This window comes from Dipodomys merriami, unplaced genomic scaffold, assembly GCF_024711535.1.
Source record: "Dipodomys merriami isolate MVZ:Mamm:240054 unplaced genomic scaffold, mDipMer1.0.p SCAF_3, whole genome shotgun sequence".
Lineage (NCBI taxonomy): Eukaryota > Metazoa > Chordata > Mammalia > Rodentia > Heteromyidae > Dipodomys > Dipodomys merriami.
The window spans coordinates 1143654-1424315 of NW_027204492.1; the positions used below are offsets into that span (position 1 = coordinate 1143654).

The 280662-nt window shown below is 47.3% G+C and overlaps 11 protein-coding genes and 2 non-coding genes across 17 annotated transcripts; 3 read left to right on the plus strand and 10 right to left on the minus strand.

The window, feature by feature from the left end:
* Positions 1-1609: 1609 nt before the first annotated feature.
* On the minus strand, positions 1610-8890 carry Fam50a (family with sequence similarity 50 member A). The gene is made up of 13 exons (XM_070039466.1): positions 8705-8890; positions 6849-6933; positions 6649-6748; positions 6039-6184; positions 4851-4927; positions 4657-4723; positions 4399-4460; positions 3905-3981; positions 3495-3549; positions 3267-3315; positions 3102-3172; positions 2837-2947; positions 1610-1800 (listed from the first exon to the last, which is right to left on the minus strand). Exons 1-13 carry the CDS (start codon positions 8813-8815, stop codon positions 1792-1794), a joined length of 1020 nt encoding a protein of 339 aa, XP_069895567.1. The 5' UTR covers positions 8816-8890; the 3' UTR covers positions 1610-1791.
* Positions 8891-9700: 810 nt separating this feature from the next.
* Positions 9701-16996, minus strand: Gdi1 (GDP dissociation inhibitor 1). Its single transcript, XM_070039467.1, has 11 exons — positions 16754-16996; positions 15541-15648; positions 15307-15406; positions 15010-15144; positions 13946-14144; positions 13555-13686; positions 12189-12288; positions 11524-11695; positions 10910-11054; positions 10692-10746; positions 9701-10611 (listed from the first exon to the last, which is right to left on the minus strand). Exons 1-11 carry the CDS (start codon positions 16796-16798, stop codon positions 10459-10461), a joined length of 1344 nt encoding a protein of 447 aa, XP_069895568.1. The 5' UTR covers positions 16799-16996; the 3' UTR covers positions 9701-10458.
* Positions 16997-17497: 501 nt separating this feature from the next.
* On the minus strand, positions 17498-26934 carry Atp6ap1 (ATPase H+ transporting accessory protein 1). The gene is made up of 10 exons (XM_070039468.1): positions 26735-26934; positions 26357-26483; positions 24186-24260; positions 22594-22787; positions 21272-21312; positions 20697-20782; positions 20088-20329; positions 18813-18860; positions 18487-18718; positions 17498-18311 (listed from the first exon to the last, which is right to left on the minus strand). Exons 1-10 carry the CDS (start codon positions 26878-26880, stop codon positions 18102-18104), a joined length of 1401 nt encoding a protein of 466 aa, XP_069895569.1. The 5' UTR covers positions 26881-26934; the 3' UTR covers positions 17498-18101.
* Positions 26935-34130: 7196 nt separating this feature from the next.
* Positions 34131-40912, minus strand: Tafazzin (tafazzin, phospholipid-lysophospholipid transacylase). Its single transcript, XM_070039469.1, has 10 exons — positions 40506-40912; positions 40199-40327; positions 38538-38583; positions 38228-38313; positions 36459-36539; positions 36340-36381; positions 36118-36180; positions 35936-35988; positions 35152-35229; positions 34131-35043 (listed from the first exon to the last, which is right to left on the minus strand). Exons 1-10 carry the CDS (start codon positions 40612-40614, stop codon positions 34942-34944), a joined length of 789 nt encoding a protein of 262 aa, XP_069895570.1. The 5' UTR covers positions 40615-40912; the 3' UTR covers positions 34131-34941.
* A 5103-nt stretch (positions 40913-46015) lies between these two features.
* On the minus strand, positions 46016-48255 carry Rpl10 (ribosomal protein L10). Its single transcript, XM_070039470.1, has 6 exons — positions 48145-48255; positions 47376-47434; positions 47178-47285; positions 46960-47098; positions 46322-46484; positions 46016-46240 (listed from the first exon to the last, which is right to left on the minus strand). The coding sequence occupies exons 1-6, from the start codon at positions 48165-48167 to the stop codon at positions 46088-46090; spliced, it is 645 nt and encodes a 214-aa protein (XP_069895571.1). The 5' UTR covers positions 48168-48255; the 3' UTR covers positions 46016-46087.
* Positions 46533-46667, minus strand: LOC138840550 (small nucleolar RNA SNORA70). The gene has a single exon (XR_011376117.1). It is a non-coding gene; the product is annotated as a small nucleolar RNA SNORA70 (small nucleolar RNA).
* A 12814-nt stretch (positions 48256-61069) lies between the features above and the next one.
* On the minus strand, positions 61070-87500 carry Flna (filamin A). 2 transcript variants are annotated; one of them, XM_070039471.1, is made up of 48 exons: positions 87423-87500; positions 83875-84367; positions 80696-80944; positions 80492-80589; positions 80241-80388; positions 79323-79441; positions 79156-79233; positions 78898-79060; positions 78610-78810; positions 77926-78063; positions 77718-77841; positions 77448-77584; positions 77154-77347; positions 76856-76969; positions 76624-76767; positions 75577-75700; positions 75323-75483; positions 75152-75242; positions 74903-75072; positions 74576-74693; positions 74193-74455; positions 73344-73941; positions 73080-73253; positions 72837-72999; positions 72578-72738; positions 72316-72486; positions 71935-72058; positions 71691-71847; positions 70959-71148; positions 70777-70800; positions 68290-68537; positions 68087-68182; positions 67850-67952; positions 67623-67763; positions 67406-67534; positions 67083-67256; positions 66828-66989; positions 66543-66746; positions 66309-66461; positions 66078-66200; positions 65712-65978; positions 65417-65554; positions 65093-65208; positions 64440-64572; positions 62909-63085; positions 62540-62758; positions 62247-62450; positions 61070-61568 (listed from the first exon to the last, which is right to left on the minus strand). In XM_070039471.1, exons 2-48 carry the CDS (start codon positions 84245-84247, stop codon positions 61381-61383), a joined length of 7944 nt encoding a protein of 2647 aa, XP_069895572.1. In that variant the 5' UTR covers positions 84248-84367; positions 87423-87500; the 3' UTR covers positions 61070-61380. The 2 variants fall into 2 exon arrangements, with proteins under 2 accessions (XP_069895572.1, XP_069895573.1); XM_070039472.1 differs by lacking the exon at positions 70777-70800.
* A 4422-nt stretch (positions 87501-91922) lies between these two features.
* Positions 91923-94664, plus strand: Emd (emerin). Its single transcript, XM_070039474.1, has 6 exons — positions 91923-92174; positions 92345-92446; positions 92622-92699; positions 92868-92998; positions 93793-93839; positions 93923-94664. The coding sequence occupies exons 1-6, from the start codon at positions 92093-92095 to the stop codon at positions 94248-94250; spliced, it is 768 nt and encodes a 255-aa protein (XP_069895575.1). The 5' UTR covers positions 91923-92092; the 3' UTR covers positions 94251-94664.
* Positions 94665-96304: 1640 nt separating this feature from the next.
* On the minus strand, positions 96305-96411 carry LOC138840636 (U6 spliceosomal RNA). Its single transcript, XR_011376187.1, has one exon. It is a non-coding gene; the product is annotated as a U6 spliceosomal RNA (small nuclear RNA).
* A 10581-nt stretch (positions 96412-106992) lies between these two features.
* Tex28 (testis expressed 28) lies at positions 106993-150253 on the plus strand. 3 transcript variants are annotated; one of them, XM_070038861.1, is made up of 6 exons: positions 106993-107035; positions 110398-110538; positions 139060-139159; positions 143281-144017; positions 148932-149067; positions 149721-150253. In XM_070038861.1, the coding sequence occupies exons 2-6, from the start codon at positions 110474-110476 to the stop codon at positions 150066-150068; spliced, it is 1386 nt and encodes a 461-aa protein (XP_069894962.1). In that variant the 5' UTR covers positions 106993-107035; positions 110398-110473; the 3' UTR covers positions 150069-150253. The 3 variants fall into 3 exon arrangements, with proteins under 3 accessions (XP_069894962.1, XP_069894964.1, XP_069894963.1); XM_070038862.1 differs by lacking the exon at positions 106993-107035 and adding an exon at positions 129491-129593 and having other exon boundaries at positions 110469-110538; XM_070038863.1 differs by lacking the exon at positions 139060-139159.
* Positions 110324-136198, minus strand: Tktl1 (transketolase like 1). The gene is made up of 13 exons (XM_070038860.1): positions 135856-136198; positions 133413-133530; positions 130291-130388; positions 128253-128444; positions 128047-128174; positions 126403-126596; positions 124759-124923; positions 120903-121059; positions 118472-118602; positions 115135-115218; positions 112538-112634; positions 112305-112424; positions 110324-111065 (listed from the first exon to the last, which is right to left on the minus strand). Exons 1-13 carry the CDS (start codon positions 136017-136019, stop codon positions 110893-110895), a joined length of 1821 nt encoding a protein of 606 aa, XP_069894961.1. The 5' UTR covers positions 136020-136198; the 3' UTR covers positions 110324-110892.
* A 202-nt stretch (positions 150254-150455) lies between the features above and the next one.
* LOC138839292 (medium-wave-sensitive opsin 1) lies at positions 150456-166756 on the minus strand. The gene is made up of 6 exons (XM_070038864.1): positions 166645-166756; positions 160409-160705; positions 157568-157736; positions 154641-154806; positions 154056-154295; positions 150456-150576 (listed from the first exon to the last, which is right to left on the minus strand). The coding sequence occupies exons 1-6, from the start codon at positions 166754-166756 to the stop codon at positions 150466-150468; spliced, it is 1095 nt and encodes a 364-aa protein (XP_069894965.1). The 3' UTR covers positions 150456-150465.
* Positions 166757-203896: 37140 nt separating this feature from the next.
* Positions 203897-277178, plus strand: Mecp2 (methyl-CpG binding protein 2). 2 transcript variants are annotated; one of them, XM_070039476.1, is made up of 4 exons: positions 203946-204034; positions 209711-209834; positions 265922-266275; positions 267306-277178. In XM_070039476.1, the coding sequence occupies exons 2-4, from the start codon at positions 209809-209811 to the stop codon at positions 268390-268392; spliced, it is 1467 nt and encodes a 488-aa protein (XP_069895577.1). In that variant the 5' UTR covers positions 203946-204034; positions 209711-209808; the 3' UTR covers positions 268393-277178. The 2 variants fall into 2 exon arrangements, with proteins under 2 accessions (XP_069895576.1, XP_069895577.1); XM_070039475.1 differs by lacking the exon at positions 209711-209834 and having other exon boundaries at positions 203897-204034.
* The last annotated feature ends 3484 nt before the right edge of the window (positions 277179-280662 follow it).

A 280662-nucleotide genomic window follows, 5' to 3' on the forward strand; every position in this document is an offset into this window, starting at 1 on the left:
TGTGTGTGTGTGTGTGTGTGTGTGTGTGTGTGTGTGATGTCTGTTATTTCACTTAATGTCTTCAGGTTTACCCAGTACCTTGCAACATGAATCGAGACTTCATTTTGAGTGCTAATAATATTCTATTACATGGATCTACCATATTTTATTTTTCTGTTCAGCAATTGGTGAAGATTTGGACTGTTTTCACCTTCTGGTTATTGTGTACAATGCTGCTAGATACAATTGTGGGCAAATATGTTGTTTTGTATGTGTGTGTTTATGTATGTATGCTAGTACTGAGACTTGAGCTCAAGAGCCTCCACCCACAGCCTGGGATATTTTCTATCAAGGCTGGTCCACTAGAGCCAGACTTCCATTTCTGGCTTTTTGCTGGTTATTTAGTCTCTTAGATTTGTCAGTCAGGCCGACTGGGACCTGAGATGCTCAGATCTCAGCCTCTTGAGTAGCTAGGATTATAGATGTGAGCCACCTGCATCTGGCTTTTTTTCCCCTTCTTGACAGCATCTCATACATAGCCTAGGCTGGCCTCAAACTATTGATCCTGCTGCCTCAGGGTTTTTTTGTTTTGTCTTTTTTTTTGGCAGTTGTGGGGCCTGAACTCTGGGCCTGGGCACTGTCCCTCAGCTCTTCAGCTCAAGGCTAGTGCTCTACCACTTGAGCCACAGCCCCACTTCCAGCTTTTTCTGTTTATGTGGTGCTGAGGAAGCGAGGGCCTCATGCATGCAAGGGAAGCACTCTACCACTGAGCCAGTTTTTTGTTGTTGTTGGTTGTGGGGCTTGAACTCTGGGCCTGGGTGCTGTCCCTGCGCTCTTCAGCTCAAGGCGAGTGCTTTACCGCTTGAGCCACAGTGCCACTTCCGGTTTTCTAGTGGTTTATTGGAGAGAAGAGTCTCATGGACTCTCCTGCCCGGACTGGCTTTGAACCTTGATCCTCAGATCTCAGCCTCCTGAGTAGCTAGGATTACAGGCATGAGCCACGGTGCCTGGCACCTGCCTGTTTCTGTTTTTTTTTTTTTTAATGTTCGGTCATGGGGCCTGAACTCTGGGCCTGGGCGCTGTCCCTCAGCTCTTCAGCTCAAGGCTAGCGCTCTACCACTTGAGCCACAGCACCACTTCTGACTTTTTACTTTTTGCTTATGTGGTGCTGAAGAATCGAACCCAGGGCCTCATGCATGCAAGGCAAGCACTCTACCACTGAGCCACCTTCCCAGCCATTTATGGTTATTTTTGAAAGTAGGAATGATGAATCTTCCAAGTTTTATCTTTTTCAAGTGTTTGGGGTCTGGCATTTCCAAATGAATTTTAGGGTAAGTCTGAAATTTTGCTTTGGATTGTTCATTGCTATAGGAATATAATTGATTTTTTGGTGCCAGTACAGGGGCTGGGATTAATGCCTTATGTTCTCACTTGGCTTAGCTGTGCTCACGGCTGGATTGGGGGCGTGAGTTATGGGCATCTGGCTGGCATCTGACTGCCTCCTCACACTTGTAACCCTCCTGCCTTAACCTCCTGAGTGGGCACCACCATGCCCAATAAAATAATTTTATGTGAATGTTATCGCAATGAAAAAGTTTGTAAATAAAACACTTTCTCACAATGCAGATACTACAGCTCTGACATAGACTTTATTGTAAAAGAAAAAGGCAGTAATAGCAACACCAGGTACCAGGATATGGACAACTTTCATCTTCAAAGCTGTGGCACAATCCCAGGGGAACTAGGCACCTGTAGTCCTGGAAACATGGGATTGTGCAGAGTAGAGCTGAGACCATGCCTCCTTGTGGATGCTCACCGGATCTGGTTGGAGGACAAGGGGGAGGTACAAGGAACAAGGAACATAAGACAGAAGCTAACCAGGAGCTATCTGACATGTTACTTTGGGCTTTATTTAACTTCCTTTAAAGGTCTGAGATCATGACTCAAAATCGGTACCTGATGCTTCTGTTCATTGGCTAGAAGTCTACCAACTGAGCCATACCTACCAGCCCCTCTTTTTTTTTTTTTCTGTTGGGTCTGGTCGTGGAGCCTGAATTCTGGGCCCAGGCGCTGTCCCTCAGCTCTTCAGCTCAAGGCTAGCGCTCTACCACTTGAGCCAAAGCGCCACTTCCAGCTTTTTCCTTTTTGCTTATGTGGTGCTGAGGAATCAAACCCAGGGCCTCATGCATGCAAAGCAAGCGCTCTACCACTGAGCCACCTTCCCAGCATCCCCCCACCCTATTTTTATTTTTATTTGGTTTGTTCATTGTTCATCATGGGGCTTGAACTCTGGACTTGGGTGCTGTCCCTTCACTCTTCAGCTCACGGAGAGTGCTCTACCGCTTGAGCCACAGCGCCACTTCCAGTTTTCTAGTGGTTTATTGGAGATAAAAGTCTCACGGACTTTCCTGCCCTGGCTGGCTTTGAACCATGATCCTCAGATCTCAGCCTCCTGAGTAGCTAGGATGACAGGCGTGAGCCACTGGCACCCGGCTTTATTTGGATTTTTGTTAGTTCATTGGAGATTAGGAGTCGCATGCATTTACTTTCATACTCAGCTGGCTCTGAGCCATAAGCCTCTGATCTCAGCCTCCTGAGTACCTGGGATTATGGGTGTAAGCGTGGCTGGTTCTTTAACTTTTTTTCTTCCTCTAAGACAGTCTCTCTAGTTAGCCCAGGCTGGCTTCAAACTTGCAATCCTCTTGGGTCAGCCTCCTACAATTCTAGTTCTTTTGCAGGAAAAGGCGCCCACCCCACTGAGAAGCAGATTCAGTCTTGCCCTCCACCACGAGCTACCCAGGGCAGTACTGGGACACCTCAGAGGGGCCTCCTGAGGCTCACTTCCCTGCCAGCTCACCGTGTACTTGTCCCACTTCTTCTCAGGGTCATAGGGCTCCCAACGGCTGGCAGGAAAGATGTGCTTGTTCTTCTCATACCAGCTCCTCAACACCACTTTGCCTGCGTGTGACTAAGGAATGGAGAAGATTAGGCCTTGCTACTTGCGGTCAACCTCAAAAATCTCAGGTTCCTTCTTCCTGAGCTTTGTCTTCCCCAGGCTAAGGACACCTGCTCTACCAGACTCAAGGCACCTTTCTCTGCCCGGTGCCCTGGCATCACCGTACCTCATCCTTCTCCACAGTGGCATCGCTGAGCAGTCGCACATCATCATGAACATCAAAGTTAAAGAGTGGTCCTGCAGGAGAGAGCAAGGTTATGCTATCTCCCCACATACTAGGCCCCACCTGTTGTGGGCGGGGGGTGGGGGGATCTGAGCTAGAAGCACTCACCACTCTTTCCTCGGGCCTTAGTGACGATGAAGTCATAGAAGCTGTGATGCTAGAACATGAGGGCAGGAAGTCAGCTTCATGGCTCACCTCAGCCTCTCTCACTGTCTGTACCCCACCCTGCCCTTTATGACCAGCAGCCCTGGGAGAGCACAGAACCGTGTGGGACCTCTCCTTCAGACGCGCAGGGGTGCGGCACCCACTGTGTGACCCAGGGCCACCAGGACTCACATGGGGGATGATTAAGTCCTCCTTGATGTACATGAGCTGCTCCACCCCTGCTGACCTGAGGGAGAAACACAGGAGGGTATGGCCAACCAGAGCATCCCCAGGCAGTCACGGAGCAAGGGGCTGGGAGGAGGCAGCCAGAATACTCTGAGGGAGGCTCTTTGGCTCAGTGAGCCTGGGACGGGGCTCCAGTGTCCTCCACCTTTGGGCCACAGCTCCAAGGCAGGACGCTCCCACCTACGCTCTAGAGCAGGAAGGAAGAAAAAGGCATGTGACTGACTCTCCTCTCTGGGGAGCACAGTGCCCAGCATGCCACCTTCCCAGTTGGGAAGCAGTCCTCTTGGGTGTCGGATCGCCTGGCTGAAGCCATGGGTTGTGCGCATTTTGCACACACAGGCTCACACCCCCCTTACCTAAGCTCACTGAAGTCTTTCCGCAGGATCTCAAGTGCCTTTTGCAGGAATTGCTGCATGGTGTTCCCCTTTTTCATCTATTGGTGGAGGGAGGGGGAAGGAAGACCAAAACCTGAAGCACCGCCGGGTGCTGGTGGCTCACGCCTGTAATCCTAGCTACTCAGGAGGCTGAGATCTGAGGATCACGGTTCAAAGCCAGCCCAGGCAAGAGAGACCGTGAGACTCCTATCTCCAATAAACCACCAGAAAACCGGAAGTGGCGCTGTAGCTCAAGTGGTAGAGCGCTCGCCTTGAGCTGAAGAGCTGAGGGACAGCGCCCAAGCCCAGAGTTCAAGCCCCACGACCGACCAAAAAAAAAACAAAACCCTGAAGCACCCTCAACCAGCCAGGGGCCTGGAGGCTCGCGTCCTCCCTACTGTGCTCAGGACCCCAGCTGCTTCCAAAGGCATGATTGTCACTTCCACCAGACACAAGGGAGGTCTGCCACTGCCTACCTTCACTGTCCGCCGGTGCCCAGAGCCATCCCAGTAACTGAAGGTGATTTCGATTTCCTCACCTACAAAGCAGAGTTGCCGGTTGGGCTCCAGATCCAGGCACCACCCCCGCCAACCTCCCTGGTCCAGCTTCCACAGGCTCCAGCACGTAGCCAAGGGGATTGGTAGCAGAAGGACCACTTGGGCCTCAACCTTGTTCTCTTCCTGCCCCAGGACCCCAGGAGTAGGCCATTCTTATCTATCACGGCCAGCACTCACTCTTGATTTTCTCCTGCTTGGCTTCCCACTCCTGCCGCAGCTCTTCCCGGAGCCGATTCTCTTCCTCCTAGGAAGAGAGAAAGCAGGTGAAGCAGTAAGGCTGAGGGTTGCCCCCCACTTCCTGAGCCAGAGCCTCATTCATGGCCAAGGACCAGGTCAGATCAATATCAGAGCCTGAGCCAGGCAGCCTTTACCTCCCGGTCTCGGTCAGGCAGGAAGCTTGTGTCCACATCTGGGTTTTTCCCCAATTTCCTTTTCTTGGTGGTGATCTCTGGAGCAAAAGAAGCAAAGAATGTCAGCATTATTCTCAAAGTGGTTTTGATCTCAAGGACCCCCTTACAAGGGTCTCTCGGACCCTTAGGTGCCTAGAGCATGCTTTGAGAAGTGCTGACCTAGAAGACAAACATAAATTTTCAAAAAGGGTCCCACTATGGGGTTACTAAAATGAAATCTCCAGAGAGGAGGAAAAATCCCAAGAAGCCTCGCATGACAGCATAGTCCCTGCATTTCACAGCAAGGACCTGTCTTAAACCAGTGACACACAGTGAAGTTGACAGGCTTTCTCCTAGGCCTGTGCAGTCCAAAATAGCGGCCTCATAGTGATATCCTTCTCTGTATAACTTACACGTAAGGTAATAGTAAACAAAATTGTAGTTCCTGCCGCACACAGCCCCTAGCACTAGACCTGAACCTAGCTCAACAAGCTGCAATGGTAGTGTTTTTTATACAGCTGGGTTAAATACAATGTAGAAATTTATGGTGAACTAACCAGGCACCTGTAATCGTAGCTACTCAGGAGACTGAGATCTGAGGACCACGGATCGAAACCAGCCCAGGCAGGAAAGTCCATGAGACTCTTATCTCCAATTAACCACCAAAAAAGCCAGAAGTGGAGCTGTGGCTCAAGTGGTAGAGTGCCAGAGTGCCAGCCTTGAGCAGAAAAAAAGCCAAGCAAGAGCACAAGGCCTTGAGTTCAAGCTCCTGTACCAGCACACACAAAATAAAAATTTTAATGTATGGTGAACTATGGCCCCTATGGCAAGAGAGAAACATTTCTATTACTTCAGAAAGTTCAAGCAGCCAAACCTGGTCCAGACTACCCCAATCCAGCCTACATGACATATCCAGGGGCGGCTTCCAGACCTTTCTAGTCACCAGCCTCACTCCAACAACCTCTCACACAGATGGCTCCTATGCAGGAGCTGTAGGGTATGCTCTAAATTTGTGACATCCCGTTCCATACTTGAGGGGAAGCCCACTGGTATCCTTTCAAGAAGGATACAGTCTTGGTCCCCTGTGCTCCTCTCCTGCTCCACAGTGAAGATACTTGTTCCTTTTACAGCCAAAAGTCCTGGTGAAGCTGTGGTGGGCAAGGCCCTCACCTTCCCTTTCCAGCTCCTCCTCATATAAGGCCATCTCTTCCTCCTCTTCGCCTCCCTCCTCTTCTTCCTCCAACGTGAAAGACAGGCTAGAGATCTTCCGCTTGGCCTCCTTCTTGCGCTCCTTCTCTCGAAGCTTCTCTAGCTTCCTACCAAAGTATGGGGAGCCATGAAACCCCATGCCTCCAGCCTAAGGTCTCTTCGCTGACCCAGGGCCACCTCTGGGTTCAGTATGGAGCCCACCCAGCACAGGCTGGATCCCTCCAGCACCTCAGAGGAATCCTGCCTTGAGTCCCTTCCAGCTAATAGGGAGAGTGTTGACCACCACACAACACACACAGAGGGCCACAGGAGGAATGGAAGAAAGAAGAACAGAGGCTGTGAAGGAACTTGGTGGAAGGAAAGGACACAGAGGGATACAAAGAAGGATTAGACGAGGAAAGTGAGGAAACTAGTATAGACCCAAACAAACGCTACACCTGTTTCCAGAGTAGAAATGGTGCTCCCCCATCCCCATGGAGAAGTCTAGTCTGCCCCTCCCCTGGGAGTTCCCAAGATGGAGCTGAATCTTGAGGAGAGGGGCTGCCACTGAGAGGCAAAGGAGAGAACCCACAGCTGCAGCTCCTTCGACTGCTCCTTCTTCGCTAGCTGCTTCTCCCGCTCCTTCACAAGTGCTTCCTGTTTGGCCTTCATGTCATTTAGGGTCACAAGACCTGTGAAACAAGAAGACATGGAAGGAAGGATTGGACAACTAGGGCCAGCAAATGAGCATCCTCTGGGCATGAGAGAGGCTGGCATGTGCGCCCTGCTCACCCACGGTGCTAGACTTGAGCTCCGCCTCCACAGCATCATAGTGTGCAGAAAACTTCTTGTCAATGTTGGATTTCATTATGTTCTCCTGTAGGGGAGGGAGCATGCCAGTGAGGGCCACCCCACTGTGGAAATGACAGACAGCTGGGAACCTAGGTTCTACTCCTGGATCTGACAGCAGGCATGCTATGGTGTAATCTTGGAAAAGATATGCCCCTTGTCCCTCTCTCATTTGTAGGTAGAAGGGTCCATGAGGTTGGCGGCTGGTGGGGGAGGGCACTTCCAGTACCAACAGAGCCAGATGGGGTCATTCCCCATTGGGTTCCTGAACTGCTCTAGCCCCTTCATGCTCTAGCTGGGGCTCAGAGCTCCCTCAGTGCATTACAACCATTGGTCCTACTTAAGCCTGGCCTTTTGTTTTAGGTGCCAGGCTGGGGCTTGAACTCATGGCCTGGGCAATGTCCCTAAGCTCTTTTTGCTCAAGGCTAGTATTCTGCTATTGAGCCACAGCTCTACTTTCAGCTTTTGGATGGTTAATTAGAGATAAGAGTCTCTCAGACTTTCCTGCCTCTGCTCGCTTTGAAGAGTGATCGTCAGATCTCAGCCTCCTAAGTAGCAAGGATTACAGGTAAGAGCCACTAGCACCTCACAACTGTAGACTTTTCATACCAAGCCTTTAAAGTTGAAGCTTCTGAAACCCAAGATGGGTGGGTGGAGGAGGTCAGGAGAGGACAAAAGAGAAAAGAATGACTGAAGGGTCCAGTCCTTCATATGTGATATTCCTTCTTCTGGCTCCAGGTGTTGCCAACAGCTTCCTAGGAGCTCTCCTTCTCCTCAGACTAGCCATATTATGTATAGGTCCTTCTCTCATCAAGGTCTCTAACCAAGTGACCAGAAGATTAAAAAAAAATACCTTCAACTTGCCAGAAACTCTCCACTTTCAATGGGGCCAGAGCTAGAAGACTTTGTGTCAAGCATAAAACAAATTGGTGTCTCATGTCTGTAATCTTAACTCCTCAGGAGGCTGGGATCTGAGGATCTCAGTTCTGAGCCAGCCCAGGCATGAAAGTCTGAGAGACTCCTATCTCCAATGAACCCCAAGAAAACCAGAAATGATGCTGGTCAAAGTGGCTGAGCGCTAGCCTTGAGCTGAAGAACTCAGGGGCAGCATCCAGGCCTGGAGTTCAAGTCCCATGACCTACCCCCGCCCCTCCAAAAAAAAAAAAAAAAAAGTAACCTGAGAGCTCGTTTCTTGGGCCTGGCTACCCACTTATCTGAGGTGAGGTAGGGGCCTACTGCGCCCTGAAGCCCCAAACCTCTGGTGTGTTCCTGTCCATGCTGAGGGCTCCTTGGTCCTGCATCACTGAGCCACTGTCATTAGCTCATCCCTATAGCACTGGACAGCCTCGAGCCTACCTTGGTGAACGCACAAAGGGTTACCCCTGGCTTCCTGTGGTATGTACTGGACACAGGTGGAAGTCTGGCTCTGAGGGCCGGAAACCTGAACCCAGGCAGCTGGGTACTGATGAAGGGCGCCAGGAGGCCCGTCCGGTTCTAGTGCCACCAATAAAACAGTCTTCTCCTGGAGAACTTTTATAGCTGTCTCACACTCTGATAGGGTCCAACTCTGGACCTATTTTCCAGATGAGACTGGCCGGCTAGCTTCTGTCACCTACTGGAGGTCTACAGGCAAGCGTCCCGCTCCTGACGCCGGCCCCGCCCACCAAGCTCTTCTAGCCTGTCGCCTGGGCTCTGCTACAACTAAATCTCGCGGTACCACCAGGGGGCTCGCGCGGCGCCACTAGGGGGCCCGCGCCGCACGCATGCCTGATCTGATGCTCCTGGGCCCCGGACCGCACCTCTGCAATCCGCTGCTTCATCTGCTCCATCTGCTCCCTCTGCTTCTCCCGCTTCTTCATCAGGTGCATGGCGCGACCCGCCTCGCTCGCGGCGCCCTTGTACTGAGCCATGGCGGCAGCTCCGGAGACTGTGACAGCGGCCTGTGTTGAGTCTTGGTGGTGGCAGCCCTTAAGTCAGCTGATGCGTGACGTCTGCCACCGGGAAATGCGCGGCCCCGCCTCACGCCCTCCTACTAGCACGTGACTGGAACACGTGATTCCTATAGCCTGAGAAGTTGGCAAGCTCCTCCTGCCTTTTTTTTTTTTGGTATGCCGGTCCTGGGGCTTGAATTCAGGACCTGAGCGCTGTCCCTGAGCTTCTTTCGCTCAAGGCCAGCGCTCTGCCACTTGAGCCACAGTGCCACTTCCGGCTTTTTGCTGGTTAATTGGAGTCAAAATTCTCAGATTTTCCTGCTGAGCTGGTTTGAAACTCCGATCTTCAGATCTCAGCCTTCTGAGTAGATAGTATTACAGGCGTGAGCCACCGGTGCCCTGCCCTGCCTCGCCTCCTGATACAAGTCTATGCCCTAGGCTTCCTGCACTTCTGCCCCTGATGTTAACCCTTATCCTAAGTGGACGCACCAGCACCCCTCCTCTATGGTTTTAAGGCTGGCCAATTATTTTTTGTTTTTGAAGTAGAGTCTCCCCATGTAGCTCAGCCTGGCCCCCAATTCACAATCCTCCTGCATAACCCCTCCCACCAGTGTTGGGATGGCAATGACACACTGCCACACACCGATGCCTCCTATTGACCCAGAGGCTAATTGTGCACACACACACACACACACACACACACACACACACACACACAGACCAGTTGTTGGTCCTCTTACTTTCCTTGCATTGACCTGAGGATGTAGTCGTGATTGATGCCAGTGGCTAAGCCAGACCCCCAGCACAGGGAACCAAGGCCTTGCCAAGCACATAATTTTTAGGAAATGAATCTAAAGATCCAGATTCAGGTTTCAAACAGTTTTATTGAGAGGTTTTGTTTCCTGTGAAACACACTAGAGTTTGGGGAAGGAGACACAGTCACTTTGCAAGATAAGGGTTTCCCACCACTATAAAGGAAAGGCATGGGGCAGGGCACGTGGGTCTGGGTCCATTTTCCCACCTCCTTCTGCTTTGCTCACATTTTTTTTAGCAAGTACCAGAGAACACAAACACTAAGACAAGGAATAAAAACAGAAAGATCAACCTCCAAGGGGCCACACCTAAACCTCCCCTTTCCTAGGCTTGGCCAGGGCTGGAAGGGGATAGGGTAGCTCATTCCAACAGCCCCCAGGCTGCACCAGAAGGCTTCGGGCTCAGACAGGGCAGGCCAGTTAATAAATTAGAATAAATTAGGGGAAGGAATGCAATTTTGTGCTGGGAGGGCCCCTTCTCTCCCAACACGCAAGAGTTGGTGGGGGGGAGGCAGGGAGCATCTCCAAAGGCCACTACAGTGGGGGTAAGAGCAGTGCAGGCAGAAGTCAGCTTTTCCTCCACGTCCTTCCCAAACAGAGCAGAAGAATGGGGGAGGGGGAGGGAGACATACACAAGGAGAGGAATCCTCTTTTCCTAGGATAAGGAAGGGCCAAGAAAGAGGATGCTATCCAACTCCCATCTCCCAAACCATCGCTAAGGTTAAAGATTTGGTCAGTGAATCAATGAGGTGGGTGATGGGCATGTGGTGGGGGAAGCAGAGGATGCTGGGGCAGGGGAGGGCGGGGCAATCACTGGTCAGCTTCTCCAAAGACATCATTCTGTTTGCGCTTCATATTCTCAAAGTCGAAGGCCGAGCCAGCCATGCGTTTGTAGATGTCTTTGATGTCATTGCAGGTTGTCTCAAAGTGTGTAGTGGCATCATAGGAGCATGAGCAGAACACCTGCAAACAGCCCAGGGTGAGTCAGAGGACCAAGTCCCTGGGTGGGCAGCCAGAGCCAGGGCTGGGGATAGACTTCTTACCTGGCTCTCCGAACCATCATCAATGGGCTCATACAAGTCACTGATTGCCACAAACCTGAGGGGGCAGACAAAGGGGAGGGGAATGGAGAAGACTCATCACAGGCCCTTGCCCTTCCTGGTCTCCACACCTACCATTGAGGCTCCCCTCTCTCACCGCCCTTCTTCCCCTCCCCCTTCCCCCCTCCCCTCCTCAGCCCCAGGTTCAGCCCAGCTCTCACTTCTGATCAATGGGCTCCAACAGCTCCAATGCTGGTTCAACCTCCTTTTCTGGCTCTGCAGTCTCCACTGTGGTGCTGGCAATGGCAATGTACTTGCCCTGGGCGGCCACGTTGTGTGCGTAGGAGATCATGCACACGTAGATGTCTGGCCAGAGAAAACAGCTACATGTAAAGAAGGGTCCTAGGGGCTAGATATGATTCTGGCCCACTGGCCCCTCCCCAGAGCCACAGAGCATCAAAGCTGTCACTCTCATGGAGTGTTATGGGTCAAGCCATCCTATCCCCAGGGCTTGTCACAGTAACTGCAACTTGTTTCCTTACAAGATGACACAGGAAGCCCCAAAGCTGATAGGGGGAACACAACCACCCTGAAGAGTGATGAACTGGAACTGGGAATGTGGCTTAGTGGTAGTGCTTGCCTAGCATGCTATGAAGCCCTGGGTTCCATTCCTCAGTATCACATAAACAGAAGAAGCCCGAAGTGGTGCTGTGGCTCAAGTGGTAAAGTGCTAGCCCTGAGCACAAAGAGGCTCTGGGACAGCGCCCAGGCTTGAGTTCAAACCCCAGGACTGGCAAAAAAACAAACAGGTAAGTTATGTTCTGGTCTGGCCTACCTGACTTCCTGTTAACCTGGTTCTGAGGGATGATGATTTGGCAGGAATTGGCATCATTGGTGTTCTTGATGGGGTGGCTGAGGATACAGATGATGCGGATCACCTGGCCAGCTTTCCGCACACGGTCTGGGATATAGCTGGGGTCACAGATCAGCTGCTTGCAGCGGGCCACCTGTGAAGGCACCACAAACCTTGTTCTTGTTGGCTCACTCCTTGCCCTGGGTGGCAGTAGGTCTGACTCACAAGGAGAACAGGTAGTGTTCCTGTGCTGTCACCACTGCTACTCCTATAATACATGGCCCTTCTCTGCAGCCCCAGCACTTTTTTTTTGCTGGGACCATGATCACGAATGCTTTGGGGTTTTGTTTGTTTTGAAGACAATATTTCACTATGTATCCTAACTGGCCTCTAACTCACAATACTCCTTGCCTCAGCCTAGGCTCAGGAACATTATTTTCTTGATGACAGACATAGCATGGGGCTTTTGCAAACTACCTCTTGCCAAGAGGAAAGGCTATGCAGACTTCCTTTGGAATATCTAGTTCTCCACTCTGAGGTCCTTGGGGCTGAGCATCAGCCTTCAGGCTCCTTGGGAACAGAGTTCCAAAGCAGGTGACCAAACTCTTCCCCAAGCACAGTAACATCACTGCACATGGAAGGCTTACCTCTCCCTCAGACTTCACGCCTACCACCTTGCCATTCTCCATGATGATATCATCCACAGGTTTGTTCAGCATGTATGTTCCCCCATAGATGGCACTCAATCTGTAGGAAGGAGATGATAGCAGAATCCCACTCCCAGGAACAACAGGGACCAATTCCACTGCACCCTACCCACCCACCACTGAGGTATAAAAAAGACTGCCCCGCCGGGTGCTGGTGGCTCACGCCTGTAATCCTAGCTACTCAGTAGGCTGAGATCTGAGGATCGTGGTTCAAAGCCAGCCCGGGCAGGAGAGACCGTGCGACTCCTATCTCCAATAAACCACCAGAAAACCGGAAGTGGCGCTGTAGCTCAAGTGGTAGAGCGCTCGCCTTGAGCTGGAGAGCTGAGGGACAGCGCCCAGGCCCAGAGTTCAAGCCCCACGACCGACAAAAAAAAAAAAAAAAAGACTGCCCCACCCGGACGCTGGTGGCTCACAACTGTAATCCTAACTACTAGGAGCCTGAAATGTGAAGATCCTGATTCAAAGCCAGCCTGGGTGGGAAAGCCTGTGAAATGTTAATCTCTAATTACCAACAGAAAACTGGAAGTGGTGCTGTGGCTTCAAGTGCTAGAGTAGTAGCCTTAAGCACAAATAGGCTCAGGGACAGTGCCCAGGTCCAGAGTTCAAGCCCCACAACCACCACCACCAACAATAAAAAAGAAGCAGGAGGAAGTCAGAAAACCCAGTACTTCATCCCAGATTTCTCACTGCTATAAACTCAGGAGCCATCTCCAGCTTCTTTGGAGCTTCTACCCAGAATATTCTGCAAAGGGTTAGTGAGGGTAGCATGAAGGAACAATTCCACAAGAAATGGCCCAGGGCTGGGAAGTTGGCTCAGTGGTACAGCGCTCGCCTTGCATGCTTAAGGCCCTGGGTTCGATTCCTCAGCACCACATAAGCAAAAAAAAAAAAAAAAAAAGCCGGAAGTGGCACTGTGGCTCAAGTGCTAGAGTGCTAGCCTTGAGCTGAAGAGCTGAGGGACAGCACCCAGGCCAAGAGTTCAGGCCCCACGACCGGACCCAAAAACAAAAAACAAAAAACAAAAAAAAAAAGAAAAAAAGAAAGAAAAGAAAAGAAAAGAAATGGCCCAGTGCTAGTGCTTCCAGAAGCTGAGCAAGCCATCTCCATGGAGAACTGTCTTTGACTCTGTACTTCAACACACTAGGGTTGTGCCCCGCCCCCCATCACCCAGGAATGAAGAGAAGGAAATGAAGATCACAAAGAACCAAGTATGAAACGCTACAGGAATGCTCAAAGAGCCCATTTCCATTTTTGGCCTTAGTCCTAAGTAATCATGTCAACTGAAACAAAAGTTTGTCTTCACCTGGCAAAGCCCTGGGGAAGCTCACCCAGGCCATAGAGTGGGTATAAATATGGGCTCTTGCCATATCGGGCCAATGACTCGCTGTACAACTTGATGCGGTTGATAGTCTCAAGACAGGGCTGATCCAAGTAGCTGGAGGATAGGAGTTAGGGAAGAGGCTCAGCAGCAGCATCTGTACACACCCTAACCCAGGCAGCTGCGCAGCCTTCCCACCCCCCACACGGGCTGGGAAAGATGTGGAGTGAATGCAGGGGAAGGATGGAAAGGCAACGTGTGAGCCTGCAGTGAACACAAGGTACATGCAGGGGGAGAGCAGGTGCTGCAGGCAGGTGTGGGGAGGGGAGGGTGTGGGAGAGGCAAGTGGGTTCCCGCCACACCAGCTTCCCCTCACTCATCAGTGCGGTAGAGTGCCAATGCGTGGCCAGTGAAGTCGATGACATCCTGGCCCAGGTCAAACTTCCGGTAGACATCACGCATGCTGGTAGTCTGGGGGTCAACACCTTCAAAGGTCTTGGGGTCATTCTCATCAAAGTTTGCCACAAATACCAGGAACTTGCGGAAGCGTCGTTTTTCAAACATGCCCATCAGATCTGTAGAGGGAATCATGAGACTCTGCACCACTTGACAAACCCCCACCGGGGCAGTCTAAGAAAGAAGGCGCCATGGGGCTGGGAAGGTGGCTCAGTGGTAGAGCCTTTGCCTTGCATGCATGAAGCCCTGGGTTCAATTCCTCAGCACTATATAAACAGAAAAAAGCCAGAAGCGGCACTGTGGCTCAAGTGGTAGAGCGCTAGCCTTGAGCTGAAGAGCTGAGGGACAGTGACTAGGCCCAGAGTTCAGGCCCCACAACCGAAAAAAAAAAAGAGGGCACCCTAGCTCCTACCTGAGCTATTCACGTGACCTAAGATTAATCTCTCCATTGTTCTTTGCCTCACTTTACCCATCTGCATAAAGAGGGGATTGGGCAGGACAAAGCTCTCCCATAGATGGGTTTTTTTTGGGGGGTGGGGGGGTCCGGTTGTGGGGCCTGAACTCTGGGCCTGGGCGCTATCCCTCAGCTCTTCAGCTCAAGGCTAGCGCTCTACCACTTGAGCCACAGCGCCACTTCCGGCTTTTTCCTTTTTGCTTATGTGGTGCTGAGGAATTTAACCCAGGGCCTCAGGCATGCAAGGCAAGCTCTCTACCACTGAGCTACCTTCCCAGCCCTTGAAGATGTTTTGAGATCAAGGGGAACCTTTGCCAAAAGCTGACATTTTTTAAAAAAGGATTCCACCCGCTTCCCCCCTCCCCTCCCCCCCCCACCAGTGTTGCCTCTACTTGTAGGTTTGCTTGCTGGCAACCTGCTGTGCCAACCAAGAACAATAGAGGAACTGCAAAGCAAGTGGCCTGTACACGTGCAGAATGTGACCTTGGGCAAAGGGAAGCTTGGCTCTGGCTCAGAGGACCCATACTCACTAGAAGCCAAGGCCTCAGTCTCAGTGGATGGCACTTTGTAGATCTTGCCTCCCTTGTAGACAAAGCTGCCCTCAACCACCTTGAAGTCCAAGTAGCGAGTCACTTCTGTGTACAGTAGCATCTTTACCAGCTGCCCTGTGGGAGGATGGGGAGTGGGGAGAAGCAACATCAACATGGCTCCCTCTGGCAGCTCTCACTGATCTGACTGCCCCTGCTCTGGAGCCTGCCTTCCTTTGGTCCTCCCAGCCCCGCCCCCACCTCCTCTCCCCACTCCAATATCTCCTTTATCTTCCTCACCATTGGCCATGAGGAATTTGGGGATCAGGTCAACGTTCCAGTCTCGACCCCGGCCCATGGCCTCAGGGGGCCCCTCCAGCAACTGGAAACGCTTATAAAGCTGTAAACAGAAGGGAAAAAAAGAGAAAAACCTCAAGGACTACCCTTCCTACATTTCTGTTGAGAACTTGAGGAGCTGCTCTGACCCATGCCCCTGTGAGAGGTTGAACCTGAGCCTTGAATAGGCAGTCTTACCTCCTCCAGAGGTGTGATGGAGGAGCTCTCTCCCCCATAGTAGGGGTTGCGGTCCATGTGCAGCACCTTCTTTCCGTTCACAGACATGATGCCTGACAGGATGCATTCCTGGGGGAGGAGTGACATTTGCTGCTGTTAACTCCCTCCTGCCCATGTTCCTATCAGCAGCTTTGATTTGTTCCTCACCACAAACCAGCCAAATGCACGGCTCTTTCAACACAACCCCACCCGGTTCACTACTGAAATTAGGAGCAATAAATCACTTCCTCTGAGCACAATCTCCTTTATAATGCTGCTGAGCAAAGAGGTGAAGAGAAGCGAAGCAATGGAAGCTCTGAGGGAGAGAAAACACGCAGCAGACACAAGCACAGTCTTCTAGCATCAGGCTGCAGGAAAGTCATCTACTTAGAGGAGCACAAAAAGACAGATAAAAGACAGGGAGCCAAGGGTAAAGACCCATCCCCACCTCAAAGGGCAAGTGAAAGGGAAGTGATGATTAGGTCAGTCCTTGAAACCTCAGGCCCCACCCTGGGCTGCTTTTCAAAGGGCAGAAGCTCCTGGCTGTGCCTTCTGGGCCATATTCATGGGGAAAGTGTCTGGGTCCAGAATGAGGGAGATGAATCTCAGGGGAGCAAGCCAAAATGGGGGTTGGAAAAAAAAGAGCAAGATAAACAACGTGTACTGTAACTGTCACTAACTCAAGGACAAAGGCTGCAGATACTATTCATCCTGAGGTCTCCATAGGAAACCTGGGTGGGGGAGTAGGAATGTGGTTACTGTTGCAGCTTCTGGAACATTCTCTGGGTGCCTGTCCCCCCCCTCCCCCCAGAGAGGCAAGATGAAGTCCAACCCAGGCAGGGCCCTCAACCCCCGTGGCTTCAGACCTCATCCCCATCGAGATGAACACAAGATGGAAGGGGATGATGGGAGGGGATGTCAAGCAGCTGATGGGTGGGGGCTAGGTGGGCGGGGTCTGGGGGCTTCGAGTCGAGTCGGGGGTGAGTTTTCTCGTCCAACAGGCCAAGGTAAGAAGGACGGGAGGGGGTTTGGAAGAGGGCGGCCTGCGACGGACCCTATTCAGGGCCATGGTAGCGGAAACCCGAATGGAACATAGCAATAATGGGGAAGATGGGTCCCGCGGCCGAGGTCCGCACGGCCATCGGAGGTGGAGAGGGCGTGACGTGCTGAGAAGAGCGCTTAAGGCTTCACTTACAGTAAGGCCGGTCCCCAACACGATCACATCGTATTCCTCGTCCATGGTCAGGCTTCGGTGCCAGTGTCCGTGTCAGTGCCAGCGCCCGCTCGGCTCCTCCTCCTCCTTTACCACAGCTGCCGTTACCGACTCCGCCGCCGCCGCACTGAACCAAAGATGGCGGCGCCGGGCCGTCACTGGACCCCTCCGCCGCGTCAAAGAGTCCCGTCCTCTCCCCGCGACCAGTCCCTCCTCACAGGGGCCACAGCTTTCCCTCTTTGTCTCCTAAAAGGACTACTAGCGTCTGGCTCCCAGCACTAGCTCAGTTATGCCGGCGATGCCACTCGCTGAGGGTCCAGACAGGTGTGGGGCGGGGCGGACTGGTGGCCAGTGCTGCGCCCCACGAGGGATCCTTGCGCGGGAGCCGCGCGCGCCCCGCCCCGCCCCGCCCCGCCCCGCGCGCGCCTGTTACGTCCCCTGGGAGACTCGGCGCGGCCCCGTGGGCTGGACGCGCGCCGCTGCCGCAGAGGGGGACTCGCTGACGCCGGCTCGCGAGGTAAGAGCTGCCATTGTCAGGGCGAGCTCCTCCCAAGATGTCGAAGCACAAGGATGGACTCGGCCTCGACTTGCCCTCCATTCCCACGACCGGTGAAGGTCCCAGCTCGCTAGAGACCCTTCCAACCTCCCGGTCTCCCGTGGTGGCTTGGCCGGGCACCCCCCCCCCCTTAGCCAAGGGCATGAAATAAGTAACGAGAGGACAGGACATGGTGATCTGACCTTATTTTTATTAGGAAGGGAATAATAAGAGCACCCCAAGCTCCTGCCAGGCACTCCTAGTGGGAACATGACAGACACCCAGTGAGCACACTCAGCCCACCTGTCGGGAAGGTCCCTTTTTCAGGCCACAGAAAGAAATCAGATGTACTGTTTATTCTTATCACATCACAAAAATAAAAATTATGATGCTAGCCGAGCTAGGCAGACAGTTGAGTAGTATTTCCACATGCTCCCAAACTCACAACCTCAGGCTTCTGGCTGCAGCAGAGTCCCAGAAAGTTTCTGAAGGGAGCATACGCTACACCTACACAAAAAGCACTTACAATGCACTTACAATGGTGGACCGACAGAATAAATAAGAAATGAGACCCTAGCACTAATGTCCCTTACACTTTAGGACTCTGAATCTGAGAGCTGTCTTCAGGTCTATGCAGAATATATACATCTTGATAGGAATGGTGGGGCAGCCCCAGGAAAAGCCCTCAGCAGGTGGAGGAGGGAGCAAGACAGGCTGAGGGCAATAGGAGGTTCATGCTATCCGTAGGAAAAGGGGATCCACAGGGTGAGAAAGTGACCATCTCAGTGCCACAGCTCACACAATTTGGGTTAAAGAGATGGCGGGGCCTTTATGGTCATCAAAGCGATCCATGGTCTTGAGGCTGAGTATCATGTGCAGGCCGTAGGTAAAGATGAAAACCATGATGAGGGAGGTGATCAGCCCCATCCAGATGCCAGGGGAGAAGAAGCTGGCGCAGTCACTGGCATAGGAGAATTGCTCACCTGTCACATTGAAAGCCTGGATCTGCGGGAACAAAGGGACACAGGTCAGACAGGATGCCCAGCCAGGGCTGCATTCTGTAGTCGGTGCACAGTCCACATATCCAGACAGGAAGTATACAGGACTGTCCACTCCATGCCCAAGCCATGCTGACATTCCAGGCCCACCCTCCTTCCCTCCTTCCCTTCCTGTTCCATACCTGGAAGTCCTGAAGAGTAATATGCCAGAGGGAGGGCTCCGTGGCCGCCACGAGGAGGTTGCCACTCTTGCGAGCACTGCTGACATACCCACAATGGAAGGAGTAGATGCTGGGTCCTGTGATCTGGGAAGTGTTGAAGGAAGCGACAGAGCCATTGCTGTGGATTTCAAGGCGCTCCATGGTAAACCAGTGTCGGGCAGATACTGAGTAGAATCGGTTACTCAGGATGAACCTGAGGGAGGGGCAGTAATGATGTCAGGGGGGGAGCAGGGAAGACCAGAGCCACTATCAGCCCCACCACCAGCACAACTACCCCCAAGACTCACTTGAATGTCACCACTGTACCGAAGAGCTGTTCGTAGGTCAGTGAAAGCCTGTAGGATGAGGGAGAAGGGTGCTGTCAGGCTCTAGGAGGGCCTTGAGTCATTGATTTGCTTACTTAATTTCATTATGTTGTAGTTCTGGGGATTAAACTCAGAGCCTTGCACTTGCTAGGAAAGGGCTCAACCACTTGAACCATGCCTCCAGGTCAAATAATGAATGAACGTTGGGCAGTACTTGGATTCCTATTCAGGACCTACTGCTTGCTAGACTGGTGCTTCGTCACCTGAGCCACATTCCCGGGGTCCTCCAGAGCAGGTTAGAGGAGTAAGTCCCTCAGGTTTTCTCTTTTTTTTTCTTTTTTTGTCCGCCCTGGGGCCTGACCTCTGGGCCTGGACGCTGCCCCTCAGCTCTTCAGCTCAAGGCTAGTGTTCTACCACTTGAGCCACAGCATTACTTCCGGTTTTCTGGTGGTAAATTGGAGATAAGAGTCTCACAGACTTTCCTATCCAGGCTGGCTTTGAACCCTGATCCTCATATCTCAGCTTCCTGAGCAGCTAGGATTGCAGGCGTGAGCCACGGGCGCCCAGCAGGTTTTCTCTTACTTAAGCTGCCCTAGGTCCTCACAACCATCTACAGGCCGTGTCCTCACCTGACAGATGGGAAATCTGAGGCTCAATCCTAACGAAGCCAGGAACAGAGCTGGGAACCATAACCCAAGTCCCGCACCTCCAGGACTCCTTCCTCTGGTTTCTCTGACTCTATTGCCCATCATTCTTTTAGCAACCTCTTGGGGTTGCTGAGCTGCCTGCTCTGGGCTTTGGGGGTGATGGAAAATGGAGTATATAGGAGGTGGCTCTGGCAGCTGGTCTAGTATTCACCCATGCTGCAGACTCAGAGCTGGTACTCAATGGGCAAGGGCCAGGTTCCTGGGTGGTCCTGTGCTGTTAATAACTCAGATTCCAAGCAAGGGTTACAGAGCACAGGAAAGCAGAACTCTGAGAGCTCCCCCTTTAGCAGCCCATCGGTACACACCTCAATGACACCTACACTTCCCAGCTGACCTCATGCTTACCCCCCACCCACACACCTGACCCTGGCTTTCCTGCCCTGACCCAGATCTACCCAGTGGCAGAAGGCCACGTGGCAGCATAGTCCCCCCCAGAAACACCCACCAGCCGCCTCTCAACAGCTCTAGGAGCCACGCTTGACCCCTTCCCACCCCCTCCCTCCCCAGTCTTACCAGTGAGTTTGCCCCACTGACCCCCTAAAACTCTTACCAAGCCATGGAATCATTCCAGAAGGAGCCAGTCAGGTTGAGGTCCTGCACCCCAAAGGTGAGGTGGGTCAGGTCCTCCAGTTGGCCACTGTATGCCACAGAGAAGTTCTGGGCCCAGAACAGAATCCGTGGCACAGTGCGATTATAAACCACAGGAGGATGGATCACAGTTGGTGCTGCTGTCTGTGTTTGAAGCAGCTGGCGGCCTAACCCAGCAGCCACCATGGCTACATCACGGGTCACCTGCAGAAACACCCAGTAGGCCTTCTTTTAACAGCCCTAGGACTAAGACTTAACCCACCAGCACACCCTCCTTCCCCTCTCCAATGAGAAGCCTGTCCACTAGCTCAAAGTCCCACCTGGTCAGAGGAAGTTTTTCCTCCAGCTTGCCCACATTGTTCCCTAGTACTGATCATATTCCCTCCACCTCAAACTCAAGATCACTTGGACTGAGCATCTAAGAATGCTGCCCAATCACAAAACAAGATGGAGGGGGCTGCTCTCGGGATAGAGAAAACAGGACTTAACACCTCCTAGTCCTCCCCAGGGTCATCCCACCAGTCATCTTCCTGCCCCATATTCCCCCGAACTCTGCTGGAAGGCCACATACCCTGGAAGGGTGGACAGCTGTGAGAGCTGCTGTGTACGGGACATCTTCAGATTTGAGCGTGCTCAGCACCTGCCCAATGACCTCATCTGAAGGGTGATAAGAGCAGAGAACCAGGTCACTGAGCAGCCCGCATAAAGCAACACTTCCTACCACACGCCTTAGAGACCTTCTGCATGATGTTAAAAGCAATGTGTGTATACACGTACACACGCACGCACATACACACACGCACACACACACACACACACACATTGTATGTATGCATATAGAACTGCATGTCCATGGAGGACTGCCCTTCATAGCAAAAACAATCCTTTTGTTTTTCTCAATGTTACTCATTTTAGGTCCAAAACTCCGGATTCACCTGGCCTGAGCAGAGACTGGATCCCTGGCCTCTAGCTTATACACCTCTGCCAGGTGGATCTGGCTCCAGCAGGACATGGCCAGGGAACAGTCATTATCCCGTCCAGCAGCCCCTGAGAGACAGTGAGGGAAGGCTAAGGAGCTGTGGGGCAGCTCTCTGATCCAGGTGTATGGGCAAAACGAGGACATGAATCCTCCCTGGCACCACTCACCATTGCCTGTGAGAACTTCCCTGGGCGCCATCAGACCGGAGCTATGAAGGAGACACAGCTTGAGATCCTAGTAGGTGACTCGGCCCTCAAGTGCAAACACTTGGCTTAGAAGAGCTCTCTGAAGCCCACTACCCTCCCCACAGCCCCTGCAGCTGCTTCTCCTTGCCAGCAACCCACTATACTCCAATTTCTCCTCTCCTCTGGCTTTGCAGTCAGGTTCAAGTGTCTTGTCACTTGCTGTTTTGTGCTGGTCCTGAGGCTTGAACTCAGGACTGAGGCACTGTCCCTGAGCTTCTTTTTTGCCCAAGGCTAGTGCTTTATCACTTGAGCCACAGCTCCACTTCTGACTTTTTTTTTGATAGTCTTGGGGCTTGAACTCAGGGACTGAACTCCAGAACCTCTATGTTCAAGGCTAGGCACTCTATACCACTTGAGCCACAGCACCACTTCTAGCTTGTTCTGAATAGTTTACTGGAAATAACAGTCCCGAGGGCAAGGCGCCAGTGGCTCATGCCTATAATCTTAGCTACTCAAGAGGCTGAGATCTGAGAATAACAGTTCAAAGCCAGCCCAGGCGAGAAAGTCCTGAGACCCTTACATCCAATTAACCACCAGAAAACCGGAAGTGGTGCTGTAGCTCAAGTGGTAGAGTACTCACTTTGAGCTGAAGAGTTCAGGGACAGTGCCCAGGCCCAGAGTTCAAGCCCCATGACCAACCAAAAAAAAAAAAGTTCAGGGACAGCACTCAGGTCCTGAGTTAAAGCCCCATGACCGACCCCCGACCCCCACCAAAAAAAAAAGCCTGATAGACTGGAGTTAAACCACAATCCTCAGATCTCAAACTCCTGAGTAGCTAGGATTCCATGTGTGAGCCACCAGTGCCCAGCTTACTTCTGGCTTTTTTAGGAGTTTATTGGAGATAAAGAGTTCTTGGACTTCCCTACCCGGGCTGGTTTTAAATCACAGTCCTCTGATATCAGTCTCCTGAATAAGTAAGATTACCCATGAGCCCTTGGCATCAGATTGGCACTTGCTCTTTGAACAGGTACTAGCCAGCAGGGAGGATCCCCCAAAATGGGGCCATGTCTGCTCTGTCCCCAGAGGTACAATAGGCCTAGGTCAGTGCTGAGCACCTACTTCTAGCTCACTATGTGGTAGGAGGTCCTTCCTGCCTCTTCTGGGCATACGTGGAATCTTCTGGAAGGATTTTAAGGTGGTACATGAGGGAAGATGACCATCTTTGGATGAACTATACCACCAAAGCCCCGAGCCCCTCTGTGCATCCCAAGGTTAGAGGCTGGAAGTGGGCACCCAGGCCATACCTGGCTGTATAGGGTAAGTGGATGAGCAGCAGGGCAGGGAGGCTGGCATTGAGTTTCAGCTCCCGAAGGGTGGCCAGGTCCACATGCAGGGGACTAGCCCCAAGCTTCTCCTGCAGGTAGGTGGTCAGAGTGCTAACTGCATACCAGTCAACAGCAGGAAGTACCAATGAGGAAGGGGCGAGGTCCAAGGCATTCTGGGGATAGGGGAGAGGCAGAAGAGTGAAGCAGGAAACAGTGGGCACCTGCTAATCCCCCAAACCTCCCTGGCAAGCCACATCCACACAGGGGTCTTACAGAGGCAGAACGTGTGTGTACCCCTTCCCCAGAGTTCCTGATGCTTATATTCCAGGCCCTTCTACCTTCAAAATCAGCACCTCTGTTTATTTTCTCCCCAGTACTGGGATTGAATCAGACTCATCAAATATGCCAAGCAAGCAGTCTGCCAACTGAGTTATAGCCATAACCTTTTTGGTTCTCTGTTGGTGGTGGTGTTTTTTATTTTCATTTTTGTTTTGCCAGTCCTGGGGCTTGACCTCAGAGCCTGGGCACTGTCCCTGAGCTTCTTTTGCACAGGGTAGCGCTCTACCACTTGAGCCACAGCGCCACTTCCTGCTTTTTCTGCTTATGTGGTACTGAGGAATCAAACCCAGGGCTTACTGCATGCTAGGCAAGTACTTTAACCACTAAGCCATATTACCACCCTGTTTTGTTATTTTTTAATTTTTATTTTTTTATGCTGGTCCTGGGGCTTGAACTTTGGGCCTTGGCGCTGTCCCTGAGCTTTTTGTGCTGAAGGCTAGCACTCTACCACTTGAGCCACAGCTCTACTTCGAGTTTTTTAGGGTAGTTAATTGGAGATAAGACCAAGATCCTCAGATCTCAGCTTCCTGAGCAGCTAGGATTACAAGCATGAGCCACCAGCACCTAAATTCGTTTTTTCTGTTGGATCTGGGCCTTGAACTGAGCTTGAGTGCTGTCACTGAGCTCCTTTTTCTCAAGGCTAGCACTCTACCACTTGAACCACAGCTCCAGTTCCAGATTTTTCTGTGATTATTTGGCGATAAGAGTATCACAGATTTCCTACCCCAGCTGGCTTTGAACCACAATCCTTAGATTTTTGGCCTCCGAAGTAGTTAGGATTACCAGCAGCCACCTATTTTTTGTTTTGTTTTGTTTTGTTTTGGGTCCGGTTGTGGGGCCTGAACTCAGCCTGGGCGCTGTCCCTCAGCTCTTCAGCTCAAGGCTAGCGCTCTACCACTTGAGACACAGCGCCACTTCCAGCTTTTTTTCTTTTTGCTTATGTGGTGCTGGGGAATCGAACCCAGGGCCTCATGCATGCAAGGCAAGCGCTCTACCACTGAGCCACCTTCCCAGCCCTGTTTGCTTGTTTTTGAGATAGGGTCTCACTACCTTCGCCTAGACTGGTGTGAACTCTTGATCCTCCAGCCTCTGCCTCTCAGGTAGCTGAGTTTGCAGGTATAGCTCACCTTACTATACTGTATGTAGCTCTGAAGATTACAGTTCTTATTGTGCTAGGAGAGGGGACACGGGATGGTACTCCCCATGGCCTAGGGCTGGGAGACAACTCTTACCTCCAGGTTAGAAAAGGCGCTGTCCTGTTTATTTCCAAACACACCACCATATGCTGTGAAATCCTCAATGCTTAGCTAGTATGGAAGCAGAAGAGACATCTCAGAAGATTGACCAAGGAAAAGGAGCCAAAGCAGAGGGGCCCCGTGCATTCTTAGGAGAACAAAATCATTTATAGCCTGTCAGGTGGGGCCTGGGAATGGGGGTAGGAGAGAAGGGTGTCCTCCAGCACTCTTAGGGAAGGGCAACAACACAGAAGGCAGTCATGAGGTTGAGAGGCTTATGGGCAGCTGTCTTGTGGTAAGCTCAGGAGTAGTAGTCAGCGGACAAGAGGAACTGGGGAGGGAAGAGGGAAGCTGGGGGAAGGGAAGAGCATTCAAGTAGAAGTCAGAGCAAAGGAGAAGCAGCTGAGTCCAGTCTGGACCGGATCCTTATAAGATGGGAAGCCCCTGCCCCACCATTTTCTGGTGGGAGGAAGTACTTAAGTCACCGGGGCTCTCAGGAACACAGTAATCCCAGCCCAGCCCCTTCCCTTACAATCTACCTGTGTCCTTTAGTGTTTACCCTTTACCCCAACCTCCACCCCCCCCCCCTTTCTCTGGCTTCTTCCAGTACGGTCCAGAGTTTATCTTAATCAGCTTCCCTAACCTCATTGTTTGGTACACACACTAGCCCAGCCTCCCCTCCTTTCTGGGCAGGAATGCTGGCTGTTTGCTGGCCTGTGGTGTGTCCATCGGGCCATAGCTCCCTGCTCTACATTACCCAAGGCTTTCTGCCATATTCAACACTGCACCTGACTTCCCCCTTCCCACATGTACGACACAGCCCTCTCTCATTGCCTAGAGACCTAGCAGCCCATCTCTGGCCCCTTTGTCTCACTCCCTCGGCCCCAGTCACAGCAGCATTCCTTGAACTCACCAAAGGCATTCTTTGCCCATGGTCTTTGCACCTAAAGCTTCCCCACCAGAAATGTGCTTCTCCCAAAACCACATGGCTCCCTCCCTCTCTCCCCTCATCAAGATACCATCTCCTATCACTATTATCCAGACCACTGTCCCCAGTCCCTCTGCCCTCTTAGCCTGCTTCCTTTGCTACACTGAACTACTGGCTCCTAAATAAAATGGACAGATAGCATTTGTCAATATGCCCTCGTGAGGCCATCTTCCTAGGCTAGGGTCTTAGTTTATTCTGCTCACTCCAACAGTCCCAACACTTAACAATATCTAATACATGCTAGGCACTCCATCTTTCACCAATGAATCAACAGAAGTGTCTCCTAAAACTAAGGAACCTGAGCTCAAAGTTTCATGCAGATTATTTCTCACAGTCCTCTGGTGCAGGTGGTGTTCATTTTACAGTTGCAGAAACTATCATTTATGAAGGTTATGTGTCCAAAGGCTGAAAAGTGGTAACACTAGGAATGAGTTCCATTCTGACATTATATGCCACCTCCCCGAAGGACTCCAGCAAGCGTGAGCAGCCTCATCTACCATCTGACACACTAACAGAGTTAAAGGCACAAGGAGAATGAGCCAGATAGGCCACTAATGAGGAAGGGACAAGTAGAGACTTGACAGTCTCCCAACCAAAATCTGGCGCTGTCCTAGAATCTTCCTGTGATCTACACATCTGCTTTTGGGGACAGAGACCTGGAGTAGAGGAAAAACAGCATATTTGTTAGGAGTACAGACTCAAGGTGGAACCAATGTGGGGTCTCTAAGCTCTGGAACATCAGCAAATCCAAGCAGGGAACCAAGATAATGACATCCGTTTAGCACAGGGCATATGAAGCTCTACGTGAGGGGCCCTTTCCCAAGAACTCCTTTAATGATCATTACCATTAGAATTACAATTCTGCCAAACGTTTAGCTGTGTGACCTTGGGCAAGTCACCTACCCTCATACACATCTTTTCATCTGTAAACAGCTATGATAATCCCTGTCATTCTAAAGTGCTTGGTGATCCCTTGTTTTCTCCCATTAAGTTGGTGCCATTTCCCTGGCTCTCACCATTTCCACTGAAGCTTCTCCCAGAGGCCTTCCCAAGAATCCGGCCACATGTCCCTAAGTCGGGACAGACCACTGGAGCTTTCCTTGGGGAATGGGTGTTGCAGAAGGGGCCGGGGGAAGGTGGGTCTGGCTGGACAGAGCAGGTAAGGGAAGAAGGGGCACACCTTGTCCTGCAGGAAGAGCAGCACATTCCGGGGACCCAGTTCCAGGGCGGGATCTAGGTAGGTAGAAAGCTGCATGTCGCTGGTGATGTGTCCCTCGTGCGTGTCGGCTGCTGGAGCCCACAAGTCCCTGACAGGGGACACAAGAGGTACTGTCATGCGGGGACTCATGGCTTGAGATCCAAAGCTCATGGGATGAGCACGACATGGGGTTCTGATCGTTGCACTTGTGGAGCGCGCCCCCCGAGCAAGAGTCAGCCCTCATTGGGGCCTCGCAGCCTCTCGCCGAGGACACCCACGGAGTCAGGAGATTCAGCTGCCGCTGCGCGCAGCACAGCCCTCCCCAGCCCAGCCCGGCCGGGCCCAGCCCGGCCTGCTCACCGATCACTGGACCACAACACCAGCGGTACTTGCTGCTCCGCAGCCGCCGCCGCCACCATCAGCAAAAGCGGTAGCCACGGCATTCGCCAGATCGCCAGGGCCCACTGCGTCCCGGTCTGTACCCAAGTCAACACAGTCGCCGCCATCACAGCCTTTGCCTTCACTGCCCGGGAAGGCAGCTATCCCACATCACATGACCATCGTCTCCGCCAGAGCTCCGCCCAACCTGATCATTGGTTCCAGATCAGACCTTCCTCGTGAATCATCGGTGATTGAACCAAGAGCTTAGCACTCAAGGCCACTCCTTTTCACTGGTTGGCTGTACGTGTCTCCAGGCGCGTAATCTAATGAAAAGGGAGGCGGGGTCAAGCTCTACCCGGTGGACCCGGTTGTGCTGGGCAGGGCCAGTTCCTCAGAGTCCCACACTCAAGCCTGGGCTTTTCTGTTTGCTTAAGGTGAAGGTGTTATCCTTTTTCCTTCAGAAAAGCCCTACCTCATACAAGGGAGGGGAGAAATATGCCTTAGAGGGGAGGGAGGAGAAGGCTCAGGCTCGTATCCATGCAGAAATACCAAAACTTACCATGGGCAGAGAGGAGAAGGTCCAGAAACATACAAGAAGAGAAAGGATAAAACCATGGGGGGAAACATGCTTGCAAAGACATCATTACTAACGATTTCACTAAAAAGGTAAGTAAGATGAGGACAGGAAACTGCCTTTTTAAAATTATTATAAAGTGTGGTGTAAGTCAGGCAAAGAGTATATTTCTTTCTGGACAATGTTACTCCTTCCACACTCTTTCTCAATTTTCCCCTTCCATACCCACTCATAGTTGTATAGTAAGTTCATTTTCAACATAGTGTCTAGTGAGTATCACTGCTACATTTGATCATCCTCCATTTCTGTATTCTCGTATCCCCACAAAGACAGATAAACAAGACAACAACAAACAAAATTACAAGAAAGCAAAGAAACAGAAAACACTGTTTTAATCAATAACAGCAAAAAAAAGGAGGGAAGAAAGAAATAACCAGCTGGATGCCTCTCACTTGTAATACTAGCTATGCAGGAGGCTGAGATCCAAGAGTCACAGCTACCCTGAGGAAGAAAAGTCCATGAGACTCATCTCTAATGAACCATCTGAATTCAAAACCAGTGGGGGACTGAGAAGGTGGCTCAGTGGTAGATTGCTTGCCTTGCATGCATGAGGCCCTGGGTTCGATTCCTCAGCATATAGCTATGGCTCAAGTAATAGAGTGCTAGTATTAAGCACAAAAAGCTAAGGAACAGGGCTGGGAAGGTGGCCCAGAGGTAGAGTGCTTGCCTCGCATGCATGAGGCCCTGGGTTCAATTCCTCAACACCACATAAGCAGAAAAAGCTGGAAGTGGTGCTGTGGCTCAAGTGGTAGAGCCCTAGAGCTAAGGGACAGCGCCCAGGCCCAGAGTTCAAACACTACCAAAAAAAAAAAAAACCCTACCCTGCAGGGTACTGGTGGTTCATGCCTATAATCCTTTCTACTCAGGAAGCTGAGATCTGAGGATCACAATTCAGAGCCAGCCTGAGCAGGAAAGTCGTCATCTCCAATAAACTACTCAAAAAAGTCATAAACAGCTCTATGGCCCAGGTGGTAGACTGCTATCCTTGAGTAAAAGAAGCTCCAGGACAGTGCCCAGGCCCAGACTGGCCTGGGTTCAAGCCCCAGGACTGGTACCAAAAAACAAAAACAAAAAACCACAATGCCCTTGAGGTTGGAGGTGTGACTTACTTGTTGGAGTGCTAGCCCATGAGAGAAAATGGAAGGTAGGAATCCCAATCTCCAACCACCCCCCCCCAAAAAAAAAATAGGGGAAACTTTCTTTTTTTGTTGGTCATGGGGCTTGACCTGGAACTCTTTCACTCAAGACTAGTGCTCTATCACTTTTTTTTTTTTTTTTTTGTCGGTCGTGGGGCTTGAACTCTGGGCTTGGGTGCTGTCCCTCAGCTCTTCAGCTCAAGGCGAGCACTCTACCACTTGAGCCACAGCGCCACTTCCGGTTTTCTGGTGGTTTATTGGTGATAGGAGTCTCACGGTCTCTCCTGCCCGGGCTGGCTTTGAACCGTGATCCTCAGATCTCAGCCTCCTGAGTAGCTAGGATTACAGGCGTGAGCCACCAGCGCCCGGCTAGTGCTCTATCACTTTGAGCCACAGCATCATTTCTGACTTTCTAGTGGTTAATTTGAAATAAGAGTCTCATGGACTTTCCTGCCCAAGCTGACTTGGAACCACAATTGCCAGATCTCAGCCTCCTGAGTAGCTAGGATTACAGGCATGAGCCACTGGAGCCAGGCTAGGAAACTTTCTTTCATTTGGCCGCTTTGACAAGAGCAATCCCAGTGTGTTAGTGGTGACTTAGTGTAAAATTGTATAAGATTGTCCTTCCCTGACATTTATATAACGGAAAAGAAAGAGTAACAGCTACACTCAGAAAATGAAAGACATAGTATCAAACGAATTGGGTGGGAGACTTGTATTGTTTTCCATACAGTCTTTTGTTCTCTCAGATAGTAATTGTTACAAACAAAATGATAATCACAGCCCTACACCTGTGGCTCATGCCTGTAATCCTAGGTACTCAGGAAGCTGAGATTTGAGGATTGCAGTTCAAAGAAAGCTCTGGCAGGAAAGCTTTTGAGACTCTATCTCCAAATAATCACCAAAAAGAGAGCCAGAAGTGGAGCTGTGGCTCAAATGGTAAAGTGCTAGCCTTGAGCAAAAAAGCTCAGGGATAGTGTCCAGGCTCTGAGTTCAAGCTTAGTACTAGCACACACACACACACACACACACACACACACACACACACACACACACACACACACACACACACACACACACACACACACACACACACACACACACACACACACACACACACACACACATAAACAGAACCAAATCTTGAATTCTCTCCTTCAGAATATGTATGCTGGCTAAGAAAAAGTGAATTTCTGTTTGTAACTTACCTTGAAATGCACCAAAAATAAAATGGAAAAACACTAGGCAAAAGATATGTGATAAGGATTCTAAAATGTTAAAAGCAGAATCTAGGAAATGGGTGTATTTGAATGTTCACTGTAATTTTACCAGGGGATTGAGCATGATCTCTACAACTCACCTACACCCCTAACTCAGTAAGCTTTTTAAAAATGTTTGCATGGTTATTATAAAAGGAATACACAGGTGGGTTATAGATACATAAATCAGGTAATGAGTACATTATTTTTTTTGGTTGATTGTGGGGCTTGAACTCAGGACCTGAGTACTGTCACTGAGCTCTTTCACTCAAGGTGAGCACTCTACCACTTTGAGCCACATTTCCACTTTCAGTTTGGTTTTTTTTTTTTTTTTTTTTTTTTCCAGTCAGAAACCTGAACTCTGGGCCTAGGCGCTGTCCCTCAGCTCTTCAGCTCAAGGCGAGCGCTTGACTGCTTGAGCCCACAACGTCACTTCTGGCTTTTTCTGTTTATGTGGTGCTGAGGAATCGAACACAGGGCCTCATGCATGCAAGGCAAGCACTCTACCACTGAGCCACCTTCCCAGCCCCCACTTTCAGTTTTCTAGAGTCTTGTCAGGGCTGGGAAGGTGGCTCAGTGGTGGAGTGCTTGCCTTGAATGCATGAGGCCTGGGTTCGGTTCTTCAGCACCACATAAACAGAAAAAAATGTAAGTGGTGCTGTGGCTCAAGCGGTACAGTGGTAACCTTGAGCTGAAGAGCTGAGGGACAGTACCCAGGCCCAGAGTTCAAGCCCTGTGACCAACAAAAGAAAAAGTCTCATGGTGGGGCTGGGAAGTTGGCTCAGTGGTAGAGCGCTTGCCTTGCATGCCTGAGGCCCTGGGTTCAATTCCTCAGCACCACATAAGCAAAAAGAAAAAAAGCCAGAAGTGACGCTGTGGCTCAAGGGGTAGAGCACTAGCCTTGAACTGAAGAGCTGAGGGACAGCGCCCAGGCCCAGAGTTCAGGCCCCACGACCGGACCAAAAAAAAAGAAAAAGTCTCATGGACTTTTCTGCCCAGTCTGGCTTTAAACCATGATCCTCAGATCTCAGCCTCCTGAGTATCTAGGATAACAAATGTGAGTACATTTCTTTCTTTCTTTTTCTTTTTTTTTTTTTTTTCCAGTCCTGGGGCTTGAACTCAAGGCCTGGGCACTGTCCCTAGGCTTCTTTTGCTCAAGGCTAGCACTCCACCACTTGAGCCACAGTGGCACTTTGGGCTTTTTCTGTTTATGTGGTACGATGGAATTGAACCCAGGGCTTCATGCATGCTAGGCAAGCATTCTCCTACTAAGCCATACTCCCAGCCATGAGTACATTTCTTTTTGAACAATGTCATCCCTTCCCTCACTCTGTTTCCCAGTATGAACTGTATCAAATGTTCTCCTTCCCAAATTCCTGTCTACCTAGCATCTGTAAACACAGCCTAGTTAGGAAAGAGTCTTTGTAGATGTAATCAAGTTATCATAAAGTCATATTGAGTAAGAATTGGCCATAATCCAATGAATAGTATCATTATAGGAAGAGGGAAGCCGGTGGCTCATGCCTGTAATCCTAGCTACTCAGAAGGCTGAAACCTGAGGATCACGGTTCAAAGCCAGCCCAGGCAGGAGTCCATGAGACTCTTATCTCCAATAAACCACTCGAAAACTGGAAGTGGTGCTGTGGCTCAAGCGGTAGAACCCTCGCCTTGAGGTGAAGAGCTGAGGGACAGCGCCCAGGCCCAGAGTTCAAGCCCCATGACTGACAAAAAAAAAAAAAAAAAAGAGGGACATGGGGCACCAGTTGCTCACACTGCAATCCTAGCTACTCAGCAGGATAAAATCTAAGGATCACAGTTCAAAACCAGCCTCAGCAGATAAAAGTTTGTGAGATTCTCATCTTCAATTAACACCAGGAAACTGGAAGTAAAGCTGTGGCTCAAAGTGGTAGAGCACTAGCCTTGAGTGAAAGAGCTCCTGGACAGTGCCTGGGCCTTGACTTCAAGCCTCATGATGGAAGGAAGGAAGGAAGGGAGGGAAGGAGGGAGGAAGGGGAGAGGAGGGGAGGGGAGGGGAGAGAGGGAAAAGAACCTCACAGACTTTTCTACCTGGGCTGGCTTTGAGCTGTGATCAGATCTCAGCCTCCTGAGCAGCTAGTATTACAGGCGTGAGCCACCAGTGCTGGGGCACCTGAGCTTTCTAAAATGTCATCATCCTGCTCAGCGTCCTCAACAGCCTCCTTGTTTGCCCAATAGCCAACTGCAGGAACTATTGACTCCTCCCTGGTGCCAGTACTTCAAATTCCAGGTGTGAGCCTCCCTCAACTGCTGAGGTTTTTCTGTTGGCAGACATTGGAAGCATTCCTGCTGTGTGCCATGATGCAAAATGCAAGATGTTTGACATATTTGAAGAGTCATCCTCCTTACCCACTACTAGGCAAGATACCAGAACTGGAAGTGGCTGTGATTCAGGGATCAGGAGACCTCACAGCCACACACTGTAGGTTTCACGTGTATGAAATGCATGATTCAACGCTGGAAACTCCCTGTGCCCTGCAACCCCTGCTGAGCTTTTGCTTTTATTATTTTTTTTTGCATTCGTGGGCCTTGAACTCTGGGCCTGGGCACTGACCCTGAGCTCTTCAGCTCAAGGGTAGCACTCTACCATTTGAGCCACAGCGGCACTTCGGATTTTTTTGGTGGTTTGTTGGAGATGAGTCTCGTAGATTTTCCTGCCAGGGCTGGCTTTGAACTACGATCCTAAGGTCTCAGCCTCCTGAGTAGCTAGGATTACAGGCGTGAGCCACTGGCACCCAGCTCTGAGCTTTCTTAACAAAACCTTCTGATTTGAAATATAATCCCCCAAAGACAAAAGCAAAAACAAAAAACAACAGCCCAACATGAAGATGCACCAGTGACTACAGAGTAAACAGACTTGTGGCACCACCAGGCCAAGAATTCAGCATTCCCAAAGCTTCTCATTCTCTCCTAACCTGCGTTCCACCCCTAGCACTGCAAAACTATCTAGCCCTCTACCACTTTGAGCCACAGCACCACTTCCGTTTTTCTGGTGGTTTGTTGGAGATAAGAGTCTCATAGACTTTCCTGCCTGGGCTGGCTTTGAACCGAGATTCTCAGATCTCAGCCTCCTGAGTAGCTACGATTATAGGTGTGAGCCACCAGGGCCTGGCTCCCTTTGGTAATTTTGCTTAATTTTGTTTTTTTGGAGGTAAGGTCTGACTAGTATGTAGCCCAAGCTGGCCTGGAAAGTGATGATGTAGCAAAGGTTTCCCTCAAACTCTCAATCCTCCTGCTTTTGCCCCTCCAAGTACGAGGATTATTGGCATGTACCACCACACCTGGCTCTTTTGGCGATTAAAAAGCATTCATTTTGAAATATTAATTTCAATATAATTGCAGCAGTCCTATTGTCTGAATGTTCTTTTGTTACTGGTTCATTTCTGTGGTTCTATCTTAAAATAAAAAAAGATTTGCTACTAGCATATATGCATTGTACAAGGGGAGTTCTTGGGACATTTCAATACATCCATACCGTATACCAGAATCAAACTTACCTTTCCATTCTTCCCCTCTCATCCTCCACTTTTTTTTGGCGGGGAGCCAGTCCTGGGGCTTGGACTTGGCCTGGGCATTGTCCCTGAGCTTGTTTTTGCTCAAGGCTAGCACTCTACCACTTGAGCCACAGCATCTTTTCTGGCTTTTTCTGTTTATGTGGTACTGAGGAATTGAACCCAGGGCTTCATGCATGTGAGCCAAGTGCTCTACCATTGAGCCACCTTCCCAGCCCTCCACTTCTTTTTTAAAATTTTATTTTCTTATTTTTTTTATTTTCTTGTAAAGATGCTGTACAGAGAGATTACTATTACATCAGTAAGGTGATGAGTATATTTCTTGCCAGGCATTGTTACCCCCTCCTTTGTTTTCTCCTACTATCCCTTCCTTCCTCTACCTTCCCCACCCCCCCCCCAAAGTTGTAAGGTTCATTTCTAACAGTGTCTTGGGCTGGGAAGGTGGCTCAGTGGTTAAGTGCTTGCCTTGCATGCATGAGGCCCTGGGTTCAATTCCTCAGCACCACATAAGCAAAAAGAAAAAAGCCGGAAGTGGCACTGTGGCTCAAGTGGTAGAACACTAGCCTTGAGCTGAAGAGCTGAGGGATAGCGCCCAGGCCCAGAGTTCAGGCCCCACGACCGGACCCCCCCAAAAAAAAAAAAGTTTCATGGACTTTCCTACTCAGGCTAGCTTCAAACCAAGATGCTCAGATCTCAGCCTCTTGAGTAGCTAGAGTTATAGGTGTGAGTCACTGGAACTGGGATGGATCCTCCTTTCTGGTCCAGTGGGTCACATCCCATCCCTACAGAAAGGCCAAAGGTACAATGGCACAACATAGATGCTTTATTGTTTTAAAAAACATGAAAATCTAGACTCCAGAACATGAGAGGTGCCAAGACAGAAAGGATAGAAAAGTGGTCGGGCCCCAGCATGGCGATTAGTGGCCAGCTCTTAGGCCCTTGCTGCAGGCTCTGCTCAGCTGGGCTTGACTTCTGGCCGAGAACTTTTCTTCCTGTCTGCAGGTGACCCAAGGACAGGCCTTGCCTAAAGACAGGCTCTGCAGTGGGGGAAGCTCAGGCAGAAAGAAGACATGGCTGACAGCCATCCCTGAGGAAGTAATGAGCAGCTCTTCCACTGGCAAGGGTGGGCAGGTGGGAGCCAGGCCTAGGGGTCTTATGGCCCCTGGGCCATAGTCCTAGCCAGGCCCCACCTCCCCCACCCTACTCATTGCTCACCTGCCTCCTTCACTCCCTGCCAAACCCAGGAGAGGAAGTGGGAAGGCAAGAAGGAAGGAGGCCCCTGCCTAAGCCTCTTCTTGCCTTCTTGGACAAGTGTGAGGAAGAGCCGAGCCCTCCTTCAACTAAAGAACCACAGAGGAGCTAGATGCTCACCAAGTAGAAGAGAGCATTCAGTAGTGGTTAGGAACCAATCTGCCTAAAACCCGCATCTTAGCTAAAAGCAGCATCCATCCTCCAGCCCCAGGTTCATGCAAGGCAAAAAAGCCAATGGTGGCGCTGACAGCCAACCAGGCTGGTACTGAGGTCCAAGCTCTGCCTCTTCCCATGCCTTAGAGGACACAGCCACTTCTTGGAGCTGAGGATTCCACAGCCGGACTGAGTGGGACAACGCCTATCTCCCAGGCTGGAAGTGGTTATGGAGCTGCTCGGCCTGTGTCTTCAAGCGTTGGAATTCCTCTTGAATGAAGTCTGTCAGAGCTTTGCGCATCTCCACCTAAGGATGAGGACAGGGCTGCCCTGTACCCCTCAGGGACCTTGGCCAAGGTGCCCTGGGAGGCTGAGGGGTGGGAGGGCTGAGGACAGCTACAAGGAGGACACTCACAGCTGACTTGTTCTCTGCCCGGAGCCGCTCGAGCACAGGCAGTGCACTGAAGGGCTTCCCGATCAGCACGGTGATTTTCTGTGGGGAGGCCGGCCGCCGAAGGTGACAAGGAGCAAGGAACTGTCCCCAGTCCCAGCCCAAGCAACCTGGGGAGCCAGAGCCAAGTCCTACTCTGACATATTATGTGCTCCCCTAGGCCTCTTTCCCTCCTTAAAATATGCAGGTAGAGCTGGGCACTGATGTCTCACTCCTGTAATACTAGCTATGTAGGAGGATGAGATCTGAGGATCGTGGTTCAAAGCCAGCCCCAGCAGTGAAGACTGTGAGACTCTTTATTCCAATGAACCAGCAAAAAGCCAGAAGTAGATCTGTGGCTCATGTGGTAGAGTGTGCTAGCCCTGAACAAAAAAAAGCTCAGCAACATTGCCCAGGCCTGGAGTTCAAGCCTTAAAACTGGTGTGCACACACAGACACACACACAGACACAGACACACACACGCATGCATGCATGCATGCACGCACAGCCCAACACAATCCCAGTCCTGGCACTTGTCATATCTGATTTGCACCATTCCAACCCCACGGCCTATCCCTACCCAGGCCTGGTTTTCTGTTACCATCGTAAACCTCTTGGTGCCAGGAAATCCCTATCTAGGCTCCCCTCAGTTCCTCTATTGTGGCTAAAGCTCAGCTCCTCCCACATCTGTCCTCTGGAGTATGGCTCAGAAGAGACAGCAGGCAGCCCAGCAGACAGAGACAGACAGGGGTCAGCAGATCTACTCACCTGGCCAAAGCGGGGGAAGTAGGGTGGGCTATTGGGAAGGACATCATTCATTCCTGCAGTGTGGTAGACAGGAGGCCAGTCACTAAGGGGAACAGGGCAGCTGGGGGCCACAGGGAGTCCTAGGTCCTCCACCCCAGTTGCCCTCTCTCTGCCACCTCAGACACCACCAAGGGAAGGCTCACCAACATGCCACAGCGGCAGGATGATGGGGTTTAGGTGACACTCGGCAATCAGGCGTCCAATTCCTGTCCGGGGGAGAGGCAAGGCAGTGTCATGAGCCAGGCCACACTTCCCTCACAGCTCCTGTGCAGTGCTTTCCCCTGCTGCTCCCAAGTGAAAGCTCGCACAGTGGACTCATCACCTGCCCCACACACCCAGCCAGAGGCGCGGGCCACGGCACTCACCCCACTTGAAGCGCAGGAACTCAGAACTCATGTTCACTTTCCCTAGAGAGAGCGCACAGGGGGAGCTTGGGAGGCATGCTCAGGCACGCCCAGGCCTCCAGCCAGCCAGCCCCACTGACCTTCTGGGAAGATGTGGACCCAGTCCCCATGGTTGAGCTTCTCTAAAATGAAGTCCATCCCCTTCTGGTATACTCCGTCTCCTGCAGAAAAAGGTCTGTTCCCTTCAGTCTCCATTTTCTGGGGAAGAGGAGCCTGCCTTCAACACTCTCCACACAAAACCAGCTCCTCTCCCTGAAGCTCACACCTGGGGGACTCTGCCCTAAATTCCCCTTGTCAGACTTGCTCATCTCTCCCACCACACCATTCACACCTTTGTTCAATATTCTCCTCCTCTCAAACTAAAATAGCCTTGTCAGGCACCGGTGGCTCACACCTGTAATCCTAGCTACTCAGGAGACTAAGATCTGAGGATCACAGTTCTAAGCCAGCCCAGGCAGGAAAGTCCATGAGAGTCTTATCTCCAGTTAGCTACCCAGAAAAAGCCAGAAGTGGAACGGTGGCTCAAAGTGGTAGAGCACTAGCCTTGAGCAAAAAGGGCTCCTGGATAGTGCCCAGGCCCCAAGTTCAAGCTCCACAGCCAACCAAAAAAAAAAAAAAAAAAAAGGAAAGAAAAGTAGTGAAACAGACTCTGTTGGAGGTTTTGTTGTCTACAAGATTTTTTTCCTAAGTGCTTGATGGTTTCCTCTAGCCCAAAAATACTTCAGAGAGGTTTTTGTTTTCAGGGAAGCCTCAAAAGGGAGGGGCCAGCAAGAGGAATGATGCTGGAGGCCAGGGCCTCACTCTGGTGCCCCTGTGAAAAGGATCTGCTGCGATCATCCTGTATACCCTTTCCATATAGCTGAGGAGACAGATGCATATCACCACACCCAGCATTTTTTTTCTAAGTTGGTTAAGATGGAGTCTCTCAATGTCTATTTTTGTGCCTGGGCTGACCTCAAATTACTATCCTCTCTATCTCTGCCTGCCAAGTAGGATTACCATGCCCAGCTAGAAATGGTGTGTGTGTGTGTTGTGTGTGTGTGTGTGTGTGTGTGTGTGTGTGTGTGTGTGTGTGTGTTGTATGTGTGTATAGCTGGTCCTGGGGCTTGAACTCATTGTCTGAGTGCTGTCCCTGAGCCCTTTTTTGCTCAAGGCTAGTGTTCTACCATTGGAGCAGACAGTTACACAGTCAATTGATTTTTCTGTCTGGGCTGACTTTGAACTGTGATCCTCAGATCTCAGCCTCATGAGCAACTAGGATGACAGGTGTGAGCCATTGGCATTTGGCCTAGAAATTGATTCTTTTTTTTTTTTTTGGTCGGCCGTGGGGCTTGAACTCTGGGCCTGGGCGCTGTCCCTCAGCTCTTCAGCTGGAAGTGGTGCTGTGGCTCAAGTGGTAGACTGCTAGCCTTGAGCAAAAGAAGCTCAAGGACAGTACCTAGGCCTTGAGTTCAAGCCCCAGGACTGGCACACGTGCGCACGTACACGCACACGTGCGCGCATGCACACACACACACACACACACACACACACACACACACACAGAGACACACACACACACACTCTCTCTGCCATCAGTGAACCTGTATCAACTTCCTGAAGAGGCCTTGGATGATGCCTCCTTGAATTTGCACACCTCAGCTCCAAGCACATACAAGCAGCTGTAGAGAACAGATACCTCCTATGAACCATATCTCCTCTAAGCAGCCCCTGATATTTCTGCTGCCATGTTATGGCTTCCATATTGTCTTGCAGGGGTCCCTCGAGGACAGAGGCACTGGCCACCAGCCTCCTTATCCTAAGGGAGGCCTGATAACCCTTAGAAGTTGCTCCCAGAGAAGCAGCTCACCTCGGCACACAGGCACGCACTTGCCCAAGCTGAAGAAGTGGGAATGTAGCTCCTTAGTGAAGCAGATGTCTGCAGCTGCTGGGGTCCTAAATCAGACAGCCTCAGTCATCCCTTCCCACAGACTCACTGCTCCTTGCCCACCCCCAGCACGATACCCACCAACATCAGCATGCACAGACCCAGATGAAGGGCCTGCGGGGGCCCGCCCCATACCCTGCCTGGACTGCTGGATGCCCTCTCCTGGGCAGAGGAGGACAAGGGCAAATCTGGGCAGACATGTGGGCAACTCAAGGGGCCCATTTCTCCTCACCAACGCATCAACTTCAGATTCCAGATATGGCGGAGTTTCAGGATCCCTAGAGGAGAAGAAAGGCTTTATGCTCCAACTCACCTTGTCTTCACTGAGAATCTTTTTATTTGTTACCCTATTTCAAGGAATGTAGGTGAAGGGCAGCAACATTTTCTACAAGCTAACAAAGCATCTCCTAGAGCTTTGAGTTGGAACCTCAAGTTTCCCCTAACCTCCACAGCTTACTTATCCCCAAAGCTGTTTATTTCCCTGAAATAAACATGGGGCTTGAACTCAGGACCTGGGCACTGTGCCTGAACTTTTTTTTTTTTTGGTCCGGTCGTGGGGCCTGAACTCTGGGCCTGGGCACTGTCCCTCAGCTCTTCAGCTCAAGGCTAGCGCTCTACCACTTGAGCCACAGCGCCACTTCTGGGTTTTTTCTTTCTGCTTATGTGGTGCTGAGGAATCGAACCCAAGGCCTCGAGCATGCAAGGCAAGCACTCTACCACTGAGCCACCCTTCCCAGCCCTGTTCCTGAACTTTTGTGCTCAAGGCTATCACTCTACCACTTTGAGAGGCAGCTCCACTTCCAGTTTGTGGGTGGTTGATTGGAGATAAGAGTCTCCAGACTTTCCTCCCTGGCACAGAGCCAGCAACTGGTGGCTCACGCCTGTAATCCTGGCTACTCACCACAGCTATACTTCCGGCTTTTTCTGTGATTAAGTGGAGATAAGAGTCTCATGGACTTACTACCCCAGCTTCAAACCGTGATCCTCAGATCTCAGCCTTCTGAGTAGCTAGGATTACAAGTGTGAGTCACCAGCAACCACCCCCAATATATTTTAACCATGCCCATTCTTCTAAACCTCTCCATCAATGTCACTGTGACCACCCTGGTCCAGGCTACTGGACAGCTCCAGGGCTTCCTTCCTTTCCTCCCCGTGTCCACCTGTGGCAATGCACAGATTCTTCTCATCTAGGCTCCAATATGACCAAGTGGCTTCCCATGAGCTGTAGTATAGACAGTCTGACCCCTCCCTCCTTTCAGCAGTGGGCACCCTTCTCTCTGATGGGTCACCCAGCCATCTGATGACCTGAACCAAGTAACCATGCACAAAATCAGCAAAATTGGCATTTCTAGGGCTGGAGGCATGGCTTAGGGCTAGAGTAAGTGCCCAACAACTGAGTGGCCTTGACTTCATCCCTCAGTACTAAATTAAAAAAAAATAAATAAACAGGAATTTCTAGGTGAGGCAAGCAGGCTCCTAAATGGGGCTGGTTGAGGGGTACAAACCCAAGTACAATGCTGGAACCAGATTGCAAGTCACACAGCTCCTAGCCCAGAACATCTTTGACATGATACCCTGTCAAGAGTATCCTCTCCCTCCCACAAACTGTTCCCAAGACTGTGTAGGGCACCCAACAACTTAGAGAACAGAGTTCCAGTGGCATAAGAGTAAAATGAAAAGGAAAAAAATAAAAAAGCCGTGTGGCTATTTGCACATTCCTTCCAATTTTCTGAGCTCCTCTCCACAAACCAAGTTTCCATCCCTGAGGCACTGCAGAATCACAAGTGCCAGGACTATGCAAAGACCCCAGGAAGAAGCAAGTTTATTCTTTTTCTATTGGCCCATCTGGCTTCTTTCCGTGCCTCCCTGTGCCAAGCAGTCTAACCCAGTTACCCCAGAGATGCGGGTCATCCATGCAGGACTGGTGATTGGAGACGGTGATGAGGGGGGTGGCAGGGCCTCGGTTTTCGATGAGCTCATAGAGCACTTCCTTGTTGTGGACGGTGAGGTGGTTCATATACTCTGGGAAGAAAGGAGGGGTGCTGTGGGTTTCCATTTACTCTACCCTGGCCCAAAGTTTGCCTCTGCCAGGCTACGTCCTCCCAATTTCCCCAAACCCAGTCCCCCCAACTTTGGCCAGGCGTGGGGGGGGGGGGCAGGGATCCGTGCCAGACCCTGCTTTAGTCTCTGGCTCACTCACTGGTCCAGAAGCAGCTGTACGTGCCCACCAGGCCCATGACGACGCTGCTGGCCAGGGTCCAGGTGAGCGGCGGCACGGCGGGGAATGGCCATTTCACGTGGAGGGGCATCTCCTCCGGCCCCCCCCGCGCGTCCGGGTGCTCCCGCCACAGCGCAGCCACTCGCACCGACCTAGCTCTGTGTCCTCAGCCACTCAAAAGAGGACCTTGAACAGGCCCGCGCACGAACCGGGGCCGTTGCTCGGCACCACGGAAGACTAGACCAAGGTCACCTCGTGTGTCAACATCCGCCTAGCTCCGCTGTCTCCCCACACAGCAGCCGTCTCCGGGGCCAGATGCCAGACCTGCAGTCGGAGCGGCAGCAAGCTGGAAACGGGATGGTAAAGGCGCCTGGATCTCACACCCGCCGGAAAGCAAGGCTCCCGGCCGCTTGTCGCAAATCGCGCCGCTTGACGGCAGTGGAGGCGGATCCGGTCCCGCCCCGCCCTACTCTGGCAAGTCCTTAATTGTATTCTTTGAGGTGACAAGGGCCGCGCAGTACAACAGCTGGTGTGATCACGTCTTTTTATTATTCCCCTCTTTATTGAGGGAATATTCCCACAACATAGGATGAACCATTTATGATATTTTAGTATTATTACATAATATAGGCAACATGGACAATTCATATGTATTACATTATGTAATTTTATATAATTACAAACGCGCAATCTTATACTACTGCATGCGTGTACCATATGATGCATATATGTAATGCAGAATGTAATATGTGATAGTACATACAATGTATAACATATAGTAACAGCAAGATATTTCTACATATGTGATATATTTTACACCATCACATCGCATTTTATACTATCACATCCTGTCAAACGCTATGACTAGTTCCAAACCGTATTTGTCATCCATCCTTTTTTTTTTTGTCGCTCGTGTCGCTCGTTCGATTCCTCAGCACCACGTAAGCAAAAAGAAAAAAGCCGGAAGTGGCGTTGTGGCTCAAGTGGTAGAGCGCTAGCCTTGAGCTGAAGAGCTGAGGGACAGCACCCAGGCCCAGAGTTCAGGACCCACAACTGACAAGAAAAATACAATAAAGCCATCCTCTATTAATTTTTTTCCTTTTCCTTTTTGTGCTGATCCTGGGGCTTGAACTCAGGACCTGGGCACTGTTCCTGAGCTTTTTTGCTCAAGGCTAGCACTCAACCATTTGAGCCACAGCTACACTTTCAGATTTTTGGTGGTTAATTGGAGATAGGAGTCTTTTATTTATTTATTTTTTGTCGGTCATGGGGCCTGAACTCTGCGCAAGGGCTTGTCCCTGAGCTTTTCAGCTCAAGGCTAGCGCTCTACCACTTGAGCCACAGCGCCACTTCCAGTTTCCTGGTCCCCTGGGCTGGCTTTGAACCGCGATCTTCAGATCTCAGCCTCCTGAGTAGCTAGGATTACAGACGTGAGCCACAGGTGCCCAGCTGCAAAATATTTTCAAGATGACCAACAGGAACGCTATTCTGGTATAACCATTCATCCAGTCAGGACTTGAGTGGACGGATCCCAACGCCCACACAGCGCCGACTGTCCCTTGCTTTAGGTCTTCACCGACCCAATGCTGGATGCAATGCCTAAGAACGTGAAGTCAGGGTAGGTGCTGGCAATCGAGGACCTCCTGTGCCCGAACAGGGCCAATTCCCTGCTAAGAGCTGCCTTACTCCTCCACCCAAGGGACGCCAGAGGTGGAGCTGAGGTGCACACATCTGGATTCCCTCTGCGCCGATTCCATGTCGACGCTGTCCTGCTCAGTAAAGGATTGCTCCTGCTCCGCTAAGGTGACTCAAGCTGCGGGCCGGCTGGAACATCTTCCCACGCGGTCCGGGAAAGGCGGGGCCTGGGATGGACGGTGGGCGGGCAGGGCGTCAGTTCCCAGACTTGAGCCCGCCCGCTGGGTCCGCCACGGGGGGGAGGAGCCAGAGCCTGTTCACTGGCCCACGGGAGTTGGCTCTCAGGACGGCCCCCTGGAATCTGGAAACAGTTTTTTCGTTTTCCCCTCAAGTATGAAATGAGGGCCTAGCACCAGTGACTCACACCTGTAGTCCCAGCAACTCAAGAGGCTAAGATGTGAGGATTATGGCTCGAAGCAGCCCAAGATGGAAAGTGTGTGAGACTACCATGTTCAATTCTTTTTCTTTTTGTCGGTCGGGGGGCCTGAACTCTGGACCTGGGTGCTGTCCCTGAGCCTCTGTGTGCTCAAGACTAATGCTCTACCACTTGAGCCACAGTGCCATTACCTGGGCTGGGACTTTATCTTAAGGATAACATATCCCAACTGGGGAGAGGTACACAGAGGTTACTCTATTCAAGGTTTCTGGGGCAGGGGGAAGGGGGAGCCGGGTAGGATGCTGTGCAGCTTTTTTTTTTTTTTTTTTTTTGGTATACTGGGTTAGGTATCAGGGTTTCTGCTAGTTAAGCAGATACTCTACTGCTTAAGCCATGGCTCCAGCCCAACTAAGCAGTTTCAAAGAATGACTGCCATTGACCAGTGGCTTGCATCTGTAATCCTAGCTACTCAGGAGGCTGAGATCTGAGGATCATGGTTCAAAGCCAGCCCAAGCAGGAAAATCCATGACTTGTTTGTCTGTGCCAGTCCCGGGGCTCAAACTCAGGGCCTGAGTGCTGTCCCTGAGCCTCTTTGTGCTCAACACTTGAGCCACTGTGCCACTTCTGCCTTTTTGAGTAGTTTATTGGTGATAAGAGTCTCACGAGGATTTTTCTTTTTTCTTTTTTCCTTTTTTTTGTCGGTCGTGGGGCCTCAACTCTGGGCCTGGGTGCTGTCCCTCAGCTCTTCAGCTCAAGGCTAGCGCTCTACCACTTGAGCCACAGCATCACTTCCGGCTTTTTTCTTTTTGTTTATGTGGTGCTGAGGAATCAAGCCCAGGGCCTCGAGCATGCAAGGCAAGCGCTCTACCACTGAGCCACCTTCCCAGCCCCCTCACGAGGATTTTTCTGCCCAGGCTGGCTTCGAACTGCAATCCTCAGATTTCAGCCTCCTGAGTAGCTAGGATTACATATGTGAGCACCAGCACCCAGCTGCCTTGAGATGCAGATCTCCAATTAACCACCAGAAAACCATACCCTTGAGCAAAAGAGCTCAAGGACAGCATATAGGCTGAGTTCAAGCCCCACAACTGACAAATTAAAATAATAAGAGTCATAAAAGTTAAACACTGTCATTTCACTTCTACCAGGCTACTGGTAAAATCAAGACAGTAGAATAACCAAGGGAAAAAAAAGACAGTAGAATGGTGGGGCAGTGCCACTTCAGGCTTTTTCTGTTTATGTGGTAATGAGGCCCAGGGCTTCATGCATGCTAAGCAAGCACTCTATCACTAGTGCTTTTTTTTTTGGGGGGGGGGTGTGCGCACATGCACATGCACACGCCAATACTTGGGCTTAAACTCAGGATATTAAGTACCTTTCTTGTCAAACTTGTTACCCCTTCCCTCATTTTTCTCCTACTTCCCTGAGCTTTTTTTGCTCAAGGCTAGTGCTCTATCACTTTGAGCCACAGCTCCACTTCTGGCTTTCTGGTGATTAATTGGAAATAAGTCTCAAGGGTCTTTCTTACCTAGGCTGACTTTGAACTGTGATCTTCAGATCTCAGCCTCCTTATTAACTAAGGTTACAGGCGTGAGCCACCAGCACCCAACTTCTATGAAACTCTTGTCTGTAGGTAACCAGCACAAAGCCAGAAGTGGGGATGTAGCTCAACTGGTAAAGCAGCAGTCTTGAGCAGCAAAGATAAACAAGAGAACCTCATGTGTCAGCCCCGAGTAGCTAGGATTATAGGCGTGAGCCACCAGCATCCAACTATGAATTATATCTTTGTTTTTGTTTTTTGTTTTTGGGTCCGGTCGTGGGGCCTGAACTCTGGGCCTGGGCGCTGTCCCTCAGCTCTTCAGCTCAAGGCTAGCACTCTACCACTTGAGCCACAGCGCCACTTCCGGCTTTTTTCTTATGTGGTGCTGAGGAATCGAACCCAGGACCTTGAGCATGCAAGGCAAGTGCTCTACCACGGAGCCACCTTCCCAGCCCCTATGAATTATATCTTAATAAAAAAAAAAGTTGGAGCCAGGCACCAGTGGCTCACACCTGTCATCCTAACTATTCAGGAAGGTGAGATGTGAGATTGTAATTTAAAGCCATCCTGAAAATGGAAATTCCTCCTGGGAATGGGAGTGTGACTCAAGTGGTAGAGTTCCAGCCTTGGGCAAAAAAGCTAAATGAGAACATAAGGTCCTGAGTCAAGCCCCATTACGGAAACTAAATAAATAGCTGTGGGTGGTGGCCTGAAGGCCCAGCCACTAGGGAGTCTGAGGTAGGACTGCTTGAGGCAATGAGTTCAAGAACAGCCTTAGCCACATAGCAAGAAACCATCTCAAAACCAGAAAGAGCCAGGCACCAGTGGCTCACGCTACTCAGGAGACTGAGACCTGAGGATTGAAGTTCAAAGTCAGCCCAGGCACAAGTCTGTGAGACACCTATCTCCAATGAACCACCAGAAAACTCTTAAGTGGTGCTGTGGCTCAAGTGGTAGAGCACTAACCTTGAGCTGAAGAGCTCAGGGACAACACCCAAGCCCAGAATCCAAGTCCCATGACCAACAAAAAACAAAACAAAAACCAGCAAGGGATCAGGATGCTAGTGGCTCACACCTTTAATGCTGACTACTAGGCTCAGATCTGAGGACTGAGGCTCCAACCTAACCCAAGCAGTCTATCAGCAAAACCCGGAAGTGGAGCTGTGCCTCATTGAATCCTGCTGTGCAAGCAGGGCAGCCAGTCAAGCCCCACACATTGCATTCTGTCCCTCAGGATGTCACCTCTCCTCAGCCAGTCCTAACACGGCCAGGGCTTGCTGGTCAAGATGTGACTAACACATGCTTTTTAAACTCAAATCGTAGACTCCCTTGTGGTTACTCTCAAGTACAGCCCTTCAATCTGAGTTTTTGCTTTGGCATTAGAAAATAAGATAGGCGCCGGTGGCTCACGCCTGTCATCCTAGCTACTCAAGGAGGCTGAGATCTGAGGATCGCGGTTCAAAGCAGCCCGGGCAGGAAAGTCTGAGACTCTTATGTCCAATAAACCACTAGAGGAAGTGACGTAGCTCAAGTGGTAGAGTGCTAAGCCTTGAGCTGAGGGACACAGCGCTCAGGCCCAATAAACCACTAGAAAACCAGAAGTGGTGCTGTGGCTCAAGCTGTAGAGGGCTTGCCTTGAGCTGAGGGACAATGCCCAGGCCCAGAGTTCAAGCCCCATAACCGACCAAAAAAAAAAAAAAGATAGGCTAAAGTCTGACAACAGCACCAGAGACAGTCGAGGCTTCTGGCTAGCACTGATGGAGCACATGCCCCACTAGCTGGTTAAGACCTTGAATTCAAATCCCAGCACTAGTACCCACCAGTACCCACTTGCGTCCAAACTCCAGTGCCACCCAATGAAGAACCAGATGGCGAGACATATTAGACATAATGCAAGTTTTATTGGGGAACATGATCGAAGTGGGGGTGATATAGCTCAGTGGATGGAGGCCTTCATGAGTGCAGGGCTCGCCACTTATCCAGAGGACCACGATTCGGGATGTATTTGACCCCACAGCCATCAGGGATGAGGCGCTTCTCAGCTACCATGTCTTCAAACTCATCCGCGTTGAACTTGGTAAAGCCCCACTTCTTGGAGATGTGGATCTAGGGAGATGGGAAAGGACGAAGGTGAGATGAACAGGGACAAGCCAAGAAAGGTGAGATGGGGCTTGCAGTACTACTCACCTTCTGACGACCAGGGAACTTGAACTTGGCCCTGCGTAAGGCCTCAATTACATGTTCTTTATTCTGCAGCTTGGTGCGGATGGACATGATTACCTGGCCAATGTGAACCCTGGCCACAGTGCCCTGGGGTTTCCCAAAGGCACCCCGCATACCTGTCTGGAGCCTAGGTAGGGGGACAGTATAAAGTCAGAGTCATGAAAATACACTGGAAAACTGTCTCCAAGGTCCCTTAGGGCAACCCATACAAGCAACAGGCTGCATACACTACCAAGGAGGTTGCTGTTTGCAACCAGTGCACACCATGTCCCCATGAGAAAAGGAACCTGGTCGGCTTAATTGGCTGCAGAGAATTCCAAGTGATGGTTGAGGCCCCACAAAGTGCTAGACAGCTTACCAGCTCCAGGCTTGCTGGAGCATGGTTATGATCATGCTCATAGTGGAGCTCTCTCTCCGACCTCCTCCACCTCTATCCCAGAAATCGCTAAGCTTTAGCCATACTTTTTTCTGGCTGGTTATCTAGAGCAGACAGTTCTGCTGACATGTGCTTGCCAGTTCGTGTGTAGTTGTGTTTTAAGTCACCACAAAGGCGTTTTGAGCTTCCTGCCTGATGAAAATTTCAAGCCCAAGCCTCAGCTCACCTGTCAGCCCCAGCGCAGGACAACATCTTGTTGATGCGAATGACGTGGAAAGGATGCAGTCGTACTCGAATATGAAAGCCATCTTTGCCACAACTTTTTACCATATACTTGTTGGCACAAATACGGGCAGCCTCCAGGGCTAGGAGTGAAGAGCAAGGTAGGAAATTGAGGGTCATGCTTAATAGTGTTCATCCCCACAAAAAACAAGCCGACCTCACCTTCAGAGGAGAGCTGCTCATATTCATCTGACACCATGTGCCCACAAAGTGGGAACTCATCCACTTTTGCCTTCTTCCGCCCCAGGTCAAAGATGCGGATCTTGGCATCTGAAAAAAGAAGTTGGCTAAATGTGCAAAGTCTTCGCAAGGCATCCAACTATGCAGGGTCAAAACGGTGTGGGAGCTCTTACTGCTTACCGGGGACACCTCGACAAAAGCGAGACTTTGGGTACGGCTTGTTCTTACAATACCGGTAACTGCAAAGGAAACAAGCGACAGTGAATAAACTGAACGCTAAAGTACACACAGCTGATCTCCAGTGAGCTTTTTATGCTTTGTCGGCACTGTTATTTTAAGCTTTCCACTGCATTGACGATTTTAACAAGAATCTGAACAAGGTCAAGTAAAGTATAATTCTCCACCAATACACTCCAGCGCGGTGCGCTCCACGTTCCCTACGAGAGTTGCCAACTCGAGACTTCCGAGCACGTGATAGAGAACTGCAACAAGAAAGGCACCCGGCGCCCCCTGCAGCACGCCCGAGGCGGCACCGAGCGCCTCTCTCCCGTTGGCCTTCGTGTCCGGAGGCCGCAGGGCACAACGTCCGGAAGTAAAACAGGATCGGCACAAAAAGATCCAGAAAACCATGCACTCAAACGCGGAAAACTTGTTGAGTGGCGCGCGGCACGCAACCCGTCTCCCACCCCAATACTGGCGCCGCCATGCATTCGTGAGCCAATTGGGCGCCAAACAACAAAACCGGGGAAGCACCTTAAAGTAACTTTTAAAGAAAAGGAATAGCACCAGCATGAACAAAGGCAAACAGAGAAGTAGCATGGAAAACATGGAGTCAGTTCCCAGGACTTGACCGCCACGGGATGGAGGCTCCACCCAATGGCCATGTTTGGGGCCAAAAGCAATTATCCCTTCCTTTCTCCAGCAGTGAAATAAAAATGATCCTACTCACCACCGGGCGGGGCGGCGACCCATGGCGACACCAGAGTCTTCAGTGGCTGCAACGACACAAGATTGGGATAGCAAACGAAGGCAGGTTTCAAACCCCCCAAAGAGAAAAGACAAGGGTATTCAACCACGAGCTGCCGTGCGTACTCACCGCGCCGGAGGAAAAGAGGCGCTCCCACGCTTGCGCATTCCTTATATAGGCGGACTATCTTCCAGCACGAGGACCATAGAGTTTCAGCTAGAGGGCGGGTGGACACTCTATCATGGAACTCGACCATAGATAAACTGTCACTCTGCGCCTGCGTGAAGGAGGAGCTTCTTACAGACTCCAAATGGGGTGGTGACTAGGCACCAGTCAACGGACTGGTTGCTAGCCAATAGGGTTTCGACACATCAACTCAAAAAGTCAGCTTCCGGCTGGCCATCTTGGGCAGAAAATTGTTAACAGGCTTTATCGTAACTTTATTTCACGACACGAAAGCAAAGTACTGTGGCAGGACCCCCGCGGCAGCGTAGGTGTCCTCCAGCTTGAATACACGGACAAGTACTCCAGGATTTCCTCCAGGCGATATAACCTGGCAGGAAAGCCCAAGAATGAGATCCCCAGTCACGTTCCTTTGTCAGCAAGGAAGTCGTGGAGCAGGCGACCCACCCCAAAAGCTCCTTAACCCAAGAGCACTGAAAGCCTTTTATGAGCAACCATATGCCATATTCCCATCTCCCGGTGACTGGGGAGTGTGCGCCTTCGTAAAGAGAAAAGGCTAACAAGTCTCCATGGGGAATTACAGTCCTGGAGACCTCGTAGGCACAACTGGGCACGAGCTAGGCGGGGGAAGAGCTTTCCCAGGGGAGAGTTGGAGGGGTGGGAGGAAAAGGGAGCCATAACCACGGGCACTACCTCTTCCATAGCGGTGTGGCTTCAGAAAGCGGGAGACGCGGTCACGTGGCCCCGGGCCCCGCCCCAGTTCCGGCCTACCGGATGTCTAGCGCCCCCTGGCGGGAGCTCCACCCACTGCAGCTTCCTAGTGTGGCGGCTCTCAGCCCCACCCCGCCGGCCCGCCAGACCGGTTCACAAAATGTCACTGACCGGTTCTTCGCTTCGCGTCTACACCACCCCCTCAGCACATTCACGGGGCAAGGTCTGAGGAAAGGTGGGCGGAGCTTCCGTGCGCCTGGTAGGGGGCGTGGCTTCCACCGCACGCCTGCGTTATGGGGGCGGGGTGAGGTTTCTGTGGAGTGTCTTCCCTTGCCCTCGGACAGGTGTGGCCTATGTTTAGCAAATGGCCGCAGCTCTTTTTGGGGAAGGCTTATGAAGACTTGTGGCATACACTCACAGCTGTGGCAACCAGGAAAGACCAGGGAAACCAAACATGGAAAGCGGCAGCCAGGAATTCAGAGACAGCCACAGCATTACTGAGTAGCTCAATTAGAAACACAGCAGCGTTTTCTTCTTGGATTTAAGCCTCACACTCCCAAGCTGCAGTAAAAGAGCAGCTCTCTTCCACTGACCCAATTCCTTGCCCGAAATAATTACTATGCTTTGGAAACTGAGCAACTGAGCAAGGTTATCTTAAAACACATCTGTCCATCAAAAACAAACACTTGAAAAAGTGGATTCTAGCCTAGCGCCGGTGGCTCACGCCTGTAATTGTAGCTTCTTAGGTTGAGATCTTAGGATCATGGTTCAAAGCCAGCCGGGGCAGGAAAGTCTATGAGACTCTTATCTCCAATAAGCCACCAGAAAACCGGAAGTGGTGCTGTGGCTCAAGTGGTAGCTGAAGAGCTCAGGGACAGAGCCCAGACACAGAGATCAAGCCCCACAACTGACAAAAAAAAAAAAAGTCAGGTACATGACTCCCAGAAATAGTATATTTGTGATTGTATATTTCATTTGTTTTTCATTTCATTTTACCTGATTTTGTTTTGATACCAGTCCTGGAGCTTAAATTCAGGGCCTGGACAATGTCTCTAAGCTTTGCTGCTTAAGGTTAGCGCTCTACCACTTGAGTCCTAGCTCCACTTACAACTTTTTGGTAGTTAATTGGAGGTAAGAGTGTCTAGGGCTTTGCTGCTCAGGCTGGCTTCAAGCTTCAATTCTGAGATCTAGCCTCCTAACTAGCAAGTATTACAGGTGTGAGGGACCAGTACCCAGCTTTTATTAAGTGTGGTTGACCAAGGCTAGCGCCCTACCACTTTGAGCCACAGTACCACATCATTTTCTGGTAGTTAATTGGAGACAAGCCTCACAGATTCTGTCCACGCTGGCTTTAAACCATGATCCTCAGATCTCAGCCTCCTGAGAGGGTAGGATTATAGATATGAGCCAACAGAGCCAGCCTATTTTACATGTGTGCAAATATATATAATGTGTATATTTCTTTTTTTTGGGGGGGGGGTCCAGTCGTGGGGCCTGAACTCTGGGCCTGGGCACTGTCCCTCAGCTTTCAGCTCAAGGCTAGCACTCTACCACTTGAGCCACAGCGCCACTTCTGCCTTTTTTCTTTTTGCTTATGTGGTGCTGAAGAATCGAACCCAGGGCTCAGGCATGCAAGGCAAGCACCCTACTACTGAGCCACCTTCCCAGCCCAAATTACATATTTCTAAATATACATGTATATGTATGTGTGTACACACACACACACACAGGAGCTGACTATGAGCTTCTTTTGCTCAAGAATACTACTCAAGGGGCTGGGAAGGTGGCTCAGTGGTAGAGTGCTTGCCTTGCATGCCTGAGGCCCTGGGTTCGATTCCTCAGCACCACATAAGCAGAAAAAGCTAGAAGTGGCGCTGTGGCTCAAGTGGTAGGGCACTAGCCTTGAGCTGAAGAGCTGAGGGAAGCACCCAGGCCCAAAGTTCAGGCCCCATGACTGACAAAAAAAATACCACTCTGCCACTTGAGCCAAATCTCTACTTCCAGATTTTATGGTATGTTTTTGAAAGATGAGTCTCACAGATTTCCCAGTCCAGACTGGCTGTGGATCATGATCCTCACTTTTCATCCTCTTGAGTAGCTAGGATTACAGTCATGAGTTCTAGTGCCCAGCCTCATATATTATTTTTTGTTTGTTTGTTTTTTTGGGTCTGGTCATGGGGCCTGAACTCTGGGCCTGGGCACTGTCCCTCAGCTCTTCAGTTCAAGGCTAGTGCTCTACCACTTGAGCCACAGCACCACTTCCGGCTTTTTTCTTTTTGCTTATGTGGTGCTGAGGAATCAAACCCAGGGCCTCAGGCATGCAAGGCAAGCGCTCTACCACTGAGCCACCTCCCCAGCCCCCATATATTATTTTTTTAAAGAGTATTGTTACTATTATGCTCATGTTTGGTCCTCAGCTCCATCCACACCTGGGCCCTCCTCACATTCCTGGAGCGCCTCCTTCTCTCCACCCAGACCCACCTGAACTCCCATCTGTTAGGTTTTTAAAAGAGGTAGCTGAGTAAGAACAGCACCAGCACGCACGTGGTATTCAGGTAAGGGGTAGGTTTATTCAGTAGACCTGATGGGACCAGGCAAGGTTGGTACTCCACGTGGCTGGCCCAAGAGAGAGCCTCTGGCTCCCAGTTAGGCCCTATATAGGGTAGGGGGCGGGGAAGGCTGTGTCCAGGTAAAGGGAAGTGGGATCAGGTGGGAGAAAGGTGTGGCCACATCAGGTTAAGATGTGACCTCAGCGGATGCGGATGTGACCTCTTCCAGGTGTCCCAGTTGCCTAGGTAACGCAGGTACTGGGCGAGGTCTGTTCGCCGTCCAGGAATGGACCTTACACCATCTACCTCACTTCCTATCCCTCAGACCCTCCTGCTCCCTGGATGGGGTCAGAGGCCATGTGCTCCCTCTTGGGGGAAATATGGCTCCTCTAATAAACCTTATAATAATCTTTTCTCCTGTACCTGCCTGCCTCTGCATGGTCCCCTGGGATGGTTGTGTGGGATCCTCCTTTTTCAAGTATAACATGCTCTATTGCTCTCTTTACCTGACCTACACTGTGGCAGTATTTTTTGTTGTTGTTGGTTAAGGGGCTTGAACCCTAGGCCTGGATACTGTCCCTGAGCTCTTCAGCTCAAGGCGAGTGCTCTACCACTGGAGCCACTGGTGGTTAATTTCTGGTGGTTAATTTTCTGTCCTGGCTGGCTTTGAACCGTGATCCTCAGATCTCAGCTTCCTGAGTAACTAGGATCGAAGGCATGAGCCACTGGCGCCCAGCTTGGCAGTATTGTTTAACAGATTTCACTGAGGTTTCTTATGTCATCTCCATACATAGTCTTTTTTTGTCACTCGTGGGACTTGAACTCAGGGCCTGGGCACTGTCCCTGATCTCTTTTACTCAAGGCTAGTGCTCTACCACTTTTAGAAACAGAACTGGGCTGGGAAGGTGGCTCAGTGGTAGAGCACTTGCCTTGCATGCATGAGGCCCTGGGTTCGATTCCTCAGCACCACAGAAACAAGAAGTGGTGCTGTGGCTCAAGGGGTAGAGTGCTAGCCTTGAGGTGAAGAGCTGAGGGACAGTGCCCAGGCCCAGAGTTCAGGCCCCACAACCAGACCCTAAAAAAAAAAAAGAAACAGAACCATGAAAAATTTTAAAATTAGTCACATTTCTGTCATTCTCTTTTCTTCTGTCTTTTATTTGTTGGTTGTAGATAGGGTGTGACCCTGTAACTCTGTATGCATGAAATGAAGCAACTCAAGGCCTCATAATTATTTGTCTTCCTTTCTCCCAGACTCCACTGGGAGCACTGCCTAGGACACGTTCTAGGTGTGTGAGAGGCACTAGCCACACTCCTTGCCTAGTCAGCACTGGCTCAGCAGACCAGAAAACCCCAGCCCCACCTGCCTTGGAATCTGCAGCAGGCACTCACAAATTCTGTCCACCAGCAGGCTCCGCCCACTCTTGGTGTGGACCTGAAATGCCCATAGCTGCCTGAAGCAGAGGATGGCTGTGCCAGGGCCCAGTGCCCGGTGCAGGGCAAGGGCACCTGCTGTGGGAATTAAGGGGCACGAATGGTTCTTTGCCACCTTCAGCAGTGCAGCTGCTCAGAGGGCAGACTGGCACCTTTGGCTGATTGGCACACGGGGCTGCAGGGACCCTGTCTACACAGGCCCCAGGAATCTTGCTGTCCCAGTCAGGGAGGAGAGGGGAATTGCCAGCTTTCCACCTATTGGCTCTGCTTGCTGCCAGGCCTGGCTCCCCTACTTCCTGCCCTACTCCCCTACTTAGAAGCCACTCCGGCACCCTTCCACTAGACACCCTGTTCATGCAAGGAGATTCAGTGGCTACTCTCCTCCTCTAAGACCCCCTGTTCACTTACCTGGACCTTACGCCAGCCCCACCCCCAGCCCTGGCACTGCGGCAGTTCCTTCCTGTCATCAGCAGGGGCAAGTCCACCTCTCCCAGCTGGAGAATAGCCAAGGTTTTCTGGAACAAAACAGCACTAAGAATCCGGTCTTCTTGACTGTACGACAGGAAATGCACTCATTACCTGACTCATGTCATTAGAATCCCTCTGTGCATCATCTTTATAATAACAATAAAGTACATTTAAAAGAAGCAGAATTGGGTCTTCTTGCTGGGTGCTGGTGGTTCACATCTTGAATCCTAGCTACGCGGGACACAGGGCCTCAGTGAGAGGTGCATCAAGGAGGGCACTTTTCCTCCAGCCTGGAGGAAAGGCCTCTGTGAATACAAAAAGACAAGCAACCACACAAGGGGCCGGGGGGGGGGGTGCTGCTCAGCAGTAGGGCTTTTCTCCCATGTGAAGGCACCAAGACCCTGGGCAGGAAAAAGGAAACCGTTCATGTAGTGAATGAGCTGAAGAGAGCCATGGGCTGCTGACAGGAAATAAAAAGTCAGATCCTCTCTTAGCCACTGTCAGTGAAGCCAGCTGCTGAAAACCACCGACACTGCAGTCTCACTGCTACAGCCACAGGCAGAAACCACTGGGGGTTCCCACAAGCCACTATTCCAGGATATGACTCAGATCCAGGCCATTTTGTGCATCAGCCAGCCATCTGGAACCAAGGGCTCTCCAAGGCTGGGACCGAAGGAGCTGGGTGCCCCCCCCCATGTGTCTCAAAAGCCCTAGTGTCTTTCCATCACCCTCCTTCACACCATACACAGAGGTAAAATCAAAATGGTGAAACAGAGCCAGGCTTTGGGGGTGTTTGCCTGGGATCTGAACACGCCCCAGGCAGAAGTAGTATATTCCAAGCCAGCCAGTGCTGTAGGGGAAGACCCTGTCTCAAACATCAACACAAAAAGCAAGAAGCAGTGTGAAGAAGAGGTGAGAACCACCCCAGCTCCAAGATGAAAGCCCCACACCACTGCGTCCTCGCTCAGCTCAGCATCTCCTTCCCACTGCCATCATGCCCAAGGGAAAGGCTGAAGGTACTAAAGGCTAACGGAGATAAAGCAAAGCTGAGCCAGCCACAGAAAAGATCCACCAGGTTGTCTGCTAAAACTGCTCCTCCAAAGCCAGAGCCCAAGGCTAAAAAAGCCCCTGCAAAGAAGGGAGAGAAGATACCCTAAGGGAAGCAGGGGAAAGCCAGTGCTGGCAAGGATGGGAATAACCCCGCAAAAAATGGAGATGCCAAAACAGACCAGGCCCAGGAAGCTGAAGGCACTTTAGTAGATGCAAGTGAAGTGTGGGCATTTTTGATAACTGTGTAGTTCTGGTGACTGGACAGTTTGGGATACAGTTTTTAATCAAGTTTTATAAAAATTGGGGCTGTGAATGTGGCTTAGTGGTACAGTGCTTGCCTAGCATGCATGATGCCCTGGGTTCAATTCTTCAGTAGCACATAAACAGGAAAACCCAGAAGTGATGCTGTGGCTCAAGTAGTAGAGTGCTAGCCTTGAGCAAAAGAAATGCAGGGACAGTGCCCAGGCCCTGAGTTCAAGCCCCAGGACTGGCAAAAAAGATGCTGAATTGTTTTACTTTTTTTTTTTTTTGCCAGTCCTGGGCTTGAACTGTGGGCCTGGGCACTGTCCCTCAGCTCTTTAGCTCAAGGGTAGTGCTCTACCACTTAAGCCACAGTGCCACTTGCAGTTTTCTGGTGGTTAATTGGAGATAAGAGTCTGACGAACTTTCCTGCCCCAGCTTTGAACCATGATCCTCAGATCTCAGCCTCCTGAGTAGCTATTATAGGCATGATCCATCAGTGCCCTGTTTCATTGGGTTTTACACCAGCTTTCTGATATTGGCAGTCCATACAAGAAGGGAGTCTGAGAGTTGTTGTATACTGTATATATGTATATACATATGTATACGTATATATACATATATGTATATGTACATACATGTGAATGTGCATACGTATACATACACATATATGCACACACGTGTATATTTATATATACATATATGTATATATACACATATACATATATGTATATATACATATATACACATATACATATATGTATATATATATATATATGATTGTCATGTCTGGCCTGAAATACTATGATTGTTTATGAAAACTACCTTTAATACAGCTGAATACAGTTTGGTAGAAAGGAAGAAAGAGGGGGGGAAGGAGAGAGAAGGAAGGAAGGAATGAAGGAAGGAAAGAAAGAAGGAAAGAAGGAAAGAGAAAGGAAAACAAGAGAAAGCAGGCAAGCAGGCAGGCGAGAGGGCCAAAAGCAGAATCACAATTCTCAAAGTCATGGAAGAAATGGAGAATACTCCTCTAACGTGTGTGTGTGGACACCATGACAATGCGTGACTCAGAAATCATACAGCAATAAATTGAATGTCTGCTTACAAAAAGGAACCTAGAAATTTCGACAGCCAACATCGCAGTTATTCCGAAGGGACAGAAAGAGATTCTGGCAACTTCAGGAGGAGGGGGGGGCGAACAGAATCCTTCGGTGGCTCTGGGGAGTGGGGTGAACCACCAGCTGCTTCTGAAAGCTGAGGGGCGCCACGCTGGAATCAAGTGTACCCGTGCTTCTGCAGCCAGTGGTTGCGCTCCTAGCTACACCCCCATGAGAAGCCCTGGCCCGTCACCCAGCGGCAGCCGGGGTGTGGCTACCGGCACGCCATTTGCAGAAGCACCAGGTTGCGCAACACGGGGTGCGCAGCCCGCGGCAGCGGCAGCGGCAGCGGCAGCAGGCCGCCCACGCGACAGCGGGCACTCCATTGGGCAGGGTAAGTGTCCGTCACATGCACGGGCGGGACTTCTTCGACTGAGCTTCCGTATTGGTGGAGTTAGCCAGCACGGCTGAGCAAGAGTGCGGGCGCAGCTTCCGGGGAGTAAGCTGTCTCCACCCGCGGAGGCGGAAGTGGAGGTGGGTCGACCCAAATTTCCTGGGCCTCTGTGCTGGGAACAGTGTTGTCAACGTCCTGTTACCCTGGGAGTAGGGTGTCCCGACTCTCTAGATAGAATGTCTGAGGCATGAAGCCGAGAGGCATCCACTGGGACCCAGCCGCGGGAACTTTGGGGTTTCAGCCCGCCCCTCCCCTTCCCTAACAAGGCTGGTGGTAAAGATCACTCAGGCTTTCTAGAAGGTCCGGGAAGATGTGCTTCCCAGGGAGTTCAAGAGAAGGGGATTGAGGGGGGATGCCGTCCCACCATTGCTCTTTCCGCCACGCCCTCATCCTGGCTCGGGGCGCGGTCACGTGGCCTCGGCCCCCGCCCAGTTCAGGCCTCCCGGTTCTCTAGCGCCCCCTTCCAGGAGCTCCACCTCCCGCAGCTTATTAGTGTGGCGGCTGTCAGCCCCACTGCTGAGTTCCCAAAGTGCCACTGAGCCAGCCCAGCTGGAGTGCCCCATTCTGCTCCAGGCGCCAGGACCACACAGTGTTGGGCATCAGCTGGAGTCCTTTAGTTCTTGCTTCTGCGGTCAATTGGGAAAGCTCCGCAGAGAGTGCATTTGAGCGTGAGTCATCTCTCATTCTGGTTCATGTGAACACTTGTCCAGCTTATGCCAAGACGCATTGGCCCAGAGAGGATGCCAGCCCTACCTGGAGTTTTGAGTTGCCGCTGCCCCTCCCCATCTGGGAGACCCCAGTTAATGGGTGCTGCTGTCCAGACCAGTCCCTGGGAGCATCTATGCTCTGCTGGCCTAGCACTGGTTGGTCTATGTGTTGCCGCTTTTCCAGAGGTGTGCGGTTTTGGGGACACAGCATCTTACTGCTTGGGACCTGCTGTAGAAACTCTGCCTTTCCATTTCCAGCCCTCTCCTGGGCCTCTTCTGTTAGCCCGGCTTGGGCCTCTGCCTAATGATTTCTTCTCTATGGTAGAATAGGAGCTGCTAGTCACATCTTGCTAGTGATGCTTTCTCTTATTCACTTGTCTCTTGCCTTTGTTGCCTGCAATTGTTTGGGCTCAGCCAGGGGATTTTAGTTTTTGTGTTGTCAGAATATCTAGGCTATTCCTAATGGCTTTTGGACTTCATTACTTCAGGCCACATACGGTGGACTTCCTGGGCTATTTTCCAACTTCTCAGTATTCGGTGACACTATGCTTCACATCTTCAACCAGTGACATTAGTTACATCCCATCTTTCTGAGGTACAAGATCCGGAGGGGCTTTGTGGCTTTAGGGGAGGAGAGACAGACAGACAGAGGTCAGGAAGGGGCAGTCAGCATCAGGCCACAGATTTTTGTATGTGCGCCAGGGTTTGAATTCAGGGTCTTTGTACTGAGCTGCTTTTTCTTTGTTTTGTTTTTGCCAGACCTTGGGCCTGGACACTGTCCTTAAGCTTCCTTTGCTCAAGGCTAGCACTCTACCACTTGAGTCACAGTGCCACTTCCAGTCTTTTCTGGGTAGTTTATTGGAGATAAGAGTCTCACAAACTTTTCTGTTCAGGCTGGCTTTGAACTTCAATCCTAAGATCTCAGCCACCAGGGTAGGTAGGATTTTTTTTCCCCAGGGCTGAGGACCGAACCCAGGGCCTTGTGCGTGCCGGGCAGGCAACCTTCCACTGGGCTAAACCCCCAGCCCCAGGATTTTATAGGTGGGAGCCACTGGTTCCTGGCCACTGAGCTTTTTTTTTTTTTTTTTTTTGCCTGCCTTGGGGCTTGAACTCAGGTCCTGGGCACTGCCCTTGAGCTTCTTTTGCTCAAGGGTAGCACTCTACCACTTGAGCTATAGCACCACTTCCGGCTTTTTCTCTTGATGTGGTACTGAGGAACCGAACCCAGGGCTTCATGTATGCTAGGCAAGCACTGTACCACTAAGTCACATTCCCAGCCAGAGCTTTCTTGATCAGTGCTGGTGCTCTACCACTTAAGCCATAGCTACACTTCTGGCTTATTGATTAATAATTAGAAATAAGTTTCACCAACTTTCTTTCATGGTTTTTTAATTTTTGTATGTTGACTCTGGGGCTTGAACTCAGGGCCTGGATGCTGTCCTTGAGCTTCTTTTGCTGATCTATCCCTCTTATTACTTGAGCCACAGCCTTTACTTTTTGGTAGTTTATTGAAGCTAAGAGATTAATGGACTTTCCTGACTGCCTGGCTTAGAAATGTGATCCTGCTGAGTAGCTAGGATTACAGGCAAGAGTCTCTGGCTCCAAGTATGCGGGCTCTCTCTCTCTCTCCTCTCTCTGGCCATTGTATATGTTGCACACTGGCCTTGAACAGGACAGACCCTGTGTCTAAGGTGGTTGTTCCCCCCCTCCACACACATACACACACAGTGGACTTATCTAAACTCAGCTCTATGGCCTCCTGCCCTCTCCAGCTGGGAAATTTCTATAGGCACCTCTCCCGCTCCTCGTGTTGAGCAAAGTAGTAATGGGACAAGGGGCTGGACTTTACTGGGGACTTGGACTCAGGGCTTAGGCTCTGTCCCTCTGCTCAGGGTTAGCACTTTTGTACCTTACCACTTGAGCCAAAGCTTCACTTCTGGCTTTCTGGTGGTTAATTGGAGATCAGTGTTTTCCAAAATTCCTGCTTGGACAGGCATCAAACTGCAATCCTTAGATCTCAGGCTCCTGTATTATAGCTAGGATTACAGCTGTAAGCCACTGGCCACCAGCTGGATGTTATCCAGCTGTGTTCTGCCTGCTTCTTCTTCTTCTTTTTTTTTTGGGGGGGGGGGGTCCAGTCGTGGGGCCTGAACGCTGGGTCTGGACGCTGTCCCTCAGCTCTTCAGCTCAAGGCTAGTGCTCTACCACTTGAGCCACAGCGCCACTTCTGGCTTTTTTCTTTTTGCTTATGTGGTGCTGAGGAATGGAACTCAGGGCCTCAGGCATGCAAGGCAAGCGCTCTACCACCGAGCCAGTTTCCCAGCCCCGCTGCCTGCTTCTGGAATGGTGTCTCTAGGACTAGCCACCCTGAGCTCAAATTGCTGTCCAGCCTGCGGTGGAAGATGTCAGGACCCCATCAGCCTGGGTACTACCCTACTGTGTGCTCCTCCTACTCCTTGTGGGGGAATCCATGGGGCATGGTTTCAAGAGGCTCTGGGCAGTTTGATCCAGCCCTCCTGTCCTTTCTTCTCTTCCATGTGGTCTTCCTAAATTACTAGCCTTTGGCTAAGGGCTCTGGTGTCCTGCCTGAATGGGACACCATTGGTTTAATGCAGGGGGAAGTTGACCTATAGGATGTGTCCTGGCCATAGAACCTGGCTTTCTGCATTTGCCTGCAAGTGAGTCTGTAGCAGTCCTTGGCTAGAGCTGACTGGGGTGCAGTGAGCTATCCAGACACCCACAGGGAAGTCTCATTGGGAGGTAGGGCTTTGGACATTTGTTTTGGGGTGTTTTCCAGGGTAGAAAGCTCTGAGTTGGTGTGGGAGCCCATGGGCAGGGCATGCAGAAGGGCATTAGGCAAGTGGCCAAGCAAGCCCCACTGCACATGTCAAGAGGGAGCTATGGTAAGGCCACTCAAGGAGGGAGGGAAGACCACATAGGACATCTAGGGTCAGGACACTGGGATTCCTTCAGAGTGACCCATCTGTCCACTGAAGGACCCTGAAGTCACTGCTTACAATAGACCCTTGTTTAGAGAATTGGTAGCATGTTCGAGATGCCTGGAACAGGGTCTGGATAAGCAGTCGCTTCAGATTGTGGGCTGGAGACATGGACCAGATGTAGAGTGCCTGCCTAGCAAGTGTGAGGCCCTGAGTTCTAAACAAAGTGCCCAAGACTATTTATCTGATCATTTCTTTTTTTTTTTTTTTTGTCGGTCTTGGGGCTTGAACTGTGGGCCTGGGCGCTGTCCCTCAGCTCTTCAGCTCAAGGCAAGTGCTCTACCACTTGAGCTACAGCGCCACTTACGGTTTTCTGGTGGTTTATTGGAGATAAGAGTCTCACGGTCTCTCCTGCCCGGGCTGGCTTTGAACCTTGATCCTCAGATCTCAGCCTCCTGAGTAGCTAGGATTACAGGCGTGAGCCACCAGCGCCTGGCTTATCTGATCATTTCTACCAGGGGTTTTTCTGACCCCACCCTAGCCAGTAATAAGCTTCTTCTGCCTGGCATTTTGCCTCCTGAAACCTGGTCTTTTCTTTCTTTTTCTTTTTTTTGTGGGGAGGGTCAGGTTGTGGGGCTTGAACTCTGGGCCTGGTCTCTGTCCCTCAGTTCTTCAGCTCAAGGCTGGTGCTCGACCATTTGAGCCACAGTGCTACTTCTGGTTTTCTGGTGGTTCATTGGAGATGAGCATCTCAGGACTTTTCTGCCTGGGTTGGCTTTGAACTGTGATCCTTAGATCTCAGCCTCTTGAGTAGCTAGAATTTCAGGCATGAGCCACCAGAGCCCAGCTTCCTGACCTTTTCTTAGACCCCATTCTGCAAACATCACATCTCTGTCCTTGCATGTTATAATCCAGAGATACAGAGGTGGAGCTAAATGCGGACGAGGACTCCTGGAATCCAGGACTGGTCCCCTTTGGAACAAGGAAGATCCACCTGGAATCCCAGCAGCCTGGACTGGTTCCCTGCTTTCACCCTTACTCCTAACCCCATGAAAACTATGGCCACACACTCACAGAATAGAAGCAAAACTTTATTCTTCTTGGCTGGGAAAAAGTATTAGCAGGTGGTTGAACACAGGACCACCCCCCCCTCCCAGAACCAAAGAAGACAGGCGCTGCCACCAAATGGCTCCCTCTGCCCAAGTGAAAGCCAAGAGGCCAGAGACAGCCCGGGAAGGCAGGTGAGCACAGCGCAGGGCAGGGGCGTCTGCAGTGCTAGGGTGGCCACGGCAGGCCGGGGGGCAAGGGCAGGATTTCGGGGAGAAGGATGGGACTGGCTGGGGAGTGGGGTGGGTGTGGGGATGCTTCTGGCTGGCATGGGCACCAGGCTCAGGGCACCACGACACGATAGGGGCTGCCTGGGATGTGCTCGTCGCCCCACTTGACCACTAGTGTGTACTCCCCTTTGTCCTTGAGCAGGTAGGAGACGCTGTAGAGCCGGCTGCCCACGTGTTTCACCAGGATCTCCTCGCATGGTGTCCTGGGACCATGCACCCCCACCAGCAGCATGTTGTTGCCTAAAGTAGGAAGGGGTCTCAGTCAGAGGCCCTGACCCCCATCTCTCAGCTATGATTGCCATGACCCTCTCCTCCCCATCTCATATCCTCTTTTTGGCGACAGTTATTTCTGAAGAGTTGCCAGCACCTCCCGCAACCCAGGCCAGCATTGCAAACTCCGGTTCCTCTAAGCTGGGTTTTCTTCTTTTTTGGGCCTGTCCTAGAGGACTTGAACCTCAGGGCCTGCGCACTGGTCCCTGAGTTTGTTTTGCTGAAGGCTAGCGCTCTACCACTTGAGCCACAGCTCCACTTCCAGCTTTTTTTTGCTGGTTACTTGGAAATAAGAGTCTCACAGACTTTCTTGCTCGGACTGGGTTTGAATTGCCATCTTCAAATCACAGCCTCTGGAGCTGTCAGGATTACAGGCGTGAGCCACCAGTGCCAGGCTTGTCATTTGCTCTTTGAACAGGGACTAGCCAGGAAAGAGACTCCCCACAAATGGGAACGTGTCTTCTTTGTCCCCAGAGGCACAAGCTATTTTTTTTTGGAGGGACAGACAAGGGGAGGGAGGGAGGCCTAGGTGGGAGGTAGTTCTACAAACACAGCCATATCCCCAAAGGCAGTTTTCTGAGCCTATAGGCTGAGCATCTTGTTGGTTTAGGTCCAGTCTTTTCAGAAGCTGGAGGAAGAGCTGCCTACCTGCTTTACTGCAGTCTACTGTGAAGCTGCTCTTCTGGCCTACATAGGCCTTGCTCAGCCCCAGGCCCTTGGCTACCACCTTGCTGGCGTCAGCAGGACTTGGGCCCAGGGTTGCATGCTGGGGGACACTGGCAGCCTTAGTCAGGGAGTCCACAAACACTGATGATGTCTCGTGGAGGCTGTGGTTGCTGACAAGACGGGGGCCTGTGGGGCAGAATGCATGGGACTGAAAGGTGGCGGCGGTGCCAGGCACCAGTGGCCAGTGGGCACCAGTAGTCCAGACCTAGGCTCACCTGTGACTTTGGCCTTGAAGGGGCTTCCCCCAATGTGGTAGGGCCCACCATACTTGATGGAGATGAGGTAGCTGCCAGGTGCCATTGGGGTATAGGTGACACGGTAGCCCTCAGGACACTCCTGACAATCCATCTTCACCTTGGAGGGGCCATCAATGGTCACCGAAAGGGCACCAGCTCCCGCGTTGGTTGTATTCACGATAAACTCAGCTGGGCTCCCTGGGAGCATGGGAGGTTAGGCACAACCCACCTGGTTAGCTTCCCTATCCTCAGCCACTCAGCACAGGCTTGTCACCTCTACACGCCTCCTGTTGTCACCAAAAGTTTGGAGGACTGCAGCCACAGTCAGAGCTATACCCGTGGACCTACCTGTGACACCACCTTCCAGGCCTGCTCCATAGGCCGACACCAAGCCTGGGTCCCCTCCATGCCCAGGCTCCCCAACTCGGATCTTGAAGGGGCTTCCAGGGATGTGGGTACCATTGAACTTGACATCAATCAGATAGATGCCATTCTCCCGTGGGATGAAGCGCACAGCATACTTATCTGAGGAGCAGAATGACATGCTGAGGGCCTGCGGTCTCTTTCTGTGCCTAGCACACAGCATCTGCAGTGAACAGCCTGAGTATTGGCCTTTGTCATTTCCCTTGCTGTCTGTAAGAGCAAGGCAGCACAGACATTCTGAAGGCTGAAACTTTAGATGCCCAAGCAGCCCACAGTCAAAGCTCATTTGCACTGAAGTCTTTTCCAAGCCAAGTGCCTACACCTTGCTGCCTCTTAATAAAAGTTTACTGGGATCCGGGTACCAGTGGCTCATGCCTGTAATTCTAGCTACTTAGGAGGCTGAGATCTAAGGATTGTAGTTTAAAGCCAGGCTGGGCAGGAAAGTCTGTGAGATTCTTTTTTTTTTTTTTTTTTTTTTTGGTCAGTCATGGGGCTTGAACTCTGGGCTTGGGCGCTGTCCCTGCACACTCCAGCTCAAGGCGAGTGTTCTACCGCTTGAGCCACAGCACCACTTCCGGCTTTCTAGTGGTTTATTGGAGATAAGAGTCTCATGGACTTTCTTGCCGGGGCTGGCTTTGAACCATGATCCTCAGATCTCAGCCTCCTGAGTAGCTAGGATTATAGGCGTGAGCCACCGGCACCAAGTTTGTGAGACTCTTATCTCCAATTAAATACCAGAAAACTGGAAGTGGTAGAGCACTTGCCTTGAGCTGCAGAGCTCAGGGACAGCCCCACGAGTGACAAAAAAAAAAAAAAGCTCAGGCCCAGGGTTCAAGCCTCACGACTGGCAAAAACAAAAACAAACAAACAATTGGCAGAGAACTTAGGACCATGATTTGAAGTCAGTGTAGGCAGGAAAATCTGTGAGATTCTTTTTCTTCAATAATCACCAAAGAGCTAGAGGTGGAGGTATGGCTCAACTGATACAGTTCCAGCTTTGAGCAAAAAAAAGCTATGGGAAAGCACCCAGGCCCTGAGTTCAAGCCCCAGTACCAGCACCAAAAAAACAAAAACAAAACCATTTCCTGTTCATTCCACATTGCCTTCTGGTAGCTGAGAACAGGTAGAACTAGGTTGCGAAACTAGTACAGTGCGATACAAGGTGTAATGCAATGAGGCGCTATACCTTTGGCCACAGGGCTAGGCAGCCCAATAGTAAGACCGCATGGTTCCCTCGATCTTCCTAATGACCATGGCTGGCAAGCCGATCCCCAGGGGTTATAAGTTGAGGAAGGGTCTCTTGGCCCAGGGGTCCAGGTGTTAGAACTTAGTCTTGGCTGCTTACAAAACCTCTACCTTCCTTTTGTACTCTCAGCCTGCTTAGGAAGGCCTGCTGCCCCTGGTTGGGCCAAGACAGATGGCTGGATGGCTAGGCAGGGCAGGGAGAGGGCCTCACCTTGGTCGATCTCTGTGACATAGCACTCCTCCAGGGCTCCCGAGGGGCTGTGCACCTTGGCATCAATTGCCCCCTTTGCCCCATTCAGGCTGACTGCAAAAGAGGCTGGTTGGTTGACCTTTAGCCCTGACTCCTGGAAGCACAGCAGCAGATGATGTTAGATAGGGCGGCTGGGACTCAGGCAAAGGAGGAGGCTCACAGAATCACACTTACCCATCTGGTGTCCAACTTGGTTTAAAGAGGGAGAGCCACTGATTTGTGAGAGCAGCAAGCCACAGGCACACTTCCCCGTCCTCCACCCCCCTAGACTCATGCCCTGGAATCACACACACACACACACGCACGCACGCACGCACGCACGCGACCAAAAGGAAGGGTGGTCCCATCTGTGGGTAGCACCCAGCCTTGGCAAGGCTGTCCCTCTTTAAACCTCAGCCCTGGTGCTCAAGGGGCACAGGCTTCTGTTCAAAGCCTTTAGACCTGAGACACGAGAAAAACACCACGCGGTGGGCTGCGCCCGGTCAGAGCAGAGGCCTAGCACCCAGACTTGTTCTGGATAGGACACTCGGCAGCACCGAGGCCTGCTCTCCATGGTGGCTCTGCTCTGGCCGGGGCCAGGAGCCTCAGGTGGGAAGTTTCTCTCAGTGCCTCACCTGAAGACTAGAAACAGTAAGGCGGCGGGCGTCACCAGACGGAGAAGCCACAGGCACCACAAACGGACTGTCAGGGATGTGTTCCTCGTTGAACTTGACTGACACCTCATAGTCACCTGGACAGAAAGGGAACACAAGGCTGAGCTGGGAATACCACATCCCCCCAGGGGCTGACCCATTGACCACACAACACATCAGTGTTTGGGCCTCCTGCCTCTGCCGCCCACAACGGGGGACAGGGGTGAAGGGTGGGGGGTGGGGAGAACTCTAGGCGGCCCTTGAGGCCCCACCCTCCCCAACTCCAGCCAGTACCACCCCACGCACCTGGCTCTTGGACCACATAAGCCACACCACAAGAGCCATCCTTGCGGTCCTCGAACGAGATCTCAGCTTTGCTGGGGCCCTCGACAGCAATGGCCAAGCCCCCAGCACCAGCTTCCCTGGTCCAAATGCTGAATTCAGCTGTAGGAAAGCAGTATGTCCTCATGGAGGGCAGGTCCTCAGGCCTCAGACCCCCTCCAAGCATGGCCAAGATCAGCATGGCTGCCGAGTACTTGCTCTGCCCCATCACCGCCCTGCGCCCAGCCAGAACAAGCGCTCGGTGGACAAGCACGCCTACCTGGCACTCCAGCTTCAGCCCTCTCCAGGCCAGGTCCTCCAGCACGAACCTTGTGGGCGCCTCCTTCCCCCAGGGGTCCCACAGTGAATTGGAACGGGCTCCCAGGTACATGCTGGCCTTTGTACTTAACGCTGACTGTGTGCATTCCCATCTCAGCGGGTACAAATCGGATGCAGTAAGTATGGTTCTCTCCTTCCACGATCTCTGCGTCATGCGTCTTGCCTGATGGACTAGTCACCTGGGCTGTCATGTCTTGGATACTAATTTCTACAAGCGGGAGATGGCCTAGTGAGCAAGACCCCTCTCCCCGATCTCTGCCCCTGCCCCCTTGCCTTGGGAACGCCCCTGGGATGTTGCGTTCCTTACCAGGGATCTTCAGGCTGAGGTCACAGTGACTGCCAACATTGGCCACTGAAGGGGCCCGCCGCCTGCGGGTGATGCTCTCTTTCACCCGGCCCTCCCCGGTCACCTTCACAGAGAAGGGGCTGCCTGCGGGAGGAAAGCACAGCCTCTGCTCACAAAGCGCACCTGCGGCAGCTGGGCCCTGGGGTGTGGCAAGGAGGGCTGCAGTGACATGTGAGCGACGGTTGCACTCACCAGGCACATGCTGGTCAGCGAACTTGATGTTTATGATGTAGTTGCCAGGCTCCGTGGGGCAGTAGGTGACCCTGCACGTGCCATCCTCCAGGTCCTCTGTGTTGATGTCCACCTTGCTGGGGCCTTCAATGGACAGGCTGAGCCCACCGTAGCCTGGGGAAGGGACAGTTGTTAAGCCAGGGTGCCAAAAGCAGCTAGCTGGACTACTCCAGCCGGTGGGTCACTACTGCCTACCTGCATCTCGGGTGTCAATAATAAATTCGGCAGGCTCAAAGGTGTGGCCTTCCTGGAGGCCCTGGCCCGAGACCCGCACGCGACTGGCATCCCCAATCTCTGACTGGCTGATCACCACAGGGATGGGGCTGCTCGCCACATGCTGCCCGTTCTTCTTCACGTGGACCAGGTGCTCCCCCGTTTCCTTGGGCACGAATGAAATCCCTGGGCACAGGGCAAAATCATCAACAAGGGAAGGTGCGTAGCCCCCTTTCCAGAACCTTCTGGTCCCTTTGCAGCTCTTACCCACGTGGCCGTTACGCAGGCGCTTCAAAAGACAGGGCTCCTCTCGGCCTGAAGGAGGCACCACAGTGGCTGTCAGCAGGCTAAGGTCTGTCTCTGAGATGTTTATGGGGATATCGGCGGCAGAGCCCACTTTTAGGTGGGACATCCGCATGGAATCGTCACCTGAGGGGGAAAGCAGGCCATCCCATCCATCACTTTTAATCCAGCCACAGCAGACCACGCCCACCCTTCACTGCTGCTGCTGCTGCTGCTCACCTGTGACCCTGGCAGTGAAAGGGCTGCCTGGGATGTGCTGCTCATTGTACTTGACAAGGATGCTATAGTCACCGGGGAGCACGGGGAGGTAAGAAACACTGCACGTCCCATCCTGATTGTCTGTGCAGCTGATTTCTGCTTTGGACGGACCCTCAATGGCCAGCGACAAGCCCCCTGCAAAGTCATAGGTGGGATTGGGAACTGTGTCCAGGGGCACACCGCTGGACTCTGTACTGATGAGAAGACCTAATGGCTTAGCAAAGGTCAAGGAAGGAAGCAGGGTGAGGAGCCCCATTCAGGAATCAAAATCCCATGTCCCTCACCCTCTCCTGCATCCTTGGTGTTGACCGTGAAGGTAGCAGGTTTGTTGACTACTCCGTGGGTGAGGCCCGGGCCGTAGGCAGTGACATGGCCACAGTTGACGTAATCCACATAGAACTGCAGGGGACTTCCTGAGGGAGGAACAGGGGCCACATGGAATGCTGGCCTCATGTGATCCTCCCACCCCATGAGTGACACAGGTAGAGGCCTTGGGCCCACCTGGGATGTGCATGTTGTCATAGCGGATGTCCATCTCATGCAGGCCGGCCTCACTGGGTGCGTAGCGCACTGTCACAGTGCCATCCTTATTGTCAGTGATGGAGGGCTGTGCCACTTTGCCTGAGGGCATCCGAACCTCTCCTGCATGACAGTAGGTCTGGGGTGAGGACAGACCATTGGTACACCCTGGCCTCCTTGGTTTCTGAGTTCCTGCCCAGCCCGTTTACCAGTGATCTCTCCTTTCTTGATAGTAAAGGGGATGACAAGGTCAAAGGGCCTCAGACTGGTCACATCCAGCCCGTTAACACCCACCATGGGCCTCTCGGGTCCCTGCAGTGGAGACAGAGAGATCGGGTGAGGGGCTGCAGTAAAACCTGGGATCCGTGTGCGTATGTAAGAAAGGGCCTCATCAGACACCACCAGGTCAGCCTCACGTGTCCATGTGCGCGTAGGCCAGGCCTTACCCAATTCTGCTGGCCACCCTGGGCATAGGTGTACTGTGGAGCCAGTTGCTGAGGCCGCAATGGAGTCTGTGAGGCGGGCTGGTCCCCAGCCAAAGCCTGCAGGGTGAAGCAAGAGAGCTGGAGATAGTTTTCAAAGGGGGCTGGAGGAACAAAGCAGGGTCTTTCTGGATCCCCTTGCCCACCCATCCCTGGCCCCTCCTCACTGTCACTTGGAAGGGGCTGTTGGGCACGTGCTCGCCGCCAAAGCGCACACAGATGACGTATTTGCCCGGCTGAGGGGCTGTGTAGAAGATGTCGAAGGTGCCATCCTCGTTCTCTACCACATCCACATCTACCTCTGAGCCATCGGGGGTGCACACGGTGCAGGTCACCTTGCCTTTGCCTGCTGCCTTTGTGTCCACAGTGATTACTGTCTCCTCCCCAATCTGGATGGTAGGGCCGATGCCAGCACCTGGGAGGGCAGGGCGGGTCCCCAAATGGGGGGCCAGCAGGTGAGCCTGGCACTCAGTCTGTAGCCATCAGCCTGCCCGTCCAGGCCTCTTATGCCACCACCAAGCACAGCCAGATCCCCCCTCCCTCCTTATCCCCCCTCCCCCCAAGCTGTAATGGCGAGTGGTTTCTCAGAAGGCAGGAAGGACTCTCCTGAGCATCTCATGAACTACATGGCAGAGGCCTAATGGGTGGTACCCAGGTGCCGGGGAGGAACAGGAAGGGACTATCCCGACATAAGCATTTGCTGCCAACTCAGCCTCAGCTGACCTCACAGCCCATGCTGATAAACATCAGTGCCCTGGCTAGGCCCACAGCTGCCGGCGCCCCTGTGGCCTGGCCTTGGGCCGCAGTGCTATGTGTGGACGCAGTGAGGTGGAGTCCTGCCGCAGCGTGGGGGGCGCTGTGATACTTGCCTCCCCGCCCACCCCCACCTCCAGTCCCCAGGCCTGATGGTGGGTGAAACTGGACTTTCCTGACAACTGAGAATGCTCGCTCAACCAGAGGCTCATGGTGAGAGGCAGCCTAGCGCAGGCAAGAGCTGGGAGCGGGGAGCAGGCGGGCAGCAGGGTTAGCACCCGAGCAGTGTAGCGCAGCAGGTTTGGCAGAGCAGTGGCAGCACCCAGGGGACAGGGGACGGGAGGGCCAAGCCACAGCCATCACTGGGTTGCAAGGATAGAGCATTCGAGCAGCCTCCAGGGCCCCAGAGTGCCCGAGGAAAGGGGAAGGACAGTGACGTTATGACCTGGGGCTCAGCCGTGGAGGCTTGGAGGCTGTGGGCTGTGAGGCCAGGAAAGCAGCTGATTGAGGACCAAGTTCAAGGGCCCCTCTGGCCAGCCTGCCGCCAAGTCCCCCTATTAGCTGAGGGCTCACACTGCACCAGGCTCTGTGCTGGCCTTCCCTTCCACAGCCCAGGAAGCTCCCTCAACTCCGGACCTGGCTGCCTGATGCCCAGTGAGGCTTCACTCATACCCGTCCAACATCAGCTAGCTGGTGGCTTGGGCCCTCTACTGACAGTTCTCCCTGGCACCCCACTTCTGACCCAGCCTCAGCCAATCAGCAGGTTTTGGCCATGCCCTCTTCAGAGTTCACCTCCAATTGTCCTCCCACTTGCGGCGCTATAGCCATTGACATGGCCCAAGACAAGCTTCTGGCTTAGTCTGAAGGTGACTTAAGCCGCTCCCCTGGTCTTCCTGCTTTGCTTTGATTCCACACACGGTGGCCAGGGAAATGAAGACCATTGACTCACTCCTTTCCTTGATGCCCTAGCACCTGGGAATTGGGCTGCTCCCAGTCCCAGCCTCCCCTACCACCTAGCCTGCATCGCCCCCACCCCCCACCCTGGAATCTCAGATCCCATGGCCTACTCTATAAAGCAATGTAGCCCTGTCCAAACCCCCTAGTTAATCTCTATCCCTCTTCTTGGCCACCTGTCCAAGTGCCAGGCCTGTGGCCTTCAGAGGCTCCTGAGTAATTGTAGCCTCTTCTCCCCACCCCTGGGGTGTCCCTATGGCTGGCTGGGGACTGTGTGAATAACGTCACTGCTGGGGGAAATTGGGGAGAGGGAGGGAAGGAGGGAGATGGGTCACAGAGTGCACTTTGGGGCTCTGAGGCTGGGCCACGCCCCGCCATGCTGGAGGCCCAAGCAGTCACTGGCACTGGCACTACTGCACCGCCAGCCAGCCCCACCCGCTCATGCACCTCCCCCAGCCTGGGACGCAGAGGCCCCTGGGAGGTGGGGATGGAAGTCTGTGGATCTGACCAGGGCTCGAGACTCCCACTGAGTAGAGGAGACCCTTTGTCCCCTCTGCCTATGCAGGAGCCCCTGTGAAAAGGAAGCACCTGCTGCTGGTCCCCCGGTGCTTCCCTGGGGTGCCAAGATCCCCAGACCCCAAAGTCCCCAGTGGGGTACCTCTTAGGATACACTTCACCCCAAAGCTCGCAGCTGCAACCCAAGTGCTCAGAGAGGGAAATGGAGGCCCAGAGAGGGGGAAGGGCCAGAGCATTCATGCTCAGCTCCAGAATCCTCCCTGGGCCGCAACCCTCTCCAGCCCATGGCCCTGTCTCACACAGCCCCCCACTCTGTCCCTGCCTAGAGCTGCAGCTGGAACCGTTCTGGGAATGAATTAGCAATGAAGAGGAAAGGAAGCCGCCCCTCTGGGCAGGAGGGGCATTGGGAGTGGCCCCAGCAAGCAGCTTACCTAGCCCGTGACCTCCGATTGACACTGAGGTGAGAGGGCAGAGAGCAAGGAGAAAGGTCAGGTGAGTCACTCAAGGGGGCGGCCCCCACTCCCACACGCCGCCCCAAGCAGCGAGCCCTTGCACACAGGCACACCCAAGCCCCGTGCCGAGCTCCACGGTGGCCGCTGGCAGGCTGGCTCACCTGTGACTGTGCACTTGCTGGCATCCCCAGTGGGCACAGCCCGGACACGATATGGGGAGAAGGGGATCTCATCACCACCATACTTGATGAGGATGGTATAGCGTCCTGTCACATCCGGCACATAGGCCACTGTGTATGTGCCGTCATGGTTGTCTTGGATGTGTGTCTTCTTGGGCTTGCCTTCGGGGTCCTGTGGGGCAGAGCACAGGGGAGAAGGTTGGCCCAAGTCCACCACTGCTCCAGGGACAACCTCTGGGCCCCTCAACTACCATGGTCCCGATGTCCGCCTGCATATGCCTCTGTCCTTTATGTTCCCATATGCAGAGTCTGAAAATGGAATCCCTGAAGTATACGGCATTTGACAGGAAAAAAAAGGCAGGACTACGGAAGCCTGGCACCCAACTTTGGCCCCAGGGCCTGCCCTGGTATGAAGAGGGGCTTGCCTGGAAGATCTCAGGGTTGTATCCTTATTTCCTGGCCCATGAGATTAAAGGCGAAGAAACGGAGACACCACAGGCTCAGGTAACAAGCTTGATCTGCTCGCCGCCATCCTTAGGTTGTGAAGCTGGAAGCAGAGGCCTGCCCCTCCCTGTCCTCCAGCTGCGGCTCCCTAGGACGCTGCCTGCTTGCCCTGCCTGCAGCTCCGTACTGCAGGCACTGAGGTCTGGCCTCCTCTCCCCTTCCTCCTCTCCCCTGGAGCTGCAGTGCACTATGGGAAGCCAGCAAGCTCACCGTAATCTGGACAGCCAGTAGCCCCTCCCCAGCATCCTTGGCATCAATGGTGAATTCCACTGGCAGGCTAGCTGGCACACCAGTAGTGTTGAGTCCAGGTCCGCTGGCCTTCACCTTACTGGCATCATGTGTGGGCAGCACCTTGACCTTAAAGGGGCTTTGGGGCCAGGGTGTTGTGAGAGATGGGCAGACAGCTCTTAGCACCCGGCCTGCCCTCACCACAGGCAATGGGCTTGCTTCTTACCTCCGGGGTACCTCTTCTTCCCCGTATAGCACTGAGATGCTGTAGGGCCCTTCTCGACTGGGCACATAGTTGACGGTCTGGGTGCCATCTGCATTGTCCACCACATCCACTGGCTCCACCAAGCCTGGCCCCAGTAACAACAGCTCAGGCCTACTCCCATCCCAACTGTGCCTCGGGCCTACACCTTACCATGTCCTTCCCCACGGCAGGAAGGACCCGAGCACCTGCAGCCTAAGACCATCTGGATGCAGACCCTCCCACATCTGTCTACTCTCCCTTCTTCAGGTTTCCACCCAGCTCTACTGCCACCTGAAGCTCTTCCGCCAATTACCTAGACACCCGTCCACCTCCATGTTAGGCCCCCCTGACCTTCCTGCTCACCTTTGGGCCCTTGTACTTTAACCTGCAGTGGGGCCACACCAGCCTTGCTTGTGTCCACCTGGAAGGACTGAGGGAGATTGGCACGAACCATGCCCGGGCTCAGGCCAGGCCCAGAGCACTTGACTTTAGATGCATCTGTCACGTCATGCACAGGGACCTTGAAAGGACTACCTGGGGGTTGGGGCAGCAGGACAGTGGCTATGTAAGACTGGGGAGGGACGCGGAGGCCGTCCTAGCCCTTCCCTGGCCACCATCTCCTCACCTGGTACTTGGTGACCCCCATAGGTCACGTTCAGGCTGTAGGTGCCAGCCTCGAAGGGGATGTACTCTACCGAGCAGCTGCCATCCTTGTTATCCATGCAGGACATCTTGGCCTCCGAGGGGCCTTCTACAGCCAGGCCCAGGCCCCCTGTGCCAGCTCCCCTGGTCCAAGTGGACAGCTTGTTATTCCCTGGGGTTCCCAGGCCCATTGACAATAGAATCTGACCCCCCCCCCACCCCCCGCCAGGTGGCTTATTCACCTGGTCTCCACTGTGAACTTGTTGGGTTTGTTGGTGGTGCCGCTTTGGAGGCCTGGCCCGTGGACACGCACTCGGGAGGGGTCACAGCCCTCTGCCACAGGCACCTGGAAGGGGCTGCTGGGCACAGGGCTGCCATCATAGGTCACGTTCACAGAGTGGAGTCCTGGAGGGCAGGTCAGGTCAGGAGGAGGCTGCGCTGCCCTGCCCACCCGCTACCTGGCCCAAGGGAGCCCCGGCACCTACCTTCCTCATACGGGGTGTATTCCACTTTGTATGTGCCATCTCCACAGTCCTGAACGTACGTCTCGGTCAGGTTTCCTGATGGGTTGGCCACACGGGCCTTGACGTGCGGCCCTCCTGTCTGTGTCAGAGCACGAGCGTCCACACTGAATTCAGTGGTGGCCTCTCGGAAGACACCTAGAAAGAGGGACAGTGAGGAGGCTGGGGCTCTGGGGACCCAGGCTCTCCACTCTATCCCCACGGACCCCCCCCAGCAGGCCTCCTTACCTTGGCCCTCAATTCCAGGCCCATAGCACTGGATGCCTGATGTGTCCAGAGCAGGCTCCACCTGAAGCTTGCTTGGGAAGTTGGGCACGGGCTGGCCACCATACTTGATAGTGACAGTGTAGGCCCCAGGGCAGAGAGGAATATAGGTGATGGTGTGGGTGCCATCACCATGGTCCTGGATGTACACTTCGGCTGGCAGCCCAGCCTCAGAGCAGATCTCGATCGTCAACTCTGCACTGCCTGCACTTGAGCAGTCCACCTGGAACTGGCCCACCTCACCAGCGGTGGCCCGCTCCAGCCCAGGGCCTGAGCACTTGACCTTGGATGGATCAAAGCAGGGAACCACATGGGCCTTGAATGGGGAGCCGGGAATGTGGGTGTCAGCGAAGAGGATGTTAATGTTGTAGTCGCCGGGCTCAGTGGGCACATAAGACACAGAGCATGTGCCATCTCCATTGTCCAGACACTCGAGCTGTGCCTCACACGGGCCTTCCACAGTCAGGCCTAGGCCCCCTGTGCCAGCACCTTTGGTGTCAATGGTGAAGCGGGCAGGGGAGCCTGCACTGCCCCCCTGCAGTCCTGGCCCAAATGCCTTCACCTGAGGGAAGAGGAAGATCAGGAGCTGAGGCTATGTCACCTCCAGCCCAACCCCAGATCGATCTCTTTTTTCCCTGACTTTCTTCCCCCCTCAAAGAGACAAGAACCAGCTCAGGCTGCCACCGGCTGGTCATCCATCAATAAGGGCAAAGATGACCAAAGTGGAAGGCAAAGGTGGAGTAGAGGGACACCCTCTGGGCCCTCAGCACAGTGGCCTCCTCCCATAGGACCTCCCAACTTCGATTCTATTACCTTGCTAGGTTTGGTCGGAGGTACTGCTTCCACAGGAAAGGGGCTGCCAGGCACTGGCACCCCATCATACGTCACCTCCACCTCATAGGGCCCTTCCTCGCGAGGCACAAAGCGCACCACGCTATTGTCAGTCCCCAGGCCGGACTCCACCTTGCAAGGTACTGCGACACCTGAGGGACCCACAATCTTGGAGGCCACTTTGCCTTGGCCACCTGCCCCCTTTGACTTGACTGTGAACTCCTGGTCTTTGCCAACGTCCACTTCTGTTGGAATGATAAAAGGAAGGAAAAAGAAAAGACAACCGTGACACGTAAATTAAGACCACCCGTGGGGCAAGGCTCTGGCTGAGGGGGGAGGTGTCTTGGCAGTGCCAATTAACTTACTTTCTCCCAGGCCAGAAACCTTGATCTTGCTGAGGTCCAGGCTCGGGGACACTCCTACTGAGAAGGGGCTCTTGGGGATGGCATCCCCTCCGTAAGTGATGTTGACACCAACTGGGCCCTGAGATGGGTGCAGAAAGGCACCGGTCACCAACTAGGACCCTTGGTCTCTCTTCACCTCTAGTTGTCCTCCTTGGGACATAGGGGCAAGAGAACTCAGACAGAACCAGCTTGGCTCCCCAGCTCTTCTCCCCTTGGGCCAGCCTACCTAGCCCACCATATGAGGAAACACAGACTGAATAACTGTGGCGGGGGGGTCAAGAGGGCTACCTGCTGCACAGGTGTGTACTTGACTGTGTAGGTGTTATCATGATGGTCAATGACGTCCACATCTCGCGCTGCCTCCCCTTTGGCCGGCCCTGAGAACTGGACATCCAGCTTTCCCTTGCCAGCAGCTTTGGCGTTGACAGTGAAATGGGTGGGCTTGCCCAGCTCAATACCTGAGGAGATAGGGGGACTTGGGTCTCAAGTCTTCTCCCCTTGCTTCCTCCCAACCTCCCACCGGACACTCATCCTTACCTGTACGACTGAGACCAGGGCCATCAGCTTTTACCTTGCTGGCATCATGAGAGGGGTCTACCTTCACCCGGATGGGGCTGGTAGGCGTGGCCTGTAGGGGGCGGCAGAAGATAGGTTGAGCACAATACTCCAACACCCATCAGTCTAGAGACCAGAGGTAGTAAATCCCACCTGATCAGCAAAAAGGACCATAATGGTATAGCTGCCAGCCCCGCGGGGCGTGTATTTCACTGTGAAGGTATCATTGTCATTGCGGATTATGTCGAAGTCAATGTCTGCCTCAGTAGGACCCACCACTCCCGGGGCACACTTGATACCAATGCTGACATCGCCTGTAGTTACGAGAAAGCAACAGATCCTCAGACATTGTGGGGAGACCCCCCCCCCCACACAAACCTGTCCTTCCACCCAGAGCCAGTCCTTACCCTGACCGGCCTCCGTACAGTCCACAGTGAAGTAGGTAGGTTCGTGGGCTTTGAGCCCTGTCTTGGCCACTCCTGGGCCATACACCTTGACCTTGTTTGGGTGGCTGCCAGCTCCCACATTCACCTGTAGGGTATGGGAACAAGCGCAAAGGAATAACCGGGACAAGCCTGCAGAGACAGAAGCTCCCTTAGCTACTGCTAGTAGACAGGCAAAATGGTAGTGCTGCCTTGGGAACCATGTGGCAAAGTTCCTCCAACAGCAACCATATAATGCTGTAACTCCACTCCTAGAAAGAAACGAAAACCGAAGTCCACAGAAACACTGTACCCGAGCGTTCCAAGCAGGACTACTCAGCTAGCTCCAAAGTAAAAACATCTACGGGACTAGGCAAAGAAGACTTTCATCTACATGAAAATCACTGAGCTGTGTGCTTCAAATGCATGAACCGTGTAGCAGGCAAACGTTCTCTCATTAAAACTGCTATAGAAGATAAGGAAAACCACAAAAAGCCAGAAGTGGATCTGTGGCTCCCGTGGTAGAATGCTAGCCTTGAGCACAAAAGCTCAGGGACACTGTCCAGATCCAGAGTTCAAGCCCCAGTATCAGAAAGGGGAAAAAAAAGTGCTATAGAGCACACAAAATGACTTAAGGACAGTATACTTAGGGAAAGAGTCAAACTGTGTAACTCTTATGAATAAATAATCGCGTGTTCAACAAAAAGAGTATCGGGAAGTTGAAACATGTTCAGGGTGAGTGGGAGAGCAACAAGAGGGTAGACACAGGAGTGGAGGAAGGGTGAGCAAATGCACTCATTTTATGTACACTATATCGATTGAATCATGTAACGTGAAGGCTGGGATGGGGTGGCGAAAGAAGGAGAATGACGGGAGGGTGTGACACTGATGAAGAAGCGTTGTACTCATCAGCTGGCTACAGGAGTTGGAACTGCTTTGTACAACTACTTAATACATATTTTAAAAACTGCCATAGAAACAAAGCAGAAATGCTAAGGAGACGATGGGCTCAAGGCTTGGGCACTAGCTTACCCGGAAAGGGCTGTTAGGAATGCTGACACCGCCCCAGGACACCATGGCTGTGTGCTTCACTGGTTTCCGGGGCATATAGGAGCAGCTGTAGGTGCCATTGCCGTTGTCCTTGACTGAGGCCTCCACAGGGCAGCCCTCGTTGTCCTGTAAGGCAGGCAGAAGCAGGCACCCACTGGTCAGTACCGAGGTCTGGGTGCCTGCCTGCCCTGCCCAACATGGGTGAGCATCCCACCTGGACTTGGACCCGGAGAGGGGCCTTTCCGGCATGCTTGGCGTCCACAGTGAACTCTGCAGGTTTATTGACAGCCACGCCAGTCTTCTCCAACCCAGGCCCACGTGCCTTTACCTGGCAAGAGACCGCCCAGATCTCAGGAGACCAAGACAAGGTCTCCGAAACCCGTCAGATCAGGCAGGAGCCTAGAGTGGCAGGCAGAAGAGCATGGTGCTGGAGATAGTGGCCAACGGCTAGGCTGCTAGGACAGGGCCCAAGGAGGAGGCCCAGATTCAAGGCAGTGCTGTGTGCCCCTTACCTTGTCTGGGTGAAAGTCCTGGGGTGCGTCGCGGATATCTGCCATGAAGGGGCTGAGGCGGATGTCCTCGCTGTTGCACAGCACGTGGACCGCGTACTCACCGGCCTCCTGCGGCCAGTAGCGCACATCGCAGGAGCCATCGCCCTTATCATCACATTCAATCTTGGCCTGCGACGGACCTTCCACCGAGAAGCCTGACAACGGCCAACAGTCACATGGGTGCCCTGGAGCCTCAAGGCGGGCTGCCCTTGCCACCCTCTGCCCCAAGTACCCATAGCGAAGCTTCTGACTCACCCAAGGTGCCTACATCGTCCCCAATGGCCTCTACCACGAAGTCTGCTGACTTGCCAACAACGCCTCCTTCCAGTCCGGGGCCCCAGGCCCGCACCTTCTGATTGCCACACTCCGTGCCCACTTTCACCTCGAAGGGACTGCAAATGTGAGATCACACAGGGAAGCATTAAGAGACACTGCCCTGCATAGGGGTGCCACCCAGAAAGAGCCAGCCAGCCTCTCATCACCACACACGGGTGAAGGGGTGGGCAGCAGGGCAGAAGGTCTCACCTGCGTCCGATATTCTGGCCACCCCATGTGATGGTGACGGTGTATGTGCCAGGGACTGTAGGGTAATACTCAAAGCCATACACGCCGTCCCCTAGGTCCTTCTGTTTCACACGTTCCTCACCCTCTGCCAAGACAGGAGCCACTCAGGTCTAGCCAGCAGTGACCCTCAAGGACTGTCACCACACACCCCAGCCCCAGCCCAACTTACTGGGACCCTTTACAGTGACCTTCAGCTCCCCGCTGCCAGCGCCCTTGGTGTATACCTTGAAGTCAGCCGTCTCCTTAACCCGCACACCTTTAGGCTGAAGGCCCCGGCCAACAGCCCGACAGGCAGCTGGGTTACAGGCTGCGGACAGAAGGGTCAGATGAGCTGCCAGGTCCTGGGGCTGGCTATCCCCTTGCCTGCCACCCACAGGACCAAGCTGTTGGGATTCAAAAGTCCCTTAAGAGCTTTGCCTGACAGGCTGGTAAGGCACATGCAAGAAAGAACTGGAGTGGGCTGTGACCCCAGGACAGTATCCCATGCCAGGACAGAGCAGGCCTTTTCCCACCTGCTCAAAGCCAGCCCCAAGGCCCCCACCCATCCCTCCCCACCAAGAGGAAGATGGAGCCAAGTACCGTTGACCCTGTGGGCAGAGCAGAGAGCAGCAGGTTTCTAGACAGCTGGAGCCAGCTCTTCCGAAGGTAAAGCATGGAGAGGAGAGATGGAGAGGAAGAGGAGGAAGAAGGGTCCCAGGAGGGGAGGAAAGACAGTGCATGCCCAGACAGTGAAGCTCAGGGTCCAGGGCCACCCAGATGGGGACTGGAGCTAGATGGCCCCAATGGCTTCCCCCTCCCACAGGAAGTCAGGGCCCCAGTACCACAGTTGGGGCATACCCAGGGCCAGGCCTACCTTGGCCAATAGTGACAGTGTAAGGGCTGCGAGGGATGGGCACACCAGCGAAGGTGACATGCACCGTGTGGACACCCTCCTTTGTGGGCTGGTAACTGCAGCGGTAGGTGCTGTCTCCTCGGGCCTCCAGTTGAGGCTCCACTGTGCCCTTCTGTCCTGTAGGGTCCTGGATGACCACCTCCACCTCGCCCGTGCCAGCTCCTGTCGCAAGGCACAGGCTCAGCTTCTGGACTATGCCAGGACAGCTCTTCCCCCAGGCCAGGTGGGCCCTGGCAGTGCCTTCCTCACCTGCGGTGAAGATCTCAAAGTAGGTGGTCTTGTTAGCAATGTTGCCACTAGGCTCCAGGCCAGGGCCTTGGGCTGTCACTTTGCTGGCATCACCCTGTGACTTGTCCACATACACCTCAAAGGGACTCTTGGCAATATGTTGGCCGGCAAAGAGCACAGTCACCTGTTCACAGGAAAAGCAGGCCGTGAGGGCGGTGAGGGGGCCCTCTACCCGCCACCGCCCATGGCCACCTGCCTCTCTGCCCGCTCAGGGCTCACCTTATGAGTCCCCGTCACTTTGGGGATATACCAGACAGAGAAGGTGCGATTCTTGTCATTATTGGCAGTCACCTTTGCCTGCAGTGGGGAAGTAGCATTTGGTAAGAGCAGCCACTCCCTAAGGGGACACGGCAGGGTCCTGCCCTAGTATACTCGCATCATCCTACCTCTTCTTGGTGTCCGGCTGGGTCTTCCACGTACACCAGCACCTCTCCCTGGCCGGCACTTCGAGTCTCCACAGTGAACTCTGCTCGCTTCTTCACCATATTGCCTGTGGGCTCTATGCCTATCAGGGGAAGGGAAGAAAGTGATGGGCCTAGTGCTAGGGCCACAGCCTCATCTCTCTACTTCCTGGTCTCCAGACAGTGAGACGGAAAGAGTGGGGGACACAGCATTAGAGTCCCTATCCTTCCTTGGCAGTCCTCCAAAGCAGGCACGTTTGCATCTTGGCAAGTTCGTTTAGCATATATCCAAGTATGAGACTGCCTAGGGACTCACCTAGCTCAGTTCTTGCCCCAAGACAGAACTGTGCCTGTTCTCTGGAGCACGCTGGTTTGCTTCACTGGTATGATGAACCTAAGCCCTGCCTAAGCCTTGGGTCCTGTGATCCCTTGACCAGTTTGTCTCCCATTATAAAAAAGCATCCCACTGGCTTCTCCTCCTCTGAGGAGTGTACTAGCACTCTGTTGTTAAGGGAATAGTTCTTTGTGTGTGTATTGGTCATGAGGCCTGAACTCTGGGCCTGGGCGCTGTCCCTCAGCTCTTCAGCTCAAGGCTAGCGCTCTACCACTTGAGCCACAGCACCACTTCTGGCTTTTTTTGCTTATGTGGTTCTGAGAATGGAACCCAGGGCCTCATGCATGCAAGGCAAGTGCTCTACCACTGAGCCACCTTCCCAGCCTCAAGGGAACAGTTCTGATCAACAGCGATCCATTCTCATCTGCCTGACCTTTGAAGATTTATCTGATCATGTAACTGCCGCGTGGCCAGAGACTCCCTTGGGACTTCAAGTTCAGAGAGGGCACAGTCCCATGGGGAGGATATCACTGTATGGCCAGGAGTCTCCCTAGTGCAGGCTATCTCACCTGGCCCATAGGCTCGGGCTTTCTTTGGGTTCAGTTTGGGCCTCAGGGGAGCCCCTGGTTTCAGCTTGGCCTTAGGGAACTGGGACAGATAGGTCATAACTGAATGCTCATCCACGTTGGGGTCCACAATCTCCTCAGGGGTGATCACCTGTCATGGGGAGAAAACAGGAGCCATTGGGACTTTGTCTACTGTGAACATGACACCCTCCTCCCCCCCACCTGCCTCAGGCAGAGCCTATCAGGGGACATACCTGAGGGATGCCCAGCCAGTCATCAGCCTGCTGCATAGCTTCCCGCGCATTGTTTACAGGCTTGCTGGCATCCCAGGAGTCCCAGTCAGGACACAGGCCTGTGAAATAAGGAAGTCCGTGCCATGAACCTGAGGGCTACAGAACCACATCCCAGGGCCAACACACAGGCTCAGCAGAATGGCCTTCACTTCCATTTGCCCTTACCTGGGGCACAGCTATCCACAAGGGCACCCAGAGCTCGGCCACTCTGCCAATCTCGACTAAAGTTGGTGATAGGCAACTGTGGCAACTTGTTTTGGATCCAGCCCAGAAGCCTCTGCTTGGGTGTCTGCTTTTTGGCTTCCTCATCCTCTTCCTCATCCCACATGGGCATGGAGATAGAGTAGTGCAGGATCAGGGTCCAGATGAGGCCCAAGATCAGCTTCAGGTTTCCATCCACAATGGCCTTGCTGTCTGTGGGGCAAAGGAGTGGAAGTACTGGGCATGCACAGATCTTCCCATAGCCTTGGGGGAGGGTGCCCCAAGATAGGAAGTCAGGCCACTCCTGGGCCAAAGTTTGGCGGCAGATAGCTGTCAAATAGATAGGAGGAAGAGGCCCCCCGCTCAGCAAGGGGAGGGGGAATGTGGATCACTCTATTCCCAAGGTCTTTGTGGGGCCACAAGGGGTGTTCGCAGATGGACACTCAAGAGAGTATAAGATACACGATGACACACTGCACCAAGAGGAGGAAACGCTAGCAGTCCCAGGACCCAGAGGAAGGGCAGATCGCCAATCCAGCCTGCAGAGCGAGCCAGGGAAGGCCCTCGAGGGCAGCCCTGGAGAGTGACTAGGATAACTGCTTTGCTCCTGTTGAGGCAGAGAAGTACCCAGGATCTCTGCGGACCAGAAGGAACACAGCCCCATCTGGCCTTCAAAACAGAGTTCCTGACCTCAAGCTGGGTTGGGGCTGAGGAAGAGGAAGGCCAGGTTGGCAAAGTGTTGTTGGGAAATACAATTACCACTCCAGGGCGGGTGGATGGGGGTATAAGGCAGGGGAAGTAAAAGCATTGGGCAAGGACCCTTGGGCGAAGGGGTGTGCAACCCCGGACCTCCCCACTTCCCTGTCCTCCCAAGCCAAGCTAGGAGTCAGGAGGCCATAGGGCTGGCTCAGGGGGAGCCAAGTCCCAAAGGAACGAATGGTTGGACTACATGTTCCTGACTCACTGGGGCCTGTAGGGAACTGCAGGAGTGACAGAGCAGCAGACACTGTGGGCTGCCCCGACTTCGCTGGGAAGGAAGAATAGGGTGGGGCTGAATGAGGCTAGGTCTGGTGCCTATGGCCCACTTGGCAACTCAGTGGCAGATGCTTTGGGTGGGGTCCCCCTATCCTGCTGCTTCAGCAGAACCTGTTCAGCTGCCACCCCCCACCCTCGCGATTTGCCACCTAACGGGCTGTAGGTTGCAGGCAAGCAGAAGGCTTACCACAGGGGAAGTGGTTAGGGCGGGCACCCTGAATACCCATCACCATGGCAACTCCTCTGGAGCCCCACCCAAGGCCACCTCTGGGTCTCAGGAGTGGGTGCCTCAGGGTGGGCTGAGGTTTTAAGAGTTCATCTTTGGAAACCCTACTGGCCTTCCCTGTAATCAGAGAATATTTGTCTAGTGAGTCAACTGCAGAGGGAGGCCTGAGGACAAAGACAGATACCCTTGAAAGGGCCGTCCGTCCGTGGCAGGTGGCCTCCCAACCCCAAGGCAGCACCTCAGCTAGGAGGACTAGCTGAGCCTCTCTACTAAGCAGAGTGACCTCTGTCCCTCAACAGGTTGATTCTGGCCTTTCGGGCTTGCTTTCCACTGCCCTCAAATAGTGTGAGGATGGGGAAGGGAGGCTTGAGAAGAGCAGGAACCCAAGATAAGGAAGGGATTCTCACCAGGTTCCCACCCCCAAGACCTGGGTGCAACACAAGTGCCCTCGGAGGTCTCCAGTGACCTCCAAGGGGTGTGTAGGGGGGAGTAAGGCCAGGCCCACCAGACCAGGAAAATTAAGGCAGGGCCCTCCCCCTGGCCCATATCAGGCAGGCCAATGGCAGCACCATCCCCCTCCCAAGAGGAAGGGGAGGACCAGGACCTAGGGCTGGGAGACTGCCTGGTTAGATGGCCCCGCCCCATCCCACCCCCTTTCCCCAGCCCCTGGGCCAGCCAGCCCCCTTCCCTCCCCTAATCACTGCTGCTTTCCAACATTTTTTTGCCTTATATGGCAAAGCTCTGGGAACTAGGCCTGCTCCAGCCAGCTCACAAGAAGGAGGGGAGAAAGAAGGAGGGAGGAGACCCCCCCCAAAGAGCTGGGGTGTGGCTGGCCTCCCCACATCCGGTAACCCCCCCCCCCAGACTCAGAAATGACTCAGCTTGGCTAGACCTTCTTGAGGCTGGGGGGTGGGCCTCCACTAGCATTCCAAAAGAATTCAGAGCTCCAGAGTGGCAAGGGAAACCAGAGTTTTCTCACTTTCTTGGGCTCCTACACTCCCTCTGCTACTCCTCTTGTTCCACATTCCCCCAAGTCACCAGTTCTGGTGCCTGTTCTGGAGCAGCATCTACTGAGAAAGGCCTGGGATGCTGCAGTAGAGTATGCCAATGCCAGCCTCTCCAGTCCAAGTGGCAAGGGCACTGGGCTGGCAGTGAGCCCTGAGTAACTTTCAACCAACTCCTGCATCCTAGATGCAGAAAACCAAGGAAGCAAGTTTGCCTGGGGTGAATGGCAAAGTTGGTGTTTATGCAGACTACCAGACAGATCTGTTCAACTCAACCATGCCTAACCTGCTTTGGGTGCAGTTTTGCTTCTCTCTAGTGCTCAGGCTCACCCCTCTCATCCCGATCGGGGAATCTAAACCAGGCATGTGAACTCTCTCCCATGGGGAGCGTGTTGCCAATCTTTTGAAAACAGAAGCAGAAAGAGTCCCTAGACAATGGGATCCACAAGTTCAAACCCCCAACTTAGAACCAGAGGGCACCTGAAGGCCACAGGGCCCTTTCTTAAGGGCCGATGGCCTCCTCTTCCTCCAGGATAGGGTGAGGCACTCAGTGCCAGCTGCCCGGTCAGTACCCGCCTCACCAGGCGCGGTCCCACGATGGGTATAGTGGTGGGGGCGCGGCCTGTGGAGGATGTGAGCTCAGCCTGGGCGCTGGCCAGCGTGCCGCTGCGGGCGGGGTCGCGTAGCGGTTCGCACGCTCCGCAGGCCAGCCCGCGCGCCTTTGTTCTCGAGGACTGCACTGAGCGAGACCGGCCGAGGGGCCCCAGGGACATCAATGGCTGCGCCGCGGCCCGGAAAAAGGTATCTGGGGGCCCGGAAAGGGATGGGGGCCCCCGCCCCCGCCCATGCCCCTGCCCCAGAGCGGCCCGCGCCCTCACCGATGGAGACGAGCTTGATGCTCTCGCGGTCCAGGAACTCAAGTGCCACCGATACGTTTTCGAGCTGCATCTGGCGGAAGGTGGGTCGCTGGTTGTGTTTTCGGTGCATCTTCTTCTGGCTGAGTACCTCCAGCAGGGCGATGAGCCGCAGCCCGTCGCTCAGGTCCGTCTGCAGATTGGCGATGCGCTTGCTCACGCACTTGAGGTGCTCGTTGCACCAGCGCGTGAACGTATTCTGCTGGATCTTCTTCCATGGTGCATCCTCCGCCAGGTCCTTCTCGGTAGCGGGCATCTCGGCGTCCCGCGTCTCCGCGCCGCCTCCCGGAGCCGCGCCTGCCGTGCTCTGGCCAGAGCGAGAGTGGGAGCTACTCATTTTGAGGCGTGAGGAGCCACGGGGGCGGTGCTGCAGCTTCGGCAAGGGGACGGCCCTTTAATTAAAGCCGCAGGCACTTCGGCGTGTTGAGAGTCGAAGCCGAGAACAACAGAGGTTGTGCTGTGGAGAGAGCGAGCCCTTTAAATGCGGGTAGAGGGCGGAGCCAAAGGCAGAGCTTCATCAGGGCGGGACGCAAGGGCGGAGCTTCGGGGCCGCACCCGCGTCGCTTTGCCCCGCCCGTTGGAATGCCCCCACAAAGGTCCCTGCCTCTCGCGGGTACCACCCAACTCCAGGGCTTTAGGGAGGGTCTTTGGGCCCCGAAGAGGGCACAGAGGCTTCCTAATTCCACAACCTCTGCACCAGCGCTAGAGGAAATACACCCAGAGCGAAGAAACGCTGAGCATTGTTTGGCTCGGGATCGCTGGGCTGCAGCCGGCACGCCCTTACAAGGGACTCTGCATCCCCACTGATTGGGACGGATGGGGGGGTGTCAGTGAATCACTGGGGCTCCGCCCCAATCTCAACACCACCACCCCTCGTCATCATCGCCCCCTCTTTCCCCCTCCCCCGCCAGTTTCGGGCTTAGGGTCCTCGGCCTCCCTCTGGTCAGCAGCAGTGGGAAGAGCCCAACAATAAGCGAGTCGATCGAGAGCGCCAGCGCTAAGCGCACCAACACACCGAACTTAACGCGGCCCCTGCTGACCCCGCCCCATGCGGCCAGCCAGTTCTAACAGTCCGGGCCCACACACCTGCACGCCGGGGGTTTCCCACCGCCCCCCCCTACACTCGGGAGGATATGGGGCACTGGACCAAGAGGCCGCCAGCACTCCAGGACCAAGCAGCCTTCAAAAGGGCTTGGGTGTGCCAATGGACACGGGCCATAGACATCCACTGAGTGCGTGCAGCCAAAGCACGCTTGCGCAACCCACCATTCTGTCCACTTGGAACCCTGAGGGGACTTAAAAGTACGCTTCTCCTGACAGAATAGCCTCTGAGTCCAAAGTGACACACGATACAGGCAGGATGCTAGGGGGAAGATAACTTTTTTAGCCCCAGAAGGGCCTGCTCAGGGAGTCCAAAAGGACTGAGCACCTGGGGCTCAATTTGAAGTTCAGTGGTGGATGTGGCCAGGCTCAAGGACAGGACCAGGAGACAAAGTGAGAGTGTGCAGCACAGGTGGCTATGGTTTGCTTAAGAGCCAGAACTGTGTTCTGAGAATAGTGTGAAGCTGTTTTCTGAAAGTTTAATTTTCTGGTACGGAATTCTGGAGATGATGATGTAAAAGCTGCTGTGCTGAGTCAGACACTAGCAAAGACCCAGGAACAAGGAAACTAGAGGGGATACTCAAGAAAAGTCAGACTACTTATGGCTTCTTCCCAGGGTAGAATCACTCCTCTCCTAGCCCTCTGTACTTTGCCTTTTCCTTTCTCCATCTCAATCTCTTTTTTCTTCAGAAAAACAGGTCTCTGTTTCTACTGCTCAATTCGAGTAATAATTGATATTCTAAATGCCAAGGGGAAAAAGGGTCCTGGGTTGGCTGGCGTGTCATGCCCAAATATGGTTGGCTCTCCCATGGCTTGGTGTGTGCATCGCGGGTATTGGGGCTGTGATCGCACCGGGCTCCCCTCTTCCTCTCAACATGTTCACTTTCACAGATACCTAGAACCTCAATGATTCCCCCACCAATGGTGCTTAGTATGGTGCCAAATAGCATTTTCTAGTACTGAGATCGACCTGCTACATTCTCCTTCCTGTCCTGACTACTTTCATACACTCCTGCATCAAATGCACCAGGGTGAGAGTTATGAAGGGGTCCCAGCCTGCCAGGTGCCATTCAACACAGGCTTAGAGTTGTCCTACTAGTCTCACTTCTCCAACCCCCCCCCCCCATTAGAATGCAAGTTCCTAGGAATGAAATTTCATCAGGAATTGATTCTCCACTAAGTGCCATCCCACTGGGTTATCTGAATTCATTTCTTAATTTTCAGAGAACAAGGAAACTGAATCAGAGGAACTGACCAGAAGTCAGCTTCAGCAGACAGGACAAAACTTGGTTGTTGTAGCTTTCAGCCCTAGGATTTGGCTAGCTAGGAAAAAGAAGGAATGAAAGAGTAAGATGGGCTTTGTCCCTAAGAGGACATAGTACCACCACCAGATGTCGCCCCATCCCAAAGCCCCCAGATGGGGCAGCCTCAGGAAACCAAAATCCAGCTCTTTCATATTTTCCCTTATTTGGAGTAGATTCTTGGATGTTAGACATACTCCGCCCACCTCTACACACCCCCACACTCAGACCCCAGGCTAGGTCCTCCCACTGGGAACTATAGTCCTAAGTTCAGGAGCCATTCAGCTGTGATCCCTAGAACACTTTCTAGACCCGTGTAGCCAGGGGGCGCCAGGAGGAAGCAGCTTAGCAAGTGAGACCTAGACTGGTAAAGAAAACCCAGGTGGGACTGGTAAAGACACTTATTTTGGGAGCATCTACCTTGACAAAGCAGTATAAAGCTTATGCAAATAGACCTGCTGATGGATTTCACCCACTTTTCCTGGCCTTGGGTGGCATAGGGATCTGAGAATGTTGGCGCTTACATACCAGCTGCCAGTGATTTTCTCACTAAGAGCCAACCTGGGATACCGGACAGGGCCCAGCACGGAAATCTAGTTTACCACATCCCTGCCATAGGCTCCCAGGAGTACAACATCCTTAGAATCAGCCCCATTCGCCCAAAGCAGCTGGTTCCAGAAACAGGCCCACAGCCTGCTCCTGTCTGTCTTTACCCTGAATGCAATGTGTCCTTCCAGCTCCCCAGTGACCCCTCACCCTCATCTCATGCCCTTCTTGCCCAAATATGCATGCGGTCCATGGGTACCCACACGTCTACCTGTCTCCTGCCTGCCTTCATCTCATGCCAAAAGCTCAGACACCTTCTCTCTCAGGGATCCCATAGCCCGGGGCTTCCAGACTCTTGGATGCACACAGTAGCCTTTAGACACTCACTCACTCCTAGATGCCTGGGACGTGAGTCCCCACACCCGAGCAGCCCCTGGCCTGGACCTGGTCGTGCTGCATTGGCGCCTGCATCCTGCAGCCTCTCCGCCCGCCCACACCACCTCTGTCTCTGGTTCGCGAGCGCTGCGACCATCAGGAGCGGAACTGGCCCCGCGTATCCCTCACCTGCTGTCCCAGAGGGCGGCAGGCAACCGCGGGGTGGCGCCCAGCTCTCCTCCGCGCCCGCGCCGGCGCCCAACGCCTTAGGGCTCCGCTGGCCTCTGCTACGCCGCGCGCCTCCACGCGAATGGGCCGCTGCCGCCCGCCTTCTTGTTGGCCGCATCCCCGCCCACGCCCACCCCGCGCCCGGCCCGGCCCGGCCCGGCGAGAAAGCCTTAATTGGTAAAATCGCCCAGGAACCGGGGGCGGGGGGTGGGGTGCGGGGGCGCACCACGAGCTCCAGTGCCCAGGGCTGCCTGGCGACGCCGGCCCCCCACCCCACCCCGGGATGAGCTCACCGCTCAGCAAGGGCCGCCAGGCCCCTAGGGAGGGGTAATCACCTTCAGCACGGGTTCCACCGAGCCCACGTCTAGGCCCAATCTCAACGACTATGGCTGGGTCTAAGGGAGCCAAGCATTCCCCAGCTGGAAAGGCGCAGATCCAAAGCCACCTCTTCCAGAGACACACCCACAGTCACCGCAGCCTGAGTCGTTGCCCAAGCCTGAGCTGGCCACACAAGTCAGATCCTGTCCCCTGGAGTGAGAGGCATGGGGGCCCTTGCAGGTGTTCGAGTGCCTATCATGGGCAAAGCTCCAGTGAATTAATCTGGATACACGGATTTAGCCCCAGCGAACTGAAAGGCCTGCCTAGCCTGGGAACAGTGAGCTGGAATGTACTGGATTCTCAGCAATTAGGTTCAGTTACAAACCTGACACTGTGCAGTGGGGCGCATCCAAAAAGCCTGGGGCCCATGAATCTGGTGGACAGAGCCACGCCCTGGCACTGTCAGGTTCTCTTCCTCTTCTAGAACATGCCCATTTCCTGGTAGCTTCAGATTCAGCACAAATGTCACGTCGCAGGGCGAGGCCACACAAAACACCACCATTTTAACATTTTTCATGCAATCACCAATATAACATACATTCTACATCTTCATCCAGCGCACTCTCTCTCTCTCTCTCTCTCTCTCTCTGAAACAAACATTTTATTTTTTTTATTTATTTTTTGAAACAAACATTTTACAAAAGGAAAATTTCCCCTTATTACCTGTAATGTACTCTGATATTTTCTATTCTGTTTTTCTTTTCTTTTGTTGAATCAGGGTCTTGCTATAAAGGCCAGACGGACCAGGATTTCTCTATGTAGTCCATGCTGACCTTGAACCTGTCTGCCTCTTGCTGCTATCTCTGCTGAGATTGGACGTGTGTGCCAGCACGCCTGCTTCTATTTACTTTTGCCTTCTTCCTTCCTTCCTTTTTACTTGTTTTTTTGAGGTACTGGGGGTTTGAACTCAGGGCTTTTGGTTTGCTAGGCAAGCACTTTACCACTTAAGCCACATCTCCAAGCCCTGACGTTCTCTATTCTATGTTATTTCAGTAAAAAAAAAAAAGAGAAAAAAATCAAGGCATGGTGCTACACATACCTAATCCCAGCTACTAGGGTGGTAGGAAGATCCAGGAGGGTCAAGAGTTTGAAACTAGCCCAGATAAAGGTAGTAGCTAGACTTACTTGAAAAAATAAAATACTGTAAAAACAACAGGGTTTGGGGCATAGGTCAAGAGCAGAATATGAAAGAGAAGGAGGAGGAGGAAGAAGAGAGGCAACATACACTTCTAATCTCAGTACTCAAGAGTCTGAAATAAGGTGATCTCAACATAGAGGGTAGTCTTGGCTACTTAGTAATACACAGAGAGGTGGGGAAAGAAAGGATGGGAGGGGAGAGGAAAAGAGGAAAGAAGAAGAAATAAATGGAAGAACAGAGGGAGTTAGGAAGGCAAGGAGTTTGGTCACACTTGCTGAATGAATTAGGCACTCTGACTTAACTTGAAAACAAGGTGCTAGCCACTGTCCAAGCTCTCTGCACCTACTGTTGCTTTTGCAGGCTCTGTTGACAATATTTCACACCAGTGGGTTATCTTCATTTGCTAGACTAGAGCCCTGAATTGAGGTCCATGAGATAGCTACGCTTGGGTTCTCGGCCAACACTATCCACAGCTATCCATGGGCATGGCCATCAGAGTGACATGGATGGAGCCTGGAAGAGGTGAGCTGAGTCACATGATGAGGCCCGCTGTATGTGAACTCTCATTACACACACACACACACACACACACACACACACACACACACACACTCTCTAAAAAGTTGTTTACCTCAACTTCTTCCTTCCTGGTGAAGATCATAATAAAACCTTTTTCTCCTTGTGTTGACAAAATATTTTGATATACATTTTTCATTGAACATTCTGTTATGCTGTGATCGCAAGTTATACAATCTTTCTTAGAAGTCACTTTCCATCTTTAAAAGGTGGAAAAAATAATTTTTTTCTTATTCTTGACTTAAAATTGGCTGTTTTCTAGTGATACTCACAATGTCCACTCTGCCTGTCCTTCCCAGAAGGCTCCCCAGAGACCCTCCGAATGAACTGTACACATCCATGAAGCTCCTCTGGTTATCCCTGCCTGAGAGATGTGGGTGGATCAGGTCACCTCCCAGAGAACCAGGTACTGACAAGGGGAGAAGCCTTTCAACTCTGCTGCTCAAAGATTTGCTTGGCTCCTAGTGGTCTAGAACAGAGCTACACAGGTACCCATGGGATGGGCATGGGAGAGTATCACAGTTTAGTTTCCTGGTGCCATATGTAGTGATATCCTATAGAGAGGCAACACTGAGAGAGGGGTGGGGGTGGGGAGGTGGGTAATAAAAGGCACAGTACTGAGGCAGGTGCGAGAGTGTTCCTTAGGGAGAAAGCAAACCTAGAATTCCTTGACCTCATAAGGAAACAGCTTGGATCTGTGTGGGGAGGGCGATATGGGGGAGGACTGGGCAAGAGCTCTGTATACACAGTCCTCCGGGACAGAGGCCAGCACTGCAGAAGAAGGCTTGGAGAGGTGCTGGGGAATCTGATTTTGCCAAAACTAAAAAACTCCATGAGGCAGCTGCTGAATGGACCCAAGCACACACTTCTCCCTCCCCCCGCAACCACAGCAGTTCTGAGAAAAGGAGTGAATTCCTTTCCAAGGCTTTCTGCCTCTAACTACCATGCAAAGTGTCTTCAGTAACCCACAAGCATCCTCTTAAATTTCTAGAGACATTTCTGTCTCTAGATGTACATGGTCAAAACAGAACTCCAAGCCAGGCGCCAGTGGCTTAAGCCTGTAATCCTAGCTACTTAGAAAGCTAACAGTTCAAAGTCATCCCGGGCAGACAAATATGAGGGATTCACCTTACCAATTAACAAGTAAAAAGCCAGAAGTGGGACAGTGGTTAAAATGGTAGTGTGCCAGCCTTGAGTGAAAAATCTAAGCAAGAATGCCAGGCTCTAAGTTCAATTCAAGCCCCAGGACTGACACCAAATACCAACAACAAGAACCAGGGATCCATCTCCTCACTACTGCACAAGTGTCTATCTCTGTAAATCCCCATGGAGAATTGGCCTGTGACCCTGAATCCTGGTTATGTCAGACTGGACCTGACTAAAGCTCTTTCCTCTTCTTGCCCTGTCACAAGAGACCAAACATCCTTGGTACTCTTCATGATCCACCCCCCACCCCAGCTCTGGGCCTGTGCAATAAAGGGCATTTTAATTGGCCCTAAGTCCCATCAGGTGACTTTGTTTAGAATGACTGTCACCATCTTCTCACAAGAGTCCTTTTCTGATCAAGGCCTTCATCAACTTTAAGCCACAGTGTGCAGACCCTCATGGTTTCCTCTCCCCCACTTGCCTGGCTATGTCCTACGTCACTCTGGACTTAGCGGCTACTCTGCCAGGAGAAGTCCCCCTGAAGCCCCCTCCTGGCTCAAGTGGATAAACACCCGTCATCTGCACGTACTGAGTGTCCATAGCCTGTGCCCATTGGCACACCCGGGGCCCTTTGAAGGCCTCTTGGCCCAGTGCCCCATTTCATCCCGGGTGTAGTAGGAGGGGAGGCGGTGGGAACCCCGGGGCACAGGTGTGTGGGCTGGGACTTTGAGAACTGGCTGTGGTGGGGCGGGGTCTGCGGGGGGGCCGCGTTAGTCTGTGTTGGGCCTTTCCCACAGCTGCTGACCAGAGGGAGGCTGAGAACCCTAAATAACGCACGGTTGTGAACCACCCCGTCTGAAAGCCCGCCAGCTGCCAACTGCTGGCTGGTTTTTGCCCGTTCAGATCGTGCTTGTTCGGCCCCTCTCGCACGTCTAAGCCCCATCTCAGCCGCGTGTGACGTCTCATCTCTCACTCTGCGCCCGCCCCCCCTGCCCCTCCCTCGCCCCCAGTTGTGTCTACTAGGTGGGTCCGCACTGCCTCGGCTTCCCTGCAGGCCCCGCCTCTTTTCCGCTTCCAGCCAATCCTGCACGATTGGGACTTTTGGGCTCGCTAGCAACCGCTCCACAGCCCCGCGCTGGGCCCCACTGCTCTTCACGGCCAGACCGGTCTATACCGGCTGGTCCCAGGGTTTGGCTCCGCCCCGCGCAGTGCGCGCAGCCTCCGGAGCCCGTGGCCGTGAGGTAAATATGACGCAGGGGTGACGCAGGCGTTCCTGATTCCGAGGTGCTGCCCCTGCCGCGCTTGCAAGCCGTGGTTGCTTGGGCCCTTGTCATCAGGCCCGGGCCATCTCCAGGCCTTCACCACTTATCTCCCAGTGCCTGCCGCGCCTGCCATGGACGACTACGCGGTTCTGTCGGACTCCGAGCTGGCAGCGGTGCTGCGGCAGTACAACATCCCGCACGGGCCTGTCGTGGGTAAGCGGAAGCCGCCGCCGCCGCCGCCGCCGCCGCCGCCGCCGCGCAGGGTCTTTCCCCCCCACCCCAGACCCACTTCCCGCGCTCCGCCCCCTCCTCCCGGGTTCCCTACCCTTGTTTCCCCGTGCTCTCTTCGTGTCCCGCTCCCTGATCGCTCTGTCTCTGGCCAGGTTCTACTCGTAAGCTTTACGAAAAGAAAATCTTCGAGTACGAGACCCAGAGGCGGAGGCTCTCACCACCCAACTCATCTTCATTCTCCTATCGGTTCTCGGGTGAGACCTCCGCACCACAGCTCCTCTTGGCCACTGGTGGAGATGGGGCTCGGACAACTGGGAGGATGGGGTCTCGAGGGTGTGGCAGGGGCACTAGCCAAGGTGGGCATTCGTGAGAGGGGAAGGAAACCTGGAGGGGCAAATGGCCCTGTCCCGTTTCAATCTTTCAATTCAGACTCTGATTCAGCGTCCAAAGACTCGGATATGTATGATCTGCCCAAGAAAGAGGACGCCTTACTGTACCAGAGCAAGGGTAAGGCACGGGTGGGGTGGGCACCGTTGTCCCCAATCCACCAGGAATCCTGGCACAGGGAGAACCTGAAACCAAGGAGTGTTAGACGGGAAAAACTGGCACAGGTGCCTAAATAGGGCTTGCACGAGGTGGGGGACACCACTAACCCATATGAGGCCTCTTTCCAAGGTTATAATGATGACTACTACGAGGAGAGTTATTTGACCACCAAGACTTATGGAGAACCTGAATCTGTGGGCATGTCCAAGGGCTTCCGCCCCACCACTTCACTCTCTGATACTGACACCTTACACCACCAGGTGAGCTTGTCTGTCAGAAAACCTTGGGTGCAACCCAAGGGGATCATACCTGCTTTGTGTAAATCCAGGAAGCTGCTGGTTGCAGATGGTGGCTCCTAGGCCTCCAGGGAGCATTAGGGTACGCATATGTACCCTGTTTGGTCAAAGACCTACTTTGGGGTCATCAAAATTATTTGATTAGCTGGGCTCCAGTGGCTCATGCATGTAATTCAGCTACTCAGGAGGCTAAGATGTGAGGATCAGGGTTCAAAACCAGCCCAGGCTGAAAAGTCCCTGAGACTCTTATCTCCAATAAACCACTCAGAAAGCTGGAAGTGGTGCTGTGACTCAAGTGGTAGCACACTAGCCTTGAGCTGATAGAGCTCAGGCCCAGGCCCAGGCCCAGAGTTCAAACCCCACAATGGACAAAAGAACCCCAAAAAACAAAAAAACTGATTAGGGTTTACGTGTAAAGCTCAGTGATCCAGCACTGCAAAAGAAAGAAAGAAAGAAAGAAAGTTACTTTATTAGAGCACAGGAGGTTGATTGTAGCACACAAGGCAGTTCCCATGCTATGGTCTGAAATTTTGATTTTGACAGTCCTGGGAAAGAAGGAAGAGGTTGCTTGCACAGTTGTTAAATGGTTAAGGTCCCAAAGGAAAAAGTCCAGGAACCCTGAATGCTTCTGGAGGGGACAGGACTCTTGGCTTTGACTGTGATCAGAGTAGGCTGGCCAGACACATTTGTCCTCAGGGATATGAGAGGGCTGTGCTGATCCTGCTGGCCAGTTCCCTAACCCCAGCTCTCTTCTGCAGGTGCGCGATGACATGTTCTCTCTTTCGGAAGAGGAGGGCAAGGATAGGTGAGTAGTGGGAGGTCTAGGATGGGCAGGACTGGTTCTATACCCAGGCGGTCCTGACCACCTGCTCCCTTCTTTTGCTTCAGGGAACGCCCCGTGTATGGCCGGGACAGTGCCTACCAGAGCATCTCACACTACCGCCCCATTTCCAATGTCTCCAGGAGCTCCCTGGGCTTGTCCTATTATCCCACATCCTCCACCCCTCCTGTATCCTCATCTTCCTCTTCCTCTTCATGGCTCACCCGACGTGCCATCCGGCCAGAAAAGCAGGCTCCTGTGGCTGGTCTTGGGCAGGATCGCCAGGTCCCTCTGTGGGGCCAGCTGTTGCTTTTCCTGGTCTTTGCAGCCTTCCTGCTCTTTGTTTACTATAACATGCAGGCTGAGGAAGGCAACCCCTTTTGGATGGATCCCTGAGGGGATTGGCTTCAGAGCCAGTTCCCCTCAGATATCCTGACTGACTGCCTTAGCAGTGTTTTCTGGGGGTGGGGGGGTGGGGGCTTTTCTGTGTGTTCTCGCTTGGGGGTGCCGGGCCTAGCCCAGGGAAGTGCTCCCCTCAACACACACTTCATCCTGCCAGGGAAGCAGCACACTTAGGCCTTCCATGGCCAGGTGGGCCTGGGTGTACCTTCCCCTGAGCCTCCTAGCACTGCTTGCCTCTAACCCTTAGGGCCCAAGAGGGCAAGACCTTACTCCTTTAGAGGAGAACATAGTTGTTGTTGTTGTTGTTGTGTTGATGATATTGTCATGCATGCCTTTTGTTTGTTGTTACTTTGTTGTGGGGGTGCCTTCTGTTGTTGTTACTTTGTGTGGGGGGGTGGGGAGGGTGATAACCAAAGGCCTGACTTTGTTTTCATGGACACACAATAAAAAAGAAAACGTTTATTTTTAATTTGTTGGCTCTTCCTGCTGGGGGGAGAAGTTGGATTCCCATGGCATGGGGACCTTTTGGTCTTGTCTTGGGGGTTCCTGTATGGCCTTGTCTGATTGGTTGTGCATTGTTGCTTTGAAATTGGGGAAGGAATTGGATGCTACCTGTGGATATCCTGACTCATTCCCCAGAGTATCTGCAACTATTATAACAGAGTATGCGCAGACAATCCCTGAGGAAGAGGCAAAACTGCATGTCCAATATACTGAGTAGGGATCTTCACCAGGGAAAGCTGACAGGAGCCAACCTCAGCATGTGAGGGCTGCATGCTACCATCAGAAGAAAGGAAAGTAGAAGCGCTGGAGTACACAGGTGGAAGCAGTCACCCATTGAGAAATGGGGTCCAATCTTTTTCATTTGTTGCTTGCTATGGTGGTGGGACACAACTCAGCTCCTCACGTGGTATGGTATCCATGCAGTGCCTTCACAAGACTCCTGGGCTTCTTCAGGGGCTCTTAACTGTGGCCACATGGTGAGTTTGTGGCAGCCTAGGGACCCTCACTACCTTCTGACCATTTCTCTGTTGCATCCTAGTCTCCCTACCCACCTTAATTTTTCATTATCTGAAAAGTAACACATGGTTCATTAAAAATATGTAGAAAAAGGGTGTGTGGGGGGTTGTGTTCTCAGTGCTGCCAACCCCTGGGACTAAAAATAAGTTATTTAAATAGAAAGGAATGAGTCAGCCAGGTGTGTTGTTACATGTTTGAAAGCCCAGCACTGAGGAAGTGGAAGCAGGAGTATTTTGAGTTTGAGGATAACCTGAACTACACAGAAAGACTTGTCTCAAAAAAACAACTGGTGGGTTGGGAATGTGGCTTATTAGTAGAGTGCTTGCTTAGCATGCATGAAGCCCTGGGTTTGTTTCCTCAGTACCACATACACAGAAAAGGCTGGAAGTGGCGCTGTGGCTCAAGTGGCTGAGTGCTAGCCTTGAGCAAAGAAACTCAGGGACAGTGCAAAGGCCCTGAGTTCAAGCCCCAGGACTGCCCCCCCCAAAAAAAAATGGGCTGGGAAGGTGGCTTAGTGGTAGAGTGCTTGCCTAGTATGCATGAAGCCCTAGGTTTGATTGCTCAGTACCATGTACACAGAAAAAGCCAGAAGTTGAGCTGTGGCTCAAGTGGTAGAGCGCTAGCCTTGAGCAAAAGAATCTCACACAGTGCCCAGGCCCTGAATTCAAGCTCCAGGACTGACCAAAAAAACCCCAACAAACAAAAACTGGTTCTGTCATCCTATTTACTCAGGATGCTGAGATTTGAGAATCAGAGTTTCAAGCCAGTTCAGGCAGACAAATTCTCAACACTCTTGTCTCCAGTTAGCCAGGAAAACACTGGACATGGAGGTGTGGTTTTAGTGGTAGAGCACCAGCAAAAAAAAAAAAAAAAAAAAACCCAGTGAGAGCCCAAGGCTTGAGTTCAAGTCCTCGTACTTGCGTGTATGTGTTTATGCATGCATATGAGTGTGCATGCACACACATACAGTTGGTTCTAGTTTTCTTACCACTCACACAGCCAGTCTGTCCTGTGTTTTGTTTTGTTTTTTAAATAGGGAACACTTCACAAATTTGGGTGTCATCCTTGTACAGGGGCCATACTAATCTTCTCTGTAGCGTCCCAGTTTTAGTATATGTGCTGCCAAAGCAAGCACTCCCTTGATTTTTGCAAACCCCTCCCACCTGGTTTACCTTCCCAGATGCAGCCGTGCTGCTGTGGCTCCAGGCACCTGCCCTCTACACCATCCTAATCTCAGTGCAAGGGACTGAAGTCTGTCCTGCAGCCTAGATGATGATTGTGGGCAGTGGGTATGGCAGATGCTGCTGCTTCATCGTAGCTCAGTAATAAGGACTTGATTGTACATCAGTGAGTCTAAATGGGGTGGCAGAACAAGCCGTCAGGTACCCCCACCAGAACCTAAGAAGGATTTGACAACATCTTCCTGTTTCAGTGGCTGCTCACAAAATAGGTTGAGTGGAGGGGCTACCGGAGATTCCTGTTGGGCTGCAGCTTGGTGAGGACTAGGAGAGGCAGATGGGGCAAAATAGGAAGACACATGGTAACAAGGTTGACATCCCAAAGCTCTGAAGTAGCTGGGTTTTGAGAAGGAGTGTTACAAAAGGAAGGGGAGCTGGGCTTGGAAGCATCACAAAGATAGGAAAAAATAGTCCCCTAGGTCCACGGGTTGTACCTGAAAACTATGCCTGGCGTGAAGAGGGAAAAGAAACAATGGCCACCAATGAACTTTTTTTTTAGTCGGTTTCGGGGCTTGAATTTGGGGCCTGGGCACTGTCTCTGAGCCTTTTTATGCTCCAGGATAGGGCACTACCACTTGAACTAAAGCACCACTTCCAGTTTTTAAGTGGTTAATTGGAGATAAGTCATGGGACTTTTGTGCCTGGGCTGGCTTTGAACCATGATCCTCATATCTCAGCTTCCTGAGTAGCTAGGATTACATGCATGAGCCACCAGCATCTGGCTGTGTCTGCTTTTTGATCCATTCATCCTACAAGCACTACTAGGTCCATCCATGGCCAAGAACCAAATAGATTTCTCGGACTCCTCCAAAGATCTACACCCCAAACCATCTGCCTGAGCTCTTCAGCTCGCAAGGTTTTCTATTTGGGTTTAGCTCATAGCTGCCTGGGATCCTGAGGGCTTTCGGGTCCCCAGCAACATGCTCAAGTCAGTCCTTACTGCTCAGTCCCTGGATTCACTCCCTCTACTACTGTGAGGATGTGCTCTGAGGCAGCAATGTGAGACCCGGGAATCTTTGGCTCATGTGTGGAGCCCTGCCTGCTAGGCCAAGCACAAGCCCAAGTACCCAGGGAAGGGGATGGGGAAATGTGGCCTACAGGGCACTAAAGTCCTGAATGCATGCTTCTGTCCAGGACGCTCTAGCACGGTACCCAGACATGACACGTGAAGTTGGCATAAGGGGATAGGCAAGCAATCACACTAGTAGGGCACATGCTGGGTTGGGCTGTCCCCAGGCAAGATGGCAACACCTTTTGCTGCTCAGAGGGAAGCTCATCCCTGTGCCCCACTGGAACCACTGGAACCCCAAACACCACGCCTCCAGCTGCCCAAGCCTGAGACACCAGAGCCCAGGTCCAGGAGAAAGCAGCTCATGTGCCTGGGCTCGCCCAGCCCCAGGCTCTGCCCCCACAGCTTTATCGGGTGGAGGCAGAGGGAAGGTCAGGGCTGTCCACAGAGAGGGCTCCCAGACGTACAGAGCACTAGGGGACTATGGGAGATTCAGGGCATGTTGAACCACTGCTCTAATAAGACTAGCATGGGACTCACCCACAGGGCCTGAACATGTTCCCTGAGACCAGCCAGAGAGCACCTTTGGCAGATGTGGGGGGCCACAGAGTCCTTCTTTTGGGGGGGTTTTGGGTTCTTTTTTTTTTTTTTGGTTGGCAGTACTAGCATTTGAACTCAGGGCTTTAAGCCATATCCCTGCCCTGCTTTTTGGATTTTGATTTTGGGGGGGGAGGAGTTGGGGAGGTGGGGAGGGAAGAAATGGTAGGGGAAAAACAAGGGGGGGGTAACTGCTCGATAGGAAATGTACTCATTACCTTACTCATGTAACGGTGCAGTATCTTTACGATTATAGATATATATGTATGGGAAAACCACCTTCTGTCTTTACAAACATGGCTCCTTGCCAGGTGTCATCTGTGATTGTAGCTACTGAAGATGCTGAGATCTGAGGATCGAAGTTCAAAGCCACCCTGGGTAGGAAAGTCTGCCAGACCCTTTTGTCTGTCAGGCTTGAATTCAGAGCCTGAGCACTATCCCTGAGCCCTTTCACTGAAGGCTATTACTGTAGTACTTTGAGCCACAGCACCACTTTTGGTTTTTGAGTGGCTAACTGGAGATTGAGTCTTACAGATTTTCCTGCTTGGGCTGGCTTTGAACTGTGATCTTCAGATCTCAATCTCCTGAGTAGCCAGAATCACAGGTGAGACACCGGAGCCTAGCTTGTAAGACTTTTGTTGTTGTTGTTGTTGTTGGTTGTGGGGCTTGAACTCTGGGTTTGGGTGCTGTCCCTCAGCTCTTCAGCTCAAGGCTAGTGCTCTACCTCTTGAACCACAGCACCACTTCCAGTTTTCTGGTGGTTTATTGGAGATGAGTGTCACAAAGTTTCCTGCCCGGGCTGGCTTTGAACTGCGATCCTCAGATTTCAGCTTCTTCAGTAGCTAGGATTACAGGCATGAGCCACCAGTGCCCGGCTCTGTAAGACTCTTATCTTCACTAAATTTCCAAAAAAGCTGGAAGTAGAGTTGTGGCTCAAGTGGTAGAGAGCTAATCTTGAGCAAAGGAAGCTTAGGGACAGTGCCTAGGCCCTGAGTTCAAGCCTCAGGAGGGACACATTAAAAAAATCCCAAACATAGCCCCTTCCAGCCTGGGCCCTGAGACAGACTGATGCCTGGGTTTGCACAAGTACACAATCCTGGTGGCACACAGAAGTACCTATGCAAAGGGACCTCTCTGGTTGGTTTCTGACTCAGAGTGGAAAGCAGGGACAAACTATTCCCTTGAATGTGTTCTTTCTCATACAGTTCCATGTTTGACCTGTGAGATCAATGAAAACTACAGCAGTGGTGAGAGCAGGTCACTTAGGAGATGTGGTTTGAAGAAGATGGCTGCTTGGGCAGAGGGTGGTGGCAAAAGCCTGTAATCCCAGCACTGGGAAAGCTGAAACAATAGGATCTACCTTGTTCTGTCCAAGGCTCGCCTGGGCTACACAGTGAGACAAAGTCACAACACAGAAACACACACACACACACACAACAACAACAACCCTGTGACTTGATACTGACTGCCCCTTCCTGACCTGTCTGTCTCTCCTTCCATCAGGCCCCAAAGCACCTCTGGAGCTTGTCCCTAATTTGTGGGAGGTAACAAATGTCACTGGGTGAGATGCGAAGCCTGGGTGTCACTTGATAGCAAAAGTTAGAAAATAGTCCAGCAAGGTCCAGCAAGGTAACAGTATAGGGCCTGAAGTAAGGAATGCCCTAAAGTCATTAGGAATAGCCTGGAGCAGAATGGAGCTTCCCAGCTGGGCTGGCTAAGTGGCACTAAGTGAACCTGGCGGTGGGGTGGGGCTGAGAGCCGCCACGCCAGGAAGCTGCGTGAGGTGGAGCGCCCGCCAGGGGGCGCTAGAGAGCAGGGAGACTGGGTCTAGGCTGGGGCCGAGGTCACGTGACTGCGCTCGGCGCCAGAATGAGGGCGTGGCATAGCGTGGGGTAGTACGGAAGGGCAATGGCGTAGGACGGGGGATGCGGCAATCCCCCTCGGTCCCCTTAACTCCCTGGGGAGCACATCTTCCCAGACCTTCTAGAAGGCCCGAGTGGTCCTTAACACCGGCCTCGTTGGGAAAGGGGAGGGGCGGGCGGGTAACACCCCAAAGTTCCCGCAGCTGGGTCTCGGCTTCATGCCTCCCACAGCCTACACCCGGTTTAAGAGGGCGGCATCCCTGTCCCCCAGCACGGAGGCCAAGGAACTTCGGGGGAAGGCATCGGGACGGCCCGCCTCCACTTCCGCCTCCGCGGGTGGGGACAGCTTACTCCCCGGAAGCTGGGCCCGCACTCTTGCTCACCGTGCGTGTGACGGACACTTACCCTGCCCAATGGAGTGCCCGCTGTCGCGTGGGCGGCCTGCTGCCGCTGCCGCTGCCGCTGCCGCGGGCTGCGCACCCCGTGTTGCGCAACCTGGTGCTTCTGCAAATGGCGTGCCGGTAGCCACACCCCGGCTGCCGCTGGGTGACGGGCCAGGGCTTCTCATGGGGGTGTAGCTAGGAGCGCAACCACTGGCTGCAGAAGCACGGGTACACTTGATTCCAGCGTGGCGCCCCTCAGCTTTCAGAAGCAGCTGGTGGTTCACCCCACTCCCCAGAGCCACCGAAGGATTCTGTTCGCCCCCCCTCTCCTCCTGAAGTTGCCAGAATCTCTTTCTGTCCCTTCGGAATAACTGCGATGTTGGCTGTCGAAATTTCTAGGTTCCTTTTTGTAAGCAGACATTCAATTTATTGCTGTATGATTTCTGAGTCACGCATTGTCATGGTGTCCACACACACACGTTAGAGGAGTATTCTCCATTTCTTCCATGACTTTGAGAATTGTGATTCTGCTTTTGGCCCTCTCGCCTGCCTGCTTGCCTGCTTTCTCTTGTTTTCCTTTCTCTTTCCTTCTTTCCTTCTTTCTTTCCTTCCTTCATTCCTTCCTTCCTTCTCTCTCCTTCCCCCCCTCTTTCTTCCTTTCTACCAAACTGTATTCAGCTGTATTAAAGGTAGTTTTCATAAACAATCATAGTATTTCAGGCCAGACATGACAATCATATATATATATACATATATATATATATATACACACACATGTATATGTGTATATATGTATATATACATATACATATATGTATATATACATATACACGTGTGTGTGCATATATGTGTATGTATACGTATGCATATGCACATGTATGTACATATACATATATGTATATATACGTATACAAATGTATATACATATATACAGTATACAACAACTCTCAGACTCCCTTCTTGTATGGACTGCCAATATCAGAAAGCAGGTGTAAAACCCAATGAAACAGGGCACTGATGGATCATGCCTATAATAGCTACTCAGGAGGCTGAGATCTGAGGATCATGGTTCAAAGCTGGGGCAGGAAAGTTCGTCAGACTCTTATCTCCAATTAACCACCAGAAAACTGCAAGTGGCACTGTGGCTTAAGTGGTAGAGCACTACCCTTGAGCTAAAGAGCTGAGGGACAGTGCCCAGGCCCACAGTTCAAGCCCAGGACTGGCAAAAAAAAAAAAAAAAGTAAAACAATTCAGCATCTTTTTTGCCAGTCCTGGGGCTTGAACTCAGGGCCTGGGCACTGTCCCTGCATTTCTTTTGCTCAAGGCTAGCACTCTACTACTTGAGCCACAGCATCACTTCTGGGTTTTCCTGTATATGTGCTACTGAAGAATTGAACCCAGGGCATCATGCATGCTAGGCAAGCACTGTACCACTAAGCCACATTCGCAGCCCCAATTTTTATAAAACTTGATTAAAAACTGTATCCCAAACTGTCCAGTCACCAGAACTACACAGTTATCAAAAATGCCCACACTTCACTTGCATCTACTAAAGTGCCTTCAGCTTCCTGGGCCTGGTCTGTTTTGGCATCTCCATTTTTTGCGGGGTTATTCCCATCCTTGCCAGCACTGGCTTTCCCCTGCTTCCCTTAGGGTATCTTCTCTCCCTTCTTTGCAGGGGCTTTTTTAGCCTTGGGCTCTGGCTTTGGAGGAGCAGTTTTAGCAGACAACCTGGTGGATCTTTTCTGTGGCTGGCTCAGCTTTGCTTTATCTCCGTTAGCCTTTAGTACCTTCAGCCTTTCCCTTGGGCATGATGGCAGTGGGAAGGAGATGCTGAGCTGAGCGAGGACGCAGTGGTGTGGGGCTTTCATCTTGGATCTGGGGTGGTTCTCACCTCTTCTTCACACTGCTTCTTGCTTTTTGTGTTGATGTTTGAGACAGGGTCTTCCCCTACAGCACTGGCTGGCTTGGAATATACTACTTCTGCCTGGGGCGTGTTCAGATCCCAGGCAAACACCCCCAAAGCCTGGCTCTGTTTCACCATTTTGATTTTACCTCTGTGTATGGTGTGAAGGAGGGTGATGGAAAGACACTAGGGCTTTTGAGACACATGGGGGGGGCACCCAGCTCCTTCGGTCCCAGCCTTGGAGAGCCCTTGGTTCCAGATGGCTGGCTGATGCACAAAATGGCCTGGATCTGAGTCATATCCTGGAATAGTGGCTTGTGGGAACCCCCAGTGGCTTCTGCCTGTGGCTGTAGCAGTGAGACTGCAGTGTCGGTGGTTTTCAGCAGCTGGCTTCACTGACAGTGGCTAAGAGAGGATCTGACTTTTTATTTCCTGTCAGCAGCCCATGGCTCTCTTCAGCTCATTCACTACATGAACGGTTTCCTTTTTCCTGCCCAGGGTCTTGGTGCCTTCACATGGGAGAAAAGCCCTACTGCTGAGCAGCACCCCCCCACACCCGGCCCCTTGTGTGGTTGCTTGTCTATTTGTATTCACAGAGGCCTTTCCTCCAGGCTGGAGGAAAAGTGCCCTCCTTGATGCACCTCTCACTGAGGGCCTGTGTCCCGCGTAGCTAGGATTCAAGATGTGAACCACCAGCACCCAGCAAGAAGACCCAATTCTGCTTCTTTTAAATGTACTTTATTGTTATTATAAAGATGATGCACAGAGGGATTCTAATGACATGAGTCAGGTAATGAGTGCATTTCCTGTCGTACAGTCAAGAAGACCGGATTCTTAGTGCTGTTTTGTTCCAGAAAACCTTGGCTATTCTCCAGCTGGGAGAGGTGGACTTGCCCCTGCTGATGACAGGAAGGAACTGCCGCAGTGCCAGGGCTGAGGGCACAGGCTCCAGGGCTTGCAGCCTCTCACCTCTGGGAAGTCCTTCCTGCTGGCGCATTATTCAGCAGCTCCTTGCACAGTGCCAGGGCTGGGGGTGGGGCTGGCGTAAGGTCCAGGTAAGTGAACAGGGGGTCTTAGAGGAGGAGAGTAGCCACTGAATCTCCTTGCATGAACAGGGTGTCTAGTGGAAGGGTGCCGGAGTGGCTTCTAAGTAGGGGAGTAGGGCAGGAAGGAGGGGAGCCAGGCCTGGCAGCAAGCAGAGCCAATAGGTGGAAAGCTGGCAATTCCCCTCTCCTCCCTGACTGGGACAGCAAGATTCCTGGGGCCTGTGTAGACAGGGTCCCTGCAGCCCCGTGTGCCAATCAGCCAAAGGTGCCAGTCTGCCCTCTGAGCAGCTGCACTGCTGAAGGTGGCAAAGAACCATTCGTGCCCCTTAATTCCCACAGCAGGTGCCCTTGCCCTGCACCGGGCACTGGGCCCTGGCACAGCCATCCTCTGCTTCAGGCAGCTATGGGCATTTCAGGTCCACACCAAGAGTGGGCGGAGCCTGCTGGTGGACAGAATTTGTGAGTGCCTGCTGCAGATTCCAAGGCAGGTGGGGCTGGGGTTTTCTGGTCTGCTGAGCCAGTGCTGACTAGGCAAGGAGTGTGGCTAGTGCCTCTCACACACCTAGAACGTGTCCTAGGCAGTGCTCCCAGTGGAGTCTGGGAGAAAGGAAGACAAATAATTATGAGGCCTTGAGTTGCTTCATTTCATTCATACCTGGGCCACAGGTAAGTGAGAGCATCCTCAGGGGGAGGCAGAATGGGTAAACAGGAGCTGGGTCTGGAGCACCCTGAATACAACTTTTTGTTTATGTATCAGTCTGCTGATTCGTTCATTTATTGGTTCTAGGACACAGCCTGTCCTCCAACTAGAGATCCTCCTGCCTCAGCAGCCCTGGGAATTGCAGTGTGCTCCCCCGCACGGAGCTGGCACTGGAGTGCCCAGATGGAATAGGGAGGGACAGAAGGCTTTGAGAGCTGACATCCTACCCATGCACCCAGTGTTGTGTGGTGGTCCATCCTAGCTGTACTGCAAGTGGGCAGGCAGGCGGGCCCCTCTGAGCTCTTAGGAAAAGGGATCCAGTGCCTTCCCAAGGGCAAGGGAAGGCCAACGCCAGACACCATCATTGAGAATGAGCAGCTGAGGCAAAGAACAAGAAAGCGCAAAGCAGTGGACATTCCACAGGTGTAAACCTCAAAGTCAGCGTAAAGACCACAGATGTTTGCTACAAACCGAGCTGGTTCCACAAGTGCCAGCAGGACCCATCCCTTCCATTCTGGTCAGCTCCCTGAGCTTGGTACCAAAGTTCTCCCTATTTTCCAAATCAAGACACAAGGGAAACACAAAGTCCGAAGGTCAAGTAGAAAGGCCAGGAACCCCCCTCCTCCACCTCTTTCCCAGCTGTGCCCCCCTGCCTGGACTTCTGCCCATCCTTCCTCTACGAGTCTCCTTGTGCCTGGGGAGCAGATGAGAAAGGGGGAAGGTAAATGGAAAACCATCCTGTCTTCTGGCTTAGGATCAACTTTACAAAGATTGCTATTCCCTTTGAATTCTCATGAGACTAGAGAGCAGTTCCAAGGGATTTTTTTTTTTTTTTTACAAGTTGTGGTTTATATCACACACATGAGGGACTTCCACATCTTTCTTTATAAACAGTGTGACTGGCGGGCACCAGTGGCTCACACCTGTAATCCTAGCTAGTTAGGAGGCTGAGATCTGAGGATTATAGCTCAAATCCAACCTGGGCAGGAAAATCTTTTTTTTTTTTTTTTTGGGTCCGGTCATGGGGCCTGAACTCTGGGCCTGGGCGCTGTCCCTCAGCTCTTCAGCTCAAGGCTAGCACTCTACCACTTGAGCCACAGCGCCACTTCCGGCTTTTTTCTTTTTGCTTATGTGGTGCTGGGGAATCGAACCCAGGGCCTCAGGCATGCAAGGCAAGCACTCTACCACTGAGCCACCTTCCCAGCCCTGGGCAGGAAAATCTTTGAGACACTTATCTCCAATTAACCACCAGAAAACTGGAAGTGGCTCTGTGGCTCAAGTGGTAGAGTGCTAGCCTTGAGCTGAAGAGCTGAGGGATAGTGCCCAGTCCCAGAATTCAAGACCCATCACACACACACACACACACACACACACACACACACACACACACACACATACAGAATAAATAGTGTGACTTCGACATCGCTCTGTGCTTTCTGCTCTCCAGTTCCAGAGATAGCCCTTCCAATTAAATGGCTTCTCTTGAGGTAGTTGCAATTTTTTTTTGTCTGATTCCTGACTGATACAGAATTGGTCCTGTGAATGGTCCCAGAAGACAGACTACCAAATAGGACTTATAGGATTAGCCTGGTTATACTTTAAGGCCAAGAGTATCTGGCTGAAAGTTTTCCTCAGGGACATAGGGCACAAATCACCCATAGCTGCTATGCCCTCATGGTTAATGTAAGTACCCGCTTTGCTTGACTGGGATGAAGTGACACTGACCCCAGCGCTTGGGGCGGGCAAGTCCCTGCTTGACCCTGGTCATCAAGGTCAGAGTCTTGAAACCCCAGTCCTGACAGCAATGTGGACTGGGTTCTGGGGTTATCCCTCAGGCTACATCTCACTGTGTATAGTGAAGCAATGATAAGTCCAGGTTCCTAAAGTGAAGTCTCAAGTCACTGTAAGAGAACCCGGGGACTCCCAGCACATCCCTTGAAATCCTCTTCCTCATTTGTGCAAGCCTGCTGATTCTGAGGGTCAAATCCAAAGTGAGTTGTATGGGTTACAATGCCACTTATATGCGAAGTTTCTTTCTCTGCTTGCATCCTTCCTTCCTTCCTTCCTTCCTTCCTTCCTTCCTTCCTTCCTTCCTTCCTTCCTTCCTTCCTTCCTTCCTTCCTTTCTCCCTCCCTCCCTCCCTCCCTCCATCCCTCCCTTCCTTTTTTTAAAAATTTCTTGGTTGCAGGGCTTGAACTCAGGGCCTGGGCACTATCCCTGAGCTCTTTTGCTCAAGGCTAGCTCTCCATCATTTTGAGCCACAGATCCACTTCCCATTTTTGAGTAGTTAATTGGAGATAAGAGTCTCATGGGGACTTTTCTGCCTATCTGAGTAGCTAGGATTACAGGTGTAAGCCACCAATTTCCAGCCTTGCCACTCTTCTTATAGGAAATGTTGCCAAGGGGGTCGTTTCCTGAATCCAAAACCCATGTGTTTTCTACCCAGAAACTCAAGGTAGAAGAGAAAGATACCACAGTGGGTTAAGGAGAAGGAAAGTCTCAGGTGTTACCCCCAGAGGGTGTCTGTGTTGGGCATGCTGTGCTGGGAGAACTCACCCTATGGCACAGTTGTGCTGTGAGAACTAACCCTGTCCCACCCATTTTGGATGTCTGAATGGGAAAAGGAACACACTGTTCTCAATGGCTTTCTTTATTTACCCTTTAGGACTACAAGCAGGAGTAGGTTGTATAGCCTTGCTATCCTGCCAACTCCTATGCCCACCCCAACTGCTCACCAGCTTTCTCCGGTTGCTCTGACCCTTGCACCAGCCTCCATGCTGCTTTGCCTTCGCTTAGGACAAATGTTTGGGGGAACTAGTACAAGGATTCTTGTGAGACCATGGGGGCGTGGCCCTGGGAGCCCCTCAGTGTGCCTGGTGATTGGCTGCTGCTGAGTGACGGGACAAAAGCCAATGACAAACACCTGGCCACGTATGGATTGGTTGCCTTCACCAGAGGGAGGCGCAGCCCGCGCGGGACAGGCTGGCGCGCGGTACCAGCACCCTGCAGTCTCAAATGGTGGGTAAAGCGCGCCCCAGTAGGGTGCGGAGGTTTGGCTTAAGGAACGGGTAGGCGATCCACCAGTGTTCACAGGAGGAAGGTTAGCTTGAGTCAGGATGGCCGCCTTTCCCGATACAATGGATCCCTGTGAGGGTGGGAAGGATTGCTCAGACCCGCGGTGGATGGGATGGGACCCCTGGGTTCGGTCTGGAGCCATGGGCATAGCTGAGTGGTAGGAACCCAGTAGATGGGTAAGGCAGGCCTAAATGGAGATGTCCCAGAGACACCTACAGCCCTGAAACAGATATGCTACTACTAGTGAAGGCACAAGGGCCCACCTCCAACAAGTAACAGATCTGGGCTTAAAGCCAGGTAGCTGGCTTTAAGTGTCCAATGGATGCAAGCAGCTGCTCCAGGGAAAGTGAATTTTACAAGCAGGTGTAAGACAGGACCTCTCCTTGGCTAGTCATAAACACAAGAGTTCAGGACTTCTCTCAGGGTGTGTTCTGAGACTATGCTGGCAAGGCTCCTGAAGGAAGGAACATTAAGTAGCACCTCTGTAAATTCATTGTGCTTACTCCCCTTCCACCAATAACACACAGTGGCTACTTAAGAGGCTGTATGAGTCAGGACTAGCTGGCAATGGATCTCCCTCCCTCCCTGTAATTATGGCTCTCCCTGTTGTCTTTTTCTGCCTTTTAGTCACCTGGGCGTGTGTGTGTGTGTGTGTGTGTGTGTGTGTGTGTGTGTGTGTGTGTGTGTGTGTGTGTGTGTGTGTGTGTGCGTGTGCGCGCGCGCACAGATCCTGGAGCTTGAACTCAGGGCTTGAGCTCTGTCCCTGAGCTGCTTTTTTGCTCAAGGCTAGTGTCAGACCACTTGAGCCACAGCACCACTTTCCACTTTTTCTGAGTAGTTTATTGGAGATTAGTGTCTCATGGACTTTCCTGCCAGAGTGGGCTTTGAACCACAGTCCTCAGATCTCAGCGTCCTGAGTTAACTAAGACTGCAGGCATGAGCAACTGGACTCTGGTGACCGAAGCCTTTTTGAATTGTGCTTTGATCAGAGGTATTTGCTGCTTCATGTAGGCTGTCAGAACATGTGCACTCTGATATTTGGGATGCAGATATTACTAAATCAGGCATTTTATCCCCGAACACAAGCATGACAGTCATATTGTAGCTTTCCTGTGTTGGCAACAGCTTATAGTATATAGCACTTTACAGATGAGCACCTTCCAGTTTTCTACTTTTCTACAAAACAAATACCCACCTCTCCCTCCCACACACAAGGGAAAACACTGTTCTATGACCCAGTACTTCTACTAACTACATACTTAAGTGAAAATGTTATCTATACACACTTATAACTGTGAAATTTTACCGCTATTATAGAACCCCCCCCAAATATCCATTAACTGAATGTATAAATACCATGTTGTCTGTGACAGAACACTAAATGGCCATCAAAACGAATAAAGTGCTGACATAGGTTATGCAGATGATTCTCAGCACTATTCGATGGAAGCCAGACAAAAAGCTCACATATTAAATAATTCCATTCTCATGAAATATCCAAAATAGTGAAAGCCATAGAAAGTACATCAGCATTGTCAGTGGCTGGGATGGTGAATAGAGAGTGGTAAGCACAGGGCTTCTTTTGGAGGCAATAAAAATGTAAAATTGCAGGGTGCCAGTGGCTCATGCCTGTAATCCTAGCTAATCAGGAGGCTGGGATCTGAGGATCAAGGTTCAAAGCCAGCCTGGGCAGGAAAATCCGTGACTTTTTTTTTTTTTTTTTTGTCGGTCGTGGGGCCTGAACTCTGGGCCTGGGCACTGTGCCTCAGCTCTTCAGCTGTAGATAGTGCTCTACCACTTGAGCCTCAGCCCCACTTCTGGCTTTTTCTGCTTATGTGGTGCTGAGGAATCGAACCGAGGGTATCATGCATGCAAAGCAAACACTCTACCACTGAGTCACCTTCCCAGCCCATCTGTGAGACTCGTATCTCCAATAAATCACCAGAAAATCAGAAGCGGCGCTGTGGCTCAAGTGGTAGAGCGCTTGCCTTGAGCTGAAGAGCTGAGGGACAGCGCCCAGGCTGAGTTCTAGCCCCACAACAAAAAAAGTAAAATTAACTATAGTGTAGCTGTACAGTTGTGAATACATTAAAAAAGATTTAACAGTATACTTTTAACTGAGTGACTATGAAGAAACAATGATTATTGACATAGTGAGATTAGGTAGGTAATATTTTTCCTTATTTTCTAAAATCAACCTGTCTCAATGGTTACCTTCAAAAGTATTTTTAAATCTTAGGCAGCAATTACTACATTCATCTTATAGGCCAGAAAAACAGCTCAGTGGTCTAATAGGGAAGAAGTAGAGTGAACTGGCCCAGAGGACCAGTATAGTCTTTACTATACATTCCAGCACAACTTGTAAGGCAAAATGGTCATGCCTTCCCAAACCCCTAAATGTGATATATCAGATCCACCTAGTATGCTTTTTCTGCCAACCTCGGGGCTTGAACTCAGGGCATGGGCACTGTCCCTGAGCTTCTTTTGCTGAAGGCTAGCACTCTACCACTTGAGCCACAGCTCCACGTCCAATTGTTTGGTAGTTTATTGGAGATAGAGTCTGACTTTCTGGCCTGGGCTGGCTTTAAATTGCAAACTTGAGCTCATCCTCCTGAATAGCTAGGAATGCAGGTATGAGCCACCAGAGCCCAGCTCAGGCCCATTTTTTAACCAGTGCTAGGGATTGAACCCAGGGTGTTTTACTGCTATGCTACTCTAGCACCAAGCTACACCCCAGCTACTCAGGCCCATGTCTAACTGTCTTCTATCTTTCTGGAATTTCAGCTGATGGGAAGCAGTTGGCTCAGGAGTGGCTGTTTTTTTTTGTTGTTTGTTTTTGGTCCGGTTGTGGGGCCTGAACTCTGGGCCTGGGCGCTGTCTCTCAGCTCTTCAGCTCAAGGCTGGCGCTCTACCACTTGAGCCACAGCGCCACTTCCGGCTTTTTTCTTTTTGCTTATGTGGTGCTGAGGAATTGAACCCAGGGCCTCATGCATGCAAGGCAAGCGCTCTACCACTGAGCCACCTTCCCAGCCCCAGGAGTGGTTTTTTTAAGGCCATCCACTGTTTTCTACCACATGGTTTGCCTGAAGCCCGTTATCTTTCCCGGGTTTACTATTGGGGATTATGACTATCCCTGGTTGAGACAGAAACTCCTCCTGTAGTTAGCGTGGTACTGTCAAGGAGAAAAACATCTCATAGAGAGCATACAACGAAGAAAGTAGTTGCTTTTGAAATGCTTTATTAACATTAACTTGAAGGATAGTGTAGAGATTAGAACTACTTGTGCCCTCCTCATCTCTTCACAGAACAGTCACCACAGCAGCACAAGACATATTAACAACCATCACTGCTGCTCATCAGCCTCCGAACTGTAGAGGGGAAATGAAGACAAACACAGAAGGGAATTCCAAGGCAGCTGAAGTCACACATTACCCAGGAAGCTTCAGGTAGGAAGGCAGCTCATGCCATCTCAATTTAGGAACAGTAATATGCATGTATCATGGTGTTTTAGTGCTGTGGAACCTGGGCTACAATTCAATGCACATTTTCTACATTTAATATGTGAGAACAATGGTCATTAAATCCACTGATCTGTCGTATAACTATTTGGTTACTTAGAATGATTCAAAAGCAGAGTAACATTTGTATGTATGGTCATGTTTTTAAAGACAGCAGTTAGCTGGAATTTCTGACTTTTCTTTTGAGGAGAAGCACAAGAATATAGATTTAAATGATGGGTTTGAAAGAAACACTAATATAATAAAGAGGCCAGTCTTTGAAGACCAAAGCCAACAGCTAGTTTAGTACACTAAAATGCATTTCACGGCCACCACGATGTGGCTGGCACTAATTCCAAACATATCCAGCGGTTCATCAGTTCTCCTGCTCCGAGGCATTCGTGATACAGCCATTTGATGGACCAGGATGTCTTTCTCCATGGAGACAGCTGCGCAGACAGCTTCCCCAATGCCACCTGAGGAAGCAAGGGATGTTAGTCTTCGCTCTGAATTGCTCCCACCCCTGCCTATAGCAGGGTCACTATCAACTTGGGTTCCATGGGATCTGGGTGTCCAGGGAGTGGAAATTCTCAAAGCTGTCAGGGACCTGAAAAGTCACTACTAACAGATGAACTGTCAAAAGAACATGACCAGCAGTCCTGAGGCTGCTAGCTTAAAAGGTTGGCACTTGAATGACACAAATGCCCTGCAATGCTGTGGCGCTTTCCCTGGTTAAGTCCCTGTGCCTGGAGTGTTTGTACAATAAAGACTATGACAAGCTCCCACTTTGCTGTCAGAAGTTGGGAATCTGGGTATATGCCTGGCTGAATGTGAGTAGGCTTCCAACAAAAACATGAGGTACTGCATATCCAGTGCAGGCTCTGGAAACCATTCAGTACATGACAGGATGGACATGTATGCTTTTCATTGGCTGCCCGCTCTGGTCATTTTGTATTTCCAGCAAATGATGGTCTAAATATTCAAATAACCTCGATAGAGAAAAGGCTCCCCCATCATTGATCTAGGCAGAAGTGGCCCATATGGGAAGTGTTCTTTAGGCCTCTCATGAGGTCTCAGGGCAATCTCTCTACCCAGAGGCTCTGGCCCTGGTGGAACCTGCAGCATGTAATAAACTTTAGCCTGAAGGACAACTATGTGCCAGGTCCTGGGAGTCTTTCCAGAGAAACATCCACCAGGATATGTTCTTAGAGCCTCAGCCGTGAGAATAGAAAGTTCCTCATCATGTTACATTGTCAACTCCACCTAACCTTCCAAGGTCCAAACATAGCCCAAGCCCTCTCTCCCTGACAAGCACTCTTTCTCTGAAATAGCTGTGGCCTTTGCTGGCACGGAGTTAACTATGTTTAGGTGAGGGGAATAATAAACTAGTAATTGTTCAAAGCTCAAAAGAAGCTGTAAAGCTTGTAATGACCCCTACATGAAATGCACTGCATAAGCCACTTCTATGCTGCCACTGACCCACCTGGGTGGACACTGTGCTGGGGACATGCTAGTGCATATGGGCACAGATCCAGTGTAGATGGATGAAAGACACCCCCTACATTGATTTGTTAGCAAAGGACGGTAAAAGTTATACTGTGTGAGTGGCAAGCTGGCGATGATAAACAGTAGCATGGCCTATTTCCGATCAAGGAATACGCAAGTGATTCCCATCAAAATGAACTTTGAAAACCACTCCCAACATCCCTACATACCTTCTGGGTAATGATCCTCTACTGTGATGATTCGGCCACCTGTGGCCTTTGCATTGATAAGGATGGTGCTAGAGTCCAGGGGTTTGATGGTAAATAAGTCAATGACACGGACATAAATATCTAGAAAATACCAATACCAGCTTGGCATTAGAAGCAGACTTAGAGCAAATATACAGAAGGATAAAAATTTAAATTCTTCCCTGCTTGAACTTCAATGTTCACAATCAACTGACCTTCTTCAGCGAGCTCAGTAGCAGCCAGTAAGGCTTCATGCAGACAAACTCCAGCTGCAATAACTACGACCTTGTCATTGGTACTCTGGCGAACAACCTAGTATAGTGCCAACAAAACAAAATGCTGTGGTTACTATGTACAAAGCACATCTCCAAGTGGAGGGCACTCTATACTCCACGACTCCCAAACTAACAATTTCATTCGCTAATAATTCATCCATGAAGAGACTGAATTAGATGCACTTAAAGGCCAGGATACAACTTTTTTTGCTAAGCCCTGTTTTATATTTACTTAATAAATTCATCTTCCTCTCTTAATTTATAGTGCAAAATGGTTACTTTCCTATGTAATACATGAAAAAAGTAACTTGTCAGGCCTAGGGGCACATCCCTGTAATCTCTAGCACTTGAGAGGCAGAGACAAGAGGACAATGATACTGAAGCCAGCCTGGACTATACAGTGAGACACAATATGCAAAACCAGGTGGCATAGTGCTTGCCTCATATACACAAGTCCCTGGGTTTGTTCCCCAGCACTGTAAATAATGTTCTACAAACTCCTTTCACAATCAAGTTGAATGTTATCTGCTGCTCTTTGCAGAGCGTCTGTATCTCCCATGATTAATGAGTATTAAAACACATTTTTTTTGCCAGTCCTGGGGCTTGAACTCAGGGCCTGTACTCTGTCCATGAGCCTCTCTGTGCTCAAGGCAAGCACTCTACCACTTGGGCCACAGCACCAATTCCGGCTTTTTCGGAATAGTTTATTGGGGATAAGAGTCTCACAGACTTTCCTGCCCAGGCTGGCTTCAAACCATGATGCTCAGATCTCAGCCTCCTGATTAGCTAGAATTACAGCCATGAACCTGGCTATGAACAACATTTTAAACTAGATAAAGGAGGACATTAATGCTCTTTTACAATGTATAGTCTCAATTGTGCAAACTGTACATATATGCCTAGCAAAAAGGAAGGAGGGTGTATGTCAAAAAAGTCCATAAATCCCTTTCTCTAGTTGGTGAGTATAATCACCAACCTGCTACATACACTTTTCTGATTTTCCCCACATGTGGCTCTGACAGACAGGCAGAGTAAGAGATAAAAACAGGCCTACAAGGACTAGGCTCAATGTGTGGGCCTCAGCCCTACTCTTGTTGCTCAGCAGCATGAAGCCATAAGTAAATCTGATCTTCATTCACAACCAGGACTGATAATCTTAGCTTCCTTCTGCTTTTGTGAGAACACCATAGATACTCTTGTTGCTCATCAGCGTGAAGCCTTAAGTAACTCTGATCTTCATTCACAACCGGGGCTGATAATCTTAGCTTCCTTCTGCTTTTGTGAGAACACCATAGATAGGGAGTGCCTTAATGTCAACTTTCACACATATATGTGTAAATACATGATGGGCCTTGTGCATGCTGGTCTTAGGTCTATAAAATCTAAACCTAGTAGATAAATCTGTTATTCATTCTGAATTGGTTTCTGCTGTGTGTGTGTTATGTGTGTGTGTGTGTGAGAGAGAGAGAGAGAGAAAGTGGGGGGAGGGAGGGAGGGAAGGAGCGCAAGCACACGTGTGCTCACACTGGTCCTGGGGCTTGAATCTAGGGCTTGGGTGCTGTCCCTGAGCTATTTTGCTCAAGGATAGTGCTCCACCACTTGTGCCACAGCTCCACTTCTGTCCTTTTTGGGTGGTTAATTGGAGATAAGAGTCTCTTAAGGCTTTCCTGTTCTGGCTGGCTTTAAACCTCAATCCTCAGATCTTAGCCTCCTGAGTAGCTATAGGTGTGAGCCACTAGTGTTCATCTATGGTTTCTAATGTTTTGCTTAGCTTGAGATTGCAATAAGGAACAGCCAGGAGGCCTTCAAACATGTTATTTTTAAGACTTCAACAAAAACTAGGTTTGGATTGGTGGTGCATGCCTATAATCCTTGTACTTGGAAGCTGAGGCAAGAGGGTACAGACTACATAGTGAAACTCCCCATTTGGAAAGGAGCAAGGTTAATCAGAAATTGTTAGAATGTTCCTTTCTAAAGTGACAATTTGTGTGTGTGTGTGTGTGTGTGTGTGTGTGTTGTGGGGTCTGAACTCTGGGCCTGGGCACTATCCCTCAGCTGTTCAGCTCAAGGTTAGCACACTACCACTTGAGTCACAGCACCACTTCCGGCTTTTTCTGCTTATGTGGTCTGAGGAATTGAACCGAGGGCCTCATGCATGCAAGGCAAGCACTCTACCACTGACCACCTTTCCAGCCTGTCAATTGATTTTTTAAAGACAAGAGCAAAGAAAGTATGACAAGAGGTTTTTTTTTTTGGTCGGTCTTGGGGCTTGAACTCTGGGCCTGGGTGCTGTCCCTGCACTCTTCAGCTCAAGGCAAGCACTCTATTGCTTGAGCCACAGCGCCACTTCCGGTTTTCGAGTGGTTTATTTGAGATAAATAGTCTCGCAGACTTTCCTGCCCTGGCTGGCTTTGAACTGTGATCCTCAGATCTCAGCCTCCTGAGTAGCTAGGATTCACAGGCATGAGCCACCAGCGCCCAGCTGACAAGAGGTTTTAAATAGTTCTTTTCACATGAATGGATACTTAAGTCCTTACCTTGGCCTGTCCAATATGAAAGTTTTCTAGTGGTGGGTATATTACTGAAGTTTCTGCATAGCTAGCCCGGATGAAGCATAATCCCTAGGATATAAACCAAACTATAGTTTAGAAACTCTAACTATAAATTTCCAACTAAAAAAATATCAAGAAGTGGAAACAGTCTATGTGCTTGTGGCTCACGCCTGTAATCCTAGCTACTCAGGAGGCTGAGATTTGAGGATCATGGTTCAAAGGCAGACTGGGCAATAAAGTCCATGAGACTCTTATCTCCAATTAACCAGCAAAAGCCAAAAATGGAGCTGAGGCTCAAGCGTGGAGTGTTACCCTTGACAACCCCCCCCCCCCCAAAATGAACAAACAAAGGGAAAACATCTAGGTCCTGAGTTCAACCACCAGGACTGGCACAAAAGAAAAAAAAAAGAAAATGGAATCAGCAGTTCTTCATACTAAGAATAAAGCATACATTTTGAAGTAAGGGAGAAATCATCTGCATATAACCACCAGGAATGTGGGTACACTTCTGAATGTGCTATTGGGTAGGACCCCAAACAGGACCCTGGTGAATGCCCTTAAGTTTTCCACAGTCTCATTAACTGACCTAGGAAACTTTCCAAATACTTGCTGACCTTTTGTCTTCCTAGCACATAAACCCAGGGAAGGAGCAATGACTCACTTTGACTACAAGTCCCAGAACACGACGTTAAAAATTAATTTTTCTACAATACAACCTATAATGTTTCATCCTTAGAAGGATCTACATCTGAATATATAATAACTACCTCTATACTAAATAAGAAGGATCTACTTTTTGTGCCAGTCCTGAGGCTTGGAACTCAAGACTTGGGAACTGTCCCTAAGCTTTTTTTATGCTGAAGGTTAACACTCTACCACTCTGAGCCACAGATTCATTTCTGGAATTTTTTTGTTTTTTGGTAGTTAATTGGAATAAGAATCTCATAGACTTCCTTGTCCAGTCTTGGCTTTGAACCATGATCCTCAGCTCTTAGCCTCCTGAGGAGCTAGGATTACAGGCGCGAGCCACTTGAGCCAAGCAGGAAAAAATACAGTTTTATTACCAATATGCACAAACATTCAGGAGCATAAATACTCAAACGTCTAATACTTGCTAAATTACATATATATATATATGTCAATGGTGCATTATAAATTAAAATATCAATTAGGAAACATTGCCTCTTTTCATGCATTCAGGCATGACTCAGCTACAGGAAAATGCTCAGATCCTAATGGTAGTACCTGCTGTGTAACCACCATCTACCAGGTCTATACAGCTTAGAATTCCTTTGTGTTTCTTCCCAGTGATTCTCTTTACTCTATAAAGAAACCTCCACTTTTTTCCTTCTTTTGAACTTTCTAGGAATGGAATTTGATAGCATGTATGAAATAATGAAAAAAACCTTCAGAATTGATCCCTGATAGTATTGTATGTATGAAATAGCAAAAACAAATAACCTCCAAGATATGATAAATAGAGGCTAGAAGTGTGGCTCAGTGGTAGAATGATTACCTAGTATGCTCAAGGCCCTGTATTTGACCCCTAGCACCAAAACAAACACACACGCAAAAATGCCTGTCTACACATATCAGTTGCAAATGCTTAGAAAAGGACCTGCATGATTTGTCCTGAGTATTCCCGGGTTACTTGTTGCAGTGACCATGGGTAAAGCACAGGACTAGGGGTAGTAGGGCATTTAGTGGTCAGAGATTAGAAAGGTAAATATTACATTCCCTAGGTTTCTTGTGGCTAGGGGTAGACAGGAATTTCACTCTATCTGATGTTAGAGGAAATATATGAGTCCAAAGCCACAATCATTCTTCTGAGAACTCAGGGCCTTGAGTTTTAGTAGGTAGGTGCTCTACCACTTGAGCCATGTCCACAGCCTGCAGCCTTATTTTGCTTTTGTTACTTTTCTAATGGGACCAAGATCATCCTATTTATGTCTCCTGTTTAGTTGAGATGAGACATACAACCAAAACACCCATCTTTATTGTTTGAGATTGGGGGGGGGGGTTCATGAACTTTTTGCTTAGGCTGACCAGGAACTTTGATCCTTTAGCTCTCTGCTTCCCAAGTAGTTTGAATTGCAGGTTTGAGCCACTTGTCCCCAAGCCTTCAGTTTTTTTTTTTCCTTTCTGGTACTGGAGTTTGAACTTAGAACGTAGAAGTTATCTTTTAGCATTTTTACTCAAGGCTGCCTCTCCCTCTACCACTTGATCCAGGCCCATTTCCAGCTTTTTGCTACTTAACTGGAGCTAAGAGATTATGAACTTTTCTGCCCAAGCTGGTTCAGAACTGGGATCCTCAATCTCAGCTACCCGAGTATCTAGGATTATATGCATGAGCCACTGGTACCCAGTGTGCTGAGCTATTTCAAACAGAGCTGGGGATCCCAGGATTTGTTCTTTAGCTTTCTGGAATTCTCAAAAGGCAGTAGAAACAATAGGGCTTAACCCTGGCTACAGCAACTGGGGTGTGTTTCAAATCCCATAGATCTGGTGGTGGACTCAGAAGTGGCAGCACTACTTGTGGGTGACATTATAGTTCAGAATTCCTTCTGGAGCCCTCTTCTGTGATTTTGTAATTATACTTCATTAAACCTTTTTTCAATTAGGATACCTATGGTGCTCCTGGTTTCTTGCCCTGAGCCCTGATTGATATAAGCATAAAGTATTGGTTCAGTATCCTGTATCATTTGAATATTTTACAATATCAATGCATTCACATGCATAATCACCTGTTCTTGTAAAGGTTATGATTTTTTTGAGATTTGAGTTACATTTATTAAATATTTCAGGCTCTTAACACAAATATTCTTCCTGTCTTCTGAGTTTACAACATAAAGGTTATGATTTTATTTTATTTTATTTTTTGGGTCCGGTCGTAGGGCCTGAACTCTGGGCCTGGGCGCTGTCCCTCAGCTCTTCAGCTCAAGGCTAGCCCTCTACTACTTGAGCCACAGCGCCACTTCCAGCTTTCTTCTTTTTTCTTATATGGTGCTGAGGAATTGAACTCAGGGCCTCAGGCATGCAAGGCAAGCACTCTACCACTGAGCCACCTTCCCAGCCCAAGGTTATGATTTTATTTTATTTTATTTTAATTCTTTTTTTTTGTCTTTTCTTTTATGGTACTGAGGATCGAACCCAGGACATCGTACTTGCTAGGCAAGCGCTTTGCCACTGAGCTACATCCCAGCCCCCAGGTTATGATTTTAAAAAGACTACTGCTACCACATTTTCTACAACTTATTCCAAAAAATGGGAAAATATAATCAGTTTGAAACTTTCAGCAGAACCAGTGTCCCTTTAAACATACCTTGATATTGGCTGCCAAATAAACAGCATGCTCTGTGGAGACTGCATCACTTGGATAGAAAATAGTACACTTGGAAATTGCTCGGAACATGGCCAGGTCCTCCAGGGCCATCTGGGAGGGGCTATCTTCACCTGAGAGAAAGCCATAGCCCAATAAAAATGTGAGCATAGGGACAGTTCCTGTCTAGCAAGTGTGAAGGCCTACATTCAACTCCATTACCACAAACTAAATCCTCTTCCTGCTGCCTCAATTTTTTTTTTGGTGCTAGTTGTTGGGCTTAAACTCAGGGACTGAGTGCTGTCCTTGAGCTTCTGTGCTCAGGGCTAGTACTCTACCACTTGAGCCACAGCATCACTTTCAGCTTTTTGGTGGTTAATTGCAGACAAGAGTCTCATGGACTTTCTTGTCAGGGATAGCTTTGAACTTCAGTCCTCAGATTTCAGCCTCCTAAGTAGATAGGATTACATGTGAGAGACACTGGTGCTTGGACCAAGTGCTTTTGAGAAAGCAACTCCAAATTGGCAGAGCCCTAAAATTTGGTCCATCAATTGCTCTAATTCATTATATTTTACACTGAAGTTTACATGTCTGCACCCCTTCAGATTTCACTGCAACACCTTGGGTTAGGATTCTAAATGACCTCACAGATCACTAAACCAATCTTGGTTTTTGAGTCACTAGATACTACTGCCCAAGCTGACAGGATGCTTTCTTCTCTGAGCATTAGTAACCCATAGCCTACCAAGTCTCTGGCTATGTCTTCTCCTTAGGAAGGCTTTGTCCTTCCCCTCTATTCTACTTGTTCTTCAAAACAATGTGTTTTGCCTCACTGAAGTGTCTTCATTTCTGAGTCTTTCAATTTGTTTAACATAAGCTTTTGAACACCATAGGGTGAGGTTATAACTAAGGGTGTCTGGTTGTACTTGGAATCCATTTTTGGCTAGAAACATGTTGGAAAAAGAAACTGTAATATAAAGATGGGCAGCCTAGCTTTTCCTAGCCATGGAGAACACTGCCATTGGTAGGGTAATCCTCTAACCTCAGAAAAAGATGGGCAGCCTAGCTTTTCTTAGCTATGAAGAACACTGCCATTGGTAGGGTAATCCTCTAACCTCAGAAATCAGCTCTTTTCTGGATTTTATCTAGAGCCATTTGTCCCTTTAGCTGACTTGATTTTCAAACTTACATTGAACCCAGCCTCAGGGCGAGACTCTGGGTTCCCTTTTCCAGCCCCTTGCCCTGCCAACTTAGCAGTGCTGCTGTGCCTCAGTTGTCATGACTGCTCTTCCTCCACTCACTCACCACTTGTGCCCCAATTTCACCCAGAACCTTCTTTTTTTGGGGGGGGGTCGAGTCATGGGCCTGAACTCTGGGCCTGGGCGCTGTCCCTCAGCTCTTCACCTCAAGGCTAGCACTCTACCACTTGAGCCACAGTGCCACTTCCGGCTTTTTTTCTGCTTATGTGGTGCTGAGGAATCGAACCCAGGGCCTCATGCATGCAAGGCAAGCACTCTACCACTGAGCCACCTTCCCAGCCCACCCAGAACCTTCTTATTGTTGAATTCTCTCATGGATCTCTCAGATGGCTCCAAAATGTGTACCAGTAACATTCTCACAGTAAAAGTAAGCCATCCAATTTACTTAGATGACTGGACCTACTGGAGGCACGGCAGCTGATTCATCCTTCCTATGTAATTTCTTTTGCTAGTCACATACACAGTTCCTGCCATCTGTAAGAAAGGTCTAGATACTTGCTTTCTGATTTTCACACAGCTTGAATCCTTACATTCTGTTTACTCCTCTCTCAAATTGGTTTCTCAACCTACTGCTAACTCCCACTCTATTCCAACTTCTTAAGCTTTCTTGACTCCACTTGTGTCCTATTAGTCCTCAAGCTTTTGTGCCTGGAGTGACCTTTTTATCTGCCTATTTCCCTGTGCAATTTTCTTTAGGGTGCCATTGTACAAAGTTATCATGGCCAGGCACCTTGGGCCCTGTCCACCTGAGTGGGTGTCCAGCACCTCAGAATCCCTCTGCCCATGCTGCTTATTGTAGTGTGACCATGCAGAAGGCAGAAAAGAATTCTTGGATTTTGTGCTGTCTCTATTAATGTTATTACATGGCAAGACTCAGAAGAGGCCTCAAAGACAGATAATTATTTTTCAATGGCTGAGTGTGAGCACTTTACAGTAACACCAGGAGATTTGCTCCAAAGATTTCCCAGAATATCTGAACCTAAGGGCCTCAAGGCATGCAAGGCAAGCGCTCTACCACTGAGCCACCTTCCCAGCCCCTTCCCAGAGTATCTGAAATATTTAAAACCTAATATAGCTTTTTTAAAAGAGAAGTCCAAAATAGTCAAAATTTAAGAAACAGGTAAACAGATCTTTCTCAGCAGAAGAGAAATGGTGATGGCACTCAGAACTCATACCAGTGTATACCCCACAGTGGGATCCAATAAGATTGAGGTTGATGTGAGACATAGCTCCCTTGCGGATCTGATCATATGCTCGGGTCCAAAAGGCAGCAAAGTGGTTAGCAAAGGGAATGGTCCGATTACGGATGGCACAGCCCAGTGCCACGTTCACCTGCAATGCAAAGAAAAATGAATCAGAACACCCTTTGACCTTTTCCCCTCTGTTCTTCCACTTTAGACAATAGTCCCCATGCTAATCCCTACTCTGCATGCAACTGGGCTGCTCCTGTACATAATATGCCTCTGTGTGTGTGTGTGTGTGTGTGTGTGTGTGTGTGTGTGTGTATGTGTGTATGTGTGTGTGTGTGTGTGTGTGTGTGTGTGTGTGTGTGCGTGCCTGAACTCAGGGCCCAGGCACTGTCCCTGTTTTTTTTTTTTTTGGCTTAAGGCTAGCAACTTTACCACATGGGCCACAGCTCTACTTCCAGCTTTTTGGTGATGGAGATTAGTGTCTCACAGACTTTCCTGCCCAGGCTGGCTTTGAACTGCAAATTTCAGATCTCAGCCTCCTAAGTAGCTAGGATTATAGGTGTGAGCCATTGGTACCTAGCTTTGATCCTTGTTCTCACTGATTTCTTCATCAATCAAGTAATAATGTCCTCCACACCGAATCAGTTTCTTCTTTTCTCTTGAATTATCCTATAACCACTCAACTGGGCCAGTACTTTGCATCATCAATGTCACATTCTGTCTTGTTCTTTATAGAAGCTATGCTACATATATATTTTCCTTCACAGAAAACTTCCCAGGAAAGTGGCTAGTAATTGTCCTACTTTGTCATTTGGAATCTCTACAGCCTACTTCACCTAGGCTGTCATTCCCATGAATGACTTTGAAGCTGCCAAATCCAAGGCCTCTTGATCTTGGATAGCATTTCACGTGTCTTCTCAGCAGCATCTGGCACAAGCCATCCCCACTTTCTCAAGGCACATTCTGTTCTGTTTCTGTGATGTTACAATAGGACCACAATGTGATGTCCTGTTCCCTCACTGGATGTACTTGATCATGTACCTCTTGCTGATGAGATGGAAAACTAGAGGGAGTGCTCCAAGCTCTGGGCTTACTTTTCATTGGCTCTCTGGCTCTGTGAGGCTGCATTTGACTCAAAGATGTACTCTAGTGAAACCCATTTTATATCCCTAGTCATTACCTTCTCTGAACTCAGGTTCATACCCCAGTAGGCAACACACTAAGATATTAACATCTCCAAGAGTAAACAGGACTTTCTAACATTATGTGACTGTGGATGGTTTCATAGTCAAGATCTTTGAGTACACGATTAAAGTGAAAAAGAAAACCCAGAAAACTTTTATCAGGCATCCTTTGTGATGACTTAAATTTCTGACTAAAAACATTTATATTAGGCTGCATATAGTAATGTGTCCCTGTAGTTTCAGCTACACTAGAGGCTGAAACTGGATGATCATCGGAGCCTAAGAGTTTGAGGCTAGCCTGGTTACACTGTGAATCCTATTCTGGAAAATTAAAATATGTAGATGTTAACCTGAAAACTTGGCAAAGGGAAATGCAGCTTAGCAAGATACTTCCAGTAATTCAGAGAGCAAACACATTTGAAGATAGTCAAGCAGAGCTTCTGAGCTTCTTGTGGTACCCAACTCTCCTCTCCTGGTTTAACCATCTTAAGAGGTATTGAAGCACCACTTAGGCACCCTTAGATGCTTAGGTAACCAACTAGATTCTCTGCCCTCTGGCATGATGCTTGTTTCCTGCCAGGGCACTCATGAATATGCTTCTCTCCAACATGGCCACACAGTTATTACGGCCAAGGACCAGCATTTTCCCCTGCCCTTTGACACTACAAATCTTTCACATTGCAGGATCTTGAGAACATACCATGTCCCTTTTCTGCTCAAAGCCCTTCTGTGCTTTCCTATCAGTCTTCAAGAGAACCAGGGATGCTTTACATGAGTGGTAAGAATGCTATGATTTAAGCCGGGCGCTGGTGGCTCACGCCTGTAATCCTAGCTACTCAGGAGGCTGAGATCTGAGGATCGCGGTTCAAAGCCAGCCCGGGCAGGAGAGACCATGAGACTCCTATCTCCAATAAACCACCAGAAAACCGGAAGTGGCGCTGTAGCTCAAGTGGTAGAGCGCTCGCCTTGAGCTGAAGAGCTGAGGGACAGCGTCCAGGCCTGGAGTTCAAGCCCCATGACCGACAAAAAAAAAAAAAAAAAAAAAAAGAATGCTATGATTTGGACCCTTGGAGGCCTTCCTGAGCCAATTTCCTTCTGTGGTCACCAGGCCTTGGGAACTCTGACCTTCTTTCTGCTCCCTAAACATCCCAGGCTTTCGCTTCACAGCTAGCAAGGCCCTCTGCTGGAAAAACCACATCCGCCACCTGACTCTCAGCTTGAATGTCCCCTCCAAAGAGGCTGTCCTTAATCACCCATAATCACACTTACTGTCACCACCTCTTGCAAGTATGACACTAAATACTAGCCTCTGCTCTATTGGTTTTCTTCTGATTGTTAGAACACACCAACAGGCACCAAGTATGTGGTTGATGAATGTAGGAATCAATCAAGCCAATAAGCTTTCTGAAGGAAATGCCAGGTTATTGACAAATCTTCCCATTTTTAAGAGACTCTAGAAATTTGGATTTTATATAAGAACCTCACTTTTAAATGCTTCCAACTATATTTCTAAGATGTAAATACTACTAATAACCAATCATTCATGGTATTCACATGAGATCTATTAGCCTATAGTTTTCTAGCTAGAAGAAAATCATTAAGTTATTGAGGGCTGTTTTTGGTCTCTGTGATAAAGCCAGGAGATGGGTGTCTTCCTCTATGCTGATATATGATTTTGTTAAGTCCTCCCTCTCCCTCTCCATCTCTCTGTCGCTCGTGGGGCCTGAACTCTGGGCCTGGGCACTGTCCCTCAGTTCTTTAGCTAGCACTCTACCACTTGAGGCACAGCGCCACTTCCGGCTTTTTCTGCTTATGTGGTGCTGAGGAATCGAACCTAGGGCCTCATGCATGCAAGGCAAGCACTCTACCACTGAGCCACTTCCCAGCCCACTCCTTTCTCTCTTGAGGGTGGTAAATGTACATGGGAGAGCATGGGACACAAAGAAAGAGAACATCTTTACCCAAATGTGTTAGTTCTAAGCTACTAGCATTCTTGAGGCTGCAGTTAAGTGTAATATTTGTATGTATTTTTCAGGACCTGTGTTTCAATGGGAAAACAGAAACCACATTTCTAGTAGCTCTTTATCAATATTTATCTCAAAGTGGCCTGTAATAGGACTGCCTAGTTATGAGCTGGACATGACACAAAGAGCAACTGGCAAGCCCAGGATGCTTCAGGTCTAGAGCCCTTGAGCCCTTGGCTTGGTGCCTTCCAACTACTCAGACAGGTGTCCATGGGTGGGGCAGTCAATCACAACCTTTCTTTTTTTTGGGGGGGGGGTCCAGTCGTGGGGCTTGAACTCTGGGCCTGGATGCTGTCCCTCAGCTTTTCAGCTCAAGGCTAGCGCTCTACCACTTGAGCCATAGCACCACTTCTGGCTTTTTTTTTTTGCTTATGTGGTGCTGAGGAATCTAACTCAGGGCCTCAGTCATGCAAAGCAAGCACTCTACCACTGAGCCAACTTCCCAGCCCCCAATCACAATCTTTCTAGCAGACTTGGAAGCCACATTTCTCTGACTTTGCCTGTACGTTTGTCTTGTTTCTCTGGAAGGGTTTCTTAGATTTTAAAATAGAAAAATTTTATGTAGAGTGGGTCTTCCATATCCAGTGGACAAATGATGGTCAACTGAGAAGATCTGAGATACAGCACACTCACCATGTTTTGCTCAGCAATAAAACACTCAATGAACCTCTCAGGATGTTCTTTCTTGAATAACTCAGAGAAGGTAGCGTTCTTGGTGTCACCATCAAGCACAATGACTCTGTCGTTTTCACGGCCTAACTTAGCCAGAGCCAAACCACATGCTTGCCTGGTAGACATCTAGAAGAAAGCCAGACAATTAAGTTTCTCGGAAAGCACCTAGAAAGAAGCCTCGGTCTTACATAATTGTTATTTATATTAATGAAGATTTGTGATTCATCATCATTTTACATTATTAACATGGATTATTAGCTAATCTTTTTGTTGTTGTTGTTGTTGGTTGTGGGGCCTGAACTCTAGGCCTGGGTGCTGTCCCTCAGCACTTCAGCTCAAGGCTAGCGCTCTACCACTTGAGCCTCAGTGCCACTTAGAGCTTTTTCTGCTTATGTGGTGCTAAGGAATAGAACCCAGGGCCTCATGCATGCAGGGCAAGCACTCTACCACTGATCTACCTTCCTAGCCCTTGTAAGCTAATCTTAAACACATTATTTGGCTTGAAGATGATCCATTTCTCACAAGGCTAATGTAGTGCCCAACTTTTACTTGAATTGTATTCTTTTAGTTCATACTTGTTACCCCTCACTCCACAATACAACAGCAAGATTTCAAATATTTTGAAGAATTAAGGTTTTGATAAATTGGTCTGCTTCCCTGTATATTCCAGAGAGTAAGTTCAAAAGATCAGACCACCTAGTTCATCATTCTTAGCCCTAGGCACATAATGGTGGTAGTTTCATGTACATTGTACTACTAAGCCGCAAACCAAAGTTAGGAAGCAAGAAACAGCTCCACCAGGCACCAGTGACTCTCATCTATAATCCTAAATCTGAGATATGAGGATTAGAGTTCAAAGCAAGCCTGGGTAGATCCAAGACTCTTATCTTTAATTAACCAGAAAAACCAGAACTAGATGAGTAGCTCAAGTGGTAGACAGCCAACCTTGAGCAAAAAGCCAAGCAAAAGCACAAGACTAAACAAAACCATAGGTGCTAAAAAGTACCAACTGCTCAGTAAAAATCCTGACCTAAGCAAGAGTGAAAGCAAAGAATTAAATTATCTGCTGGGCACTGGTGTCTTATGCCCATAATCCTACTCAGGAGGCTGAGATCTGAGGATCATGGTTCAAAGCCAGCATGGAAGTAAAGTCTATGACACCTTTATCTCCAATTAGTCATCAAAAAACCAGAAGTGGAGCTGTGCTCAAGTAAGTGGTAGTAGCTTAACCTGAGTGAAAAAGCAGGAGAGACAGAGCCCAGATGCTGAGTTCAAGCCTCAGTACCAGCACAAAATAAACACACACCTATAAATCCAGAACTTGGGAGGCTAAGGCAGCACCTTAAGTTCTAGGCCAGTCTGACTTATACAGTGAGACTCTGCCCCCCACAAAAAACCCAGAAAGAATAAATATTAGAGCTAATGAAAGATGATGAACTCTTCTTTACTGCTTGTAATTGTTAAGCTAGATGTCATACTAGTAATTATCTTATCCTTAGAGATATGGATAAATGAAGACTACTATGTATTAAGAGGGAAGGAAATCAGCAAACAAAGCAGTTCAATGTATATGTATGTAACTTAATTATACACATTTTTGCTTACCTTGTCACCAATTTTGTAAAGAGGTGGAGAGGTCATTTTTGTATCTATAAAGCAGATTTTGCGTGAGTCCTCAATAGGGAGTTCTGGTACAAGATTCCTGTTGGTCTGTATCTGGCTCTCAATTAACTTAATAATTGCATCTGCTCTTTCTTTTGGCATTGGTTTTCCATACCAGCTTTCTGCATCCTCAACATCTGTAACAAACAAAAACCATTCATTTCAAGTATTTGAGTACTTAGTAGGTCATCTGAAAGATATCCTGTTGGAAAGAATGTCAGTCTAGAATTCACAGGATTAATAATTTGATTGAGTTCCTGGGATGGTATTGTAGTCATAACAGGTTTGGCTATAATCCTTGCTACTCAGGAGGCTGACGTGGGAGGGATCTAGGTTCAAGGTCATCCCATGTAAAAGGTTAGAGAGAACCCTTTCTCAACGAACAAGCTGTGCAGCGGTGGCACATACCTGTAATCCTAGGTGTATGGGAGGCATAGGTAGGAGAATCATAGTCTGAGGCCAGCCCTAGGCAAAGATATTAAGACCTTGTCCAAAAAGTGAGTAAAGCAAAAGGAGCTGGAGGTATGGCTCAAGATGTAGAGCACTTTCAAGGAAGAAAGGGGAAAGAGAAGGGGGAAAACAAAGGAAGGAACGGAAAAGTAGAGGAGGGAAAGAGCTTGAAGAACAGTTTGAACAAAGGGCTTGTTGGCTTCTAATGGGCCGCTGGCTTGCTTGCGAGTGAATGGGCAGGGAATAGTGAGGGAGGAAAGGCTGGAGAGACAATTAAACTATGGAGACTGGAGTTTTAGCTTGAAGTTTTGTCTGAGGAAAGATGGAGAATCTCTAAAGGTTCGGGGAGGGAGGGAAGTGAATGATCAGGTATGTTGTAGAAAGCCCACTGTGGTAGTAGTGTGGACACTGCTTTGGAGGGAAAGCTGCTGCAATTCAGGGAGGATGATGAGGTCCTGGTGACAGTCATGGAAGTAGAGATGGGGAGGAAAAGAGTGCATCTGAGATACACTTAGGACTGGATATGCATGGGAGATCTATGTGTGAGAGGTAGTGGCAAGGACAGTATCTTGGGGAAGAGGCATATAACAGTTTTATTCTAAACTGTCTAAATTGTTAAAAAAAAAACAGGAATCCTATCTTTAGTTACTGTAATTGCTGTAAATAATAAACTGAAATGAATGATTTCAGTTGACATCCTTGACATGTGCAAGGAGCTAATCCTTTGGAATTACTTCCTTCCCCAGCTGCCACTTCTTGATGCAATACTTTACTAGTCTCATTTCTTCTTCCAGATGCTCTAGATCTCAAGGCAAGTGTGTATTCATGAGTACCCTGCTCATATATACAGCATGTTTTCTGACTGTACTAATAGAGTTCATCCCCTGGCAGCTCTCAGACAAAACTGTTCTCCTAGTGACTCCCTCACATAGGTATAAAATCACTGCCCACCTGCTGGAAGTTTGACATTCCCCTCCTTTTGTTATTTAGTGAGGGCAAGAAAGGAGCCCCTATCATGTGTTACAAGCTTTACCAATGTTCACGTCAAGAAGCCATTTGCTGGATCAAAGCTTCACTGCCTCTTCTTCTGTGCAGTCCAATATTTTAAATACTCACAAGCAGAAAGGAAACACTTACTTGGCATGCCCCGGCCCTTGAAGGTCTTGGCAACCACAGCAGTGGGCTTGCCCTTCACCTGAGTTGCCTGCCAGAATACCTGACATAGTGCCTCCACGTCACGGCCATCCACCACATAAGTATTCCACCTATCAACAAGGAGGACAAGGTTATAAGGAAGAAGATAGATGGGACACAAATAACATCAAGCGAGAAGACACCATTACCCAAAAGCTTTGCAGCGCTTCTGATAGGCCTCTATACAGTGCTCAACAGGCAAGGTTCCACCATGTCCCAGGCGGTTCACATCAAAGATCAATACGAGATTATCCAGATTGTGGTAGGCAGCAAAGGCCAATGCCTCCCAGACAGAGCCTTCTGAGGACTCGCCGTCTCCCAGAAGGCAGAACACTCGGTAGCTGGAATAAGAAAGGGTTAAGATCTTCCTGAGACTCAATTGTGCCACACAAATGCATCTCAGGGAATGAACAAAAAAAAATCACATTGGTTCCTAAGATTATTTTCCTCAGCAACCCTGCTCAAACTCATCAGCCAAGGAAACGGGCATATAAAAGCTTGGACATCATGAAGCTGGGAGCCCATGGCTTATACCTGTTAATCCTAGCTACTCAAGAGGCTGAGAGCTGACAATTGCACTTCAAAGTCAGCTCAGGCAGAAAAGTCCAATTAAGTAGCAAAAATGCCTGAGTGGAAGTATGGGAACTCAAGTGGTAGAGCACCAGTGGTGAGTGAGAAACCAAACAAACAGTATATGAGGCCCTGAGTTCAAGCCCTGGTAAATGGGTAGGTAGAAGAGTTCGGGCCTCATGTCAAGGGCTTCACCTTTGGCTAGCCTTCTCATTCTAGCTGTAAGACTATTTTCAACTCTTGCTACTTCCAATCAGCAATTAAGATGGGAATGGGAAAGAAGCAGCTACCTGAAATATCTACAAACAACTATCACATATACATTTTCTTTGTAAATTCCATTTTTAAGCACTGCCACCTATTTCTGATATTACAATTTATTTACAATTCTACCTAGCAAAAAAACCAAAACATTCTACATCAAAAGCATATGTTCTGTTGTAAATGATAAGCTCCTCTGCAGCATAGACAACATAAATCATTTATACCAACAAAACATATTCCAGATCTTATCAAATGCTGCAAGTTGAAAAATCTGTTAAGCCCAGAATTAGAACTAAGACAGGTAAATAATTAAGTGAAATTTTTCATCAGATCTGTGGAAAATAGAGCATGATGGTTGCCCAAGGGACTGGTCCTTTAGGGGGGGTCTTCTCCACTTCAAGGAGGTAACAGCTGTTGTGAAACCCCAGGAGAGAAGCACCTATCCTGGAGAAACTGAACCTAGGGGCTCTGGACTCAGGTCTGCCACAAGCAGCAGAGGGTAGCAAGGACTTGTGAGTCTCAACTCATTGTGGTCATGTTTCCACACTACCAGCAGTTGAGTACAGGACCCACCAGAGAAAGACCGGTCTTCTTGTCTTTTGAAAGGAGGAACCAGCCCAGAAAAAGATGTTGGTGTAGAGGCCTCCAATGCAAAGGTAAACACATAAATGTATTTATTCTATAGTGATGTTCAACAAGGATGGAAATCAGGAAGCTGTTTATCTCTCTGTCTCTCTCTTGTACCAGTACTGGGGCTTGAACTCAGGGCCTTGTACTTTCCCTTGGCTCTTTCTTTCAAGGTTGGCACTCTGCCACTTGAGCCTCCACCTCCTACTTTTTACTGGTTAACTGGAGATAAAAAGTCTCATAGACTTTTCTGCCCTGGTTGGCTTTGAATCTCAATCTTCAGATCTCAGTCTTCTAAGTAAGATTACAGGTATGAGCCACCAGCACCCAGCAGGAAGCTGTTGCTCTTACAAAAAATAAGCCAAGAAAAAGAAGAAAGAACAAAATAGCATTATAATACACTGTGTGTGTGTGTGTGTGTGTGTGTGTGTGTGTGTGTGTGTGTGTGTGTGTGTGTGTGTGTGCGCGCGCGCGCACGCATCGGTTGTGAGGCTTGAACTCTGGGCCTGGGCACTGTCCCTCATCTCTTCAGCTAATAGACTGTTTTTTTATACAACAGTCACTACTTAGATCCTAATCAGAGATGCTAAAAATTTCCAAAAATGTGATTTCTTTATGGCTTCAATGCTTGGTAACCTGAATTTTCAAAATCATCACTTTTTTCAAACTAAGGCTAGTAAAGTCAAAGTGTAGGTTAGGACAATGGAATAGATCCCAATGTCTTACCTGGCCCGGTCAAAGTACTTGCCAGTATATGCCATCCCACATGCAGCTCCCAGTCCTTGCCCAAGCCATCCGATTGCCATATCAATAAATGACAGCTTCTGTAAAAGAGAGGACCCAATGAACTAACAACAAGCAGCTTCAGGACATCAGTCTCAGGCAGATTTCGGGTGCTGAGAGCAGGCTGCTCCTATCTTATCCTATGCACGCAGAATAAGTGGTAGTGTCCCATTTTAAAGGCTCCTTCCACCCCACTTGGTAAATTTCTCTTTTCCCCATTCACATGAACCACAAGTCCTACATCAGCATCATAACTTGACTGTAGGTTTAGCATGGGTTGGAAACTAGGGTGACAAAGGAAGTCTTTCACTGTCGATGACCAAAGGAAACCAGAATTCAATGTGGTGAAGGTAACTGGTACTTTCTAGGCACAGAGGAGGGAACCTAAGTGAAAGCAGAAAATGTAAGCATTTTAAAAAAGACTTTCCCCCAGCCATGTGAAAACCTGATTTTGAATCTTTTGGAGAACCTATGTTCTCAAACAGAAACTAGAAACACAAGTTTGTGAGGTTCTTGCGTTGTGAAACTGGTCAACTGAGTGGTCCAGAAGTGTTGATAATAGAAGCAAATCACTTTCTTGCCTCATTCTGTCTTCCTTTTGCTAATATTTCATTAGTATGTCCCCCTATGATGACAATGCAGCCCTTCATGAGAGACAAAGCCTGTCGAAATGTTCAGGTGGGAGATACCCTGCTCTTGAGCTTTCTAGAATACTGATTTTGTTAAAAATAGCTTCTATTGTCACCATCTTAGTTTGGGCCCTCATCTGTCATTGCATGGCCTTCTCCCTGGCCACCCTGAAGCCATTCTCAACTTAGCCACCAGAGGGGGTCTGTTAAAATGTAAGCCAGCTCAGCATATCTCTGCTGTCTAAGGTCTTGCAATAGCTTGCAACACAGCTCAAGTTGTGAGAGTCTAGACACTCCAACCTCCAACCTGTCCTCCCAATACTCTAAATGCTGTAGTCACTTTATTTGTGCTAGTCTTAGGGCTTGAACTCAGGGCCTAGGTGTTGTCTCTGAGCTTCTGGGCTCAAAACTAGCCCTCTACCACTTATGCCACAATTCCACGTCTGTCTTTTTGTTGGTTAATTGGAGATAAGTTTAATGGATTTTCCTGTTCCAGCTGGCTTCGAACTGTGATCCTCAGATCTCAGCCTTCTGAGTAGCTAGGGTTATGATCCACTTGCGTCTGGCTTTTTAAAATTTTTTATTATTTATTTATTTTTGGGTCCGGTCGTGGGGTCTGAACTCTGGGCCTGGGCACTGTCCCTCAGCTCTTTGGCTCATGGCTAGCACTCTACCACTTGAGCCATAGCACCACTTCTGGCTTTTTTTTCTGCTTATGTGGTGCTGAGGAATCCAACCCAGGGCCTCATGCATGCAAGGGAAGCACTCTACCACTGAGCCACCTTCTCAGCCCCTTAATTTTTATTTTTGAGATGGAGGCCTTAGTATGTGGGTCTTGAACTCCTCTAATATGCTACCTTAGAGTGTTAGCATTACAGGCACATATCACCATGCTTGGTTCACCCTGGCTTTATTGTTGCCCATTGAATATAATGGGTATATGCTTGCCTCAGGGCCTTAGTGTTTGTAGCTCCTTCTACGTAAGAGCTTACATATACACAGTAGCACAGCTTACTCTCATCCCTTCCAAATTGCTGCCTAAGTATCAGCATCAAGGTCTTTGTGGACCATTCTCTTTCAACTGGTGTTTTCAAATCCCGCCAAATTACATGGCTGCATGATGCTCAGCCCCAATAGATATGCTATGTGTTTATTTCTTGGTTTGTTTCTTGCATGTTCCTTCCTCTGTTAATAAGACTCAGTCAAGCAAGGACCAGTGCATATTCACCACTATAGCAGATAAATTAATGGCAGTTATTCTTAGATCTCTCTCCCTTCTTCCTTCCTGGACTCTTCAGAACTTCTATGATATTCTCTACATGCTCCGTACCTGGAGAGCCTCCCTTTCAGTTTTGTTTCTCTAGCAAAACTGAAGTTTCTTCTGATTAGATCCCTGGTTTCATCTTCTTCTCTATGACTCCTACCTTGCTCCTGTAATAAGCTCTGGTTCCTCATTGCCTTGCATGCCTTTGGAGCTGAGGTCCTAAAATGTCATTGCTCTAAAGCCAATGTTGAAACTGGGCTTGGTACTCAGACAAAATCTACTTCCTCCTGTTTGAGAAGAGTGAGGAAGGTGAGCTTCCTTTCTCAAGGCTTTATTTTGGGGTACTATTGAGACAGGAGCCTCTGCAAAATATGTGTCAGGAGGTTGCCTGGCATGGCACAAGTGCCCCTAAAATGGGTTCCTTTTTCTTTTTTTAATTTATTTTTTATTTTTGGGTCTGGTTGTGGGGCCTGAACTCTGGGCCTGGGCGCTGTCCCTCAGCAATTCAGCTCAAGGCTAGCGCTCTACCACTTGAGCCACAGCGCCACTTCCGGCTTTTTTCTTTTTGCTTATGTGGTGCTGAGGAATCGAACCCAGGGTCTCATGCATGCAAGGCAAGCGTTCTACCACTGAGCCACCTTCCCAGCCCCTGGGTTCCTTTTTCTTCAAGAATTCTTATGTAATAATTCAGAGGAGCTGAGGACTAGAATAAAGGTACATATGGGGTGCTATAGGAACCCACAAAAGGTAGACATCTCTTCCAGATACCATTATCCCCATTCCAGTATAAAGTGTACTTCAAGAAGTTCACACAAGCTGGGTACCAGTGGCTCATGCCTAGTCCTAGATACCCAGGAGGCTGAGATATGAGGATCATGGTTCAAAGCCAGCCTAAGCAGAAAAGTTCCCATGAGACTCTTATCTCCAATTAACCACTCAAAAACCAGAAGTGGTGCTGTGGCTCAAGTATTAGAGTGCTAGCCTTGAGTGCAAACAGCTTCAAGGACAGTGTGTCCAGGCACTGAGTTCAAGTCCCAGAACCAACAAAAAAATTCTCAAAAAGGCCTTCTGGTGATTTTCCACACTGGCTTAGCTGGAGAAAAAGAAAGAGTTGATAAACTAAAACCCTGGGTGAGACAATGAGCAGAGTCAACGTTTCCCTGTTAATGTACCTTTGAAAGGATGAACCGGTCGTTATTTGGGTTCTCTGGATCTGCTTGTTTATATCTCATTGTGTGGAAGAACAGCACAGACATGATCTCAGCAGCACTGCTACATGATGTGGGGTGGCTAAAAAGAAGACATGGCACAGGTTATTTTTCCACAAGCAATTGAATTCCAAGGGACACAGTGTACAAGTGCTACCTCTGGTGGTCTCAAACCAGATACAACGATGTCATTTTTACCATACTGGAAGAATCAAGCCAAGTGTGAGGGCTGAAGAGCCACTGCCTCTGAAGCTTACATTTCTGAAGGTCAATTCAAAACTCAGAAATATCACAATCTTTCCTGCTGGATGTACGCAGATGCTCCCTTGTATCAGAGAGGCACCATGCTCTTGGGGCAAAGCTCATCTTTTGATGCTGACTTGAGCATTCTTTCACTTGTATGATTTTTATTTCTGGTACTTTAACATAAGTAAACTACAGATTCATCATTTAATCAGAAATAACATGTATATCCCATTCTTCCACGTAAAATGAAACCAATTTAGGAAATGAATGTTGAATGACAGAAATCTTTCATTCTTAGAAAGTAGCCTATATGAAGTAGCATGTGTGCAAATCTAGTCAGTTCTTAATTAAATGAAGGGGAGGGCCCAGGACAGAGTAAAAAAGTATTTACAGAAAATGTATCTATCAGAGAATTAATATCTAGAACATACAAGAACCTAGAAAAACCTAACAAAAACTAGTTATTCTTACACAACCAAAGGGTCAAAAAAGTTACAAAAATTAGAAACAGATGAAAACAAAAGCACAAAACTTATGCAAATCAGCAAAACAAGTGCCAACCAAGAAGTTTACATTTATTTTTGTGTGTGTGTGTGGTACTGGGGGACTTGAACTCAGAGCAGCTTTGTGCTCTTGCTTAGCTTTTTCACTCAAGGATGGCACTCTACTACTTGAGCTATACCTCCAGTTCCAGCTTTTTGTTGGTTAGAGATGAGTCTTGAATTTGTCTGCCCAGGCTAGCTTCAAACCTCCACAGATCTCAGCCTCCTGAATAGCAAGGACTGCAGGTATGTCATGAGCTCCTGGCTACATTTGCTTTCTTTGCTAAAGGCTATCACTCTACCACTTGAGCCACAGCTCCACTTCCAGTTTTCTGGTGGTTAATTGGAAATAAGAGTCTCATGGACTTTCCTGCCCGGGCTGGCTTTAAACGGTGATCCTGGAAACTCAGTCTCCTGAATAGCTGAGACTATATGTGTGAGCCACCAGCACTCTGCTCAACAAAATATTAAACTCACTCATCCACTGGCCTTTACAACTCCTCACACAAGCAAAACTGCTCTGTGCTGGAGCCAAAATGCTAACTGTCTCCGTCCACCTAAGATGTTGTGTGTGTGTGTGTGTGTGTGTGTGTGTGTGTCGGTCGTGGGGCTTGAACTCTGAGCTTGGATGCTGTCACTCAGCTCTTCAGCTCAAGGCAAGCACTGTACCGCTTGAGCCACAGAGCTCCAGTTTTCTAGTGGTTTTATTGGAAAGAAGAGTCTCACAGACTTTCCTGCTCAGGCTGGCTTTGAACCGTGATCCTCAGATCTCAGCCTCCTGAGTAGCAAGGATGAGCCACCGGCACCCGGCAGGTTTTTTTTTTTTATTGTACGTACCTTTATTGGTGTGATAACTGGGAAACAAATACACTTAAATATATATAATTTAAGAATGGCTTAATAAACTTCACTTCCTACAATCCTGCAAAGACAAATGGCAATAACTTGTTGCAATATAGATTTATCATTAAAAAAGTTTTTTTAGTTTTTAATTTATTCTTTAAAATTGCATGAGGCCCTGTTGCCTCCACAACTCTGCTTGTGACGTGGCGAGAGGCAGGTACTAAGGTAGGCAGACCGTCGGATGCACTGGTTACAAACGATGCCTTGCTGGTTGGTGACTGGTGGTCGAAGCTGGACTTCCATAGATTTTAGTAATGGCGTCTCAATGGATCCTGGATAAAAACAGCGCCTCGGCGGACCCCAAGGAACAGAAAAAACGGCACCTCCACGGACCCCAACTGCACCTTGCCGGACCCGGATGGATAGAAATGGCATCTCCACACACACTGAGGGACAGAAACGGCACCTCGACAGATCCCAAGGAGCAGAAACGGCACCTCACCGGACCCCGAGGGACAGAAACAGCACCTCACCGGACCCCGACAGATAGAAATGGCGCCTTGACGGACTCTTGAGGGCTAAAAACGGCACCTCGCCAGACCTCGCCAGATAAAAATGGCGCCTTGATGGAAGAGGGACAGAACCGGCACCTTGCCGGACCCCAACAAATAACAACTGCACCTCAATGGCCCATCCCGGTGACTACCCCCCACGCCATTCTCTTCATCTCAGACTCATTTCTACTTAGCCCAAAAAACAGCACGGTGGGGCCTTACCCAGAGCTTGAAGCACATGTAGTTTTGATGAAATGAATACGCAGGCGGTTGGCCATGTCTCGCAACACCTGCACTGTCATCTCATCGGGCTTGGCCTTGAATTCGTCAACTACATCCTCAAAGACCTCCTCAAGTATCTCCGGACTCGCCTCAGAATCCGACATGATTGCGTCCGACCGCCTAGACGCTCACAGCTCAAAGATGGCGGGGTGCGCTCCTCAGACACGCTGTGCCTTAAGTCCCGTGACTTAAGTCCCGCCCCTCGCACTGAAGATCCTTCCACGCACTTATGGCTCGTGATTTTGTCTTCTCAACGCATGCCTATTGCCTCTGCCCCCTGTCTATCTTTGCCTCATCACACCTATCCCTCCACCTCCCACTTACATCCGGAAAAAGTCCGTTTCAACTACCACACTGCATGCCTGATTCCGCTGCATGCCCACATCCGGCAGGCGTCCATTTTAACTACCACATGACTGCCTCCGCTGTACACCTACATCCGGCAATAGTCCACTTCAACTACTGCCTCTGCTGCATGCCTACATCCGGCTCTCATCCATTTTAACTACCACATGACTGTGCCTCCGCTGTACACATACATCCGGCAAATGTCCATCTCAACTACTGCCTCTGCTGCATGCCTACATCCGGCTCTCATCCATTTTAACTACCACATGACTGTGCCTCCGCTGTACACCTACATCCGGCAATAGTCCACTTCACCTACTGCCTCTGCTGCATGCTTCTATGAACCGTCACATGTCTATGCCTCCTCTGGCTGAATGCCTATATCCGCCAGAAGATGTCCATTTCAACTACCTCACACCTATATGTGCCGAATGACAGCTATCACAACTACCTCATGCCTATCCCTCCGCCATAATCTGTCTTGCTGCCTATCACTCCGCCGCACGTTTCCGATTGTATCAATTTTTGGATATTAGTCATTGGAACATTCAATATTATATAGACTAATTCTATTTGTATCTTTTGGGGGGCTATTAATTCCAAAGATATTCGCTGGGCAGGCAGGGGCAAGGTCTTTTTTGGGGGCAACAAAAAACTTTTGTAACTAGATGATGGTTTCTAAAGCATATGTTGGCACAAAAGGGAAATCACTGTACTTGTGATTGGTGGTGTGGATATGCACACTTTACCACCATATTAGAAATTACATTGAGACTCTTGGTTTTTGTTGTTATTGTTTTTTTTTTTTTTTTTTTGAGGCAAGGTCTCACTATATAGCTCAGGTTGGGTTGTACCCAAGATTCTCCTTAGTGTTGGGATCACAGACAGGAGCCATTATTTCCGGCACACTAGGTAATTTCAGAGCTTGCCACTAGCTACCTCTCACACATGATAGCTAAGTTTGTCAGGTTGATCAAGTTTTCTCATGGCAGCTCTAGATTCTGTGGCGCCATGTCATTTCTGAGCCATTTTTTGAGAACATTCTGTTCAGCCCCTGCGGCTGCATAGGTGGCCTTTTCCTCTGGTCAGCCTGTTATTTGACCAGGAGGCTCACTGCAGTGAGTTCCCTGTAACCACAGAATGGGCAATTTCTGTATGAAATGTATCCTAGGCTACTTATCTTTCTAAAGACCCTAATGTTGGTGTCAAAGAACTCTTCCCTTTGACTTGAGATGGCCCTCCCTGAATCAGCATAGATCCCCCAGGTTCAAATACTTATAAGTTCTTATGTCAACAATGCTTAAATCCTGCATGAGAACCCGGAATACCATTAAGTTCCCACATTCTTACTGGGTTAACTAATGTATATATTTAAATTTTCAGTAGATCCTGCTTGGTGGTCCAACAAGTCTTCTGTTTTTTAAGCTTTTTAATTTTATTTTCGGGCTGGGAAGGTGGCTCAAGTGGTAGAGGACTGGCCTTGAGCTGAAGAGCTGAAGGACAGTGCCCAGGCCCCATGGCCGACAAATAAATAAATAAATAAATAAAAATAAAGTTTTATTTTCTTGGAAAGATGCTGTACAGAGAGGTTACAGTTACATTAGTATCCAACAGGTCTTGAAGCTTTATAGTCCTCTACTTGCAGAATACACGAATGACATAATTTTTCATTTTTTTTTTCTTTTTAATGTTTGGCATCCTAATGGATGAAAAAATAGTATTTTTTTTTTTTTTTGGTTGGTGGTGGGGCTTGAACTCTGGGCCTGGGCACTGTCCCTCAGCTCTTTAGCTCAAGGCTAGCACTCTACTACTGAAGTCACTGTACTACTTCCTGTTTTCTGGTGGTTTATTGGAGATGAGAGTCTCACGGGAACTTTCCTGCTGGGGCTAGCTTTGAACCGTGATCTTCCAGATCCCAGCCTCTTGAGTAGCTAGGATTACAGGTGTGAGCCACCGGTGCCCAGTGGGAAAATAGTATTTAATTGATGCATGGATTTATAAATAGTTGATCACTTTGCCACAGTTGTGCATTTTTAAAAAATAATATAATTTTATTGTTATTATTAAGGTTGCCACTTCACAATTCAGGTAATGAGTATATTTCCTTTTTTTTTTTTGTCGGTCATGGGGCTTGAACTCTGGGCTTGGGCACTGTCCCTCAGCTTTTCAGCTCAAGGTGAGGCTCTGCCACTTGAGCCACAGTGCCACTTCCAGTTTTCTGGTGGTTTATTGGAGATAAGAGTCTCACGGACTTTCCTGCCCGGACTGGCTTTGAACCACGATCCTCAGATCTCAGCCTCCTGAGTAGCTAGGATTACAGGAGTGAGCCACCAGCACCCGGCTGTACATTTTCTTTTTTGGAAAACGTCACTCCTTTCTTAGCTTTGCCCCAGATCCCCCTTCCCATTCCTGCCTATAAGTTACATAGGTCATTTTCACATAGTTGTGTGTGTGTGTGTGTGTGTGTGTGTGTGTGTGTGTGTGTGTGTGTGTGCATGTTGGCTTGAATGTAGAAGAGAAAAAAAAGACAAGGTATTGATGTTCTTTCAGTAGAGTGCAGATGTGAAGTCTTAGATTTCATTCCCAGTACCACAAAAAAGGGAAGAGAAAAGAAAGAACAGGCAAAGATCCTAAACTTACACTTGCTGGCTTGGATAACTTGGACATTGAATTCTTGGTTTAAACTAATTTTTCCCTCAGAGTTTCATTTTCAACTACCCCCCCCCCCACCATGCTGTTGCTGAACAATCTGAGACATCCTGACTTTGGTGGCTTTGAATGTTTTCTCTCCAACAGTTTTCCTGCCTGCCTAGTGAAGATACTAGTGAACTGGATTCTGGATTCTATTGATGTTACTCAGAAGTCATTTTTTAATCTAGAAGTCTGGGTCTTAAAGGTAATCAGCTTTTATCCTCTAACAAATTTTGATAATTTTTTTAAATTTAGGTAAGGATTGAGTTCTGTTTTCCTTGCTTGGGATTTATGCTTCTTCTTCTTCTTCTTCTTTTTTTTTTTGCTTTTATTACTTTTGGAAAGTTCTTAAGGAATAAAAATCTTCAAATATTGTCACTGCTTTGTTCTGGCATAGTGATAAGATTTTGGAGAAATTTTCTCACACTTCTCTATTGATACTTTTCAAATTTTCTATTTTTTTGATCTGTGCTGCACACTGGATCCTTTATTAGCTCCATTTACAGTTTACCAATACTCTCTGCAGTCATATCAAATCTTCTGCTAAATCAATATATTGAACATTCAGAAACTTTTTGGAGGTTGTAAAATCAGGCACATATACATAAAAGAAACAGGATAGATGTTGGTGGCTCATGCCTATAATTCTAGCTACTTGGGAGGCTAAGATGAGAAGACTGTGGTTCAGAGTCAGCCCAGGTAGGAAAGTCCATGAGGCTTTCATCTCCAGTTAGCCACCAAAAAGCCATCTTTTAGAGAAAAGGCCAAGTGAGAGCTTGATGCCCTGAGTTCAAGCCCTAGTACCAGCACAGAGAAAGAAAATGGTAGAACAACACAGTGTGTGTGTGTGTGTGTGTGTGTGTGTGTGTGTGTGTGTGTGTGTGTGTGTGTGTGTGTGTGTGTGTGTTCTGGGCTTTAAACTTGGGGCCTGGGTACTGTCATTGTTCTTCATTTCTTTCTTTCTTTCTTTTTTTTTTTTGGTAGGTCGTGGGGCTTGAACTCTGGGCTTGGGCAGTGTCCCTGTGCTCTTCAGCTCAAGGCGTGTGCTCTACAGCTTGAGTTACAGCACCACTTCTGGTTTTCTAGTGGTTTATTGGAGATAAGAGTCTCATGGACTTTCCTGCCTAGGCTGGCTTTGAACCTCTATCCTCAGATCTCAGCCTCCTGAGCAGCTAGGATTATAGGCGTGAGTCACCGGTGCCTGGCTCATTTTTTTCTTAAGGCTAGTGTTCCACCACTTGAGCCATGGCTCCATTTGTGTTTCTTTTTTTTTGTGGCTAATTGGAGATAAGGGTCTAATGGACTTTCCTGCCTGGGCTGTCTTTGAACCAATATCCTCAGATCTCAGCCTCTTGAGTAGCTAGGATTATAGGCATGAGTCACCGGTTTCTGGTGCAATGCATTTTTAACTACTACTTTTGACATGCACCCCAAACTCTACTTATCCCCTCCCAATCACAGCCTTGTTCTTCCCGACATGGACCCTACAGTTTATGTTTTCTCTTCATAGTTCTGTCATCAGTGTAGGCATTCCTATGTAATATTGCTTTTGTTTGTTCATGAAATTCATACAAGTAAAATTATATGTAGTAGTGAATTTTCTATGAGACTCTTGTGTTCAGTATTCTGCCTGTGAGATTGATTCATGTCTTTCAAGGCTCAAGTGCATTTCCTGTGATACATAGGAGTATATTGCTGGATATTTAACTGTTCACTTACACTTTTTGCTCTTGATGGGCAGGTGGGTTCTTCAAAGTAATTAATTACTGGAACATCATTTTTCTCCAGAAGATATTGTCTGTAAACGCTATCACTGTTACACGTCTTTCAATTCATGTTACTCCCCAATGCTTTTTTCCATAGAGGCTGTGCCATTTTCCTCTTCCAGTGCTAGTAACTGAGCGTTTCTGTCATTGCTGACATTTACTCTGAGTTTTGCCTATCTTCTGGTTCTGTTAGTGGCATCACACTGTGCTTTCTAAATTAATGTATAATTTACAGATCATAATATACACAGAACTAAGCTCTCTGCTACAGTATAATCATTTCTGGACTTGCTGCTGGGAGAGCTCTTTCAGATGGTAATCTGTGGTTAAGGTCTGTATAGTTTCAGAGTAACTCCCCCCCTTCTGCTCTGGGTTCCAGATCTGTTCATATCATCTTGATTTTAGAAAATCATGCCTCAGAATAATTTGTTAACTTGTTCAAGATCTCAGAGTGGTAGAGGCAGAATTTGAAGGCTGCTTTAGGCAGTATTAGTTCTCAACATGTGAGAAACTCTTTTGTGTTATAATAGAATTTTCCACCCCTAATTCATTGTGCCCTTTCTGCCTACTTTAAAAAATATTCTCTTGATAAAAATTAAAAACAATATATATGCACATACATGTGTAAATACCAACATATATACATATAAATGGGCAAATATATCCATGTATGCAGGTGTATCCATACATATGTATGTGTGTAGATATACATATGTGTATGCATGCAGATGCATATACATACATGCATACATACACATATATGCATATGTATACACATACATGTGGTGCTGAGGATTAAATTGGAGCCTCAGGCCTAATTGTCAAGCACTCTACCATTGAGCTAACACCCTCAATCCCTAGCAATATGTTTTTTTGTTTTTTTTTGGGTCCGGTCGTGGGGCCTGAACTCTGGGCCTGGGCGCTGTCCCTCAGCTCTTCAGCTCAAGGCTAGTGCTCTACCACTTGAGCCACAACGCCACTTCTGGCTTTTTTCTTTTTGCTTATGTGGTGCTGAGGAATTGAACCCAGGGACTTATGCATGCAAGGCAAGCGCTCTACCACTGAGCCACCTTCCCAGCCCAGCAATATGTTTTTTATCTGTATGAGTACATACTAAATAAAAATGATGAGTAATAAAAAAAGAATTTTCCACCCGTAACTGTGTTCGGCTTGTGTAGCACATGGTAGGAGCTCACAAAATAATGTGTGAGCTAGATTGTTGCAAAAAATGGATGCAAAGGCTGGGCACTGGTGAATCACATCTGTAATCCTAGCTACTCAGGAGGCTGAGATCTGAGAATCATGGTTCAAAGCCAGACTGGGCAAGAAAGTCTATGAGACTCTTATCTCCAATAAATCACTACAAAACTGGAAGTGGTGCTGTGGCCCAAGTGGTAATGTGCTGGCCTTGGGCTGAAGAGCTGAGGGACAGTGCCCAGGCCCAGAGTTCAAGACCCATGACTGACAAAAAAAAATGGATGCAAATCTCTGCCTTCCTCTCTCTCTCTCTCTCTTTTTCTTTTTTGCTGGTCCTGGAGCTTGAACTCAGGGCCTGGACACTGTCCTTGAGCCTCGTTGTGCTCAAGGCTAGTGCTCTACCACTTGAGCCACACTCCCACTTCCAGATTTTTCTGTTTATGTGGTACTGAGGAATTCACACATGCTAGGCAATCACTCTACTACTAAGTCATATTCCCAGCCCTGCCTGCCTCTCTTATTCCCCTGAGAGTAGTAATACAGAAGCCATATGGGTTAATGGGAATGATTTTATTCATCCTTTACAAGACTAGTTCTTTCTAAATGTGACCTGTAATTGGAAGTTTCTTGGAAGGGAAAATAGGAGGAGATGCTGGGTGCTGGTGGCTCATGTCTGTAATCCTAGCTACTCAGGAGGCTAAGATCTGAGGATCGCGGTTCAAAGCCGGCCAGGGCAGGAAAGTCTATGAAACTCTTATCTCCAGTAAACCACCAGACAACTGGAAGTGGCACTGTGACTTAAGTCATAGAGTGCTTGCCTTGCCCAGGCCCTAAGTTCAAGCCCCACGACCGAGAAAAAAATATAGGAGGAGAGGTAAGTGTAAGAATGGGGGAGGGGGGCATGGGCTGGGAAGGCAGCTCAGTGGTAGAGTGCTATTCCTCAGTACCACATAAACAGAAAAAGCTGGAAGTGGTTGCTGTGGCTCAAGTGGTAGAGTGCTATCCTTGAGCTGAGGAGCTCAGGGACAGTGCCCAGGCCCAGAGTTCAAGCCCCATGACCGACCCCCCCCCCCAAAAAAAAGAAAGAAAGAATGGGTGAGGCAGATGGAGATGGAGGATTCTAGTCACTTTAGGGTCAGGATAAGGTGTACCTAGGACATAAGGAGTTTTAGGCACTGGAAAGGAGTGGAGATCAGAAGATGTACTTGACCTCCTCAGTCTGTTGGGCCCGTGTTGAATGAACAAATTGTACACCCATCAGTGTCTACTCACACACGTAAGGATTCTTATGAAATGAAACATGAATGTCCAAATGGCCTATTATTTACAGTTCACAAAGCACCACCCTTATGTGTTGTGTTAGCTAATGCAGGCAGAACAGAACAAGAGCCAGAGGTCAACCCTTCCATCCAACGTGCCTTCCTCCAAGTCCCTGGCATCCAATGAAGACCGCCCCAGTGGTCATTCCAGCATCTCAGATGGGGAACTTGCCCACAACTTACAGGAAAGTGTCAAGCACCGCATCTTCTACCTCTCAGAGCAGCTGAAAGTGGAGACAGTCAGTCGGGATGTGAACACGATGAGCTACCTCAAGCTGGTGTCCAAAGCTGACCAACGCCAGGCCCTGTACATCCGGCAGGCCTTTGAGAAGGTGAACCAGAGGGCTTCTGCCACCATTGCCCAGATTGAGCGAAGGCTCCGCCAGTGCCAACAGCAACTGCAAGAATTGGAGAGCTGCAGGACCCCGGGCTCAATGCTGAGGGTTGAAAGCAGCCTGGACAGCTGTGAACAGCCCAGCATGAGGGCCTTAGCTTCTGAGACAGCCAAGCTAGGTGGGGAAGATGGCATGCTCACCAGTCTGTCTGACCTTTCCAAGGCCTTTTCTCTGAAGAACCGCCTCTCAGCCTTGCAGCTGGGGAAAATCTCAGATGCTAAGTCTGTGGCCAAGCATCAAAAGCTGTTGTTGGAGAAGATGAAAGAAAATCTAAAAGAGGTCAGCAGGTTCCACATTGGCCTTCAGGTGTCCTACCAGAGCCTCAAGGAGAGGTATCTGAGGGATCTGCAGGAATCACTGCAATCCCTTCAGAAGGAGAAATTCAGGTAAGACAAGTCCCTTCTCAGGCCTTGGCTCTGAGAATGGGGGATGGTTGAGGGCCAACACGGGACCTGGGCTTGGAGAGTAAGGAGCTCCAGGGAGGGTCTCTGCCAAACAGTCTCAGCACTGCAGTGGAGCATGGAGGCAGCCAGGTGGCAGTGGGAGCCTGGCAAACAGCTGACTTTAGGCAGGCAGTGCCCCTTAGTCCCCACATGCTGGGAAGGTTTCTCAGGACTGATGTCACACTGCCACCCTATCTGAACTGGTGCATAAAGTCAGGCAGTGGCTATTAGGTCCAAAAATGACTGGATGATTTTTCTCCCCCATGCTATGGCTTGGTATTATTTTTCTCAAAGACAAGACCGGAACCCAATAAGAAAAAGGCAAATCTGCTGGGCCCTGGTAATCGTAGTGACTCAGGAGACTGCCAGCTGGAGCAGGGAAGTCCATGAGAGTCATATCTCCATTTGATCACCAAAAGACCAGAAATAGAGCTATGGCTCAAGTGGTAAAGCTCAGGGACAGCACCCAGGCCCCAAATAGTTCAAAACCAGGACTGGCGCACGCACGCATACACAGGTGTGTGCACTCTCAGCAAATCTAATCCACTCATTTTTCTTTCTTTCTTTTTTTTTTTGTGCTGGTCCTGGGGCTTGAACTTGGGGCCTGGGTGTTGTCTTTTAGCTTATATGCTCAAGACTAGCACTCTACCACTTGAGCCATACCTCAACTTCCAGGTTTTTGCTGGTTAATTGGACATAAGACTCTCACAGACTTTCCTGCCCAAGCTGGCTTTGAACCGTGACCTTCAGATCTCCTTGCAGTCCCTTGAGTAGGTAGGATTACAGGTGTAAGCCATTGGCACCTGCATGCTTGTGTTCTTAATGACTGCCATCTGACTGAGGTGAGAATCTTAGTGAGCTTTTGATTTGCATTTCCTGTATAGCTAAGGATGTTGAACATTTCTTCATGTATCTATTAGTCACTGCACTACTGTGCAACTTGCTTGCTCATTTACTAATTGGTTATTCTTTTGCTGTTTACCTTTAGGTTCTCTGTATATTCTATATATATCAATACTTTATCTGTTGAATTTTTTCCTATTCTCTTGGTCCTGGTTACTGTTTCTTTTGCTGTGCAGAAACTCTTTGATTTGATATAATCTCATTTGTCAGTTCTTTCCTGTATCCTTTGGGCAACTGGTTTCCTATGCAGAAACTATTTACCTGTGCCTATGACCTCCATGGTTTTCCCTACATTTTCCTGTAGTAGCTTTAAAGTTTCAGGTCTTAACTTTGAGCTCCCTGATACACTTGGAGTGGATTTTTTGTACAGAAGGAAAGACAGAGGTTTAATTTCAGTCTCATGCAGGTGGATATCGTTTCCCCAGTACCATTTGTTGAAGAGGTTGTCTTATTTACTTTGTATATTTTTGGTTCCTTTATCAAAAATTAGTTTGTGGTAACTGCGTGGTTTTATTCCTGAGTTAGTTTCTAGTTTATTTCATTGGTCTTTAGGTCTGTGTTTGTGCCAGTACCAAACTGTTTTTATTACTATGGCTTGGTAGTATAGTTTGAAGGATGATATTGTGATACCTCCAGCAAAGAGTGTGTTCTTGAAGAAAATTTTCTAATATTTTGGGGGTGATTTGGTTGAATGATCATCATTTTATCTCCAGAAAAGCATTTTCCAGATTGGTCTATTTGCTTTTTTGAGTAAGAACCGGACAGAGGGAGGAGTCAACTATGTCATGTTTAGGATACTGCTGCCAGAAGGGAAGGAGAGTAGAGGGAGGGCTGAGAGAAGGAAGATGGAAAGAATATTCTCATGAAAATATTACTTACTATCATCTTATTCAAGAACCTAGTCATATATGCTTATAAATCTATCAAGATTGAATCTATTCATATTCATGAAGAATATTCTATACTGGTGCATAGTTAATATCTTGAATGTTCTTCTAACCGGATCTTCTTTTTTCTTTTCTTTTTTCTTTTTTCCTTTCTTCTCTTTTGAGGCAGGACCTGACGATTTCTCCATAGTGCTGGGATTACCAGGATGCACTACCACACCTGGCTCAGTTCTTTTTTTGTAAATGGAACTGAGAGTACTGAGGAGTTTGTTTGGTGGGTAGGCATCCTATGAACTCCCCTCTTTGCCCTTCTTTTTTTTTTTGCCAGTCGTGGAGCCTGGACTCTTGGCCTGGGCGCAGTCCCTCAGCTCTTCAGCTCAAGGCTATTGCTCTACCACTTGAGCCACGGTGCCACTTCCGGCTTTTTCTGCTTATGTGGTGCTGAGGAATGGAACCTAGGGCCTCATGCATGCAAGGCAAGCGCTCTACCACTGAGCCACCTTTCCAGCCCTTGGCCCTTCTTGTCAGCTGAAGTTTCACAGGTACATGAGGTTGAGACAAATGGAATGGTCCTCTTAGGAGCTGGTTTTTGATGAACAACAAAGCTGGTTTTTGATTCAACAAAGCAGCAGGCCGTGTACTAGCTGCCTTGAGGATGTCTTGATGTGGATGCTGGTCAAGTCTTTGGAATATGACCAAGTGGAGATCCTTATTTGTCTTCCAGCCTGTGCATGCACATCATTGTTTGTGCCTCGTGTGCCCCCAGAGTGTGGCTGTCCTTCTGTACCTTACAGCATGGAAGCCCTAGCTCTCTGGGAAGGTTAGGACTTCCTCTACTATGTCACAAATGACAAATCCCAAGCCTCCTCTGTAGCAGCCTTGCATCTATGCCTCTGGCTTGTCTGCCTACCATAGTGCCCAGAGGAGGAATGTCAAAAAAGTTTTCCAGTTATGAACCATTTTGAAGCCCTGAATACTTTTACTACCTACATATTTATATTTACAACAGCTAATAGTGTTTTGCCTGTGTCCTTAAAAATATCCCTACTGAGATATACTTTGCATGTCATAAAATGCAACATTTTGAGTACATTTCAATAGTTGTCATTGAATTTACTGAGCTGTGAAACCATGACCACAATCTAACTTTTTGGTTTGTTTAAGGAACAGCTTTATTGAAATATAATTCAGGTCCCATAAGTTTCACCCATTTAAAGTGTAGCATTCAGTGGTTTCTGATATAGTCACAAAATTGTCTAACATTAACCACAATCTACTTGCTTGACATTTGTATCATCCCCGAAAGAAATCTCGTCCCCATTAATAAGTCATTCCTCCTGCTCCTGACACCTCCTCATCTGTTTCCGTCTCTATGGACATTGCATATAAGTACAATTGTACACTATTTATCTTTTGTGACTCTCAATCCCTGTATTAAAACAGTTTTATAGAGTAACTATTACATGCTAAACATTGACCCCAGGGATATTCATGGAGTTGGATAGTACACACAGTTTTGATTCCCTCTCTCTCTTTCTCTCTCCCTTTTTCTCTCCCTGCCCTCTCCCTCTCACCCTTCCTCACTCTGAAACCAGTGGCTTGAACTCAGGACCTCATGTTATCACTTGGCTTTTGTTTTTTTTTTTTGTTTTTTTTTTTTTGTTTTATTTTTTGTTTTTGGTCCGGTCGTGGGGCCTGAACTCTGGGTCTGGGCACTGTCCCTCAGCTCTTCAGCTCAAGGCTAACACTCTACCACTTGAGCCACAATGCCACTTCCAGCTTTTTTCTTATGTGGTGCTGAGGAATCGAACCAAGGGCCTCAGGCATGCAAGGCAAGCGCTCTACCACTGAGCCACCTTCCCAGCCGCCATCACTTGGCTTTTCCACTCAAGACTAGCATTCTACCACTTGAACCATACCTCTACTTCTGACATTTTGCTGGATAATTGAAGATAAGAGTCTCATGGGCTTTTCTGCCCAGGCTGGCTTTGAACATCAATCATCAGATCTCAGCCTCCTGAGTAGCTAGGATTACAGGGGTGAGCTATCAGTGCCTGGGTTAGATTTTCATTTCTATAATTTCTGATCTATAGAAATTCTTGGAAAGCTGTTACTAGAAAATAACTACATATAAGATAAATCTGTGTTTCATCTACATATGACTGATGTGTGTTTGGAGTGTCTCCAGGCAGACCTGGAAGAGGAGGCTGTTTGACTGGAGTCCAAGATTAAAAAAAAAAAAAAAAAGGGAAGCTGGGTGCCAGTGGCTCACGCCTGTATGCCTAGCTGCTCAGGAGGCTGACATCTGAGGATCATGGTTCAAAGCCAGTCTGGGGAGGGAAGTCTGTGAGACTCTTTTTTTTTTTTGGGTCCGGTCGTGGGGCCTGAACTCTGGGCCTGGGCGCTGTCCCTCAGCTCTTCAGCTCAAGGCTAGAGCTCTACCACTTGAGCCACAGCGCCACTTCCGGCTTTTTTCTTTTTGCTTATGTGGTGCTGAGGAATCGAACCCAGGGCCTCGAGCATGCAAGGCAAGCGCTCTACCACTGAGCCACCTTCCCAGCCCCGTCTGTGAGACTCTTATCTCCACTAAACCACCAGAAAACCAGAAGTGGCACTGTGGCTCAAGTGGTAGAGCACTAGCCTAGAGCTGAAGAGCTGAGGGACCGTGCCCAGGCCCAGAGTTCAAGCCCCACGACTGACAAAAAATAATAATAAAATAAAATTTTAAAAGAGGGAGACAAGCTGGGCATTGGTGGCCCACACCTGTAATCCTAGCTACTCAGGAGAGTAAGATCTAAGGATCGAAGTTCAAAACCAGCCCGGGCAGGAAAGTCCATGAGACTCTTATCTCTAATGAACCACCAAAAACATCCAAAAGTGGAGCTGTGGCTCATGTGGTAGAGGGCCAGCTGTGAGCAACAAAGCTGAGTGAGCACAAGAGACCCTGAGCTCAAGCCCCAGTACCAGCACACACAAATAGAGGGAGGCAAGGGAATCCAAGTGCAATCTAGGTGCAGTGTGCTCACTGCCAGCCTGAGAGACTTTGACTTTTATTCTTGCTCCCAAGACAAGCATTGATGGAAGAACAGGTGAATGACCACTTGCAGGTGCACTTGGATGAGATTTACCACCTCAAACAGAATCTGGCCTGCACTGAAGAGAAAATGGCCTATTTGTCCTATGAAAGAGACAAGGAAATCTTGGTGAGAACATCATGGGGAAGCTCTTTAAGAAAGGGCCAAGGAGAAATACATAGGACTGACAAATCTGTTTGGATGCCTCCAAACGAATTCAACAGCCAAGTCCTGGGTGACTGTGCTTCTCCTGATGTCGAAGGAGCTCTAAAATCCAGTCTAGTCATTATATACATGTGAGCTCCATCTCATCATCTAGCTTAGTTGCTTTGGGAAACCTAGTGCTGTGGTTCTCACGCTTGAGAATAGTCCCTGGGTCTCATCCCATAGTCTGTGACCACAGATAGGGGCCCTGGTGGTGGTGGGGAGGTTGCTGGTGATGCTTGAGTTGCTGGAGCAGAGAAAGCTTCTGCAAACTTACTCCTGTGGACCTAGCTTCCTACCCTTCACTCTCTTCCACACCCTTCTCTCCTACCCCTGTCCTAGCTTAACCTTGTCCCAAGTAAATCCTCAGTCTCACAAGGTAATGATGGGAAGTATGGCCGAGTCTGCACGGCCTTCCGCAGCAACTCTGTCTCTGCTGTGTATATACTGGGAATTCTCTATATCCCTCCTGAAAGATTCAGCTCAACCATAGTTGGTGCAGATCCCCTAAGCAACTCAGTGAAGTAACCACCATTTTGTTTTAATTTCGGGTAAGCTTTTGTGTTTGTCACTTGCAGGAGGTCATGGAGAATTTCAAGGACCGAATATCCAAGTTAGAACATCTACAGGAAGTCACTGAAGTGGGTATGACAGCAAAGCTCCGAAGCTGTCCCCTGAAGTTTTTGTTCAGACTTGTAAGCCTGCTCCTCACCTTGGCCACCATTCTCTTGGTCCTTGTCTCCACGGTGTGCTCCTGCCCCTTCAACCTGGTCAAGTCGCGTCTGTGCACATGCACCATACTCATACTGCTTGGCCTCGGGGCACTGGTCTGGCACAAGTGGCACACTATAGACTGGCAGGCTTGGAGCCCCTTTAGGTGGAGGCTGGACTCCAAGGACACTAAGACTTCATCGGATGAGCCTTAACGGGGTCAGGGGGTCTACTGCTGAGTGCCAGTGCCCTCCCCCTGGGAATCAAGGACATCCAGCAAGCCCTTTGGAGAGGGTCACCTCACAGCTCTGACTTTCCAGTTCTGGAACTGCCAGCCCAGTGAGACGCATGCACATACCCACCACCTCCCACTTCCACTTCCACAGTTCTTCCATGCTGTCTGTAGACATGAAACCTGAAAAAGGTAGAAATCCACGATGTGCTGTTCTTCTCTTTATTTCCTTTGCTCTCTCCAAGGGCTGGTGCCTATACACGCAGTGGCTTCGGGGGTCCCAAATGATTGTAGCAGTCACTGGGACTTTGTTAGTTTGGGCAAGGAAAAATTACATGTACCTCACAAGGATGGAGAAGCAGGGAGGGGAGAGGCAGACCTCACGCAGGGGACACTGAAGAGACAGATGAGGCCTCTGTTTTAGAGGTGCTGGAGAGTTCGGAGCTATCATCAACTTTCTTCCCAAAAAGCTGCAAGATGCAGTTTCGAAACTGGAAGGATAGAAAGCATTGTTCAGCAAGGCAGGAAGGGCAAGGGTGCTGTGCTAAACGTAAGGCGTGGGTCGTTCATTACCCATCACCTTCTCATTTAGGATGCCATCAGTGGGATGGAGGAAGGCTCAGGTCATTCTTTGCACATGGAGGCGGCTATCTGAGTCATCTGAGAGAGCAGTTGATTGTGGCTGCTGTGGGTTGAATTGTGTCTCCCCAAAAGATATGTTCTAAGTCCTAACTCCTAGAACCTGTGATATGTCCTTATTTGGAAATAGAGTCTTTGTATGTGTAATTAAGGTGCTCGTTAAGATGAATTCATGCTAGATTAATATGAATCATAGTCCAAAGACCGCGGTTCTTATGATAAGAGGAAGATTCAGATGCCGCTACATATACACAGAGGCGAGACCATGTAAAGATGAAGGCAGAAATTGGAAGAATGCCAAGGAATTACCAGAAGCTATGAGAGAGGTACAGAAATGATTCTTCTTCAGCACTTCCAGAAGGAAACATCCTTGACTCCAGACTTCTTCTGGCCTCCAGAAAAGTGAGAGGCTCAATACCAAGTTATTGTTTTGTGTGTGTGCTGGTACTAGGACTTTGAACTCAGGGCTTGGGCACTGTCCCTGAGCTATTTTTGCTCAAGGCTAGCATCTACCATTTGAGCCACTGCTCTATTTCCAGCTTTTTGGAGATAATAGTCTTATTGACTTTCCTGCCTGGGCTGGCTTTGAACCATGGTCCTCAGATCTCAACCTCCTGAGCAGCTAGGATTACAGATGTGACCACCAACATCTGGCTAATCCCAAATTGTTTCAAGCCATCAAGTTTCTGGTAGTTTGTTATGGAAGTACCAAGATACTTATGCAGTAGCTAAACATGATGCCAGCTAAGGGCCATGCACAGAGTGACCCATATCGAGAATATCTAGCAAGAAGCACAGAGGCATCTGGGCGCCGGTGGCTCACATCTGCAATCTTAAGCATGCAGGAGGCTGAAATCTAAGGATCACAGTTTGAAGCCAGCCCAGGCAGGAAAGTCCATGGAAACTCTTATCTCCAGTTAACCACCAGAAAACCAGAAATGGCACTGTAGCTCAAAGTGGCAGAGCACTAGACTTGAGTGAAAAGCTCAGGGAGAGCACCCAGTTCCTGAGTTCAAGCCCTATAACCACCAACAACAACAAAAGAAGCCCAGAGGCAATTTAATGACCAGGAATGTGGATGACATCTTATTTCTATCCTGCTAACCTCAGGGAAGCTGGAAATGTAGCTCAATGGAGAGTGCTTGCCTAGCATACATGAGGCCCTGGGTTCCATTCCCAGCACCTTAGAAAGAGGGAAGAAGTGACCCATTCATTTTTGAAGCTGAATGTGATGGCATATGTCTGTAATCCTAGCACTCAGGAGGTTGAAGCAGGAAGGTCAACAGTACCTGTGCTACAGAATGACTTTGAGGACAGACTGGCTATGTAGTGGCACCCTGTCTCAAAGGAAATAGATGGCAAGGTAAGGACTAGGTCAATAATAGTGTAGCTAGCTCCCTCATCTCTTCATCAAAGAAAGTCTTCTGCTCCCAAAAGGGGTCTTCTCTTTTCTGGCTGACCCCTAAAAAGTCTTGAGTTCTATCAGTTTCTTAGTGATGTCTTATAATTAAACCAACCACACAGATTTTAGAATCCATACTACAAGCATTCAGGCCTATCCATTTCTCCTCTCTTCTCTCTCTTCTCTCTCTTGCAGGCACTGGGGATCAGGGCCTAGAGCTTGTTAGTGAAACAGTCTTCGTTTTTCCGATAGCATCTAGTGCTAACTTGTGTGACCAGCCTTGGATCATAATTCTCCTACCTCTGCCTCCCAAGTAGGTGGAATTATAGGCATGCACTACCACACCTGGATTTTCAAATACTTTTGGTGGTGGTGTTTGTTTTGAGCTAAGATCTCACAACTTTTGCCCAGGCTGACCTCAAATTTCAGTCCTCGTCTCTCAGCCTCCTGAGTAGCTGGGATTTCAGACCCATGTGTATCCAGCTATCATCAAAACTCTGAATGTTAAAAAAACATAATTGTTGAGATTGATGGTATAAATGGACTGCAAACCAGAATGGTCTTGGTGAAGATCTAGTAAGTGAGGCCAAGAGATTCAATTAACACGTACTTATTGAGTACTCACTATGTGGCACACAGTTCTAGAGGGATACAGCCTTGAACAGCAAGAGCAAAACTCCCTTTCCTCATTGACCTTCATTGTAGAAAATCTACTGAAGTAGCAAAGTGGAATGGATGAAAGCAAAGCTTAGAAACCTGGCAAGGTCCAGAAGTGCAGACATCTGTCAGGAGGGGAAGTTTTGGGAGGAGGAGTGGAAAGAAACAGAGACAGTGTTTGACAAGATAGATTAGGATTCCTCAAATTGAACCTAGACTTAACAAGAGATGCTTGTGAAAGACAGGAAGCAGGGGTCAGCCACAGAGCTACATTCCCTGGGCAGGAACATGCCAAGGACTCTTTCTAGGAATTGTTGCGGGACTAATTGTACTTAGTGTTTCAAAATGACTGAGAAGAAGAGATGCTTAATGCTTTCTACAGACCTCTCTACCTGGCTTGTTCGAAGGATGAAGCCATGGAGTGTTTATAAGATGGAAGAAGAGGACTGGTGTCGTGCAGGGAAACCGCTTGTCTAGCATTCCACCTCCAATACTGTAGCAAAGAACTGTTTTGAAGGGCTGCATCCGAAGGCGACAAATCTCACAAGGTCATCTGTAACCCACCAGGAGTCATGGGCAACTTGCTGCTAAAGCCTATTATGCTAGCCAAGGAAAGCTGCCATCACAGGAGGCCTTAGGGCAAGACTACAGCGCATTCCACCCCAGCGAACACATCGACTCCCCAAGTCTCATCAGCTCTCAGACAACGCAGTCAGAAGGGCCTGCTTTTGTTTTTGTAGGGAGGAGATTCCACAAATTAGGGTTTTGTTTTTGTTTTTGGTTGGTTGTGGGGCTTGAGCTCTGGGCCTGGGTGCTGTCCCTCAGCTCTTCAGCTCTACCGCTTGAGCCACAGCATCACTTCTGGTTTTCTGGTGGTTCATTGGAGATAAGAGTCTCACAGACTTTCCTGCCTTGGCTGACTTTGAACTGTGATCCTCAGATCTCAGCCTCCTGAGTAGCTAGGATTACAGGCGTGAGCCACTGGTGCCTGGCTGACCTTAGGGGTTGAAAGGAGCAGATGGAGATGATTAAGAGAAGACTTGAATCTGTAGCCCCAAGAACTGTGGAGCTGTGCTCACACAACTCTGGCACAAGGTCTGGCTGGGGCTGGGTGGCAGGCTGAGCCTTTTCCTTCTCCCCTGGAGAGCTTCTCTGAACCTCTGCTCCCCAGATGCCCCATGGGCTCCTCATTGATGATAGCATTCCAGGGTACAAGCATCACCGGGCTCCTCCTGGGTATATTTTGAGTTTGATCCACCCAGTGTTACTTACCTGCCGGTTCATGAAGACGTAGATGATGGGATTATAGATCGTGGCACTCTTGGCGAAGTAGGATGGTAGGGCAGCCACCAGAGGGTGGAAGGCATAGCCAGGGTGGGCAGTAGCAAAGCATGCAAAGAAGGCGTAGGGGCCCCAGCAGACGCAGTATGCAAAAACCATTACCACCACCATGCGTGTCACCTCTTTCTCGGCCTTCTGAGTGGACTCAGATTCTTTCTGCAGCTTTGCCACCTGGGGGGTGGGCCAGGGACAACAAGCGACAATGAGTTGGGGAGTCACCCAGGACTATATCTGCTCAAGACTAGTGCTCTACCACTTGAGCCACAGCTCCATTCCTAGCTTTTCCTGAGTAGTTTATTGGACATAAGAATCTCATGGATTTTCCTGCCCGGGCTGGCTTTGATAGATCTGAGTCCTGAGTACCTAGGATGGAATTCTCTTATCTGTTTAAGAGGCTCAGTAGGCTGCTTTGGGAGAAGAGCAGCTTAGAGGGAAGGGAGTGTGACACAGCTGGTTCTGTGTCACTGTCTCGACCTCCTGTCAACCCAGAGTGCAGCCAGAAGGGTGGGGGCTTACTGCTCGGATGGCCAGCCACACTTGGAGGTAGCAGAGCACGATGATGCTGAGTGGGATGATGCAGCATGTCACCATGAGAACCATCATGTAAGACTGCACACCGGGGTAGGAGGTGCCACTGAACACATCCGGGCCACAGGATGTCTTCAGGCCATAAGGCCAGTACCTGGAGAGAAGGGCTGAGTCTCACAAGGCCAGCACATCACACCCCGGCCCCGGCATGCCTCTGATATAAGTCAGAGCTTTTTGTGTGTGTTTTTTAAAAAAAATTGTTTGTTGGTGGTACTGAGATTTAAACTCAAGGATAAGCACATGTTTGAGGCATGCCTCTAAGCTCATAGGGTTTTTATTTTGTATTAAGCCCCAGATCTGGGGCTTAAACTCAGGGCCTGGGCACTATCCTTCCACTGTTCTGCTCAAGGTTGGTGCTCTACCACTTGAGCCATAGCTCTACTTCCAGCTTTTTACTGCTTAATTGGAGATGAGTCTTATGGACGTTCCTACCGTGGCTGACTTGGAAATACATTCTTGGAATTTCAGCCTCCTGAGTAGCTAGGATTACAGGCGTGAACCACAGACTCATGGTCTTTGGGCATTCACTAATGTGCTAACACTACTGCTATTTCCAGAACATTTTCATCACTCCAAAAGAAAACTTGGGGTAGGGATTTTTCAAAGGGAAGGTAAGGCTCCCTCTTGTTCGATCTAAGAACACCTATGTATACATGAATCTTTTTTTCTGAGGTCAACTAGGCTACAACTAGAGTAACTACAGTTGCTAACTGGTGTGAGAAAAGTATCTTTCTATCAAAGTAGGTTGCTTCCTTTAGAATATTGAGATAATTGTTTTTGTTTTTGTTTTCTGCCAGTCTTGGGGCTTGAACTCAGGGCCTGGGCACTATCCCTGAGCCCTGTTATGTTCAAGGCTAGCGCTCTGCCACTTGAGCCACAGCGCCACTTCTGGCTTTTTCTGTGTATGTGGTACTGAGGAATTGAATCCAGGGCTTCATGCATGCTAGGCAAGCACTCTACCACGAAGCCACATTCCCAGCCCTGAGAGAATTGTTTTTTTTTTTTTTTTTTTTTTTTTCTGAAGGGCTCATGCTTTGGCCAGGTGGTTAACTCTTTTTAGGTTTTTTCCCTTTTTTTTTTTTTTTTTTTTTTTTAGCAGGTCCTGGGGCTTGAACTCAGGGCTTGGCTGCTGTCCCTAAACCTTTTTGTGCTCAAGGCTAGCACTCTACCACTTAAGCCACAGTACCACTTCTGGCTTTTTTGAATAGTTTATTAGAGATCCGACACTCATGGGGACTATTCTGCCTGGACTTGCTTCCAGCCACGATCCTCAGATCTCTGACTCGTGAGTAACTAGGATTACAGGCACTGGTGCTGCCTGGTTGTTAATTACATTTTAGTTACATACATGCTTTTCCTGAGTATTTCAATTAAGACATCCTGTTCGAAGCTCCTTGAATTTTAGTTATGTCTGTTAGTTAAGCCACATCCTTTTGTAGATGGTGATCCTGGGCTCAACCAAAGTGAGGAGGGGGGTGGGGTTTGCTGGGTTAGGGATAAAAAGGGACTTGCTCTGTGTGCTTGCTTGCCAGATTTTGGGCTGATGGTGCAGCCTTATGCAGAAGTAAACTTTGCCTTGACGAATTCCTTTAGAATTGGTGTCCTTACCTATGCGACACCCCAACATCCCAAGCTATTTCTAACACTGAGTAGCCATGAGGATTAAATAAATAATTCAATCAGCTTCCATCAGGGGTGGCTCTTGTCCATGTTCAATTACTGGAAGCTGTCAGGGGCCTGGGGGCTCAGGAAGGTGGGAGATGAAGACAAACTTTCACAATGGCCTTGTTTCCCAGAATCATGGAAGCTACTCAGAGAAAGAATGTTTTCTCTTGGTGCAGGTGGCTCATGCCTATAATTGTAGCTACTCAAGAGGCTGAGATCTAAGGATCACGGTTCAAAGCAGAAAAGTCCCTGTGAGATTCATCTACAATTAACTACTCAAAACCCAGAAGTGGTACTGTGTTTCAAGGGGTAGAGTGCTAGCTTTGAGCACATAGAGGCTCAGGGACAGTGTCTAGGCCCTGAGTTCAAGCCCTCCAACCTACCAAAAAAAGTTTTCTCTCCAAATGCCATAGGAACTTATTCTTCAGACTGTCACAGTAAACTTCATTGTCTTGTCCCATCCCTCCCAGTCAAACATCTGAGCCATTTATTCATAAATATAGGTCTTTGGGCTGGGAAGGTGGCTCAGTGGTAGAATGCTGGCCTTGCATGCATGAGGCCCTGGGTTCCATTCCTCAGCACCACATAAGCAAAAAAACAAAAAAACCGGAAGTAGCGCTGTGGCTCAAGTGGTAGAGCGCTAGCCTTGAGCTGAAGAGCTAGTGCCCAGGCCCAGAGTTCAGGCCCCGTGACCAAACCCAAAAAATAAAAATAAATAAATAAATATAGGTCTTTTTCAAAAGAATTAGTTTGTCCAGGACACTGGTAACCTATATGCCCAGGTGTACCTACATCCCAAGAAGTCTTTGAAGGTGTTAGGAAGAATATGTGAACAATAAGCCTGCCATAAAGTTGTCAAGTAGGCCCTGGAATGTGAAGTTCCCAGTGATCACTAACATCTCTATGGATAGCCTGTGCTCTTTGTTTTTGTTGTGTTTTTTTTTTTCCTAAATGTTCCTATGAGTTGCTCTTATTTGGGAGAAATGTGTTTCTGAGATTGGGGAACCACCTATGTTGCGTATACCTTGTGTACTCCAAAGAGTCTAGGCAGAATCTCCTGTATGCCTTTGCTTCGTGCAAGGGGACACAGAGGCCCAGAGGCAGGAAGTGGTTTGCCCCAAGTTTTAAAACTCTTGAGTCTTCATCCCTAGTTCTAGAAGATCCAATTTCCTGGCACCCTTCATCCTTACCTGCTCCAACCAAAGATGGGAGGGGCTGTCCACACAGCAGACCAGATCCAGGAGAAGGCAATGCCAACGATTGCCAGCTTGGCATCAAATCTCACATTGCCAAAGGGCTTGCAGACCACCAGCCACCTCTCCCAGGAAATGATGGCCAGAGACCAGAGGCCTGTGATCCCTACAGAGGAGAGCAGACGGAGGAGGGCTTCAGGCTGGAGCAAAGGAGAAACTTCCATCACTGCTCTTCCCCACACTGGCTAACAATTTTCAAGATCAAGAGCTTTCCTAGCCACCAAACTAAATTCTCCAAAATCTTCTTTCAGATCCAGGGTGTCATTTGTTCTGGGCAAATGGCAACTCTGTGTGTATGTGTGTGTGTGTGTGTGTGTGTGTGTGTGTGTGTGTGTGTGTGCGCGCGCGCGCGCATGCGTGTGTACACACACACACACACACACACACACACACACACACACACACACACACACACACACACACACCAGTACTAAAACTTAAACTCTGGGCCTGGGTGGTGTCCCTTACTTTTTCACTCAAGGGAACTTGGAACTCTTGAGCATTCACTTCAACCTCCATACCCCATCACCAAAGAGGAAGGCAAGAAAGAGCTGTGTAAGCCAATGGCTCCATGCTTCTCTGCCTCCAGGGCCCTGTTAGCACTATGCTAATTGTCTCCCTGATGGCTAGCCCTTTCACATGCATGACCACTCTGAGGTGCCCTATGATCACAGCCAAGAGCAAGGAAACAGAACATGTCCACTAAACTCTAAGGGACAATTGGCATTGTATTCCCAATACCACTGACTTGGTCAGCCAGAGAGAAATGACAGATGTTTGCATACTACATAGCTGGCAGACGTTACAAAATATTGCACACATTCATCAGCACACTGAAATGTTGGTACTTGTCAGGTCAGATCTTGTTATTTAATACTTTAGTGCACAACAGGGTTACAAATGCTTTCAATAAATACTTTTAATACTAATACTTTTTTGGTGGTTTGAACTCAGGGCCTCGGGCTTGCTAGACAGGTATTCTATAGTCTTTTTTGCTTTACTTGTTTCACATAGGGTCTCTTGTTTTTTTGTGTGTTTTCTTTTGGCTTTTAGTTTTATTTTTGTTTTGATTCTTTTTTTTTTTCTCAAGGCTGACTTGGGGGCTCAATTCCCATACTTATGTCACCTGATGGGATAACAGTGTGAACCGCTATGCCTGCCTAGTTTGTTGAGATGGGATGTCATGTTTTGCCTAGGCTGGCCTTGACCTGTGAACACCTCAATTTCTATTTCTCAAGTAGCAGGTATTACAGGCATGAGGAACCTCAACCAGCTTGTTAGAACTAATACTTTTATTCATTTATTTTTTTTGGGTCCGGTCGTGGGGCCTGAACTCTGGGCCTGGGTGCTGTCCCTCAGCTCTTCAGCTCAAGGCTAGTGCTCTACCACTTGAGCCACAGCGCCACTTCTGGCTTTTTCCTTTTTGCTTATGTGGTACTAAGAAATCGAACCTAGGGCCTCATGGATGCAAGGCAAGCGCTCTACCACTGAGCCACCTTCCCAGCCCAGAACTAATACTTTTAATGGAAGACTCTAGTGCTAATATATATATATATATATATAATATATATATATATATATTTAATACTTTGATAACTGTTTTTTAATATAATTGGCTGTTTTGTAATCCTATGGGTCTCATCTCAAGCATTTACAAACATGCCTGAGGGCATCTGGGCCACTAAAATTATGCTGGCTGCTTGGCACTGACGCCACCCAAGACCACACTGACTAGAGGCAAAAGAGAGTGGGAGAGCCTGGCAGAAGCAGAGACAGATATGGACAGATATGCGAGGTGCTTCTTAGAAAGGGTCACATGACCACAGAAGCACACATCTGTCTCACTTTCCCCAGTTACTGCACTTCCATAGCTTCAGAAGAGTGCTGGCATGTTGGCCAGTGTCTACTATCTCAGAGCTATCATGTATTCAGTGAGAAGCAGTTGGGTGAGGGAAGGGAGGGAAAGGAAAGGCCAGGGAGGACGACAAGGAGGCAAGAGCAGGAACAGCTTTTGTTGCTTGTTGTGTACTTGTCCAGGCCAGTGGGATGGCGATGAAGGCCCACGGGTGACTTTGTTCTCAAAATAAAGTCTCTACTTTCAGGACTCGAGCCTGCCCACCTCATGTCTGCTTAGCAGAGCCGCGCTGCTCACCAGTGCTCCCACCCCCAGACTGCCAACTGCTCATGGTCTCTTCTTACCACCTCCTCTGCTAAGAGGACTAGTGGGGAACTGTGTGGTCACTATCTGGGGATGGAGCCCTCCTTAGCATCCATTGAGATTTCTTGGCCACTTTTTGTTGAACTAAGTCAATGGTGACCCACAGAGGTGTGAGGGAGTATGAAGAAAGGAATGTGGGATCTAATGGTAATACTCTGAATGCTCTAATGGGAATTCTTCCCCAAGAGAAAGCTCAAACAATCATGGGTTCAAGTACATATGTCCTTGAGTCAGGTGGGAATTCTGTTCCTTTCCTTACTGCTCTAGAGTGATCTGGCTCTTTCCACGGGAGCTTCACAACCCCCAACTGTTCCCAGGCAGAACCTGTCTCAAGAGTAGAGCCCTGAGATATGTTAGACTCAAGCAAACTTTGAAAGTGGATGCTCAGATGGGAGTCTCCAGAATCCTGTCTGTCCTCTCATTCCTGTGATCACCTTGACCCCTCTTCTCCCGTGAGCCTGCCTCCCTTGTGCCTCGCACATGCCCACATAGGCGAACCTCAAGGTTTGCCACATGGCTGTTATTTCAGATACATGCCAGGCTCATCTCCTACAGCTTACCACACAGGGAGACAGTGTAGCCTTCCACAATGCAGAGAGGGTGGCCCAGCACGAAGTAGCCGTTGAACTGGTTCACAACGCTGATGGTGCTGGCAATGATGGTCTCTGCTAGGTCGGCAACTGCCAAGTTCACCAGGATCCAGTTCAGAGGGTGGCGTAGTTTCTTAAACCTCATGGTGGCCACCAGCACAAGCCCATTCGTGAAGACAGATGCAATGACCACAAACATCATCCAGATGGTGGTGAGGTGGTACACCCATCTGGGAGCAATGTGGTAATTTGGACCTTCAAAAGGGCCTAGAGGCAAGAGGCATAGAACAGAAATAGGAATTGGGCAGCAGCATGACCTACCTGTGACAATGCTCTGATCCCACAGGAACCTCCCCATGATGACACTGGGATGAGCCTAATCCAGTGGGACTGGTGTGCATGTAAAAGAAACATCGAATACACATAGAGGACCGTGTGAAGGTGAAGGTGGAAATCAGGTGCAACTTCTCAAAGAATACCAAAGTTCTAGCAACTGCCAGAAGCTAACAGAGGCATGGAACAAGTGTTCCCCTGGAGCCAATCCTGCTGACAGTTGATCACACATTTCTGGTGTCCATGACTGGAGACAACACATTTCTATTGTTCATGCTACTCAGAAGGTGATACTTTAATCGTGGTAGCTCTTGAAAAGTCAGACTAAAAAGAAGAGTAACTTTATTACAATACAGGGGCTCTCTCGCTTTTTATGTTGGAAGGAGACAAGTCTGCCATCATCATGTTTTTGGCAGAATACTTGCAGTCGTTACAAGCTCTAGTATCTAGTTCTGTATAGTAAGTCCTCATATTGCCTAGGAAAGCATACAAAGAAAGCCCCCTGATGTATTCGGATTCTTTTGTGGCATATCACAAAAGCCCGGCCCAAAGTAGCTCAAGAAAAGCTGGGCCAAAAAAAAAGAAAAGAAAAAGAAAAGCAGGGCCCTTCCTGGCTACAAGGGTTGGGGGAATTTCACTCCCAGCACCCTGGACTCCAGGATGCTTCTGCTTTGCTGTGTGTATGGGCTCTGTTTGTTCCTAACACAGGGGCTCCCTATGTTAAATCCTGCACAGGAGTCACAGGAACTCCCAACAAGAGCAGTAGATGGTTCTCTGTCTGGATGATCTATGGAATACCATTGGGCAGGGCAAGGACAAGCGTAGCCAAGTGCCAGGGCCAAGAAGCAGCAGAAGGAAAGGAGGGGCCTGTAGACATGTCACCGGAGCAGTACTGGGTCTGCCCCTGTCTCCTGGAAGTTCTAGAACTGGTTTCATGAAGAAATAAGCAAGAGAATGCTATCATATGGTATCAATGTTCAGACAAATGGGTCTAAAAAAATACAAGGAAGGAGAGAAGTGGGTGAGATGGGGGAAGCTGCCCATCTTCAAATCGACCTTGTGTTCTAGGTTTTAATTTGGAAACTTACAACTAATTTTGAAATAAAATTTACATTTAAAAAACAATCCCTGATTATCAAAACCAAAGCAAATTAACCTGAATGCATATCAAACCAGTGGCATAACCATCCAGAAATGTATTATTCTAAGAGACTCAAAGTACATGGGCTTATACAATCTTTTCATCCTTAGGATCAGGAGGAAAAGAGATGTATAAATATTAGTTTTGCCAGGCACCGGTGGCTCACACCTGTAATCCTAGCTACTCAGGAGGCTGAGATCTGAGGATCATGGTTCACAGCCAGGCCGGGCAGGAAAGTCCAGGAGACTCTTATCTCCAATGAACCACAAGAAAACTGGAAGGGGCGCTGTGGCTCAAGTGGTAGAGCTGAAGAGCTTGGGGACAGCACCCAGGTCCAGAGTTCAAGACCCACAACTAACCAAAAAAGTATATATATTGTGCTGGTAGTGGGGGTTGAACTCAAGGCCTCGTGTTCTCACTCTACTCTCATTCCTGTCTGGTGCTCTACCTATTATCGATGGTTGTGTTCTATTGCTATTCTGAGATGATTTATGCACACACATACTTGTGTGTTGTAAGACAGAAAAAATAGTAATTGCATGATATTCCATTCTAATTCATGGAGACCAGGATTCTTAATGGGAAGGAGCCATTGATGAGCCAGCTCGTTATTTTGAGAATGGAGAAATAACAGGAAAAAAAATCCTGAGTTTATCCTGCTCTCATAATATTGTACCCTGTGGAGCCCTGTAGTAAAAATGGATTACATTTAACAAATGAATCCACCAATAAGGACAAGGTAAGGAGATAGCAGCCTGCCATCATTTGGCATCTCCAATAGTTTCTCGGTGTGTATGTGTGTCTGTATCTGTCTGTCTGTGCATGCTTGTCTGTGTCTGCGGCTTGAACTCAGGGCCTAGGTGCTGTCCCTTAGCTTTTGTTGCTCAAGGCTAGCATTCTACCACTTGCGCTACAGCACCACTTCAGTTTTCAGTGGCTCATTGGAGATGAGTCTCATTACTTTTCCTGTGTGGGCTGGCCTTGAACCACAATCCTCAGATCTCAGCCTCCTGAGTTTCTAGGATTACAGGCGTGAGCCAGTGGCCTTTGGCTCTCCAGTGGTTTAATGGGTCTGGATATTGAGTTTCAGCAACACCACAGAAAGTGTTAACTTCCGATAAAATGGTCTTGCCAGGACACACATACACCAGCCTGATTCTAGTCATGTTACTGCAGGAAAACCTGATCACACCCTCTAGCTTCACTTGCTCTTAGTGAAGATAATTTTGGAGTTCCCACAGCTAGGTATTGCATTATTTGTTCCCGGTCGCTTTGTTATGGATAACACCTCTGCCATGGGGATTGTGCTAACAGTTGCCTAGGTTACTTTTCAGAGACTTGAAGGCTGCTTTTGCCGAGAAAACACGGGCCCTGCAGATACATAGGCTGTGGATGCGTACTGCACTATGAAAAACGCTTAGCAGTCCTGCCTCCATACTGGCTCTCTCTCTAGTGCTGTCTTAACCTTTGAGTCGGATGTGACTCAGCTGTGCATGTAGGCACACTGAACATTGGAAAATGCTTTTGTTTCCAGTGTAAGGCAGGATTGACGTAGTCGCTCCCCTTCATCTTCATAGCTTCAGAGAGCAGCCTGGTCTCTCTCAATCAGTGCTGAGCCATCAGCTCAAGCGGAAGTTGAGCAGCTAAGGCTGAAGTGCTGCTATAAGCCTTCCCTGTAGGTTTGGAACATTTCATGCAATCTTGTTTCTGTTGTTATTGTGCCACAGATCCTGTCTCTTGGAACAGTCAGACTATCAGACAGCTACTATTTTACAGGAAATTAGTAAGAAGCAAATGATAGTAGAGAAGCAAGTTAAACCACATTGTCTGGTGAAGGAAAGCCCAGGGTTAAATGATTCTCTTATTTTTATTTTTTGGCAGTCATGGGGCTTGAACTCGGCCTGGGCATTGTCCCTCAGCTCTTCAGCTCAAGGCTAGTGCTCTACCACTTGAGCCACAGGGCCACTTCTGGTTTTCTGAGTGGTTTACTGGAGATAAGAGTCTCAAGGTCTTTGCTGCCCAGGCTGGCTTTGAACCGCGATCCTCAGAGCTCAGCGTCCTGAGTAGCTAGGATGACAAGCATGAGCCACCATGCCTGGCTCTCTTTCTCACTTTCTCTTTCTCTTTCTCCTTCTCCTTCTCCTTCTCTGTCTATTCCTTCCTTCCTTCCTTCCTTCCTTCCTTCCTTCCTTCCTTCCTTCCTCCCTTCCTTCCTTCCTTTTGTCGGTCATGGGGCTTGAACTCAGGGCCTGGGCACTGTCCCTGAGCTCTTCAGATCAAGGCTAGTGTTCTACAACTTGAGCTACAGCGCCACTTCTGGTTTTCTGAGCGGTTTATTGAAAATAAGTCTCACAACCTTTCCTGCCTGGGCTGGCTTTGAACCGCGATCCTCAGATCTCAGCCTCCTGAGTAGCTAGGATGACAGGTGTGAGCCACCACCTCCGGCTCTCTTTCTCTTTCCCCTTCTTTCCTTCCTTCCTTCCTTCCTTCCTTCCTTCCTTCCTTCCTTCCTTCCTTCCTTCCTTTCCTTTCCTTTCTTTTCCTTTCTTTCTTTCTTTCTTTCTTTCTTTCTTTCTTTCTTTCTTTCTTTCTTTCTTTCTTTCTTTCTTTCTTTCTTTCTTTCTTTCTTTCTTTCTTTCCTTTTTTGTCAGTCATGGGGCTTGAACTCAGGGCCTGGGAGCTGTCCATGCACTGGTTTGCTTAAGGCAAACTCTACCACTTTGAGCGACAGCTCCACTTCCATTTTTTAAAAATTGCTGATAAGAGTCTCACAGACTTTACTGCATGGGCTGGCTTTGAACCAAGATCATTACATCTCAGTCTCCTGAGTAGCTAGGATTTCAAGTGTGAGGTTGATTATACTTTGTCAGACATATACTGAAGATACAGCAAAGAAAGGATATGATGTCTTGGATTTGTTTCTAAGAATCAGAAAGGAAGAGTTAAGCAGAAATGATTAAATTAAATAAGCCTCATGGAAATTGACAGATGAGGACCTCGGTGCTCTATAGCCTTTGCTCTAGTTTGGTATAGGCTTGAAGTTGTGTGAAAACCAATCTGATTTCATTTGAAATCAGATACCACTACTAACTCAAGTCTGGGCCGGCAGAGAGAGCACTGTGACACCTCCATCCCCATTCTGGGGCACAAACAGATGTCAAGGTAAACTGCTGGCCATTCAGCAAGTCTGGCATGAAAACCTTATGGCTAATTCGGACTTGGCCTTGGCCACTATGGTCAGCATATTATCAACCCAAGGCACTGGGGAGGTTGCAAGAAGGGACATGGAGTGGCTCGGAAGGTGGCTCAGTGGTAGAGCGCTTGCCTTGCATGCATGAGGCCCTGGGTTCGATTCCTCAGCACCATATAAGCAGAAAAAGCCAGAAGTGACGCTGTGGCTCAAATGGTAGAGTGCTAGCCTTGAGCTGAGGAGCTGAGGGACAGCGCCCAGGCCGAGAGTTCTGGCCCCATGGCAGACATAAAGAAGGAGGAGGAGGAGGAGGAGGAGGAGGAGGAGGAGGAGGAGGAGGAGGAGGAGGAGGAGGAGGAGGAGGAGGAGGAGGAGGAGGAGGAGATGTGGAGATGCAGAGCTGGGGAAGAAGCATGGACAGCATCACTTGAACAGCAATCCTGTCCGGTGGAGAGCCACACTCAGACCTGTGCACCTGCGCAAGGCTCAAGGGCAGAGCTCAGGTTTCCTGGATGAGTCTGATTTGTTGGTCTAATTTTTGGTGCTGGTACTGGGGCTTGAATGCAGGGCCTTGCACTCGTGCTTGCCCTTTTTGCTCAAGGCTAGCACTCTATCACTTGAGTCACATCTTCACTTCCAGATTTGTCTGCCTGGGCTGGCTTCAAATTGCAATCCTCGGATCTCAGCCTCTTGAGTAGCTAAGTTGCAGGTGTGAGCGCCCAGCACCTGGCCTGAGGTGTTGCCTTTTCTCTCAAAGCCACTCAAAATGAAAGGCTGCCAGCTCTCCCCAGGAGTGGGCAGCCGAAGGTTGTATGTCCTGGGCACATAGTTACACAGCTGCTTAACTGCTCCAGGCTCTGCCAAGTTTCCCTCCCCCACTAGTATTGGCATTTGAACCCAAGGCCTTGCACTTGCTTGCTCACAGCTGATGCTCCAGCCAGCTTTGGGCTGGCTAGTTGGAGATGGAGTCACAGGAACTTTTCTGCCCAGGCTGGCTTCCAACCTCAGTCCTTCAGGTCTCGGCCTCCTGAATACCTAGGATTACCAGTATGAGTCTCTGGCACCCACTTTTCCAATCTTAAGGTTCTAGTGGTTGTCTGCCCCTCAGTTTCAGGCTTTCCCAGCTTCCCTATATGGGGGCCATTCTACTCTCCCCCTCCCCCCCCCACCACACTTAGTGGCTCAGTGTTTTTTCCAGGCCACCCTTCTGGCTTGCATGTGGCTTGAGAAGTGAAGACTGACTCATCTCCTTCCCCAGGTCGCAAGGGAAGCAGCGGCCAGATAGATGTCCTAGAATCCAATGCTTGAGAACTCAGCAGCAGCACAGATGAGCAAGGGCCACAAAGAAAGCCTTTCAGGGACACCGGTTCTCAAAGGCTTGGCAGACGCCTATGCTGTGTCAAAATGCACACTCCACAGTACAGGAAAAGAAACCTACCCGTTCATGTCCTCGTTAAAGCTGTGCATGAGAGTGGCGTGTACAGGAGACCCCATGTGGTGGAGATAGGGTGGCTGGTGGCCCCCGTGGCACCTCTTGCTTACCTCTGGTGGAGTTGATGTTAGTATAGGTAAAGATGCTTGCCTGGGTGCTGTCTTCATTGCTGCCCTGTGTTTGCCCATCTGTGAGCTTTTGAGGACCCCACCGCTGGGCCATGGCTGAGGAAAGCCTGTCTTCAGTGCCCTCCTGTCTTGGCACACCACCTGGGGGGTCACAGCGCTTTATACCAGCCTGCAGGATCAGCCTGGGCCTCCTCACCTTAAAAGCTCCCAAACCCTTCACCATCTGATCTCTTAATTGGGCCCAGGACTTAGACCTCCCCCTCCCACTCTTCCCTTCCCTTGGAGAGTGGCTCAGAGAGATTTTCTGGTAACTGAACTCAGGCCTCCTACCAACCTTGGGCTCGCACACACTCATGGGAGCTTCTGCGGCCCTCGCTCATGGGCCCACCATCCCCTTCGATTGCAACATGTGCTTAGATCAGTCAGGCAGACCCAAATTTCAAACTGAAGTGTGGGTGGAGAAGTCACCCCAAGTCTGATCTGCCTCTCTCATGGGCTCTTCCTCCTCCTCTTCCTCTTCCTCCTCCTCCTTCTCTTTCTCTTCTTCCTCCTCCTCCTCCTTCTTCTCTTTTTTCTTCATCTTCTTTGTATGTATGGGTTTGTACCAGTACTGGGGCTTGCACTCAAGGCCTTGTGCTTGGCTTTTAGACTGTGATAGACAATTTGCTCCAGGAAAGTTAGAATGAACTTGTGACTTTAAATGAGCATCATTATTCCACAATACTGTGAAATTCCAGAAATTATGTAATCACTTAATCACAATCAAAAAAAAAAAAAAGAACTTTGGGGAAGGTAGGGAGGGAAGGGATGGTAGGGGGAAAACAATGGAAGGGGTAACAATGTTCAAGAGGAAGTGTACTCATTACCTCACTCATGTAACTGTAACCCTCTGTATAGCATCTTTACAATAAAAAAAAGAAAAAAATTTTTCCCCATTCCTTCAACCTTTATTATAACGAATAAAAAAAACTTGAGACAATTTAGCTCAATTTTAATGTTTTCCAAGCATTATTTTGACCAAGTATCCAAGTTATGAACATTAACAGTATCCATTTATATAACCACACTTGATGTTAATAAGACTTAACCATTTTCTAATATAAGCCTATTTTTTACACTGCTTATTCACATATGCCCATTAACAATGGAACGTTGTCTTGATACACTTATTGGTTTGAGTGTTTTCTGGAAAACTTCAATATCTGTGAAGACTGATTTCCATGCTGGCATTGCATGCATCCAAATATTAATAATGCACAGAATTAGAGCAACAAGAGAGCATATTCAAACACTAACACGATCCATTCTCCTTTTTATTGCTTGTTTTGCTTAGTACTTTAAAAACCATGTAAAAATCTTGAATTCAACGTTCACTGTCAAATAAAGAGTAACAGCAGGGCACATACTAAGGGTTTGAGTGAAACTGAAAGCACTAGCTGGCGCAAACAGTAGACATTGGTTTATATAATGTATGACCTTATTATTGAAATCTCTTCTCAACCAGAGTCTTCCAAACAAGATCACTAACTCATACCAACATGATTTAGATTGAAATATACACAGGAGTAACAGTGTGTTCTGTAGGAATTTTAACGAAGAACTCAAAAACTACCCAAATTTCAATCCAGGTCTTTGGGAAGTGAGAAGCTTGTACTAAGCAACTGTGCTACATATCTGCTGCATTTGTTATTTTGGACAATTATATCTTATCCTTGGATTCACTCAGAAAAATGTGTAGGGTACAAACAGGAAAGCATGCCAGCCAGTTAAGGATTTGACAATGAAGTGTCTGTTTATTCTCTTGCTCTGAAAACTTGCATGAAGAAATTAAACCAAGGAAAGTAATAAAACGTATAGGCCTCAGGGGTCTCGAAGGAAAAACAGAATAAAATCAGGTATCCACTAATATGCTCAGACATTGCACACTTAGTGGTCCTGAATCAAAAATTAAGAATGGTTTCTAAAGGGATGGGGAAAACATCCACTACCCTTTACAAATTTAAACAGAGGGCAGCAGACATGCTTTACACTCCAAAACTATGGTAGCAGTCATTCTCAATGCGATTAAGGTAAATGTAGAATGGAGATGTTCTAAACACAGCTACAATTCAGCAAATCTTAAAACACACTAAAACCATGATTACATTGAAGGAAAATGCACAAAAACCAAATAGGGATTTTTTTCATTTGAAGGTAATCTTAATGCTATTAAATTCACAAATATGCTAATTTAAATACCCAATCCTATGTATCTAAAACACACAATGCATACATACAAGTATCTATTCTCTCCACATGTCAGCGCCCATTCGTATCATGGTTTGGAAATGAGAATAGATTCCCCTTAAACTGCAAGTCAGTAGGTGTTTCTTTATAGTTATCGTTAGCAAAATTCATACAAAATAGTAATTAACAATGATCTTTACTTGTTAACTCACAAGGAAACACCTTCAAAACTGCATTTTGTTAAAGTTTCTGTACTAAAATGTGGAAAAACTGAATTACACAAATATTGAAAAAGTAAAAATTCCTTAATTTTTTATTCCTGGTACCACTACCACAATTTACAGGGCCATATACCTGATGTAATGAAAAGAAAAAGAGGGGCTGGGAAGGTGGCTCAGTGGTAGAGCGCTTGCCTTACATGCATGAGGTCCTGGGTTTGATTCCTCAGCACCCCATAAGCAAAAAGAAAAAAGCCAGAAGTGGTGCTGTGGCTCAAGTGGTAGAGCACTAGCCTTGAGCTGAAGAGCTGAGGGACAGCGCCCAGGCCCAGAGTTCAGGCCCCACGACCGGACCACCCCCCCCCCCAAAAAAAAAGAAAAAGAAAAAGCTACAACAGATAAAAGACCTCAGGAATGTACATGTAATTGACACTACGTTGCATTAATCAATAGCTGCACTTTTTGCAAACTGTGGCTATGACAGTCCTGAACAAGAAAGGTTTCCTGTTTAAGCTGCAGTAACTTTTCTGACTATGGATCATCGTTGCTTCTGTGGCAGATTTTTACAGTTCCTCTAATGCATTTGGGACGACTGTCTCAAAGTAACCTGCAGCTTTCCTGACAACTCCTCGCTCTCTCTCCTGCTACGAACTATAGCCCCTTTTCTATTGTTTTTAAAACCTTCTGCTACCATATCCACCACTTCCACCACCAGATCCAAAACCACCACCATATGGACTGCCAGAGCTTCTTCCACCAAAACTGCCCCCCGTTCATGGGTCCATAATTTGAGTGCTGTTGTCCACTGTAATTTCCAAAATCATCATAGTTGCTACACCACCGTAGTTACCACCACCAAAATTTCCTCCTTCATTGTAACCATCATATCCTCCTCCACCACTCCCATATCCTCCACCTTGGTTTCCATAACCTGGCCCACCACTACCGTAGCCTCCTCTACTACTATAACCAGGACGGCCACCATAGTTGCCACCATCACCTCCAAATCCATTGTATCCACCATCACCTCCTCCATAGCTACCTCTGCTGCCACCACCTCCACCACCATAGCCTCCTCTTCCACCAAAGTTTCCATCACATCCAAAATTATCTCCACCACCTCCAAAGTTTCCTCCACGACCCATAATGTTGCCAGATCCACCTCTACGACCTCTTTGTGATCCAGAAGACTGCATCTCTTGTTTAGAAAGGGCCTTTTTCGCTTCACAACTATGCCCATTAATAGTGTGGTATTTCTGAACAACAATTTTATCAACTGTATCATGATCATCAAAAGTTACAAAGGCAAATCCTCTCTTTTTTCCACTCTCCCGGTCTTCCATAACTTCTATGGTTTCAATCTTGCCACATTTTTCAAAGTAGTCTCTCAAATTGTATTCTTCTGTATCTTCTTTAATACCACCAACAAAAATTTTCTTCACTGTTAGATGGGCTCCTGGCTTCACAGAATCCTCTCTAGAAACCTCTCTCTTTGGTTCCACAACACGCCCATCAACCTTGTGGGGTCTAGCACACATGGCTGCATCCACTCTTCAACACAAGAATAAGTCACAAAACCGAAGCCCCTGGAACGTTTTGTCTGAGGATCTCCCATTACCACACAATCTGTGAGTGTGCCCCATTTCTCAAAATGTTCTCTTAAACTATCATCTGTAGTTTCAAAGCTCAGACCACCAATAAACAGCTTCCGCAGCTGCTCTGGTTCCTTTGGATCATGGCCCTCCATTTTGAGACCGGACTCGCCTCTTCCAACTCGAGTTCAATATGGGCCCGAGAGGAAGAGTGCTTGGCTTTTTTGCTCAAGGTTGGTTGGTGCTCTACCACTTGAGCCACAGTTCCACTTCTGGCTTTTTGGTGATTAGTGGAAAACAGTGTCTCACAGACTTTCATGCCCAGGTTGGCTTCAAAGCTTGATCTTCAGTGGTGGTCTACTGGTGGCTTCATGCTTGGCAGAGGCAACAATTCCAAGAGCATTGCCTAATTCCATAGCCTCGCCTTCCCTCTCTAAACGAGGACCCCCTTCCTGTCCCCAGCTCCTTTAGGGAGCCCATTCTCTCCTGTAGCTGCCAGTCTTGAAGTGTGACTGCCTTCAGACACGTCTTCTGAGTTGGCCTTTGAGCTCAGTAAAGCCACATGTAGTGGTGACCTCTACATCTCTAATCTTAGCACTGGGGCTTTGATATTCCTGGCTCTAAGTTTAAGGAGCCTCTCCTGCTGGCATAGAGGAAGCCCTGGCTGCCAAACTGAAGGCTGGGGCCAGGTGGTGCCTCTGCTTGGCTGCCCATACAATAGTGACTCCTAGAAGCAGTTCGTCCATGCCACATACTGGCCGCCAGGCTAGGGGATCTTTGTGGAGTGGCACATCTCTGCCAGGGCCCATACACATCCTGGAAAGTATACGCCAAACCAAACCTTGTCCATGAATATTCATAGCAGCACTGTCCACAGGAACAAATAAGTAAGCAACTATGGTGCACCCATGCAAAGGAATATTATCCAGCCGTAACAATGCATGAAGTTCTTTCCAGGCCACTATGTGGACAAATCTTGAGATGTTACACTAAATCAAAGAAGGCAGACACAGAAGGCTACACACTGGATGATTCTGTTAATGCAATGTCCAGAATAGGCAAAAAACAAAACAAAACAGATCTGCTGAGCAGGAAGCAGATGAGTTCTTGCCAAGACACGAGGAGAGGCAAGGTGCAGTGACTCCTTGGTGGGTACAGGATAACTTGGGGATGAGGAAGGCATTCTATCATCTTCATTGTTTTTTTTTTTTTTTTTTTTTTTTTTTTTGTCGGTCGTGAGGCTTGAACTCTGGGCCTGGGCGCTGTCCCTCAGCTCTTCAGCTCAAGGCCAGCGCTCTACCACTTGAGCTACAGCGCCACTTCCGAGGAAGGCATTCTAAAGCTAGATTGAGACAGGGCTCTCATTGTGGAAAAGAGCCCCAAAGACTTGACAGCAGTATTGATCACAACAGCCAGGAGAACGCCCATCCACAGATGACTAGATTAGTAAAGTATGGTATGTGTGTACAGGGAATATTACTCAACCTGAATAAAGAAGGGAATTCTTGCAAGGCACTGGTGGCTCAGGCCTGTCATCCTAGCTACTCAGGAGGCTGAGATCTGAGGATCCCAGTTCAAAGTCAGCCTAGGCAGGATAGTCCATGAGACTCTGATCTCCAGTAAACCACTCAGAAGACCGGAAATGGTGCTGTGGCTCAAGAGGTACAGTGCTAGCCTTGAGCCGAAAAGCTGAGAGACAGCACCCAGGCCCAGAGTTCAAGCCCCATGACCAACAAAAAAAGAAAGAAAGGAATTCTGATACATGCTGCAATACACATGAACCCTGAGGACTTACTGCTCACTGAAGTGACCCAGGCATAAAGAAACGAGTAGTGTCTCATTCTACTTCTAGGAGGGCTCTACCATAGCCAAAGCATAGCAAATAGCATGGTGATTGCCAAGGCCTGGGGAAGGGCGTACTCTGGGACATAGGGTTTAATAGAGACAGGCTTTCAGCTTTGCACGATGAACAAATTCTGGCCATGGATTGTGGTGGTGGTTGCACAACAAAGCCCCTGACCTGCTGGACAGTGTTAAGAGCTGAATGAAGGTCACGGCCAGAACTCCTAGTAAGCTGTCTCGTGGACTCACTAAGAAGCAGTCGGATTAGACTAATAGTGTTGATGGCAGTGCAGCTCAGGACATAAACTAGATACCAGCAAGCGTGTTTCTCTTTTGGCTCTCAGGGCCCAGCCAGGTCTACACAGCAGGAGGCCCTTCCTGGCCTTCTCCCTCACAGCCTCTGCTCTGTACTCCCCCTCTCTGGACCACACTGGCTAGCCAGAGCTGCCCTGAATTTGTTTTTTGTTTTGTTTTGTTTTTTTGTTGGTTGTGGGGTTTGAACTCAGAGCCTGGGTGCTGTTCCTCAGCTCTTCAGCTCAAGGTCAGTGCTCTACCACTTGAGCCACAGTGCCACTTCCAGTTTTCTGATGGTTTATTGGAAATCAAAGTCTCATGGACTTTCTTGCCCAGGCTGACTTTGAACCCTGACCCTCAGATCTCAGCCTCCTGAATAGCTAGGATGACAGGCTTGAGCCACCAGCGCCTGGCTGCCCTGAAGTTTTATAGGCTTTGGCTATTCTTCACCTAGCACCCCTTAAATTAACCTTCCATTCTGGCTGTGATGAAAGCATCCAAGATTGCATGCTGTTGGAAAGCCTTGGGGAAGATTGAGTGCCGTCTAATCGGTAGCTTCTGGAGCCGGCCCTCCGCACAGTTCTGTGCAGTTACGCTGATGCTGGAGCTCAGCGTTGTGCAGCGCGGCCCCACGGAGGGTCATCGTCAGATCTGTGTCTGCCTCAAGTCCCTGAGGAAGGAGAGTGGCGGTGGCAGAGGCAGAAGGTGGTGGGAAAGGCCGTGAGGGGCGTGCCCTGCACAAGCAGGTGTTAAGAGATGATTAGGGCTAGCAGAAGATCAAGTCCCAATTTAGCCCAAAGCAGATTACTGTGCTGGAAGTCCCCAGGCACCTGCTTGGGCACATGGGCTCCCCAGCTTTAGTGAAAGGAAGGGTAGACAAAAGCAGAAGAGGCCCCTGGGGAAGGGAGATGAGGAGCAAGGCGATGGGGTGAAAATGTGGGGGGAAGAGGAGGAAGAGAAATCTCAGGCTTGTCGACACCTTCCACTCTGCTCCATGCCAGCTGGGGCCCTCGATAGGCTGGAGGATTAGATGGCAGATTTGTCTCTAATCTGACTTCTCCTGAAAGACAGGAGGGGGGAGAGCGAGAGAATGAGAGAGCGAGGGAGAGCGCAAGTGCTTATTAGGAGTTCTGGGGCTGCCTGTCACTTTCATTCAGCTCTCAGCTCTCTATAGCATGTTAAGGACTTTGCCATTGCAGCCACTGGTTCATACAGCTACACAAGGAGCCACTTGGCTAATAATAGAGGGGTGAATGTGATGAAAGTACATTATATGCATGTCTGGATATCACAATGGGCCCCTTTTTGGATCATTAGTGTACATTAGTTAAAATAATAGTGATAAAAAGATCTATTATGTCCCCCGTTTCATTCAGACTGATCTTTTGACGTTTTCAAAATTGTTGTCAAATATTCCTCACATCATTTACCATCATCACCACTGGAAGTGTGTGGCGCAGCGACATTAAGTATGTTCTCATGGCTGTGCAACCATCCCTTTCCTCTATCTAGCTTCAGATTTTTTTCCCATGCAAAACTAAATCTCAAATGAGCACTAGTGGCTCATGTCTGTAATCCTAGTTACTCAGGAGGCCGAGATCTGAGGATCGCTGTTCAAAGCCAGGTGGGCAGAAAAGTCCCCATGCGACTCATCTCCAATGAGCCACTAGAAAACCAGAAGTGGCGCTGTGGCTCAAGTAGTAGAGCACTAGCCTTGAGCTAAAGAGCTGAGGGACAGCGCCCAGGCCCAGAGTTCAAGATCTACAACCAACCAAAAAAAAAAAAAGTCAGGTACTGGTGGCTCACACCTGTAATCGTAGCTACTCAGGACTCTGAGATCTGAGGATCGCGGTTCAAAGCCAGCCTAGGCAGGAAACTCTGTGAGACTCTTATCTCCAATGAACCACTCAGAAAACAGGAATCTTATCTCCAATGAACCACTCAGAAAACAGGAATCTTATCTCCAATGAACCACTCAGAAAACAGGAATCTTATCTCCAATGAACCACTCAGAAAACAGGAAGTGGTGCTGTGGCTCAAGTGATAGAGTGCTAACCTTGAACTGAGCTGAAGGGTTGAGGGACAGTGCCCAGAAGCAGAGTCCAAGCCCCACAACCAACAAAAACAAAATGAAACAACAAATGTCTTCATATGTCTTCCTCTTCCTCCTCCTCAACTCCTGGAAACCATCACTGTAAGTCATATGGACTGGGCTACTGTAGTGCCTTCTAGAAGTGGAATCCTGCAGTGTCTGTCTTTTCGTGCTTGGTTTTTGTTTTCTTGGCCTCACGTCTTGAGGGATCAGCATTGTATTTGCCGTTCATGTCAGCAGCCCCTTGACCCAGAAGTGCAGGGTCTGTAGGACACGGCCAGACTGCACGGGGCCAGGCCCAACAGCCCACCAAGCCTGGGAGAACCCTGCCAGGCACACACTCTGAAAATGCGGGAAGCGCATCCCAGAAAGTTGTTTCTAGTAAGCCCCTTGAAAAATGTCCAAGGACGGAGATGATGACCCCTACTTGTCCTCCATATTGATTATGGGTGCCTGGATTCCTAACGTTCAAACCCTCTACATCAGCCAAACATGTGGCTTTGACTTCCATTCTCTTACTCGCTCACACCTCAAACCTTTGATGTTTTGAGGCAGAATCTTGCTATGTTTCAGTTTGACCTCAAACTCCTTGGCTCAAGTGATTTTCCTGCCTCAGCCTTTCCCGTAGCTGAGACTACAGCTGTCCCACTTGCCTCTAGGCTCAAAACCTTAGAGTTGGTCTCAATTTGTCCTTTCCTTCAACGACTTCCACTAGGTCACCAGGAATTCTCATGGTTCTACCTGCAGAAGCTCTTCGGAGTCTGCCACTTCTCAGCACCCCACATTTTCCTCCGTCTCGAGTGGATAGCCATCATGGCCACCAACCCACAATCCCTGCTTCTGCTCTGCTCTTCAGCTCTCGAGACAGCTCCCTGAAGCAGTTTGCTACCATCCACAAGATTGGAAGGGTTTGGAAAGAAAAGATCATGGTACTGGTGTAGGAGCATGCACCCTTCCAACTGGGCGAATGAAGAGAGTCAGGTGGCAGAGGAGAGACTATATTCTGAAAAGGGAAAGACAAGGAGACTATTGGAAATCACCAAAAGATGTGGTTAAAAAGGCAGAAAGCACAGAGAAACAGGTAACAGAGAAATAGACCACCGTTCTGAAGCTCTCAAGGGGAGAGAGGAAGCTAAAGAGCTAATCACAAGGCAAGCCAAATTTCCCCAGCAATTCTACTGCAGGAGAACTCCATACCATTCCTCTAAGCCTTAAACCCAGGGTGGAGATTTGTTGAGACAGTGCCTGCTCTGGTGTAGGCCAGCCTTAATGAAGAAAGACATTCTATCACTCCCCTTGGCTCTGAAAGGTATAGTAAGAGGCCATCTGGAAGGAAGGTCTATTATTAGAGATTGAGTTACTCTCGGGGCTTGAAAACAAGGAACAATCATGGCTGAGGAAGTCTCAGGGCACCATGCCACATTGTCATGAGAGGAGCTTGTGGAGGAGGAGAAGGCCTAATGGGATAGCACAGAAGTTTCCAGAAGCAAAGAGCATGGTGATCAGGTGATTCCCTAGCTCTCCCCAGCAGAGATTAAGTTCCACGTTTGAGGGGCATAGTGGAAACAAAGACTATAAGTGGTATAGTAATCAGCCTCCAGAACATGGCTCCTGCTTGTGAGTGTTGGCTGCTAGGTGGTCTGAGTGTTTTGAGCGCAGACTCTGAATCACAGGCCATCCACAGCCTTCCACCTTGTCTGTGGGGACAGTCAAGGGGGCAGAGTCTGAGAGCACCGAAACCTACTTTAGAGACGAGCATCCTGGCATATGTTTGCTGCTAGCAGGTCTACAGGCCCCACACACAGGCCCTCTGAATTATGTGATTTCCACAGCCTCCTTTACCCCACAGGGAAGCTAACTATTGGGTGGGGTATCCAGGTGCTGAGACTAGAAGGCAGAGTGCTTCAGTCTCTCTGTTCTCCCCGATAATGTGGAATCCAGTGCGTTGTTTTTTCCCCAGACTCTGACACATTCAGGGATCATAACTAGGTTTAGACACTTGCCGTCTATGAGGATGCAAACTGGAGGGGGTGGCAGGTGACCACATAAGACCCTGCCTCGCCCATAGGCTATTAACTTCCCTATCGCCAGCTGTGGCTCGGCATACATAAAGAAGTGAAACTGCTGTAGTGAAAGCAGACCAGAAGCAGACAGCTGACTTTTTTTTTTTTTCTGGGGCTTGTTCTGGGGCTTGAATGCAGGCCTGGGCACTGTTTCTTTGCTTCTTTTTCTTCTTCTTCTTCTTCTTCTTCTTCTTCTTCTTCTTCTTCTTCTTCTTCTTCTTCTTCTTCTTCTTCTTCTTCTTCCTTCTTCTTCTTCTTCTTCTTCTTCTTCTTCTTCTTCTTCTTCTTCTTCTTCTTCTTCTTCTTCTTCTTCTTCTTCTTCTTCTTCTTCTTCTTCTTCTTCTTCTTTTGCTCAAGGCTAGCACTCTACCACTTAAGCTACACCACATTCTGTAATAGGGCATGTTAATTAGAAATTTAGATACACGTTTCCATTTTAAAACTGGTTCTTCTAGTCCAGAATATGCCAGATGTGTCAGAAACTGTTGGCAAAATGACAAAACGATAGAGGAAAGGGCTTGAATGGGCTGCCACTGGCCAACATTGTGCTCCATTGAGGATCCTGAAGAATTCATGATAGGAAGGGATTCAAAGACCCAGGTTGGGTGAAAGTCACCCCTGACATTGTCAAACATTTAGTGAGCTTTTGCTGCTGCTGATAACTTTTGAATTTGGGGACTGTTTGTTCTTTGTAGGAACGGAACACTAATTTCAGATTGCTTTTGCTTTTACGGTTGCTATTTGAACACATTGGGTTTCCTAGCTACTAAGCCATTAGCCCAGGTGCCCTTGGGGACCGGAAGGGATTTGCTGCTTCTTTGGTTCTCTGGCGCCCTCTCCTGGCAATGCTGTGCTGCTCATCCATCCCAAAACATTTGCAGACTGCCCCACAGCCGCCTTCAACCTTCAGGGCCTTTTTCCCATCTGCCAGTCTTATGCAGAAAAAGCTAGAGAAAATGTCCAGGCTTTGAGTTAAAGCCACGTAACCATTTTTAACTGTATAATTCAATGGCAAGAGTACATTCACATTGCCTTTTCCTTTTTTTCAGTACTGGGGGTTGAACCTAGAGAATCTTGGTTTTGAGCTGAGGGACAGCACCCAAGCCCCCACAACCAACAAAAATGAGAGAGAGAGAGAGAGAGAGAGAGAGAGAGAGAGAGAGAGAGACAGAGACAGAGACAGAGACAGAGACAGAGACAGAGAGACAGAGAGAGACAGAGAGAGACAGAGAGAGACAGAGAGAGACAGAGAGAGAGACAGAGAGACAGAGAGAGAGACAGAGAGACAGAGAGAGAGAGAGAGAGAGAGGAGAGAGAGAGAGAGCATCTTGCTTTCCCTCAACCACTTTGAGTCATATCCTAATGTGTCACTAATTACCTACAGGCTATCCTTGAACTCAAGATTCTCCTGCTTCTGACTTTAGGGTTTCTGGGATTAAGCCACATTCCTTCGTTGTTATTTGCTTCTTTGTTTGTTGAAATAAAGTTTCTATATGTTGCCTAGACTTGCCTCAAACTTGTGAATTCAAGTGATCCTCTTGGCCTTAGCCTCCTAAGTAATCTGAGATGACAAGCACACACCAGTGTCCTCTCTTCATCGTTTTTGTGTTTAAATTACTGATTCAGTTTATGGTTAATTGTTTTGGTGGTGTTGTTGTTTAGAGTTTTTTTGAAGTGCTTCTTTGTCTCTATTGGTTAATTGTTTTTATTTTTGTCAGTCGTGGGGCTTCAACTCTGGGCCTGGATACTGTCAGCTCAAGGCTAACACTCTACCACTTGAGCCTCAGTGCCACTTCCGGTTTTCTGGTGGTTCATTGGAGGTAAGAATCTCATGGACGGGGCTGGGAAGGTGGTTCAATGGTAGAGTGCTTGCCTTGCATGCATGAAGCCCTGGGTTCCATTCCTCAGCACCACATAAGCAAAAAGAAAAAAGCCGGAAGTGGCACTGTGGCTCAAGTGGTAGAGTGCTAGCCTTGAGCTGAAGAGCTGAGGGACAGCGCTCAGGCCCAGAGTTCAGGCCCCATGACCGGCCCCCCCCAAAAAAAGAATCTCATGGACCTTCTTTCGGGGCTGGCTTTGAACTGTGATCCTCAGATCTCAGCATCTTGAGTAGCTAGGATTAGAAGCATGAATCACCAGCACCCAGTGGTTGTTTTTAACATATGGTCTTTAACTCACAGACATTGGGAATCAAATACAACCTTATTTTCCACAATATACATGCAATTTGAATTATCAGCAAGATTTATAAATACAGTGGAAGATTCCTTTATTTATTTTGCCCAATTATTGAAAATAATTCCTCATGGAAGCCAAAACAAATTGATCTGAACAGTAGCTATTTACTATAGATCCGGGCAGAAGAAGTGTTTTTGTTGTATGTGGTCCTTTTATTTGTTGTTTTGTGGATATTTCTTATCTGTTCTTGTATTTCCTGTTATCAGTCTCATATTTTATGCACCGTGGAAGAAGATACGTTTTTCTTCTCATTGTTCTAGACATGCTTTGCCTGCCCTCCATTGAGGAAGAAGTCTTTGCCCAAACTGCTGTGGGGTGGGCCTGATGTCGTCTCTGCTCCTTTGCTTCTTTGGGATGCCGGGACTCTTCAGGCGGTCAGGACAGGCGCCAGCCCTTTCTGCCACCCCTCGTGTGCAGCCTTTCTTCTGTAAGCCTGGCTATCTTAAATCTGCTTATTGGCATTTTCCCTCGACAAATGACATTTCTGATAAGATTGTAACCCCAAATTCAATGTATCCATTTATAGTTTGAGAGGCAAGAGAACTGACTGAGAGTGATTGATGCAAATAGCCACTTGGCCTGACACCAAGCAGGCTCTGGGAGGGGCTGCAAGGCACGCTTTGACACCACAGGAGTCAGGCCTAAGCTGAGTCAGCCACATTGGTCAAGTTACCCGCAGACTTGTTAGAAAACTCTTGAGTTTGTTTGTAGATTAGTTGTAACTGTCTTATACTTTGAATGACTAAAATCAAAGATTAATATGTTAATAACCCATTTGTCTATCAGAAGACAATGGTGGACTGGGGATATGGTTCAGCAGAACAGTACTTTAGCTTCCACAAGACCCTGGGTTTGATTCCTAAACACACACACACACACACACACACACACACACACACACACACACACACACACACACGCAGAGTTGTGGTTTTCTAAAACTTAGTCCATTTTCATGAATTTCATTGTGCTTTGATTTCCTGTATTTTGATGTAGCAGCTGGGGAATCTAATTCAGTCTTAGATGTCAGTGAGTTGTGTTATTCAGTCCACAAATGGAGAAAGAGTAAGACAAGTTTTTTGTTTTGTTGGGGTTTTGTTTTTGTTTTTGTTTTTGTCAGTCATGGGGCTTCAACTCTGGGCCTAGGTGCTGTCCCTTAGCTCTTCAGCTCAAGGTGAGCACTCTACCATTTAAGCCACAGCACCACTTACGGTTTTCTGGTGGTTTATTGGAGATCAGAATCTCATGTCTTTCCTGCCTGGACTGGCTTTGAACCGCAATCTTCAGATCTCAGCCTTCTGAGTAGCTAGGATTTCAGGTGTAAGCCACCAGTGCTTGGCAAGACAAATTTTTATTGTAGACTAATTGGAAGTTGAACACTGGTAACAATACCTACCAACCAATCAACCAACTAGTTCTTCCTTAGTTTTTCTTGCTCCATGGAAATGCTCTGAAACTATTTCTTTTCCCAGTAGTCTTGGGCCAGCCGCCTGCCCCAGGAAGTCTCCACGTGTGGATCTGAGCGTTAGGCGCTCCACAAGTCAGTTAGGTTTTGCAGGCCTGTCCCAGGAGATGACAGGTCTCAATTTCAAGTGTAGTGCTGCCGAAAGAAACACCTTCAGCCAGGCGCTGGTGGCTCATGCCTGTCATCCTAGCTACTCAGGAGGCTGAGATCTGAGGATCACGGTTCAAAGCCAGCCCAAGCAGGATAGTCCGTGAGACTTTCATCTCCAACAAACCACTCAGAAGACTGCAAGTGGCACTGTGGCTCAAGTGGTAGAGGGCTTGCCTTGAGCTGAAGAGCTCAGGGACAGCACTCAGGCCCAGAGTTCAAGCCTCATGACCAACAAAAAAAAAAAAGAAAGGAAAAGAAAAGAAAGAGCCATCTTCAAACCTAATGGTTTCAAATAACAACAATTTCTTTCTTATTTTTTCTCTTTCTAATTCTGGTGCTTGAGCTCAGGGCCTGGGAACTGTCCCTGAGCTTCTTGTGTTCAAGGCTAGCACTCTACCACTTGAACCACAGCACCATTTCCAGCCTTTTCTGTGTATGTGTACTGAGGATTCAAACCCAGGGCTTCATGCATGCTAGGAAAGCACCCTACCACTAAGCTATCTTCCCAGCCCCCACAATTTGGTCTTCCTAAACATAGTGCATTGAGTCAGCATGAAGAGGCAATTCTTCTCTTCTTCCTGGTTGTGACTCCTCCTATGACTTAACTCGTCTGGGAGCTTGAGCTAGGCTGGAATACCCAAGATGATCTTTTCATTTTTAGTGACTTTTTAATTATTATTATCTCTTAGTAACTGTACAAATGAGTTGCCATTTAACCAAGTCGTTTATGAATGCAATATATCTTCATCAATGTCACCCCTTTCTACACACAAGATGTTCTCTTAGTCTCATGTTTGGCATTTAGTGCTGGCTGTCAGTGGGGCTAGGCTATTCTTTTCTACATCGTGTCTCATCCTTTAGTACCTCTTGCTCCATGTGGCCCTTCAAGTAGTATAGCCCAAACTTCTTTCCATGGTGCTGGCTTCCCAGAAAGCAAGTAGGGAAGCAGCCTGGGCCTGCCAGATACTCAGTATCATGTCTTCCACATTTTATCAGTCAAAACAAGTCACAAGGCCAGCTCTGATTCAAGGGAATTGGCAATTAGACACTGTCTCTCAGAAAGAGTGCTGAATCACTTAGAAAAGGGACATGCAGAATGGCTCAATTGCGGGGGACCCATCTTTGGAAAAAAGTCAACCCCAATGAGTGAGAATTCTGCTATGCCTGTGTCTGAGGGGGAAAGTGTCAGCACAGGAAGAAATGGTCACACAGACAGCAATGGGGCCTCCGATATTCGAAAGTAACTGTGACACTGCTACTTCCTCGATGTGGTGACTAGACTAGAAACCGAGACATTCTCTGGCTGGGTTATCTGTCTCCAGTGACCTCAGGGCCTGACTCTGTCCATTTTGTCTGGTAGGAAAGAAGACAAGGAAATGTTAAACCTCCCTCTTTCAGGAGGCAAGCAAAAGCACTGTACTGAGCATACTTGCTCTAGTTCTTCCATAGAAATGTAAGCATTTCAAAATTCAGCCCCCCCCCCCATTAGGCAATTATCAAAAACTAGCCTCACGGAGTTATTGAAGTAAAATTCACATGACACGGAGGGTGCGATCTTAAATTGTACCATTCATTGGCATTTAGTATACTTCCGACGTGTGCAACCACCACCATCTCATTCCAGAACACTCTCATTGTTCAAATCAGAAAATTTAGGTCTGTGTAACAGCCCCTCCCCATTCTTCATTTCCTCCTGTGGTGGGTAACCCCTCACCTACTTCCTGTAGCTATGAATTTGCCCTTTCTGGAGATTTCATAATGAAAAGTCATACAATATTGACTTTTTCTCTCTGGCTTCTTTCCCTCATATCATGTTGTTCTGGGATTCAGCAAAATGCTATCATGTTCCAGTATTTCATTTCTTTTTACCCAAATTGATCTCAGACTGGGAGCCTGGCTCAAGTGGTACAGAGCTTCAATGTTCTGAGTTCAATCCCTAGTATTGCTAAAAATATATCTCTAAGTTGTGTGCATTTAAGTAAATTTACATGGTAACTACTATAATCTCATTGAGCCAATTTTTTTTTGTCAGTGGTGGGGCTTGAACTCTGGGCCTGAATGCTGTCCCTCAGCTCTATCAGCTCAAGGCGAGTGCTCTACTACTTGAACCACAGTGCCACATCTGGTTTTCTGGTGGTTTATTGGAGATAAGAGTCTCACAGAGGGGCTGGGAAGGTGGCTCAGTGGTAGAGTGCTAGCTTTACATGCATGAGGCCCTGGCTTCGATTCCTTAGCATCACATAAACAGAAAAAGTCAGAAGTGGCGCTGTGGCTCAAGTGGTAAAGTGCTAGCCTTGAGCTGAAGAGCTGAGGGACAGCACCCAGGCCCAGAGTTCAAGCCCCATGACCAACAAGGGGAAAAAAAAGAGTCTCACAGAAATTCCTGCCTGGGCAAGCTTCAAACTGTGATCCTCAGATCTCAGCCTTCTGAGTAGCTAGGTTGACAGGCATGAGCCACCAGCACCTGGCTGACCCACTGCATTTATACATGAACAATAACACATAAGTAAAAAGCAACTATGTATTTTCACATCTTATGTCTTTAAGTATTTTCATTCTTTGAAGATTATCCAGGTAAAATTTGCCTTATTCACCTATGTCTCAAACTCAAAATTATAGTAGGCTGACATTGAAAAACAATACAATCATAGCTGAATAAAACTTTGACAAAGAAATGTTACATTTTATAATTAAAGAAACTGGAAAAACTATGTAGGGTTACATAAATTTCAGCAATTATTAAATGTTTAAAACGATGGATTTAAGGTGGGCCACAATATATTATTAAGATGCGTGGAGATGTAATGTTGAAATCTTCCTCTGTATAACTAATGTAAGCTAATAAAAATGATGAATTAAAAAAATAAAGACATTAACTGTTGTAAATCAACTTAGCTTGACTCATGTGTTTTCATTTATATAATCTTAACTATATAGTGTAAGAAGTGGTTTATAGGGTGCTGGTGGCTCACTGGGCACTGGTGGCTCATGCCTATAAGCCTAGCTACTCAGGAGGCTGAGATCTAAGGATCGTAGTTCAAAGCCAGCCTGCGCAAAAAAGTCCGTGTGAGACTCTGACCTCCAATTAACTCCTAGAAAACTGGAAGTGGAGCTGTAGCTCAAAGTGGCAGAGTGCTAGCTAGCCTTGAGTGAAAAAGCTCAGGGACAACACCCAGGCTGTGAATTCAAGCCCCATGAGACAAAAAAGATTTAAGGAATTATAACATAGCTGATCGATAAAGTAAGCATAATACATGTAAGAAGTCCCATGTAAAAAATGTCTTGTGAGATATTAATAATAAATATGTTTCAAATATTATAAATACAAAGATGTATTGTTGCATTCTATTTCATACTGTGAAATAATTGGAAAGACATAAATAATATTTTAATGTATTCAAGGGTTTTCCTTACAGTGGTAACAAAGACAGCTACAGGTAGGGGTCAATCTATTAATCAAGCACAAGGCCCTGAGTTCAAGCCCTACTACTGCCCCAAAACCCTCTGGAAGCCTGGATATCTTGTCTCCAACATTGAAGTCTTGGAAAGCATGGTGTGGAACCACTGCTTGTCTTCTCTGTGCTCCCAGTCTGAGGTCAGAGCAGCTATATCCAAGGCCCAGTGCTTTCTGCCTGGGCCAGCGTTAGCCAAAGACCTCTTTCCTGTGGACCTGGGAGGCCCATTTTCTGTGCGTTGCGCATACTCCTGAGTCATCATCACTGGGACAAGACTTGCAGACCTTAGTACCTTAGAAAGAAGAGGAGATACTGGAGCTGACCAGCAAGGCCCTCCACAAATCCATGCACACAGCTAGCTGCAGATGAGAGCATGAAGGTCACCCTTGGAGACTCTGGCTTCCTCCAGGTCCTCTGAGCCAGGCTTGCAGTTTGACTGTCTTGGGAATACAGGTAAGACTCATGGCCGTGCCTCTACCAAAGGGTTCACAGGAAGAGCCACACAAAGGTCAGACTGAGAGTGTTCTGGGACCTCAACCAAGACAAACCAGCAGGCCCAAACCCAGCCTCTAGGCACCTCTCAGCCCAAGTACAGAAGGCCATGCAATTTTCCCCAGCCTTCTCCCTCCTACATGGTGCTTAACTCCAGTCCAGAACTTATTGATCTGTTTTCTCTTCCTCACTCTGGGGGGTAGCCTTGGGCTTGGACGCTTCATGTCCTTAGGGATGCAAATTAAAGAATATGTGGAACAAATGGGCACCTGCCCAGCCCACAAACTTCAAAGCTCTTTGTGGCCAACAGCAACTTCTAGGACAACTGATCCTAGACTGGCTCTCGGTCTATACAGCTTATACACTAGGAATGACAAGAGACTCTGAATGGTGCCAGGGATCAGGCATGGTTCCCTGAGCATGTGAGGAAAAGTTGCGCTAGTGAACCTCACCACCAGCACAATGAGAAAACACACAGCAACCTGGCCACTCTCTGGTCCTTCCTGAATATGAAGAATAAATACTTCAACTGAAAAACTACAGCTGATAAGAGCTTGGCAATAAATATGCAAACCTCAACAAAGAAACATAAGAAGACACACACACACACACACACACACACACACACACACACGAACGTGTGCGTGCACACACACACATCAACATGAAGTTGGGTATTGGTGACTCACGCTTATAATTCTTGCTACTCAGGAGGCTAAGTTCTGAGGATCACAATTCAAAGTCATCCCCGGGAAGACAAATTCTTAACACTTTTTTTTTGGTTGGTTGTGGGGCTTGAACTCTTGGCTTGGGCACTGTCCTTGCACTCTTCAGCTCAAGGCAAGCACTCTACCGTTTGAGCTATAGCACCACTTCCAGTTTTCTGGTGGTTTATTGGAGATAAGTCTCATGGACTTTTCTGCCCGGGCTGGCTTTGAACCGTGATCCTCAGAGCCTCCTGAGTAGGTAGGATTACAGGCTTGAGCCACGGATGCCCGGCTTCTTGACACTCTTATCTCTAATTAATAAGCAAAAAGCCAGAGCTGAAGGCATGGCTCAAATGACAGAGCACCAGCCTTAAGCAAAAAAGCCAAGTAGAAGTTTAAGCCTGAGAAGTAGCACAAAAAAAGGGCAACATGATACCTCTGAGAGTCATATCATTTTACAAGAATGGAATCAAAGATACTGAAATAAAAATGTGGGGGCTGGGAAGGTGGCTCAGTGGTAGAACGCTTGCCTTGCATGCCTGAGGCCCTAGGTTCGATTCCTCGGCACCACATAAGCGAAAAGAAAAAAGCCAGAAGTGGCGCTGTGGCTCAAGTGGTAGAGTGCTAGCCTTGAGCTGAAGAGCTGAGGGACAGCGCCCAGGCCCAGAGTTCAGGCCCCATGACCGGACCCCCCCCAAAAAAAGTGAAAGAATTCAAATCAATGTTGAGGACACAAATCTCTGGATTAATTACAAGAGAATACAAATAAATAGTTGAGTGAAATAAGGAAGGCAATGAACAATGTGAAATAGGAATGCAATAAAGATTTAGAAATTCTGCCGGGCGCTGGTGGCTCACGCCTGTAATCCTAGCTACTCAGGAGGCTGATATCTGAGGATTGCGGTTCAAAGCCAGCCCGGGTAGGAGAGACCGTGAGACTCCTATCTCCAATAAACCACCAGAAAACCGGAAGTGGCGCTGTAGCTCAAGTGGTAGAGTGCTCACCTTGAGCTGAAGAGCTGAGGGACAGCGCCCAGGCCGAGTTCAAGCCCCATGACTGACAAAAAAAAAAAAAAAAAAAAAAAAGATTTAGAAATTCTGCTGGGTACAGGATTAGTTACTCTGGAGGTTGAGATCAGGAGAATAGAACTTCAAGGCCAGCCAAGGCAAAAAAGTTCATGAGGCCCTCATCTCAACTATTAGCTGGGTGTGGTGGCAACATAATTTTTATCCCATTTACGCAGGAGACTGAAATCAGGAGTATCCGGGTTCTATAACAGCCTGGGCAACAAAGTTCACAAGACTCTAGCTCAATGGGAAAAGCTTGGTGTGGTAGCATGCGCCTATCATTCCTGCTGTGGTGGGAAGTATACGTAGAAAAGTGAGACTGTATCTCAAAAACAACCAGAAGGGGCTGGGAAGGTGGCTCAGCGGTAGAGCACTTGCCTTGCATACATGAGGCCCTGGGTTCCATTCCTCAGCACCACATAAGCAGAAAAAAAAGCTGGAAGTGGTGCTATGGCTCAAGTGGTAGCGTGCTAGCCTTGAGCTGAAGAGCTGAGGGACAGCGCCCAGGCTCAGAGTTCAGGCCCCACGACCGGACCCCCCAAAAAAAACAAAAACAAAAACAAAAACCAGAACAGAAAGATCTGTAGCTAAGGCTAAAGTAGTATAATGCTTGCTTAGCAAACATGAAACTCTGAGCTCAAATTAAGTACTGAAGTGGGGGGGGGAGGGAAGGTGGCTCAGTGGTAGAGTACCTGTTTTGCATGCATGAGGCCCTGGGTTCGATTCCTCAGTACCACATAAGCAGAAAAAGCTGGAAGTGTCATTGTGGCTCAAGTGGTAGAGCGCTAGCCTTGAGCTGAAGAGCTGAGGGACAGTGCCTAGGCCCAGAGTTCAGGCCCCACGACTGGAAAAAAAAAAATTCTGGAAAAAAAATGGAATTCTGCAAATGAAAAAGCTCAATAAATCAAATAAAAATGTAGTTAAAAATCTCTCCAATAGGAAGTGGCGCTGTAGCTCAAGTGGTAGAGCATTCGCCTTGAGCTGAAGAGCTGAGGGACAACGCCCAGACTCAGAGTTCAAGCCCCATGACCAACAAAAAAAAAAAAAAATTATTATCTTTAGGGGCTGGGAAGGTGGCTCAGTGGTAGAGTGCTTGCCTTGCATGCATGAGGCCCTGGGTTCGATTCCTCAGCACCACATAAGCAGAAAAAGCAGGAAGTGGGGCTGAGGCTCAAGTGGTAGACCGCTAGTCTACAGCTGAAGAGCCCAGGCCAAGTTCAGGCCCCACGACCGACCAAAAAAAAAAAAAAAAAATCTCTCCAATAGACTGTAAATTGAAAAAAAAAGATATCCAAGCTTGAGAACAAGGTAGATGTATTAGAACATTCAGATGAAGATAAAGAAAAATAATAAAGAAATATTAATGGAACATGAAGAATTTCTGCGACACCATTAAAAGCTAAAACCTATGCCAGATGCCAGTAACTCCCAACCATAATCCTAGCTACTCAGGAAGTTGAGATCCAGAGAATTGTGAAGACAGCCTGGGGGGGAAAAGTCAATGAGACTGCATCTTTAAAAGAACCAACAAAAACAAGCCAGGATAGAAGCATGGCTCAGAGTGCTAGGCATGAGCAAGATAGCTGAGAGAGCACAAGACCCTGAATTCAAGCCCTGGTACCAGATAAAAATCCCAAACCTATGAATCATGGGCACAGAAAAAGAGGTTCAAAGTAAAGGAATAGAAAATATACTCAATAAAAATAGCAGAAATCTCCCCCAATCTTGGTGGTTATTGAGGCACAGAAGGCATTACTCTTAAGTTTAAAATGAGTTTTTTCCTATTTGTGGATATGGTCCGTGTCATTCTCACTTCAGAAAACAAACTATACTGGGAGAATGGTGACAGGATTGATGAGGAAAGGAAAAACCTCATACAGATGAATCTATAGCATGGAGAGCAGAGCACTGCTCAGAGGTGAAAGCTTTCCTGGAAGTTTTTTTTTGGTCGTGGGGCCTGAATTCTGGGCCTGGGTGCTGTCCCTCAGATCGTCAGCTCAAGGGGGCTGGGAAGGTGGCTCAGTGGTAGAGCGCTTGCTTTGCATGCATGAGGCCCTGGGTTCGATTCCTCAGCACCACATAAGCAAAAAAGAAAAAAGCCAGAAGTGGCGCTGTGGCTCAAGTGGTAGAGCACTAGCCTTGAGCTGAAGAACTGAGGGACAGTGCCCAGGCCCAGAGTTCAGGCCCCATGACCTGACCCCCCCCCCAAAAAAAAGATCTTGAGCTCAAGGGTAGTGCTCTACCACTTGAGCCATAGTGGCAATTCCAGCTTTTTCTGCTTATGTGGTGGTGAGGTATCGAACCCAGGGCCTCATGTATGCAAGGCAAGCGCTCTACCACTTAGCCACCTTCCCAGCCTTGCTTTCCTGGAAGTTCTAAGGCTATTTACCAACCTCATCAAGAAAAAGTAGAGAAATGACAAAGATAAGCTATAGTATTAACAGAAATGGCACATATCCACAGAGGCTGTGACAATTCTTAAATAATATTGTGAATATATTTGAAAATGCAGTTGAAATGAACAAACTCCTAAAAAAAGAGAGAGAAATTATCAATATTGATTCAAGAAAAAGAAGAATTCAAGCATATCTATAATTCCAGAACTCAAGGAAAATTCAGAGATGAACATCAACCTCATGAAACAAAGAGAGAGAGAGAGAGAGAGAGACAGACAGACAGACAGACAGACGCAGACACACAAAGAGAGAGACAAAGAAAGAGGAAGAAAGAAAGAAAGCAATAGAGAGAGAGAGAAAGAAAAAGGGACAGAGAGAAAAAGGAGGGAAAAAAGATGGAAAGAAGGAAGGGAGGGAGAGAGGGAGGGAAGAAGAAATGCAGGCAGGCAGGCAAGCAGATACCAGAAATTTCATATAATTATAAAAATGTGTTATTAGTGATGAAGTATCTTCCCTTTAAAGTACATTCTAGGCTATTAATTCTTCGTTGTTAGCATGCATTAGCTATACATGGGAGGGATTTCATTGTGACATTTCCACTCATGTATACAATATATTCCAAATAAATTTCACCCCTTATATCATTTTCCTTTTGCCACTTCTCCCCTCCCTAAAACAATCTCAACAGATTTTATTGTTCCATTTTCATATATGTAGACCATCTACATTGATCATATTCATCTTTACTAACCCTTCTTGCAGGCTATAAATTCTTTTTTTTTTGTCAGTCGTGGGACTTCAACTCTGGGCCTGGGCACTGTCCCTCAGCTCTTCAGCTCAAGGCGAGTACTCTACCACTTGAACCATGGTGCCACTTGTGATTTTCTGGCGGTTTAGTGGAGATGAGTCTCATGGACTTTCCTCCTAGGCTGGCTTTGAGTCACAATTCTCAGATCTCAGCCTCCTGAGTAACTAGAATTACAGACATGAGCCACCAGCATCTGGCTTATTTCCCTTTTAATGAAGGGATATGTTCTGAGCATCTAGAATATGCCTGGTGTTAGAACTTGTTTGTCGTGCTATCTCATTTACTCTTCACAGTGTCTCTGAGAGTTAAATGGAGTGTGTACACTTACATACAGATGTTTTTGCTTCCCAAGAGGCCATTAAGCAGATGTTGGTGGTGGCTTGGATGATGGGGGGGGGGGTGGGGGGGAACATGGGACATGATGCTAGAATTCACTGTTGAAGAAGTATGTCTGCCAGAACCTGGGGACGGAGGGCAGAGTGGAGAGGGAGGCCAGGAAGCTCTAATTCAGCCTCCATTTCCAACTTGCCTCTGTGACATTGCTTTTAATTTGCGAAGCAGATTTCACGGCTCTCTTAGAACATTTCATCACACCGCGACATGTCTGAGGAGTCATGGAAGGAAGGTGTGGGAGTAGAATGATTAAGTTCTAGTACCGCGCAGGCCGCCACCTGCCATAGTAGCCTAAGGGATGGCTCAGTTCAGGCGTTGAATCCCTGTGAAGGGGTCATCAGAGCCCCCGTGCTGCCATTTCATGGAAGGCTCAGAGCAAAAAAAAAAACAAAGCAAAGCAAAACAACTTCTGAACCAGGCCTGGAATAGAAAAACTTGAACTCTACTTGACAAATTGTTGAACAAGGAGTATAGACAAATCTAAAACTAGTGTAGACAAGTTAACAACTCCACAGGTGGCCACTAACTGGGGAGAGGCTTGATTCTGTGCATTTTACTTCCAGAGGTTCAACTACATTTTCACATTAAACATCAGAGAAAAAAACCCTTGTTCTGGTGAGTGGAGGGCGAGGGGATCCACTTGGAAAGCATCTGACTTTTCAAAAACGCTGCAAAGCAAGAGCCTTGCTTGAAATATTAAAAAGTATTGAGAAAGGGAAAAAACAACCTAGAATTTTTTCAGAGTAAAGAAGAAATAAGAGTGTTCACAGAAAAAGATAGAAGGCATTTCTTGCCAGCAGATCTTCTTTAAAAGAAATGTTAAAAATTCTACTTGGTGGGCTGGGAATGTGGCTTAGTGGTAGAGTGCTTGCCTAGCATGCATGAGGCCCTGAGTTCGATTCCTCCATACCATATAAATAAAAAGTAATTAGAAAATACTTAGTGCAGCAGTGATACTCACTGGACACTATGTGGAAATGAATTATACAATTTGTGGGTAGGGACGGGAGGGAAAAACTAGGGGAGTAAGAGAAGGCCTAACATTGCTCAGAAAGAAATGTACCCATTACCTGACGTATGTAACTATAACTCCTCTGCACATTACTTTTAAAATAACAACAAAAATTTAAAATACAACTTAGGAGGCAGAGATTAGGGACATCATTGTTTGAGGTCAGCCTGGGGCGGAAGTTGGTAAGACCTCATCTCAACCAATAAGCTGGGCACAGTGGCACATCTGTCATCCCAACTATGCAGGAGGTGTAAATAAGAGGATCATTGTTCAGGCCTCTCCAAGCAAAATGTGAGAAGCTATTTAAAAAACAATCAAAAGCAAAAAGTGCTGAGGCTCAAGTGGTACAGCACCTGTCTTGCAAGTGTGAGGTCCTGAGTTAAAATCTCAGCACTGAAAAAAAGAAATGTTAAAAGAAGTCCATCAGAGAGAAGATACATGACATGGTCAGAAACTCTGGTCTACATGAAGACAGGAAAAGGAAAGAAGAAGGAACAAGTGACACTAAAATAATATCTTCTCATTTTTGGCAGTGCTGAGTTTGAACTCAGGGCCTTGTGCATGCTAGACAAGCCACCTTCCAACCTTATTTTCTTAATTGATCGACAATATAACAATTTGTTCAAAATAATCATAGGAACAATCTGGTTGATTATATATGTTTACGTACACCAGATATATTTACTTACACATGCTTTTACATAACTCGAGTGAATTACAACAATGATACAAGAGGTAAGTAGCCCAGTGTTACACATAAGTCACAAATATGAAGATGGGAAAAATATTACCAATACAATAGATATTAATCCAACTATAATCAGCAATCACTTCAAATATCAAAAGTCTAAATGCACTGATTAATAGACAGATGTCATAGTGGATCAAAAAAATCATGACCCAACTATATATTGTCTACAAAAACTCCCACATTACACATAAAGATAGATAGAGATTAAAAGCCAATACATGAGGGCTGGGGAGATGTGTAGCTCATGGTAGAGTGTCAGTGGAATATGGGTGGGGCTGTGGATTTGATCTCCAACATCACAAAAAAAGTAAATAAATGGAGAAAGACATATTATGCTAGGACTAATAAAAAGAAAGTAGTATCTTTCACAGCATACATGAAAAATTCCTCAACAAAATATTACCAAATCAAGCTGGGCACTGGTGGCTCACGCCTGTAATCCTGGCTACTCAGAAGGCTGAGATCTAAGAATCGTGGTTGAAAGCCAGTTTGGGCAGGAAAATCCATGAGACTTTTGCCTCCAATTAACCACCAAAAATATCTAGGAGTGGAGCTGTGGCTCAAAGAGGTAGAGTGCTAGCCTTGAGCAAAAGAGCTCAGGGACAGCACCCAGGCTCTGAGTTCAAGCCCCACAACTGGCAAAAAAAAGAAAGAATTACACACACACACACACACACACACACACACACACACACACACACACACACACACACACACACACGTGTGCACCTAGGCAGGAATGAAGACCTCATCTCAAAAATGACTAAACAGTATAGTGGCTGCTTAGCAAGTGTAAGGCTTTGAATTCAAACTTCATTACAAAAAAATAGAGACAAGTCACTTGTCTACAAAAACCTGCAACTTCATAATATCATACTGAATGGTGAAAAATGAGCCTTCTCACAAAGTTCAGGAAGAAAGCAAGGAAGTTCCTTCTCTTGACTTCCTTTCAACATTGCACTGGAACTCCTAGTTAATGCAAGAAAATGAGTGAAAGAAGTAAAACTGTCTTTGTTCACAGATGACATGATCATCTATATAAAAAGTATCAAAGAATTTATAAAAAAAAACTCTGGTACTAATACCAGATTATAGCAAGGTTGCAGAATATAAGGTTAATATACAAAAGTCAATCTGTGTTTTTTGGTATGTAAAGGCAAAAGATAAATAGCCAACACAATATTGATGGAGAAGAAGAAAACTGGAAGCTATCCAACTTCAACACTTACTATGAGACTGTGGTGAAAGACAATACAAGCAGATCAATGGAGCAGAGTAGCCTAGAAATAGACCCACATAAAAATAACCCACTGATCCTTGACAAAGAAGCAATATGGTCCAATGGAGAAAAAGTTTTGCTCCACAAAGGGGGTTTCAGTAACTGGACATCCATGAGCACAAAGATGAGCTAGACACAAGCCTTGCACTCTTCACAGAAACGAATTCAAACTAGATCACAGGACTAAAAGTCAAATGCGAAACTATAAAAATTCTACAAGGAAACAGGAGAAATATTTAGATGACCCTTGGGTTGGCAAATGATTTTCTTAGATTTAACATCGGAGGCATGATCTATGAAATAATTGCTAAGTTGGACTTTATTAAAATAAAAAATATCTGCTTTAGGAAAAAAGCAATGGAGAAAATGAAAAGAGAAGTCAAAGTCTAGGAAAAATATTTACAAAAGAAGACATAGATGATATTAAAAACTTACCTAGAATAAACTGTGCATACATAATTAATGATATTATGTCATTTGCAGGGACATGGAAGACCTGGGAAACATCATATTAAGTAAACTAGGTCAGGCTTCGAAGGACCAAGGTCCCATGTTTTTTTCCATATGTGGATGTTAGATCTAAAATATAAATATATATTTAAACACTTACAGGATCACATATATATATGGTATTTATGGTTATGAGGTAACATGGTGATCACTTTTGAACAATTAACGGATAGTATTTCATAAGAAAAGGAACATTAGGAAAGTGAAACATGTCTGCTTTGGTGTGTGGGTCCTAGTGGGAGGGGGTAGGCGAATGGACAGGGGTGAGTATAGTCATAATATTCTATATACATGTGTGAAAATCTAACATGGAAACAATGTAACTGGCTGTGGAAGGGTTCTGGGAGGTGTGATTCTAATCAAGATGCATTGTATCCATAATTGGGCATGTTAGAATGAAACTCTTTGGTACAACTAAGTGATGCAAATGAAAATTAAACTTTGAAAAAACTGGGCATGGTCATACCTGTAATCCTACCACTTGGGCAGCTGAGGCAGGAGAATTGGGAATTCAAAGCCAGTCTGAGTTGTGTAATGAGTTGAAGGTGAGCCTGGGCTATATAACAAAACCCTGTCTCAAAGACAAGAAATCTCATCCAAAATCTACAAAGAACTCTTAAAACTGAACAATAAGAAAGCAAACATCCTAATTTCATGCCCCAGAGATCATAACAGACCCTACCAATGAATAAAAAGACAAACACATATATGAAGAGATGCTCTACAGGATATGCCATCAGAGAAATGCAAATTAAAACAAGACACACTACACACTTGTTAGAATGGCCACATTCCTGAAAACTGAAAATATCAAATGTTTGTGAAGGCATGGAGCATAGGAACTTCCTTTCCTCGTGGGATTGCCAAGGGCTGCAGCCACTCTGAAAGGTAGTCTGACAATTTCTTGCAGAGCTAAACAGACTCTTAAACACCCAGAAATTGCTTGCCTTAGTACTTACCCAAGGAATGGCTGTGGAGATCATCGGGAAGGCAATGGGAAAATGAATGATTTGTGTGCTTTGGCACCAGAGCTGCATTGTTTTCATCACTTTGCATGGTGTTTGAGCAAGGTTTCACTTGGTCAACTTGTCCTGGCTGATTTCGTGTATGTATGCTTGTGAACTCTACAAGTTTCACCACACTTGTATAGAAAAAAAAAAGGATATCATGGGGAGGGGGTTTCAAATCCCCAAATACTTTCATTCCAATTACTTTCACTCTCTCACCTCTCCTTTTCCTCTTTATTAGGATGAGATGTAACTATTCACCCCGACCATGTAAATTTAAAGTGCAGCTTATTCAAAATTATCAAAGAATAGCATTACTACTGAAACAATTGCTAAAGAGATTTAAGCGTATTATTTAAACTTACAAAGAACTAAAGTTAATCACATCAGTAGCACATATATAGTGTGACAGGGCCTACAGAGTTCGTTCTATCCTACTATTAAAATCTATTCCTCCATGGCTTGAATATAGGCTAACTCTAAAAGTTGAAAAGCAGCAGGGTATGGTGGCTCAAACTTTTAATCCTAACTCTCAGAGGCTGATGTGAGAGAAGACTGTTTCCCGATCAACCTGGCAAAAAGTTCACAAGAGCCCCAACTCAACTCCTTAAAAAACCAGGCATAGTGGCACGCTTCTCTCACCAAGCTAGGTCAGGAACATAAATAGAAAGATGGACGTTCAGGCTGGTCCAGGCAAAAAGCAAGTAGGCAGAAGAGCACCTGCCTAGCAAGCACAAGACCCTGAGTTCAAAGCCAGCAATAAACAAACAAAGAAATAAATGTTGAAAGCCAAAAACAACACTTCACATTATGAGGTCTCCATAAATATTTATTCAATGCCAGGTGAAGCAAAGAAATACTGGGATTGTCCTATCCTTCTCCTAAGCCTAATTTGATGACTCATGTCATTTGAAGACAGAACTTTTCTGTCCCAATGGGTTTTCCTTTTTACACGTCATCAATTGACAAAATTATATTTGACTTTGCTTATGATTGTGATCATATCTTTTTTCGTATTGTCTTGGGCTATTTAGCCTCATCGTATCTAACTTCTTTATGCTGTCAATCATACCATCTAATCTGCTGTGTTCACATACACACTCGTTTTGTTTTTAATTCCTGGACTCCTCTGTCCCAAAGCCTGCTGTTCTCCTCCTCCAACAGGGACTGATCGCCAATCAGGCCTTCTGCCCAGTTGGCATCCCTGGTATTTCCTGTCACTGCCCTCCTGGCTTAGATCCACTGTCTTGTGGATCTCATAGTTTCCTTCTTGGCTTACACCTTTGTTTTTCTTCAGAGCACCCTCAAGTAACTTCCTATGAAAATGTATTAGAGAGGTGATTTTTTTTTTTTTTAGCTCATGTGTATCTAAAACTTCATTTCATTGTCACACTAGATGGATATTTTGGCTAGGGTAGGAGTCTATATGAAAATCATCTTCTTGCCCATATGCTTTGTTTAGTACATCTTCTACAGAGATATCAATGGATATAATACTCCACCTATGAATATTTTAAATGTTGCAATAAAAATTAGATGTGAAAAAAATTATTTTCTCTTGGGGTTTTGAAAGCTTTACTTGATGTTTTTCTTGTTACCATATTATTTCTCATCAACTAGCATTCTTATGAAGTTTGTCACTATTCTGATGATTGCTTCTTTTTCTAGATCTTTCAAAAACTTTCGATAATTGCTTACTGGATTTTCTATTTTTCCTCTCATATTTTTGTCTGCTGCTTTGCTCTATTTTCTGTGAGGTTCTCATTATGTCTATTGGAATTGGAGGGTTAAGAATGTAGCTCAAGTGGTAGAGCACTTGCATAAGAAAGCACAGACCCTGAGTTCAAAAATCTAGTACTGAAAAAAGAATTTGAATTGCAACGTTCATACTTTTGTACAGTGAGGCACTCTGCTACATGAGCCATACTCCCCAGTCTTTTTATATTAGTTGTTTTTTAAATAGGGCTTCTAGTTTATGTCCACGCTGTCCTGGACTGTAATCCTCATATTTTTGCTTTCTGCATAGCTGAAACGACAGATGCATGCCACTACACTCAGATTTTATTTATTCAGATGGAGTCTTCCTGGGTTGCCCTTGAATGGTAGGCCTCCAGATTGCCACTTCTTCTATAGCTATGATTACAGACATTAGCCACCATGCCTGGCCTCCAAGAATTCTTTCTTTTTCTCTGATTGCTCTTTTTACATAATATCATTCTTGTTTTATGGACACGATCTTTTCTATTAGTTCTCTGAATATATTAATTAAATTATACTTTTCTTATATATAACTTGCATTTTTGTGATTCCAAATCATTTTTTCCATACTCTTTTTTTTTGTAATCAAGGCTCTCTTCTGATTTCTGATGATAGGGATGGGTTTAATAAAAAAGGACATGGAAGCTATTGGGTATTTGATATGATGGGCAATAGGCCTGATCTCCTGATATAACTGTGTTGTGTGGCAGGTAGAGAGCTGATAAGTGGAGATCATAGGCCCACACAAGCTACCATAAAGAAAAACTTCCTCAGGAGTTGTCCACATCCACACTAGAAGACCTAGCTGTCCATGGTTTTAATTCAATTTCTTCTGAGAACTATCAGATGTTTTCCCTGCAGACCTGTGCCAGCTCCCAGCTCAGCTGTCTAGTGGTGAGGAGAGGCATAGAGGTTCCAACTAGAACAGTCATTCTGTATTGGGCCTTCAATTAATCCCCATGCACTCTGTCCTATTTAATTTCATTCATTAATTCCACAATATGCCTACTGATCCAACTCTGATGTTATATCTGGCAAAGTGGTCCCCACTTCCTTGTCAAGTATTTTCAGCTGAATTTTTCCTGGTCCAACTTATTCATCAACTAATTCCCATTTGCATTCTAAAATAATTGTTGAAATCTTCCATTTTCACCAAACAATCTTCACTCTGATAGGCTTATTCCATTCTGTTCCTTAGCATTTTTCTTTTAGTGAGCTTCTGTGAATAAGGAAGGAAAACTCCACATGGGTATGTGCATTGGTGAGTGTGATGTATCAGAATCAATTCTTCTTAGTTTCTTATATAAGTGTAGTTTTGACTACTTTGGTCACATCTCCCAGGTTTTAGCATACATAAGGCTCTCATTGTCAGTCATTTCTGAAGAATTTATAGTTTCAGTTTTTGTTTCATTTACAGAACTTATAAAACTTCCCAATGGAAAGTGATTTTTTTGTCTAGTTTTACTCCCCCCATTCTTTTGTTCTTTTTATTTTTTATTTTTGGTCCGGTCATGGGGCCTGAACTCTGGGCCTGGGTGCTGTCCCTCAGCTCTTCAGCTCAAAGCTAGTGCTCTACCACTTGAGCCACAGCACCACTTCCAGCTTTTTTCTTTTTGCTTATGTGGTGCTGAGGAATAGAACCCAGGGCCTCAGGCATGCAAGGCAAGCGCTCTACCACTGAGCCACCTTCCCAGCCCCATTCTTTTGTTCTTAATTTTTAAGTTTTATTATATTATTGCCCGAGATTGTGATCTATGTGATTTCTACTTGTTGGAAAATTCTGAAGTTGTCTTGTGGTAGGTCCAATGCATGAGTAACTTTAGATGTTTTATAAGTGTTTGAAGCAAATTTATATTTATATTTTTAGTCATATGATCTTAGATTATCAGTTCTAAAATTTTCCTTTGTCATTTCTCATTTTCCTTTGGCATTTTGGAATTTCTCTTCTAAAGTACATTTCCCATCAGTTCAAGGAATTTTTGGACAAATGGAATAGACATTTGTGCTGTCCTCTACATTAATAAAATCCTTCTGTTTTTTTTTCTCTTTTGTTAGTTGCTATCCCTTTTACATCTCCTGGTTTTTATCTCCTTATTTTTAAATGGATCTTTTTTTTTTAAAGAAAGTTATAGTCTCATTTTTTTAGTATACCATTTTTTTTTGTTGTACTGAGGTTTAAACTCAGGCCTTGAGCTTGCTAGGTAAGCACTCTACCACTTGAGCCATGCCCCTAGCCTTGTTTTTTGCTGGTTATTTTTAGAATAGGGTCTTTCTTATGATGGATCTTTTCTAATAGGTTGCTTCCTTACCAGGTAAATGACTGAGCTGTAATTTTCCTATAATGACCTTCCTGTCATTGTTAGGATGCCAGGCACTTGCCACTATATTCAGCATTCTACCTTGACATAGAATCTTGTAGATTTTTCTGCCCAACCTGACCTGAAACCGTGATCCTCTGTTCATAGTCTAGCAAGTAGCTAGGATAGGCATTAGCCTCCAGCATGCAGTTTATATGGACCATTTAAAAATTATAATAGTAAATACTTTCCATTACCTCTGGACATGGTAGTACATGCCTATAATCCCAGCTACTTGGAAGATATAAGCAAAAGGATTTCCAATTTTAAGTCATTCCTAGGCAAAAATAAACAAACAAACAGTGAAACAAAATAACATCCTATCTCAAAAAAATACAAATAAAAAGGCTGGGGACATAATTCAAGTGGTAGCATATTTGCTTAGCATTTACAAGGCCCGGAGTTCAACCTCTAGTAGTGAAAGAAAACAAAACAAAACAAAACAAAACTTTGTTCCCTACACCAGGCTTATTTGTTGGGATGGGAGGCTCTCTAAATTTTTGCCGGGACTGACTCCAGTGAGCCTCCACCTTCTGAGTAGCTGAGACTACAGGTATGAGCCATCATATTCAGCCCCTTAAAAAAAAACTTTTGCCCATAGTGGAGGGAGGAGTGGTGGTCAAATACAGTTTTAATACTCAAGGTACATATATGCAAACGGAACTTGAGGGGATTGGTGAGGATAGGATAGATGGTGGGCGAAGAAGGATGGGAGGGGCAACAATGATCCTGATGTATCCTATTCATAAATCAACATGCTGAATGGAAATCTCTCTGTACAACTACATAAAAATTTTTAAATGTTGAAGGTAATATTTTATCTTACTTTTCGGTGTTGAGATTGAAATTGTATCATTTAAGTTCCTTTTATTCAATGTAAGGAACTCAGGAAGATTGCCCTGCATTGCTTTGCCAAAAAAAAAAAAAAAAAAAAAAAAAAAAAAAAAAAAATTCCTGGCTTCTACTCTTTTTTTTTTTTTTTTAATTTTTATTCTGGCTTCTACTCTTGAACATTTTTTTCCCTCCAACCCAGAATTAACTTACTTGTTACAGTCCCTACAAACCCTTGAATTTTGCTAGGAAGAGTGATACACACCTATAATCCCAGCTACTCTGGAAGCAGTGGTAGGACAATCTCAGTCCAAGGACAGCCTGGGAAAAAATCTAGATCAAGGCAAAGAATTTCCAGATTAATTTATGAGGAACTGACGTTTTTATTATGTTGATTCTCCCCTTCAGAGAATATGGCTATTTTTGTTCAGGTCCTGTTTTATATATTTCAGTAAAGTTTTAGCTAGGCTTTGGCCTTTCTTACTAAGTATGTTTACAGATGCTTAATAATTTTTGTACTTAGAGTGAACTGAATCTTTTCCCCATTGCATTTTTCCAGTGTTTTATTACTAGCTGGGTTTATACACTTGTATTCTAACACCAGAGGATTAATTTAAGAAGAGCAGACCTTTCTCCTCACAAGAAAAAGCCAATGACAAGGATAGAGAGGGAAAAATTGTATGTATTTTATTTTATATGACTTATATTGCACTCCAGATCATGTTCTATTTCTTATTCTCATTTAACATAATTATTTATGATGTTCACATTTTTATAGATACCTTTTATCAGATTAAGGAAATTTTCTTGTATTTGCAATTCTCTAAATTTTTTTATTGTAAGGATGATGTACATTCAAATTGTTTTTAAAATCTTAAAAAGGTATTGAATTTTATCAAGCCAATTTTCAGCATTTATTGGAATAATCATCTTTTTTAAAATTTGTGATGGCTGGAAGTGGTGCTGTGGCTCAAGCCATAGAGCACTTGCCTTGAGCTGAAGAGCTGAGGGACAGCGCCCAAGCCCAGAGTTCAAGCCCCACGACCGACCCCCCCCCCAAAAAAAAATTTGTGATGGTTGACTTTGTCTTTTTTTTTTTTTTTTTTTTTTTTTTGTCGGCCATGTGCTCTTCAGCTAAAGGCGAGCACTCTACCACTTGAACCACAGCACCACTTCCAGTTTTCTGGTGGTTAATTGAAGATAAGAATCTCACGGACTTTTTTGCCCGGGCTGGCTTTGAACTGTGATCCTCAGATCTCAGCCTCCTCAGTAGCTAGGATTACAGGCATGAGCCACCGGCGCCCGGCTTGATTTTCTCATTTTAAACCACCCTTGCATTCTAAGGCTAAAACTCAACCTGGTTAGGATATATCATCATATACTACTGGATTCAGTTTATTTTGCATAATTTCCACACCCTGTGTCATATATTCCTCAGGTTATTTTAGTGATTATATTTTTCTTTTAGTTTTTGGCAGTGTTAAATGGAACCTAGGGCCCTGCACATGCTAGGCAAGCACAAGCACTCTATCACTGAACTACATTTCTTGTGCTTGGTTTTTTGGTGTTTTAACTTTTTTAACAGAGTCTCTCTAGGCTGACCTCAGACTCACATTTCTCCTGTCTCTACATACTGAGTGCTGGGATTACAGGTGCACACCACCATGCTTAATTGTAGTAGTTATGTTATTCTAATAGCTATGGAGAAATTTTTCTTTTGTGTGCATGATTGGAACTACCCACTCATTGAACATTGGGAAGAAGCCATTTGGTAAAGTTCTCTGGGCCTGTTTTTGTGATTGGGAGTTAAGTTTTAAAATACATAGTTAATTTCTTTGAAGATATGGGGGGCAGTCTATCCAGGTTTTCTGTTTCTGAAGTCAATTTTGGTAAACTTTATTTTCTAGGAATTTACTCATTTCTTGTATTTTTTTCAAATTTGCTGGCATACTGTGGTTCATAATACTCCTACCAATTTTCTACCTTTCTGTTGTTACATCCCATTTTTACTTCCAATACAATTTACTTGCCAGCTTGGTAGAGAGCTAGCTTTTGCTTTTAGCATTTCAAACAGTAGCTTTTGGCTTCCTCAGTCCTCTCTATTTTTTTCTTTTCCATTAATTTCTGTTTGTCTTTATTTCTGTTTTCTCCACATTTCCTTTGCTATTTCTTTTAGAGTTTTTTGAGTTGGATGATGAGCTTGTTGACCTGCTGGCTACTTGAGCTGACGCAGTGGCCTCCAGCCACACACATCCAACCACCTACTCAACACTTCCACTTCAAAGCCATTAGAGCCACAACACCTCAAGCTTACCATGGTCAAAAGAGACTCTTTTTGTTTTGTCGGTTGTGGGTCTTCAACTCAGGGCCTGGGTGCTGTCCCTGAGCCTCTTTGTGCTCAAGGCTAGAGCTCTACAACTTGAGCCACAGTGCCACTTCTGGTTTTTTCCTAATTAAATGGAGATAAGTATTCACAGGAACTTTTCTGTCCTGAGCAGCTTCGAACCATGATCATCATATCAAATCTCAGTCTCCTGAGTAGCAAGGATTACAGGCATGAAGCCATTGGCTTCAAAAGTGACTTCTTGATAAGCATCTATGAAAAATTTGCTTTTCCTCTAATTATGTCCATAATGCCAAAAACTATTCACACAGGTGCTACTGCTCAAAACTCAGACATCACCTTTGTTTCTTCTCTTTCTCTACGTACTACATCCAATTCTGTCTTTTTAACCTTGCAAACATATTTGGACTGACTTCTCAGAAGTTACAGCTCATCAGACCTCCAGACTGGCCTTCTGTCCTCTTTTCATCCACCACAGCCGTTTCTCCACTCTCCATCTTCAACATAGATCTGATTATGTCAGCTTCTGACTCAAAATCCTTCAAGGGCTTCTCATCTCAGAATAATCCTCCACTTCTCAGTGTGGCCGGAAGTGCCTTTCAATGATCATTCTCTACCACTCCCAGCCACATTGTCCTCCTTAGTCTCAACATGTCAGACATGGCTCCTCTTCAGGGCCTTTCAGCTTGCCTGGAATGTTCTTTCACAGAATACTCATGGGGGGGGGGGGGGGCGGCAGGGAATGAAATAAGGGCTAAACTCCAGTAGATCTCTAAATAGCACTTTCACAGGTGGATTGCCTATGTCAAAGCCCTTATCTCTATATAAAGTTCTTTAGCTTGCTTTTGTTGTTGTTGTTGTTGTTCAGTACTGTGCATTCAGAGCCTGGAATGGTGCCTGGCACATAGCAGGTATTCAGTAAGTGAAGGGAGGCAGGAGTCAGAATCAGGTGGCTTGTTAAACACAAGATCAGCACGAGCATGAGGATGGATTGGATGGAATGGTATCAGGGTAAGATCACCTTAATGGACACTCCTATTCCAAACATTGCATTGGCTTAACCTTTCGTCACACTGTTAAATATTTTCTCAAAAGAGAATTGCTGTATGTCAGGTCCCAAATTATGTGCTCCAAACCGAGATAAACGTTGCTTCCTCTCGGCTGTCACTGTCCCTTATACACACCTCCAGCAAACAATCTAACCCAACAATGACAGATCTCAGGCTGCCTTGGCTTGAACCATCGCCCATCGCCAGAGTTCTGCGAAGGCCAGGGCTGTGATTTGTCCTTAGTTTATTCTGTGCCTCTAAGACAGTGTGGCACCTGGCAGGCGCTAATGAAATAATGCAATGAGTAGGCCTTTCAAACTAAGTCTCTAGGCTTGGAACAACGTCAGACTCCAGGGCTGGCAACTTTGTAGCTGCTACTGTAAGTGGCGATATATATTTTTTTAATGTCGGCGCAGTGAAACGCTTATTGCAATGTACTCCGTGCGCTTACGGACAGCGGGTCAACAGCTTGGCAGAGTGACATAAACAGGCATCCAGAGCCTAGGCCTTCGCTGGCCCCAGCGTCCACAAGGGCCCATTAATCCTTAGCATTCAAATTCCGCCCACTAAACCATCCCCTCCGAGTTCAAGCCACCTCTTTTCCCCAAATGACAGTCGGTGGCAACCAATCCACCGCTGGATGGCGATCCACCCCTTTTCCCGGCTGAAATTGACGGGAACTTCTACCAATTGAGTACGTCTGCACTAAGGCCCCGCCTCCTCCTGGATGCCACAGCCAATGGAGGGCAGGCCCTCGGAGGCGCCGGAGGCGGGGTGCGGGCACGCAGGTGCAGCAGCACGCAGGCCGCCCGGGAGGGCGGGGCGCGACGTCCGCCGTGCGGGGTCCCGGCGTCGGTGGCGCGCGCGCTCCCTCCTCTCGGAGAGAGGGCTGTGGTAAAAAGCCGTCCGGAAAATGGCCGCCGCCGCCGCTGCCGCGCCGAGCGGAGGAGGAGGAGGAGGCGAGGAGGAGAGACTGTGAGTGGGACCGCTGAGGCCGCGGGCGGGGACCCTTGCCGGGGGGCGGGGGATAGGGGCGGGACGTGGCGCGGGAGGGGCTCGTGGGGTCGGGCGACCCGGCTGGCGGATGGCGTCCCTCCTCTCTACCCTCCCCCTCCCGCCGGCGACGATTCTCCCCTCGGCTGGTCACCCGCAAGTGCGGGTGACGGTCCTCGACGCGTTCTTTCCGGAGCCACCTTCGTCTGGCGTCTCTCTCCCTCCTGCCCCATCTGTGTGCATCCCGGCCCCCAGCCCTACGGGCACCCTTGTTGCCCCAGCGTTCCTTGTCGGAGCTGCGCGCGCTCCTGTCCTTCTTGGGGCTTTGGGCCGCCGCGCCGTCGCGCGCCCGCGGCCCCGGCCTCTCCCTGGATCGCGCTCTCCCCTCTCCCTCCCTCGCGCGCCCCCTCTCCCGTTACTCTCCCCCCCCCACCGGCGCGCGTGCGCAGTTCATCTCCCGTCGGGAGAGTGCGCCACAAGGGCTCCTGCGCTCTCACCCCCATCTCCTGGCTTTGCCTCCCCCTCCTTCTCTTCCATTCCATGACTTTGTGCCCCCACTGCGAGCAAGTCGGTCCTCCAGCACCTTTCCCCGACTATCAAGAACAAGTAGGTGAGGATTGTTGTCTACCCACAAAAAAAGGTCTAGACATTGTGTTCCTGGGGTCCCACAACTCATCATAAAGAGGTGGCTATCGTTGCTCTAAGAAACGGTGGTTAGGGGATCGCGTACGGCAGCACCTGGGGCTGTTGCGTGAGAGCGTGCCTCCATGGACCTCAGAGGTTCTTTGAGGGTGCTGTGGCTTCGGAATGTGAGCGCTCTCCCATCCCCCCCGCTTCGCCGGCGATCTTCCAGTTACATAAGTGGAGTGGGACATTGTATGTAACGGGTTCTCATTGTCCTGAAGCGCTCAGGATCACCAGTACTAGATGGGGCAAACTCACCGCATTGCAATGACTCCTGTCGATTGTCTCTGGAAGAAAGTTTATTCTCTTTAGTTTGGTTATGACCAAGCCACCCCTGCTGGAACTCTGGTGACATTTAAGTATGTAGCAGGGGCGATGTTTCTGAGATTTTGCACTGAAGACTTAAGGTCATTGTGGACTCTAAACGGATTTCTCTTCAAAGAGGAGACCCTTTATGGCATTGCTAAGTTTGGACTCTAGGAGGAAAATCTTGCTAGGGGACACTTCTGTGCTACTTGCTTATGTTGTGTGCTCGGCTGTGTGTTGGTGACAGCAGAAATGGGTTCCACCACAAAACTGATATTCCTGACTCATGGTCAGGCAGGTATGTGTGTGCTTCTGTTTATTTTTCCAAGAACACAAATGGGCTTTGCTGAACCATTTACACGTTGTGTCTCCATGGGGATCATTACCCCAAACCGTGAGATGATAGGTTCGAATTTAGGGGGCTGTGGGTGATGATGGAACTGAGCCTACTGGTGTGTGATGCTGAGTGGCTTAGATGGTGTACGGTTCTCACAAGTTCTGGGTATTTTCTTATACTATATGAGTAAAGCATGTTTGGCCTGGCAATTCCTATTTGAGAGGAAAATGTGGGGTTCTGCAGCTGGAATCTAACCAATCGCAATTAATAAGATTAAGCTGACCTCTTGGGCCTTTTGCAATATACTGGATTCCTATAAAAAGATGGGGTCTGGATTTTTGTTTAGGTCTTTGGGGAATTTCCACCAGGGATTTGGAGAAATAGCTTATTCATGGGCTTCAAATCCCAGTCAAGAAGCCTAGGGAACACTTGCTTTTATTCTCTTACCTGGGTATATCAGAACCCTAGAGAGTACATACAGTCAGCCTTGTAGAAACACAGTTGATTAAAGTAAATGATCGTAGATCAGCTACCTATTCATGCCAAATCAGTTAGCTTGCCCACCACCAGAGTGCATGCCCATCCACATAGCTGTATGAGCCTCACTTGCTGACGATACCAGGGTTTGTACATCTGAGCGTGAGGCACGACAAGTTGAGGTCTCTGCTTTGTTTCGGTAGTTGGTGTTTGCCCTCAGGAACACACCCCTATCCCAGTTAGCTGTTCGTTACATCCTTAAACCTTTCAACCGTGCAGGCAGCTTTGAGAATGAAGTTTATCTGCAAAGTGCTTGGTGGTATCTGAAGCCAGTGTGTTCCGACAACTTGAAGAAACTGTATGTGGCTTTCCTGAAGTACTGACCTATCATACTTTCCTATTTCCTGTTATTACAATTTTGCATTAGATGCTTTAAATCTAGAATACCAGGTCTTTGACCTCATAAGAATGTAATATGCAGTCATCTCTCCTTGGAGTTTGTTTGTTTTGAGCTTCTGGGGATGGAACATAAGGCTTACTCATGGTAAGCAGTCACTCTGCCACTGAGCTACATCCTCACCCAGCCTTCTGCTTCCACTTTTATGCTGTTTGGATCCTGAGGTAGGTCTGGGCATAAAAACAGATCACAGTGTTATTTGGAGGTTTCTGAAACAGTTTTGCATTCTGTGTTTATTGTATGTAATTTTCCAGCCAGAGTTGTTTCCTCTGACTCCCTGGCCTCTGTGAGACCTAATCTAGAGGGACAGGGAGGGAAGCTGTGGACTTTGAAAGAAAAGAGAGAACCTCGCTAGAATCCAATGTGCTGTTGCCCCCACCTGGATAATCCTTCTCCCCTTGAGGAAGATGGGACAAGAAGTTCATTTCCTTAACCTAAAATACAGAACAGCCAGGTAAAATTATTACATTCCCACTGTACCTGCCTAGGACTATTTGCATGATAAGTGAGATGTCTTAGAACCCATAATCTTTAACAAAGATGACTATCACTGGGGATATTTTAATTGGCTAAGAACAGTTTGTCATCAGGCTGCCTTGAGTTTTCCCTTTTCCCTCGGGAGGAAAGAAGCACAGAAAACGAATGGCATTTGCAGTAACCAGTGTTTCAAGCGCACCAGGGTAAAATGGAGAGCTCCAGAGCCTGTGTGTGGCAGGACACCTTGTTTCCATCTCCTTCTGCTCTGGTGACATCCATGCAGACCCGTCCTTGAGGCTGTCTGACAGAGGTTTTTGGTTGGGTAGAGAACATTATTGCCGCTCCCTCCAAAGGGAGGACCTTGTCCTCAGTGCTTTCATCCGAGTCCTTTCCAGTCACTCGGCTGTTGTCCAGTCAAGCCAGCGAACCTCCACATCATTTCAGGTAGGACCAGTATAAATGGCTCCACTCCTTCTTGGAGTTTGCTTCCACGGAAGGTATGCTCTTCTGCTTTCCCTAATTCTCTTCTTCCTTCTCTTGAAAGGAGTCTTTTCCTTCGGGAAGTTTGATTGACATGACGTTGCTTAAATACTTGGTTTCACCACTTTGCGGGTAGGTATAGTGTGTGGAGTAACTGAGCCGGAGTAGGAATGTGGATGCTGGCAAAGGAGGGGTATGACCATTCGTGTAGAGAACAAAGCCTCGGCTTTTTAACATCTTCAAGGCACACTGTCTAGGTCTGCTGGCATATAGATGTGTGTTCACCATAGCGTGTAGTTTTTTTTTCAGCTACTGCAGATGTCTGAGCTCTTTGTTAATTTGGCCCTGAAGCCTGACAGGACCAAACCTTAGTAAGACCGCTTGCTTGTTGTCTTCCTTGCATAAGAGCCGAGGATGTTATATATATATTGACCTGCTTGCTTGTGTTTTCACCTAACTGTACTCATTTTTTTGGCTTCTTTTTCATGAACTCTTGATTTAAAGACAACTTTCAGAGATAGAACCCTTAGTCCAGTTCCCTCAATTTACAAGTGAAACGGGAGTGTAAGAGTAGAGTTTACTGGTAGAGCACTTGCCTAGAATGGCATGTGTAAGGTCCTGGGCTCAGTCCCCACACCACAAAAATAAAATAGGAACCAAGTATGGTGATACATACTTATATTTCTAGCTACACAGGAGACATTGGTAAAATGAATGAAGTTTGAGGGCAGTCCTGGGCAAAAGCATAAGACCCTGTTTAGAAAAAACAAAACAAACAACAAAAAAACAAGCTAAGTGCCAGTGTCTCATGCCTGTAATCTTAGCTACTCAGGAATCTGAGATCTGAGAATTGCAGATCAAAGCCAGCCCAGGAAGGAAAGTCTGTGAGACTCTTATCTCCAGTTAAATCACAGAAAAAGCTCGAAGTGGTACTATGGCTCAAGTGGTAGAGTACCATCCTTGAGCAAAAGGAGCTCAGGGACAGCACCTAAGGCCCAGAGTTCAGCCTGAGGCCCCATAAAAAAAATAAAAAATGGCTTGGGGGGGGGTGGGCATACCTTAAGTGGTGGAACACCTGCTTAACAAGCAGAAGGCCCTGAGTTCAAACCCCAGTATTGCCAAAAATAAATGAATAAAAAGTAGATGAATAAAATTAAAAGTTGCAAATAGATTAAACAACTTGTGGCCTTGAGATGCTGTGACTTAGCTGGAGGTGGTAGCACATGTCTGTAATCTCAGCTACTTAGGAGGCCGAGGTAGGAGGATAACTGACCTGGAGGGGAGCATGACTTAAGTGTCAAGAGTGCTTCCGGGTCTCCCTGGATTCAATTTCTAGTACCATGGGGGGAGATGGGAGGACTGGGACTTTTCAACACCTCCTAACCAAGATACAGGTTTGTTTTTTATTATCCAGGTGACCAAGAAGTACTAACTTCTTCAATATTTAACTTCATTTTAGGGAATTTTGAGGTTTCACTGAACCTCAAAAGGTAACTCTAGGTACCACTAGGTAGCTACTAACCAGTGACAAGTGAAGGACTTGGTTGGCAGTGCCCTTCCTGTGGATTTGATTCCATGAATAATTGTGTGAATGGTCTCTGAGTTGTATAATGTTACTTTTTGTTTCAGTATAAAGCAGTTGTTGGGCCAGCAAGGTATCAGAAATAGCTAATATGGGACAGTTTAGGTTTCAAGAAGGAAATGGTGACAATTTTAATGACAGAACTCCATTTTGAACATGAATTCCAAAGCAAAAGAAGCTGAGGCAGGAAGATGAGAGGAGCCAGCCTGGTAAACAGTAGTGAGACTGTGGAAAAAAAGCAAAAGAAACCATCAAACTAATAAGTAAGTTTGTTGAGCAGTGAGATTTACTGATCTGAGAGGTTGAAAAGTAATTGCTCTGAGACACTTTTCCATACTTTAAATGATGGATTTGGATCGCCCAGGCACTTGGACACATGGTGCTTTTTTTCCTCTCAGGTTGAAGTCTTTTACATGATGTTATAATATTTCTTTGCAGCTCCAGCTGCTTGAAAAAGAAGGAAGATTTTTGTCTCTGGATTTTGCATGATCTTTTGGGGATATTTTGATGTTGTATGTTCTCTTGAACATACATTCTTGCCTTGAGTTTTTCTGAATGATGTAGTGGAAGAAATACTTGCTAGAAATGATCTCTCATGGTGTGCTTTACACTGTCAAAGTGTCCCCTACAGGTGACAAGACCTTGTGATACTGTTGATTCTAACAAACATTAATCTTTATTTTAGCATTGTGCAATTACGTGTCAGTAATTTGCAGTTTATCCTTTGCTTTCTAACTAGGTGAGTCGGGAAGTAACAAAGTACTTTATGCGTTTATCTTCAAAATATCCCAAATAGTCCTGGGAAAAAGGTCGTGCAGCTCAATGGGGACTTTCAACTTACAATTTTCTTTGTTTTAGGCTCCATAAAAATACAGACTCACCAGTTCCTGCTTTGATGTGACATGTGACTCCCCAGAATACACCTTGCTTCTGTAGACCAGCTCCAACAGGATTCCATGGTAGCTGGGATGTTAGGGCTCAGGTAAGTAACCTTCCTTTTTTTTTTTTTAGTATATGTCCTGGTTTGGCCATCTGTTTTTAAAAAAAAAAAAAAAGGAAAAAAAGATACACTACTCTTGGACAGTATAAAACTACCCCAAAGACTAATGACATAACTGTGCCAAACTGTGCCATATAATAAAAAAAAGTCACTTCCCTGAGCCCTGAAAGGTCAGTTTGGGTAGAGTTACTTGGTAGCTACAGCGTGATCTGGGGGCGGGTGTCAGATGAGAGCCGGAACTGGTGATCTGCAACTTCAGTTCACCTAGAAGCAGGCAAACACCTGTCCTGAGCTCTTCACCTGTGCTAGCTGCTGCTGTTGCCTAGTGGTCTTCAGCCTCTTGCTTTGTTTGCCTTGGTTTTGAGCCAGTCACTTACAGTTCCATATTAGTGAGCAGTGTAAAGCATTTTTAGATATGGAAACTGGTGTGTGTTCCCTTCAAAGGGCACCCTTCCGAAACTGTCACAGAACAGCAAAGCCCATGGCTCATAGCTTGCTACACTAGTCCCATGGAAACAAAAGACAGCATCCAGACCCTCATCTGTCTCTTCCACTCTAGAGCAAGATGAGTGCTTTTTGAAAAGTAGAGAGCCAACTCATTCTAGGTCTGATACTTAGTTGCCATATTAGCTACATTTTAGACTATTTCAATACTTTAGTTTTATAAAAACTTTTATCAGGCTCATCCTCTCAGGCTGGTTTCTTTTTTAATCAGTAGTCACTCCACATTTGATACTTTGACACTTGGATTTCAAAGATTCTGTGTAGTAAAGCAGAATCCAGTTGAATTTTCCTATTTCTTCTCCAACAAAAAAAGAAAGAGGTGAGTTTTCACATAGGCTGACTGAATTGTGATTTCAGTTTGCTGACTGAATTGTGATTTCAGTTTGATCCTGAATAGTATTTTTGTCGTGTCTATCTAGTGATTTCTGAGATACCTCATTAAGCTATCTCCAGCCATCAGCATAGTTAGGGATTATATAAGGAGCAAGGTTTGAATGGAGGAGAAGAGAAGGTATAGAGGAAATTTTAAACAAAAACATCACACTGCCTTCGGGTCTCAGATTTAGTTCCGCTCCTGATCTTGTGACTCAAATTACCATTTCCCTTTACTACTGTGATGTGTGCTCTGGGCTTGGCTGAGTGGATTTTGTTTGGACTCCATGTATTTATACTGGTGAGAGTCATATGGCTAGTGCTTTGTTCATTGTCTCAGAAAATGTGAGGACTAAACATAATATGGGCAGTGAATGAATTTCTTCTGGTAGATATTAGGCCTGGGGGTGGTTTGTCCATTTTTTATGTTTATTTTTTGCCCTGGGGATGGAACCAAGGACTTTGTACATAGTAAGCTCTACACCTGAACTAGGTCCCGGCCCAGTTTCTCTTTTTAATAGTCTTTTTTTTTTCTTTTTGGTGGTCATGGGGCTTGAACTCTGGGCCTGGGCACTGTCCCTCAGCTATTCAGCTCAAGGCCAGCACTGTACCACTTGAGCTACAGCGACACTTCAGGTTTTCTGTGGTTTTATTGGAGATAAGAGTTTCACGGACTTTCCTGCCTGGTCTGGCTTTGAACCAAGATCTCAGCCTCCTGAGTAGCTAGGATTACAGGTGTGAGCCACCAGCGCCCAGCTAATAGTCTTTTTTTTTTTTTTTTAAGATAACAAATAGGTGTATAAAACAAGTAGTGGTGATAGTATCTATTTCTCTTAAGAAATTTAGCAAGGAAGAGGTATTTTTATTACTTTATTACTCTTACTACTTAGGAATGACAAAGACAGTCATTTGAGCTCAAATAATAAAACGTATCTTTAGTAGATAAATGCTTAACATCTTATTTTTATTTTTAAAAAAATTGCTGGGGGACTGGGAAGTTGGCTCAGTGGTAGAGCGCTTGCCTTGCATGCATGAGGCCCTGAGTTCAATTCCTCAGCACCACATAAGCAAAAAGAAAAAAGCCGGAAGTGGCGCTGTGGCTCAAGTGGTAGAGTGCTAGCCTTGAGCTAAAGAGCTGAGGGACAGCGCCCAGGCCCAGAGTTCAGGCCCCACGACTGGACCCCCCCCCCAAAAAAAATTGCAGGGCTGGGAAGGTGGCTCAGTGGTAGAGCACTTGCCTTGCATGCATGAGGCCCTGGGTTCGATTCCTCAGCACCACATAAGCAAAATGAAAAAAAGCCGGAAGTCGCGCTGTGGCTCAAGTGGTAGAGCGCTAGCCTTGAACTGAAGAGCTGAGGGACAGCGCCCAGGCCCAGAGTTCAGGCCCTATGACCGGACCCCAAAAAAAAATTGCAAAACTAAGGCTGAGCCTGGAAGTATATGCTTATATAATCCCAGCACCTGTGGAGGCTGAAGCAGGAGGATTGTGAGTTTGACAGATACAGTGAGATAGTATCTTTAAAAAATTTGCAAACATAATACATACTTTTAAAAATTAGCTTGCACTCATTTTTCAGTGGAGGGTTTCATTGTACTGCATGCTTTTATAGCAAAATTAAGCCACTTAATATCAATTGTACAAAAATGAAAGTTCCTTATTCTCTGCTCCCACTATTGAGAGTAACCACTGTTCATAGCTTACTGCGGATTCTTCTAAATCTTCTAGGACTATATGTATCTTTTGTATTTTTAACAAACAAGATGGCATTACACATATTCTACATTGATTTCCCCGTGTATATTTATCTCTGCTTTACTTCTTTTATTTATTTTTACTTTTTTGTTTCACTTCTTTTAAATAGCAGTGTAGTCTGGTGCTGACTTGACCATCATCCATTTCATTGTCCCCCCCTATTGTTTTTCTCAACCGTTTGCTCTTAAAAATAGTACAAGATTGAACTTCCTTATGAAATAAGTCATGGTTTTTGGTTTGTTTGGTCGGTTGGGTTTGTTTTCCACCACAGTACTGGGGATTAAACTTAGGGCCTTAACCAGGTACTCTACCATGTCACACCCTAGTCATTTTGCTTTTTTAGTTTTCCAAATAGGGAGTCTCATGCTAACTTTTTGCCCAAGCTGGTTGCAAATCTTGATCTTCCTACTTCTACTTTCTGAGTAGCTGGAATTAAAGATGTGCTCTATGGCATCTTCTTATTTTTGAGATAGAGTCTCACTAATGTTTGCCCCAGCTCACCTCAGACTGTCTCTAACTCCCAGGTAACTGGGATTACAGGCATATGCAAACATACATAGCTATGAGCCAAACATTTTGGAAGAATGGCTGCCGAGACTTGGAGTTGCTGGTAGGTACTACCACATTACCTTCCAAAAGGCTATCCCAATTTCCAGGGTAGTCTGGGAAAATGCCATTTTCTCATACTTTCCCAGACTTGGATGGATATCTTTTAAATTAATGTTCCTTGGATTATTATTGAGGCTCAATCTTGTTAATCAATGGCCATTTGTATCTGGCCTTTGTGAATTGCCTGTTCATGTTTTGCATTCATTATTTTTTTTCATCAGGATATTTCTTTTTAAATGGATTAGTAAGAACTCTGAATATACTAAGGATGTTAACTCTTTGTCATCATACAGATATTTTTCCTTTGTCATATGTCATTTAGTTCTTCTTGTCTTTCTGATACATAAAATTTCTGTTATGATTTCTTTGCTGGGTACATTGGCTCACACGTATAATCCTAGCTACTCAGAAGACTGGGATCTGATGATCGAGATTCAAAACCAGCCTGGGCAGGAAAATCCATGAGACCTATATCTCCAACTAACCAGCAAAAAGCCAGTGAGTGCCAGCTTTGAGCAAAAAAGCTAAGGGACAGTACCCAGGCCCTAAGTGCAAGCCTCAGTACCAGGGTGTGTGCACGTGCGCACGCACGCGCATGCACGCGCACACACATATTCTCTCTCTCAGAAAATCCTTTCCTTCTCAAAGCAAGTTCTTAGTATTCATTTATATTTTCTACCTAAAAAATTATTGACGTACTGTTTATACATATATATTTAATAGATACGTAGAAGAATCCAATGTTTACTTGTGTTTTTCTAAATGTGTGCATGGGTGTGCATATATGGATATGAGGGCTTGAACTCAGGTCCTCATGCTCTTGGTTGGCTTTTTTGGTCATGGCTAGTGCTTTACCACTGGAGCCGTGCCTTCAGTCTAGTGTTTTTGCTGGTTAATTGGAGATGAGTCTTGAAGACTTTTCTGCCCAGGCTGGTTTTGAACCATAATCCTCAGATCTCAGCTGCCTGAATAGCTAGGATTACAGGCATAGGACACTGATGCTTAGCTTAAATACTCAGTTTTTAGTTACTTTGGGATTGAGATGGAATGATATCTAGAGCCCATTTAACCAAGTATCTTAGTCATTTGGTATACTAATTATCCAGTTTTCACCTTTATCAAATAGTGACTTCTTGAAGTTAGGAAGGGATCTCCTAAATTCTTTCTTGTTTTCTTTTTTCTGTAAGTTTGCTTTTTTTTTTCTTTCGGAATTTTTTTCTTTGTGAGGCTTGATCCCGGACCTGCCAAAGACATTAACCCAACAAACCTTTGAGCACCTGCTTTGGGCCAGGGACAGTGCTTAGCCTTGAAAGAGGTGCTTTTTCCTCGACAGTGCTCATTCTGAAAGACTCAAGAAAATAGCAGATTCACAAAAGTAGGAAGAATCCATAGGCCTGTGTGTACCTGGTGTACTTCAAACTATGGCAGATAAGTTAGAGTTTCAGTAGGTGCACTGTAACATAAGCACAATTTGTTTTCTAACCTGTGTCATTGCAGGCTGAGTTTTGTCTATGTGATGGTAACTATTTATCTGCTGAAGCAGTTCTATATTGCATATGCTTGGTTATGATGGAATCAAAGTTGTATACTAGTAAAGCAGCAATTTTCTTCAACAATGATTTTGAAGCTTTTCTATAATGGCTGATGAAAATAAAGCCAGATTATGGGTGAATACATTTTAGGGCAGCTAGTGTAGTTATTGAAATGTATGTTATATAATCTAATAAATACCCTCAAAACTAAGATGGAATTCTGCTTTGAATTGAAAGTATATTTTGCTTAAATGAGAACAGAATTGGGCATGGTGATGCACACTTGTAATCCTAGTACTCAGGAGAGTCACATAGGAGGATCTTACGATTGACACTACTGGGGTTACTACACAGACTAAGATGCATGGTGAGAACCTGTCTCAAAAGCAAAAACACAATCTGGGCACCAGTGGCTCACACCTGTAATCCTAGCTACTCAGGAGGCTGAGATCTGAGGATCACGGTTCAAAGCCATCCCAGGCAGGAAAGTCCATGAGACTCTTCAAATAACCACCAGAAAACCAGAAGAGGTGCTGTGGCTCAAGTAGTAGAGTGCTAGCCTTGAGCTGAAGAGCTAAGGGACAGCTCCCAGGCCCAGAGTTCAAGCCACACAACCAAACAAACAAATAGCAAACACAAAAGAAAAAGATTGGGATTAAGGAAAAGTCTTCCCTATAAGGCTAGTGTTTTTTAAAAAGGATTTCTGGGGGGGGGGGTACTACTGTGGATTGAATGTACAGCCTCATGGTTGCCAGATGGGCATTCTGTCACTTGAGCCACACCTTCAGCCCCTTTTTGAATTGATTATTTTCGAGGTAAGGTGTCACTTTACACCCAGTCCAGACTTGGCTGTTATCATCCTACTTGTGCTTCTCTATGCTTCTGGAGAACGTCTTTTTGACAGGGCTGGCCTTGAACTTTGATCCCTTAGCTGTCCAGACCTCTACCTCCCCAGGAGTAGAATCACAAGTTTGAGCCACTTCTCCTGGCCTGAACTGAATAAGGATGTAGTATATAATGAAAAGGGTGCTTAAAAATAATAAAGGTGGGACTGGGAAGGTGGCTCAGTGGTAGAGCGCTTGCCTTGCATGCCTGAGGCCCTGGGTTCGATTCCTCAGCACCACATAAGCAAAAAGAAAAAAGCCGGAAGTGGCGCTGTGGCTCAAGTGGTAGAGTGCTAGCCTTGAGCTGAAGAGCTGAGGGACAGCGCCCAGGCCCAGAGTTCAGGCCCCACGACCAGACCCCCCCCCCAAAAAAAATAATAATAAAGGTTATGTGGTGGTCTGGAGGTAGAGTACATGCATTTATTCACCCACATCAAAAGCAAAAAGTTACATGATAAAAATCTCCTTGCTGGGGCTGGGAAGGTGGCTCAGTGGTAGAGCGCTTGCCTTGCATGCATGAGGCCCTGAGTTCGATTCCTCAGCACCACATAAGAAAAAAGAAAAAAAGCCGGGAGTGGTGCTGTGGCTTAAGTGGTAGAGCGCTAGCCTTGAGCTGAAGAGCTGAGGGACAGCGCCCAGGCCCAGAGTTCAGGCCCCACGACCGGACCCAAAAAAAATAAATCTCCTTGCTACCTTGTCCCCAAATATTCATTATTCATTTTTCTCCCTATAGGCAGTAACAATGATCAGTTTCTTCTGTGCATACATATATACACACATACATACATACAAACAGGCTAAGATATTGCTCAGAGGTAGAACATACACTTAGCATATGTGAGGCCCTGGGTTCAATCCCAAGTAGAAAAATATATGTTTTTTAATACTGATTTTTGTGATGGTCACTGCGAGGCTAGTGCTCTAATCTGGCTGGCACTTTGCTGATTAAATGGAGTTTCACCAACTATTCTGCCCAGGCTGACTTCAAACCAAGATCCTCCAGATGTTAATCTCCTGAATAGCTAAGATTACAGGCATGAGCCACCAAGGCCCTACTCTGTATATGCATTTCAAACTTTCATAGATCATGCTAAATGAAGGATCATCTTTTAATCACAGGCTTTCAAGGGGAAAAAACTACTTATGAGTAGACAAACATAAATTTATAGCTGTGGTACTATTTTTAGAGATCACAGAGATGTTAATTAGGTTATGAAGAAGTGGTTTATAAAAGAAGCAGAAAACAAAATTTTTGAAGCTTCTATTTTATCAATGTGACCTCACATAAGCAGAGCATTTGAAGTAGGACCTTTTACTTGATGGGGGGAGTTCAGCTAGGGCGTGTGTGTGTGTGTGTGTGTGTGTGTGTGTGTGTGTGTGTGTGTGTGTGTGTGTGTGTGTGTGTGTGTGTGTGTGTGTGTGTGTGTGTGTGTGTGTGTGTGTGTGTGTGTGTGTGTGTGTGTGTGTGTGTGTGTGTGTGTGTGTGTGTGTGTGTGTGTGTGTGTGTGCGCGCTTTCTGGGCTGGAGTCTCTCACAGATGCTGGACCTTCTGCCTTCATGTTGTTTGTAAAAAGAATATCTTGTAAGAATTCAGGACCAGGTTGCTGTTGCTTCATTTCTGTGTCTCATACTCTTCATTGAGTATCAATTGTGGGTACATTACTATGTTAGTGACTGGAGACCATCTTTACTCCAGCAGTCTGGCCTAAGAGCAGGTACAGACAGGTAACTCGGTACAACTTTCCAAGATTCTGACCTCTATGCTGGATGTAGACTAAGCACATAAATGTTGTAAGTGATCCCACCTAGACTCGAGAGAGAACAGCAAGGAAGAGACTTCTTTGAAAAATGGCATCTGAGATCTAAACAGTAAGGAAATATTAGCTAGGTCCAGGAGCAAACAGTAGGAAGACATGAGTCATCTGGAAAAGTAGCATGTATGGAGTATGAGACAAGAAGAGTCTGTGGGGTTAGGTCGGTGTGTGGAAATGAGGCAGGAGCAGCTAGTGAGGCCAGACAGAGAAGAACATTTGAATTTGTAGAGCACACAGTCCATTAGAATTCAGTCATGTGTTCACTGCATACCTGGAGTAGGCTCCACTTTCCTTCCACACTACGTCATACACTGTGAAGTTTCCCTTGCCCTACAAGGTAGTGAGAAGTGTTTTATTCATCCATTCGATCCCGTTTCCACACTGAACTTTTGTGAAGGCCATCTGCCTCCAACAACTTCGTTTTGCCTTCCTCCTCTACTCATTAAGCTTTCACACACCTTTTTCCTGATTTCTTCAACGAACTTTCTTTCCCTCTACTTCTGCCCACTTGAGCCACATACTGTGGCTGTTCTTGCTTTAGGTATTTTCAGATAGTATTTAGTACTTGTTTCCCCAGGAGCTGGCCTTGCACCACAGTCCTCCTACCTATGCCTCTCACTGAGCTAGAATGACAGACAGACAGGTACTACTATACCCGATTTATTTGTTGAGATGGGGGTCTTGCTAACTTTTTGCCAAATCACAGTCTTCACAATCTCTGCCCTGCCCCCAAATAGCTGGGATTACAGGCATGAGCTATTTTTACCCAGCCTGATTTTCTTAATCATCATTTTTAAGTGGGGAAGGCACAATGTGTGAACTAAAACAAGCTTTCTTTTTCTTTTTTTCTTGTTGCCAGTCCATAGGCTTGAACTCAGGGCTTGGGTGCTGTCCCTGAGCTTCTTTTTTTACTCAAGGATAGCACTTCTGGCCTTTTTTTTTTTTTATCTTTTCTGGTCCAGAAGCTTGAACTCTGGGCTTAGGCACTATCCCTTCTCTAGGTGAGCGCCCTATCACTTGAGCCACTGCACCACTTCTGGTTTTTTTGAGTAGTCTATTGGAGATAAGGACTTTCCTGCCCTGAGTACCTTCAAACATTGATCCTAAAATCTCAGCCTCCTGAGTAGCTCCTGACAGGCGTGAGCCACCAGCACCCAGTTCCACTATTGGCTTTTTTGGTGGTTGATTGGAGATAAGGGTCTCAATGGACTTTACTGCCTGGGCTGGCTTCAAACCATGATCCTCAGATCTCAGCCTCCTTAGTAGCTAGAGTTACAGGTGTGAGTTCCACACTCAGCCCAAGCTTCTTTGCCAGACCTAGGGCTTGAACTCAGGGCCTGGACACTGTCCCTGAGCTTCCTTTTGCTCAAGGCTAGCCCTCTACCACTTGAACCAAGGCACCACTTCCAGCTTTTCCTGATTAGGAGGGATTATGAGGAATTGAACCCAGGACTTCATGCACGCTAGGCAACCCACTCTACCACTAAGCCACATTCCCAGCCCAAGCTTTTTCTTGTTTTTTAATGACCAGGTCTATCTGGATGAGTCCCCACAGCATAGGCAGAGAAGAGGTAACAGAGAAGAGCCCTGCGTTCAATCTCTAGCACCAGTCTCTAGCCTTTTCCCAGCTCTGTTGGGACTCTGCTCTTCTGCCCTTCCTAGGTAATTCCAAGGCCCTGCTATCCTGGCCTCTATACCTCTGCTTAAGCTGTAGCTACTTGAGTACTCCCCAACCAGACTTGAGAAGTTTCAGCAATTTGTACAATCTTGTAAGTCTCCTTTTATGGAGTCACAAATCCAAACCCCAACCCACAGTTGCAGCCCATCCCCTAAAAGTGATTGAGATACTTTCCATGCGTGGTTTATGTTGTACGTGACAATAGAGAACATTATGTTTTGCAAATTTATAGGGTAGCCTACTTGCAAGAATTTTATGTGTGTGCTAATACTTAACTCAGGGCCTCTTGCTCTAAGCTTTCTTGCTCACAGCTGGTGTTCCACCACTTGAGCCACACCTCCAGTCTAAGGATATCCTGCTATATTAAAATTTTCACAACTCTTTTCCCTCCATACTTGGCTGTTGAGTCTAGTTGTATTGTCCTATGCAGGCTTTATTCATTCATGTAATACAGCTCCTTGTGCTATGGAAACAATTTTGCAAGAGAAGCCACACCAGAGCCCTAAGGGAGAAGGGAATTGTAAAGAAACAAGGATTGACATCTGGTTTATGTTTCCATCCTTTGGTCCTATTAACTGAGAAGAAGATAGTTTATTTCTACCAGAAAAGGGATCCAGTTGGAGACTTATTAGGAGGTCAGTCTGAAAGTACTATTTTTAGTTTTGAGGGGGGAAAAAGCAGATTTCTGATATATCTACATTTCCTTTTTTTTCCTTTTCTTTGTAATATCCCACATTGCTAAAACATGAATTTAGCATTTGCCAACATGCATTGCTCACTGTCTTCATGGGAATCATTAATTAATGCATTGTGAGTTTGTAGGGGTTCTAGTGGTACCTTAGTTTTATTTTTCTTTGAGATCAGATCTAATTTATTTGAAAGTCTAAATATTATAGATATACTAATGTTCCTTAAGTTTACTTGTCTAGGCAGAAAAGATGTTCAGCAGTGTTCAGTAATTCCTGATAATCCTAAATCCTCACTAATGTTTACTAATAAAGGAGGTGTCCATTACAAATTAACAAATTTAGTATACCAAACTATTAAAGAAAAAAATGTCTTGATTCAGGCATGTAGGTATTGATATTACTTAAAATTTTCCCACACATATTAGTAACTTTTTTTAAATATAAATTTCCATGTGTTTCTGAGTTGTGTGTTTTTGTAAACAACAGAAGGAATTAGTCCATATTAAGTACTAATTTTCTCTAATATTTTTAGCTGTTTTTAGAATTACACTTGGCAAAAATTAGATAGACGTCTGTAGTTGTGACAGTTTGTCTTTTTGTTCTTTTTAACTGGAGAATAAATAATTCTAGTAATTTTTTTTCTAGGCTTGTAAGACCACGGGAATGATTTAAGTAATTAGGGATGGTTGGAAGTGTTTTGTTTTTATTTTAAAATGAATCACTATTAAAATGTTTCTATAGCTTGTAATCAGTTGTATACAATTTCTTAGTCATTCTTCTAGGTTAAGACAAAACAAACAGTATTAAGATCTTTGTTAACTACACAAGTAAGACATTACTGTAGAATAATAAGAAAATGTATATAAAATACAATGATTAAAAAATGAAAAGTGCTCTGAAGATGCTGCTATGCAAAGAAAACTGCTGTTAATATTTGTGACTTCAGGGCTAGAAGAGTACTAGCTTGAGGCCCTGGCTTCAATCTCTAGCACCAAAAAAATAGTGCCTATGACTTGTCACCAATAAAAATCAAAGATACCTTCATATCACACTTATAGTTGTTACAGATACTTTGAAATATCATATATGTTCATTACTGATTCCAACTTAGAGTAGTTATGAGATCCACCCCTTGCTCTGGTTATTTAATAGTTTACCAAAGAAGTACATATTATGGGCTGGGAAGGTGGCTCAGTGGTAGAACACTTGCCTTGCATGCATGAGGCCCTGGGTTCGATTCCTCAGCACCACATAAGCAGAAAAAAAGCCAGAAGTGGCGCTGTGGCTCAAGTGGTAGAGTGCTAGCCTTGAGCTGAAGAGCTGAGGGACAGTGCCCAGGCCCAGAGTTCAGGCCCATGACCGGATCAAAAAAAAAACAAGTACATATTATTCTAGCACCATTCTAAAATGTCATTATTCAATTTGTATGCATTTTATGTATTTCTAAACATTTTCTTTTTTTTTTTTTTTTGGGTCCGGTTGTGGGGCCTGAACTCTGGGCCTGGGCGCTGTCCCTCAGCTCTTCAGCTCAAGGCTAGAGCTCTACCACTTGAGTCACAGCTCCACTTCCGGCTTTTTTCATTTTGCTTATGTGGTGCTGAGGAATCGAACCCAGGGCCTCAGGCATGCAAGGCAAGCGCTCTACCACTGAGCCATCTTCCCAGCCCTCTAAACATTTTCTAAGGAAGGATCTAGAAGATAACAATCCATGCCAAGAAAAAGTGAAGAGTATCTAGTGGGTGTGCTGGGATGTATCTCAGTGGTAGAGTACTTATGTAGCATGTTTGAGACCCTAGGTTCAATACTCAGTATTGCAGGGGGAAGAATGCATGTTCTGTACATTATGACATAAAAATACAAATATAAAAGCAATTAGACTTGTCAGTTAATGTGGAGGTAAAGCACAGGAATAAAGAAAAAAACTGACATTTAAAGTTCAGTTCAATGTTTTTATCTTGAAACAAGCTCACTCCGCAGCTTAGGCTGTTCTCAAACTTGTGATTCTCCTGCTTCAGCCTCCTAAGTACTGAGATTACAGATGTATGCTACCATATTTGTTCATCTTAATTATATCTTAACATTTATGAACCCATTTAGCATTTTGTGATATCATGCAAATTGTGATAGTGCTAAAACCGCTTGAGACTGAGAAAATACCACAAAAATTGCTTGTTAATATCCTAAAAGTTGCCTTTGCTGTTGCCATTTGTCCTGGGTACTTGGATTCAAGGTGCCACTAGCATTTTAATTTTTTTTTCTAGTTTTTATCTACCTATGTGCATGTTTACATACTGGTCTAAGTGAATGAGATCATATTATATGTTCTGTTGCAACTTGCTTTTTTTGCTCAGGGTATGTTGGGGTGGTAGGGGTGAGATTAATTTGAATATATTATAAATGTATAGAAATGTAACAGTGAAATCCCCCTCTGTATAACTAATATAAGCTAATAAAAAAAAGTATGTTGTAGCCGGGCACTGGTGATTCATGCCTGTAATCCGAGCTACTCAGGAGACTGAGAGCTGAGGATCACGGTTCAAAGCCAGCCCAAGCAGGATAGTCCGTGAGACTCTTATCTCTAATAAACCACTTGAAAACTGGAAGTGGCACTGTGGCTCAAGCAGTAGAGCTCGCCTTGAGTTGAAGAGCTGAGGGACAGCGCCCAAGCCCAGAGTTCTAGCCCCATGACCTACCAAAAAAAAAAAAGTATGTTGTAGTTATCTCTGCATGTCAGTAAAAATAGATTTACATTAATACTTTTCCCTAACATGAGGATTACTTACATTTTTGTTATAGAAAGATTTATTTGATAGAATATAAAGTTTTCAAGAAATAAAGAGAAAGTGAAAGTTTTCATAAATCTGCCATCAGTAGGCAGATAATATTTGGATAGGTTTTTTACACTGCAGTTCAATCACTGTACCATTTCAGTGTATAGTTATTCCTTAAGTAAGGGGCACTTTAATTGTTTCTACATTTTTTTTTTTTTGGTCCGGTCATGGGGTCTGAACTCTGGGCCTAGGTGCTGTCCCTGAGCTCTTCAGCTCAAGGCTAGCCCTCTACCATTTGAGCTACAGCACCACTGGTGGTTAATTGGAGATAAGAGTCTCATGGTCTTTCCTGCCTGGGCTGGCTTTGAACCGAGATCCTCAGATCTCAGCCTCCTGAGTAGCTAGGATTACAGGCGTGGGCCACTGATGACCGGCCTGTTTCTACATTTTTGACACTGAATGTTGGTATCTCTCCAAGCTATTGTCACCAACTTTGCCCCTAGATCTCTCTCTCTGAGCACCATATTAGGGCAGCTTCTTCAGCATATATTTGAGTTGCTTAGAACATCACAAACTTAATAAAATCCTAAACAGAATTCTTGATTTTTCCTCATTCAAAATAGTTCTCCTTCTGTCTTCCTCATTTCAATAAATAACAAAAATCTACACTGTTACTCAATGCAAATTTTAAGAGTCAATCTTGATTCTGACCTTTCCTTTACTGTCCTTTAAGCTGCCAGCAAGTCCTATGAGACCGGCCTCTTCTCCTCATTTACACTGCCAAGACCTTAGTACATGCCACAAGCCACCGCTAAGCTAGATGGATTGAACAGCTTCTTCACTGACACCTTATGGAACACTGCATTTTTCAGAGGTCTGTTGGTGATATTGACACTCAATTTTAAACACTGCAGTTGTGCCACATCTAGCCAGTATAAACTCAGTTAAGTACATGTTCCATGCTGAAGGATACGTGGCACATCAGGCTGTCATGAATACATTGATTCCACAGTGGAGTGAGGTGTCTGTAGTAGCCTGGACATAATTGAGTTAGGTAAAGGAAAAGATGATCCAAATAAACTTGGTACTATTCCTCATGGAGCTTAAGTTTGGTAGCAGAGACAGACTAATTGTACATTATTTGTGTTTGAACTTACTGTATCCTATATAATGGGAAAATTGAGTGAAGGAAGTTGTCCCTAAGGAGGCAATGCGAGGGCTGGGAACTGAAGGTCAAATAGAAGTAAGCAGGACATAGAGTGGAAGATGGCTTTCTTAGACAAAAAACAACATGGGTGAAGGCCCTGAACCTGGCAAGAACTTTGCCTGTGGGAGGGACTTAAATTCTTTGTGATTTGAGCAGAGCAAGATGGTAGTAATAACAGATGGACAGAGAGGTTGACAGCCACTAGATCATGCAAAGTTTTGGATGTTTAATAGCAATAGGAAATTTGAAGGGTAAGGTTGGTTCAGTTTTGAATTTTAAAAAATTACTAGTGGTTGGGCTGGGAAGGTGGCTCAGTGGTAGAGTGCTTGCCTTGCATGCATGAGGCCCTGGGTTCGATTCCTCAGCACCACACAAGCAGAAAAAAAGCCAGAAGTGGTGCTGTGGCTCAAGTGGTGGAGTGCTAACCTTGAGCTGAAGAGCTAAGGGACAGCGCCCAGGCCCAGAGTTCAGACCCCACAACCAGACCCCCCCCCAAAAAAAAAAATTACTGGTGGTTTCCAGGGACTGATGGCTCATGCCTATAATCCTAGCTAATCAGGAGACTGAGATCTAAGGATGGCAGTTAGACACCAGCCTGGGCAGGAAAGTCCATAAGACTCATCTCTAATTAATCACCAAAAAAAACAAAACAAACCAGAAGTGGGGCTTTGGCTCACGCAGAAGGTATAGCAGTAGCCTTGGGAAATAAAAAAAAGCTCAGGTATAGCACCCAGGCCCTGAGTTCAAGCCCCAGGACTGGCACAAAAAATAGTGGTAGTTATTAATTGTACAAAAGAGTGATTTAATTGTGATATTTTTATACATGTTTAAAAAGGACTTTGATCATATTTACCCCTCTAATTACCCACACTTATACTCTCTTCAACTGGTCCCCCTCTTATTTTGTAATAGTTCCTCTGTTACAGTCGTGTCTTTTTATTAAATTCCATTTAATGAGAAAAAAATCTGACACTTGTCTAATCCAGCTGTTTCACTGAACATGATTAATCCAAATCCATCTATTTTCCTGAGTTTTGAATTCTTACCACAATATACAGCTAACACCTCAGTAACAAATCAAATGGGGAAAACATAAAGAATTTCAGCTGGATTCCAGTGTATCTCACCTGTAATCCTAGTTAATCAGGACTCTGAAATCTGAGAATCTAGATTTGAAGCCAGACTACACAGACAAATCCAATTATCTAGCAAAAGTTGTGGCTCAAATGATAAAAGTACCAGCCTTGAGCAAAAAAGCCAAGCAAGAACACCAGGCCTGGAGGAGTATGCGTGTGTGTGTGTGTGTGTGTCTGTGTGTGTCTGTGTGTGTGTCTGTGTGTGTGTCTGTGTCTGTGTGTGTCTGTGTGTCTGTGTGTCTGTGTCTGTGTGTCTGTCTGTGTCTGTGTGTCTGTCTGTGTCTGTGTGTGTGTCTGTGTATCTCCTCTATTTTTTGAGTAACTTTAAACAGTATTTCTTGCTCCATCAATTTTTGTCCATAGGGAAATAGCTCTCTGTATAAAGTAAAGATATTAGTAACCCACCTTTTCCTCCCATTTTCCTTCTTTAACTTTTATGTCCTGAAAGCTATACCTGACCATACCCATTCTTACCATTAATATTTTATGTTCTGCCCAGCAATCATAGTTAAGTCATAGATAAACTCTAAAGTTGAAAATAAATGAGTATCATTTATATCATTACAGATGTGACAATATTGTTCCTGGTGAGACCAAGTAGTGAATGCTAGGGTTATATTTCCTTCTTTATTGGTATAGCCCACTTAAAGGAGAATAACTAGTCAAGGTCAAATGGATTCTTTTTTTCTTAGACTCCATTACATGCTTAAAATATTTGCCTGTATTTATTATGCTTCTTCACATTTGTACCTTGGCTTTTTCACATAGCTCTTTGTTTTTCCTAATATAACTGATTGCTTTTCTCCTTTCTTTAAAATGCCTTGATCTTATAAGATCCTCTGAATTAGAGTTGCTTATTTCCTATGAGTGTCCTCTTTCCCCTAAAGGACCTCTTCTCAGAGCTCTGTTCTCTGCAAACTGAGCAACTATTTGCTTTTTAAGGTTTCATACAGGTATCTGGCTTTTCTCCCAGGTAGAAGCCACTGTTTTCCAGAATTCATATTTTCCTTCTGCTTGATTTACTCCCCATTTTCTAATATACATCCTTAAATAGCTTGCTACATGGGAGTAAACTGTAGTGGACATTGTTGTCACTCTTTGTCTATTCCCTTTCCCCATTCCTAATAAAACCCTGATGTTATTCATCTTAAATATCTCTTATACCTGTTTGGTAAAAGGAGGCTGAACAAAATTAAGATTTATAGATTGCATTTGAGTATGCTTACTTTGTCTCCTTTAACAAGAACAGCCTAAAATCCTAGCTATTCATAAGGCTGAGATCTGAGAATCTTGATTCTAAGTCAGCCTAGAGACTCTTCAATTAACCACCAAAAGCTGGAAGTGGTGCTGTGAAGCAAGTGGTAGAATGCTAGCCTGGAGGAAAAGGAGCTCAGGGACAGCACCCAGGCCCTGAGTTCAAGCCCCAGGACTGGCAAAACAAGAACTGCGTTTCTCTTGTGATATAATTTGTATATCCTTGCATTAATCATAAATGAGAAGTTAGGTCTGCAGGCTTGTTTAGGATAAACATGTAGGGCAAAATGTTTCATAAATAATGTTTTGTATTTCACGAAGGATTGGATCGAGACATTTAATGGCTGGTTATTTTATGGTCATGATGCCATGAAAAACAAGGTGTTCATGGTTTTGCCAGAAGCAAGTGCCTAACCAGGTATGGTTGGTTGCACACCTGTAATCCCAGCACTTAGGAGACTGAGGCAGAAGGATGGTAGGTTTGAAGAACACCTGAAATATATACTGAGATCCTGTCTCAAAAAAAAAAAATGTGCTATAGCTGGGCACCAGTGCCTCATGCCAGTAATCCTAGCTACTCAGGAGGCTGAGATCTGAGGATTGTGGTTTGAAGCTAGACTGGTTAGAAAAGTCTGTGAGACTCTTGTCTCTGGGTATTCACAGAAAAAGCTGGAAATGGTGCTGTGGCTCAAGTGGAAGAGTGCTAGACTTGAATAAAAGGAGCTCAAGAAGAGTGCCCAGGCCCAGAGTTAAGCCCTAGGACAGGCACACAAAAAAAGTGCTGTTTTCCTGATGTAATTGATAATCTTTTGATGTGATGGTTTGGCACCATACAAATACTACATTTTCCAACAGCCTTTCCCTTAATGATCTTAGCATTCATTCTTGCCTAAATTCATTATTTTAATTTTTTATTGTTATTTTAAAGGTAATGTACAGAGTGGTTACAGTTACATAAGTCAGGTAAAGAATACATTTCTTTTTGGATAGTGTCACCCCTTCCCACTCTCCCAGTTTTTCTCTCCCATCCTCACCCACAAGTTTATCTTTATAGTTCATTTTCTAGTTCATTTTCAACATGGTGTGTAGTGAGTACCACTGCTGCATTTGTTTACCGTTTGTCCCTCCATTTCTGTGCCTCCCCTTGCACTCCCAAAGACAGATAAACAAGACCAAAAAAACCCTCTTGTTTCTATTTCCTGGAGTCATTTGGATAAATATTATTTTGTATGATCAGAGCCATTATTTTATTATGTGTTTCAAAGTCCTGAAAAGATAATATAAATGTATGTTTTGCCTTTAATTACCAAAATACTAAAGTTAAAAATAAATAGTATAATAGTCAATTCAAGTGATAAAATATTTGCTGTTTTGTTTTTCATGTTAGAATGAACTCATGAGGCCCTAGATATTATATGTTTTAGTGCTTGGAACTGGAGTGGCGCAAGTGGTAGAGTGCCAGCCTAGAGCAAAAGAGTCCAAGACCTTGAGTTCAAAGTCCCAGAATGCATACACACACATAAACATACTTCAGCTGCAGGCATTTTTTGTGATCAGATTATTCCAAGTTTGGTCAGTGAAGAATTATCTCATGCTAGTACCTGTGTTCTCTTGGATGACTTCTATTAACTAGTCTTTAAGAAATTCTTGGTTTTCTGGCACAAAATATTCCACTGCAGTGTGTGCTTTTGCTGTGCAAGAACTGATCCCAAGCATCTCTGATTGCCTTTGGTGGGAAATAGTATTTAGAGCCAAGATGTGGTGCTAGATGTGCTCATTATTACTGAAACCACATTAGATCTAGGCCATTTCAGTAGTTGAAGCTAGAAAATATATTGAATTTTTTAAAGTCATGAATACATAATAATATCTTCAAAGACAATTGAATATTTCAGGGTTCTTTTTTTTCTTGGTCGCAGGGTTTGAACTTAGACTGAACATGTTGGGCTTACTTGCTCAGCTGGCACTCTTACCATGTGAGCTATACCTCCTGCCCAGCTTTCTGCTGGTTATAAGATAGTCTCTCAGACTTTTCTGCCTGGGCTGACTTTGAACTGTTGTCTTTCAGATCTCAGCCTCCTGAGAAGATAGGATTATAAGTGAGAACCACCTGAGCTAAGATTTTCTTTAACTTTTTATTGTATCCTTATTTATCTTTTTCTTACATTCAAAATGTTGATTCCTAATAATATTTAGTTAGTTGTTTTACCTTGTAATAGACATAAGAAAATTATAAAAAGATAATGAAAGTATTGAATGAGGTTTAAGTTCTCTTTCTGTCTTTAGGGTGTATCTTTTGAGTGTATGTGTGTACTGGTCCTGGGTGGCTTAAACTCAGGGCCTGGCACTGTCCCTTACTTTTTTGCTCAAGGTTAGTGTTCTACCACTTGAGCCACAGCTCTGCTTCCAGCTTTTTGCTGGTTAATTGGAGACTTATGGACTTCCCTGCCCGGGCTGGCTTCAGTCCTCAGATCTCAATCTCCTGAGTAGTTAGGAGTACAGATGTGAGCCTGTGGCAACTAGCATTAGAATATATCTTACTAAAGATGTAAAATCAAGTTTATTGTTTTCAAAAGGCACCAGAAGGAGTTGCTTTTGTTAGTGACAAGGTAGCTTATTTTGGACTACTTTTCTAGTAGAAAGTTAAATATTCTGGACAAAAATTAAAGAACTACTTAAAGGCACTGGGGAGTAACTAAAAACATGGAAACTGGAGCAACCTGATGGGAAACTGCATTGGATGAATTTCCTGATTATAAAGACTTTACCTGTGAGTTGTCACAGTCGGGCTGCTATAGGAAAGCTGACAGATAGAAACCTGTAATCTTGTGGGTTGAGAAATCAGAAAACAGAGTTCCGACCAATCACAGTAGCTTGAAACTGAGGGGGGAATTCTGGGAAAGCAGATATTTGCCAGGCAAGGAGCCCAAACCCTTTACAAAACTCTGCTGAACTTCATTTAGTTAAAGTCAAAGAACTGAACAGAAATTTCAGCTGCTGCCTATCATAGGAAAGACAGTTTAGAAATTGAGTTCAGCCAAATTGATGACTAAAATAAAAGATCAGAATTTTTCATTGAAAGATAACAGAATTCAGAGTATGACTAGCGTATCATTCACAATGTCTAGACATTTGAAGAAATAGGAAAATGTGACGATAATTCAAGAATGGGTCAGCATTTTTTTCTGTAAGCAGTAACTATTTTAGGCTTCTTGGCTCCTGTGGTCTTTGTTGCAACATACAACTCTGCTGTTGGGGTGCAAATGCAACTGTAGACAGCATTTAAATGAATAGTTATGTCTGCGTTCAAAATAAGAGTTTATTTACGAAAAACAGGCAGTGAGTTAGATTTGGCCTACAAGGCCATACTTTTGCCCATCCTGTTCAAGAAAAAAGGCAAAATGGAGACTTACCCCAAGATGACCTAGGTTAACATCAGCAAAGAAGGATTTCAAAGCAGCTGTTGGGAGGACATAAAAGAAAAATAATATGCCTATAATGAGAAAACAGATCAGTAGTCCTAAATCCATTCATATCAACAATAACATTATACCTAAATAGACAAAACATGCCAGAGAAATGGCGAAGATTGCAGACTAGATTCAAAAGCAAGACCCAAGGTAGGTGCCAGTGGTTCAGGAATTGAGGTTTGAAGCCAGCCCAGGTAGGAAAGCTTGTGAGACTTCTTATCTCCTGTTAACCACCAGACGGCCACAAGAGGTGCTGTTGCTCAATGGTGCCATCCTTGAGTGGAAAAAGCTGAACTCGGTGTCCTGAGTTCAAGCTCCAGAACCAGCATACACACACGCACGTAAGACATGGCTATATGTTGTCTGCAAGGTATGCAGTTAATATTATGACACAGCCAGATTGGAAACAATAGGATGGGAAAAGATCAATGATATAAACAGCAAGCATAGGAAAATTGGAGTGGAAACACAAATATAAAAATACAGACTTTTGCCAGGTGCTGGTGGCTCATGCCTAGCTACTCAGGTGGCTAAGATCTGAGGATCACGGTTCAAAGCCAGCCTGGGCAGGAAAGTCTGTGAGACTCTTATCTCCAATAAACCACTCAGAAAACTGGAAGTGGTGCTGTGGCTCAAATGGTAGAGTGCTAGCCTTGAGCTAAAGAGCTGAGGGACAGCGCCCAGGCCCAGAGTTCAAGCCCCAAGACTGACAAAAAGATAGCTAGCTAGATAGCTAGATAGCTAGATAGATAGATAGATAGACAGACAGACACAGACAGACAGACTTTGAGACAATGGATATTAAGGGACAGACACATTTTAAGAGCTAAAGGTGGATTTCAGTGATAAGAGTATTTACCTAGCATGTGTGAGTACCTGGGTTCAATACCCAGTACTAAAAAAAAAGACATTCTTTCATAATCATGAAGGATCAGTTTATTAGGAAGATATTAATGGTCATGTAAAGCATGCCTAATTAGAGAGCTAGAATAAAAATTGGCAAAATTAAAGAGAAATCTATAAATCCATGATCATTCTACATGACAATCATAATGCTTTTCTCAGTAATTGATAGAATTGGACTAAAATATCAGTAAGGGTATAAAAGATCTGAATGTTACAGCCACCCTTGATGTAATTGGCATTTATGTAATTTGGCATAATATGTTCAAAAACCACAGACTATATTCTTTCTAGCTCAGTACCACATTCTTGCTAGACTATAAAACAAATTTCAATACATTTCAGAAGCTCAAAATCCTGAAAATTATCTCTATTCAAAATCAAAGCCAATGCGGATAGCTCACACCTGTCATCTTAGCTGCTCAAGAGGCTGAGATCTCAGTATTACAGTTTGAAGCCAGCCCAGAATGGAAAGCCTGTGAGACTCTAATCTCCAGTTAACTACCAAAAAAGCTGGAGGTGGAGCTGTGACTCAAGTGGTAGAGTGCTAGTCTTGACCAAAAAAGCTCAAGGGACAGTGCCTAGGCCCTGAATTCAAGCTGAATCATAACAATAACATCTAGAAAAAGCCCCAAATATCTGAAAATTGCCATATTTATAAGTAATCTGTGAGTTAAAGGACAAATCAAAAGGAGAATGGGAAAAGATTTTAAGTGATTATGTGTTATGTAGAATGTAAGATTTATGGGATATAGCTAAAGAATTCTTAAAGGGGAAAATTATAGCTTTAAGGGCTTTTATTTATCTCTAATAAATGAAGATCAAAAGCATAAAAGGGATATAATATTCTGCCTTAACAAACTAGAAAAAGAAGAGCAAAGTGAACTCAAACCAAATAGAAAAAAGGAAATGATAGGGGCTGGGAAGGTGGCTCAGTGGTAGAGTGCTTGCCTAGCATGCATGAGGCTCTGGGTTCAATTCCTCAGCACCACATAAGCTGAAAAAAAAGCGGTGGTGCTGTGGCTCAAGTGGTAGAGCGCTAGCCTTGAACTGAAGAGCTGAGGGACAGCACCCAGGCCCAGAGTTCAGGCCCAGAGTTCAGAAAAAAGGAAATGATAAAGATAAGATCAGAAATTAATGTTACAAACAGTTAAACATCAGTACTCAGGGCAATTGTGAGTTCACAGCCACTCTCAGCTACATAGTAAGAGCCTATATCAAATGCCAAAACATGACTCAAAAACACAAAAGCTACCAATATCTGACATATAACCCTTTATTTAGTAGAGATTCAATTCATTTTCATCATATCTTGATGACTTGGTAATACCAGTACTCAGGAGGTTGAAAATGGAGAATCTTGAGTTCTGAGTCAACCTGAACTTCACAGCTAGACCCTATCTCAGAAAAACAAGGCCTGGTAATGTAATGCAGTTCTTGCCTAGCATCTGCAAGGACCTGCATTCCAGCACCAGCACCAGAGAGAGAAAGAGACAGAGAGAGGGAGAGGGACAGAGAGAGAGACAGAGAGAGAAAGAGAGAGAGAGAGAGAGAGAGAGAGGAACAGATGATAACATTGGTAGAGTCCACTTTTACATTGTTTTTAGTTTTTCTGTGTTGTTCTATATTTGAAACTATCACACTGAAAGAAGTCACTTGAAATAATTCTTTACTGTGAGGGTAATATTGTGTGTATGTGTTATCTGTCTATTCATATAAATATATAGTTAGGCTTGCTTTCAATTTTGCAGTTTGCCTTTTTTCCTTTTTAGATTACGTAATGTAGTTTCATTTTTATTAGTGTATTGCTCATGCTTCTAGTGTTTCCTCTTGCAAAAATAAGCCAATAAAAGTATGTTATTTCTCCTTTCTTGCACAAAAAGGTAGTAGCATGTTGGATATGCTGTTAATTTATTCTACTTATTCTCTCCTAGTGGGCATTCCCTTTTTTATGGTTACATGGGGCTTACTTCCTCATTCTTTTTCTTCCCATGGCAGACTCTCTGGGGTAGGTGAACACTGCTTTTTAGTCTAGGGTTCCCTGTTAGATGAACATTTGGCTGTTTTCATAAGAAAACTTCATACGTGTTGTTTTGTGTTTTTAGCTAATCCATTTTAATCGGCGAACCTTTTAATACCTGTTCCTTATTTATGGACGTTTCTCCTCATCTTCGGATTTCTATAAGAATATAGTTTGTTTCCTCTGGGCCCTTGAGTAACAGGGAATGTCTGACCCTTGGGCCTGTCCACATAGGCCCACCAAATCCTTTGTTTACTAAGCAGGCACTCAAAATATTTTGATTTTTTTTTTAAGGCAGAGGATGATACTGGGTGTTGAACTCAAACCCTCTTGCTTACCATATAGTAGGCATTCTACCACTTGAGCCATACCTCCAGCCTTGGCCACCAAATCATTTGGTATACATGACAGGTCAGTCTATTGTTTCTCCATGGCTGTCCAAGGCCCATCTGGCTGTGTTGATAATTCTCTGTGGCAGGTAATGATACAAATATCCAAATGGCTTTTGGCAGGAAAAACAATACTTCAATCCTCTAGGAGCAGAATTGGTCTTTTCATGATTCAGGATTTCTCCTCCCAACTCTTAAGGAGGAATTCTGTGGTAGGCAAAGCAGATTGACAGGTGGATTCTACTTTAGAGGGAAGCAGACAGGAGTCAGTCCTCACCATAGGAACTCTTAAGATATGAGCTTCAAGGGGCTGGGAAGGTGGCTCATTGGTAGAGCGCTTGCCTTGCATGCATGAGGCTCTGGGTTCGATTCCTCAGCACCACTTAAGCAAAAAGAAAAAAATCAGGAAGTGGCGCTGTGGCTCAAGTGGTAGAGCGCTAGCCTTGAGTTGAAGAGAGTGCGTAGGCCCAGAATTCAGGCCCCACGACCAGACCCCCCACCAAAAATATAAAAATAAATAAGATATGAGCTTCACCTAGATTTCCCCCAGCTATATCAGGAACCTTCTAATCATTGCTAATCTAATCACTGATTAGAAAAGATGCTTTGAGGATGTGCACTGGTGGCTCACACCTGCGATCCTAACTACTCAGGAGGCTGAGATCTGAGGATCACTGTTTAAGGCCATCCCAGGCAGGAAATCGTCTCTGAGACTCATCTCCAATTAACCACCAGAAAACTGGAAGTAGTAGAGAGCTAGCTTTGAGCAAAAGATCTCAGGGACAGGACTCAGGCTCCCGAGTTCAAGCTCCACTACCGACCAAAAAAAAAAAAATGCTTTGATTTCCTGCTTGAATGAAGAAATAGCATCTTGCTATTCCAAGAATACTACACTGACCAGCCACAAATCTAAATGGATCTGGACTGGCTATCAGCAGGTCTGTCAGGTGATTATGTGAGTATGAGAAATTGAGGGACACTGCTTGCCCCCGTCTGGTATGGTCTAATCTGAGAGTTTCTCTGGGATCCTGACAAATACAACAGATTCTCTCTGCGTTATATCTCCCTCCTCTATTCTATTCTCTTCCATTGATCATCATCTTGTTCTTATTTCGAGCTTCTAGAAAATTGCTAAACATCTGCTTTGGTAGTTTCTCAGTTCCTTCCTATTTGTAACACTGTACTTGTATTTCTTTGGGAATTGAAGGAGCAAGTAAAATTTTGTTGATAAGGACAAGAGAAATAGGGGTGGGGTAAAAGGAGATATGAAGTTACAGAGGGTTTTTTTTTTAGGCAAGTGGATATGAAGGCATATTTACAGCCCTTCAGAAATGGTCCATTATGGTTTGAGAAGGTGGCTCAGTGGTAGAGTGTTTGCCTTGCATGCATGAGGCCCTGGGTTGGATTCCTCAGCACCACATAAGCAGAAAAAGCCAGAAGTGGCGCAGTGGCTCAAGTGGTAGAGCACTAGCCTTGAGCTGAAGAGCTGAGAAACAGCACCCAGGTCCAGAGTTAGGGCCCCACGACTGGCAAAAAAAAAAAAAAAAAAAAAAAAAAAAAAAAAAGGAAGAAAGAAAAAGAAAGAAAGAAAGAAAAAAGAAATGGTCCATTAGAAAAAACATGAGCAAGAGGAAGAGAAGACTGAGACCTGGAGACATGGGGCCCTTGCATAGAGAACATCCAGAGTGGCTGTAGGAAGGTGGACATGGGGCAAATACTTCTCCTTTGGCAAAGACAGAGCTCAACTAGCTGCTGGTGAGTTACGGAAAATTCAGAGCTAAGAACCCCACACCAAGTGGCTTATGCTAACAGAGTGTGTTCTTGCATTGTGGTCTGAAATGAAGATGTTGTGGGGCCCTAATCCCTCAGCAGACTTCATAGGATCCTTCCTAGCCTCTTGTGGCTCCTGTGCAATCCTAGACTTTCCTTGACTTGTATTCACATTAGTCCTGTCTCTGCTTCATCACATGGCCGCTTTTCTATCTGACATTTTCTGGATTCCTGTCATCACATTAAGCCTCTCCCTTTAAGTCCAGGATGATGTCATCTTGAAATTTTTTCCCTAGTTACATGAAATCCTTCCTATTAAAGTCCCATTTACCTGTATGGGGCTTAATATGTGAAATTTTGGGGTCCACATTGAAGCTGCTACTGCAGAATTATGTCCATCTTTGGGAAAGAAGGGTTCAAGCCAGCACCAAGAGGCCTCCTACAGAACAGTTGTATCCCAGGGGCAGTCAGTGTGGTTCCATATAGCATGACCTTAGTAATTTAACCTAAAGGATTTCATGGTAGACTTAATGAGAATCATATCGTGTCCCAAGTAGTCTTCACAATAACATGCATACAGCTCCTGGCTTCAAATGATGAGGCGCAATCTCATCTGGTTGCCATAGTTCCACAGCTATAAACAGGACAACTCTGTCACTGGAAATTTCATCGTTAAAAGCAAGTGTTCCCTTGAGTGCACTCATACCTCTCTGTACCTTGTTTTATGGCTAAACATGGAAACAGCAATAAAAGTGAAGAGTCGGTCATGGGGCTTGAACTCTAGGCCTGGGCACTGTTCCTAAGCCCTTCAGCTCAAGGCTAGCACTCTACCACTTCAAGCCAAAGTGCCACTTCTGGTTTTCTGGAGATTAATTGTGCCCAGGCTGGCTTTGAACCGTGATTCTCAGCTCTCATCCTCCTGAGTAGGTAGGATTATAGGCATTAGCCATCAGCACCTGGCTTCCAAAGACAACTTTGAAAGATGTATATGCTCTGAAAGTTAGTCAGGGCTTTTTGCTTTTTTTTTTTTTAACTAGCCACAATAGTGACTAGTACTGGTGCCAGAAAATTAGCCTTAATGATATTGTCTTTTGGGGGGAATGGTACTGGGGTTTGAACTCAAAACCTCATTCATCATGCTTGCTTGATTGCTCAGCTGACCTCTTACCACTTTGAGCCATACCTCTAGGTCCATTTTGTGCATTTAGTCATCTTTAAAACCCAGGTCCGTCTAGAGCTCCACCTCGCTGATTGTAGTATCCTGCTCCAGTACTCATTTTTCCTTGGAGCCTTGCCTTTCATGTGTCCACATTCATGTCCTTCCCAGCTTCAAAATGGGTCCACAAAGTTCCCCACTCTCTTCCTCATGCACCCCCTTCAGCTGTGTTTTAATCTGTGTCAGATATCTGAGAAAAACAACACATGATTTCAGAGGTTTCAGTAATTGGCTGTCACTTTTGTTTCTAGGCAAATGGTGAGGCAGATCATGGCAGCAGAAGAGCATGGTAGAGCAGACTTGTTTACTTCATGGTGGCCAGGAAGCATAGTCTCAGAGAGGAAAGAATAAAGGTCAATATATATCCATCAAAGGCATTTACCCCCATGCTTTACTAGCTCCCACCTCTTAACATTTCTACCACCTTCCAATAATGCTATCAAATTATGAATCCATGTACTGATTAGATAAGAGCCTTCATGATTCAATTAATTACCTCTCAATGATGATTGGTCTTCACCAGTTGGAGGGCAAGCCTCAATACAATGCCTTTTAGGGGACACTTTTATATCAAACCATAATAGGCTGCTGAACCTCTGAGAGCTTGATCTTAATTCCTAGACAGCAGGGAAGCAATCCAAAGTGAACATCCACAGACTTTGTCAGCCCCTTCACTTTGCCTCCTTTCTGCCACCAGAGAACCCTGTAAGGAGCCCTTGCTTCTGTGCCAAGACATCTCTCCAGGCCTCCCCCATATCAGAGATTCTCCGTCCATTTCCCTGGAAGCTCCTCCTACTTTTACACCTCAACAAAAGCTGTTCCTGAAACCACTGCCTTCCAGCTTCACTATTTCCCTGTACCAGCTATACTCCCATCCCTTTCTCCACACACTTTTCATGGGCTCCCTGTTTGCTGTTTGCTGAGGTCTGTGGTTAAAGAACTTTGTGTTGTTGAAGCCAGGGTCAGTTCCACTTGTCCTCTTCCTTAACCTTTCATTATCATTTGATCCCAGTAGCTACACAACACGTCAGTCCTTTCATTCTGTTGATATCCATGCTGATGTCTTACTTCTCAGTGGGGCCTATCCTAGTTGCCCTGTTTTCTCAAACCACAGCTTTTGTCTGTTTTTGTAAAACAGTATGTGACAGACAGTGTTTATCCAAACTGTCACCCCACTAGAATGTGAGCTCTACGGGGCAGGGCTGTCCACTAGATTGATGTAGTCCAAACACCTAGGATGGTGTCTGTGCCCTTTTTGTAAGCCCTGAGGTGTATATTTAGTTCTTGTGAAGGTTAAAATGTATTTGTGACTTTAACAAAGTATCACTATCTCACAATACTGTGAAATTTATGTAATCACTTAATCTCAATAAAAACTGATAAATAAATATCTAGTTCTTCATCCTTTCTGTTTCCCATGCAATGTTGGAAGGCTCAGATTCAGACTTTTCTTTACCTTCACTCCAAAAGAAATTTAAAGCAAATGAATGGCTCCTCTGTCATACAAGTTATCTGTCCTGCTTGTTCACAAATCCTTTCACTTTACCTACAAGATAGATGCAGAATCTGACAGGTTCTCCCCAGTTCCACCATTTCTTTCCTGGTCCAAGCATCCTATCTCCCTGTCTCTGCACTTGCTCCCTAGGTCTCCGTTCAACATGGGGTCCAGCCCAGGGAACTCTTGTTTAAAACTGTCCCTTCTCAGAGTCACATTCCAAGTCCTTTTACAGTGGCCTGCAAGGCCTGATGTGATGGACACTCTTGCTGCTCTTCTGTCGGTCATACACTGCCTCTGTCTGATCTCTCTGATGTCCTTCCTACTCCTGACTCGGGATCTTGGCCCCTTACCCTGTTGTCTTTTCCCAGGTGTTGTGCATCTCTCTATTGAGGTTATGCCATCATTTCAGTTCAAGTATCACTTTGCCAGTGTGAGTCTTCCTCACTACTCCTCTTAATTCACATCCTTTCTCCATCCCTCCCTGGCCTAGCCTAGTACTTGTTACCTTCTACCAGAAGCCATTTCACTGGATTTTTTCCCCCCTCTCCTCCTCTTACTAGAATCTAAGCCCCATAAGGACAGAGGGTTTTGTTGTTATTTTCACCTCTTCTTGCTATACTCCCTGTGCCCAAAACTATGTATAATTATTGGATAATTAATATATTCTGAAATTGAACCTTGCTTTAAGGTTTTCATTTTTAAATAAACAGGGTAGTTGGGAGCTAGTGGTTCATGCTTATAATCCTAGCCACTCAGGAGTCTGAGTTCTAAGCCAGCTTGAACAGAAAAGTCCATGAGACTCTTATCTCCTATTAACGAACAAAATATCCAGAAGTGGAGTTGTGGCTCAACTGGTAGAACACGCCTTGAACAAAAATGTTCAAGGACAGCACCCAGCTCCTGAGTTCAAGTTCCAGGACCAACACAAAAAATAAACTGGGGAAAACAGCATGTAGCCTGTTCTGCTGTTGCTTTGCCATCTTCTCCATGGCTAACAGGAACAGTGTTATAGTTGTGAGTCAAAAGGCACATATAGGGACTGAGAAGGTGGCTCAGTGGTAGAGCGCTTGCCGTGCATGCATGAGGCTCTGGGTTCGATTCCTCAGCACCACATAAGCAGAAAAAGCTGGAAGTGGCGCTGTGGCTCAAGTGGTAGAGCGCTAGCCTTGAGCTGAAGAGCTGAGGGACAGTGCCCAGGCCCAGAGTTCAGGCCCCACGACCGTACCCCCCCCCAAAAGGCACATATAAAGGGAAGATATGTGGAATTTGAGTTACTTTAGGGGGAGGTACAGTTATCTAAAACATGGAACAAGTCTAAATAGCACCCACACATTTCTGCCTCTTTATAAACACACCTCCTTTATAAGTATGATTAAATATGCAATTTCCAAATGCAGCTTGGCAAAACAGGAGAAAGGAATTTCAAAGGCTGTCAGGTGCCTTTGCAATCTGTAGCTTCCTATTTGTTTAACATTTGTGTTTTGCCAACAGATGGACTACTTAAAGTACCCAAGAGTGTGGCCTCTGTACTTTTGTGTTTCACTTTAAGATAGAATCTTGGGAACTGATTATTGAAAAGAGACTGGGAATTGCCCCTCTAGATTCCCAGGCAGGGTATTGGCTACTCTTACCTCTGAGCCCTGGCCAACCCTTGTAGGCATCCAGAGCAGCCCCTTCCTTTCACATTGCTCTTCCATAAGTGGTTAATGAGTTTCCTTTCTTTTCTTCCTTCCTTTCCTTCCTTTCCTTTCTTTCCTTCCTTCCCTTCCTTCCTTCCCTTCCTTCCTTCCTTCCTCCCTTCCTTCCTTTCTTTTCTGTCTTTCTTGTTGGTCCTGAGGCTTGAACCCTGGCTCTGGGCCTGGGCACTGTCCCTCAGCTTTTCAGCTCAAGGCGAGTATGCTACCACTTGAGCCACAGCGCCATTTCCAGTTTTCTGGTGGTTCATTGGAGATAAGAGTCTCACAGACTTTCCTGCCTGGGCTGGCTTTGAACCGCAATCCTCGGATCTCAGCCTCCTGAGTAGCTAGGATTGTCAGCGTGAGCCACCAGTACCTGGTGGTTAATGATTTTCTTGAACATAAAGGTGAGCGTGGCTCCCCTTGACCCTCCCTGTGCTGCGTGGCTCCCACATGTGGAGGCACTCAATAACTGATGAGTGAGGAAAGAATGGTCATGGAGCTGCCCTCCCCCATAGCAGAGGGAATGGGAAGAAGGGTTTTTGGCTCATGCACATGGAATCTGGCCCTATCTTCTGAGTATGCCTGTCACCTGTGCCTAGCGTCTGGATTCCCTCAGTAGGTTTCAGCTGCCTTTTTTTGTTATTATTATTGTGAAAATACCGTACAGAGGAGTTTCAATTACATGGGCAAGAATCAGCTGCCTTTTTAATAAACATTTTTATTATTACTATAAAGGTGATGTGCAGAGGAGTTACTGTTTCACAAGTCAGATAATGAGTACATTTCTTTTTTTGTATATATGTTTTATTGTAAAAATACTGTGCTCAGGGGGTTACAGTTACATGATTAAGGTGATTAGTACATTTCCTATCGAAAGCATTGTTACCTCCTCCTTTGTTTTTCCCTTACCATCCCTTCCCTCCCCACCTCCCCAGCTCCTCTCTACCCTCCACCCTGAAGTTGTAAAAGTTCGTTTTCAACATAGTGTCTTATACATGTCATTGTTACAATGGGTCAACCTGTATCCTTGTTTCAGCATTTTGTTATTTCCTTTTTTTGGACAGTGTCACCCTTTACTCTCAGCTGCTTTTTTCGCTGCTGGTTGCTGGTAATTTAGGAGAGCATTTGCTGTGCTGTGGCTAATTGAACTTTCTGAGTCTTAGCAATTCAAGCAATGTTTTGCTTTTGTTCTTGTAAAGGTTGGAAAGTAAAGGAATCTAGTGATATAGGAGGTGGCATGTTTTGTAATGACTTATTTTTTCAAACTTTTTATATTTTTGCAGTGAGGTAAGGTTTTTTTTGTTTGGTTGTGAGTAACCCATACATAGGTATGTGTGCTGTACTAATTTCATTCTGAATTATTTTGGTTTATTTCTGTTCTTGATTTCACTTATAAATAATTCACACTCTATTTTAACTTAAAAAATAGGAAAAAGGAGCCTTGTTGTATTTTGTCATTTGTTCAGTGCTTTGAGTCCTAATGATTATGATATATTGGTGAAAAAGCGGTATCATGAGCAAGCCTCATAATATTAGTTTAGCATGCACATACTTGTTTTATTTTTGTTCTGGCCATCCCAATGCCTTTATTTGTGTTCAAAGAATTCTTCATTGTGTGTATTTTGGGAGGTTATAGGTGGACCCTAGTTTCTACTTATCCTGAAGATGAGATTAGGAGCTCGTGTTTTGCTTTTCTCTCGTGTACTGTGGAGTATTAGAGGTAGGTTTTTGGGTTGCCCATGGCCACTATGGTGTCTCAGGAAGTACCTATGACCCAGAATCCCACAGTGAGGGAATTCTGTCCTCAAGGCTGGCCTCATGGTTGTAAGATTGGCAGTTGCAGCTCTGGCCATTGTACCAACCTTTCTGAGTAAGAAAAAGGGCAGAAAGGACGGGCAGCAATGCACATGATGGCTCAAACTCCAGGTTCACACAGTAATTTCCATTTCCATCTTCACAACCATCATCTTCTGCTAGGAAACAGCCCCAGCAGTTTAGTGACTACAATAGCAATCTTTTTTCCCTCACTCAACAGGCCTGGGTCAGCTGCAAGATGTAGTTCAAATGTGATTGTAAGCCTGTCATTTCAGGACCCAAGAGATTGAAACAGCTGTTGGACATTCTCTTTGTAGCCACAGACCAGGAGCTCGAGCATTGAGCAGAGACACAGAGCTTTTTAAAGCCTCTTCCTATCAGTGGAAGGCAGATACATGAGCAATTCCAGAGCCTGTAAGTGAGAGGTGTGCTGTGCCCATAGCCAATAGGACAAAAGCAGGCAAGAAGAACAACTAGCAGGCTGGGGGATATCTTTTCTGTTAGTAAAGCAGACAGAGAACATATGGGAGAGGTACTGGCAGAGGGTGTATCTCAGGAGAACAGACATATTTACTCCCTTATTCCTTGGAAGCTAGGGGATGGTAATGAAGCCTAAACTTACCCAAATCCAATTTGCCCTTATTGACTTTGACTCTTGAGGGTGAGTGAAGGGTCAGTCATAGTATCAGCACCTGATTCAGAAAACCAGAAATAGTGGCTGATGGCTAATGATGACACAGTAGTAACACTCAATGTGAGTGTCCCAACCAGATGACACTTTAATATAAACTTGGCAGTGTTTTGGGCTGTTCAGTGTCTCCATTCTTACCACTTTTCTATGCCTGGTTTACCAGTCTTCTCTTGGTTTCCAGATCTGCTTTCTGCATCTCCATTCCTAAGATCTCCTTTGTCATTGAAGTTAGCCAGAGTTGATTCTGTTGCTTACAACCTAGGACTGTAGTACTGTATGTGCAATGTCTGGGCAAGGTACAAATCACACTCTCAAATTTGTTGCCTTGAGAATAGTTTTAAAAAGAAGAAGAAGAAGAAGTGAGGCTTTTTGAGCCACCTCACCTTGGAATTAAACCTCACCTCTGTCATCTAATTGTGACCTCAGCAATGAAGTCACATGCCATACTTGAACATGAGTGCTGCCTTTAGTTAGCTTTATGTGTTGTAGAGCTTCAGTGACATTGGATGTGAAGTGGGGATCATGAAACTATTGGGAAATAGGGGGAGGCATGGTGGTTTACATCTGTAACCCTACCATTCTGGAGGTAGAGGCAGAGGCAGGAGAATCACAAGTTCCAGGCTAGCCTGGGCTATATAGCAAGACTCTGTCTCACAAAACTGAAGGAAGCCAGGCTCTGGTGGCTCAGGCCTGTAATCAGGAGGATGACTTCTGAAAATCGTGGTTTGAAGCCTGCCCAGGCAGGAAAGTCCATGAAACTTATCTCCAGTTAGCCACCAGAAAACCAGAAGTAGAGCTGTGGCTCAAAGTGGTAGGGCACTAGCCTTGAGAAAAAGAGCTCAGGGACAGTGCCCTAGCCCTGAGTTCAAGTCCTACCACCTGGGGGAAAAAAAACCTGAAGGAAGGGAAGAGTTTTGATTAGTTCTACGTCATTTAGCTATTGGAATAGTAGATTGGGGATACTGATAGCAACTCAAGGGACCCTTCTGGAAAGAAGTTGAGGAAAGGCAGGGACCAGTAAGAAATGTTTGCATTGTTAAGAACAGTTTGGCTGCATGTGGCTTTCTGTGAGTCATCTGACTAGGCAGTGGTCACCATTGTATTTGGCTATTGAGTAGTCATTGTGAGAACATGTGGGCAGATTTTTTTGGGGAGGGGGAGTCCGGTCATGGGCCTGAACTCTGGGCCTGGGCGCTGTCCCTCAGCTCTTCAGCTCAAGGCTAGCGCTCTACCACTTGAGCCACAGCGCCACTTCCGGCTTTTTTCCGTTTTGCTTATGTGGTGCTGGGGAATCGAACCCAGGGCCTCATGCATGCAAGGCAAGCGCTCTACCACTGAGGCACCTTCCCAGCCCATGTGGGCAGATCTTTAAATTTTCTCATCAGTCTAGACTTGTGTGGGGCACTTCTTACTACTAACTTATCACCATTACTGAATAAGGAATATGGACAGGAAATTTCATAAAAAAAAGAGATAAAGATGACCAATGAAGACACAAAGGTTCTGCCTCAGTGGCAAAAACATGCCAATGAAAACAAAAGGATGCAGTTTTTGTTTGCCAAATTTGTAAAAATTAATAAGAAAAAAAAAACAGGCTGGGAATGGGGCTTAATGGTAGAGTGCTTGCCTAGCAGACATGAAGCCCTGGGTTTGATTCCTCAGTACCATATACACAGAAAAAGCCAGAAGTGGTGCTGTGGCTCAAGTGGTAGAGTGCTGCTAGCCTTGAGCAAAAAGAATGTGGGGGGGGGAGGGTTGGGTGGGTGGGGAGGGAGGATGGGAAGGATAAACAAAGGAGGAGGCTACAATCCTTGATAAGAAATGTACTCACTATCTTGCCCATGTAATTGTAACCCCTCTGTACAGTATTTTCACAATAAAAAAAAAGGTCAGAGACAGTGCCCAGGCCCTAACTTCAAGCTCCAGGACTGGCAAAAAAAATATGTGAGCCAATGGTCAGGTCCATTCCTATTCCATGGCTCATTGGCATTCTGTCTACCCATGCTGTGCCAGACTCATTCCTGAACACAGCCAAGTGGAATCTTTCCCCTAGATTCTATCACGTTTGGGTTCCACTGTTGAATGGGTGACACCTATGTGTGGTTCACAGTTCAGGAAGTGCAAACTCAAGCATCATGCTGCATGTGATGTCCCTGCTACCCTAATCTTGTAGCCATCCAGGGCACTCTGCAGGGAACAGCTGCTCCCAGAGTGTCTAATATATATTGTTTGTGCCCAGACAGACACATCTAAACCTATTTCTAATTTCCCTGCACTTGCTTGGGTCAGTGTGAGCAAAGTTATATTTTTCCAGAAATTTGCCCATTTTTCTGAGTAACTAAATTGACTAGCACAAAATTATGCACATCGTCTTTTTCCAGATTGTAGAACATCTGTGCGTTCGCTCTCTCTCTGTCTCTATCTCTCTGTCTCTGTCTCTCTCTCTCTTCCTCTCTCTCTCTTCTCTCTCTCTCTCTCTCTCTCTCTCTCTCTCTCTCTCTCTCTCTCTCCCTCTCCCTGTCTCTCCCCCCCCCCCTTTCCCTCTCCTTTCCACTTAAACTCAGAACCTCATGCTCTTGCTTGGCTTTTGTGCTGTAGGCTTGAATTCTACTAGAGCTTCACTTCCAGCTTTTGAGTGGTTAATTAGAGATAAGAGACTCGGGGATTTTCCTGCCCAGGCTGGATTCCAAATGTCAAACTCAGATCTCTGCCTCCTGACCATTATCCTCTCTTATCCTCCCCCCACCCTCTCAGTACTTTCTAAGTTTTTTTTTTTTTCTGGGTTGCATGTATGAGAGAAAACATGTGATGTTTGCTTTTCTAGATCTAGGTTATTTCACTTGACAGTTCCATTCATTTTCCTGAAACTGATAATTTCATTCTTTATGGCTAAGTAATACACCATTTTGTGTGTGTGTGTGTGTGTGTGTGTGTGTGTGTGTGTGTGTGTGTGTGTGTGTGCATGTGAACACACATATACATGCTATATTTTCTTTCTTTTTTTTTTTTGGGTCCCATCACGGGGCCTGAACTCTGGGCCTGGGCGCTGTCCCTCAGCTCTTCAGCTCAAGGCTAGCACTCTACCACTTGAGTCACAGCACCACTTCCAGCTTTTTTCTTTTTGCTTATGTGGTGCTGAGGAATCGAACCCAGGGCCTCATGCATGCAAGGAAAGCTCTCTACCACTGAGCCACCTTCCCAGCCCTACATGCTATATTTTCTTTACCCATTCATTGATTAATGGGTACCTGGGCTGATTCTGTGGCTATTGTCAATAGTGCCACTATAAACATGGGAGTGCCAATATCTATTTCGTATTGACTTACATGCCTTCAGATATATGCCAGTGGTATTGCAGAATCATATGGCAATTATGTTTAATTTTTATTGAGGAACCTTCAACTGCTTCCCATAGTGACTATTCTAATTTACATTCCTACCAATGGTATATGTAGGTTCCTTTCTCCTCACACTCTCAACCAGCATTTCATGGCTAATAAACAACACTATGGTCAGAGACCTGGATGTGTGTGACATCAATATCCTGTCCTTTTGCCTGGTTATGGGCTGCTAGGGAATGTGTGAAAATCCCCCACTATGGCAGAGGGCGTAGCAGTTTTTCCACAGAGCTTTACCTAGTAGTAAATTATTCCCAATGTGAATGATTCTTACTTTTAGATTAAATTTATAAGCAGTAATACAATATCTTTTTTTTTTTTTGGGTCCAGTCGTGGGGCCTGAACTCTGGGCCTGGGCGCTGTCCCTCAGCTCTTCATCTCAAGGCTAGCACTCTACCACTTGAGCCACAGCGCCACTTCCGGTACAATATCTTAATATAATATTTTTCTTAAATGCAGCAGTGGTGCTCATGCTATGTTGAAAATGATCTGTACAACTTGTAGGTGGGAACAGGAGGAGAAAACCAGGAGACTGAGGGAAAGGGTGACATCATCCCAAAAGAAATGTACTCATTACCTGACTTAATGTAATGGTAACCCCTCTGTACATCACCTTTATAATAACAATAATTTTTTTCCTGATTTCTTAGATGTCTCCTTACATTGAAGCAAATTTTCTTTTAAGTGTACTTTCCTACCTGGCTGGCTTCAAACTGGTATCCTCAGATCTCAGCCTCCTGAGTAGCTAAGATTACAAGCATGAGCCACTTGTACTTGCCCTTCTTACAGCTCTTCAGTGGCAAAAACTTGTCACTGGGTGTTTCAATCAAGTTGTGCTCTTTGTCCTTGTCCCTTCCCCTAGGGCCTGGGCTTTGTTTCTTTCTAAGCAGTCCCTAGTAACAGTGAGGTTCCCTACTGCTACATATTCCTCTCTGCTTGTCACCTCTGATCTAGCATCTGCTATATATCTTGTTGGGAGTATCTGAGATTTGTGGGTCTATTAAAGCTGGGATTGTTGGCAAGATTTTACTAGGATTTTTTTTATTTTATTGTTATTATTAAGTAACTGTATAAAGGGGTTACAATTTCATAAGTCAGGCTTATAAGTACCATGCTTCTTTAATTTTTTTAATTTTTATTGTTCTTATAAAGGTGATGTACAGAGGGGGTACAGTTACATAAATCAGGTAAAGAGTACATTTCTTAGCTGGGTACCAGTCGCTCACACCTGTAATCCTAGCTACTCCGGAGGCTGAGATCTGAGGATTACCATTCAAAGTCAGCCCGAGCAAGAAAGTCCATGAGACTTACCTCCAATCAACTACTCAGAAAAAACCAGGAGTGGTGCTGTGGCTCAAGTAGTAGAGCACTAGCCTTGAGCACAAAGAGTCCAGGGCATGAGTTCAACCCCAAAACCGGGAGAATGAAAGGAGTCATTTCTTTTTGGACAATGGTCACTCCTTCCCTCACTAGTACAGTGCTTCCTGACAGTGTCACTGGAGGTACTAGAGTTTGAACTCAAGGCTTGCTAGTCAGGCACTCTACCACTTGAACTGTGTTCCCAGACTTTTTTTCCCCTTTGGTTATTTTATCACTTAGTTTTTAGAAAATGGCCTGGTATTTTCACCTGTGCCAGCATCTGACTGAAGTTCTATATTCCCCACATAGCAAGGACTGTAAGCATGTACCACAACATCCACCTTATTAGTTGAAATGGGATCTTGATAACTTTTTTCCTGGCTAGCCTTGAACCTGATCCTTCCGATCTCCACCTCATTAGTAGGTAGAATTACAGGTGTGAGGCACCTCTCTGAGCTACTTGGACTTTTCTTGCCAGTACTGGATTTTGAACTTAAAATCCTTGTGCTTGCTAGGCAGGCACTCTACCTTGCTCCCAGCCCTGCTAGGGCTTCTGTTTTTGTTTGTGCTTTCCAAATACTAAAAAGTACATCCAAACTTAGAGGTGTAGGATCTAAAACTAAGTTCATCTGGGTTTGGTGTCCACAGAATTTTTTTATGCCTGTCCTGGGGCTTCAACTCAAGACCAGGGCACTATCTCAGATTTTTTGCTCAAGGCTAGTTCTCTACCACTTGAGCCACAGCTTCACTTCTGGCGTTTTGTGTGATTAGTTGGAGATGAGAGTTTCATGGAAGTCTGAGCTGGCTTCAATCCTCTATCTTCAGCTCTCAGCCTCCTGAGCAGCTTATAGGCATGAGCCACCAGGCACCTGCTCCCCCCAGAATTTTCATTTTAGCCAAACAGTGGTTTCATGAATGTCTACAGATTGGTTCTCTCAGTGCGCCTCAATTTTATATGATGCTGGGGGAGCAGAGAAATCACAGTCATACGAATCTGGTAAAAATCTTAAATTGAAGTAGGTAATGGTTTGGGGGGTAAGGGTTGTTTTGATTTTCAGTGGTGCTAGGGAGGGAACCCAAGGCCTTGGGCATACCAAGCAAGCACTCTGCCACTAAGCTATATCCTCAGCCCTGAAGTAGGTATTACTAAGATTAAGGAGTATGCCAGGCACCAGTGGCTCATGCCTGTAATCCTAGCATTTAGGAGGCTGAGATCTGAGGATTGCAGTTCAAAGCCAGCCCAGGCAGGAAAGTCCATGAGACTCTTATCTCCAATTAACCACCAGAAAACTGGAAGTGGCACTGTGGTTCAAGTGGTAGCGTGCTCGCCTCAAGCTGAATAGCTCAGGGACAGCAACCAGGACCAGAGTTCAAGCCCCATGACCTACCAAAAAAAAGATTAAGGAGTGTTTACCTTTTAGTTCTAGGAACCTCTGGTTCTTGGTCTTGATGATCTTTCAAATGCAGCCTGACTGTACTCCTCCTCCATCTAGGGGCATAACTGCAACTTTGGTTCCTCTCTGTGTGTAGATTGGGGGAGGCTTTAGCCTTCAGCTGACGTCCCATTAGGTGGCGATAGAGAGCACGAAAAAGAATGGCAAAGGAAATAACTTCTTTTGCTTTATGATAGAAAAAGGCTTACATAGAGTATATGTGCATTTCCATCAGATTTTATTGTGCAAGACATTCGAAAGGGTTTTCATGCTCAGATTTTTATTAGCATCTATTAATTGCACAAGAGAATGGGATTTTAATTGTTATATTTTCATATGTACATGCATTATATTTGGATCATATTCTCTCTCTCTCTCTCTCTCTCTCTCTCTCTCTCTCTCTCTCTCTCTCTCTCTCTCTCTCTCTCTCTCTCTCTCTCTCACACACACACACACACACACACACACACACACACACTACCCTCTCTTGTACCCTGTCTCCCTCCCCTGATCCCCTTCCTCTTCCCAGATAGTCCCTGGAGGTTTTTTGCTTGTCTTTTTTTCCCTCTTATTCTCAGCTCGCTGTCTGCTGAACCTCCTGCATGTGGTCTCCAAAATAAGCTTGATAGATCCAAAGATACATACTGTGTGCCCTGCTCTTTATCATAGTCTCCCAAGCTGGAGATGCGGGGATCCTCTGTCTCTGCACTGCTCACAACTATGGAGCCCACTGTCCTTTTTTTTCTCCCACCTTTTCCTTCTTTACGCTCTTTATCACTATTGTGGATCAAGCCATCTCTCTTTGTCTCTGGCTCTTGCATTCTCTCACAAGCTTCCCTACCTATTTCTGTCTTTTACGGGATACCTAGAGTCAAACCTCACTCTCTGCTTTTAAAAGGAGCCCTGCCTTTGAACAACATCAAGGCCCCTAATGTAACCCCTGCCTCTCTTTCCAGCTTCTACTCCCTATCTAAGCTAGGTCCCCACCTCTTTGTGCCCGTATCTCATACCAAATCTTCTACAGCATTTTGGAGAGCATCTCATTGATGTTCTTGTCCCTTGTACTCAGGGACAGGAAGAGGAGCTATGACCCTCAGCTGTCCAAGCTCATAGACTCCCTGTTATGGTCTTGCTCGTTACCCCAGGTAGATGGCTTCTGTTGTGGATTTGGTGCTAGATCCACAGTCTCTAGCTCTGGGTCTCATCCTCTTTTACTCCATAGATTACTTTAATGTGACATCATATCTCCTTGACCACTTCCATCCCAGTGACTTCATCTGCCTACTCCCTTTGTCAACACTGGAAACTGCTCCACCCACAGAGCCTAGCTCAGATGGCTTGGTGACAAGGACTTCCTCTTCTTCCATTTTGTGGTGTCAACCACTATTCCATGCGCCCTAGGATTCCATCAGTCTCACAAGTCATACCCATCACTATAGAATATGTTTTAAATTTTTCCATCTGAATTAACTCTGCCCTTCACTTCCAACCTTCCTCAGCTTCTACCCAATCTGTTTCCCCCTAGCAATCTCTACCAGAGTTCTCTATGCTTCCTCACTTCCTGTAGGCCAAGTCTACAAAGCCTTTCTATCCATGAAGCACTCTTTATCAGTCCCCAGTGGACCTCCATGTTGCTGTGTGACTAGTCCTTATCTTTCCTGACATGATTTCACCCTTCCAACTCTTCCATTATACCTCTTATGGGGCCCTACACTTTGCAGGTGTCATGTGCAGTGGACACCCCACTTGAGTCCTTTTGTGCATTTTGGGAAATTCTTACCCCATCTTATGAGTTTGGTGGAATGCCATCAAAGACTAAAATTGCTACAGCGGCAGGCTGCTTATTTGCATGGCTTCCCTTTTAGTTAGGACAGCAGCTGCTGAACTCCATACCAAGGGCCAACTCAGGCCCATCGCTGGGCCTGTTTACTTATGACTGACAGCATCACACTGTGTAGCCTAGGTTGGCCCAGGCTGACCTCAAACTCTCAATCCTCCATCTAATTTTCTTGTCTCAGCTTCCCATGTGCTGGGATTATATGAATATTGTCTCCATGTATGGCCCCCTACTGATTTTTTTTTTTTTTTTGCAAATATGGTTTCACTGGAGCCGACTCCCACCAGTTCCTTCATGTATGGCTGTTTCCTGCTACAATTCCAGGTTGTGTGGTTGTGACAAGACCATGGCCATCAAAGCAGAAAGGGTGTGTGTGTGTGTGTGTGTGTGTGTGTGTGTGGCGCGCGCGCATTGTGCATGCATGCCCATACATTGGGACTTGAACTTGGAGCCTCTCATTCTCTCACTTGGCCTTTTTCTCCCAGTCCCACTTGGTACTGTACTTGGCTTTTTTTGCTAGTTAATGGGAGATTAGAATCTCTCGGATTTGTCTGCTCAGGTTGGCTGAATCTAAGTCTTCAGACCTCAGACTCCTGAATAGATAGGATTATAGGCTTGAGCACTGATGCCTGGCTCAAAAAGTAGTTAATAAAAATATTTACTATCGCCCTTCTTTTTGGTTGGTTGTGGGGCTTGAACTCTGGGCCTAGGTGCTGTCCCCGAGCTCTTCAGCTCAAGGCGAGCACACTGCCACTTGAGCAACAGCACCATTTCCAGTTTTGTGAGTGGTGCATTGGAGAAAAGAGTCTCATGGACTTTCCTACCTGGGCTGGCTTTGAACCAAGATCCTCAGATCTCTGCCTCCTGAGTAGCTGGGATTACAGGCATGAGCCACCAGCACCCACCTAGCCCCTATGGCCCTTAAGAGAGAAAAAAGACCTGAGCCCTGCACAATGTATGTGTCCTGGCTTCTGCCAATCAGCCTCACCTGCTACCAGGGCAGGCAGGTAAGAGGAGCCCTCTCAGCTTTGGTAGGGGCTCTGGGGCTACTGCTGGTGCCTACTGCTTCTCTCATGCATGATGGCAGAGAAGTGCTGGCTGCCCTAAGCTAGCTGGACTCACATGTTCTTCCAGCCCTCTAGGAATTCTCTCACAACTCAGTAGCCTTCTGGAACTCTTTATTTGCTTATTTGATTTTTTGTTTTGTTTGGTTTGGGTTTTTTTGCTGGTCCTGGGGCTTGAATTCAGGGCCTGGGCTCTATCCCTGAGCCTATCTGTGCTCAAGACTAGTGCTCTACCACTTGAGCCATAGTACCACTTCTGGCTTTTTCTGTGTATGTGGTACTGAGGAATCAGCATGCTAGGCAAGCACTCTACCCCTAAGCCACATTCCCAGCTCGCTTATTTGGGTTTTGTTGTTGTTGAGACAGTTTCACTCTGCAATCTAGGCAGGCTTGGAACTTGTGGCCTGCCTTAACCTCCCAAGTGCTGGGATTACAGATATCATCTCATCTAATTCTTAATTTGTTATTGTGGAAAGAAAACACCTAAGAACAAATTTACTATCTTAACCATTTTAAGTATGTTGTTCCATGGTATGAAGTACATTTGCATTGTTGTACAGTTACCACATTCATCTTCAGTAGCTTTTAGTAAGTCCCTGTCTGTGTAAATCACCTGAGTTTGGGTCTGTTGCTTGCCACCAATACCCTTAACATATACATCTGATTTTCTTTTTCTTTTTCTTTTCTTTTTTGGTTGTTTGTGGGGCTTGAACTCTGGACCTGGCCCCTGTCCCTGAGCTATTCAGCTCAAGGCTGGCTTTGAATGGTGATCCACAGATCTCAGCCTCCTGAGTAGGATTATAAACGTAAGCCACCAGCACCCGGCAACATCTGATCTCCTTTCTAACAATGAATCCTATCTTCTTTGCTGATATTTCTTCTTATTACAACTTCAAATAATGATAGGAACGTTATCCACACTCACACAGCATACCTTTATCCACACTCACACAGCATACCTTTGTTCACTCAGCCTGGCTCTTCAGCCCTCTTCCCCAAACACTAAGGCCCATATATCCTGCTTCTCTCTCCACCTCTAGAACACTCAATATTAAAAACACAAACAACATGTATTTATTCTGTAAACATGATAAGGCGTTTGGATTTTGTATTATCTGTATATTTCATAATGGATTATGCAAAATGTCTCAAGAGAATAAATTGAGGATTCATAAGTACATTCATTTTTCAACACAGAGCAGTAAGGTAGGAAAACATGGATGGCATATCAGTTCAGATCATGGAATACTCTCATTTATTCTATGACATTCTACCTTCTTCTTGCTACTCAGAACTTAGTGAAAACTGGAAATAGATTGGCGTGGGGGGCGGGTAATAGTAGCCACTTCTTTTCTCTGGAAAGTGGCAGCAGAAGTTGGTGATATGGAGTTTTTTTTCCTAACACAATGAATACCACAAAAAGCAGAGGTAAGAATTGCCAGAAGTGGGCTGGGAATGTGGCCTGGTGGTAGAGTTGCTTGCCTAACATGCATGAAGCCCTGCATTCAATTACTCAGTACCATATACACAGAAAAAACCAGAAGTGGCATTGTGGCTCAAATGGTAGAGTGCTAGCCTTGAGCAAAAGAAGCTCAGGGACAGTGCCTAGGCCCTGAGGTCAAGCCCCAGGACTGGAAAAAAAAAGAATTTCCAGTTGTGTTTATATGCTTAGAGAATCAGTGGAGACACCATAAATGAGTGTGTTTTGTGATTATTGCTGTTATTTATAAATATTGCTTAATTTATAAATAGTTCTAGTGCATCTCTTAATGTAAGTATCTATTTGACTTCAGAATTCTGCATTTGAGGCAGTATACTGATATCTGTTTCTTTTTCTCATTTTTTTCTTTTCACTGGTACTGGAGCTTGAACTCAGGGCTTCTCACTCTTGCTGAGCTCTTTTGCTCTACCACTCACGCCACACCTCCACTTCCAGCTTTCTGCTGGTTAATTGGAAATAGAGTCTAAGGAGCTTTACCCAGGCCAGCATTGAATGTCAATCCTTAGATCTCAGCTCCTGAGTAGGATTATAGGCACAAGCCACCAGCACTTGGCTGTAGTCATCTATTTCTTGAATATCTTATTTAGCTGCTCCATGTAAACAAAAAGCCTGAATTTATATTGGTAAAATTTGTTTTAAAATGTTGAAATGTTCCACCATAGACTTTTTCCATGTAATGGATGGCTAGTATTAAGAGAATCGATTATACTTTCTTTTAAGCAGATCGCAAGTTTATTTGAAAGTGAAAGTGGTGACACTCTGAAGAGAGGGGCTCCATAGAGGATTCCAAAATGTTTTCAGTACATCAGAAAAGAACATAAACTATGAAAGTCAGAGCCTAGATCCCCTGCTCATCTCTTTACCCAAGAGTGCCTTATACTTACAGCACCTACACTAGCCACCCAGTTCCATGTCACTGCTCAGATCTCTGATGGAGACTATGATTGCAGACAATCTGTCTCTTACGCTTGGCCTGGACTACAAGCGCCTCCTCATTTAAGTTCTCACTATTTCCAGGGCTGCCCTGGAGACTTGAGTGAGGCGGGGCCCAAAACTCCTATGGAACCATCTTGCACTTTGATTTCTTCCTTCTGCCTCCCTTTATGAATGTCAGGTCCTAGTAAAAACCTTGCACCCTAAGCTGGGACCCAGTATTGGCTCACAAAAAAACCTACCTTGTAGCATCTTGCTTCTTCCTGCCTCCCTTCTCTCCCCCCACCCCACCCCCCATCCCAACTCTACATCTTTTCATGGTTACAATGGGCTTTTTGAAAATGTTCATCTGATCAAGTCACTCCCCTGAGAAAACTCACACTAAATCCCAGAGACCATTGCTTGGAAGCAGGGCTGACACTATAGGCATATGTAGTTGCTCAGAGTCCCCACTGTCACTATTTCAAAAGTCTCACACAAAAGGCTCTGCATTTTCATTTTGCAGCCTTCCCCCCATCCCCCTCTTCCCCCTTCCCCCCCCATATGTGTGTGTGCCTGCCTCACCCTCAGTGGCAACCTGCCCTCAACCTGCATCCGAGCTCCAGCTTACTGCCTTTGCTGCTCACTTGGGCCCTTCTTTACATGACTTGCTTCCTTAGCCCTCACTTCCTTCCAGTCTGCAGTTAGATTTTATCTTCTCAGAGGTGCAGGCTCCAGCCCCTGCTCCTCTCTAACCTTACCTCTGACCTCTCTGTCCCCCACCACCCTTTCACTGAGCTTCCTCAGAACTGTGGACCTTGAGCCTGGCCTTCTGATGCTTCCCTCTTGAAATTCCTACTCTCCTTCACTTTATTCTCGTTTTCCTAGAGATTGGGAGGCTGATTATGAGCAACTTTGAATTTTACTCTAATTCATGTGGGATCCCGTCTGTTGTATACACATGATATGTAGGAGAGGCTCCATACAGCTGTGATCACCAGAAGCAAGTCATGGCCTGCCTGTCCTTCCCCACTGAGTCAACCTGTCAACTGCCCTTTCCATTCAGGGCACCGACAGGCTACCAGGACGTTTCATTTCCCACCAGAAAACTACGCTACAACCAGCCTGATCGCAATCTGACATAGAAGACTTTCTCAGACTCTGTTGGGAAAACCTAGCCACATCCATCCCTGTTAACAGGTCCCTGCTTTGCTTGTGTGTTTCATGTGGTATGGTAGAATTGAGTGAGCACTACTCTCATATTGATCTCCCGCTTCACCACATCCTGTAACAATTTCTCAAAGGTTTGTAGTCCTGATTGGCTCCTTCCTGTTTGTCAGTACTGATAGGTAATCTTGTCTCTTTCCTTCACTGTTTCAGTAGGATCAAGCTGCAGTAAACAGGGGCAGACAGATGCATACCAGGCATGCCAGATATAGAGTAACCTGCCCTAATGAGAACCAAGATAAGGAAAACAAGGGCATACTCTCCAAGGTAGTTACAGAGTGTAGACCAAGTTGAGCTAGCCTTAAGGGAATTTTATCTTTTTTTTTTTTTTTTTTTTTTTGCCTGTTCTGGGGCTTGAACTCTGAACCTGGGTGCTGTCTCTGAGCTTCTTCTGCTCAAGGCAAGTACTCTACGATTGGAGTCACAGTGCTACTTCTGGGTTTTTTGAGTTAGTTTATTGGCGATGAGAGTCTCACGGAGTTTCCTGCCCAGGCTGGCTTCAAACTACAATCCTCAGATCTCAGCCTTCTGAGCAGCTAGGATTATAGGCATAAGCCACTGGTGCCTGGCCAGGAATTTTCTCTTTTAGGTGTAAGTTTTTTTTTAAGTTTTACTTTGAGTTGACATGTAATAATTATGTATTTGTGAGGTAAGATGTGATATGTGCAATGTAGTGTTCCAATACATGTACACTCTGGTCTTTGTCCCCAAAAATATGTTGCCTCCTTGATGAAATTTTATTTTGGCATAGTCTGTTTTTCACTAGAAGCAATGGACATTATAAAAAAAAACTTTTTAAGTAATTAAAAATTATTTACAAGCCGGGCGCTGGTGGCTCACACCTATAATCCTAGTTTCAGGAAGCTGAGATCTGAGGAGAGCAGTTTGAAGCCAGCTGGAGCCAAAAAATCCCCGTGAGATTCTTATCTCCAATTAACCATTCAAAACCCAGAAGTGATGCTGTGGCTCAAGTGGTAGACCCTGAGTTCAAGTCCCACAACTGACCAAGAAAAGTACACAAAGGTAACAAAAAACAACAGGAAGCTGAGAGAGAAAATAGCATCTCTGGTGCTGTTTTGCTGGGGATGAAAATCATGCAGGATGTCAACATCTAGGACAGCAAAAGCAACTGTGGGACCCTTGAAGACTAGGTGTTTGGCCCTAGCAGATGTCTGACCACTTGTGTGGAAAGTCAGAGTGAGACTCCTACTAGAATAGAATGACGAGACTGAATCCCATGGGGACGTGAAGAAGAAGTTGCTGGAGAATGAAGTGCTAGTCTTAAAGATACAGACTTTCTGGAGGAAGAACTGGGACAACAAAAATATCTGTATTAAGCAGGGGATCTAGCTTTTCCTCCCTTCTTACCTTATTTGGTCACTTCCCTCTATGGTCATCTCCCTAGGTTCTAGTTGTGACCGCATGACTTTACCAACTTTTCAACCTTGGCCTGTTCCTTTTGCTACCGCCAGTGGGTCACAGCATAGACATTACTTCCTTGTGTTCCACAGAGCTTCCCTGGCTCCTTGATGGAGCTCTGATGATGGCTCTGGCCATCTCTCCTTTTGGAACACTGTCCACAGTAGGAAGAAGAGAGGAAACATTTTATAGGTAGAGAGTGTTCTTGCTGTCCTGTCTCTGGCCCAAGTATGACATAGGCAACAATATAAAAGGTGCTGGAGGAATATTGACTAATGCATGAGTAAGTAAAATGAAACAGCCCTGCGCTGGTCCTCACATTCTTGTAGTGATACAGGGTTTTGTTTGTTTGTATATTGGTTTGTTTTTTGTTTTATTTTCTTGAGTACTGGGTATTGAACACAGGGCCTCCGGTGCTCTATTCTTTGAGCCATGGTCCTAGCTCTTAGGGATTTGTTTTATTTTGTTTTTGAGACAGAGTGTTTTAACTTCACCTAGGCTAGTGTAGAACTACAATCCTCCCTTCCTCAACCTTCCAAGTGCTGAGATTATAAGCATGCATCACCACACCTGGCTTTTGTGATGGCTTTTGTTTAAATCCTGCCACTAGCTGCTAACATTACAGAATGGAAGCACTTTCTTCCTTCTCACTTTTCTCTAGGCCAGAACATTTTCATCACCTTCAAAGAAAACATCTGACAGCTCCTCAAAAGGTTAAACATGAAGTTACCATATGAGCTAGTAATTCTACTCCTAGGTTTACAGACGCAAGATAATTAAAAACATATGTTCACATAAAAACTTGTACACAAGTGTTTATAGCAGTACTATTCATAATAACCAAAGGGTAGACAGAACCCATATGTCCATCAATAGATGAATAGATAAACACTGTGTGATATTTCTGCAAGACAATATTATTGAGCCATAACATAGAATGAAGTTCTGATTCATGCTGCCTTGAAAACATGCTAAATGAAAGAAGCCAGCCACAAAAGGCACAAAGTTTATGATATGAATTATCAACTGTAGCACAGTCACAGAGACAGAAGCAGGTTAATGGTTGCCAGGATCTGAGAAGAGTGGGAATGGTAGCAACTATTTAATGGGAACATGGTGTCCGTTGGGAATTAAGCAAACATCCTGGGCCAGGCACCAGTGTGGCTCATGCCTGTAATCCTAGCTACTCAGGAAGCTAAGATCTGAGGATGCACTTCAAAGCCAGCCTGGGCAAGAAAGTCTGTGAGGCTCTTATCTCCAATTAATCACCAAAAAACTGGAAGTGGTGCTGTGGCCAAGTGGTTGAACATTAGCCTCGAGCACAAAAACTCAGGGATAATGCCCAGGCCCAGACTTCAAGCCCACAATGGACAAAAAAAAATTCCCCTCTGTATATCACCTTGACAATAAAATTATTTTTTTTAAGTTCCAGCTACATGCTGGTGGCTCATGCCTGTAATCCTAGCTACTCAGGAAGCTGAGATCTAAGGATTGGGGTTCAAAGCCAACCCAAGCAGAAAAGTCTGTGAGACTCTTGCCTCCACTAAACTACCCCCCCCAAAAAAAAAACCTGGAAGTGGCACTGTGGCTCAAGTGATAGAGCACTAGCCTTAAGCAAAAGAAGCTCAGGAACAGCGCCCAGGCACTGAGTTCAAACCCCAGGACTGGCACCAGAAAAAAAAAAAGTTCCTCTCTGATTGTTATGGTTACCATATCCTGGGCTCCAGAGTTTGGCTTGGTCCAGTCTAGGATGTATCACTCTAGACTATTTCTCACATGGATGACAGAGCTCTACTGGGGCTCTGGACCACAGGTAGGTGACTTAGAAACAACTGTGTGCTGTGCCTGACCATCACAAAATCTGCCTTTATGATCCAGGAGTAATTGATGAATTGATGAAGTCAGCTGCAGTTGTGTGTGTGTGTGTGTGTGTGTGTGTGTGTCTGTGTCTGTGTGTGTGTGTGTAATTAAGGATACAATTTACATACTATGAAATTTATTCATTTGAAGCATACCATTTGTTGGCATTTAGTACATTCACAGTATTGTGCTTCTATGTAATTCCAAAACATTTTCTTCACTACCATTCCCCAGAGAAACTCTAGACCCATTATTAATCCCCCATAGCATCCACAGCTCGTGCAATTGCTAGTCTTTCTGTCTCTATGAATTTGCTTATCTGGACATTTCCTATGAATAGAATTACTGTGTGGCCTTTTGTGTCTGGCTTCTGTCACAGGAACATGATGTTCTCAAGGCTTATCTATTTTGTAGCATATGGCACAATTCCCTTCCTTTTTAAGGTTGAATAATATTCCATTGTTTGCTAGAATATGCTTTGTTTATCCACTCATCCATCAATGGACAGTTAGATTGTTTCTATCATTTGGCTGTTAGGAATCTCAGGGCACATAGTAGAGATGCAGAGGTCTACCTGTTTTTGATGCCTCTTGGTGTATACCTTAGAGTAGAATTTCTGGGTCATATGGAAGAACTCCGTGTTTAACCTTTTAACCTTTAACATTCACACTGCTTTTCACAGGAGTGAGTTCCATAGACGTGTCTAGGTTTTCCTTTTATACACCTGTAAGATGGTGAGGTTTATTGTGACACTGCTTGCCTATGTTTTGGGAGAGACCTACTTTTGTTTAGTAAGAATTGTGTTTTAATTAATTACCTTTTCAAAGCATAGATTGTTTCCTGCTGTTCTCAAGGGGAGGAATTAAAAATGTACTGTGAAGCTGGGCATTGGTTGCTCATACCTGTAATCTCCAGTTAACCATGAAAAAGAGCAAGGCAATGGACCCTCAAATGTTACAATTATACTCTTTGGGCTGAACCCCTTCCCTTTCATTCCTGCTCCCCAGAAACCACAACACATTTTCCATGACAGTTTGTTTTCACAGTTTTTTAAATTAGCTTAAATTAGTTATACAGAGGGAAACTTGTTACATTTCTACACTTTCACAATATATTCCAGTCAGTCTCACCCCCTCTGTTATTCTCCCTTCCCCCTTTCCTCCTTCCCAGAACCATTTCAGCAGGGCTTCATTGTTCTATTTTCATAGCTGCAAACAATTTATTTTGATTTATTCATCTTCTTTTGAAATATATTTCAAAATTATCAACCGTGTGTGTGCGCGTGCATGTGCATGCACACACGTGCACACACACCAGTACTGGGACTTGAATTCAGGGAATGGGCATTGTCCCTTAGTTTTTCCACTCCAACCTGGTTCTCTACAACTTGAGCCACAGCCTCCACTTCTGGTTTTTTGGTGGTCAATTGGAGATAGTTGGTTAAACCACAATCCTCAGGTCTCATCCTCCTGAGTAACTGAGATTCTAGGTGTGAGCCATGGGCACCTGGCTTCCCCATCCCTTTTATCAAGACACTATCTCTGCTACGTAGCCCAGGCTAGCATTGAATTGGATCCTCTTACCTCTGTTTCTCAACCTTCTCAACGTTTTTGGGTGCCCTTCCAGAGTCACATACGTGGTAGCAGGTGTTGAACCACTGAACTATGTTTCTGAAACAAGGTCTCTATTTAACCCTAGGTGTCCTTGAACTCACTGTCCTCTTGCCTCAGCTTCCCCAGTGCTGGGATTACAAATCATGTGCCACCATGCCCAGACTAAACACTCCTCCCTTTATAAATGTGAAATCATAGGAATTGTATAATCATTCCTCAGTTGCAGTTGTCTGGGTCATGACCCACCCCTTTCCCTTGCTATGGGTCAGATCACACACACACACACACACACACACACACACACACACACACACACACACACACACACACACACACACACACACACACACACACACACACACACACACACACACACACACACACACACACACACACACCCCTTTCCCTTGCTATGGGTCAGATGATACACACACACACACTCATCTCTCTCCTCTCTCCTCTCTCTCTCCTCTCTCTCTCTCTCTCTCTCTCTCTCTCTCTCTCTCTCTCTCTCTCTCTCTCTCTCTCTCTCTCTCTCTCTCTCTCTCTCTCTCTCCCCCCCCCCAAAAGTATTCTCAGGGTCTCTGAAATTACCTAGAGGTAATTTTCATTATTTCCTTTGCTACATCAAATGAAACATTTGATCTAATGTTTACATTCTAGCTGTGGAATTACTGTATAGTGTTTTGTTACACAAGAGAGCTAATCTTGTACTTTGTAGATATTTAAGATTTACAAATACAGCCAGGCACCAGTGACTCAAGCCTGTAATTCTACCTACTCAGGAGGCTGAGTTCTGAGGATTCCAGTTCAAAGCCTGCCTACGAAGGAATGTTCATGAGGCTCTTACCTCCAGTTAACCACTCAAAAAAGCGAGAAGTGGAGATGTGGCTCAAGTGGTAGAGTGCTAGGTTTGAGCAAAAACAAAAGCTCAAGGACAGCATCCAGGCCCTAGGGGAGAGAGAGAGAGAGAGAGAGAGAGAGAGAGAGAGAGAGAGAGAGAGAGAGAGAGAGAGACGCACACACACACAGTCAACCAATTCTCCTAATTATATTGATGTCACTTCCCCCTTTTTAAACATGTTGACACTATATATTCTTTCCACACACAATTCATTTACCCTTTGAAAGTTTTAGTCATCTTGATGTTTTACTCCTAAATACTTAAGCCTGGCTTTTCTAAGAACAGTGAATTACAACACTCGAAAAGTTTAGCAATAAGCTAACATAGAGCCTTAGTCACATTTCCCCAGATGTGCCTGCCATTAATGGCTTTTTTCAGTTCCTGTGAACCTAGAATCATATTGGATTCAGCTATGCTGTCTCCTCAATCTCTTGGCTCTTTAGCCTGTGTATTCCTTCCTTTCTTGCCAGCTTACAGTGTGTTAAGATGTCTCTCTATTGTCTTCTCTAAGGAATTTTTTTTTTGTTCTGGTCTTGGGGCCTGAACTCTGGGCCTGGGCGCTGTCCCTCAGCTCTTCAGCTCAAGGCTAGCACTCTACCACTTGAGCCACAAGGCCACTTGGGCTTTTTTTTTCTGCTTATGTGGAGCTGAGGAATCGAACCCAGGGCCTCATGCATGCAAGGCAAGTGCTCTACCACTGAGCCAACTTCCCAGCCCTTCTCTAAAGAATTTGATCCAGCATTTTTAGTTTGCACAGGAAAGCTTTGGGCTATATTGCTAGCAGCTGATGGCTAGTGTAGCCATCCTTCATGGCCAACATACCACATTGGTAGTTCCTGACTTGGCATTCATTTATTGTGTTACTCAGAGTCTGTCTGCTTGCACTATTAATATATTCTGTGCATACTAGAAGCTTCTGATCATACCAATGCAACCATCAAAAGAAGCAGGTGTATCACATTACCTGGGTCATTATTATTCATGTGCCATGTATTTGTTAGGTGTACCTGGCACTATGACTGAGCAAGAAGATGGAGGTTGACATACTCAGTGGAATATTTTAAGGTATACTGGGAGAGGGGGCATGGATTGTTCCGACTCACAGAACAGAGGAGAGAAGAGAGCAGAATAGGAGCAAGAGAGGCCTTTCAGAAGCTCCATCTTAAGATGATATGTAGGTGACTGAAACTAGATCCCTATCACCCACATATAAAAATCAATTCAAAATGTATCAAAGACTTTAATGTGAGACCTGAAGCTTTGAAAGTACTACTGGAAAATCTAGGGACAAACCTTGAAGATACAGCCTCCTGAGCAGCTAGAATTACAGGTGTGAGCCATCAGTTCCCGGCCGAATAAAACTTTTGTTTAAAAAAAAAAAGTGCCAGAAAACCGGAAGTGGCGCTGTAGCTCAAGTGGTAGAGCACTCGCCTTAAACTGAAGAACTGAGGGACAGCGCCCAGGCCCAGAGTTCAAGCCCCACGACCGACCAAAAACAAACAAACAAAAAAAAAAGTGCCATTTTAACTGAACTTGGAAGATGAGATATCTCCAGATGAGGACATGAGAAAGAGAAGACCATCCCTGGTCAGTAACACAGGAGGGTATCATTGATCATTTTCCCTCTTGGGAGGAATTAACATCACAGTGGTAACAAAGACGGTTGGTGGGCACACTCCCATGTATGTGTAATGACAGTAAAGCCATGCATTGTCACCACGGTGACTTCTGACAAGTTCCATTATGTAATTGAGCTTCCTTTTTTTAAAAAAATTTGTAACACCAAAAGTGGAACAGGTGGTTTTTCTGTGTATACTTCCAGTTTTGTGTGAATATGTGAACAAAGTGCTACAGCCTCCTCATAATTATGTCATGAGAGAGAGAAAGAGAGTTTGTGTGTGTGTATGAGAGAGAGGGTTTGGTCTCTTTGAAAAATATGTTTCAGTATGCCTGGGGAGACAGCCTTGGAGAGTCCTCTTGGCAACCCAGCCCACCCTTCATCCTTTAGGACCTGCAGGGAAGGCCAGTGAGGGTCTGCAAGTACAAACCCACTCTAGGTCTGAGCAGACCTTGGGGCCAAGGTAAACTCATTCTTTTGTGTGTGTTTTGGTTGGTTATGGGGTTTGAACTTGGGGCCTGGGTGCTGTCCCTGAACTCTTTTGCTCAAGTCTAGTGCTCTATCACTTTGTGCCACAGCTCTACTTCAGGTTTTCTGGTGGTTTATTGGAGATAAGAGTCTCACAGACTTTCCTGCCCGGGCTGGCTTTGAACCAAGATCCTCAGATCTCAGCCTCCTGAGTAGCTAGGATTACAGGCGTGAGCCACCGGCGCCCGGCTTGTTTAGTTTTAAATGTAGAATAAGCAATGAGAAAATATAGTCAAGCACCTGTGTACATTTCTATGCACAGAATTAAAACACCAGATGGTTAATATTCGCTTCATATAATTTCAGTTCCCTTATTTTACAATTACTTAAAGACAATAAAAAATTTTAAAAAATAATAAGAAAAATAAAAATGTGTCAAACAATGGAAAAATAATTTCAGTAGAAAGAACTGGATTATTATAGATAAAGACCATTTTCCATCTTCAATGGTATTACAAGTTCATTTATTGTGACCTTAGAAAGTGTCCAAAAATAGGTTCATGTTAAGTATTTTTACCATAAAAAATGTTTTTGCTGTTATTTTGGAGATGAATTCTGGATTTCTCTGCCCAGACTACCTTTGAAGCATGATCCTCCTGATCTCAGGTTCTTGACTAACTAGAATTATAGACATGAGTCACTGACACCTGGCTTTTTTATATTGGTATAAGTTGTTTTTCTATAGCAAACTTATTATGAATGAATACAGAATATAATAGAGGGTACATTTCTAAAGCGTGTTCTTGACAATAGCAATGAACACGGTACTTATTTTATCCTGACATGATTCCCTTGGTTCCTCTGTAATTCTGCCCCCTCCTTCCTCCTTGTCCTATCTCCAGACAGTTCATGACTTCATTTAAGGTATATTAAATTAATTGTAATTTTAAGGGAGAAAAGTAAACTGAACACCACCACAGTCCTCCCAGAGTTTTAATATGTTTCTTAACTCACCCCTGCCTCCCACTAGTCTACCAGCAAGCTCTGTTGATCTATCCTGTGCCATCCTAACCTCTGCTGAAGAAGATTTATTCTCAGGTTCCTCCCTGCTCTGTGTGTGTGTGTGTGTGTGTGTGTGTGTGTGTGTGTGTGTGTGTGTGTGTGTGTGTGTGTGTGTGTGTGTGTGTGTGTGTGTGTGTGTGTGTGTGTGTGTGTGTGTGTGTGTGTGTGTGTGTGTGTGTGTGTGTGATGGGTCTTGAACTCAGGTTCCTCCCTGCTCTGTGTGTGTGTGTGTGTGTGTGTGTGTGTGTGTGTGTGTGTGTGTGTGTGTGTGTGTGTGTGTGTGTGTGTGTGTGTGTGTGTGTGTGTGTGTGTGTGTGTGTGTGTGTGTGATGGGTCTTGAACTCTGGGCCTGGCACTGTCCATCAGCTCTTCAGCTCAAGGCAAGGAGGTAGTTTATTGGAGATTAGCGTTTCACAGACTTTCTAGCCCAGGCTGGCTTTGAACCATGATCCTCAGATCTCAGCCTCCTGAATAGCTAGGATAACAGGCGTGAGCCACCGGCGCCTGGCTCCTGCTCTTCTCTTGAAATTCTTCCTTCCCCAGTTTTCTATACCACAAGATACTCCAGAACCAAAATCACTCATTTCTCCTAGAAGCCAGTCTGGTGTGTGTACTATTACTTAGGTGCCACTGTTGATTTTTGGAATATGTCCCATTACAGGTATCCAGAGCACAATGGTGAGAAATAAGTTAGTCCTTTCTCTGTGGTATGTTCTTAATTTGATATGGTTAAGCCCATTTGTTCTTGTTTGCATTCCACCTGATATAATGGAATGTTGGTACTTTTTGTTTTATTTCTGGTTATAAAAACATTCATGTGGGGCTGGGAAGGTGGCTCCGTGGTAGAGCGCTTGCCTTGCATGCCTGAGGCCCTGGGTTCCATTCCTCAGCACCACATAAGAAAAAAGAAAAAAGCCGGAAGTGGTGCTGTGGCTCAAGTGGTAGAGCACTTGCCTTGAGCTGAAGAGCTGAGGGACAGCACCCAGGCCCAGAGTTTAGGCCCCGGACCCAAAAAAAAAAACCACATTCATGTGATTCAGAAATCAAAATTGGACTCCAAGAAGAATTCATCAAGGTCTCCTACCTGCCATTGGTCAATTAATAGCTTCATTCGTTTCTGGTCTGTCCTTCCTTAATTTTCCTTCTTCGTTCCTACACAACAGGTATCATATAATAAAATATTTCTGCACTTTGCCTTTTCTCATCAAAATACATCCTGGAAATCTGTAGCAGGTATAGCAGGTCATCTTTGGTTGTACAGTCCTCCAGCATGTAGGTCTGACATAGTTTACCAAGTCCTTTGGTGACAGAACCTGAGGAGTCTGAAGTCTTTTGCATATGTTGTTTTGGCATTTCCGGGGTTGTCGCCACAGAGTAGGTTTCTAGAAGGCATTCCTTTGGTCATGTGGCTTGTACTTGGCATCATAATGGTTTTGATATTTGAGAATACAGACCAGAGTTCCAAAGAAGCTGACCTTTCACACTAATCTCATGTTTTTCTCAGACTCCAAGAGTCCCCAGCTTCCAAGGAACATCCCTAGCATTGGACAGGGGTCAGGGGGTTCCACTGAAGACAGAGTCCTGTCTGCCTTGTACTCTAGCCTTTCTTTTGTCCCCTTTGGCAGTAAGCATGCCTTCTTTTCTCCTCCACCAAGAGCTGCCTAGTGGATCAGTCGTGAAGGCAGAACAAACAGACCGCAGGCCACTGTTAGTTTCCAGGGCTCATTATTTTCTATTAAGAACCCTAAGAGTCAGAGAATGGAAAAGTTAGCCCTGTGCTGGAACAGGTTAGGGATAACTACTTTACAGAAAGGATAGATACCCATCCTATCCTGAGCAATGCACCTGCATGTGGAATGGCTCTCAGTGTCCCCTGAAGCCCCACTCAGCCCTAAATTGCTAGAGGAAGAGAAGAAAAGCAGGAACTCAGGCCAAGTCACTGCTACCATGATTCTCGGAGTAAGAATGCCTCTGGGGTAGCCGTTGTTGAGATGAAGCAACTGAGGCTGTCACCTGTTGGGTCCATGGTTGGAAAGTGGCAAGGTCAGGACTTGAGCTGTGGGTTGGCTGGCTCTCGCCCTGTGTGTTCTTTTCATGATGCTGTGCGGTGTGCATCTCGCCGAAGTGGTTATACTGTTCCATGTTTTCATCAGCCAGTTGTGTTGTGCCCCACTGGTTGGGTTTTTTTTTTTTTTTTTTAGCCAGTCAAATTTAGCAGTGGGGGATTGGTTGGGTTTTATTGAGCACAAATATGCGTCTCAACAAACAGACATGAGAAAACCAAATATCCACATAAACCTAGCCCCTCCTGAAGGGCATTCTGGGTGGGTGGCTCCTTTTCAGCAATGGCGGTCCTGTGGTCATGTGTCCCAGGGGCCTTGAGGTGTGACTCAAAATGGTCTTTGCCAAAGTGATGTACTGAGAAGCCCACGCTGCTTGTACTAAGAAAGACACTTGCGCAGGTTACTTACTCTTGGGATACCGGGACAAAGAAGTCTCTGAGTGGTGTGGTACAGGTCAAGTGCCTTTGACCACCACCACCAATATCCGAAAGCTGGTAAAGAAACCTCTGGGTCCCAGCCTGGCCCCTAGAATGCGTTCCCCTGGGAAAGTTACCAAGATTTGTGTCTGCAGCAGCCTGTGCCCTCGCCTGTGGTACTGTGCCCAAATCTGCCCATGCGCTCTTTTCTTCAGATTGGTATGTTCTCTGTGATGCTTACATGCTTGTTTAACACTTCAGGGAAGAAAAGTCGGAAGACCAGGACCTCCAGGGCCTCAAGGACAGACCCCTGAAGTTCAAAAAGGTGAAGAAAGATAAGAAAGAAGACAAAGAGGGCAACAAGCATGAGCCTCTGCAGCCGTCAGCCCACCACTCTGCCGAGCCAGCGGAGGCGGGCAAAGCGGAGACATCGGAAGAGTCGGGCTCTGCCCCGGCTGTGCCAGAAGCTTCTGCTTCCCCCAAACAGCGGCGTTCCATCATTCGTGACCGGGGACCCATGTACGACGACCCCACCCTGCCTGAAGGCTGGACAAGAAAGCTTAAGCAAAGGAAGTCTGGCCGCTCTGCTGGGAAGTATGATGTGTACTTGATCAAGTAAGTAAGGCCAAGTCCTGTGTGTGTAAGGTGGGAAGGGCCAGGTGGGTGGGGAGCCAAGGACATCCACTGGAATGGCAGCTCTTAGCTGCTCATTGATCCGAAAAGTATGTGGACCACCCTACCTGGAGCTACTTAGAGTGAATACTGAGACCAGATGTGCTTAGGGTGCCTGTGTCCAGGGTCTGGTGCTGCAGCCCTGCCTGGGGGTAGCAGGCCCTTTACCTTCACCACACCTCGAGGCCTTGTTTGGAGATGGAATGGCACTAGGACCTACTCTGATGTTATTTTCCTCTGCACATCAGTGGTGGGCCGAGTGTGCTGACAGGACCTCTGGGAAGAGAGACAGACAGGCTTCATGTGCCTTTGCCCCTGTCCCTTCTGCGTTTGTCTAGCTTTGGACTGACAGCTGCATGTTTTCCGTTGAAGCAGATTAGAGGAACAGTAAAACTGAACATCTGTGATCCCAGAAAGGCTAGTGGGTTTCAGAGTCTGTTTGTGGACAGTTCCTTTTCATTCCACAACTCTTAGAAGCAGGGTGAATGGAGCACTATTAACTCTGATTCCTGAGGAGGCTGAGCACTGTGTCTGAGTTCAGACAAGGAATATTTTGATGATGGATCAGGCCCAGGCACTGACCAGAAGAATGGGCCCTTGCCTGACAGCCCCCAGTGTACGAGGCCTGACCTCTTTGGTTGCTGGATTGTGGAAAAGACCCAGGGAATCTAGAGGTGCAGCCTGGGTGGCAGGCAGGTCCTTGTGGGCTTCCATGCAACAACTGACGAGCAGAAAATACTGAGCTGTTCCAGCACCCAAGCAGGCTGTTCAGGTGGCCACTGCCCCTGGTGGACCTGACTACTGCAGTGCCTTATGTCTGACCTAGATGTGGCCATCCAGTGTTAGCCCATCTTGACTTCTCTTCACTGGGACGCGTGTATGAGAGGGCTCGCCAGCACAATCCACTCTGCCCCAGCTCTTGAAATTGCCATGGAAAGCCTCTTACTTTCTGTCTCTCCGTTTGTCCCCACAGTCCCCAGGGAAAAGCCTTTCGCTCTAAAGTGGAGTTGATTGCATACTTCGAAAAGGTAGGCGACACCTCCTTGGACCCTAATGATTTTGACTTCACTGTAACTGGGAGAGGGAGCCCCTCCCGGCGAGAGCAGAAACCACCTAAGAAGCCCAAATCTCCCAAAGCTCCAGGAACTGGCAGAGGTCGGGGACGCCCCAAAGGGAGTGGCACTGGGAGACCCAAGACAGCGGCCTCAGAAGGTGTTCAGGTGAAAAGGGTCCTGGAGAAAAGCCCTGGCAAGCTCCTCGTCAAGATGCCTTTCCAACCATCGCCCGGGGGCAAGGGCGAAGGGGGCGGGGCCACCACTTCGGCCCAGGTCATGGTGATCAAACGCCCCGGAAGGAAGAGAAAGGCCGAGGCCGATCCCCAGGCCATTCCCAAGAAACGGGGCCGAAAGCCCGGGAGTGTGGTGGCAGCGGCTGCTGCCGAGGCCAAAAAGAAAGCCGTGAAGGAGTCTTCCATCCGGTCAGTGCAGGAGACCGTGCTCCCCATCAAGAAGCGCAAGACCCGGGAGACGGTCAGCATCGAGGTCAAGGAAGTGGTGAAGCCCCTGCTGGTGTCCACTCTTGGTGAGAAGAGCGGGAAGGGACTGAAGACCTGCAAGAGCCCTGGGCGGAAAAGCAAAGAGAGCAGCCCTAAAGGGCGCAGCAGCGCCAGCGCCTCCTCACCCCCCAAGAAGGAGCACCACCATCACCACCACCACTCAGAGTCCCCAAAGGCCCCGACACCACTGCTCCCACTCCCGCCCCCACCCCTGCCTGAGCCGGAGAGCTCTGAGGACCCCACCAGCCCCCCTGAGCCTCAGGACTTGAGCAGCAGCGTCTGCAAAGAGGAGAAGATGTCCCGAGGAGGCTCACTGGAGAGTGATGGCTGCCCCAAGGAGCCAGCTAAGACTCAGCCCGCGGTCGCCACCGCCGCCACGGCCGCAGAAAAGTACAAACACCGAGGGGAGGGAGAGCGCAAAGACATTGTTTCATCCTCCATGCCAAGGCCAAACAGAGAGGAGCCTGTGGACAGCCGGACGCCCGTGACCGAGAGAGTTAGCTGACTTTACACAGAGCGGATTGCAAAGCAAACCAACAAGAATAAAGGCAGCTGTTGTCTCTTCTCCTTATGGGTAGGGCTCTGACAAAGCTTCCCGATTAACTGAAATAAAAAATATTTTTTTTTCTTTCAGTAAACTTAGAGTTTCGTGGCTTCAGGGTGGGAGTAGTTGGAGCATTGGGGATGTTTTTCTTACCGACAAGCACAGTCAGGTTGAAGACCTAACCAGGGCCAGAAGTAGCTTTGCACTTTTCTAAACTAGGCTCCTTCAACAAGGCTTGCTGCAGATACTACTGACCAGACAAGCTGTTGACCAGGCACCTCCCTTCCCACCCAGACCTTTTCCCCATGTGCTCATTAGGGATAGAGAGCCACTGAGAGGACACTCCCATTTTCGGTGCCATTGGTGCCCCGTCCACAGCTCCCCCTAGTATCCCCCCCCCCACAACCACAGTGGGACAGGGAAGTGTGAGGCAAGAAAGACCGTCGGATTCTTTAGAGAAGACGGCGGAGAAGGCCAGTGTCTGTGGCCCACACGATCCCACCGTGGTGGCACAAGTCTGGCCCCATGCCAGCCCCAATCCAAAACTGACAAGGACATTTCACGGAACAGTAAAGTGGCACCTGTCTGCTCCAACTCTGACATGGCTAGGAAGGAGCCCTGAACTTCTGGGTGTACACCGGCCTGGGCCATGGGAGAGGGCGGCCTAGGGTGAGAGGGCATTGCCCCTTATCAAGGCCTGTCTCCCAGTGGGTGGCACTAGAGAGAAGCCATGGAGGTGGCAGGGCGAGGCACAGGCAGGCTGGCCCAAGGCCACGTCCAGCCTACAGCAGGGTAAGAGAGATTCCTAGTTGGTCAGAACAGTCTGTGACTAGTAGTTAGGGACTTAGCAGGAGGGACAAGGAAAAGTAGGGAGGAGAGGAAAATGTTCTTCCAATTACTTTCCAGTTCTCCTTTAGGGGTAGCTTAGAATTATTTGCACTATTGAGTCTTCATGTTCCCACTTCAAAACAAACAGATGCTCTGAGAGCAGATTGGCTTGCATTGGTGACACTGTCCCACAAGCCACCAGACGTGATGGTGTTCAGAACTACCTGGATCTGTATATACCTGCGCTTGTTTTAAAGTGGGCTCAGCACATAGGTTCCCACGAAGCTCCGAAACTCTAAGTGTTTGCTGCAATTTTATAAGGACTTCCTGTTTGGTTTCTCTTCTGTCCTTCCATTTCTGCCAGTCTTCATTTCTTCCCCTTCTTCTCTTCCTCCTACCTCCCAGTTCATGCCCTTCTGTTCCAGGCAGCTGCAGTGCCCAACCAAATGCTGAGCTGACCCCAGTAGGCTTCAGCCCTTAGGACTCTCCCTGCCCTACTGCCCACTGCCAGCACCAGCCTCACCATGTCTCAGCCCTATGAGAGCCCTGGGCTCTGCTGAGTCTGCCCTGGCCTCTAGAGAGTGAGAGGGTCACTAGGTCTTGCTCTCCTAGGTCGCCCCTCTTCCCTGGTTTAAAAAACAATTTTTAAAAAAAAGGTAAAAGGCTTTTCTGACCCCAAACAATGAGCCTTTCCACCCTTCTACTATCAAAAAATGGGAGTCAGGGAAGCTGGGCCACATTTGGTAGCTGAAAGAGCCACAGAGCTCCCACTCAACCCCACCGTGGCCTGCCAGAGTTATTGAGTGCCGCCACAGGGGCCCCGCGCCCACCATCCTTGTCCCACTGAGAAGTCTAGGATCTAGCACAGTGTAGCAGGGCAAAGGCAGACTCTTGAGACTGAGCTCTGGGAGTGGCAGCTGGGCATCCCCCACCACCACCACCACCACTAAGTCCTTTTCTAGTGGAACGATTTAGCTTTTGCTCCCTGGAGACGGGGTGGAGCCTGCACACCACGAGTTTCCATCACTGGTCTGTCTGTGTGGCATGGGGTTTAGAGGCTTGGGCTTGCTGTGAGGTTTTCATTAATCAGTTTTCATTTGGGACCCCAAAGTTTTAACCTCCATTCAGGAAGTCCTTATCTAGCTGCATATCTTCATCATATTGGTATATCCTTTTCTGTGTTTACAGAGATGTCTCATATCTAAATCTGTCCAGCTGAGAAGTACCTTATCAAAGTAGCAAATGAGACAGCAGTCTTATTCTTCCAGAAACACCCACAAGGCACGTCCCATGTAAGCTGCTGCCATGAACTGTCAAGTGCGTGTTGTCTTGTGTATTTCAGTTACTGCCCCCCAGCTTCCTTGCTACAGTGTAGTAGTCATGAAGGAGTGAAACATCATAGAAACTGTCTAGCACTTCTTTGCCAGTCTTTAGTGGTCGGGAACCGTAGTTGACAGTTCCAATCAGTAGCTTAAGATAAAACTGTGTTTGTCTCTTCTGGAATGGTTAGAAGTGAGGGATTTTTTCCCCCATTCTGTTTGTAGAGTCATAGTTGGACTTTCTAGCATATTTGTATCCATTTCTTATACTGTAAAAGCAACTCCTGCAAGCAGACTCCGCCAGCCAGGCCCCATCCCTTCTGCCTGCTCTGCTGTTGGTCCTCCGGTCCCACTTCTGACTCCTCACCAGGAAGGGAAGTGGGGATCACAGGAGAGTATTGGGAATCCAGAATGAATCCTTTGGAACTCTTCTTCCTCTAAGGACAAAAGGTCCCTGCTCTGCAGTGGCCTCACGCTGCTGGCAGCCCCGAAGGACACTAGTCCACACAAGCATGTCACCAAGAGATGTTTGTTGTGGTCAGCTGGGGGTTTTGTGAGCTAAACTTAGTCCAGTGAAATGTGGCTCCTAGGCTGGGTGCCATCTGGTCCTAGGAAGAAGAGGTTAGGGGCCACTAGCCCTTGTGCTGCCTGGGCTGCTTAAGCACTTGTGGTTAGGAGCATAGTGCTTCAGGTGGCACTTTCCCTTGGGCCTCGTCTGCAGCTCCTTTGATCCTCAGCTTTCCCTTAGAGTTGATTCCAAAACTGCAGATGGTACCTGCAGCTCTTTAGGGTTTTCTCCATTTCACTTTCTTCCCCATTCCATTTCACCTCAAAATAGGTATCTTGAGTCAGTGGCCTTCAACCAGGCAGCTTTGGCCATTTATCACACTAGCAGCCAGGGGTCCTGTAGCTCACGGGCTGCTTCTGCCTTGGGGTCGGGTTGACAAGAGGTTGGAGGGAAAGCCTTAAGCCATGGGATACTCACAAGCTGTGGCTGGCCCAGATTTGGGATGTGACCTGGATTTATTTGTATTCAAACATAATGAAGAATTTAGGAGCTAGCCACCAGCCTTCAGATACCTGGGGCTGGGTTGTTAAGGTCACATCCAGTCAGTGTCCCTAATCCTGGTCTAGTTGTTAGGTACTACCTCCTCTCCCAACAGAAAGCTGTATGTCCTCCAACTCCTCCCAGGTATCATCGTGCTGGTCTGGCCCTGTTCTGCCCTGTTCTGCCCTGCCCTGCCCTGCCCTGCCCTGCCCCACCCCGTCCTGCCCTGTCTTGCTCTCTAGTGGCTCTGTCATATAATCAGCGAAATTGTCAGCCTTCACAGTGCAGTGAGCTGGGGACCCTTGGCCATGGCCAGGCTCTGGGACAGCGCCTTTTTGCTGGTGCTGTATTCCTATAAGAAAAGGCACAGGGAACACTTAGAAATGCCACCTCGCCCAAGTCTCTCATTGCCAAACTAGCCAAGGATGCCAGTCTTAGCTAAAGGGATGGTCAAAAACTATGACCCTGGTATGGGTACAGACCACACAGTGGTAGCATTCCAGGCTAGAGGCCACAAGCATTGGAAATGGGAATCAAAGCTGCACCCAAACTGTCGCCTGCTTCTGTACCCAGCGTGTCATTTACTGTTGACAGTGATCATGAAAAAGGGTAAAAACCAGAAGCAGACTACGAAGTTTGGTGGCAGGAGGAGTTTCCTTAGCTGACAAGACCTCTGGATTTTAAATAACTTTTACTAAGTGGCTTAAGCCCAGGAACGAACAAAGGGGTATGAACTGGATTCACCAGGTGGGACCAAGTGCATTTTATTCAGCCCAAGTTGAGGCTCCCAGAGCATTCTGGACAAGCTCTCTGGGCTGACTGAGCTAAAGGAGATCACAGGTCCTGGTCCTTTTGAGAAAACCTTTGCGTTTCTCTCATTGTAGCCTGTATCTTTGCCCCAGATTATGTCCTGATTCAGTTACTCAGACCTAGAGATTCTAGGAGTTGTGGCGTAGACTTTGGGAAGGAAGCGGTTTCTAGAGCTCCTATACGCTGTGATAGAGGTAGCAGAGTGCCCAGTTGAAGAGGGCCTGGGGAAGTAGGGATTGGGCCAAAGCCAGGACAGATGCAGCAGAGCCCCAAGCCTGGGCTAAACCCTCTGCTCCCTCTGTGTCCTCTTTTCACTCTTCCTCCCTGCTCTCTGCTTCAGTGAACCAGCTCTACTCTGAAGGGATTCGGTGATTCTCTCCATTTTGGTGTCTTTCTTTCTCTTTTAGATTATCAATCTTTAGAAGAAGCTTAGTCTAATTGTTATAAATCGCTAGGATACTGCCTCCCCCAGGGTCTAAAATTACATAGCAAAGGGGAAAAATTGAACACTGAAACCAATTCTCAACAATTTAGAAGGAAAACCTTGAAAACATTTAGCAGAAAATTACATTTTGATGTTTCTGAATAAGAGCAAGCTTTTGCAAAAATGCTAATCTAAAAATACTTAATGCTTGGCCTAAGATGTCTGGTGAGTGTTACTGGCAAAAGGAATTCCAGTCTGAAGCCTCCTGCATCTGAGGTAGAACGAGGGACCTCTTGAGGTTCTGGGCCTTTTATCAAGAGAACGCCATTCAATTGCTTGGGGAGCAGTCCCCAAGGACATAGCGTGTGACCCTGTTTGTTACTGGGGTGGTATGGAGGCTGGTAGCCTGACTGGTCCCAAAGCTACAAGAGGCTTTCTCTGTGTAGAGAGTAGAACATTCACCAATGAGAGGGAAAGCTTGGTACCACACCACTTCCCGCTCTCTGGCCTCCTGCGCTGGGACCTCCCTCCCACATGCCTCCTATTCTGCTCCCCCTAGAGAGGTCTTGGGTGCAGATGAAGTGGCTGTGTGGCAGGCACCCCAGCATTCCATTCTGAACTTGCTCCTCCTCCCAGAGCCTCTTGCTGCCTTTCCAAGCCATCTGCTTGCCCTCTTGGGAGGCAAAAGAACCTCTGGGGTGAAGGAGTGAGGGCAGACCCCTCCCCCCCCACCCCCCCCCCCCCCCCCGCAGGCTTCACCCAGACCAGGCCTCAGATCCTCACAGAACAAAGTCTAGCCTTTGAATCCACGAACATTTGCGAATGGCCTTTGCCCTTCACTCTTCCCTCCCATCTTACCTTTTATCAGGTCCTGCTCAGCAGTGAGAGCAGATGTGGTTTAAAAAAAAAAAAAAGGCCGTGAGGGTTGGCTCCTGCCCACTGATAGTCCCTCTCCCCGCAGTGTTCGTGTGTCAAGTGGCAAAGCTGTTCTTCCTGGTGACCCTGATTATATCCAGTAACTTATAGACTATACACATAGGCCTGCTTTATCTCCTCTATCCTGGGCTTTTGTTTTGCTTTTTAGTTTTGCTTTCAGTTTTCCTGTCCTTTTTTATTTTTGTGCACCGACTAGACACACAAAGCAGTTGAATTTATATATATATATATAAATATATCTGTATATTGCACAGTTATAAACTCATTTTGCTTGTGGCTCCACACAAAAAAAGACCTGTTAAAATTATACCTGTTGCTTAATTATAATATTTCTGATAATCATAGCATAGGACAAGGGAAAATAAAAAAAAAGAAAAAAAAAAGAAAAAAAAAGACAAATCTGTCTGCTGGTCACTTCTTTGGTCCAAGCAGATCCGTGGTCTTTTCTCGCTTCTTTCAAGGGCTTCCCTGTGCCAAGCGAAGGAGGCTCCAGGCAGCACCCAGGTTTTGTACTCCATTTCACCTGTGCTTGTTGAAGGGGTCCCAGATTCTGGGTACAGAAGAGTTCACCTCAGCAGGTGGATGCAGGAGTACTCCCTTGACCTGCTGAAGTCAACTTCGTGGGCACAGCCTGGTCCCCTTCATCTCGGGGCGGGGGGGAAGCTGGAGGGCACAGGGTGGGGTGATGCCCCAATCCTTCCAGTGATCTGGTGAGGGTAAGCCCATGTGCAGCTGGCCTGAGAGGCCTCCCCAACACCCCTACCGGCGAGGCTCAAAGCATCTCACCCTGTCCACTTTGCCCGGTCCAGGGGCTGGAGGGGAGATGGGAGACCTAGCCTAACTCTAGACTGGTGAGCTACACCAGGTAGAATGCTAGACACCCCAGATTCACATACGACAGTCCGGTAGGTCCCATCCAGGAAGTAGCAAAGACTCCAGAAACATCCCTTTCTCTTCTCCCCATTCCCATAAGTAATTGCATTTGCTTTTGTAATTCTTAATGAGCAATATCTGCTAGAAAGTTTAGCTGTAACAGTTCTTTTTGATCATTTTTAAGTCATTCAAAACACCAAAAAAAAATAAATTCCAGAACTTGTTCTTCCAAAGCAGAGAGCATTATAATCACACCAGGGCCAAGATCTGTTTCCCACCCACCCACCCACCCACCATCGCTTCTTCTGAGGCCAGAATCCAATTGAGACAATTGTAGGCCCTCAGAGTGGCCCGACTCCTCTTGGGCATGTTGGAGGACTTAAGGCTGGGGCAGCCTCTGGGTCCACGTTCCTCCAGAGTCTGCTCCAGTGCGCGATCAGTATTAGTAGTAGATCGCGACATCTCTTTCCCAGCCAGCCTGGTATGGAGGCAAGAGGCTATTGTTGCTGATTTGTCAGCCACTGACCCGATGGGTGACCACATGTGTCCCCCATTCTTTCTGACTGGCCTGAAATCAGCACCCAAAGTTAGCCTCATGGGTTGCCGTCTAGCCCCGCCCAGTTCAGTGTTTCTGAGAGAGCTGGACAGTGGAGTACAAAGGCTTGCCGAACTTCAAGCCTGCTCCTTCCCTTGCTACTACCATGGCCTCCTTTTCCATTTGATTTGTCACTGCTTCAATCAATAACAGCCGCTCCAGAGTCAGTAGTTGATGAATATATGACCAAATATCACCAGGACTGTTACTCAATGTGTGCCGAGCCCTTTCCTCTTGCTGGGCTCCCCGTGTACCTGGACACTGTAATGTGTGCCGTGTTTGCTCTCCTCCTCTTCCTCCTCCTTTCCTTGCCCTCGCCTTGTCTTTCTGGGGTTTTTCTGTTTGGGTTTGGTTTGGTTTTTATTTCTCCTTTTGTGTTCCAAACATGAGATTTTTCTCTACTGGTCCTTTTAACTGTGGTGTTGAGGCTTATATTTGTGTAATTTTTGGTGGGTGAAAGGAACTTTGCTAAGTAAATCTCTTCTGTGTTTGAACTGAAGTCTGTATTGTAACCCTGTTTAAAGTAATTGTTCCAGAGACAAATGCTTCTAGACACCTTTACCAACAAGGAAAGCGTTTGGAGGGAGGGGGATGGCAACCGAAACAAGAGGGGTGATCTGAAAAGATGACCCTTGCCCTGATCAGCCAGAAACCGCCCAAAGAGGGAGTCACGTCCCAAGCCACAGCCGCTCTGTGGCCGTTTTCAAAGTCACAGCAAAACCAGTTTGGGTTCTACCCACTGGATCCTTCCAGCTCCACACCCCTGGATTCTTAGCATCATTGTTTTTGAGGAAAGACAAAATTGATGCTCCTTGACAGCCAGGGGAGGATGGGAAAGTAGAGCTTCTGTGTCATCGCTGAAGAGGGTGGGAGGGAGGGACGAAGAGATTACTTAGGCCTGAGCTTGGAGTCAGATGCCTCACTGTGGGGCACAGGTGAGGCCAGTGGGCTGGCTACTTCCTACCTGATGTACCTTTTCCTGGACAAAGCCAGACAGTAGGTATTATTATCTCCAAGGCATGCTGTGGGGAGGGGAGAGAGCATTACTATCAGGACACTTCTGTCACACCCCATCCTATCCCTGCATACACATCACTAATGAGATATCTCCATTCCCCACTATCCCAGGGTTATAAAATGACAGCAGAGTGTCTCTCTCTCGCCTCCCCGCTACACTTCTCTTTCACTCTCTCCCCACCCCTCCTCTCTGCTGTCATCTAATCCCCAGCAAAATTTGGATATGAGACACTCCCTTCTCTTTCCATGGCAAACAGATCCTTCGCAATGAAGTACAGATTGTTCTGGGCTCGAGGAACAGGGACAGAGCTGTGCTCCCTTATTGCCTCAGGCGAGGAAAGTGCTATGTGTAGTGATCACTTGCACGTGGAGTGGAGTCCCTGGAAGAATCAGGCAAGGTGTCTGCCCCTCCCAGTCCAAGTCCTGCTCCCTTCTGCCAGCCTGAAGGCTGAGACCTGTGGGCCAGTGCTGCCAGTGACAGGCCGCCCCTTGCTGAAAGCTGGCTCCAGCCTGGAAGCCTGTGTGAGGTTGAGCTGGGCGCGTAGGGCATGGGGAGAGACCCGGGACAGACTTAGCTGGAGGGGTCTTTAAAAAGCCCTCTGTTGCATTCACCTTCGGTTTTTGTGTTTTGGGACAATTACTTTAGAAAATAAGTAGGTCGTTTTAAAAACAAAAATATTGATTGCTTTTTTGTAGTGTTCAAAAGGTTCTTTGTGTATAGCCAAATGACTGAAAGCACTGATATATTTAAAAACAAAAGGCAATTTATTAAGGAAATTTGTACCATTTCAGTAAACCTGTCTGAATGTACCTGTATACGTTTCAAAAACACCCCCCACTGAATCCCTGTAACCTATTTATTATATAAAGAGTTTGCCTTATAAATTTACATAAAAATGTCCGTTTGTGTCTTTTGTTGTAAAATCAAGTGGTTTTTCATAAGGTTCTTTTACTATTTGAAAAGATGGGCAGCACGCAGTTTTATTTTATTTTTGTAAGTTTTTTAATACATGTGAAAGCAAAGAATACTCAGCATGCCTTTCTAAGTGACGCGTTTGCACCTTTTGTTGGGAAGTACTGTATCCTGTGCTGTTAGCATTCTCGATAAACCTCTCTGTGAAAGTGACTCAAGGTCTGGGCTTTCATTGTAAGTCAGCAGTCCCCTCCAGTTCACCTGACAGCATGCTGGTGCACTTGATCGTTTGATCTGACTGCTTCTGAACGTGGCTAGCCACTGTCAGGACAGCGGAGGGCGGGAAGGGAAACCGGCTTCATGTGCTGGCCTCCCTGGCATCCTTAGCCTGCTCCACGTCAGTGCTTTGCAGACACACTGCTCCAGCACATGATGGGGAGGGCCTAGTACTAATATGCCTGCAGTACCACTATCTTCTTCCTGACCAGTATGGTAGCGGCACCTCCTAGGTCCTGAGATGTTGTGATGTTTTTGTATGCACTCCCCCCCGCCCCCAGCACTGACTCCTGTGCTCCATACTAGCCAAAAACATTCGCATGGCCCTTCTGATGTCTAACCAGCCTTTCCCACTGGGCAAGTGCATGCTGACGGACTTCCCAAAGAAGGCTCTGTTGTCTCTGACTTCTCAGGTGGCCCCTGATGCCACAGTTGTCCTCATTAGGCTTGTGCTGGGCTGCAGTCAAGGAACATGCACAGATCACAGGGACTGTGGACTGATTCAGTCTGGGTCACATGCAAATGTAGGCACACCTACAAGAAGCTTCCCTCTCACTCCTGCCTTTGAATGTTAGATGAAAGTGTTGGAAACTCAACCTGTAGATAATTGGGCATCTGTGTGCTAGGTCTGATCCAGGAGCAGATGTTCCTCGATGCATGAGGAGGACCATGTGTCTGCTTTGTAGAACTTAGCATGTGCGCACATGAAAGTCTCTCTAGTTGGCCTCTCCCAGTAAAGGCTGTCCCATAAGCCACTAGGGCTATCAGGGAAGAGGCCCAAGTAGGAGCCGGTTATAAGTCTGGGATGGACCTTTTTTCTGGAATCAGTTGTAAGTCTCTGAGAGGACATGTTAGTGGGAAGGAACCGTTTGCAGTTGGAATGGAGAGGGAATGAGGAACTGTCAGAGGAGACCATCTGTTGCTGCCTGCGAGTCTTTCCCACTCAATAGGGGAGTCAGACAAATGAAGGGGCTTGGACTCCCACCAGCCCAGTGTGCATGAGTTGGAATTCAGCCTTGCCTAGTAAGGGCTGCTCAGGTGACACATGACAACTCCTGGCTTCAGGGACAGCATACATTTCAGCACACCTAATGAGTGGCTTCATGCAACAGAGGGCCGGACTTGACACGTGCTGGCAGAGGCTGCTTTGGAATGGCCCTGTAGGCCCCTCTGAAGAGCTAGGACTCCATAGGAGGGCTTGGGAAACTTGGGCGATTTTCTCCAGCAAAGTGCTGTGTGATTTGTGCCCAAGAAGATCATCTGAGCATTGATCCTGTGTGCAAACCAGTGTATTCATGCAGGTAAGAAATAAAGAATGGTGGGCTCAGGGAGAAGTGGGGTACTCCAAAGAATTCAGTAGTGACTGATAAGATGTGGGTTATAGAGTGTCCAGGGCTGGGAAGGTGGCTCAGCGGTAAGAATGCTTGCCTCGCATACATGAGGCCCTGGTTCGATCTCAGCACCACATAAGCAGAAAAAGCCAGAAGTGGCGCTGTGGCTCAAGTGGTAGAGGGCTAGCCTTGAGCTGAAGAGCTGAGGGACAGCGCCCAGGCCCAGAGTTCAAGCCCCACAATCGACAAAAAAAAAAAAAAAATGTCCACAAGAGCCAAAGAAATGCATGGCTGGAGGACATTGGGGGAGTGGGAAAGAGAAACCCAGGAGGCCAAGAAGTAAACAGGTTGTGTCCTGAGCTTGGTAATTGACAATTCAAAACAGAGGGTAGAAGCTAGGCTGGTGGCTCAGGCCTGTTAATCCAAGCTACTCAGGAGGTTAAGGTATGAGGATCAAGAAATGAAGCCAGCCGGGCGCTGGTGGCTCATGCCTGTAATCCTAGCTACTCAGGAGGCTGAGATCTGAGGATCACAGTTCAAAGCCAGCCCGGGCAGGAGAGACTGTGAGACTCCTATCTCCAATAAACCACCAGAAAACCGGAAGTGGCGCTGTAGCTCAAGTGGTAGAGCGCTCGCCTTGAGCTGAAGAGCTGAGGGACAGTGCCCAGGCCCAGAGTTCAAGCCCCACGGCCGACCAAAAAAAAAAAAAAAAGGAAATGAAGCCAGCCAGGACAAATAAATCCACAAGACTCTTTGTCTCCAATTAACCAGCAAAGAGGTAGAAGGAGAGATGGGGCTCAAGTGGTAGAGTACCAGGTGTAGAGCAGAAAAAGCTAAGTGCCCAGGTCTTGAGTTCAAGCCCCAGGAGCTGCAGAAGGGGAAAAAAAGGGTGGGTGAAACTGCTGGACCCTGATGAACTCACAGAGGAAGTTAAAACTGAGCCACTGTGACACAAAGAGAAAGGGACAGCAGGAGCTGAATGTCCTACATATGGGGGTGAAGCAAAAAAACTTTAAAACTTGGGAGGGGGAGCAGCTTACACCTGTAATCCTAGCTACTCAGAGCTGAGATCTGAGGATCATGATTCAAAAGACAGCACATTTAGGAAAGTTCATGAAACTCATCTCCAATTAACCACCAGAGAGCCAGAAGTTCAGCTGTGGCTCAAGTGGTAGAATGCTAACCTTGAGTGAAAAAGCTCAGGGACAGTAGTACTGAGGCCCAGAGTTCAAGTCTCAGGACCAGCATACATAATAATAATGACTTAAAGCTGGGCACCAGTAGCTCACACTTGTGATCACACTCAGAAGGTTGAGATCTGAGGATTGTGGTTACAAGCCCCAGCAGGAAAATCTGTGAGACTCTTACCTCCTATTAACCATCAAAAAAAAAAAAAAAAAGAAGGTAGTAGAGCTGTGGCTCAAGTGGGAGAGTGCTAGTCTTGAGCAAAACAATAAAGCTCAGGACAGTGCCACCAGCCCTGATGTGTTCAAGCCCCAGGACCAGAACAAAATAACTTAAAGATAAATGCCAGATGCTGGTGGTTCATGCCTGTATTTCTAGCTATTCAGGTGGATGCGATCTGAGGTTCACAGTTTGAAGCCAGCCCAGGGAGGAAAGTCCATGAGACTCATCTCCAATTAACCACCACCTACAAAAAAAAAAAAAAAGGTCAGAAGTGGATGTATAGCTCAACTGGTAGAATGATTGCTCTAAGCAAAAAAGCTCAGGGAAAGCTATCAGGTACTGAATTCAAGCCCTAAGACAGGCAAAAAAAAAAAAGGGGGTGGGGGTACTGGTGGCTCACACCTGTAATCCTTGCTACTCAGGAGGCTGAGATCTGAGGTGCATGGCTCAAAGC

What these genes read in the sequence shown, in the direction of transcription:
- Emd (XM_070039474.1), top strand. Translation starts at nt 92,093, where the DNA reads ATGGACGACTACGCGGTTCTGTCGGACTCCGAGCTGGCAGCGGTGCTG. An exon ending in CCCGCACGGGCCTGTCGTGG is followed by an intron (nt 92,175 to 92,344) that starts GTAAGCGGAAGC and finishes GTCTCTGGCCAG; the next exon opens with GTTCTACTCGTAAGCTTTAC. An exon ending in GAAGAGGAGGGCAAGGATAG is followed by an intron (nt 93,840 to 93,922) that starts GTGAGTAGTGGG and finishes CTTTTGCTTCAG; the next exon opens with GGAACGCCCCGTGTATGGCC.
- Mecp2 (XM_070039475.1), top strand. Translation starts at nt 203,973, where the DNA reads ATGGCCGCCGCCGCCGCTGCCGCGCCGAGCGGAGGAGGAGGAGGAGGC. An exon ending in GGAGGCGAGGAGGAGAGACT is followed by an intron (nt 204,035 to 265,921) that starts GTGAGTGGGACC and finishes TTAACACTTCAG; the next exon opens with GGAAGAAAAGTCGGAAGACC. An exon ending in TATGATGTGTACTTGATCAA is followed by an intron (nt 266,276 to 267,305) that starts GTAAGTAAGGCC and finishes TTGTCCCCACAG; the next exon opens with TCCCCAGGGAAAAGCCTTTC.
- Atp6ap1 (XM_070039468.1), bottom strand. Translation starts at nt 26,880, where the DNA reads ATGGCGGCGACTGTGTTGACTTGGGTACAGACCGGGACGCAGTGGGCC. An exon ending in TGCTCTTCCTGCAGGACAAG is followed by an intron (nt 24,261 to 26,356) that starts GTGTGCCCCTTC and finishes CTTCCATACTAG; the next exon opens with CTAAGCATTGAGGATTTCAC. An exon ending in GCGCCTTTTCTAACCTGGAG is followed by an intron (nt 22,788 to 24,185) that starts GTAAGAGTTGTC and finishes CCCTATCCCCAG; the next exon opens with AATGCCTTGGACCTCGCCCC.
- Gdi1 (XM_070039467.1), bottom strand. Translation starts at nt 16,798, where the DNA reads ATGGACGAGGAATACGATGTGATCGTGTTGGGGACCGGCCTTACT. An exon ending in GACTGAGGCCTTGGCTTCTA is followed by an intron (nt 14,145 to 15,009) that starts GTGAGTATGGGT and finishes TTCCCTCTACAG; the next exon opens with ATCTGATGGGCATGTTTGAA. An exon ending in CTTCCCCAGGGCTTTGCCAG is followed by an intron (nt 12,289 to 13,554) that starts GTGAAGACAAAC and finishes TCCTTCCTACAG; the next exon opens with ATTGAGTGCCATCTATGGGG.
- LOC138839292 (XM_070038864.1), bottom strand. Translation starts at nt 166,756, where the DNA reads ATGGCCCAGCGGTGGGGTCCTCAAAAGCTCACAGATGGGCAAACACAG. An exon ending in CTACACTGTCTCCCTGTGTG is followed by an intron (nt 157,737 to 160,408) that starts GTAAGCTGTAGG and finishes TCTCCTCTGTAG; the next exon opens with GGATCACAGGCCTCTGGTCT. An exon ending in TGTGGCTGGCCATCCGAGCA is followed by an intron (nt 154,296 to 154,640) that starts GTAAGCCCCCAC and finishes CCCACCCCCCAG; the next exon opens with GTGGCAAAGCTGCAGAAAGA.
- Tex28 (XM_070038861.1), top strand. Translation starts at nt 110,474, where the DNA reads ATGAAGACAAACACAGAAGGGAATTCCAAGGCAGCTGAAGTCACACAT. An exon ending in CATTACCCAGGAAGCTTCAG is followed by an intron (nt 110,539 to 139,059) that starts GTAGGAAGGCAG and finishes TCTCTCCAACAG; the next exon opens with TTTTCCTGCCTGCCTAGTGA. An exon ending in CTTCAGAAGGAGAAATTCAG is followed by an intron (nt 144,018 to 148,931) that starts GTAAGACAAGTC and finishes CTTGCTCCCAAG; the next exon opens with ACAAGCATTGATGGAAGAAC.
- Flna (XM_070039471.1), bottom strand. Translation starts at nt 84,247, where the DNA reads ATGAGTAGCTCCCACTCTCGCTCTGGCCAGAGCACGGCAGGCGCGGCT. An exon ending in GGACGATGTAGGCACCTTGG is followed by an intron (nt 77,348 to 77,447) that starts GTGAGTCAGAAG and finishes GGCCGTTGTCAG; the next exon opens with GCTTCTCGGTGGAAGGTCCG. An exon ending in CTTCAAGGCCAAAGTCACAG is followed by an intron (nt 62,451 to 62,539) that starts GTGAGCCTAGGT and finishes TCTGCCCCACAG; the next exon opens with GCCCCCGTCTTGTCAGCAAC.
- Tktl1 (XM_070038860.1), bottom strand. Translation starts at nt 136,019, where the DNA reads ATGTCGGATTCTGAGGCGAGTCCGGAGATACTTGAGGAGGTCTTTGAG. An exon ending in TTTACAAAATTGGTGACAAG is followed by an intron (nt 124,924 to 126,402) that starts GTAAGCAAAAAT and finishes GCTTTCTTCTAG; the next exon opens with ATGTCTACCAGGCAAGCATG. An exon ending in AGAGGATCATTACCCAGAAG is followed by an intron (nt 111,066 to 112,304) that starts GTATGTAGGGAT and finishes TTGCTTCCTCAG; the next exon opens with GTGGCATTGGGGAAGCTGTC.
- Fam50a (XM_070039466.1), bottom strand. Translation starts at nt 8,815, where the DNA reads ATGGCTCAGTACAAGGGCGCCGCGAGCGAGGCGGGTCGCGCCATGCAC. An exon ending in GGCACCGGCGGACAGTGAAG is followed by an intron (nt 3,982 to 4,398) that starts GTAGGCAGTGGC and finishes CTCCACCAATAG; the next exon opens with ATGAAAAAGGGGAACACCAT. An exon ending in AGGACTTAATCATCCCCCAT is followed by an intron (nt 3,316 to 3,494) that starts GTGAGTCCTGGT and finishes CTCATGTTCTAG; the next exon opens with CATCACAGCTTCTATGACTT.
- Rpl10 (XM_070039470.1), bottom strand. Translation starts at nt 48,167, where the DNA reads ATGGGTCGCCGCCCCGCCCGGTG. An exon ending in GGTCGCCGCCCCGCCCGGTG is followed by an intron (nt 47,435 to 48,144) that starts GTGAGTAGGATC and finishes TTTCCTTTGCAG; the next exon opens with TTACCGGTATTGTAAGAACA. An exon ending in CTTTTGTCGAGGTGTCCCCG is followed by an intron (nt 47,286 to 47,375) that starts GTAAGCAGTAAG and finishes TTCTTTTTTCAG; the next exon opens with ATGCCAAGATCCGCATCTTT.
- Tafazzin (XM_070039469.1), bottom strand. Translation starts at nt 40,614, where the DNA reads ATGCCCCTCCACGTGAAATGGCCATTCCCCGCCGTGCCGCCGCTCACC. An exon ending in GGATGACCCGCATCTCTGGG is followed by an intron (nt 38,584 to 40,198) that starts GTAACTGGGTTA and finishes CTTCTCCTCTAG; the next exon opens with GGATCCTGAAACTCCGCCAT. An exon ending in AATCTGAAGTTGATGCGTTG is followed by an intron (nt 38,314 to 38,537) that starts GTGAGGAGAAAT and finishes TGTCTGATTTAG; the next exon opens with GACCCCAGCAGCTGCAGACA.